Genomic DNA, 288358 nt, shown 5'->3' with positions numbered 1-288358 from the left:
GATGCCTACGTTATAACATCTAGCTGCATGCAAAATTTCAGCTGCATTCCATTGATAGATCACTACGTCAGTCACCTTTGAGTTATATATATTTAGATTATTAGATTTGAAGATTCACTTCAAAAGAAAATATAATTGTTGCATATATAAGTGTTATAGCATAATTGAATCACTTCATAACGGTTGTACGTGTTCGCCGATTTTTTTAGAAATATGTATTATGTATTTATTGTAAACTCTACAAAGTAATGTAGATAATAAAATTCCTATTTTTACAATACTGGAACAATCTGTATTATTCAGCTTTTTTTTTTTTTTGCTTGGGCAGTTCTAATACTAATTTTATTTAAGTCTCCTATTAAGAGTATTTTTAATGGAGGTAATCCATAATACATACTAACTACATAATAACTATGGATATATAATTATTCCGTAGTTAAACAATCTAACCTAGTCGTTGAATTGGGTTTTGCCCGTTACCAACTGAATTATTATTAAACATTAAACAATTTCTTTCAAGCGGACCTTTCAATGTCAAAGTTGGTTAAATCAAATAATAATCTTTATCATATTGTATAGAGGTCTTCAAAGGACCCAGAGGGATAAAGCAAATGAATCGCTAGGCCTACAAATATTAATATCGGCTCCATGAACCCTTTCGAAGTTACAGCGTCGTGTTTTGACTTGCCTTAATTAAGGCTTTTTAATGAAACATTGATGATGTTAATTCAAGTTTTAGACACATAATTGACAAAGATAAACATACATATATATGTATACACATGTCTATAAACGTTACTTATATTATGAATACGAAAGTTTATGAATAAGTATGAATGTTTGTCACTCTTTCACGCAGAACCTCTTGTATGGATTTTGATGAAACTTTACAGTATGTAATATATAGCGTATATGTTAGAATAACATGTAGACTATAAATTCCATGCAGGTAAAATCGCGGGCACATCTAGTATATTATAAATGCGAAAGTTTGTGAGTATGGGGATAGATGTTTTTGTTATTCTTTTACGCAGAAACTGTTGAACTGATTTCGATGAAGCTTTACGGTAATATATATAGCTTATAAATCAGAATAACACATACGCTATAATTTATAAAGATATTATATAAATTGGGGTAAAAAAAATTAATTCCAAGTATATATTTAATATGATAATCTGGGAATTAGTGGAAAAAAATATTTTTCAGTCGTCTGCAATTTTTCGTTTACTTCTTCTATTGTTTTTCGTTCTACTTCCTTCTTGTTTTTCCCGCTAGCTTTCTCTGTCGCACACATTTACGTCTATCTTTCACACAGTATTCCATACCATATTTTTATACATTTTACATATTTTTAGGTTAAATATTACCCAATATGTAACCTCTAAATAAATACTAAAAAATTAAAAAAAGTTAAATGTTAGAAATAAATCTATTTTTGGACATCAAATCAAGGCACTGTTCTCGTAGTTTCAAAACCCATTCTCAGCTGCCGGCCCCTGTAGGCCTCATACAAACATCATAACGGTCTGGTCGACCTCAATATTGACTTGTCATTACACGGTGCATGCCTAGCTGTCTACATAGCTACTCGCAATCTATATTTCTTACTAGCTCAGCACCGTCGTTTCACCTGCGATAAATTTCAATAAAAAATATAGCCTATATGTTATTCTGATGGATAACTTATATTACTGTAAAGTTTCATCAAAATCCGTTCAGTAGTTTTTGCGTGAAAGAGTAACAAACATCCATACTCACAAATTTTCGCGTTTATAATATTGAGGAGACTATTATTAAGATAACCAACTTTAAATAAGGGTTGTGTAAGCTTTTTATGTTTTGGTATAAACGACTTTTTTTATTTTGGTAATGGAATGGTAAACAATATTTTTTTTAGAGATTGGAATCGCAAACAAAATAGGCGCCAGATGGTAAATGGTAACCATCGCCTATATCCATGAACAGCACTACAGACATCAGGTTATTGTGTCACCCGTGATACCACTAATGAGTTGCCATTCCAGAAGACTATGTCATGCAATGATAATAGGTATCTTATCCTGTAATTTCACTATTCTCTCTCAAAAGCTGAAATTTATCTTACAAAGCAATCTGAATGGCGGCTGAAATAGGTGATACTAAGGTATCTATGTAAGCGATTAAAATATACTAGATGGTCCGGCAGATGCTCCTTTGCCATATAAATTAATAACAATATTAAAAAATAAAAGTTGGTGGTGGAAGACTCAAAATTGAAGCGTGTGTGTATATTATTAAGTATCACTTAGTATAAAAAAATAGATAGCAGCCTATTCTCAGATCTATTTATACATATAAGATTTCATCAAAGCCACACATAAAAACAAAATTGGGGTGTACCATCCGTATCACTTAGATACATAAAATAATAATTGCATTTAATAATGTCTAGTAAGACAAATTCAATATTGTCTACTAGGCACTGCTGTATCTAAACTGTTATACACATTTTCCTACTTTTATTTAGTATATAAGATCATTATTTCTATGTACACATTGTCAGTTTATCATCATCAGTAATATACATCGTCTCGACCAGCAACATCTTATTATTCACCCGCAACACAAGGCAAGAAATATTGTGACATGAGATCATATACTAAAAATAATATACTAAAATTTATATATTTACTAGCTGTCACAGCAAACATTGTTTCGCCATATAAATGAGTAACCCGATAAAAAAATAGGGTTGGTGATAGAAGGGTGAAAATTTAGGGTTGTATGTATTTTTAATGCGACATAATAAATAAAATATATCGAAAAATAAAAAACAAATTAGGGCTAGTCACCCTTAACTCTTAGGGGTAAAAATCAGTTCTAAACCTATACTCAGACCTACTGAATATACATATAAAATTTCATCAAAATCGGTCAAGCCATTTCGGAGTATAAACACGAAATCTGTACACGAGAATTTTATATATTAGATAAATATAAGAATTAACCTGAAGCATATAAGATACAAAAATTATTTTGAGCTAATCAGTTCAGTTTAACTAAACTGCATGCAGAGCTAAATCGTTGTATTTTACTTTTATTGGTAAAAGTTGCAGCTCAAAGCTTTTCAATTATCTCGGCGTTGGATAAAAACGTTCAATACACAGAAAGCTTTGCAGATTAATGTTGGGTATACAGATAAGATTGGTATCTCGTCCAATCTGTAGATGGACATCTGTGCATTTATAAAATTCTCGCATTCATTCACAGAACTGAACTGAATGCGTATTGGAATTTTCAACATTTGCAATTAGATTCCAATCGACTGTGCAACGTTATTGTTGCATTTAACATTTGTAGACTAGTAAAACTTTATAGTATGATTATTAAGAAAAACTTGATTAATATTTAATTAAATTTTTATTAATTTTATTGAATTTTTATAACTAAACTAGATTTTAATTTTTAAACTAAATTATTATTAACATTTAACAAAATAAATATTAACTTTTATTGATAAATAATTATAAAATAGTAAAGAATATACTGTTTAAAAATAGACTCCGTCATTATTTATACGCACAATATTACCATGTTTACCATACCAATATTAAATGTTACCATGTTTTATTTATTTAAAAGACAAAAAAGGCAGACGAATATGTCTGTCCATAAAAAAAAAATATTTACCATCTACTCACTGCTCTTCAGTTTAACCGTGATCATGGCGGTTGAAAAGCCGAAATTTTGGGAAATCAATAAAAAAAAAGAAAATCGTAGTATGATCCCATGATCTTAATCGATACATATAAATTAAATTGGAGTGTCTGTTTGTAATGAAATAACCATTTTTACTACATGCATATAAATACGGTCCATACAACAAAATATATTTTTTTTTAATTTTTGTCTGTCTGTCTGTTCCGGTTAATCTCTAAAATGGCTGGACCTATTTTGACGGGACTTTTATTGGCAGGTAGCTAATGTAATAAGGAGTAACTTAGTTTACTTTTATATTGGCGGGTAGCTAATGTTATTACATTAAAAGTAAACTAAGTTATTCCTTATTAGGAATAACTTAGTTTACTTTTATTTTAGAAAAATAAAGTTACCACACGAACGAAGTTGCGGGAACAGCTAGTTATACGTATATATGTTAATTCACCAAAATCGGATGCATCGTCAATGCCACGCTTTATATTTATACAGCTCCTGTGTTACTTTATGCATTTGCCCAAATTCTCCAAAACTACAACCACATCGTGCGAAAGTCGAGATGAGTTCGCGTGTTACACGAACCACGGTATATTTCAAATTTCAACAAATGCATAAATTTAATTTGAAATTCGAACTCTGTTAAAAACTAATTAGGGATCCGTGGATAGTTCCCGTGGCATGGGCAGGAATAAAATAAAAAATAAATAACTTTGAACAATTCACACAGCCGCAACTACATAGTTCTACGGTAAGCAGACCTTTTGTTATGGGTACTGGACAACTGATAGAAATACTTAATTGTTTTTGTAAATATATTCATAATATACATAGAAAACAGGGATTATATGTATATGAAATTTCGGATATGGATAAGTTTCGGATATAGGAATGAGTATTATACCGGATACGGATGCGGATATGAAATTATTTCGGATTATCTGTTAGTTTCGGATAATATTTTTTTAGTAATAGCTAATCAAATCGTTACATAACGTGGCTCAATTATAATAATTTCCCATACTGTCCGAAACTTTTATTTCGTATTCGGTTACTGTTACGGATATTTTTTTAAATCAGATATCAGATAGTTTCGGTTACGGTTACCGATCTATAGAAAACACCTAAACCGATACAAACAATCCTACCTATGAATACAAATGTTACCGTGCGAGGAATCGAACCCGCGACCATTGGAATTAAAGCCACTAGACCACCGAGGCTATCAAATATTTACCTATTTGTAATCTCTTCTGAACTATACATTAATAATTCGACTATGTCGAATAATTCACTTTTTAAACTCTTAATATTATTCAGAACCCTATTAATACTGATTCGATACGTTCTTGTGCGATTTTTTTAACTGCTACCGTCTGTTTCGGTTGTCGATGGACATCTAAATTGGATAATTGCAAATGGCACGCGAACTTATCATTAACGATCAAGGTTTTGCTACATCTCGTGATCTTGGCTTTGATTTTATGAAACATTTTAATGAAATTTCGCCTTTTAACATCAAGCAGACCGTATGCTATGGCAGTTTGTCACTCATTGTTGCGGTATACGATCAGTATTGTAAATTTTACAGTTTATTAAATTAATTATTCACTTTATTTGCTTTACATTATTTATACTTTACATTATTAATTATACTTGAATAATGTCTCAATAATATTATAAAAGCGAAAGTTTGTGAGTATGGATGTATGTTTGTTACAATTTCACGCAAACACTACTGAACCGATTTTTATGAAACCACAGCAATATAGCTTATACATCAGAATAACACATTGGTTATCATTTTAAAGATATTATGTAAACTAATCATAACAGGGTTTAAGACGAATCAAAAATACATAGAGTTTAATTTATACAATACAAGTGACAATTAAAAAAACATTTTAAACAAGTGATCGCACCGATCTATTACTAGAAGCGGAATTGGTATTGCGATTCCAATGATGGAACGGTCGGTATCAACGAAAATGAAGGTTTAATAGTCAAAGTTACATTAGTATAGCGATCGGAGATGATAATAATTTTGCGTTTATATAATAGTAATACTGAAAATAGATAGATACTGACAAAAGATAATAATAATAATAACAATAATATATAAAATTTAAAGCAATGATCGCACCGATCTATTACTAGAGGCGGAATTGATATTGTGATTCCAATAATGGAACGGTCGATATCAACGAAAATGAAAGTGTAACAGTCAAAGTTATATTAGTGCGGTGATCAGAGATGATGATAATAATAATAGTATATAAGAAGTTATTAATATTGATAATTATTCATGTTAAGATCCGGTTAATAATACACAGAATACGAGATAATTGAAAAACATTTTAAGCAAATGATCGCACTGATCTATCACTAGAAACGAAATTGGTATTGCGATTCCAATGATGGAACGATTGGTATCAACGAAAATGCAAGTTTAACAGTCAAAGTTACATTAGTACGGCAAACAAAGATGATAATAATTTTACGTTTATACAATAGTAATAATATTCATAATATATGATAAAGGATAATAATAATAATAATGTATAAAATACGCGATAATTACAAAGCATTTTAAGCAAGTGATCGCAACGATCTATCACTTGACGTGGAATTGGTATTGCGATTCCAATAATGGAACGGTCGGTATCAACGAAAATGCACATGCTAATGAGTCCGATATAGCATATCCGATATAGCTAGGGTTGCCATCTCAAAATTTTTAAAACCAGGACAATACGCGTGAAAACCCCGGATTTTAGAGTCCAGAATCCGGACACATCAACAGGTTTTTTTAAACTTAGTCACTGTAATAAAAAATAGATAAAAATGTAATAATTCACTTTTTTATTTATTTTCAGACCTTAAAATGAATGAATTAATGTACCTAACAAAACAGAATCTTATTACAGTGTGTTACAAATTCTTTTAATAATCAGTTCGATGTTTTTGTTCTTAAATTAAAACAGATTATTAATATACTTTAATGTTAAGCCTAAAAAATACATTACCCCGGACGCTCAGATGTCCTCTAAACTAGGATAAAATCCGGGGAAATCTGGACGGATGGCAACCCTAAATAGAGCGTATTCAACATGGATTCCTATTTATAATTCGCGACGTGATACGTCGCTTGGACGCGGTCCAAACGATACCGAGGATATAAAGTTCGTAATACTATTTTATACATATATAGATATATCCGTCGTCAACGTTTCTAAGAACATTCGTTAACTAGTATCACCCGACATCGTTCACATTTAAAATTATAAAAATAATCCAATAAAAGGGTTAAATGATTATATATATATACATATATTTCTATATATATATTCTAATATTCTAATACTATAACTCTAATTGATAGAGTTAATTTTTCTTCTATAAATAAAAAAAATAATTTTACAATATTAAATTCTTTAAGAGTTGATGAATTTTCTATCTCTTTCTTTAAAAATTTTTAGTGGAATATTTTAAACTTTACTATTAACTTTACGATAATATGTCTATCGGTTGTTTATAATAATTTCTCGACTACACGTATGAACAGATCTTAACGAAATTTGAAATGAATATAGACATTGTGGTAAGTCCATACATAGTCACTATATTAGTATATCTTTAATTACATTTCTTACGATATTTATTACGTAATATATTCACTTTATTGCTTATATTATATTAATGTAAAAAGTATAAAGAAAATATTTTTACCAATTCCACACTTATATATATTCTAAATACCTTACTTTATATTCCGCGTATATATAAAAAGATATATAAAAACTATATAAAACAATATCCACTCGCCGCATTTTAGTAGAAACGAAAATTCGTTTCTACTAAAACGCAACGAAGTCAAAATAAGAATTATAGAAACTGTATAGGTATTTGTCCATCGGTATCCGATGAATTTCATTTAAAATAGATATTCGATCTTCTTTTGAAACATGTCTAGCGTTCCATTTTCAAAATGATAGGTACGTATTTGTCATTCCTTAGGCGTTCGATTAATTTAGTTCAAAAATAGATCTTCAATATATATATATAGCATTCTATTTTCAATAAGAGTTCAGTTTTTTTTATAATACGATTGTGGAAAATTAGCATACGGCCAGCAAAGCCAGTCAAGCCAAGCATAATAGGGTCTTGAAAACCCAATGCAGTGTCTCTAGAAAACCCTAGATATAGTTTTTAGATGAATAATAAATATTGCTCAAAATTATAATTGCATAAAATATAACTTCTAGAATTACATACAAATATTGTACTTATGCATCTATCAAAGTACCGACTACTTAACCATATATCATCAGAAGAATATTTCAAACTACAATACTTTTGGTATTCGATTAATTTTGTTTAAAATTTTTAATTTTATTTTTAAATATGTCCAGCATTCTATTTTCGAAAATAGAACGACGAGCTTGCTTGAAAAAAGGATTCTGTCTTGTCATAGATTAGACATCCGATTAATGTAATTAAAAAAAAAAGAATTTCATTATAAATATAGATATTATAATATATGACGTTCCATTTTCAAAAACATTCAATACATTCTTCTCATAAAACGTATTATAAATACGTTCCATTTTCAAAATTACACTATTCTTTATTCAAAATCCTTTAATACAGTATGCTACGTCCACACGACGGTTCCATTGTATAAAAACTCTATTTTTTTACTATTCATACTCTTTGGTATACTTTGGTTAGTGTTTATGGGTCGTCAGTGCGAGTGCTATCTATACTGGGTGCTGTTAAATGAAGTGGCAGAACGTATGGCGCGCCGAGTAACAAGTGGTCGATTCGTCGCGGATTTATTTGGGGATAAATTTTCCTCTCAGTGAAGGATATTTTGTTGGTCTTAGTACTGTATTTATGATAAATGATAAATGCACGCTGTGATATCATTACAATAGTATTATGTGTGTATTAATAGTATCTATATAGTTATACTAGACTATTTGTTATTCTGGTGTATAAACTATATTATTGTAAAGTTTCATTAAAATCCATTCGGTAGTTGGGGCGTGAAAGAGTAACAAAGAACCATCTATACATTAGTCCATACTCACAAACTTTGGCTGTTTTTAATATTAGTAAGATTAATTATGATAATAACATATATTTGTTAATGTTATATTTATTGAATAGATTAAATGGCGAACAGAGCATATCTACATTCGAAATTAAAATTGTATTTTTTACTATTATAGGAATAATATAAAAAAAAAATTAAAATTCGAGCGTTTTATAAATTAAGTACTTTCTTGTTCTTACATATTATGTGTAACGTTTTTTTTTCTTTTTCTGTTCGTCGTGTCACAGTTTTTTTGACATTCCATATTCAACAAGTTGTTTAGACAATATGTTGCATGCCAGAATCAAACACATCTTTGGCTGTCAGGTGACATGTCCTTTGATACTAAGTTCAATAAAAAAAAACGTATTTTCCAGCGATAACAGAAAAAAGACGTGACAATTTTCCGCAAATCACTGAAGACCCTCTTCAAACGATATCAGGATCACACATAAAGCTACTGATTTCTGAAAATTTGCAAGAGATGAATACGAAACTCGGTCAATTGATGCTTTATATCATTTGGGAGACGTGAGGGGAAATAAATCTACAATCGGATAGTCTTCAAGACCTGATGGGACAAAGGCGAAATGTCGATGTGACTGGCACTTCCGAAATTGCTGAATTCCTTTGTAGCGTATTGTAGGCAGTAATAGAATTGTCGTAATATTAGGTACCGAGTATTCTTATATGTAGTTTTCATATAAAATATGCGCAATATAGCTTTTATCAGATTCTACGTATAAGTTTCGAGTAGCAGATATACATTTTATATATTGTACTAGCGGGTGTAGTAGTAGTAAGTATTATATAAAAGATCTGCAATCCCAAATGATTCCTAAATTCACAATAGTTACACACAGTACGAAATATCAATCTGTAAAATTGTTTAATAATTTACCAATACATCTAAAAACTGTTTATAGTTTCACATTGTTTAAGTCCAGATTGAGGTCATATTTATTGAATAAGTGTTACTATTCCGTAGATGACTATTATAATGATGGACATAAAGACTTATGAGGACCTGCACTATGCTGGCTGACATACCTAGATTTAATATTTAAGTTGCTATTATGTTGTTGACAAAAATTTACTGTAATGTTGCAATTATGTTATCCTACACAATTTGTATTGTTTTGGATGAATAAATAAAAAAAAAAAATAAAAAAAAAATATATATATAAACCTTCCTCTTGAATCACCCTCTATTTAAAAAAACCGCTTCAAAATCCGATGCGTAGTTTTAACCATTTAAGCATACATATGGACGGACAGACAGCAATAGCTTGTTTTATAATAATAAAATACATATACAAACATTGATCAACGAGTATAGTGGATTAGCACAACGTTTTGCTTCCGATGGTCGCAGGTTTGATTACTTTCACGGTACAAAAACTTTTTTATTCATTAAATATGACTATTTGTATCGGTCTGGAGGTTTTCTATGTAATATTTCTTCACTAATTACAATATATTTAAATTAATTATATTCGAATTTCGACCAGTGCACAACCCCTATTATACATAATAAAAAAAAAAGATATGCATAAGTGTTTAAAATATCCTAGGATATGCTTTCAAATTCCTATTTAAAATCCTGCCGCAACTGTGTCCGCGAAGTATGTGGTCCGTATTCCCTAATAAGATTACGAATACACGTTTATCTCTCCTCAACCGGTACAGAGATTAACATACCATTATAAGTTGAACCTGGTTTAAACGTGTCTTAGGATAAATCCGTCGGGCTAACGCATCCTGTCGTGTCGTTCCATACATTCAAACATAGAAGTAGAGTGTACAAAATCATACATTCCCAAACATATTTGTTAGACTGTACATTTGTACAATATCTTTGGCGTGAGAAACTCTATCTCTTTCAGCCGCCAAGCTGCATTGTTTGCACTTGACGGTCGTAAGTCTAGCGGTTTAGACGTCGTTTTATTTCCGGCGGCTACGAGTTCGATTCCTGCACAGTGCAAACATTTGTATTCTGGAATACGTTTATTTTAATTTACGCATTTATTAATGTTACATTTTATCCTTGAAAAAATTTGTTCATCTCATTCTCATCTAGACCCAAGTTATGCTAGATAAAGCTTATGTTATGTGTACTATATAACTGATACAAATACATAGATATATTTTTTCCATAAATACATACATATTATACACAGGAAACAGCCAGACCGATACAAACAATCATACTCATGAATATAAATGTTTGTATTGTGCGAGGAATCGAACCCGTGACCATTGGAAGTAAGGCGGTGTGCTAAACCACTTGACCACCGAGGCCGTCATTTAGATGACAATGAATTTAATTAAATGCATTATCCACACACTGAAAATAGTTCGAACTGGTCAATTTGTTACTGAAAATTGGTTAAATCAATAGGCTGCCAAAATAGATCTACAGAGAAAAGATCCACAGAGTATATATTTTAAATGAGTACATACCAATTCCTCAGGCGATCCTGGTTCCTTCATACCATTGCTCTTATCTGTGCTCCCCGTCTCTGTAACAATGAAAACCAACATTAAATTTATCAAAATTCAAAATTCAAAATATCTTTATTCATGTAGGTCTATTACAGACTCTTATGATATGTCGAATCTACCGTCAGTTCTGAATGATTTCGAGATGAGAAGAGCTGACAAGAAACTCAGCTCGTATTTTTTTTTTAATGTTGAACATATTTACAATAATCCTATTTCATTTAAATTCAAATTTGGGAGAATAGAGTGACCACCAGCATATGCTATATAAAAAAATCAAAAATCTAATCAGTGTTCGCAACCTGATCAGACCAGTCCCCACAAGCAGCACCCGTACACGAGTATGACGGATGAACCAGCCATCATTGCACTCTACCATATCTATGATACAGTTATATTTTTTTAATTCATTACATGTTTATAATGGTAAAACGACAACTATTAAAAAAAAGTATTGAGTATTTCACTCAGTTGTTACTCATACACATAACACAAGCTCTGCCGTGGGACTATTTTATTTATACAAACATATCTTCTAATAAACAGTTATAATTTGATTTCATCATTGAAAATTGCATAATTTATGTATAATAAAATAATCTATAAATATATATAACTCAAAGGTGACTGATATAGTGATTTATCAACGCACAGCCCAAACCACTGGACGGATTGGGTTGAAATTTGGCATGCAGGTAGATGATATGACGTAGGCGTCCGCTAAGAAAGGATTTTGATTAATTCCACCCCTAAGGGGATAAATTAACGCAAGCCAAGCCGCGGGCAAAAGCTAGTTATTACATATATCTATTGTTCTTAGCTTTTTTTTCAAAGTTCGCCCTCTAGGCTCTTCAGGGACAAGAATCTCCCTTAGAAAGTATAGACTATATATACCCTGAGGAGATAAAAACCATCGCTCCTAAGAATATCCTTTAATTCTTAGGAGCGATGGTTTTTATCTCCTCAGGGTATATATAGTCTATACTTTCTAAAGGAGATATTTCGCTTATGTATAAGTGGGAGGAAATGCGCTACACATCCTATGTATCCGTGTGTGCCTATGTATCTGTATGTGTAGCGCATTTCCTCCTCTGTTTGAATCTGCACAATGTTGTTAAGCTGAGATCTAATTTTTTCATGTGTTAGGAGACATATATAAGAAATAATTTTGATAAATTCCACCTCTAAGGGGATAAATTAACGCGAGCGAAGCCACGGGCAAAAGCCAGTATTTCATATAAAAGGCTCTTTATTGTCACTATTGACGAGGTAATTATATTTAACGGCTCATAAAGGAGCGTTTCGAAATCAGTGTCGCTTTAGAGGCGTTGAATCGGAACAAATTAAGCCTCAGTCTACGTAATTGAGTTTAATTTTCGACACAAGCAATTTTCCAGTGTCGCGGGCTAAATATGTCAGAACATACTTTTTTTAATATGAACTAACCGTGGCCGCGTCTTCGTCCGCGTGGAATAGTGACCCTGACCAATAAAGGCAAATTAGTTAATAATCTAACCAAAAAAAACTTTTACATACTTTTTTTTGTATTTAAAAAATAGCTTACCCGCGATTTCATTCGCGTGAAATAGTGACCCTGACCAAATAAAGACAAAATTGTTAATAATCTAACCCAAAAAAAAACTGGTGATATACTTTTTTTGTATTTAAAAAATAGCTTACCCGCGATGTCAACCGCGTGAAATAGTGATCCTGACCGAATAAAGACAAAATTGTTAATAATCTAACCCAAAAAAAAACTGGTGATATACTTTTTTTGTATTTAAAAAATAGCTTACCCGCGATGTCAACCGCGTGAAATAGTGATCCTGACCGAATAAAGACAAAATTGTTAATAATCTAACCAAAAAAAAAAACTGGTGATATACTTTTTTGTATTTAAAAAATAGCTTACCCGCGTTGTCATCTGCGTGAAATAGTGACCTTGATCAAATAAAGAAAAAACAGTTAATAATCCAACCCAAAAAAAGGAAAGAAAAAAGTTCCATCGTTCTACCAAAAATGATGAATATCTATATATATAAACTTTTATCCCTGAAGGGGGTAAAACAAATTTATTCTATTTCAAAATTAGAATGTCATATTTATTTATATTACATTTATTCATATTTATTAATGCTAAATTAGGTACATCTAAAACTAAGGAGAGCTTGTATTATGGGTACTAGAATATTGATACCAATACTCAGATTTTGTCTCTAAATAAAATATTATGTACATTGCAAATACCCAGACCGATACAAACAATAGATACTGTGCAGGTAACCGAACCCGCAACCATCGGAAGTTAAGCGGTGTGTTAAATTGCTACATCACCGAGGTCGTACATTTGTATTCATGAGTACGATATATAGCTCTGGGCGATTTCTACGTATATTAGGTAATTATTAAAAAAAAATTAAGTATATTATAGATTAGTTGTCTAATACTCATAACACAAGCTCTGCTTAGCTTGGAATTAGATGGCGCTGTGTGAATTTTCCAGGGATATTATTATTATTATTTGTAATTATAAAACTGTATAAAAAATATATAGAATTATTATAATGCACGTAATTTTATTTAAAACTATCTGTGCCCCCGCGGTTTCACCTGCGTGAAATTTATAGCCTACATGTCATTCTGATGTATAAGTCATATTACTGTAAAATTTCATCAAAATCCGTTTAGTAGTTTTTGCGTGAAAGAGTAACAAACATCCATTCATACTCACAAATCTTTGTGTTCATAATGTTAATAAGATTACCTATATATAAATATTTGATTAATCAAACTCTACAATATTTAATTCATTATAAAAGTTATATATTCACTAAAAGTATACTAACATATTATAATTAACCATCTCTTGAGATCTCGTATAAATTTTTTATCATTTTTTCTCGTCTTTTAATGAACGTAAAATTGTAACATTGCGCTGAAATAAATTAAAAGTTAGTAGATATACAACAACTTTAAATTTATTTCAACGAAACTAGAATTCCTAATTGGTTTAAATTTTAATGAGCAGTCGTCACTGACGGTTCCCACTGTGGCGTGTTTATTATTTATTTGACGCTGAAAATAAAGTGATATTACAGAGAGAAATTGGTTAATGTAATTTATTTATTCACTAACTGAACAGGCGACTCCGTGGTATTTGGAACAAAAATAGCTTACAACGTTTTTTTATTAATCATAATACTGGACAATTATGATTTTTGTCAATAATAATCATAATAATTGGACAATTATAATTATTATTTACACCCCTGGACAGTTAACACAGCGCCATCTAGTCCCAAGGTAAATAAAGCTTGTGTTATTGGTACTAGACAACTATACTAGAAACATACAATCAATCATAAATACAAGTGGATAAATTTAAGTGAACGTTATCAGAATGCACAAATGGAACAAAAACGCACGTAAATCAGTTGTACCGTTTCTGAGTAGTGTGGACTAACGCACTAACAGCGAAAATAGAATAGAAAATTGTTTATTCAAATAAACTTAAATTTAAGCACTTTTGAATAGTCATTATACCTACACATTTTTTAATCTACCCCTCATAAGGAAAGCCGATGAGCCATGATCACAAGAAGAACAAGCAATAAACTTGCGTGTTGCTTCACCCGGCTATACATGTATTATACATATAAACCTTCCTCTTGAATCACTCTATCTATTAAAAAAACAGCTTTAAAATCCGTTGCGTAGTTTTAAAGATTTAAGCGGACGGACAGACAGCGACAGCGACTTTGTTTTATACTATGTAATTATTGCTATTTTACGAATGAATGTCAAGTAAATTCGACAAAGAAATTGATGGACTGTGTGAAAGATGATATGGCAAGAGGTGAATAATGAGATGACTGCATAAATGGATCAATGGAAGATACTACACTGACCACAAATGAATGGGATAAGGAAGAAGCGGGTGATGAGTGTTGCTATTTTATTAACTGTATAAAGGTAGATGATATATAATGTACGATTGTTGTAAACATATAACATTTTATTATAATACAAAAAGTGATTATTATTCTTTTAATCAACCCAAACCGAAAATACATATAGTGGTATTATATCTATTACGTACATATGTCCATTGCTTCAAATCTCTACATATAAATAAAATTGTATGTATGTAATATTGAAATAACTGTTTTTTACTACATGCATCTGAATATAAATACGGTACATACACAAAATAACGTTTTTTTACAATTTTTGTCTGTCTGTCTGTCTATCTGCTTATTCCGGCTAATCTCTGAAATGACTGGACCGATTCTGACGGGACTTTTTTAGCTGATGTAATAAGGAGTAACTTAGGCTACTTTTATTTTTAAAAAATCTTTTAATTTAGAAAAATAAAGTTAAATTCCACACGGACGAAGCTGTACCCGCGTATAGATAGTTACGAATAACAGTAGAAAAATGAGAAATAATCACATTTAATACCTTCTAATATGTTGAAACTTCCCAATTCTTTCCCAAGTGCTAAATTAAAGTTACCCTGTTCACATTTTTTATTAAAAATACAAGCTGTTTTAATTAAATCGTGATATGCGAGATGCGATTTCATAATAATCATATTTCAGCACATTTTGTCAGTTCAATTAAACGATGATTCACTACTGCGAACGTTGACTGTAAATTATTCGTATTTCCATTTGTCAAAGCATGAGTAATCGATATTAATTGGTACATGACAATCTATGCGCTTTTATTAAATTCGAACACTACCCGAATTTGTGAACATTAGAATATAATAGAATTGATCACAACACAACAATGATGATGCTGATAGTAGCACATATTACAAGTATTATATCGTGTAAATAGAAATAAAACAATATATTAAATTAGATAAAAAATAAAAAAAAATTCAAATTCAAAAACTCAAAAAATATTTATTCATGTTGGTCCATAACACAACAGACACTTATGACAAGTCTAATTATAATTAATCTAAAGTGTATATACAATATAGTGTAATAATTACACTATTTTTTAGAGAATATCTTAATGTAATAACTTATACATCCAGGAACAAATCGTAGCCTAATCTTACATAACAAAGACAATAAACAAAACAAATAAAATAACCAATAAATTAAATTGTGGCAGGCTGTGCTTCATACAGGATGCATTTTGGTAAATTCTAATGTCTAATATAATAATAATTAGTAATAAACAATAAAATAAACTTTTTAATTTCTTTACATCATGATTATCATAAAATTATTCATATCTTGGGTATGCATAATGAAACACAACTTTTGTCCAATAAACAGATAATTAACATTTACAAGTCATTTATATCTATTAATTTCAATAATTTGTAATTATTATATTTTCTAATAAACAGAATTAATTCTAAAAGTCAGTAAATCTATTAATAGAACAAGAATATCAAATAAAAAAATAAATACCAAAGTAATAATGATAATGAAGTAAAATACATAACTCATTTACCATCGAATCACTATGATTTGATGTAAGGGGACCCATTTCTACATTAATTTCGAGATACTTTCGATAATATTCATTGCAATGTTTGAAAACACTAGAAACCTACAGTTTAGCATAAGTTGCTATAAGTACTTCCTTTATTGTCGCGAATTCGATACCTCGCACCGTACAAACATTTTTTTCATGAGTATAATTGTTTGTATTGACTTGAGTATTTTTGTATTTATATCAGCTGTATAGTAACCATAACCCAAGTGCTGCTTATCTTTGGTCAAGATGGCGCTTTATGAATTATTCTGAGACTATCATCGGATTTTGGTGCCATTTTCACTAATGTATTTTGTTACTTATATTACGACATTATTATATATATTTTGTATTAAACAACTTTCTGCCATTTGATTACCTAGCTAATGAACTTCAACTATTATGTACTCTCCTTTTAATTTTAATCTTGTGGTTGTACAAATAAAGCATTATTATAATTATTTGTGTGTTTCACTTTCTCAGCCTTTTTGCTGATATATTTTTTTTTCAGCTTTCGCTGGTTTATTATTATTATTACTATCATCATATAATCGGTAATACGGTATAATCGGTTTAAAAACAAAAAAGATGAGTGAACATAGTCGCGGGATAGACTAGTATTGAATATATTACTATTTTCATTCATCATAAACTTACTGAATGTGTCAGTAATAATACAGCAATAAATTTTCCATAAAACTTCCAATCGCTGAACTTTCTCACCGCAAAGGTAACTCCATTTATGTGAAACCACGCAAATTGTATCATTTTAACCGGCTCCAACGGTTCATATGCAAATATCAACTCTAAAGCTGTGTAGCAAAGTGTAATTTCGATTAATATGTAAATGTAGTTTTATAACTTGGATAGGAATAAATCGTGAATCTGCAGGGCCACGTTATGTCACGGGGACTTGGTTTTTCTTCCGTTTTTCCAGCGTTTTGCAGCCGCAAATTTGAGTTTGATTAATTCAAGACAAACTTTTTCAGATTTTCTTTCTTACTCTACCCATTTGCTTCGTACAGGTGTATCCATAATATATTTAACAGAGAACGATACATATAAACTTTTTTCAAAACCATTCTTGAAATAGTGATAAGCGTTTCCAAAATGTATTAGGTAGTTTTAACGAAGTAAATAAAACATACAAAACAATTAAGTGAATTTGCATTTTAATATTTATGTTATATTTAATTAAATTTGCATGTTAAGCATAAATTATTATTATATATACTCTGTATTCTCCTACGTGACTGAGGCTTGGGTTCTGAGGAAGGCAGACGCATTTGAGAGGTGGTGCTCGAAGAAAATGCTGCAAATGCCAAGGACTGATTTTAAATCCAGTAAAATTTTGAAATAAACATTATGTTAACCATTTTTGCGCAATACATAAAAAAAGTCCGCAAGTACATGAATAATAATAATCACAAAGAAATTTTGATTTCAGTTGACGGAAAATAGATGAAAAAATTAAAAAAAGGGTTGATAAATACTTTTTTTCAAAATAACTCGATAACGGTAACAAATATGAAAAAATGTTTTAAATAAAAGTTGTAGAGAATAACAATCTGCATAGAACTGTTTCTTTTCATTTTTTCATTATTTGCTGTTGTTTAGGTACAAAAATTAAAAAAACTAACCGACGGTCTCAGGGGACCATCGGACGTAAAGCGGTATGCTAAACTACTAGATCAATGAGGTGAGGTCAAACATATTGTAACAATGGATGCAGTTTTAAAAAATCATCATCATCATCATCATCATCTCAGCCCGGAAGGCGTCCACTGCTGAACAAAGTCCTCCGCCACAAAGATCTCCACGACGATTGGTCCCGCGCTGCTCGCATCCAACGCCTTCCAGCGATCTTGACCAGATCGTCGGTCCACCTTGCTGGAGGCTAGGTATTACAAAATAGTCAGCTACAGATCCTGTGTCTCGTGTATTAGTGTATTTTCTACAAGTTTATCACGTCACGTCGACCAAACAAAACAGTCTGTTTGGACATGCTAACTTCACGAAGTATATAACTTCAATGAAATTAACTAAATATATTTGGTACGTTAAAATCAATGTTATATACACTGAAACTGCTGAATAATTATTATTCAGGACCGTACTTACAGTTATGAGGTCCTACGAAAACAAACGTTCTATACCTAATCCAATCGTGGTACTGAAAGTGCTAAATATTAATAGTTAATATAATTTTATATATTTAAGTATATTATATTATATTATACAGTATTTTTTGTGTATATTTTAAATATCCATTCTAATGTATCTATGTATATATATTAGATGTCTACTCATTCAACATAAGCTCTGCTTAAGTTGGGACTAGATGACGTTGTGTGAATTGTCTGGAGAAAATATTAAAATAATCTACACTATGTAAGAATATGTGTAGATGGCCATAAACTACTGAATCATTTAGAAAATTTGCAACTAGTGTCGTACTAGGAATAGAACCCGCGACCATGGAAAGTAAATTGATTTTTTTAAATCTAATTGGAATGGGCAACAAGTATAAGCTAATAGTTTGAACTTTTGTATGCTTTAGGTTTGGATGGATGAAGTTTTACTTTAATATGTCATCTGTTCTAATTTTCTCCCAACAATATTAAACTGGTCCTGTATATCTGTGTCATCATAAACGAATTCCTAAGCCCTAAAGTTCCATTATGCCCAGAGCTATGTTATTAGTGCCGTAGGCAAAATATGATTAATTTTTCTACATCGAACGTTTAATATTATCGCAACATCACTTTCTAAACTTTCGCCGTAATGAATTGATAATTATTTTTAGACGTCACGCCCGTGAACGGTCACGAGCATGACTAATGTCAGAGGTATATTATCAAGATATTTGGTTATGTCTCTATTTTAAAGTGGCACACAAAGGATAAACACAATCATTGATTCTTATAATGATTTCTCGTTCTTCTTTCTGAATGAGCAGATTAAATAAAATAAGTAATATCTCGCATGTTTCTTGCTCGTTCTTCTTATAATGAGTTCTCGTTCTTCTTTCCGAATGAGCGGTAGATTAAATAAAATAAGTAATATCTATTCAAAACTGCATAAATGCACAAGTTTATTTGAATAAAGATTTGTTTATTCTATTGTACAATTTTCTGTTCCTTTCTGTTCTAGAGAATCCTTAAAATGAATCTTTATTCTCCGAGTATTTATATATAAAATTCTCGTGTCACAATGTTAGTTACCATACTCCTCCGAAACGGCTTGACCTATTTTTATGACATTTTAAATGCATATTCGTAGTAGGTCTGTGAATCGGCTACTATCTATTTTTCATACCCCTGAGTGATAAGGTAAGGGGCAACCCCTTACATTTATTTTATTTTTGATATTTTTTATTATATTGTGGAATTAAAAAATACTTACAACACTAAATTTTCACCCTTCTACCATCAACCCCTATTTAATAATAGCGAATTTAATTTACATGGCAACACAACGTTAGCTGGGTCAGCTAGTATCTGTATAAATATAAAAAATTACAACAAAAACTCTAATCTCAAACTCCAAACATTTTAACAGTTTTTTTCCTCAATAATTGAGTAATAGCTATAAGACATAATGATATGTTTATGAGCCGTTCAATAATGAAACTATTAGAAGTAGAAAGTATAGATAATTTATTTAATTATAATTCTAGGTTAGTTCAGGTTATTGCCCTCAGTCAGAATAGGTCAAGAGCGTGACTCGAGATTGCGTCAACCCCGTGATATTGCGGGTTTGAAGGTATCACAATATTGAAACAATTGCATAAACACAATTATAGAATGTAAATAAATATTGGTAATAATTAGACACTTTGCTGAGAAACTTTTTTGTACCTAACTACGGAGAAGCTAGCAAGAACAGGGATGAATGAAAGAGAAAAACATTACGTCGACTCCAAATAAATGAGATAAGGAAGAAGCAGATGATGGTGATGATGGTGATGATGATGACGAGCACGAATGGAGAAGCAAAAAGAGAATTTCAAAATAGTATATTTTAACAATCAATATATACTATTTGGAAACTCTCTTTTTGAATAGTATTTTGATATATTTTTTTCATAATAATATCCTTGGACAATTCATATAACGCCATCTAGTCTCAAGCTAAGCAGAGCTTGTTTTATTACTAGACTACTGATATAAATACATATATACTTTTTTTTGTAAATAAATACATAATATACATGGAAAACACACAGACCAATACAAACAATCATCATGAATACATGATTGCACCGTTCGAGGAATCGAATGCGCGACCATCGAAGTAAGACGGTGTACTAAACCACTAGACCATCTGGCGTCAAGTATATAGCTGCAATGACAAAGAAGGTAACGGTAACTATCGCGATACTCCATATCGGTTATCATTCTAGAAGACTGAGGTACGTGTCTGTATCCTACGATTTCCCTGCCATATCTCAGCATAAACAAGCTGCTTAACTGCTAAAATGGGTACAAAGTCTACAGATATTTAAAACTGGTTTTTACCGGAACTATTATAAAATGTATCAAACAATGGACTGAATGCATTACCATTGCAATACAGTTCTTATGAACAACAGACATAAAACTGATTTTTCAATACGTAAAAATTCAATATACCTCCAACTAGTATATACTATTAGTCTCTATAATATAATCCGGGAATTTCACCGGTTTTTCGGAGAAAACCGTAAATCTGCTCAATACAAAGCACCACATCCTGCGTGTTCCGCGAATGAAAACATACCGATGTTTTTAGAACACCATTACTCGATACCGGTTTTAATGTGTAACGGTGAACTTGTAATCTCACTCTTCTAATTGTGAGATCGAACTAGATAATTTGCTATTGGGTATGTTCCTCTACATGTATAGCATTAGTGGCGTAGCAGAAATAATTTCTTGCATTTCTTTTTTATACCATACCCGTACCTTATTTAACGGCCACAGTTCTCTAACTACCACCTTACTTCCGATGGTCACACGTTCGTTTCCTCGCATAATGCAAACTATTATATTTATGAACTAGCCGTGTCCGCGACTTCGTCCGCGTGGAATTAAACTTTATTTTTCTAAAATAAAAGTAGCCAAAGTTAGTCCTTATTATATCAGCTACCTGCCAAAAAAAAGTCCCGTCAAAATCGGTCCACCCATTTCAGAGATTATCCGGAACAACCAGACCGACAGACAGACAGACAAAAAATTTAAAAAATGTTATAGTGGTATATGTACCATACATATATTCATATGCATGTACGGTTATTTCTATATTAGAAACAGACACTCCAACTTTATTTATATGTATAGATTGTATTATTGTTTGTACTTTTTAATGGATGATAATGGAATGGTGCATTCACTTGCGCGGAAGGGGCACCAGTAGAAGATGAGTATAAGATCAGGTCAGATGGCCCATAGTGGCAAATTCACCAGCAATTTAAAAGTATTTCCAGGGGGAATTGCGTGGATGTTAAACTGACTTGGTAACATCTCTAGCAATGGAGCTATTAATCCACAATGAAAACAATCCCTTTCGCCTTCATTGTTAGAAATTGTCTAATCGTTTCTATGTATATTATATACTAGGATGTGACAACAAACGTTGTTTCTATTACATATAAAAGAGGAACACACAAGTTTCTTGCTTATTATTCTTGTGATGAATCTGCATTCCGAATAAGCGGTAGAATAAAAAAACATGACTATTCAAAAGTGCTTGTATTAATTTAATTGAATAAAGATTATTTCTACTTCTATCTATTTCTATTTATACAAAGTCGCTGTCGCTGTCTGTCCGTCCCTATATATACTTAAATCTTTAAAACTACGCAACGGATTTTGAAGCGGTTTTTTTAATAGATAGAGTGATTCAAGAGGAAGGTTTATATGTATAATACATGTACACCCGAGCGAAGCCGGGGCGAGTAGCTAGTGTCATATAAATTGAAGTACTAATATTGCTAAAAACATGGGTTGATCATAAAAGGGTGAAAATATTAAGTTGTTGTATGATCGATGCTAAAGTATAATAAAAAAAAATCTATACTCAAATGACCTAATAACCTAGACTCTAAGTACTCACTAAGACTGATTTACTCTTATTTAGTTACACAGCCAGTTGGTTGTATGTTTAATATTTTCTCTATTTGAGTATTTAATTTAATTCGTGCTATTTGGTAGTTTGTTCACACACTTCAACTTAAAAATATAAAGTAACAACAAAATTATTTAAAAGTTACACAACCAGTTGGTTGAATATTTAATATTTGCTCATTCTATTTAATTGAATTAGTGCTATTCCGAATTTGTTCACACACTTCAGATTAAAAATAAAAGTAATTATTTAAAAACTGCTTCAATGTAAGTTTATTTAAATAATTGATTTCCTATTCTATTCTATTGTAAGTAATATATTACAGCAATCGCAAGACCTCAATGCCTCCAACGTTGATGCCCATATCAGGGCTCTCCATTCCCATTCTAATCTAATTCAACGATCCCATATGATCAGAGGGTTGAACAGTCCGCATAAAGGGGGTTAATTAACCCTCAAACACATTACTGTCCTTGCAGGGTGTGGACAATTGTAAACAGACATTACTAAAGTTGGTCAAGGCTATGAAATGGTTATAGGAAATATTCAGATTTTAACTGTGTGTTAATTAAACGAATTCATTCATTCATTTATGAGTATTATTATTTATTTAATATTATGTGTTACCATGATTATAGAGTCGTTTAATTTGAATCATAGTGTATTTTACATTGTTATTTTAAATTATATACATTATTTTTAAATGCACTTTTCACATTAATTTCAGTTCGCCCGATGGTTGACTGGGACAAATTGTCTCAAGATGTTAAGTCAACCATATGCTTCAATGTTTGTGCAATAAATAAATATTAGAAATACTAGTTTTTATTTTACATGCATGTTTTAACTACTAGCTAACCTCGATACGTTGTTTTGCCATATAAATTAAAATCTTTATTAAAACTAGGGTTTCATGGTATGAAAATTTAAAGTAGTATGTATTTTTAATACCGAATCTAAAACTAAATTTTTTACTACCTACCAGAATCTGTTCTAAATCTAACTGAAAAAAGATTTATATGTCATATAAAAAACTATCTCTGTAAAAATGCTTATTATAAAATTGAATACTTTCATAATAATGTTATTGTACAAAAAATTTAAAATAACGCTGACAATATTGTCTGATTGCACTAAGAAAGAGTGTGTTTCTTTATTGATTATAGCATGCCTCTTGTTATTGTGTAATTATTTAAGAAAACATTTATTCAAAAGAACAACACATAAGTTTCTTGCTCATTCTTCTTGTGATGAGTGGTAGAATAACAAAAAATATGACTATTCAAAAGTGCCTGTAATGAATTTGAACAAATATTATTTCTATTTCTATTTCCTTCGGCTAGAAGTCTTCTTTATGAAGGTCAGGAATAATCCCCTCCTCAGAAAAACCTTTTTGCTTCAAGTATTAATGTAATGATTACGAGGAAAGTCGATTGAGAAATCAAACAAACCCAGCATCTGTCCTCCAACTGGTCATAGATTGAAATATAATTAGATATCATCAGACCTTTTATGACCGCCATGTGTTACTCCTATGACATAATATATGAACAATCCAACCGCACCTTAATTAAGGGTAAGACTAGTTTTAGCACGTGATTATGTCTGTGTAATCATGTTTGATCTGGACAAAAAGTAGCTGAAATCCTTCTCCATTAAATTTAAATTCAAAATTGTTTATTCACACAAGACACTGCGGTTGCGGTGCATGGATGTAGTTTTTTATGACCATCCCTACCGCCCAGTTCCGCTAGCTATTTCAGATGAAATGAACTGGGAAGCATGAGAAGAACTTACATGATGAAACATTATTTTTTTACCGAGATTTCCTCAGTTGTTTCTTTTTAGATAAAAATTATATATGTCTGTCCCTACAGTTCAGTTCAACTAGTTTCTTCAGATGAGAAGAACTGCCAAGGATTCAAATATCCTACATTAAATATATCATACTAGTTCTTTATAGCATCTGTTATTTTTTATACAAAAAATAGGTTATATCTTTCTCGTTAGAAGTTTCTTTAATTCAGCCATTTAGTTATGCATTGTCACTAATATCTAGTATAATATTAATAGCTCTGGATATTTCACAAGGCTCTATCTAGACCCAAATAAAACAAAGCCTTTGTAATGGATACTAGACAACTGATATAAATACTTAAATACATTTTTTTTATAAATATATACAATACTCAGACCAAACACTCATACTCATGAATACAAATGTTTGCGTCATACGAGGAATCGAACTCGCGACGATCGGAACGCGGTTTGCTCAACCACTAATCCATCGAGACTGTCAAATAGTTAAATAACAAAACCATTAAGGATGAATTTTAAAGTTTCAAACCATAGGAACGTGCTCTCAGTCAATGATTTTAATTAAAACTTGGCCTCTTGTTAAATTATCAACATGAAGTTGAACTCGTATTTCAAACACCGGATTGAAAGTTTATAAGATCGTTAAGTTAACCCTCTAACCACTAGAAGGGGACATACAGTTACATACATACATTGAAATATTAACACAACACTTGCATGTATCTACATCTATATATATTACTCAGCAACATCAAAATTGTTTTTTTTTTTTTGAGTCTTTGTCCTTACTTATTTCTAAAACGGCTCGACTGATTTTAACGGTAGTTTCACTCTTAGATAACTAATTTTATAAGTAATAACTTCGGCTACCATTATATTAGATTATTTTAATTCCACGTACACAAAGTCACGGATTACAACTAGTCGATATAAATAAAAAAACGTTATTAGAAGATCTTTTATATAAGTTTTATTTATTTTAATTCCAGGCGGACGAAATCGCGTGTTTGAGCCAGTTGATTTATAAATAAAAAAAGGTATTATGTTAGTTAATTTTTCACTGGTTGGTGTGAATTATTTTAATTCCAGGTGGACGATATTCAGTTCAGATAGTCGATTTATAAATGAAAAAGTTATTTTAGTTTGTATATATATAATGTTTTACTAGCTGGTGTGAAGTACTGTTATATTAAAGTAATAAGATTACATAAGGTTTAATTAAAACTAAAGCCCCTTAATGTGGATTACCTTATCATAAATACAGCACGCTTGATACAAAATGGATTAAGAAAGTTAAGAAATTTATTAAACCTACCAGTAGGAACCATCCGTCCAGGGTTGTCAACTGTACGAAGTTTTTCATACAATAATAATAATAATCTCAGGACAATTCACACAGCGCTATCTAGACCCAAGTTAAGCTGGCTAAAGCTTGTGTTATGGGTACATACTAAATAACTGACACAAATAGATTTTTTTTCGTAAATACATATTTTATAGAAAATACCCAGACCGATACAAACAATCATATATGCGTACAAATAGGATTTTTAGCCTTTGGTACGAAAACATTTTCAATATCGTATAAATATATACGAGGTTGAAAGTAACAAAATACCCATAAGAGATTGGTAGTACAAGAAATAAGAAAAATATTACATTTTTTTAATAAGTTGGAACATTGTTATGTATATATACTTATATGTATATAATATATGTAATATATACTTATACGAGATTTTGACTTATGAAAATCAGTCTCAATACTATGATATACAGGTTAGAGAATCTAATTGAGTCAATAAATGAGATATTTTCAGATTTTTTTATTTTTTCATACCAGTCCAAGTATTTTATAATTGCCAACCCTGGATCTGCTATTGTTGTGGCCTTAACAATTTAAATAGCGTTGTTTGACGCGAATAGTCAAGTAATTTGAATATCCGCACGTAATCGTGAACGGTCTGCATAATATACAGTATTTATATTTTTAAAAAACATTATTGACCAACTAAAACATGGTTGAAAGGATCAAACTGGCTGCTAGAGAAGGGTAGTAGATCCTCTAAGGCGACCTTTGGAATGGACAGTAATTCACGAATTAATTGATAAAATAAGCGAATATATAACGCTAGCTACTCGCCCCGGCTTCGCACAGGTGTACATGTATTATATATATAATCCTTCCTTTTGAATCACTCTATTCATTAAAACCGCTTCAAAATCCATTGCGTAGTTTTAAAGATTTAAGCATACATAGGGACAGACAGCGACAGCGACTTTGTTTTATACTATGTAATGATGATGATATAAAAATATCGAGGGACAATACACAACGCCAACTAGTCCTAAGCTTAGCAGAGCTTGTGTTATGGGTCCTTGAGAACCGATACGCTTAGGTACTTTTTTATGTAAATACAAACATGACATACATAGAAAATCAAAGAATCCAGTCCAATACAAACAATCATATTCATGAATACAGATATTTGTGCCGTGCGAGGAATGAACCCCCGATTATTAAAAGCTGTATGGTAAATAACTAGACCATTGAACCCGTCAAATATAAGAACTACTTAATACATAATTATATTGACAAAGAAATAATATATTTGGCAATTTGTGCTCATACAAAATCTGTAAAAAGATATAAAGTTGAAGTACAAGTTTAAAAGAACAACAGAAATGTTTCTTACTTTTCTTGTGATGAATCTGCTTTCCCAATGAGTAGTAGAATCAAACGAACAGTCTATTCAAAAGTGCTGATATTTTACTAAAGACTACTTCCATTTCTAATAAGTAACAAAACCCATTTATTTACATCAGTTACAAAAAAAGAAAGTTCATTAAAAAGAAGTAAAGTTAGGTGGCATCAAAGTTATCAGCAAAAAGTTTCGTAACGCCGCCCTACAGCGTTATACCGGGAGACAGTTTTTATACAATTAAGAAACTGAATTAACTAAGGGCAGACAAGATAAAGAATACAAAATAATACATAAAATGTTTTTTAATGGATGATAATGGAATGGTACATCCGCCTGCGCTAACAGTTTACGTTGACGGGGCACTAGTGGTGGATGATAAGATGAGTATAGGGTCAGATGAGTGAGCCCATCCACACCAAAATCACCAAGTATTTATCACGATAGCTTCCAGGAAATCGCGTGGGGGTTAACCTGATTACACTGCTAGCAATAGGTTTATTAGTCCATATTACTAACAATATCCTTACCCCTACAAAATAGTGTTTTCTTTATGGATAAATTTGATCACTAATGAGTGATGTCGTATCGCTTCCAGTAGCGGTGGTCAGATTTCAATGAATATTGGTAGTCACACATGCTAATTATAGAGGAAGTAAACAAAAGAATACAAATCCATTATGTAATTACCATTTAATTAATTTTATAACACGTACTTCATCTTTCATTTTAATGGCAACTATATAAGGACCCGAGAATATTGTGACGATTTTAACGCATTCTGTCGTTTTAGATCTTCGTTTGTGCAGGATGATGGGTACAAACAAATAAGGTGGGCCATAGTCTAGGATGGTGCTCCGCAATCGCAAGACTCCCTTGAAGCGATACCCCATTTTACCAAGTTGTATTTGCTGTAGATCATCTGGCTTCGCAGTCTATTAAGGGATTTCCAATTACAATATAGCATATTAAGAATACATCATTATCCTCCATAGTCAGTTTAAAATGTAAATATTTGAAGACACGACAGTAATAACTGTGCATCATTCTCCAACAGGTATAATTGCGTTTAATAGCTGGCAATACTATTTTAGGTCCCCGAGAGCGTGTAGAGAACGCTGCGCATACGCATCCAAGATCAAACGGAAATTTATCGATTACAAGTAAATCGATAGTAATAGCAAACAAACCAGTTGGAACCAGTTGTTTTATTTCATTCCAGCTCGTTCCCATGCACTGCACTGACTGTACCTTGATGGAAACTATGGTATTCGCTATAATAAGGCTAGTGATTTATTTTATATCACTGATGCGTTTAAATGTATTTTTTTATGGATGATTATGATTTTAAGCATAATGATGATGAAATGGTGTACCCGACTTTTTTTTATACTACTACGGAGATAATCAAGCATACGACCCATCTGATGGTAAATAGTTACCGTAGCCTATGACAACAGAAGCACTGTCCGAGACCACTTAAATTCTAGTGTGTGGGGATGAATTCCCTGTCGACGAAGAACGGTGCGATGATAAAAGGTAGTCGTAGGACTACGCTAACGATGCATCAGTCGGGGATGATGGAATGAACACACAACATGAACAGACCATTCTAAGGCATTTGGCGGATTTTAATGTCTTAAAGATAGCAAGTTGATTTGCGAAGTTAAAATTAAGTTCTCCTAAATCGTGTATAGTGACAATCGGTTAGTGTGGAATTAGTGGAAGAATTTTTCCACTAAATCCACACTAACCGATTGTTTTGTTAAGTCGTTAGTTATTAATTTTGTTATTTTATGTCTTATAAAACTGACTAGTCTAGCAGGAGTTTTACATAACAGATCTGATTGTGTAGTACTATTTAAAGTAATATCTGACCCACGCCGCTCCGCCTGTGTTACGTAAGATATCCATTTTAACAACATTTTTTATTGATCTGGTCTTATGCTTATCCATTCTTTTTACATAACTCTTATTCTCGTATCGTGATGTTACATATTCTATATATATACATAGGTTTTCTCGATAAGTAGTCTATCCAACACCATAAATTTTTCAATTCAAACCAGTAATTCCTGAGATTAGTGTGTTCAACCAAATATAACAGACTCTACAACTTCATAAGCTTACAAATATTATAAATGAGGAAGTTTCTGAGTGTGCATGGATGGATGGATGTTAGTTAGTCTTTCATACAAAAACTATGTAATGGATTTTAATGAAACTTTACAAATAGCTTATATATCTGAATAACACAAAGATCATAAATTTCACGTGGGAGTAAAATTAGGCAGTGTTAGTATACAGATATTTTGATTGTGTATCAATCATTTGAAAGCTTGAGTGATACAAAATAAAATTATGGTTTAAAATTCATATGTTAATTAAAAAAACTGAATGTACTTAACTTTTACCTTACTTGTTACTTAAGTACCTCTTGAAAGCCACATAATAATTTAAACTGTGCTTATACGGGCGCAATGCGCAAGCTCAGATGATAGGGTTGTTACAATCGTACATACATATTCTATATATTTGGGTGAATTAAATAAAATTTGGATAATAGTAAGTAATTCATATTTTTGTAATTAAAGAATTGACATAACCTGTATGTGTTTAAAAGTAAAGTATTAAAAAACTGTGAATGGTTTATCAGACACTCGTGTTCATACTATAGCAGTAATGAATATCAAATATTTACCTACTCTAGAATAATTACATTGTAATAATTAATTTTATAAATATTAATATGTGACAATCGTTAAATAAAAGTAAATTAAAATAAATAAATAAAATAACATTTTTTTCATTTTCTAGTGTAAAACTTACTTTGTTTGTTATTTAAATTTAATTGCATTAAAGTATTGAGATAAGAATATAATTGTTAAATTAATTATTCCGTTGGATACAGGTGTTGTAAATCAGCTGTTGAAGATTTCTACAAAAAAAATATGTTACAATGTTGTAAGTAAATTTTTATGGTTCTTTTTTAATAACTGTAGTATTTTTGACTTTGTTCATTATTCCTTAGAATACTCGTATTTTTTATTAATGGCCTTACGATGCTACGATCTCAATAATGTAAATTTAGCATATTATCCTGTTATTTACTTTATTATTAGCATTAATCATAGTTAATTATAATAAAGATATATACCAATACAATACATATACCTCTTTACGTATATTTATTAAATTACCTACTGCAAATTAACATAGTTAACAAGTTCTATTTTATTCTATAACTCGCACGAGGTTTATGTATATTATATGCATAATCTTTCATTTAGAATAACTCTATCTATTTTAAAAAAAACGCTTCAAAGTCTGTTGCGTAATTTTAAATATTTAAGCATACATAGGGATAGACAGCGACAGCGACTTAGTTTGACTATGTAATGATAGTACATTATAAAATAAAAATATATATTTAAAAAGTGGTAGGACAGTGGCAACCGCAGACTGTACATATACTACTATATCCGTCGAGAAAAACCTACAGCAAGACATTTAATCACCAGTGCTGTATTTATGAAGTTGGCCTGTCGAGCGACATTCTTAGACCTAGCTTCAGTGATGCCAGATAGGGGGTTTTCCCAATAAATTTGGGAGGATTTTATCGCAATGGATGGACGAAATTTGGAGAAAAGAACCTGAATTATTTATGAGGAATTTTATAAGGATATAAAAATGGGGAATTGAAATGAAAAAGAAAAGAAAATTGCGTATTATATACTTGATGTAGACCTAAAAACAAGAATACAGATTTTCTGTCTAAATAAAAAATAATAGCATTTCTGTTGATCTAATAAAAATCATTAGATTAAAAAACCACAACACTACATGAACACTTGTTGATCAAACGCCCTAAAAAAAGGTTTCTTTTGTGGGGATGTTACTATAAAAAAATATTTTTGGTGGGATTTTCGACAATATTTGTAAGGAATATCAGATACTCATCTGGCAACACAGCCTAGCACCGAACAGACAGCCCGTAAGGCCCTAGCACACAGATTGACTAGTTTTTACACTGGTTCTGACTTCGTAGATTCTTTAATGTTTTGTATTGTGGCCATTTGTGGTCATTACATATATTTAAACCTTAAAACAACAGATAAATATACATCAGTTACCATCTACCAGTTCAGCATAGGGTAAACGGCGAATTTATTAACACATCGCCTTCAAGTCCTAAACTAAGTAGATGCTAAGCAAAAGCAGAAGAACTTGTGTTACTTAAGAACTAATGATAGATATTCTTAGACAATTGTCAAATACATGAATAGTATACACAAAAACACCGAAAGCAATACAAACAATCATACTTATGGTATAAAAATTTTGGCACCGTGCGAGGAATCGCACCCGAGACCATCTGAAATAAAACAGTGTGCTAAACCACTACACCACGGAGGCTGTCAAAACTGTCCACTATACACATGAACAATAAATTCTATAAATGTTCTCATATAATTAACTACAGCCTCTTCAAATTACGCAATCTAACTTAAAGCAAATTGTAATGAAAGTACATTAGACCTCATTGACTTCGCAGTAACATCCCGAGACGAAAGACCCCCGAACATTGCGTGAAACGGACCTCCCATAACGAGTCCCATGTCGTACAATATCCTCTGATTGCTAAACTTCGATTGTCCTAACCCTGTTCTCCTATTTTATTTATATTCACAATTTCATTTACAAAGACAAAGACCATATACAATTTAGGATTTGTTATACCCTAATTTTAGCGGGGGAAAAGGGTATCATTAGAAATGTGAACCTATTGTTAGCAAATAAACATCTTTCCAAGACGACCAATTCTCCAGGAATTTATCATAATAGTTTTCAAACCATTATTATAAATTACTGGTGAATTGGTCATGATGGGCTAACTGACCTGGCCTCATGTTCATCCTATTATTCTCCAGTGGTTCCCAGCCAGCGTAAACCGTTGGCGCAAGAGGGAGTATCATTCCGTTGTCATCCTTAAAAAATACTTATTTTACCAAATTAAAACTTTGTATATAGTCACATCCATAAGTACTTCTATCTCTTCTATATCAGCTGCTAAATGGCTTGGTAAGGTTATATAATAATATAATATATACGGCGGTGTAATTAGAGTACGGAAGCTTAACACCTTAGCCGTAAAGAAGGGAAAACATGATGAGCATGCCTCATTAAACATATGGCAAAATGAACAACAATCTGCAGATTTTTCCAAGCCGAAGAGGAAACGCTGCTACAAATTCTATGTGGTTTTCGCCCACTCATGCATAAACGAAATATATCCTTTGGAAAGTATACACTATATCCGGAGGAGATAACTATCGCTCCTAAGAATATCCTTCAATTCTTATCCCTGACGGGCCTAGGTAGCGAACTTTGAAAAAGGGCGAGCACAATAGATCTATGTAGGTCGCAGTGCCTTAACACCTGACAATAACCCTCAATAAAAAAAAATGCTTTATCCGTTATTGGATAACGTGATGTCTATTTTCCGCTAGAACATGTGTGTTTCTTTACCGTTCCTGTTAAATAATAAAAAAAGATTTTTTAACGTCACCAGCGTAACATTTAAAAAACAATGTCAGATGCCTATCACACACATATATTCTAAATCCACCTTAAAATGTTAAAAATTAGATAAATAAGTGGGCAAAGTTACCTGAAGGCATCTAAAGATATGTAGATAACTTTACACAAAGTATTCCTATAGCAATTAAATGCATACTGGATTAGGGTAAACTGCTTACAAACCTAATTCCCAGAGGCGACAGTAAGCTGACGACCTGCGACGTTGGATTCCAATGTTCTCATCAAAACAACGGTAATGTCGACTGTCGCTGTCACACAGATAGGGTGCCACTATCTGGGTTAATAGTTGCGAGCGAATATACTTTCGGCCTATGCACACTGGCAACTTTTAGTCGAAACTAATATTATTTGTTTTTTTGTTTCTCATTAATATAAACACAGTACGTAGAGACAAATGGCAAGCTGTCGTATGGCGGATGACATCAGCTTCATATCCCATTACATAATGACAACTATCGTTCTGTCAATAACGTATCGAATGAGAAGAAAGATAAAAAAGAAAAAATTACTTAGATCTTTTAATTTTTGCACTTATTATCGGCTACATTATTAATAAATTGCCATTTAAAGTTAGATGTTGAGGGATGAAGGAATATATGAGGAAGGGAACATTTATTTTTGTAACACATTTATCCAATTAAGCACGTAAGGTTTCCAAAAATAGTCTTGAACTTTAATTCAGAAGCCAGTTTCAATTAATAGCAAACTCAAATGTTCTGTTTCACGTCAGTCTATTAAGATTGTTAATTTAGGTTGATATTATTCATATTGATATCATTTAGATGTAGTCCTTGACGCTAAATGTGAATTTATCAACTATTACTTTTGGTAATGGGGTACATACAATCGCTTGCGATGACCGACTATAACGTGCTACAACTGGCGATTTTTAGTGGCGTAAATACAAGCCGCCTCAAGCAACTAGATTATCGATCGATAGTAGCGTAACTAAAAGTAGCGCGTGTGTTCGAGGTTTTAGACATCTGCTATCCGATCACAGGGTGATCTTATTTTGAAACTCTTTATACAAAACTATTCTTTTTTCGTAACATTAGTACAAGTAAATTAAGGTTTCAACGTGTCTTTGAAAAAGAAAATTCAATATTCTTTGGATAAATCCGTACAATAGTGGCACAAAGCGAGGGTCTTCCATCTAATTATGCTTCCTTCCGTTGCGAACGGCCCCTGTCAACCATGTTGGAGGGTCAACGATCACCAGCACATGTGAATAAATTATGTTCACTATTCTGAATCCGAATTTTGCTCATATAATCCGTACGATTAAATAAAATATACTGTGATTGGTATCGGAGCTCTTCTGAACAGCTTATACTATTATCACACTGATATTTTAATATAAACTAAACAAAATTAGTATTGTGCCTATTACTATTTTACTTCTTTTTTTATAGCATAGAGGACTGACGAGCTTCCGGCTCACCTGATGGTTGGATTACCGCTCATGAGCATCCGCTACGCAAGGAATTGCAAGTGAGTTATGAAAGCACATGAAGTAAAACACATAAAATATCTGTGGAATGGTTATCTCAGCCTACCCTCATTATTTTTTTTTTAAAGAGTGACGCCAAAGTATATTTCTATTTCCGTATAATTTCGTCAGTGTTTTGCATGGTGGTCTACAGTGAAATTATTACTTTTGGGATTTGCATCATAATTAGTAGGATCGTTTGTCCAAGAGCCGGTTATAGAGGCCTTTGTCTTCCCGAAATATGGTGTTCCAAAACTTTGGGAGCCATGGCTATGACATGCTCAGGCACCTGATGTCTCCCAAAGTTTTGGAACGTTATATCTCGGGAAAACAGAGGTCCCCAGAACCGGGACTTTGACAAATTGTTCTAATAATTATAAAGTCGAGCCCAAAAGCAATAGTTTCACTGTAGACTACTACGCAAAATACGGGCTAAACTTGGCGTCATGCAGTTGTACATGATTCTAAAAAGGAAAACGTCACCCAATAGGGGGTACATGCAAGGTAGGTAGGATATACCATAGTTATGGTTTAAGGAAACGAAGCCACGGGTGGTAGATTAGCTCATTAATAGATGCTAAAGACCTTCGCTCACGTACAACCTTGTTTTTTACGTTTCCAACACTGACAGCGTCATGGTCTAGTAGATAAGTACTTCGACATACTGATTTCAAATAAGCAAGACATTTATTTGCATTACATATATATCTATAAGTCTGTCGTCAATTTATTCTTGCTAATCTCTGAAACAGCTGGGCCAGTTTTGCCTCGACTTTCTCTTGCGAACAGTTAATCTTAAAAATTTTATTAATTAAAAAAAAAAAGTTTAATACCACGGTGGATAAAGTCGTAGGTAACAGCTAGTTATATATAAAATATTTCTGTTGCAACACTATATATTGCTGAAACTGCAATAAAATCAGTAGTGTAGTTTAAAATATCTAAACTTAAAGTAAGTTAGACAGTAGAGCGACATCGTTTCATATTATGTACAGATACACATATGTACAATAAATATAATAGATTACACATATACACTATGAAAGATAACTGAGAAAACCTATTAGGATCTTTAAAAGAACCCAGAACAATAATTGTTAGAATTTTTGTCACACGCCAATCTCAGAAATGGCACAACGGATTTGTATAGAGTTTTCACTAATGTATTGTGGTAAGGTTCGTCCAAAATTTAACATTATATTTGTTAAAAAACAAAAAACTTCAGTAGAAAATATTTGTATCGCCATATGTAAAAGAAATGCTTCCGGCGCGAACCAGTTCCAGGCCCTCTGTTTCGCAAAAAGACAATAATAAGTAGGTACATATTTTTATTCATGGTTGAGCCATGGATGCATTCTATAGTATAAGATATACAGCAAGGTCGGTCATTGTATACCTTGATGCTCAAGGGCAAACGCGTCAATTATACACTCTTTTCTCCAGCTACAATTTTTCATGTGTGTATTGACGGCCTCAGTGGTACAGCGGTTTAACACAGTGACTTCCTTCCCATGGTAGCAGAAACGATTCCTCGCACGATGCAAATATTTATATTAATAGAATAGAATAATAATAATAATCTCAGGACAATTCACACAGCGCTACCTAGACCCAAGTTAAGATAGCTAAAGCTTGTATTATGGGTACTAGACAACTGATACAAATACATAGATTTTATACGTATAATTAGTAAAAATCACGGGATCTTACCATGTTTTATATTTATTTGCTGAGTTCCCGATATTTTGGCAGTGTTGCAACCACCATGATCACGGGTAAACTCTATGTATATGACCGTGTTAAGTTTAAAACAGTATATAGATTTTTTTTTAATAAATACATATTATACATAGAAAAGACCCAGACCGATAGAAACAATCATACTCATGAATACAAAAGTTTGTGCCGTGCGAGGAATCGAACCCGCGACCATCGGTCGTAAAGCGGTGTGCTAGACCGCTAGAGGTCGTCAATAGAAATAAACCTATGCAATGGTTACCTATCCTTTATGCAAATAAACTTAATTTAAGCACTTTTGTATACTCATCACAATTTTTTTATTGCTCATTCGGAAAGCTGTCTCATCACAAGAAGAACGAGCAAGAAACTTGCGTGTTGCTCTTTTAAATAAACAACTGTACTGTACTGTAACTTTACATAAATATGTAAATGTTTGTTTTTGTAAATACATAAATATGTATTTACAAAAATAAACAAAAAAAAAAATACTATGACGTGTAAGCAATCTCTTCGAGATAATCTCTGGGTAGAGGAGAGAAGACAGAAAGTGGTAGATGGCGCAAGAATAGACTAGAGAAATAAAGGGCATGGCAAACCTAAATGTAAATTATAATTAACATATACTAAGTACTCAAGTATTAGATTGTCTGAACATGATTGTGACTTAAAAAATGAATTATTATTACATAAAAAATAATACATATATAGATTGGTCTATACTGGACCGTAGCTATAGTTGTGTATGCATATGCCGGTCGGCCACCGTTAAGTACGAGTATGTTTCAATCAGTCGCCATAATACAACCGTAGAGAGAAAACGTTATTTTAATTAAATTTCATCACAAAATTCCACTTCTCCCAAGGCAAATGTAGCCTTAACACAATTAACATACTAGATTATATATGATTTTTCATATATTCTTACGGTGTTAGTGTTTCTAAGTTGGTAACACTAATATCAACCAATAGTGATTGTCTTATCCCCGAAAAACATTTACAATTTTCTACTAGTTATGGAACAATAAAAATAAAACACAGAGTGGCATCAGCAGAAACAATACACGAAAATATAAAAGTGCTGAACACAATTCATTGGATCAACAGAACGTATTGTTGGTCACAAAAACTTCGGATATAACTTTATAACTCCTGAGCCTTAGGGAATTGGACTTCGTTATTTCACAAACTCTCACTTATTTTTGTTTCATTTATTGTTTTGTTATCAAATTACGACGACTTTTGATTTTATCTTTACACAAAACTTTGAGAAACACGTAAATTTAATTAATATTAAAGATTTATGTATACCTACCTGAAATGCTGCCTTCTACTTTTACAGGAATTATACGTAATATTATTCGACATTAAGTAGATTATATTTAATTAAAAAAATTTAGTACAACACAAATAAAATATTTTTGATATATGTTCTCAGTCCCTTTTTTAAAGCAAATCACTCGTTTCAGAGTTTACCACGAGCAAACATATAGAAAAACACTTTTTATTTTATTGTTTATTAAGAATCTCATATACCTTTATATGTACATACATTAACAGCTTTTAATTAAATGTTTATATATACATATATATAAATATTTAATGAAAAGCTGTTAATTTAATATTACATATTTGTATATTTATTGCTTTAATCTAATTATTTATTGGGCGCAGCATTTTTTTACCGTTATCTCTAAGCTCTCCCTAACTCTGCTTTATACATCTCATCTTTGACACAGTCCATCCATATTTTCTTCTTCCATCTTCTCCAATTACATATTTTTATTACTAAATTTGTCCGTAATCTCACGTAATATTAAGTAATGATTCTTCGTATTGATCATCATCATCATCTGCTTGTTCCTTATCCCATTTATTTGTGTAAGCGTAATATTTTTTTGTATTAAATACAATTTTTAAACCATGCTTTCCTCCTCTGTTGTATAACAATACATTATATTAATACAACAATCGTTTACAGTAACAAAATCCTTGTCCGTTGGTTCGTTGACTCTAATGTAAGTTTTTGTGACCAAATCCTGTTACAACAGATCGTGAATCTCGATTTAGCGGCGACCCCGACGTGTTCTCTGACCGAAATGAATCCACCGGTAATGAATAAGTCCTTTGAACTCCAAATCCAATGACAAAAGGCTTAGCTTCTGATAAATGTTTCACGAAATTCTCGTACTTCAATATTTTCAGATCATCGGAAATATTTCCTTACTAGTTGTGCCCGCGGTTTCACTCGTGTTAAATTTCAAGATATAAATTTCTTCCTTACTGCCCACTGGGATTGGCCACGGTTTCACTCGCGTTAAATTTCAATACAAAACACAGCCTATGTGTTATTCTGATGCATAAGCTATATTAATAATAATAAAACTCTTTATTGTGCATAAAAGAAACAAATAATTACAAAAAGGAAATAAAAAAAAAAAGAAGGATATGCAAACAAAAGGCGGCCTTATCGCTTAAAGCAATCTCTTACAGACAACCTGGGACAACAAAATATATTACAGAAGTTCCGTCAAAATCCGTTCAGTAGTTTTGGCGTGAAAGAGTAACAAACATCTATACTCACATATTTCGCGTTTAAAATATTATTGAGATTAAGATATATGAAATTAAAAAATGTTTCAACGAGTTAACTAGCCGAACTGGACGATAGGGATAGTAAATGAAACTAGACCTTGCACTAGAGGCCGTAAGGTCGATTGTTAATTACACATAACTCGAGCTCTGTCAAAACTTTTCGACTATCGGAAATACGGAAATATTTCTATATGAAATTAAAAAATATCTTCGACCAGCCGAACTGGAAGATAGAGATAGGAAAACTAGACCTTGTACTAGAGGTCGTAAGGTCCTATGTTAATTATACTTAACACAAGCTCTGCATAGCTTGGGACTAGACAACGTTGTGTGAAATTATGATATTATAGTTATCTGTTGAGAGTACTTACTTAAAGAACTTCAGACTAAGGATTTCTTTCCATATTTCTATATAAAGTCGGGAATAACTTACTATCCTTTTTAACCGACTTCAAAAAGAGATTATCAATAAGACTGTATTCCTTTTAGAAAAAGTTGATCATTAAGTTGCTGCAGAATACGAAATTTATATATATTAATTTGTTTTGGAATAATTTTTTTAGGTCCATTGTGTTTTTAATTTTTTTGTTTATTTGTATATCTAAATATAATATAACTCAAAGGTGACTGACATAGTGATCTATCAACGCACAGTCTAACTCACTGGACGAATCGGGCTGAAATTTGGCATGCAGGTAGATGTTATGACGTAGGCATCCGCTAAGAAAGGATTTTGATAAATTCCACCCCTAAGGGGATAAATTAACGCGAGCGAAGCTGCAGCCAAAAGCTAGCTATACCTTTATTCATAGTGTTTTATTAAAAACTATTAGCATTTATAGTAATTATATATATTATATAATTACTATAAATTACGTTATAAACAAATTACAATGTTTAAACCGTGTCATGTGTTATGAAAATAGTCACAAAGTCTAGCCTTCAACAAAACCCTATGGAGAAATTTATCTAATAACAAACTCGTGACTCACAAATGAAAGTTTATTGCACTCGGATCATGACTAACAATTACATATATAGATAGGGCATACTGTATCGATTTATAATCAGGGTTAGCACATAAATAAAAATTTCTCAGGACAATTCACACAGCGCCATCTAGTCCCACGATAAGCAGAGCTTGTGTTAAGGGTACTAGACAACTGATATAAATACTTGTATACATTTTTTTTTGTAAATGATTACATAATACATAATTTACATAGAAAACGCCCAGACCGATACAAACAATTATACTCATGAATACAAATGTTTGTACCGTGCGAGGAATCGAACCCACGAACATCGGATAGTAGAGCGGTGTGCTAAACCACTAGACCACCGAGGCTGTCAAATGCAAGAAGGAAACTCAGGTTACAAACTCTAAAACAGATCTGCCATAAATATAAATAAAATTTGAGTGTCTGTTTGTAATATTGAAATACATGCATATAAATATAAATACGGTACCATGCACCAAAATATCAATTTTTTTAATTTTTGTCTGTCTGTCTGTCTATTTGTCCCGGCTAATCTCTGAAATGGTTGGACTGATTGTGACGGGACTTTTATTGGCAGGTAGCTGATGTAATAAGGAGTAACTTAGCTAATTTTATTAAAAAAAAATAAAGTTTAATTCCACACGGACGAAGTCGCGGGTACAGCTAATGTATAATAACAACAACCAACAATAATCTACCACTCATTCAAAATGTTGTCTCATCATAAGAACTTGTAAGAGATTTACGTTTATATTTAGTTGTAACTTTACATTTTTAAGTTGAATGGATGCATACAAACCACCAAGTAGCACTAATTTATTAGAGTCAAAAGTAAGATTGTAGTCATTTATATATATATATATATATATATATATCTAATTTGAATTATTATATACTAGCTGACCCGCGCTACTACTAAACTAAACTACGTTTGCATCGCACTTACATGACATTTATCATTATATTTAGCCAAATTTACACAATATCTTTTAAAATTATAGCCTATATGCTATTCTGATGTACAAGCTATATTACTGAAAAGTTTCATCAAAATCCGTCCAATAATTTTCAGGTGAAAGAGTAACAAACATCCATACTCACAAACTTTCGCGTTTATAATATTACTAGCTACCCACCCCGGCTTCGCTCGGGTGTACATGTATTATATATATAAACCTTCCTCTTGAATCACTCTATCTATTAAAAAAATCGCTTCAAAATCCGTTGCGTAGTTTTAAAGATTTAAGCATACATAGAGACGGACAGATAGCGACTTTGTTTTATACTATATATTAAGATTTAAATATACTATATTAAGATATCAATAGGAAGTAATTCGAAGCAAAACAAACAAACCAGCAACCCTGTACGTAATAGCAAATGACTTGTGCATGCACCCACGTATTCAAATAAATGTATATATATGTGTATATACAGAACAAGTTTGTATAGAAACAAAACCGTCCAGTCACGACCGTTTGAATTGTATCAATCTGTTATCAGTTTGATTGCGTTCCAAGATTGAGCACTCCAGTTTTGATTGGTCCGACATAATGACTGACCTTTAATCCTTTATTGATGCCAAATGAACAAATATTATGTCATAGGGTGTTCATCATATTGATATAGATACGAAATGGGTATAGGTTCCAACTGCGAGTTTTAAAATGTTTTCAAAGTTGATTATTTATAATAATAATAATAATAATAATAAAGACATTTATTCAGCATTACAGTATTCTTAGATGCTATCTATCTTATATACTATACAACTTAAAAGCTAAAAGCTAAAACATACTAGTAACGCTGAATGTGACTCCCACTCAGCATTTATACTGCAGTATATATATACCACAGTGCTGATTTTCAGTGGGGCCACCTCACACGAGAGAGCGTACGTAAAGATTACTAAAGAAAATAAAACGTTAAAATTAAGACCATTTTATAAATAGGTATGAAAATGTATGTAAAGATAAATGCAATTTTAATTAATGTATGTATTTAGTATATTCTGTATATTATTTAAGTAGGTATATTGCTATGTAATGAGATATTTATTATAATAAAATTTATTAATAATATTTATTATTACTTGTGACCATACTAAAAATTATATAGAATATAAAGTTTTTGCTAGTTTTAGATATTGATTTTTAAAGTAATTTAATTTATTCGTATACTTATATACAATTTTTTTATTGATTATCTAGGGGCTAGTTTGATGACGCAGATCACTCGTCGACTCTCAATAAAATTAAATCTAAATCAGAGTCACAAGTCCCGGAAACTGCTCCGAGTTTCACTCTCTACTACACGACGGACCAGTATATTTTGTATGTATTTACAAAAAAAATCTAAGTATTTATATCACCCATAACACAGACTTTGTTTATTATGGGACTAGATGGCGCTGTGTTAATTCATTTACATTTTGTTTTGTGTATGATAATGGAATGGTGCGATAACGGTTTACGCTGGCGGGGAGCCAGTAGAGGATAACATGAGCATGAGATCAAGTCAGTTAGCCCATCGTGACAAATTCACCATGGTTTCCATGGTCGACCTCCCGACCTAACATGGTACATTGCTAGCAATAGGAGTTACTAGTTCCCATTGCTAACAATCTCCTTCCCCCCAGTCATTTATAATTGTTACCTCGCCTGCTGAAGTACTCCAAAACACAAGTTCGAGGAATTCTGGAGAGATAACAGTATGTACACGTTAAACTGGGCCAAGTAGCACTAACACGTATATCCCGTCAACATATTGGGTTGGTACACGAACACAATGCTCGTCGACATCACAGCACCTCGAGTGCCGCTGAGGACCCTCGACATAGTACCGTAATCCTACTTCACCCTGTTACCTTCTGAATACTGGCTTGTCTAGACGTACGAACTGAGTTTAGAGTCTAGCGTCTAATTAGGAACTTACTACATACCAATTAGGAAGTATTAAATGCTAGTTATATTCTATTGGTTTGCTTGCGTCAATATATTGTATCATGAACGTAATTTTATGTATAAATTCTCGTTTGACATATAAAATTCTCGTGTCACAGTTTTCGTTCCCATACTCCTCCGAAACGGCTTGACCGATTTTGATGGAATTTTATATGTATATTCAGTAGATCTGAGATCAGTTTTATAACCATATTTTATTTTTTTCAAAAAAATAATTTAATTTTTTCGACATAAGTTTTATTTATTTTATTTATTATGTGATATTAAAAAAGCATATAACCCTAAATTTTCACGCTTCTATCACTAACCCCCAGTTTTTACTAGCAATTTTAATTTATATGTCAAAACAACGCTTTCGGGAGGTTAGCTAATATACTAATCTAATAGTAATATCTCAGGACAATTCACAAAGCGCTAAACGGATCTTGTATAGTGGGTATTAGAGATATGATATAAATACTCAATAGTTTTTTTGTAAACACATCTATAGTATACATAGCAAACACCCAGACCGATATAAACAACCACATTCTTGAACACAATTTTTTTTTTTTATAACACAGGGGACAAACGAGCTTGCGGCTCACCTGATGGTAAGTGATTACCGCCGCCCATGAGCACCCGCAACACCAGGGGAATTGCAAGTACGTTGTCAGCCTTTTAAAAAAGCAATCTCTTTTCTTGAAGGTTTCAATATTGTACCGGTTCGGAAATACCATTGCTGGAAGATGATTCCACATTGTGGTTGTGCGGGGCAAAAAGTTTCTAGAAAACCGTACTGTGGAAGACCGCCATTCATCCAGATGATCAGGATGGTATTTCAAATTCTGGCGGGTTGTACGGTGGTGAAACTCAGCAGCTGGTATTAATCCGAACAGTTCCTCAGAACAAATGTTTGTACTTTGCGTAGAATCGAACCCGCAACCATCCGACGTACTTGCTAAACCGCCAGACCACTAAGGCCGTCAATATTAGTGTCCATACACGTTTAATAACCATGACCTTCATTACTAAATGAATTTCTCTTCACAAACAAAAGCGTTTACAGCAAGAAATACTAAACGTATGGATGTTGGAACAACAAGATAAAATGTCCTTTGGCGAGCCGACTGTGACAATACACAGCTGATCCCAAGCAAACAATACCCCGTTTGATGAACAAACCCTTTGTAACCCAATATGCGAGTGCAATTAACATTATGTACATGTGTTATTATAGCCTTATATAGACAAACATCAGTAACGAAGAAAGTGTGGTCAATTCTGGTATACTGTACTCGTTAATGGAAATAGAAATAATAGGCAGAAAGTCCCTTATTCGAATAAAGCATGAATGAATTTAAGAACTTTTGAAAGAAAGAAGAAGGATAGAAAGAAAATATTTAAATTGCTCTTATTAAATAATCGTTGTAAGTTACATTTTCAAGTCGAAACGTGTGAATACAAACTACCAACTAGCACTAATTTATTAGAGTCAAATATAAATACACAATAAGATTAAGTCGTAGTGATAAGAGCAGACCAGTCCGTACAAGTAGCTATGTATTTTTTAATCAGAAATGTATATTTTATTATAAATTTGTATTTAAATTTATATTTCTTTTATTGTATTTGACAATTGTCCATAATATGTCTGGTATAAAAAAAAATATTCATAAGTATATAATTGTTTATATCGGTCTGCGTGCTTTTAAAGTATACGTTTTTTTAAGGATGATAATGGAATGGTGCACCCTCCTGCGCTAACGGTTTACGCAGGCGGGGCACCAGGAGGTGGAGGATGATAAGATGAACATGAGGTCTGGTCAGCCCATCGTGACAAATTCACCAAGAATTTATCACGATGGTTTACAGGGGGAACCGCGTGGAGGTCAACCTGACATGGTACATTGCTAATAATGGTTAAGTCCACATTACTAACAATCCTTTTTTTATATATTGTGTATCCCCCTTTCCATATATTGTGTATGTATTAAAAAAACATTTATGTATTTGTATCAGTTGTCTAGTACCCATTACTTAAACCATGCTTAACTTGGGACTACATAGCGCTATATAAATTGCCTTGAAATATTATTAGGTACTAGCTGTACCCGCGACTACATCCGCGTGGAATTTAACTTTATTTCTTCAAAAATAAAAGATTTTTTCTAAAACAACAATAGCCTAAGTCACTCCTTTTACTTTATTTCATCCAAAATAAATGTTTTGCCAGAACAAACAGACAGACAGAGAAAAATCGTAGAATATATTATTTTGGTGTATGTACCGTATTTATGTTAGCATGTAGTAAAAAAACGGTTATTTCAATATTACAAATTCTCAGATCAAAACTCCGATTTTATTTATATGTATAGATTATAAAAATTCGTTAAAACATACAAACACAATACAATAAAAAAGACTACTAAATGTATACAAGTTAATTATAATTCCATTCTGTTTAGGGAATTCACTCCAGTACTCTATTACATAATTGGCCCAAACAAACACTAGTGTTGTTCACCTACAATGTTAATTTGCAAACTAAATGCACCCAGTCTAGCTGAAATTAGCAAACAAACAGAATTCATGCTGTATACGACCTCGGTGGTCTAGCGGTCTACCACACCGCTTTACGTCCGATGGTCGCGGGTTCGATTCCTCGCTCGGTGCAAACATTTTTATCAACATGAGTATGATTGTTTGTATCGGTCTGGGTGTTTTCTATGTATAATATGTATGTATTTACGAAAAAAAATATCTACGTATTTGTATCCGTTATCTAGTACCCATAACATAAGCTTTAGCTAGCTTAACTTGGGTCTAGATGGCGCTGTGTGACTTGTCCTGAGATTATTATTATTATTATTATTTGCGTATTTTCTTTTCACTTCACGACTAAACTAACCTAATAAGTACTGAAAGTTACTTAACGATTTTGAAATGAATAAAACAAAATTGCTTCCGATGTCTGTTTGGTTACTTAAATCTTTTAAACTACGCCGCGTATTTTATTTATTTTTAAATACACTCTTTATTGACCAAATATAGAAAGTCATTAAAATAATAAATCTATATGGACTGATACAAAAGGCGGTTTTTTCAGTAAGCAATCAATTTTACTTTCTCCACCCAAATGCCTTTGGGTATAAGAAAAGAGTAGGTAGAAAGGGATCACGAGATAAAAAGGACAAATAGAACTAACGGGATATGATCTATCTATGTAACAAATTTTATCCGAATCCATTCCGTAGTAATGTAGTATTTTCGCGTATAAGAGTAATAGAACTCAATCATCAAATCATAATATTAATACTAGATTTAAAAACAAATTTGTTGGTCCTAAGATATCGCTTAGAAAAGTCAATAGGTCTTTTATGGGAATGGGTATAAAAAATTACAATAAGATACCGAAAGATATATTGGAATTACCCTTAAATCAATTCAAAATACCTGTTAAAGCATACTTATATATAGCAAAGCCTACTACTAAGCTCACTAAACGAGTACTTGACGAAGTGTATAGCATTAGTGGTTCATGCCCCGTGCATTTTCACTTAATCTTAGACATAGACACCTATATAAATATACAACAAATAACTAGCCTTTTTAAAAAAAAATAAGAATTTCAATTGAGTTTCTTGCCCGTTCTTCTCAATTGGATCTATATACTGAACTGAACGGTAGGGAAAAAATTATAATATAAAAAAATTGACGTTTTTAAGCGGCTAAAATGTCTTACATAAATAAACGATTTTTGAATTCGAATTTCAATTTGAATCCAGCATCCAGCGTCGGTTGTAAACATTTTTAATAACCAAAATAAACACCATAGACAAATTTAAGTGTTAAATAAGCAAGTTAGTAAACATCTCATGAAGTAACAAAATGGTTTACCATAAAATTAGCAAGTATATTACCAACTAGAACGGTCATTAGCGTTCCGGACTTCATTTTAATACATTCATAGCTTTTCCGGCAATTGCCCGGACAAACTGGATAGTGGCAAGTGTCAAGTGGGGCTTTACTTGTCGCCTACTGTGACACGTAACAACACTGTGACGGAGTGTGACCAACAATTCAAATGGACATTATGAGGTGTAGTTTTAATTAATTTTTTCTTGCAGAATAGAGGAAAACTAAATTAAAGTGTATTTACTTTTCCTCTATTCTGCGTTTAGTTTATAGACGGACTACAAGAAGAGTTATGTGCGCTCTATGTATATATATAAGTATATGTTTTTAATATTTAATAAATCAATTCAATCAAAATCGGTCCAGCCATTTCAGAGATTAGCCGGAACAAACAGACAGACAAAAATTGTAAAAAATGTTATTTTGGTGTATGTGTCGTATTTATATTCATATGCATGTAGGAAAAAAACTGTTATTTCAGTATTACAAACAGACACTCCAATTTTATTTATATGTATAGATACATGAATAGCAGCACAGACTCATGCGTCGCCCTGGGACTTTGTCATGCCACTTTACACGGTATTTATACTGACACATCTCAACTAGAGCAAATCTTACAAAGCAAACTGTTTGACGACTAAAGTAAGTGATAAAGTGATAGTGATATAGAGGTAACCACATAAATGACTTTGTCCAAAGTGTAATTCGGGAAATAAAATTAAAAAAGAAACATAGAAAAAAAACTTCCTTTGTCATCATAAGAATATGCAGTTTCGCAAGATATAAAATAAACCGCTCTATTTAAAACGAACAAGCGAGATTAGACTACATGCCAATTTGCATACTGTTGCATTTTCATTGTCCTCCAGACAACGATTTGTTTTTGAATGATGAACAATACGCAATTTGAATACAATACACGGTCTATACTATGTCATATTGCAATCTATCAAGCGGACCATTAACGAGGAATGATCTTAAACGGTCTATGTACGATACGATTCTTCGTCCGATCGATCGGGACGACCGTCGGGGTCGAGTTGAAATGGTTTTGTATTGGATTTATCGTCCGATCGATCGGAACGACCGTCGCGTCGATTTGAAATCGTCTTGAGTTGAAACAGCGCTGCAGCAGCTGCATCGCTGCAGCGCTGTTTTTAAGCGCACAATCTTATTATCGCGAATTTTTCATACAACATACCTACACGTAAATCAAATTTAATACCATTTCCTTTTTGAAGTCGTTTCGATATAATACATATCCAATAATACTGATAAAAGCAATATTAAAAAGGAAGGCATTGGTAAACAGCTTGCCATAACTAGGGTTGCCAACCGTATATACAACCAGAAATACGTATAAATACGAGAAAATTGGTTTTTGGTATGAGAACATTTTCAGCATCATGAAGCTGGTACGAGGTTTGGATTTATTATTTTTAAAAAAATACATTAAAAAAAAAAGCATTACATACACTGCCATGCATTTGACAAATACTCCTTTCTTAGTGGATGCCTACGTCATAATATCTACCTGCATGCCAAATTTCAGCCCGATCCGTCCAGTGGTTTGGGCTATGCGTTGATAGATCAGTATGTCAGGCACCTTTGAGTTAATATTTAGATTGTATTTGAATTTCGAAAGTGGCGCCAGTTATAGACAAGTTGCGAGGTAACAGATTGAGCTGGTATGGGCATGTTATGCGGAGGAACGAGGATCATGTCTTAAGGAAACTGTATAATATGAACGTGGATGGATGGAAAGGGAGAGGACGCCCTAAAAAAAGATGGATGGATTGTGTGAAAGATGATATGAATAAAAGGAGAGTATGTTCAGATATGACGACCTATAGAGATCAGTGGAAGAGAATGACATACTACGCCGATAACAAATAATGGGATAAAGGCAAGGCAATGATTTGAATTTCGATCACTGGTCGACCACTAGTCATTATTATATGAAACTAGTGTTTTAAAATAAGTAATCCTGGACATAACAGTCTTCTAACGAATTTCCTGCCGAGGTTTTCTCATGGCGTTTTTCAAGAAGGGTATATTAAGGTTTCTTAAGGGTCGACAACGCGCACATGACACCCCTGGTGTTGCAGGCGTCCATAGGCTATGGTATATGCATTTACCATCAGATGGGCCGTATGTTTGTTTGCCTTAGCCAAGCGTAGATGAGTTATTCTTATTATTATACGACGTCTAATAGAGATCTGTGGGAAAAAATGACATACAGCGCCGACCACAAATAATGGTATAAAGGCAAGGCAATAATTGGTTTTATAGAATTGTGTAGAGTAGGTATAAGTTTGTGATCAGTGAATTTTTTGAATGAGCGGTAGATTAAAAAAAATAAGGTTTATAGGCATTATTATTATTCGAGACTAGTGTTGTAAAGTAGGTAACCCTGGCCATAACAGTTATCTAACGAACGACGCGACGGATACGCGACGGATACGTGGCGGAAACGTTGCGGGCCACGGGAAACGAACAAAGCTCCCATTTGCATATTGCACTTACTTCGTGCACGCTGATCTCAGTATTCAGATGAAAATGAGGATACAGGGGACATATTTATTCCCATAATATCAATTAGATGCATAATATTAATCCAAGATGGCGCTGTGGAAATTGTGTGCAATTTACACAGCGCCATCTTGGATTAATTATTATTATTATAATTATATAGTAAGAAACAAAGTCGCTGTCGCTGTCTGTCCGTCCCTATACGTATGATTAAATATTTAAAACTACGAAACAGATTTTGAAGCGGTTTTTTTAATAGATGGAGTGATTGAAGAGGAAGGTTTATATATATAATACATGTACACCCGTGCGAAGCCGAGGTGAGTAGCTAGTTATTATTATATGACAGCCAATAGGGATCAGTAGGAGAATATGACAGATCACAAACAATGGTATAAAGGCAAAGCAATAATGAATGCATGTATATATTATGAAATTGAGAGTATGTATGTATAAGTTTGTGGTGAGACAACTTTCCGAATGAGCAGTAGATTAAAAATATAAATAATGATTTTTAAAAGTGGTTAAATTTAAATTGTTTTAAATACATAATTTTAATCACTACGACTGATTTATGCTTGTTTAGTTAATTAGTTAACCAACCAGTTGGTTGTGTATTTATTATATTATATTATATATTATTATATTCTGACTGTAATGAATTAGTGCTAGCTGATAGATTGTATGCACATATTTAAACTTAAAAATGTAAAGTTACGACAATTATTTAAAATAACAACACGCAAGTTTCTTGCTCTTTCTTCTAATAACATGCATTCAGAATGAGCAGTAGATTAAAAAAGTATTATTCAGAAGTGCTTAAATTTAAGTTTATTTGAATACACAATTTTAATCACTACGACTGATTTACACTTGTTTAGTCACTCAACCAGTGGGTTGTGTATATTAATATTTTTACTAATGAATTAATAGTTGTAGTTTGTATTCACACATTTCATCTCAAAAATTGGAATGAAAGAGCAAGAAACTTGCATGTCCACTTGCAAACCAACGCGCAAGTTTCTTACTCGTTCTTCTTGTGTTGAGAGATAGATTAAAAAAGTATGACTATTCAAAAGGGTTTTAATTTAAGTTGATTTGAATAAAGAATTTCCTATTACACTCTATAGAAGATTCATTCAACCGATTGCTGATCTTCGGTAACACTCAAATTTGCATTCATGCATAAACATTTTACGAAATTACGGTAAATCTTGCATAGGTTCGGTGTACGATACGATACAGAGGTTACCGGTTGAGCGCTGTTACCTCTCTATCAGGTCAATGTCCCTATGTATTTCATTGACATACATAATTTTCGGCGGTACGAATTGTAGCAGTTGAAGTGGCAGTGGGCTGGTCATATCTGTCGCAGAACCGATGCTCGCTGGAGTAGACATGTTCTAGAGGACGTTCTAGGACGGGGCGTCCTAGGGGCAGCTAGGTATAGCGGCGACAAACGTAGGGTTGCGGGTAATAACTGCATGAGAATGGCTGAAGATCGTGCGCAATGGCGTGCCTGGTGATGATGATGATGATGAATTGTAACACCATATCTACTAGCTTTATACAGAGATATAGTCTGCGTAGAAATAACCTGTACTATTCATTGTTAATAAAACTATAGTATTATTTAAATTTTCTATCACAACTGAATGAATTTATTATTTTAAATTACAAGTTTCAACATTAGGGTTCCAAAGTCAAATACTTGCTTCAGGTATTAATATATAGATTACTAGCTACTCGTCCCGACTTCGCACGGATGTACATGAATTATATACATGAACCTTCCTCTTGAATCACTCTATCAAATAAAAAAACCGCTACAAAATCCGTTGCGTAGTTTTGAAGATTTGAGCATATATAAAGACGGACAGACAGCGACAGCGACTTTGTTTTATACTATGCGCGGGCAAAAGCTAGTCTTTTAATAAAGTTCTCGTGTCACAATGTTGATTACCATACTCCTCCGAAACGACTCGACTGATTTTTATGAAATTTTATATGCACATTCAGTAAGTCTAAAAATGGGGTAGGTACTATCAATCTTTCAAATGGCTAAGTGATAAAGGTTAGCCCCTTTTTTTTTAACAAAAGTATTTTTTTTTATATTTTTGTAATGTGCTATTAAAAAACATACAACCCCAAATTTTCGCTCTTCTACCATCAAACCCCATTTTTAATAGCGATTTTAATTTATATGGTAAAACAACATTTGCGGTATCAGTTAGTATAATATAAATACATGTCTATTGGGTAAGTATGCGAGCAATGTTTTGTTACATAGCTACCAGGGGTCAGTGGGCGTTTGTGGGAATGCAATGCCTTGCAGCTGTGTCACGCAGTACTATATCTCTCCTAACTAAATATATTATACTTCTAGTAGGTATATATAATTGGTTTGTATATTTAGTTGCAATTTTATTATAATAATTATCATTAATATTTTGAATAGTGTTCTCTCTGTCTCTCCCCTTTTCTTATATATTTTTTTCTCGTTTTGGTGCCACTGGAAACCAACGCAGCGGTATGTTCACATAAGACATACAGTAAAGCTAAGTGGAGCCATAATGTTATACTTACAGCCTTTTGCCAAATGAACAATTCATGTATACAAATTGAACAATGAATAAATGCTTATCATAGATGGCATGCCGGGGTCACAAATAACTTCCCAGAGCAAAGCAAGTATCTATTTGTTATGGTCATAAAATACTTAGTGACTGAAAACAAAGGATTTGGTTTTTATGCATTATTACTAATTAACTAGCTTTTGCCCGCGGCTTCGCTCACGTTAATTTATTCCCTTAGGGGTGGAATTTATCAAAATCCTTTCTTAGGGGATTGCTAGGTCATAGTAGCTTTATGCATACAAAGTCTTAGCCCGATCGGTTTAAAATTGATAAAGTTTCATACAAACTTTCATCCCCTATTTAATCCCCTTGGGGGTAAAATTAGTCAAAATCCTTTCTTAGCGGTTGCCTACGTCATAACATCTACCTGCATGCCAAATTTCAGCCCGATCTGTCCAGTGGTTTGGGCTGTGTGTTGATAGATCACTGCGTCAGTCACCTTTGAGTTGTATATATTTAGATGTTTGGTCACTTGTGTTCAGGACTCTAACGACTGAACAAGCTTTTATTTGTAACGTAATGATTAAATTGACGCGTAATTTACTTAAAAATGTCGAAAAGAAGTGAAATTACTCAACTGATTTTGACGAAACTTTACAGTAATATAACTTATACATCAGAATAAAAGATATGTAAATTGGGCGATAGATATAATGATAAGTGTTATGCAGACAAAGTAGCGCGGGTCAGCTAGTATAAGACAAACGAATCGACGATGGGACATACAACCTCATGTCAACTAGTTAAGTAGTCGGATGCATTACGCAGTCATAAACGTTAGCAAAACTTTCTAACAGTGTTCGTAGCCCACGCATAGTTCACTGACACAAAACGTGGTATTGTTCTAATCCGGCCGGAACTCCGCTGCATGGTTAGGGTTCGTGACGTCATATATATTCAGGGTTGCCATCCGTCCAGGTGTCCCCGGATATATCCTAGTTTAGAGGGCATCCAGGGAGCGGCATCCGGGGTAGTATAATTTCTTAAATTTCATAATTAAATTGTATAAATCTTTAATATACATGTGTCAACCGACAATATTATATTATTCACTCTCAACTGTTTAATATTCAAGTATATTAATAACTATGTTCCCGCGACTTCGTCCGCGTGGAAATTAACTTTATATTTTTTTACTAAAATAAAAGTTACCTATACATCAAGTTATTCCTTTTTATATCAAAACTGCCAAAAAAGGTCCCGTCAAAATCGGCCCAGCCATTTTAGAGATTAGCCGGAACATATTTTGCTGTATGTACCGTATTTATATTCATATGCATGTAGTAAAAAACGATTATTTCAATATTACAAATAGACACTAAAATTTTATTTATGTTTGCGATTTATTTTAATAATAAAAAATATCGAACTGATTATTAAAACAATTTTTAACAAACTGTAATAAGATTCTATTTTGTTAGGTACATATAAAATGATGATAAAAAATTACTACATAAAATTTTAAGGTCTGAAAATAAACAAAAAAAGGTGATTTATGACATTTTTAATTGTTTTTGTTACACTAACTTTTTTAATCTAAACTTTTAAAATATTTTTTTTTAATATGTCCGGGTTGTGGCCTCTAAAATCCGGGGTTCTCACGCGTCTTGTCCTGGTTTCCAAATTTTAGAAATGGCAACCCTAACTATATTCCACAATATGGTTTCCTACTTCCGGTGCTCCCTGTTGAAGGGTGAAATCGTTAATGCACGAAGTACGGTTGAATGGGTAGGTAATGTTAATTTTTTATTAGGAGTACATTACATTATCAAGTGCCTACGGCTGAATGAGTTCACGATTCATTAATTATTTAATACAACAGATATATAGTCGTTTATTTGATTATTACAAATCACACACAAATACACAAACTAGTCGTCGCCTTGTAGTCGAAATTCGACCTTAATTAATTAACAAAAGGGTATATATATGCGCGTGTATGTCATGTATATATGGTAGTTTTTTTTTTATAACACAGGGGACAAATGAGCATGCGGCTCACCTGATGGTAAGTGATTACCGCCGCCCATGAGCACCCGCAACACCAGGGGAATTGCAAGTACGTTGTCGGCCTTTTAAAAAGGAATAAGCTCATAGTGTGTGGAATATTTTTTATTAATTTAATGTATTAGTGCATATATGCATAATTTTACCATTAGCATTCGCCACTCCTCTATATAATCACAATCCTCGATACAGACTTGCATATCTAGTGTGTAGTTCGCTGTAATATCTTAAATGTAAAAGTGTTTAATTCACTAATAAAATTTATTATTATTGTTATTATATTATAATACTAGCTACTCGCCCCGGTTTCGCACGGGTGTACATGTATTATACATATAAACCTTCCTCTTGAATCACTCTATCTATTAAAAAAAACCGCTTCAAAATCCGTTGCGTAGTTTTAAAGATTTAAGCATACATAGGGACGGACAGACAGCGAAAGTGACTTTGTTTTGTACTGTGTAATGATAAACAATTAATCTGCGAAATTTCACACTATACGGGTTGCGCAATTATTTAGGAATTTACATAGGTTTTGTTTCACGTATATATATATTGATATAATTGTGGACAATATAGTTTGAAATAATATTAAAAGTTCGTCATTATGTGCGATCCTCACCAATACAAAAAGGTTGTAAACTCCGTGGAAGATTGTTCAGGGTTTTTAACAAAGGATTTTATGCTTCAACCCATTTGAGGGTACGTGAAAATAATTAATAAACCAAAAGAGCAAGAAACTCTTTCCGTGCTGTGTATTATGTGCAAGATTCCTGTTTGTCTGTTCTCATTTAGAATTAAGTACCTATACCATAATATATGCATAAAAACAACTACTGTATTAGCAGAGAGTATTTTCCCTAACAGTCACACTTTTTTATTCCACCGCTCATTCAGAATGCAGACTCACACAAGAAGAATGAGCAAAAAATTTTTAAATATTAATAATCTATTGGATTATATATATATATCACATTTATCTAATCATTAAATATAATCAATAGGTACTAATAATTTAAAGAAAAACGTTTGTGAGTATGTATGTTCAGGGTAAACTCCAGTACTATGTTAAAATATTAAAAATTCGCGTTCGATTTAATGCGTGCAATCGTAAGGGATTGCATCTAACTATTTTTTTGTCTATTCTTTCGCTAGTATTTCCGATTAAGAATCATGTCATAATTTTCTTTAAAAAAGTTACTCTTTATTTCAACATTTTCCTCATTCATCGACAAATTTAAGATTAATAAATTATCAATAACTCTATAATTTTGTAATGCTCCGTAGTCAGATATCCGCCATTTTACAATGATAATCAATTATTTAAAAAAAGCGCTGAAGCACGCACGATTGTAATATTCAACCTAAAAATGTTTTCCAAAACACGACACGAGGCTTATACTTGTACGCCGGTAAATGCACATTTGTGCCGCTATAGCCGCAGTGTCTAAAAATGACCGTTTTTAGACGGCTATGGTCGTCATGCCACATAGTGAGCTTCGATTTGACGGTAGATGCAAGTATCCATTATATGTCATCATTACATAGTATAAACAAAGTCACTTTCGCTGTCTGTCCCTCCCTATGTATACTTAAATCTTTAAAACTACGCAACGGATTTCGAAACGGTTTTTTTAATAGATAGAGTGATTCAAGAGGAATATTTAATATACATATATAATACACACCCGTGCGTAGTATAAAAGTCGCTGTCGCTGTCTGTTTCTAGGTATGCTTAAATCTTTAAAACTACACAACGGATTTTACGTATCTGTCCGTTAGGATTTGGTCTTCAGCCGCTACACAAGTCCTTCCACAGGTTTGGAGTGCCATCTGCACTTGTCCTCTATGGGCCGGTGAACTATTCGTATATGATATGATAATATATTCTTATGATGATTTTTTTAAAACTGTATTTGAATAGTTCGAAAAAAAAGTATTAGACTTTAAAATCTAAAATTTTAGATTTATCACTACATAGTATAAAACAAAGTCGCTGTCGCTGTCTGTCCGTCCCTATATATGCTTAAATCTTTAAAACTACGCATCGGATTTTGAAGCGGTTTTGTTTTAGTAGATAGAGTGATTCAAGAGCAAGGTTTATATATATAATACATGTACACCCGAGCGAAGACGGGGCGAGTAGCTAGTGATATATAATATTGTTAACAATAGGACGATTAAAGATAATACAATCAAGTGTTATCTCTAACGCACTCCGGGCTGAACAGGTGGTTGGTTGTATAACGTTGGTTGTAAATTGAATTAATATTATTCCAATTAATCTTAGAGTAAATAATCCAATACCAAATTTAAATTATTTCCCAAAACTTTCCAAATGATAACAAAAACATCGGCGTTGAAATAATTTGAATTAACAACGAGATGTTTTGCAAATTACATGATAAATATGTTGCAACAACAAGATTTGTAAGCAGTATTATATTCGCCTGGTTATTTATTTGTATAATATTATATTATACATTAATAAATTATAAATTAACTTAAAGCGGTTTTTTAAATTATTTTGAACTTTATGGGCTTATTAATAACTATCTCTTTCGCATGTTTTTATCTACTTTTTTAAGATAAAAGAAAGCTTATTTTTGTTTTGCCGTAAAAAGGTAACAAACAAATATACTGCCAGATATACTTTCTCGTATAACATACGTACATACGTATGTACAGTGTTAGTTACATACATACATCTCCGAATCGGCTTAACAGATTGTGATGGGATTAAATATGTATACTCAGGAGTTCTGAAAATATATTTTTTTCATATATAAATTGTGATAAAAGTAATTCACTACAGAGCTTTCACTAAACCTACTCTTTCTCATATTATTTTAAAAAAAATGCACTATTTTAATTTACATATTAAAATAGTACATGTTTTTTAAAATAATTATCACTGAAAAGATATTAATGATTTAATTTTCTGGACAATACTTTAATTTTATTATTTTTTATTACCGACGGCCTCGGTGGTCTAGCGGTCTAGCCACCGCTTTACGACCGATGGTCGCGGGTTCAATTCGCAAAAAAATTCATGAGTATGATTGTTTGTATCTATGTATAATATGTGTGTATTTACGAAAAAAAATATCTATGTATTTGTATCAGTTGTCTAGTACCCATAACACAAGCTTTAGCTAGCTTAACTTGGGTCTAGATGGCGCTGTGCGAATTGTGCTGAGATTATTATTATTATTATATTTATATTTTTTATGAAATTAAATGCAATTTAAAATACATTCAACTCCAAATTTTAAACCTTTTACCATCAACTCATACTTTTTAATAGCGATATTAATTTATATAGCATAAACGTTTGCAGGATCAGCTAGTACCAAATATAAATGCAAAATGTATAATATTTTTATTCAAGCTTTTAGAAAAAGTTCCGAGTAAACAGAGCTTTAGTTATGGATATATATTGTTCGGGGGCGCTACAGAAACGAAGTGCACTTGACATCTCCGTCTTAACTGTTATGAGATATAACATTTTTGCTTCTTGAATCCAGTTTTCCTCCTCGTTATATAAGTTTTCCTTATATTAGGAAAAAGTGGACGGGGCCAGTTTCATGTTGTATCTTACGGAGATTTGTCCGAAATGATTATATATCTACAATATATATTTACACGCCACTTCGTCCACGTGGACTTTAACTTTAATATATTCTTTATTGCACTTTGAAATACAATAACAAACGTAATTATAGATACAATGGACAACTTTTTTTATTATTTTATTAAAATAATAAGTAAAGAATAGAATAGAAAATAATTTATATAAATAAATTTAATTTATGCACTTATATATATGAATATAATATTAAATTAAATTTCTTAAATAAAAGAAGTCGTAACTATTCCTTACAACATTAGCTGTCTGCGAGTGAAACTCCGTCAAAATCGGTTCAACCGTTTCAGAGATTACCAAGAATAAACTGACTAAAATTAATTTTTGGATGTAAATATGTTAACTTGCATATATGTATATACAGTTACTGAAAAGCTATTAATTTTAAATTACAAACAGACACATCAATTTTATTTATTTGTATAGACATATTTGTATTGCAAAGGACATTTGTATTAATAGGTATATTGTAAAAACAGACGAAGATGCGTCAATCTACGTCAATCTAGTCTCCCAAATTTGAATTTAAAAATTAATCTATAATATTGTAAACATACACAATCTTCTCAGCTCGAAAGCACTCCGAACTGACGGTAGACTTGACATATCAAAACTCTGAAGACCTACATGAATAAAGATATTTTGATTTGGTTTGTTCGTGTATCGTATTCCTACATTGAGAGCCGGTTAAGGTCCAAAATCTACTGGTGGGTCGTGACTGGTGCGCGGCGTGACTACGATCAGTCCTGTAATAACTCAGCCACGAGTTTGGCGTACGTAATTGCATAGAATCGTTTCTGTAACTTGCACAATGCGGAGGGTCGTTTATTTCCACGGTTTGTGAAGCCATGATGCAATATTAGGAAGTTTAAAAGTGATAGAATAAAAAAATATGACTGTTCAAAAATGTTTGATTCGAGTTTATTTGAATAAAGAATATTTCTATTTCTATTCACACATAATAAAATTGCAAAAACAAATTAAAATTCGTTTATTCATGTAGGACATTTTAGCCGCTTATGAACTTCAACTATTCATATTTTTTCTCTACAGTTCAGTTCAGTATACAGTCTCAATTGAGAAGAACAGGCTAGAAACTCGACTGAATTCCTTGTTGCATATTTAATATTTGGACCTAATAAATTAGTGCTAGTTGGTAGTTTGTATTTAAAATAGTAAAGTTACAAGGATTATTTAAAAGAGCAATCACGCAAGTTTCTTGCTCGTTCTTCTTGTAATGAGACAGCGATATGAGCGGTAGATAAAAAGAAGAATAACTGTATCCTTCCGTTATCCTTCTATTATTCTACCGCGCATTCGGAATGCCGTCTCATCACAAGAAGAACAAGCAAGAAACTTGCGAAGACTATTCAAAAGTGCATACATTAAGTTTATTCGAATAAAGGTATTTCTATTCTATTATCTTTTAATATATTACCTGTAGTACTTCAAAACCCTTTCACTTGTTCACAGATACGCACATTGACCATGTGAGGAGTCCTTAATACAATATAATTCTGGAGTAACCCTAAAATGTCATATGGGCGGCGAGTGTCACGTAGAGTCCCGCACGTGAGCGCAATATCAACTTGACAGGTGTTGCAATCAACCCTGCCACTTCATAATACCAGCTGTCTCTTGTTCATTTAGAAACTTAGGTTACTGTGTGTTGACAAACTTCGTCAGGTGAGAGGAAGAAGTTGGCGCTACAGAAGCGGTCTTACGGTCTTTAAACTGTTAGCAGGCACCATTTATAAGGAAATTCCGGATTCATACTCCTAGAACTATGTATATTGTACTAGCTGACCCTTGAAACTTAGTCTGCACCACTTGACATATATCATTATATTCCGCCCAATTTACGTAATTTAAATTATAGCCTATATGTTATTCCGATGTATAAGCTATTTTATTGTAAAGTTTCATCAAAATCCTTTCACAACCCTTTCACTTATTCACAGATACTCACAGTGTCACAGAGTCTTTAATACAATATAATTCTGGAGTAACCCTAAAATGTTGTATGGGCGGCGAGTATCACGTAGAGTCCCGTACGCGAGCTCAATATCAACTAGACAGGTGTTGCAATCAACCCTGCCACCATAATACCATCTCCTGTTCCATTTTATATATTGTATTTGCTAGCAATCTGCGTTACATTTTCGCTGTTTTTGTTACATTTTACAGCTCTCCTCTTATTAGTCGTACCGTTAAGTTATAAACCTATAGCCTTTCTCAATAAATGGGCTATTCAAACCTATGAGAATTTTCTAAATTGGTTCAGTAAGTCCAGATATTATGCCCTACAACCCTACAAAATATAATATTACCTCTATGTGATATTAGTATAGACTAGTTGACCCGTGTAACTTCGTCTATGTTCACGTTTGCCACTATTTTTGCTACATTTTTCATTACAGCTCTCCTCCTATTGGTTATAGCGTGAATTTAAATAGCCTTCCTCGATAAATGTGCTATTCAATGTGAAAAGAATTTTCAAAATCGGTTAGTAGAAGGAGATTACTCCGAATACCCAAATTGAGAAACTTTACCTCTAATATTAGTAACTAGCTGTGCCGCGACTTCGTCCGCTTTTTATAGTGACCTTGACTAAAAAAAATGGAACCCAAAATGACAAATAAAAGTTCATCACAGTTATTATTTAATATTACATCTTACTATACACTATTGCTATATTACAATAATATTATAAACGCGAAAGTTTGTGAGTATGGATCGAGGTTTGTTATTCTTTCACGCAAAAACTAATGAAAGAGTTTTGATGAAACTACAGCTCATACATAAGAACAACAAGTATGTAAGTAAGTGTCATGCAGACGAAGTGCGAGCAGCTAAATATTTGATGACGTTTGTACAGACATCGCCGCGGGTAATAGTAAGTCCATAAGTTCTATAACATTAATAAGACTACAAAGTGGTACTAATAAGTGAGAATGACCGTTTATGTTATACTCTTACAATTGCAATTATACCATTTACGACTTAACAGCTGACTCGCCCGTGCCACTGTCATCTGTACAGCGCACCTTTAGCCAGTAGGTCACTGGCCAAACCGCATTTTTGTACGTCTGTAACCACGTTGACAGTCGGACGTGAATAAAGAAAACCGACTTTAAAATTAAGTGGTTCCCACAATTTCACAATTTTTTCTTTTAGTAGTACTGGCCTCATTGCTTGCAGTGTAGCACGTCAGGTCGACTTCCACAAGGGTCCCTTCATCGTCGTAAATTTTCCGATATATATATTCGCCTTCATGGCTGACTGCTGACTTCATATTCGTTCTATCATTATCCATCGTTTAATTGAAACGAGGATATAAATTGCTACGGCCTGTGCCGAGGTTCGAACCTTGCCTCGTCCTCCGTGTCCTCAGACTCGTATCCATCAGGCGAGAGTTGGCCTTCAGCCGCTCCGTAAGTCCTTCCACGGATTTGGAGTGCCATCTGCCCTCGCTTGTCGTTCGCTGAAGCTGTAAAGGCCAGCTGCTGCCATCAGCATTAGAATAGTTAATGCTTGATGCTGATAGCTAATGGTTTGATGTAGGGGGGAAGGCGATTGTTATTAATGTGGACTCCGGACCCATTACTAGTAATGTACCATGTCAGGTTGGCCTCCACGCGGTTCCTCCTGGAAACCATCGTGATAAATTCTTGGTAAATTTGTCACGATGGGCTAACTGATCTGACCTCATGCGCATCTTATCATCCTGCACTGGTGCCCCGCCAGTGTAAACCGTTAGCGCAGGCGGGTGCACCATTCCATTATCATCTATAAAAAAAAAATAGTTTGATGTTGTTATCACCTATAATTGTATTATACGTTATATACAGCATGTTTTGTTAACTTAACAGTTACGTTTAAGTATTTTCCACATATTTTAATGATTCAGTTAAACGTAATTTAGGTCAAACATGATATTATAATCTAAATTATTCTTTAATCACCTGCCTTGTCAAGTACATAATGAATATTCGTCAGTTAAAAACATATAAGGATCTCGTGTCACAATGTTAGTTATCTGCACCTCCGAAACGGTAGATTTTTATGAATATCTTTAATGAATTAACAGAATATTTTTATATCTGAGAATCGGCTATCTATCTATTTTTCGTACCCCTAAGTAATAAGTGTTAATCCACCCCTAATATTTATTTTTTGGACTTATTTTTATTTTTGTTTTTATAATGTGACATTAATATATACACAGCCTTAGATTAGGGGTTCTTAATTTGAGGCTGTGTATATTTTAATGCCACATTATAAAAACTAAAAATAAAAATAGGTCAAAAGAATAAATTTCAGGGGTGGCTTGAAAAATAAATATTTTTAATAGCGATTTTTTTTATATGTCAAAACAACAACAACGTCAGCTAGTAGATTTATATTTATACTATTAAAATGTAAATGTACAGACATACAGACACCAAATACCCTCAAAATAAAATGTTTGACTAACGGAATGTCTCTCCGATTTCAAACGTCAATTGGCTGATTAGTTTAATGAACTCTAATTTGACACCACATTAATTAACTTTCTATTGACCAATACACCTGACACGACTCGAGTAAATCATTGAAATAAATACAGTGGACACTGCAACTAGGGTCACTACTTCGACACCTGTAAAGTGGGACGTCTCAAAAATAACACTGACACAATAACCGTTTACCATCAGATGGACCATATCTACCACCGTACTTAGTATAAAAAAAATAAAAATACCGTTAATTATGTATATTATGGTATTATGAATTGGATGCACTAGTCTAATTAGATTAATACATATAATTAATAAAAAACAGCAAAAAAGTGGCTGTAATTTTTTCAGTTTTCTTACATAGGTATTAAGTATACCTATGTAAGAAAACTGAAAAAATTTCAAGTTAAATCAAATTCATTACAAAATTTAAATAAGAAAAAATTATTCAAAGTTCGAATGAAAAACCAAACGAGTAGATGGAAGTCCAACACAAATACAGACGGATGGTGAACCTAACTGCAACGTAATCTGGTTACGGTATGTAAATTACAAGCAACTCTTGTCTGCCAACATATCAGAAATAATCCTCGATTAATTTTATGTAATCTACCCTCCAAAGAGGATTTACAATGTAAGGTGTCGCTGCTGTATGAGTTACGACGTTTACATGAGCAGCACAGCATAGTTTCATAAAAAGTCGAATAAAATTAAAAACATATTATTATATCTATACAACTAATTTATTAATTACTAGCTTCTTAATTTATCCCCTTGGGGGTGGAATTTATCAAAATTCTTTCTCAGGGAATACCTACGTCATAGTAGCTTTATGCATGCAAAGTCTCAGCCCGATCGGTTTGAAATTGACAAACTTTCATCCCCAATTTATCTCCTTGGGGGTAGAATTAATCAAAATATTTCTTAGAGGATGCCTACGTTATATCATCTACTTGCATGCCAATTTCAGCCCGATCCGTCCAGTGGTTTGGGCTGTACATTGATAGATCACTATGTCTGTCAATCACGTTTGAGTTATATATATTTAGATTATGTACATATGGCATTGTTGTTTTGTACTTGCATTTATGTGTATTTGTATATTTATATATCTATCTATGAATATTTTTATATATGGGATAGAATTAATCAAAATCCTTTCTTAGCGGATGCCAACGCCATAACATCTACCTGCATGCCAAATTTCAGGCCGATCCGTTCAGTGGTTTGGGCCGTGCGTTGATAGATCACTACGTCAGTCAATCATATTTAGATTCTATTGGTGCAATAAATAGTTCATAAATAAATATGTTATTTATTTCGAACGCTAAAATCACCCAGCAGGTACACAACTTAAATGAAAGAGATAGATATACCAAGTTGACCGTTCACCACCGTCACCACCGGTCCACACCTAGCGTTAGAGTAGATATAACTCTCCACGTGATTATTACGCAAGTAGGTAGTACCACCATAATAATGTAAGTGTTACATAATCCATTATAATGTGTATTTGAACATAAGAATTGTGACTTAGATATATTTGTTCCTACTTACAATGAAAACTTGGATTTATATCGAACTAGTTTGGCTGTATGTACTTTGACATTTTTTTTTATTGACCATAAAGGAATTGTGCACCCTCTTGCGCTAACGTTTTATACTAGCGGGACACCAGTGGGGGATGATAGGATGAGCGTAAGGTCAGGTCAGTTTGCCCATCCTGGTAAATTCACTCTGAATTTATCACGATGGTTTCCAGAGGCAACCACGTGGAGGTCAACCTGGTATTGTACTAGACATTGCTAACATTGGGGTTATTAGTCCACATTTCTAGCAATCCTCTTCCTATGTTGGGATTATTCCTATTGTTGGGATATGATTTGATTTTACATATTCACCAAGAATTTAACATAATATTTACTTGTTGTATTGTCGTCAGGTTCTTCTTTTATGGATGCTAACGGTTTACGCTGGCGGGGCACTAGTGGAGGATGATAAGATGAGCATGAGGTCAGGTCAGTCTGTCCATCGTGACAAATTCACCAAAAATTTATCACAATGGTTTCCAGGCGGAACCACGTGGAGGTCAACCTGATATGGTACATTGCTAACAACGTCATCATCAACATCAGTCCACATTACTAACTATCCCCATCCCTCGTCTTGACCCCATTCCTGGTGATATACCATGTGAGGTTGACGATATCCCGCGGTTCCTGGATAGCATGATAAATCCTTTGTGAATTTGTCTGGGCTTACTGATCTGACCTCATGAAGGCTTTCCCTAAATTTCTCCATACGTTCACCTACTACCCACCTACTCATGGGGCCCAATATCTCAATACAGTATAATAAGTACCTATATAATGGTACTTATTATATTTCTATCGCGTCTCCTAAAACCAGTTCTCAAGTAGAGCGAGAGCACCATAAAATTAATAAAGCCTGTAATAAAATACAAGTTGGTTGTTAACATTATCATGTGCTACTTGTTTGACAGTCGCCATCTTGGCCGCACTAGCTTATACTATTCTAAGTAGAGTTCCCAACCAGCCTATTTTCCCAGGACATGTCCTAGTCTTTTTACTGTCCTGGAACGTCCTGAATACTATTTAGGATGAGTCCTAGATTTTAAAATTAAAATATATACAACCAGTGGATTCATTCGCGTGAAATTTGTAGCCTATATATTATTCTAATGTATAAGCTATATTACTGTAAAGTTTCATCAAAATCCGTTCAGTAGTTTTACGTGAAGAGTAACAAACATCCATCCATACTTACAATCTTTCGCACTTATAATATTAATAAGATTTTATTCAAATATGTTTACTAAATTTTATGATTTAAATTATTTGAATTTCATTACATCTATTTTCAATACATATTAATTTAACTATTGGAACTCTAATATTGCTATGTTTAAACTGATATTTACAGCTTCGCTTCATTTTTTTTTTAATTTGGTGTTGGCAACCCTACTTTTAAGAAGGCTTTATCAGTTTTAGCATATTTGCGACTTTTATTACTTTATAGATGATTATATTATACTAGCTGTTGCGCCGCTGTTAACCGCAACTTATTCCTTAAAGAAGGTACTAGTGCACCAAAAATATTTGAATACAAATTAATGGAAGAATTTCTAGATCAATACCGATAACAATCGCTAGTAGAAATTGGAATAACATTACAGATAAATATAGATGGACTCAATAGTTTTCACATGTTTAAAGTGTTAGATCTATAATCCATAAGCACAGACATTGAGTGCCGTATGAATTGAAGCAAAGAGATATCGAACGGAGTTTTCTTACGTCTCTAATGTTGGATAATATTAGAATTAAAAGAAAATATGCTTTATATATCTATACATAAATAAAATTGGAGTGTCTGTTTGTAATATTGAAATAACCGCTTTTTACTACATGCATATGAATAAATACGACACATACACCAAAATAACATTTTTTACAATTTTGTCTGTCTGTTTGTTCCGGCTGATCTCTGACATGGCTGGACCGATTTTGACGGGACTACTGTGGCAGGTAGCTGATGTAATAAGGAGTAACTTAGGCTACTTTATTCTAGAAAAATAAAGTTAAATTCCACGCGGACGAAGTCGCGATTACAGAAAATCTTTAGATTATAAGAACAACAACGAAAACTGATTCAAGGACCTACAGATATTCACAACTAACCTTAAATATACACCACACTCAATTTATATCAAAACAATTGTAATCTATAATTACTGCCGTACTATCGGTATTCATTTATTAACTCAATACAAATAATAGTTAGGGATTACTTGAATACTACTGGGGCTATCTGGGACTGATTTCCTTGTCCGCGTCTCATTGTTGCCTGTCTATTGTGGCTGTATCTCTGATAACGTCTGCAACGAACTAGGGATGTCAAACAATAACCGATTCTATATTATTAAATCAAAACTCAAATTTAACCTACATCATTTATTCATATAGGACCTTTCAACTTCTTATGTACCTTATATCTTTTATAATTATCTCTACCATCCAGTTCAGTTGAGAAGAACTGGCAAGAAACTTAACTATTGTAATTTTGTTTATGTCAGTGTAAAAAGATATTTATATTACGAAGAAAATATTAATTAATAAACAATTAATTGTGACCTAGCCGAGACGTCATCACTTATTTAATATAAAATTATTTGTTTTTATACCCTATCAACTATATTAATAATTGACTTTATTAACCTAAAATTATCGAAAAAAAGATCCATTGTTTTAAAAACAACACCAAGTGGTGAATAAAAAAATAAGACGCACAAGGCGAAGTGCCCAACAATTGATTATTTTAATATAATTATTTGTGTTTAAATCCTATTCATTATATTAATACAAGTTCAATTCTTTCTAAATATACAAGACCAAGTGGTGATTACGCGAACACTACTAGAAAAAGACAAACAAAAAAAACAAACAAAGTCACAAGCCGAGTTACCCAAAATATCTATCTATTTTAATAGAGTTACTCGTGTTTAAATACCATTAATTATATGAATAACTGTCATTTTTGGCCGAAAATACAATATCAATCTATTTAAAACTCAAAACTAAGTGATTACCATAAAACACCCCACAATCCGAGGTACCCAAAAATCGATTATTTTAAATGCATATTTTTAGGAAAAATAAATATTACAATAACAATCGATTACTCTATTAGAATGTGATTATTGTTTTAATAAAAATATTTGTTTTTTTAATTTAATAAATGCCTTTTCATCTTTATGGCACATAAAGTTACCTCCATATCTTTTACATGGTCATATATTCTTTCTGAGGGGGGCTTGGTTCAGCAGTTTACGTCTTCCGGGCTGAAATGATGATGATGATGATGATGATATTTTTTCTGTATCTCATCTCTCTTATCTATGTGTCTGTAATTGGTGAATAAGGTATTTATCTATCTATCTAATAAATATAGGATGTTGCAGCCCTACAACGAAGTGGCAATTAAACATTGCGATTGGTAACAATAGACAACGTGAGAGGAATCACGTGGGAGTTTTTTTTTCATTTGAATGGGTTATTTGCAGTTCTACATACATTAGTTACGGACACAGAGATTTGTTGTACTCCATCACAGTTTATCTGTTTTGTATGTTTCCATACAAAGCGTGTAATAATAGTAATGGGTGATGATTTCTAATTGTATGTAATGGTGCGGGTTAAAAAAAATTACATAACTATTGTAATATTTTTTATACCGTAGGGAACAAACGATTATGTGACTGGCCTGATGGTAAGTGATTACCGCCGCCGTCCCATCACAGGGGTATTGCAAGTGCATTTCTTTTATTCTGCGGATACCTTCATGTTATATTTAAACATAAATAAAGTTGACCCATGTTAAATTTAGGCGCATAAGGAAAAGTAAATACAGTAATTGTATATAGTACAGTAACAGATTGCTTTGAGCAATAAAAAAAATAACAATACGAACTTAATATACTTAAAAATGCGCTAACAAATGGCGGCCTGCCTTTTGTTAGCACATTTTTATATTAAGTTCATATTGTAATTGTATTTTTATGCACTATAATTAATTAAAAGGTGCTAATAAATATTAGTTACATGAAGTTATATTTTATTTAAAAGGTAGTAAGCCTTTTCTTAGCACATTTTTATAATAAGTTCGTATTGTAATTCTTTTTTATGCACAATTAAGTGTATTATTATTTGCAGTTCTTATTATTTTGCGTAATATTAATTAAAATGTACTAATAAATAATAATTAAATGAAGCTATATTATAAACCTGACCACCGCTACAGATAACGTTACGACCTATCGGTGACCAAACTGCGACTCGCCGAACAGATAACACTAGGCTTCCAAACTAAGTACGCCTGATGCCTTGAAACATCGCAATATGGGTGTAGATTCAATAACTAAACCCACATGTTAATATTTTTTTTTATGAATAATGGAAACTGCCTGGATTCCTGTGCCATATAGGTATACCTCATTGAGGTTGTACTTATATCAGCAACAGCTGAGGAGCTCCTATTGCCAACTTTATATGTTTTTTTTTTATTTCTTATTTTGTGTATTATTGTAATTTGTTGTGTTATGTTAGCAATAAATTATCTATGTATAACGTGATATAGAATTAGATTATTTTAGTGCACATTTTACGGGTAATTTACACCGTTAGATAAAATCTGCCAGTGGAAAAACGTTCAATTCCATTCCATAGCACTTACATACTAATTGCCAAAGATAATTATGTTTAACGGTGTGTAACGTACAAACTAACTACATTATTATTACGTACCCCTTTCAAATAGTACTAGTTTAATCTGCGAGATAGGTTTATACTCATATAGCGACCAATCCCGGCTTCGCACGGATGCATTGCAAATCAAAAATTTTTGGCTAGTTGTATACTATAGTATACACGCAAGTCTTATTCCTTCTTCTTAAATCACTCTATCTATTGCTGATAACTGCATTAAAATTAAAATTTCGTTGCAAAATTTAAAAGTTATAAGCGAACAGACAACGGCTGCAACTGGGTTTTATACTTGCAAATTGTAATAAGAAAATTACTAATTGAAGTAAATTAGTTCCATCTTTTGCTATCGGCCGTCATATGTGAATTTAATCTGCTTCCTATCATATTTCACACAGTCCATCCATCTTTTATTAGTTGTTACCTTCAAATTAATTACAATTTTACCAGAAAATCAAATGAATGATCTTTCTGACGGCCTCGACGATCGAGTTATTTAACAAACCTCTTTACTTCCGATGGTCGTGGGTTCGATTTATATGTGTATGATTGTTTGGATTGGCCTCGGTGTTTTCTATGTATATATTTACAAAAAAAATAGAAAATGTTTACAATACTAACTATACTACAATATTATTATTATAACTATAATTACAAAAAAAGTATCTAAGTATATGTATCAGTTGTCATGTACGAGATTGTACCCAAATCGTTCAAAATACGATTATATAAGCTGTGCTTTATTAATGTTTGGGACATTAGATGGCGGTCTCGCTTTCCAGATCTAGACATATTTACTTGTAATTGTCTAATATTATTATTATTATTATTATTATAACCGATCATGTTAAAGTTATTGGAAATGAGAACGTGTTAATAGTTAATTAAGTTATCATTACCACGAGAACTAACATGTAATTATTTAAAATATAATATTTATTTATTACATGTATTGTATTAATGTTTTCTATTATTGTATTTAGTGTGTGTATGTTTTTTTTAAAGTATACATTGGTATATCTATTGTTACGAAAATCCTCGTAGAGGTAAGAGATCTCTTGAGTTTTTTATAACTGTCTTTGTCTATTAATGTAATAAGTGCAATAAAGTATATATATATATATATATGTAATTTGATTTATTTATTTATTATTTCAGCCAATAGCCCATATTATAAATAACTTATAGACCATCATATTATAAAAAACTACAGTATTATAAAAAACATAGACAATAAAAAAGATATTTAAATAAACTACGCAAATCGTTCAAAATACGATTATATAAAAATACATAATAGGTGATACGAGTTGGACTATAAAATCGTCCCAGAGATAGCACTAGATTAATTTCGACGGGACTTTTGAAAGAACAAAAAGACAGACAAATATTTTTAAAAATTAAATTTGTATTAAGTGTTATACGACAGTTACAACATACAATTAATTAGCAAGAAGAGAGAGACAGATAGACAAACAAAACTTTTCTAATTAATCTTTTGATATAAGTATCGTATATACTTCCATATGCATTTAGTGAAAAGCTATTGATTTCAAATAACAAACAGACACTTAAATTCTATATATATCTATAAAACAATGTACCAGCATAAGAAAACACTTTGACCAATGCAAACAGACATTCATATTGTACTAGTAATAAAACCTACAACCATCGGAAAGTAAAGCCATCCATTAAACAGCCAGACAACTAGGGTACTCCAAAATATAATTGTAGAACGAAAATGTGAATGAAATTTATCTATAAGTAGGTAAACATTGTAATAAAGAATCCACGCGTCGTTCTCGCCAGCACTTGCCGATTCATGGACCACGAAACTGGTTCCGAGGCACCCATCCACTTGATCTTCGACGAGTGTTGGCTAACTTTCTCTAGATTCCTGACCGTCGTGAACACACTCGTGTCGAAAATCGACAACTGTAGCCACGTCGCGACGATATCTTTGATTGCTTTTGCGTCAGTTTGGAAATTTTTAAAGAATAGAATAGAGTAGAAAATCTTTTATTCAAATAAACTTAATTTAGGCACGTTTGAATAGTCATAGTTATCATTTTTTTTAATCTACCGCTCATTCGGAAAGCTGTCTCATCACAAGAAGAACGAGCAATAAACTTGCGTGTTGATCTTTTAAATAATCATTGTAATTTTACATTTCCAATTTGAAACGTGCGAGTACAAACAAATTCAAATTCAAAAATCATTTATTCATGTAGGACATTTTAGCCGCTTATGAACGTCACACTAATTTATTAGCTACATACATATATTAAGTACACAATAGGATTAAAACAGTCGTAGTGATTAGAGCAGACCACTCCCTACAAGCAGCACCCGTTCCCAGGTATGACGTATGAGCTAGGCATCACTGCGCTCGACCATATTTTAGGGAGCCAAGTGCCTAAAATGCTCTGTCAATTTAAATTAAAAAAAAATTATATTTTATCAATAACAGATTTTTTTATTTTATGTGGACCATTTCTCCTAAATCTAAATGATAACCGTCACTAATCTATATATTAAAACAGAGACATAGGGTGCTTTTTAATGTGAAATAGGGTTGTAAGGGGTCGAAATAGATAAAAGGTTGTATGGCAGTATCGTCATCTTAAAACTAGGAGCTTGAAACTTATTTATAAGATTGTTGATTAAATATAAATAAATATGTAAAAATTTTGAAAAATGTCAATGTCCCTTAAGAGGGTAAAATAAAATAACAGATTTATATGACCAATTATGAGAAAAATTTATATGGAAACGTGTCATTTTTGAAGCTAGAATGATAAAACTTTTCATTGGCATTTTGGATGAGATTATTAAATACTAGCTGACCCGCACAACTTCGTCTGCATTTACATTTATCATTATATTTTGCCCAATTTATACATACTATCTTTTTAAATTATAGCCTATAAGTTATTCTGATGTAAAAGTAAAATTTCATCAAAACCCGTTCAGAATTTTTGCGTGAAAGAATAACAAACATCCATACTTACAAACTTTCGCGTTTATAATATTATTAAGAAAGATTAAGATTTTATAGGCTATCCAAGTGCACTATTCCACGCGGACGAAGTCGCAGGCAGAGCTTGTACTTTATATTTCAGTTACCAAAGACTGAAACAAACATTGCAAGTGCATAAAAGCTTGTAAAAACTTCTCAATTATACATCTTTCCACAGAAAAAGGTATAGTAATAGTAGAAATAGTATTAAAATAATATCCCAAGACAATTTACAGTGTGACTGTAGTTCCAAGCTAAGCAGAGCTTGTGTTATAGGTACTAGACAACTTTTTTAAATACATACATACTTAATATAGTCATAGAATACACCCAGACCGATATAAACAATAATTCTCATGAATACACATGTTTGTACCGTACGGGGAAGTGAACCCTCGACCATCGGAGGTAAAGCGGTGTGCTAAACAGCTAGTCGTTAAAATAGAAATAACATATATTCAAATCAACCTAATTTTCTAGTCACCAATTTCATTTTTAAATTTATTCCACCGTCACATTCGGAGTGCAGATTCAGCAACGAATAGCGCTCTCTTAAAAATAATGCATTAACTAAAAAGAATAAATGTTCAGAAACAAACTTTATATATAACACAGTTAAGTCCATTTCCCAAAATCCATTAAATTTGAGTTCATGCAGTTCATTACTAAGCATGCGATATTAAACGGGTTTTGTCTAAGTTAATATTATACAGAGGAATAATTTGACTTTTTGTTAGTAAAGAAAGAATAAATAAAAACACCTTAAAATTCTTTTGTTATAATAAGCTGTTATCAAATCAAATCAAAACATCTTTATTCATGTAGATCTATTACAAACTCTTATGATATGTAAAATATACCATCAATTCGGAATGCTTTCGAGATGAGAAGAACTGACAAGAAACTCAGTTGGTATTCTTTTTTCATTTCAAATATGATTGTACATGTTTACAATAATATAGATTCATTTTTAAATTCAAATTTGGGAGAATCAACTGACCACCAGCATATGCCATATAAATTTTTTCAAAAGCAGTTTCTTTTGTTTTCTTAATGAGTGTTCATAACCTGAACAGATTAGTCACCACAAGCAGCAAGCTTCATATAAGCAGTTATTATAAGGGCCAAGTATTCACTAACATATTATACTGTACCCAAAATCGGTTAGAAATATGTATATCAATTGTTATTATTTACTTTTTTTTTAATTCTCGGATTTATTATTATAAATTTTCTCCTCGACTTTCACCGGTATTTGACCGGGTGCTTGTAACGTTGTTTATTTTGTATTGTAATATTTTAACATATATGTATATGTATATATACATATATGTTAGTATATTACAATACAATATATATATGTGTGTAAAGGGAAGGGACGACTAAAGAAAAGATGGGGGCTATTATTTATTATTTATTTATTTATTAACTCTTTATAATGAAGTCCATCCATCTTTTCTTTAGTCGTCCTTTCTCTATACACTTATATATGTTAATATATGTTATTATACAAAACAAACAAAGTTATTAGGATCCGGTCAAATCTGAGGCCAGCCGCTAGTTGTTCAACAGTTATTATAAAAACAAAAACAAACAGACAGAAAACAACTTTTATATTCTGTTGTATTTTAATTAAATTATTACATCATTATTATATCATAGTAATTACATACATCCGACTGGAAAATCAACTTCCTCTGATGTAATACTAAAAATTACCTTCACTGCACAGTGATATAGAGAATGTTTTACGTAAATAACTAGCTGGACCTGCGACTATGTCCGCGTGGAATTTAACTTTATTTTTCTTAAACAAAAATAGGCTAAGTTACTGCTTATTACATCTGCTATCTGCCAAAAAATGTATTATATTATAAATATTAATTTATATATATAAATATTATACCTATATATATTTGACGGCCTCGGGGTGTAGCGGTTTAGCGCACCGCCTTACCTCCGATGGTTGCGGGTTCGATTCCTCGCACGGCACAAACATTTGTATTCATAATGAATGAATGATTGTTTGTATCGATCTGGGTTTTCCTATATATATATGTTAAGTGTGTATTTACGAAAAAAAAATCTATCTGTTTGTATCTGTCATCTAGTACCCATAACACAAGCTTTAGCTAGCTTAACTTGGGTCTAGATGGCATAGTATATTGATAAATAAATATTATATAGATGCAATTTACAGAACGTGTTCGAAAATATGTATTTGCGAAAAATTAACAATGTCCTTAACAAAAGAAATAAGCTGATATGCGGTATCTCTGTTGCGAGACGACACAATAAGAAGATAACAATGCTAGAACCCCGGCGTTACCTGCTTTAATTAAAGGTATCCGGGGAATGTGCTGAGCTGGCATCGGAATTTATGTTACAGTCGGAGGGAATTCGTAGAGCATTTCTCGCGTTTAGATGTTAGATTGAAATATATTGTAGGCTATACTTGTGTACAATCTCTTAGTTATATTACAGTGTTTTATTAAAAATAATATGGTTTTTTTATCTTTATTGTTTAGGACTATTGTCCATACTGAAATAATCGTTTTTACTACATAATTTGAATTATATTTCATAAATATATTTATTCATAACAAATTTTACTTTTATATTATACTGTTGCATCCGCGACTCTGAAATGGCTGGATTTAAACTTTTATTTTTCTAAAATAAAAGTAGCTTAAGTTACTCCTTATTACATCAGCTACCTGCCAATAAAACTCCCGTCAAAATGGGTCCAGCTTTTTATTTAAAAATGATAAAAAATCGCATTTTGGTGTATGTACCATATTTATATTCATATGCATGTAGTAAACGGTTATTTCAATATTACAAACAGACACTCCAATTTTATTTATATATATAGATGTATAGATTTCAAATTTCATAACAAATTTAACATTAACTTATGTTTAATGTTCCTGATACCAGTAACAGTAATCTTGTTTTTATATCGTGTATACATCACGCAGCGCGTTGAACTTTTTTCAACGCATATTTCTTCATATATATATATTTCACGACCACGAATATATATTATAATATTTACAGCATAGTAAAATCTATAAATTATATACATAGTGAATACAATGTTATGTTAATATTATATATATATTCATATAAGATTTATATGATACTAGCTGTCCAAGCAAACGTTGTTTTGCCTTAAAATAAAAAATAATTGGGGTGGTTTACCCGTAACATTTAGAGTGATAAATAAAAAAAATTAGGACTACCCGTAACATTTAGAGTGATAAAAAATAGATGTTGGCCGATTCTCAGACCTACTCAATACGCTCACAAAATTTCATGAGAATCGGTCACGCCGTTTCGGAGCAGTATGGGAACGAAAGCTGTGACACGAGAATTTTATAATATATATAAGGTTTTACATTAAATTAGTATAATTTAATTTAATCTAAATTGTATTTATATTAAACCCTAATAAATTAGTGCTGATTGGTAGTTTGTATTCACACGTTTCGAATTATATTATGTGAACTTACAAGGATTATTTAAAAGAGCAACACGCAAGTTTCTTGCTCGTTCGTCTTGTGATGAGACAGCTTTCCGAATGACTATTCAAAAGTGCTTAAATTAAGTTTATTTGAACAAATGATTTTCTATTCTATTCTATATAAACTTTTCAAGCCTTAACTGATTTTGATGAACTTTTATATACATACTCGGTAGATCTGAGAATAGGTTGGTATATATTTTTGTACCCAAAAGTGATAAGGGTTTATCCCCAAAACAAATTAAAATTTTTAGATGTTTTTTTTTCCAATACGGGATTAAAAAATATGCACACGTAACACAAAATTTTGTACATATGACTTTGTTTTATCGTACCTATGTTTATACTGTTATTTTACTTATATAATATAAATTGTTTTTATATTATACCTTATTAATTCTGTAAATATATAAACTTCTTATTCTTTCTAGAAAACAGTAGAGAAATACTTATAATATTAAAACTTTAATGCACAAATACATGAATAAATGTGCTATGGCGGACTTAAAACCATAAAGGATTTTATCTTTCCGGAATATAATAATTATAATTTTTATAATATCATCGATTCGGTCATATCAACATAACATTCCATACGTACCTACCTACTGGCAGTTAAAACTGACCAAGCAAGCTTCTCTCACGTGTCAGGTATATGACCTCAATAATTACTAAACTATTAGAAATCGATACTAACGTATATAAAACCTATTTTATTAAAATCTGAATAATCGACTATTGTCAAAATAAACTATATTATACACCTACCAACAAAAACACAACAACAACGATATTACCTCTTATCTCAAAGCAGTAAGGCATACTTTACAATAGCTATTCAAATGAATCTATGAATTATAAAAAGCTCGCAAACTGAGCTTTTAACACCTACATTTGTACCAGATACCGTTATTTCAAAACGGTTCAGTATATATCTAGTATATATACAAATTAGTAGTAAGGTACATACCCTGTGTACTTTTGAAGTGAATCCAACAATCCTTTATAATGCACTTGCACAAAATACACTCTTTCACTAGAGGAGAAACGTGTTAAAACCTCTCTCGAGACACAATCACGAACTTTGCACGTACACCAAATCAACACAAGATAGAGGCGTGATTTCTGAGATGAGGGCTGTAAACGTTCCGATAACCGCGCGGACACTATGTAACACTTTTTACACTAACACAACCGCGGTTACAACACTAAACGGTTTTCTAAATTCAAAATGTGTCGCGTTTAACACAACATTGCTGGGAAACATCGGTTTCGCGTTAAAACAACGTCTTACGGCGACGGTGAAATATAACTAAGTTAAACTTGAGGTATGAAAGACCGTTGGTCCAGTTGCGGGTCGGTAAAGCAGTCGGGTTGCTTTAGCGACATCGGAAATAGCTGCGTCTCTCTTTAACACTGCGCGTTAGAATGAGATAGATACATTTTATAGTGGGAGAAGTTACAACCTGCGCGGGCGCAGAGCCTCTCTAGAACCATAGAAACAGGTGAATTGTACTTATGTGTGTGTGTATGTAGTATAAGTTATATGTTTGTGTGCTTGCTTTCTTGATTATTGGTAGTATGATAACGCGTCCATAGTATTTTGTACCTACATTTTATATCAGTACGTTTCAGTAATGCAGCGTGGCAATTAAGGTTATTTATCGAGGTTAAACTATTTTTAATCTAATTCTAACTGTTTTAGCTTATGCTTTTTATTTTTTATAACTTAGCTAAGATAATGGTAATTTAAAAGGTATAGTTGAATTTTTATTAACACCACTGTGTTTTAATAATAACGTGCAAGAACAAGTTTCTAGTATTTTTGATGGTCTATTAATAGCAAAACTGGTAATGAAGACGTTTGTACCGGCAGGGATTCTAACCATACGAGTATCTTAGTATGGGCATGAGATTTCTTCTGTCTTTGATGATCTTCGATACAAGGTACGAGAACAATATCATCCTTTTTGACCGGATTTTGACCATTGGAAATATAAAAGCCTCATTTTCTCTGCAGCCACAGCATGAATATTTGTCCAGGTTTGATTTTAATTACGTTCTTTTTAGTTAGTCTACGATTGCTTCTCCTATCGATCCCTCATACAATTCAAACAGGGATCGAAAATACAACGGCCTGTGCTGAGGTTCGAACACCTAGAGGCGCCTTCAGACTAAAGTCGTATCTATCAGGCAAGAGTTAGCCTTCAGCCGAAAGGACGTATGGAGTATACGTCCTTTCGTGGGCTTGGAATGCCATCTGTACCCATCGCCTATTATTTGGTGAAGCTGTAAAGACCAACAGCATTAGAAGAAAGTAAAGCTCGAGAAAAAAGTAAATTTGGGTAAAGAGTATCCTGTATTAATACAGGATTTTATCTATGTGTATTGCAAATTTCATTAATATCTGACCATGCCATCTCTTTACGTAAGCATGCCATCCACACAAACTTTCGCATTTATATTCCCCTTCAATCGATCCCCTGTACCATTCTAATGGATATAAAAATTACATCGGCCTGAGTCGAATTTCGAACCCCTAATTCTGCCCTCAGTCTACTCGTATCCGTCAAGTAGGTATTTTGGTATATTATTTTAATGTACAGTACATGTACATGTAGACTAAACACCAGGAGCATAGTACGAGCAGTATGACACATCAGTTAGCCAATTGTGGCGTTTGCGTCAGGAATTAACCGTGATGGTTTCTAGAACCGCGTGAAAATTTGCCATGATACATTGCTATCGTTGGGGTCACTAGTTCCCAATACTAAAAATCGCATCTTCCTCCCTTCAGTTGCATCATGTCTTTCTGGGAGTTTAAAGTGCTTTTTGTACTCGACCCCATTTTCGTGAGTTAAAGGCGCAGCTCCGGCCAACAGCATTAAAAAAACGTAAACCCATATTGCATATTTCACACTTGTAACAAATTATATAATGATAACGTTTGTGTGTGTGACTCACCTATTGCAAACAGCACCATCTTATCTATGTATTTGAAGTCGCAAAGCTACAAAGCTTGCATTATCTGACTGTATGATAAATATAAAATATCTGTCTGGATGGAATTTGTTGATATTTGATATGGTGATAATAACATAAGGACATGGATGTCCATATATTTTTTTATTTATATTATACTGATCCATGTGCACATCACATGGTGCACACACATATTATAAATAAAGAAATATATGAACATCCATATCCTTACGATGATATCTATGTGGTATCATTTGAATTAACTGCTCCCGTATGGAATGAACATCTGCCGAGGTTTTCTCTAGAGACTATCGACAGAAATTTCAAGAAAGGTATATTAAGATGAAACCTCCAAGTGGTATCGTACAAGCAGTTCCTGGTGTTTCAATCATGTTGTCCTTAGGTTACGGTAACTTTACCATCCGATTTTGATTGTTAGCTACCACCGTGTTTTCTCTAAAACTACATCATGCAGTTTTTCAAGAAGGTTATATTGAGGTATTTTGAAAGTCACCAATATTCTCGCCAAGCAACGTGACAATCCTGGTGTTTCAATCATGTTGTCCTTAGGTTACGGTAACCGTTTACCATCCGATGGGTCGTATGATTGTTAGCCACCATCATATCAAAAACTGAAAATTTATAAAATATGGAACTTGTATTTTAAGCAGCCAATTATAATGGCATAGGTAATCTATATTTTTAATATTTTCTTAACATAATTGCTGAATTTAGAAGTATGAAGATTTATGCATCAATAGTTCTGTTTTCAGAGTAAGCGTGTGTGTTAATCCGAAAGTCGGAAATCTATCTATCTATAGGATACCTTTTTATCGACATTTGATTCAAATATACCCTGTACAATGTAAACGTCAATTGTTTCTGCATCTGGGATAACAATGTGAATAAATACAAGACGTAAATGTATCTCCCGCGCCTATAAAACCTTTCCATCTAGATGTATATCTGTACGACGAAGACATACGGAAAGGGAGGAAAAACTAATAATCCATTCGTAAACTGGAGCTACCAATTTGGAATGAGTGTCGTGGACCATTAATCTTTGGTGATCCATCAGTCAAGGAGACAAATAAACGAGGACTCGGAACGGATGGCAATCACTTAGCTATAGGAGAAGCTGATTATATATTTGTTAAGTCATTTTGATCGCTTTTTTATAGTCACGGGAGAGTCTCGTAGCCTAATGGTTTTCCCCGATATAAATCTCACAAAAGTTGTTACTTTAAATCTGTATATTACGAATGTATTTACAAAAAATATATATTAAAAATAATTAAACAGTTGTTTAGTACCTATAATACATTTTCTGGTTAGCTTGGGACTAGATGGCACTGTGTGATTGAGAGTGCGTCCAGAGATATATTCACCATCATCATGATCTGCGTTTACCTTCTTCCATTTCTTTGGGGCCGGCGTAATATCTTGCCTAGAGATATATTATATTATTATTATTCCTAATGACCATTGGGATGGTCGAAATTCGGACATAATTTATTAAATTTATATAAATTATTAATTTGTTCTATTGTCAAGGACTATAGAACCTATAGTCCCACAACCTATAGTAGATATATATACATCTATGCGTGTATGTGTCAAATACGTGGTGCGTGGTATTTTTTTTTATTATTGATAATTGTAAATGTTATAATTTTAATTTAAATAAAAAATATTACCATTTTGCACGCCTTTTCTGTATAAGTTGGAAGTATGCGAAACTTCATACTCCACCATCCTCGCAATTCCCGTAAAAAGAGGTACAAAGTTCTTTCTTCACATATTAATACACACCGCTGTAATCTATCATATAAATAAAATTGGAGTGTCTGTTTGTAATATTGAAATAACCGTTTTTTACTAAATGCATGTGAATATAAATACGGTACATATACCAAAATAACATTTTTTATAATTTTTATCAGTCTGTCTGTCGGTCTGTTTGTTCCGGCTAATCTCTGAAATGGCTGGACCGATTTTGACGGGACTTTTTTTGGCAGGTAGCTGATGTAATAAGGAGTAACTTAGGCTACTTTTATTTTAGAAAAATATAGTTAAATTCCACGCGGACGAAGTCGCGGAAACAGCTGGTAATAAATAAATGTATTGTAAATGCGACATTCAAGGCGTTTGAGGTCCGGGTCCCCACCGACATGTTAACCATCTTCACGAAGGAGACTACTGGACAAAGGAGGAGGTGTGACCACAGAGACTATTTATATTATTATTCTATATGCATGTAAGCCTATAAGATATTTATAATATAGTCTGAAATAATAAATTCGATAAATAAAAAAAAAATCATAAAACAAATTAATGCTATTTATTCCAAATTCAAAATATGAAAGACTCTATGTCTCGTATAATAATTAATGAAGTTGGTTGGAGCATACTTGTTTATGTAAATAAAAAATCAATGAACATATTATATTCGTACATCTGAACTTATTCACATCGAATATCATTTATTACACTTATTACATTATCTCATTTTGCTCGATCTCAGCCAATCGTCCGTCTGTTTTATGGCTGTAATAATCAGAACAAATACTCCAGGCAATTACGAGACTCAGATAAATAAATAGGAATTGGCAACGTTGGCAGATGTTCAATAAATAGATGTAATGAGTGTTTATTATTAGCAGCTTCGATGGTCTATGGTTTAGCACATTGCTTTAGTTCTATTGGTCCCGGGTTTGATCATCGCACGATGCAAATATTCCGATTTCCATTCATCGCAAGATGCAAATATGTATTTAAGAGTATATTTTTTTTATATTAACTGTATATTATGTATGTATTAAAAAAAATAATTTATATATTTCTATCAGTTGTTTAGAGGCAAATATAAGCTATATAGTTCGGGACTATAGTTTTTTTTTAATTTACATATCTTTAATACGGTACAAACATTTATATCCATTGGTACGATTTCTCTGTATTGATCTGTGTATTTTGATGTATAATATTTATGTATGTATAAAAAAATTATCTAAGTATTTGCATCAGTTGTCTAGTACCCATAACACGAGCTCTGCTCAGTTTGGGACTAGATGGCGCTGTGTGACTTGTCCTGAGATATTGTTAGCTCTATTCTTTTATTGTATTCTCCATTTGGTGGGTGATAGACTGATATTTGCGGTATTATTATTATTACTATTTATCCACTTACCAACATCGATGTACTTGAGGATAAACTGGACATCAGGACCCAACGCTAGAGCCACCTCAAGGGGCAATTCTGTCTCCTTTAGTACATGCACTGTAACAAAATATTGGTGTTAATTGCAGGAAAGAAAATTTAAGTCGTGGAAAAACGGCTATTGTAAATGTACATCTAATAACTTATGTAAATAAAAAATAAAAAAATCCTAATAAAAATTATGCTTACTCAGAAAAAATTATATCATTGTTTTAACACCATATGGAAATCCATTCAGTAGTTTATGAGTCTATCATAAATGTACAGCCAGACAGGACGGTCGACTTTGTTTTATATATATACTAGCTGTCCCGGAAAACGTTGTTTTGCCTTAAAATAAAATAAGAATTAGGGGTGGATCCCCCTAACATTTAGGGGGATGAAAAATAGATGTTGACCGATTCTCAGACCTACTCAATATGCTCACAAAATTTCATGAGAATCGGTCAAGCCGTTTCGGAGGATTATGGGAACGAAAACTGTGACACGAGTATTATATATATATAAGATATATTAGCCGTGCCCGCAGTTTTACTCGCGTAAAATTTATAGCCTATATTATTCTGCTGTATAAGCTATATTACTGTAAAGTTTAATCAAAATCTGTTCGTTTTTAATAGTAGTGTAGTTTTAGTTTTGCGTGAAAGAGTAACAAACATCCATCAAGTTTCGCGTTTATAAGATTAATAAGATGTATATATAGACAGTAGGTTATCCCTTATGTTCATAAATGATAATAATTAGTATTAATTAGTCTCAATATTATTGCCAAAGCGGCTTATACCCAACCACCTACTACATCGTACAAATTTCAAAGTAACCTAAGATATTGTTCTATTGTTAAACAGAATCATTTATTATCGTAACACTTCAACCACTATTGTGTTGATCTGTTCAAACCCTAATCTTCCATTAATATTAAGGTACATTAAATTCATGTAAATTTCACAACGTCAAAATGGTTTGTTAGCACTTAAAAACTCAACACAGTTTTCAGTAGTTTGGAGAAATTTGAGGAAACAAACGTTTCGAAGATTTGTGGAGGGAAAAAAAATTAGGTTGTGGTAAAACGAGCATTTTTTGATCTTTAATTAGAATATGAATAATAAAATATGTAAATAAAGTTTGTATTCTTTCTTTCATTCTAATTAATAAGGCAATAATTAAATCTTATACAAGAACAATACAACAAACAGTGAAATTTGTGTACTAAAAAATAAATAACATCAATGTGGAAATATATATATATATTGATGTTATTAGATAGATTAGAGATATAGAGATTAAATATATATAAAAAATAAAAATTACAAAAAACTAAAAATGTATGAAAGTTGCAATCTAAAAACATTAGACTAACATTCACGATTTGGGGCAAAATAAAACAATCTTTCTGTGGTAGGTAGGATTCTTCAAAATCTGACTTTTGGACAAGTTTTTGGCCAAAATTTTGGGGAATACGAGACGTTCATCTGGCAACAATGGCAAGAATACTAAATCACGCAAAACAATTGTAATTGACTGTTTGTCGAAGGTTTACAATAAAATAAAGATAATTTTTGTAATTAGTGTACTTATTAAAGTAGGGCTCAAAAGGACTTGTACCCAGAGCCGTAAAACATAATAAATAAAAATACTAACTCACGACTTCTATCAAAACAAACGTGTTGGGCTTTGTTCATTGCATAAATGGTTGGACGCGGAAGAAAAATAGTCAAGAGTTCTTTAAGCGTTCCAATAAAGCTCATTATGTGGCATCACAAAACAGGTATTGTCTGCAAAACGAGGAATCTGAAGGGAATTGTTTTCCAGCATTTTTTATTTTAGTGAAACAATGCTTTCTGTAATTGAATTATGAGCTGCCTCATTCCGGTCTTGTGAAAAATTTGAAATATTGTGTATACGAGATTTCACGTTTAAAAATATAAAGCTATCGTTTTATATATACATAAAGGTATATTTTTATTTTTTTCATAAAAGATTTGTTAGTTCTCATGTAATACTAAAAAGAAACTACTAAGTTTCTAATTTTGTTTGGGCTGTTTGGGCTATTATTAGATTTTTGTAGAACCTGTAGCACTGCGACCTACATAGATCTATTGTGCTCGCCCTTTTTCAAAGTTCGGCCTAGACCCGTCAGGGACAAGAATTGAAGGATATTTCTAGGAGCGATGGTTTTTATCTCCTCGGGAAAGAGTGTAAACTTTCCAAAGGAGATATTTCGTTTATGCATGAGTGGGCTACAACCACATAGGATGTGTAGTGGCATTTCCTCTTCAGTTTGGCAGAATCTGCAGATTTGAAGTTTCTAATACATACATAATACATAGAAAACACCAAGACCGATACAAATAATCATATTCATGAATACAAATGTTTGTACCATACAAGGATTCAAACCCACAGCCATCGGAACTAAAGCGGTGTGCTAAACCACTAGACACTGAGGTCATCTACATTATATTTAATTACATACTAGATTTATATTATTTTTTAAACGTTAGATTTCACTTAACATAAGTGTAGTTAATTAAACCTACATGATTTTGACTAGTTTTATTAATATTCCAATTGTATTATGGCTTGGTATATCTATTTATCTAAAAAATATAATGTCGCTGACTGTCCGTCCCTATGTATCTTTAATACTACGCAACGGATTTTGAAGCGGTTTTTTTTAATAGATAGAGTGATTCTAGAGGAAGGTTTATATGTATAATACATGTACACCCGCGCGAAGCCGGAGTGGGTAGCTGGTTTATCTATATATGATACTGTTCAAAATCTACCCTGTACCATCGTAAGCACAGATTATTATATTAGAGTCCGTTAGTTTGTGTTCCCGCGGTTTCTGTTCCCCTCCCTTACCTACAGTACTGAACTGACTGTACGGCGGCCATGACGCGCGCGCATTGTGTTGTGAATTAAAATAAATTAGAACTGTGAAACCTACTGTGAAACTGGAAAGCTAGCGAAGATATCTTCGAGACCCTGAAGCCCAAGAAATCCGCAGAACCATACAGGTACGCAACAGACGTTTCCACATATTTTTCCCTATATATATACATAGTACTTTCCCTAACATTTTGGTAGCAGAGAGTAAATTCCCTAACAGATATATAGGTGATTCTAGAGGAAGGTTTATATGTATAATACATGTACATCCGTGGGAAACCGGGGTGGGTAGCTAGTTTATCTATATATGATACTATACTATACAGACAGACAGCGAGAGCGACTTTGTTTTATACTATGTAATGATTTATACGATTTCATCTAAAGAAAATATAAGATCTATACTATGAAACTATGTATTAATATGTCAGAATGGAGTACTCCAGTAGAAATGACATACAAATTACATAAACACGAAGCGGTGACAGTTCAACGCGACAGGATTATCCCGTCATCCACGCCGCCACATTTCCGGACCAGTCAGAATTTGTACTATCCTATATATATTTATTAAAATCTTATATATAAAATTCTCGTGTCACAATGTTAGTTACCATACTCCTCCAAAACGGCTTGAGCGATTTTTATGAAATTTTATATGCATATTCAGTAGGTCTGAGAATCGGGTACTATCTATTTGACGACCTCGGAACATTTGTATTCATGAGTATGATTGTTTACGACCGATGGTCGCGGGTGTTTTCGCACGGCACAAACATATATATTCATAAAAATGATTGTATGTATCGTATGGGAATATATACATATATGTATAAGCTATCTAGTACCCATAACACAAGCTTTAGCTAGCTTAACTTGGGTCTAGATAGCTCTGTGTGAATTGTCCTGAGATAATTATTATTATTAATGATAGTAAGTCCCGTGAGAAAACTAAGACACTGAAATCTTAATTTAATTCAAAATAAATTAAAAACAATCTACCGAGATTGATATTCAACCTTAAAAGGGGTACCTGTAAAAGCCCATTTCAGATTGAATATGGTTACTCTTTTAACAAGTAATGCGATAAAAAAATAATATGTATGTAGATACATAAACCATACACATAAATGACAATACACATAAATCTTCCTCTTGAATCACTCTATCTATAGCTAAAAACTGTATTAAAATCCGTTGCATAGTTTAAAAGATCTAAGCGAACAGACAACGGAAGCCACTTCATTGTATACTAGGTATATATTAAAGCAATAATGCAATAATTTGATAGACATAGAACGCCTATCTTCATTCTATTCCCTATGAGTTATTTACTATACATTATTTAAATTATTAACCGGGTCTTAACACGAATAATTTTATGGCAAATAAAGGTTTTACCTCTTTTGACGTTTCGACTAGGTTACACTAGCCGTGGTCACGAGCTGACTGGAGTAACAGCGATGTCAATGTAGATAGGTGACAGCAGTTTTTTATTCATCTACCGTCACTAGATTGTTTAACGAAAGTTCGTGACATACAGCACTCACGGAATCCGTATACTTATTGACTATTGATGCTACTGAACTTTGCTTGAATTTATTTGTGACTGGATTCCACGCAGATGGTAATTTTAAGCCGTCCTCTCTGTTGAAATTGGGATGTTTCTTAATTTCAATCGCCTCCTCGTGTTAAGACCCGGTTAATAATTTAAATAAGGCATATTAAACACGAAAGTTTAAAATTAATTATTTACTATACTTTTGTTGAGAAAAACTTACTCCTACCTTATATCATTATCTCCAAAGTACCATCTATCTGTATACTAAAATTAATTATAATCGATCCAGTGGTTTAGGCGTGAAAGCATAACATACAAACTCACTTTCATTTATAATATTAGGTAGGATTATAGCCCTAATCAATTATCGTAAGGGGAGCAATTCGTATTTTCTCTGCTCTCATTGTAAGGGTTATATAAATTCGAAAGGAGAACAAGGACGAGAGAGTTTAAAATAATACCGTGAAGTTGCTAATATTTTACTGACTAATGTCATATATAAAACTAAAACATAACTACTTAACATTACCTCGGTGGTCTAGAGGTTTAGTGCCTTACTTCCGATGGTCGCGGGGTGCAAACATTTGTATTTATTCGTCTGGGTGTTTTCTTTGTTTATTATGTAGGTATTTACATATGTGTATATAGTTATCTAGTACCTATAACACAAGCTCTGCTTAGCAGAGGATTGAATGGATACATAGAAAACACCAGAATGATACACAACAATCATACTCAAGAATACAAATATTTACACCGGTCAAGGAATATAACTCGCGACCTTCGCGATTCGACCTACCACCGAAGCTGTCAAATAACTTATCATCGATTCAAAAATCTTTTCCATTTGAAAATCTATTGCAAATATACGAGTATAACTATAGATTTTACTCATGACTTTGTTTATTATAGGCACAGCTTCCATTTACCGCAAAAACAAAGATGGCAATTAATAAAATGGTGGATAACAGTAATTGTAGATTTAATTGCTCCAAGGAAACAACCCTTTCTTGTTAACCCGACCGACACAGTCGCCAATGATTTATTTGTAGTCCCAAAATGTTACTATTGTCACTGTTTACAATGTAAGCTCTTATTATAACAAGAAGATTAATGCTCTGACCAACCTTGTTTGTTCTCTGACTGCGTCACTACCATAGTTTAAACAATATATATATATATTATATTATATTTTGTTACCTTATTTCCACTCACGTGCCTCCTACTTTATTTTTATTTATGCTCTCTTTCATAAGGTTGTCTGGAAGAGATTGCGTTAGCGATAAGACCGCCTTCTGTACCTTCTTCTTTCTTTAATGTATTGTTATATATTATTTTCTTTTTATGTATCTACTTTTAATATTGGTGCAATAAAGAATTATAAATAAAAATAAAAAATATTTCAATTTTACAATAATTTAGAAATAGAAATAGAAATGATCTTTATTCAAATAAACCTAATACAAGCATTTTTGAATAGTCTCTTTTTTTTATTCTACCACTCATTCGGAACGCAGACTCATCACAAGAACAATGAGCGAGAAGCTTGTGTGTTGCTCTATTCTATTTATTTGCTTGCTACATGGTATAGTTTTGGATCTTACTATATAATAAAAGTACATGACGTACTGCACCCTGTAGGGTATGCAAATATAGAAATTGATAACATAATTATTTAAAAACTAATGTAAAACTAACTAGCTGTGCCTACGGCTTCACCCGCGATAAATTTCAATAAAAATATAGCCTATGTGTTATTCTGATGCATAAGCTATATTATTAAAAATGTCATGTAAGTGTGATGCAAACGAAGTGCATGGATCAGCTAATATTTAATAATCAAAATAAACATATATGCACAACTGTGTGTTGTATCCCCACAACTTTACTGAAACATATATGTACTCAATAAAAGAAACCACTCCTCAAATGCCATTTAGAACTACGATATCTATATAAGTGGTAGCCAAAAACATAAACAACATCACAGATATTAACAATTTAAAAAAACGCTTATTTCTCACATAGGAACCGCCATTTTCTTATTGTTAACTAGCTACTCACCCCGGCTTCGGGTGTAGATGTATTATATATATAAATCTTCGTCTTGAATGACTCAATCTATTAAAAAAACCGGTTCAAAGTCCGTTGCGTATTTTTAAAGATTTAAGCATACATAGGGACGGACAGACAGCGACAGCGACTTTATTGTATACTATATAAAAATTACGTATATTATTTTTAAATATGTTTTTAGTGTACAATAATTTGAGGTAGACATTATTTAACCGTGATTTATTTCAATTAAAGTGCCCACGGGATCACCCGGTACCGACGCGTAAATTTACCCACCCAATTGACCCACCGGTGGGCATGCGATGTTTAACGTCTTAAACACATGCTGAATAGAAGTAAAGACATATTATAAGACTAGTCCTTTAACGGTATCACCCACAAACATCATAATTATGTAATTGTCTTTTTGTCGGAATAATAAAACACCGTAAGTACCTACGTATTCAAAATAATTGCACAGAATTAACAGAATTGTTTCGTTAATTGTATAATAGTCGTGAAGTTAATCTAGCTTAAGTTATTACATATGAAGTATGTTGTTCGTACATATTATTTGAGAAACCTTATATTGTCGATGTTTAATCAAACCGATGGTCGTACATTTGTATTCATTACTATGTTTGTATCGTTATTTTATATCATATCTAAGTATTTATATCATAGTACCAATAACAAAATCTCTGCTTGTCCTGAGACTAGATGGCGTTGTGTGAATTGTCCAAGTATATTATTATTATCCTATAGATTTATTCCTACTCACATACATAAATCATATACCTATATAAACTATATATGTATCAAATCATACATACTCAAGAATAAAAATATTTGTACCATATAAGGAATCGAACTCGCGACCATCGGAAATAAGGCGGTGTGCTAAACCGCTAAATCACCGAAGCCGTTTTAATGAAAAAAAATGGGAGATATGTATACACTTACGTACTAGACACATTATCACCTAATTTTTTTATAGTACTATTGTGGCAAACTAGCATACGGCCCATCTGATGTTAAACGGTTAAATATAAAAAAAATACTGCGGATGATTCATTTCACACCAACTAAAGTAATTAAATAACTATATCCAAGAAAGGTCATCTTAATTGAAAAGCAACATTAATATACATTTCGTGGTATTGTTAATATCATGCTTACATAACGCCTACGCATATTTTAAGAGCAATAACACATTTAGTACTAAAATTGCTTTCAATTTATTTGTTACTCTTAACAATACAATTAAGATGTCATTAAGACTGATTTAAAAATATAAATAACTAGCTTACTGCTCCGGTTTCGCACGGGTGTACATATATTATAGATATAACCATTCCTTTTGCATTACTCGATCTATTGCTAGAAACTGCATTAGTATCCGTTGCGTAGTTTAAAAGATCTAAGCGAACAGACAGCGAAAACAATTTCAATTTATGTGAAGAAAGATAATAATATACCAGATAAGTTTTCTGACAGTCCATAAATTGAAACAACCAACTTAGCAGAGTGGTAGTTAAATTTTTAATAGAACCAACATGCAAAACCAAAAAGTAATGAAAAAAATGAAATTACAGGAAAAAAATCCTTTGCCTTAATTTTTTTATATGTTTATACGTGATAAAATCCTGGTGAATTTGTCACGACTAACTGAGCTGACCTGAACCTCACCTTCATCTTATCATCCTCCACTGATGCCCCGCCACCGTAAACCGTTAGCGCAGGCGGGTGCAACATTCCATAATCATCCATTATAAAGAAAAACAGTTCTCACGTCAATACATTACAATTATAACACATTGCGTGCTTGCTTTGTCCTGACCTAACTTTGCAAATACAGGTTCATTATACAAAATTATAGTTATTGTAGGTCATTATGTTTGTTTGATGGTTGTAAACATTATGTGGGTTACATTCCCGTGGGTTTCTGTGAAAGAAATTGTGGGACGAGTGTGATATTAATCTTAATTAAAATTGCAATGCAAAAACATGGCTATTTGACTGGCAGTATTGTGGAAATTATATGCAGATCAGATATCTTATATATAAAATTCAGTCACATTGTTAGTTACCATACTCCGAAACGGTTTGACCGATATTTATGAAATTTTATATGCATATTCAGTAGGTCTGAGAATCGGCTACTATCTATTTTTCATACTACGAAGGGTTATTCACCTTAACATGTTTTTTTTAATTTTTTGGACTAATTTTGTTTTCTTATAATGTGGCATTAAAAAAACATTCAACTCTTAATTTTCACCCTTCACCAACCCCTATTTTTCAATAGCGATTTTAATTTATATGCCTAAACGTTTGGAAGGTCAGCTAGTAGCTACAGTTAGCTATATTTTTGTGTATATTTCCTAAGTGAGCATATTGGAAAACTATAGAGCTCGCTTAGGTTTTAATCAATAAATAAATACCGTCATATTAAATATATATAGGTATATATATATATAATTTGTTACCACAAAACCGTTTTGAGTTATTGAAAAAGATTATTATTAACAAGACAAAAAGGTAATTCAGATTCTATCAAATTCACATGCAATAAAAAAGAACTACAAAAAGCCTTATCGTTAAAAAGCTATTTCTTCTAGGTAAATAGAAATATTATAATCTTTTGAAAACGGCTCGTTTTAGTAAAGGAAAATACAAACATAAAACCTGAACAGAAAAAATGTTCATTGAAATTTTTCTAAAATATATAACACATAAATTTCGACATTTGTTATTTTAAAAAAAATACATTACCAAAAAAAATTACATAAAACCTAAACAACTGACTTATCACAGATTTTGTTTAGTGAGTAATGCAGAATTCTTTCTGTAGTTAGTAGTACTTTCCCATTTCAACCTCAATAAGCTTTCATTTGCCAGGGTCATACAAAAACGACAGTAAGTGGTCTCACGTCTTTACCATGGGTTGTATAATGAACGGTACAGGTACGTAACTAGGGTGGGGCCAGGCGCATCTTTCATATCAGTGTATTATGGAGCTTATTGTATTTTTTACATTGCACTGAATAAAATATTTTTCTTTCTTTCTTTCTTTCTTTCTTTCTTTCTTTCTTTCTTTCTTTCTTTCTTTCTTTCTTTCTTTCTTCCTTCCTTCCTTCCTTCCTTCCTTCCTTCCTTCCTTCCTTCCTTCCTTCCTTCCTTCCTTCCTTCCTTCCTTCCTTCCTTCCTTCCTTCCTTCCTTCCTTCCTTCCTTCCTTCCTTCCTTCCTTCCTTCCTTCCTTCCTTCCTTCCTTCCTTCCTTCCTTCCTTCCTTCCTTCCTTCCTTCCTTCCTTCCTTCCTTCCTTCCTTCCTTCCTTCCTTCCTTCCTTCCTTCCTTCCTTCCTTCCTTCCTTCCTTCCTTCCTTCCTTCCTTCCTTCCTTCCTTCCTTCCTTCCTTCCTTCCTTCCTTCCTTCCTTCCTTCCTTCCTTCCTTCCTTCCTTCCTTCCTTCCTTCCTTCCTTCCTTCCTTCCTTCCTTCCTTCCTTCCTTCCTTCCTTCCTTCCTTCCTTCCTTCCTTCCTTCCTTCCTTCCTTCCTTCCTTCCTTCCTTCCTTCCTTCCTTCCTTCCTTCCTTCCTTCCTTCCTTCCTTCCTTCCTTCCTTCCTTCCTTCCTTCCTTCCTTCCTTCCTTCCTTCCTTCCTTCCTTCCTTCCTTCCTTCCTTCCTTCCTTCCTTCCTTCCTTCCTTCCTTCCTTCCTTCCTTCCTTCATGTCCTTCCTTCCTTCCTTCCTTCCTTGCTTCCTTCATGTTTCCTTCCTTCCTTCCTTCCTTCCTTCCTTCCTTCCTTCCTTCCTTCCTTCCTTCCTTCCTTCCTTCCTTCCTTCCTTCCTTCCTTCCTTCCTTCCTTCCTTCCTTCCTTCCTTCCTTCCTTCCTTCCTTCCTTCCTTCCTTCCTTCCTTCCTTCCTTCCTTCCTTCCTTCCTTCCTTCCTTCCTTCCTTCCTTCCTTCCTTCCTTCCTTCCTTCCTTCCTTCCTTCCTTCCTTCCTTCCTTCCTTCCTTCCTTCCTTCCTTCCTTCCTTCCTTCCTTACTTCCTTCCTTCCTTCCTTCCTTCCTTCCTTCCTTCCTTCCTTCCTTCCTTCCTTCCTTCCTTCCTTCCTTCCTTCCTTCCTTCCTTCCTTCCTTCCTTCCTTCCTTCCTTCCTTCCTTCCTTCCTTCCTTCCTTCCTTCCTTCCTTCCTTCCTTCCTTCCTTCCTTCCTTCCTTCCTTCCTTCCTTCCTTCCTTCCTTCCTTCCATCCTTCCTTCCTTCCTTCCTTCCTTCCTTCCTTCCTTCCTTCCTTCCTTCCTTCCTTCCTTCCTTCCTTCCTTCCTTTCTTTCTTTCTTTCTTTCTTTCTTTCTTTCTTTCTTTCTTTCTTTCTTTCTTTCTTTCTTTCTTTCTTTCTTTCTTTCTTATTCTTTACTAACTGAGCCCGCGGTTTCAAGTTACAGCTGCGTGAAATTTGCCTAAATGTTATTCTGATATATAAGCTACAAGCTGTGTTTGTTTCAATTATTAAATATTATTTACTATGACGGCCTCGGTGGTCTAGCGGTTTAGCACACCGCCTTACTTCTGAAGGTCGCGGTTTCGATTCCTTGCACGGCGAAAACATTTGTATTCATGAGTATGTTTATTTGTGTTTGTCTGGCTGTTTTCTATATATTATATGTATGTATTTACGAAAAACAATATCTATGTATATTTCAGTTATCTAGTACCCACAACACAAGCTTTCAGTAACTGAACTTGGGACTAGATTGCGCTGTGTGAATTATGAAAAAAAACATTTACAACAACAAGAACTGAATGTAAAAGTAAAATCCTGAAAGTATACCCAAACCAAAATACCCAAAATATACCCAGATAATAAATATTATTGATTTGGTGGCATATGTATTGATTTAACAGAATGGTCATGCGTGGCAAAAGTAAACAGAGGGGTGCCCCATACTAATAAAAATTAAGATTATTGTTTATTTATTATTTATCTTGTGTAACTAGTACATGTGTTAGTAACTAGTGTTTTATAAGAGTGTGTATATGTATACAATCTTCCTAAGTGGGCATATTGGGAAACTGTAAAGCTCACTTAGTGTGACGTAAATAAATAAATAAATAATTAATAAAAAGATCATTCTTGGACTCCAAAGAAAGAAACCCTAAAGCCTAAAAGCTTAAACCCTAAATCACCAACATCATCATCGGCTTCTTTTATATCCCGCTTATTTGTGGTCGGCATAATATGTTTTTCTGTTCGCAGTCATCTCCTGCCTTTCTTGCCATATCTTACACAGTCCATCCATCTCTTTTTCGGCCTACCTGTGCCCTTATAACCATCCACATTCATATGTACCACATACTATCTTTAAAATATTCTCTTTACTTCTAAGTATTACAAGCCCATCCCAAGAGAGACGACTACTTTTGATCTTCTCCGACACTGGCGCCACTTAAAACCCTAAAACCCTTAAAATTTGGGAGTCCGCCCCTGTAACATTCACACCGTGTCTGTACACGCACTGTAAATATTTATGAGCCCTCGATAATATTCCCCTTGCGAAATTGGGGCCGGACAGCCCTGAGACTGCTAAGGATGTATGCACACATGTCTAGCGAATACGGGCCATTCCATTGTGTGGTTACCTTATTTTGTACTAGCTGTGCCCGCGGTTGTACCCGCATAAAGTTTGTAACCTATGTGTTATTCTGATGTATAAGCTATATTATTATAAAGTTTGATAAAAATTGAAATTTCGCGTTTATAATAATAGTAAGATATTTGTAATTAGCGTTGCCAGATGTCCCGTATTTCCCGGGACGTCCCTTATTTTAGGCTTAGTTTAAAATGTCCCGTCGGGGCTGACTCTGTCCCGTGTTCGATTCGTGTTCCGTTTTTTTTTATTAAATCGATTGATCTACGCTAGATAAAAATACTCACGCACGCAACGTTTGTACCCCTAATTTAATAAAAAGCGAGTTGATGACTGTTCTTAATTACGATTATAATTGTACTGATTTTTATATGTTAAAACCAATAAAAATATGTTAAAGCTGACTTGTTCCTCATAAAATATATAAAAAATAAAGAATGTCACTATATAGTTTTGTTTTTTATTTGTCCCGGATAAAAAACGAAATTATATGCCCGTTTAGGCTGAAAAAAAAATCTGGCACCTCTATTTGTAACTGATCCGCGCAATTTCACCTGGTCACAATGTCACCGAAATAACTCTGGCAACTCTATTTGTAACTGATCCGCGCAATTTCACCTGGTCACAATGTCACCGTAAGAAATCACTATATTTGTAACTGATCCGCGCAATTTCACCTGGTCACAATGTCACCGAAATAACTCTGGCAACTCTATTTGTAACTGATCCGCGCAATTTCACCTGGTCACAATGTCACCGTAAGAAATCTGGCAACTATATTTGTAACTGATCCGCGCAATTTCACCTGGTCACAATGTCACCGAAATAACTCTGGCAACTCTATTTGTAACTGATCCGCGCAATTTCACCTGGTCACAATGTCACCGTAAGAAATCTGGCAACTGTATTTGTAACTGATCCGCGCAATTTCACCTGGTCACAATGTTACCTTTTTGCGACATTTTTTTACAGGTTTTTTTTTACCTCGAACAGTCACAAATTTACACATGATATAATAATGTAAACTATACATGATGAGTGGATATACAATCTGTTTGACTGTTTGTTACAGCTGGTTCCGATAAACTCCTGCAATACACACATTTCTACCATATTCTCAAAACTCAACATAAATCTGATTATTAAATCTAACAATGAAAATTTGCTTTGCGGCCGAGTTTCAAACAGGAATTAATAGTCGAAACAAAAAGTGAAAATTATTTAGTTAATTATTACATACATATTACATTACTTAATTAACTAATAGATTCTCACTTTTTGTTCTGGGAGTGTGTTTGTCTGTTGTGCTGTGAGTGCATGTCAAAAAAGTATGAAATATGCAAGTTTTTATAAATAACAGTCGCTGAGCTTCTTAAAATATTATCTACCTATACTGAAGGATCAAGTCAAGCCAACATTTTAGTTATTCATTATGAAGAGCATATATATACAATTTGGGGACCCCGCTTACAATTTGTGAAGATAAAGTTAAAGATAGTTGTCAAAAAATGGGGGATTTTTGACAACTCGAGACATTCATCGCTTTTCCGTGATACCATACTAGTGGTCCACTTGAACTACTTTAGGAACTAAGAGGTTAGACAGAGACATCAGTCGGTAATTATCGTTGGACAATTACGAGTAGATTCAAAAGCAAATCATTATAATGTTTATAAACTAAAATAAAACGTAAATAAAGTTTCTTTTTCTACTACTCTAATGCTGGCCGCAGCTGGCCTTTACAGCTTCACCGGACGATAGGGGGCGAGTGCAGATGGCACTCCAAACCCGCGGAAGGACTTATGGAGCGGCTGAAGGCCAACTCCCGCCTCCGTGCCCTCAAACTTAAGTCGTATCCGTTGACTTAAGTTTGAGGGCACTGGTAGGGGTTCGAACCTCGGCTTAGGCTGTCGTAATTTCGATCCCCGTTTGAATTGGATGCAGGATCTATCAGAGGGGGCAGATAAGGGCATTGACTTAAGTATATGGAAAGCAAAAGCATAATTTTAAAAAAATGTTTAAAAAAGTAATTAAGTCGACACTACATACCTGAACTTTTTGCAAGTTATAATAATTGTAACCTCATAGTGTATGTCTTGTTGGTCGCACAAAATAAATAAAATAAAAAAAAATAATAAAAAAAATATATAAACAAGATTTTCATGTTGTATGATTTACAATAAAAAATATTTTACGTTATTTTATTACCCACTGAATTGCGTATAGACTCATAAATATCTCCAGTGCTCGCATCGTTATTGTTTATGGTAAATGTAAAATAAAATTAGTTGAATCGCAGCTGCCAGTCTTTTTTTTATGTAATGGCAAACAAGCTGAGCTGCCTGTCTAATAACCACATCCTGTATACATGAACAGCATCAGAGACACCACGTTATCATATAACGGACGTAGTCTTTTTTTGTGTATTTAGTAATAATATTAATATTACAAAAAAAAATGTGGGTCGACGGAGTGTCGGGCCCTCCTGCAAGATGGATCGACGACATCACAAAGGTGGGCGGGAGTGGATGGATGCGGAAGGGGGAAGATCGCACATGGTGGAAGTCTTTGGGAAAGGCCTAAATCTAACAGTAGATAGATACAGGCTGAAATGATGATGATGATGAGAACAATTAACATATCATCATCCAGTCTCAAGCTAAGCAGACCTTGTGTAATAGGTGCAAGACAACTGATACCTTTTTTAAAAACACAAATTTGGTACATAGAAAACCACCCAGACCGATACAAACAACTCATGTACACAAACTTTTGCACCGTGCGAGGAATCGAACCTGCGACCATCGGATTCTCGATTCGGATCAGCGATATTTTAGACCTCAGAGGTCGTTATGTAAGCTATTCAAAAAGCTTGCTTCCAATGTATTTAATGATTCTGATGACCTGATAGGCCATGATGGTCGAAATTTGATCACCAACAGAGAAGGTCGTAACGCTCCCAGTAGCAGTGGTCAGGTTTCAGCACTGAGTATTTCTGATCTCACATATGTTAAGAATAGAATAGAATAGAATAGAAAATTATTTATTCAAATAAAGTCTCGTTCGGAAAGCTGTCTCATCACAAGAAGAACGAGCAAGAAACTTGCGTGTTGCTCTTTTAAATAATTTTATTATTACTTTACATTTTTAAGTTTAAGTGTGTGAATACAAACCACCAATTAGCACTAATTCAATTAAATACTGAAATAGAAAAAATATTGAATATATAACCAACAATTCATATCAGTCATAGTGATTAGAGCAGACCAGTCCCTACAAGCAGCACCCGTTCACGAGTATGACGGATGATACAGCCATCACTGCGCTCGACCATATTTTAGGGAGCCCAATGACCCGGCCCACCACGCCGCCAGAAGTCTGGACATTTTAGTGAGCATGACTACTCAAAACACTTGACCACGTCAAAGCTACTTACAATTGCCATCTGTTAGTTATTGTATTCACATTTTACATAAGAATGCATGCGGCAATCAATACAAAAACCGCTACGCTTTCATATTTCTAAAATCAATCAATTAAATCAAGTAAGCAATGAGAAAATTAAATTATAACGTTGTATGCTAATAAACTAATTATTTACTTGATATGTTGTCATCTATGAATTCGTCTATCCTGTAATAGGCTTTCTTACATAAAAATTGTTAATGGTAGCGGAGTTAAACAATATAATATATATATATTTAGTAATAAAATGGATTCCAACTCTATTAAATAGATGTCTGTAATACTGTTCATGTATATAGCTGTCACACTTAGTACAACGTTTATATCTAATAACTGGTAACTCTGCCAGTGTGCACACACCTTATTACTTTTACTACCAATCCGACAATGAAAACGATTGCATGTATTAAAATAATAATGTTAAAAATTTCATTTTTCATTTTATGTTGTAAGGCTGTACCCATAATGGCAGTTACGGCGCCATTGATTCCAAATTTGAATTTTCGCTGTCACGATTTATAAATGGCAAATTATTTTTAAGGATAAATCTTGACATGCCTTTGACAAGCTATAGCAGAATAAGTAAAAACTACAACAGAATAAGTAAATTTCTTTGTTTATTTTGTATTGTACAGAGGGCAGTAACATAATGGCGGTTACGGCGCCATTGATTCTAAATTTGAATTTTCGCTGTCACGATTTATAAATGGCAAATTATTTTTAAGGATAAATCTTGACATGCCTTTGACAAGCTATAGCAAAATAAGTAAAAACTACAACAGAATAAGTAAATTTCTTTGTTTATTTTGTATTGTACAGAGGGCAGTAACCATAATGGCGGTTACGGCGCCATTGATTCCAAATTTGAATCTTCACTGTCACGATTTATAAATGGCAAATTATTCTCAAGGATGAATCTTGACGTGCCTTTGACAAACAAGAATGTAAGAATAAGTAAATTTCTTTATTTTATGTTGTACAGAGGGCTATACCCGTAATAGCGGTTACGACGCCATTGATTCCAAATTTGAATTTTCGCTGTCACGATTTATAAAAGGCAAATTATTCTCAAGGATGAATCTTGAAGTGCATTTGACAAACTATAACAGATTAAGTAAATTTCTTTCTTTATTTTATACTTATTTCATATTTTAATAAAGAAAAAAAATATTTTATACTTTTTTTCTTTATTAGTAGGTATGCATTCTATTTATTATATTTTAAACCTTTTCTTTTTATGTGTCATGTCTATAAGTGTTGATTGATAATTTATATTTGATTTCAATTGATTTGAAATAGACCAGACACAAAATGATAGAAATTTAAAGATTTTGACATATATTTGTAGTATTTGTTTTTTTTATGAATGATACTGGAATGGTGCTCCCACCTGTGCTAACTACTGGTGTGTAAGATAGTGCAGTAAACCACTAAGCCATGACGCACGACACCTCCATTATCATCTTTTTATTTTCTTTTTTTACATATAAAAATTAAATGACGTTTGTTAGTGTCGTTAATACTCGAGAACGGCTGAACTGATTTGGCTAATTTCGGTTTTTAAATATTTGTAGAACTCCAAGTTTAAGTGGTGAGAAAATATGAAGTGAATATGAATGAAATTGCATGGAAAATTGTAAAAACAACAATTTCATTTTCCCATACAAACTGTACGTACCTGTCAAACAAAACGTTTATTGCGTAACTAAACTTAAATAAACCTTTGACATATTATTTAATTCTGATGCGGAACAGCTACAGTTACTGCAGCAAGTCATGCTCTAAAAAGAACTCGCACGAATCTTCCTTTACATCCCCGACTGTGTTAATGAGCTCCACATTAGTGTACACACAAACGTACAACCAGGGTGACATAAATACTAAGACCACTAATTGTTTTACATACAAAACACTTATGTAATAATGTCTTCTAAGGGTATTGGGTCCCTTTTAGGGATTAATATGGATAAAGGGGATCGGCGGGGGATCGTCGGGTTTGAGAAGCGTTGGTAATTGTAAGGGAGCGGAATAGGCCTATCTTTCCTGTTAGGAACTTACGCTAATGTATTATATATATGTATAATGATGGTGTCGTTGGTTTAGTGGTTTAGTACACCGCCTTGCTTACAATGGTTTCGGATTCGATTCCTCGCACGGCACAAACACTTGTATGAATACAAGTGTTTGTGCTGTGCGAATCGAACTACTATTTTAATTACTACTCGAATCGACTATTTTAAAAAGAAAGTTATAGTACTATATTATATTATTATTATACTATTAGCGGTAGATTTTAAAAACTGGATGACTATTGAAAAGTGCTTAAATTAAGTTTATTTGAATAAATGATTTTCTATTCTATTTCTATTCTATTCTATAACTACTGTATTTTTATTATTGTTAGTATTTGGCAATGTCAAGCATTGCGTTCGTCAAAAAGTTGCAAACACTCTGACTACCCCAATTGGAATTACCGTCGTGAACACAATGAAAATGTCAATTCGGCGGTATCGTTCCCACGGACCGCAAACTCGTCTTCCAATTACGACGGTACGCTTTTTGTTGCGAGTAAATCGGCAGATTAAAGAGTTAACGTATTGTTCCATAAACACGTACGATACGACACGACAACTTTCCGAATATCTTCCGTATATTCCACATTATACAACAACACGTATATAAAAGGCAAGCTTAATGCCATAGGGAACTCTCTATCAGCTAACATTTTTTTTCGGACTACACTAATGCTGTTAGCCGTAGCTGGCCTTTACAGCTTCACTAATGATAGGGGGCGTGTGCGGATGGCATTCCAAACCAAAGAAAGGACTTACGGAGCGGCTGACGGGCAACACCCGCCTCGTAACATTTATTATACTAATCAATGGTTTTATACATATATTACATATATCATTTTAATGGATTATGATTATAATTTGAGTGCCATATCTCACCATCTAACTGAAATATAGCAAGCTACAATATACGATTTACAAAGTATAGATTTTAATAACAATATCTCAGGACAATTCACACAGAGCCATCTAGTCACAAGTTAAGCGGAGTTTGTGTTATGTATTAGACAACTGATACAAATACATAGATATTTTTCTGTAAATATACATAGAAAAATGCAGACCGATACAAACAATCATACTTATGAACACAAGTGTTTATGTCGTGCGAGGCATCGAACCTACGATCACCGGAAGTAAGACGGTATGCTAAATAGCAACATCTCCGAGGCCGTCTACTACACTACATTTTGTTGATTATCTACTGTTTTTAACTTGTCGAATACCGTATTGAAAAATATTATTTCTCACTTAGAAACCCGCATTTTTTTATTGTTAATTACGTATATTATTTTTTAAATATGTTTTACAATAATTTGAGGTAGACATTATTTAACCCCTAGATTTATTTCAAATAAAGTTCCCACGGGTGATCACCCAGTCCCGACGTGTAAATTTACTTTGCGGAGTGACCCACCGGTGAGCACGATTAACACGTTAAAGTCCACATGGACTTTAACGTTTTAATCGTGTCGTGCGATAGTGGAAACGCAACCTTACGTCAACATCTTAAGATGCCATTCCTGCTACGAATCGGAACGCTGCCATATCACAGACGACTATGGCAAATGCCATTTTGTTAAATTGTATTTATCATTATTATTGTAGTAAGTTTATATTATAAATGTGAAAGTGAGTTTGTTGATTTATTTGTAGCTAAAGACCTTTGCCGAATAGTCGACTGGGAGAAAATGCCTTATGGCCCAACTTTGCACTTTAAATTTTGTGTTTGTGTATTAAAGTTTTACTAAATGAATAAAGAGCTTATGTCATAATAATAGTTTTGCGTCTAGCGGTTTAGCATACTGCCTTACTACCGATGGTTGCGGGTTCGATTCCTAACACAATGGAGATATTTGTATTTATGTGTATGATTGTACGTTTATTATATGTATATGTTTTTAATGTATACAAGTATTTATATCTGTTGTCTAGTACCCATAACACAAGCCCGTCTGAACTTGAGATTAAAAGACTCTGTGTTAATTTTCCTGGACTCTTATTACCATTAACATTAATGTAAGCTCTATCTAATAAAGAATAATTAAAATCGGACAATCTATAAAATTCACTATCTATATGCAGCTGTAGATCTACACTGAGCGGTATTAGTTACATTGCAAATGTCAATACATCCAAGTAAAGCCAATAATCAAGACATTGTAATACAACTTCACTAGACAACTCGATACTAATCTGTGATTGATCACCAATTTGTGTCTAGAAACTGTAATGACCATATCCAATACCCAATTGAAGTGAAAATAACCACAAATTACAGAAATAAGCTTATAAAATATCGCAACAAAAGACGACATATACATAAAACATACGGGAATGTAATGTGAACGCAAACGTTGCGGTTGAAGATCTTGAAACGCAACTAAAATTGTATTTACATACAAACAATAAATACACAGACAACTTTGTACAGAGTATATTAGTAATATTATTTAGTAAATGACAGTCTAGGTGGTCTAGCGGTTTAGTACACCGCTTTACTTTCAGTATCCGCGGGTTCAATTCCTGGCAAGATACATAATTTTATATTCATGAGTATGATTGTTTGTATTGATCTGGATATTCTGTATGTATATGTACTATGTATGCATTTACAAACAAAAATGTATATGAGAATATACGCAGTTGTATAGAACATATAATACAAAATCTGTTTAACTCTGGACGCACTCTGAACGCTATCTAGTGTTGTGTGGGTATGTATGCATGTATGTATTGTCCTGGGTTATTATTATTTCTCTAGTAAATTTTAATAACTTGATCAAAATTATAGATATTTAATCAACTACAAGTATTAGCACGTTTTTACTTGGAGAAAATCCCTCTTAAAAATCCGGCGTTCTGAGGGAGGTAAACGGGCATTGTGAGACTTCCACCCACTCCAAAATGACGACATTACGACACTACAAAACTCCAAGAAAATCCAATAATATTTAACTCAATACAGAAAATAAAAAAAGAAAATCCTCTCGTGTTAACATGTAATGGAGAGAAGTGTAAAGATACGGAAAATGCATAAAAAAAGACAAAAATAATAGACGCACTTGAACATGGCCTATGAAAGAAATGGAAATGGACAGGTTACGTAGCTAGGTACAAACAGAAAAGCTAGACTCGCCAACTAACAAAATGGCTAGAAGCGGCAAGAAGAAGGCGAGAAGTTCGACAAGCAAAAAGATGGTTCGATGACATTAAAGAAATGGCTCGGGAAAAGTGCACGAGTGTGGTTCCGAATTACAACATGGAACTATATATATGTGTAAAGAAACCAAATTAGTCAAACTTGAAATAGAAATTTAAATTGTATTTATATGGATAATAAGTTTAAATATAATATATTTAATACACACAGTGTAGCCAGTTTACCAACTAATTACTTGAAAAGCAGCATTCCGGCCTAGGATTATTACACGTATGTGCGTTTTCAAGAATTACAGAGAGTCACACGGCTCCGCGTCGGCTCGGAGGGTTAGAGGCCCATCAAGTACTGTTAGAGGAATTAAACGTCATGTCTGTAACGGAGTAAGGTTTCTTCTGGCGACATCGCCGCGTCTCGCGTAGTACTACACTCAACTATGCCCGTAATGGAATTTAAGTTCTTCTTTGAAGCTGATAAACGGATTCGTACTTTAACGTTAACGTTGTTAAAATTGTAGTGGACGTTATACGCTTAAGATGCTTTGGAGTTAGACGTTCTAATTAGTTATCTTTCTTAGTACTTCCAGTATCCTGCCTGAATAACCATTTATTTTTCATATTGCGACCGAATTAGCCCAACTCGTAACAGTCATTTATGCAATTTTTGACATATTTTAATAAAGATTGTTTGTGTCAACTGCAGTTCTTTTGTTAACTTAATTACTTGTATCAGGAATACACCCATATCTAAAAAAGTCACTGAATTACCTAGCCATTATAACTATTTTGTCAAAATTCTGAAAGCAAAAATGTTTTTCATTTTAAATAACTGGAATGATTTATAAGCTATACATAGATCAGTGCTATATTTTTATGGTTCTTTTAACTACTGTTCACTATTACTTTAAGTTTTTCTTTTATGTTAAACAAAAATATCTACCAGGTTCAGAGGTTTAGTGGTTTAACACACCGCCTTACTTCTAACGGTCACGAGTTCGATTCTTCACACATGAGTATTTTTTTTGCGTTCTTTGTGTATATTTACTATATAGGCGTACGTGTATACAAAGCATTTCTAATTGTCTAGCTTTGACCAAAAACTCAAGCTCTGCATAGCATGTCCCTAGATGGCGCTGAGGGAATTTTTGTTAATTACCTCCGTGTTGGGGATGCAGTGCGAGCAACAGACAGGGCTCTTCACCAGGCTCGCGGCAGCACTCCAACACATCGAGACAGGTGCTCTGAGGCGTTACGGGCACGTGCGTGGCCGACCAACCCGCGCCGCTTTCGCACCACACTCGCACTATCATCTGAAATTATAAAAAAAATTGGGTATCGCAAGGAAACTGTAAAAAGGAACTCTTTAGAAAGAGAAATAGAAATAGTCTTTATTCTTCTTCAACTTCTTAGCACTGACTCACTTTATGTGGAGCCGGCTCCCCTAATTTTGCGACGCCATGACAGTCTGTTCTGGGTTGTCGGGTCGGCCAAACTTCCCATAGCGATAAGTTTATTCAAATAAACTTATGATAAACACTTTTGAATAGTCTTACTTTTTAATTCTATCACTCATTCGAAACACAAACTCATCATAAGAAGAAAGAGAAGGAACATCTTGCTCTTTTAAAAAAATGTTGTTTGAATTACATTATTAAAAATGTTCTGTGAATACAATCTACCAAATAATAAAATATATACAAATTTATATTTACTTGAGTAATAAAATAAATCGGTCATAGTTATTAGAGCAGACCAGTGCAGACCAGAAGATAACAGCATTAAACACTATGCAAATTTTGTTATTTTCATTGTATAATGCTTCCTAATGATATCTTGATAGACTGTTTTACACTTTGCAAGAATTGACATAATATCTAATCTCTCCACTATATCTGCAAAATATTAAACCGCAATACCACTGAAGTTTATTATTCCAATAAATTATTAACTATAAAAGAAAAATCTATTACAATCTCCGATCGTTCAACGGAACATTCTATTCAATTTCCTGCTCATGAGTGGACGACAAAATCGTTTGCTTGCTTTCTTCAATCGCAGTTTCTGAACTGGCTACGTTCTAGGTTTGTGCAACTTGTAAACGAACTAGTTCGGAAGAGTTCCAAAGAGGAACTATGCGAACTACCTACGATGGTGGCAAACAAGCATGGGAAACGGTTACAGTAGCCTAAGGATGCCTGAAATAGCAGGGGTATTACTTGCGCATTGCCAAACCTTAGATACCTTAATATACCCTTCTTGGAAAACCCCGTGCTGTAGTCTCTCGAGAAGACCTCGGCAGGTAGTTAATTCCACAATCTAAGTGTACTGTTTAGTTCGTTTAATATTAACGTCTCGATAGAAAAAACAAGAACACATTTACTTGAAAAAATAATCCTGGAGGTTGACCTGGATAGGCTAGTCGAGTAGGGTGCAAATGTAAAAGAACGAACTACGAACTAGAGCTGCGAACTAAATTCTGAGATCTCAGTCGCGAACTATTGTTGCAAAACTAGTACGTACATTTCATATGAAACCTTGCAATATGGAAGTTTCAATAATGCTATTTTCCACTAGTTTTCCAAGTGGCGTTAGTATGCTGTGGCAGTTTCCGACACGTTAGAACATGTACGCTCTACGTCGCCTATGAAACTTTTATCACTACATTCTCTTCATATATTACGTACCTTTACGGACACTTTTGTAATGTTTTATATACTTTATACAATACTAGCGACTTGCTCCGGCTTCCCACGCTTATTTCTATTAAATTACACAAAACCTCAACGTGTTTATTACACCTATCTAAACCTTCCTTCGAACCCAAATGGTCTCGGATTGTGCGGTTTCAGAGGAGTTTCCTCCCACGTACACTTAGATTGTGGAATGAACTACTTGCTGAAGTTTTCTCGAGAGACTACAGCATGGGGTTTTTCAAGAAGGCTTTATATTAAGATGCCTTAAGAGACGGCAACGCGCACGTGACAGCCCTGGTGTTGCAGGCGTCCAAAGGCTATGGTTAGGGTTGCCAAATTTCTTTGACAAAAATAACAGATGAACTGCTTTTGGATAGAAAAGAAAATATTAGGAAATGTTTTTGCATTAAAACTAAACTCACAATTGACATCTAACATTTTGTTCAGTAATTATAAATCGTTAAATACCCATAATTAGTATTTCGTTTTACGATGTATGAAATTTTGCGTACTTATCATTATCATTACATAGTATGAAACAAACTTGCTGTCGCTATCTGACCGTCCCTATGTATATTTAAATCTTTAAAACAGTGATTACCAAAGTGGTCTATATCGGTACAACAGCGGTCATCTTGTTGTTTTTAATTTATGTTTTTAATACTAAACTTTACTGCAATTAGAAATTTACAAAAAAATCAATACCAGGTAAGTATGAAGGGTCTACCCAAAACCGAAAAATATGGCAAGGGGTCTACGACACAAAAAAGTTTGAGAACCTCTGCTTTTAAACTACGCAACGGATTTTGAAGCGGTTTTCTTAATAGATAGAGTGATTCAAGAGGAAGGTTTATATATATATAATACACGTACACCCGTGCGAAACCGGGGCGAGTAGTTAGTAGTTTATATAGAGAAGGTATGATGTATGAAGAATATGAGGTATGAAGAATGGTATTTTTTTTTAAATATACGCATAAAAATACATTAAATAAAAAAGAACAACCATAAAGAAAAAGAAAACAAAATATAATTTAAATTATTTCGAATAATTTAAATTATAATTCGATCGAATTCTGACTGTTGGGCCAATCACTAGTAGTCTTAATTATTAATTTTGGTATTGGATAATTGTTTTAGAATGTAGTATACACTTGTTATAGATAGTTATTTGTCGTGTGATTGAAAATACAATAAGACAACAGTCCAACGTCATTCCATCGACACAATATCCGTCATTAATTAACAATGTACCTATCAATTGATGTAATTTGATATACTCTGTATTGACCACAGATCTTCCAATGGGATAGTGTTACATGTCATTCAGAGTATGACATGTCGACACAGCGACGCCGTGTAAGGCAAGCCAATTATTTGTACTCCAGAGATTCAGGGATGCCAACCATGGATGAGTGATTAAGATAAACATGTGAATGTCGCGAGTTCGAGTCCTCGCACGGTGCAAATATTTGTATTCTTGAGTATGATTGTTTGTATCTAACTGGGTATTTTCTATGAATACTATGTATTTACAAAAATAATGTATTTATGTATTTATATTAGTTTTCTAGTATGCATAACACAAGCTTTACTTAGCTTCAGTCTCTATCGCCGGAGGTTAGTCAGAAAATTAAACTTAGACTAAATGATTACTAGTATCGCAATAGTAGTTCGTGCACGGGATTTTCATTTATTGTTACACATAAACACCTACATAAATATACATTCTAAATAAACTGGCTTTAAAAAAAAAGGAATTCAATAGAGTTTCTTGCCAGTTCTTCTCAATTGGATCTATATAATGAATTGGACGGCTAGTAAAAATATAATATAAAAAATTGGATGTTCATAAGAGGATAAAATGACCTAAATGAATAAACGATTCTTTAATTTGAATGGAATTTGAATATATCAAGATTTTGATTTCCACCAGGATCAATTTTACGACCTTTCATTTTTATATATCTCGGTCACGGTTGAGACTCTCACATATATAACTATACGTATATATTTATGTATATAAATAAATATAATTAAAGTGTCTGTTTGTCATATCAAATTCACGTTTTCACTAATTGCATATGAAAGTACATTTTTTTTATACTACGATGGTAGCAAACAACAATACGGTTCATCTGATGGTAAATGGCTACCGTAGCCTCTGAACGTCTGAGACACCAGGGGTGTCAAGTGCACGTTGCTGACGGCATACGGAAGTTTCATCGAAAAATTATTTTATTAAAATAAATTGTCTGTTCATTTCTTCTTACTAATCTCTAAAACGGTTGAACCAATTTTGACGGGATTTTCACTCGCCGATAGCTAATCTTATAAGGAGTAACTTAGGCTACCTTTATTTTAGATTGCTTATAATTCCACGTGGATGAAACCGCGTGTTACAGCTAATCTATATATAAAAAAAATTACTGTTAGTTGTTTTAGTTAGTTTGTACATCTATTAAATCATCTATTAAAAAGAGCAACACACAAGTTTCTTGCTCATTCTTCTTGTGATGAATCTGCATTCCGAATGAGTGGTAGAATCAAAATATGACTATTCAAAAGTGCTTGTAATGAGTTTATTTGAATAAAGATTATTTCTATTTCTATTTGTTTAAAGGAATAACTTGAGCTACTCTTACTTTAAAAATTTTATAAATTAATATTATAAGTCTCATGCAGACGATGTCGCGGGTGATAGATAGTGAAGCATGTATTCAACTAAGTATAATGATTATTAATGGTTTTGATAGTTTCCCTGCAAATTCCTTATATTGATCGTGCTTTGAATAGGTACACAGGTGGGGTTACGAAACAGGCCTATTGTGTTAGTTTCCCATGTAGACTGGCCGCAAACCCTAAATGGAAGCCCAGCTGAATTCCAGGTGTTATAATTCAATTATGAGTCAATTATAATCGAACTATAGACACCGATGGATGGAAACAACTACACTATAATAATAATAAAGACATTTATTCAGCACTAGCTGACCCACGCAACTTCGTCTGCGTTTCATTCCCCACCTTTTGCAATATTATTCATTGCTGTTCAACTTCTATTGGTCGTATCGTAATGTTATATAGCTTAAAGCTTTCCTCGATAAATAGACTATCCAACACAAAAATAATTTTTCAATTCGAACCAGTAGTTCCTGAGATTACCGCGTTCAAACAAACAGACAAACTTTTCAGCGTTATTATATTAGTATATACATTAGTTTCAATAGTGATTGCAATAATATTAGTAGGGACAGTTTTTATATCCTGTTGTGTGTAATATAAAGATTCGAAATATCGTATACAACACTTTCTCTGTAAAAATGATTATTTTAAAATAGAAGAGTTTGTAAATGATAATGTTTTTGTAGAAAAACTTAAAATTCATAGCGCTGACAATATTATCTGATTGCACTAGGAATCAGTGCGTAGCGGTTTCTATGTTGATTGTCGCATGCCTCTGACTTATTATTGTGTAATTATTTGTTTAAAATAACATTTATTCAATAGAGCAACACACTAGTTTCTTGCTCATTCTTTTTGTGTGAGTCTGCATTCAGAATGAGTGGTACAATAAAAAAAGATATGACTTTTCAAAAGTGCTTCTAATGAGTTTATTTGAGTAAAGATTACTTCTATTTCTATAAATTTTATTTTCTTTATTTTTTGTTATATTGACAAAAAATAAAGACACAACAACTACTGGGCCCATACGGTCAGTTTATCCATTACACAAAAATCTTTTCACTTCAAATTATTAAAAAAAATGTATACTAAATATATAGCAAAATACATTACATTATTAATTTTAATAAAGGCCTATTGTCATACACATACAGCATCCCACATCTCACAAAGACATTGCAACCATAACAGGTACCATAAGCCGGTGAATAAAGTCACTTTTACGTCGCATAATCCAGGGTGCCTAATCCTAGCCACCTTTTATTGTTCCCATTTAATTATATGCAGATATGCTCACAATATATAATATGTACATGTATATACTAGTATAATATGTACATGTAAGTACTGACGACCTCGGTGGTCTAGTGGTCTAGCACACCGCTTTACGACCGATGGTCGCGGGTTCGATTCCTCGCACGGCACAAACATTTGTATTCATGAGTATGATTGTTTGTATCGATTTGTTTGTATCTGGGTATTTTCTATGTATATTCTGTACCTATGTATTTACAAAAAAAAAATATCTATGTATTCGTATCAGTTACCTAGTACCCATAACACAAGCTTTAGCTAGCTTAACTTGGGTCTAGATGGCGCTGTGTGAATTGTCCTGAGATTATTATTATTATTATTATATATAAATGATGTCCCAAAAGTTGATGATAAACCAGAAACAATATATAGTATGTACATGACATGTATGTATATATAAAGAATGTTCCAAAAAGTCGACGATAAACCAAAATAAAGAGATAGAATTAAAATTAAAATTTAAGAATATCTTTGTTCATGTAGATCTATTACAGATACTTAAGACAATTCCAATTTACATATATAATGTATAGTGTATTACCATCTAATTTAAGAAATTACAGCCAAAAAAATGAAATTTAATGTAATACAAGGCATTAGAGCTATTATATTTTTTTTTCTCTTTTAGAAGTAATTTAGTGTCGAAATTCGAATCGTTAGACCTTCTTAGTCTAACGATTCGAATAAAACCTTTCAAAACCTTTGTAGTATATATATCGCATTAGTAAAACACTAGACTGCAACAATTCTCTCATAATTTTAATTGACAATTCGCACGGGGCTATCTTGACCGAAGCTAAGCAGAACTTGTATTATGGATACTAAACAACTAAATTAAAATAAGAATAAAATTACTTAAATACATATATATATAAAAACAAACAAATACAAACAATCGTATTCATTAACACAAATGTTTGCATCGTGCGAGGAATCGAACCACCGACTATCTCAAGTAGAATAGTGTATTAAATGGCTAGACCATGGTTTATTATTTATTAAAAAATAAAACAAGCAATGAAAGGGTTGAATGAATAGTTCATTAAAGCGAGAACATTTTTTGCTAACCCTTTTTATAAAAACACCTTTAAAATGGTTCCCAACAACCGTAAGTTCCGGTCACGCTATAAAAACGGAAATATTTTTTAATTCATATGAAGTTATGCATATGTACACTTTACGACCACTACCCGCCATCAGAATTATAACCCTCAAAACGTATACCAAGCTGAAAGTCAATTGGAATACTTATAAAACTGAATCGTATTACAAAAGAAATAAAGTGTAGTATACAACGCCATGTAGTCCAAAGCCAAGCAGAGCTGGTTATACATTTAAGAGAAGATATTACCGCGATCCTAAATGAATAGGATACGAAAGAAGAAGACGATGAAATTACAGAATGAGAGTCATGACATCTAAGTTCACCGGAATAAGTGGTATCACGGATATTACATGATAACGTGATATCCATAGTTTTCATATATATACCATCAGGCATAACATCAGGTGGATAGGCAGCTTATTTACTACACCAATTTGCACACTTTACTTCCGATGGTCGCGGGTTCAATTCTATCTGGTTCGGGTCGGGTCTGGGTGTTCTCTATGTATATTATGTATGTATTTGGAATAAATAAAGTATATCATTTTATAATGGTTGTCTAGTACACAAGTTCTGCTTAGTTTGGGACTAGATGGCGCTTGTGAATTGTCCAAGGTATGAAGAGACTATTTAGAGAAAGTATTAAATATAAATGTAATGTAATGTAGGTTATAAGGGTAGAAAAGACCGAATAAAGATGGATGGAGTATATGAAAGATGACATGGCAAGAAACATAATGTAAATGAAATAACGAGATGACTCGAACAGGGATGAATGGAAAAGAAAACATAGTAAGCCGACCCCAAATAATGTGGAAGTAGCAGACGATGAAATTACAGGATGAGAGTCATGACATCAAAGTTCACCGGAATGTGTGATATCACGGATATTACATGATAACGTGATATCCGTAGAGCTGATTATATATATAAGCGTAAGATCAGGTGGAAAGGCATATATTACTACACCAATTTGACGAAATCGGTGGTCTAGCGGTTTAGCTCACTTTATTTCCGATGGTCGTGGGTTCTTTTTTATCTTGGTCCGGTCGGGTCTGGGTGTTCTCTATGTATATTATGTATGTATTTGGAATAAATTTATATCTATTTTTTGGACAATTCATATAGCGCCATCTAGTCCCAAGCTTGTGTTATGAGTAATAGACAACTGATATAAATACATGGATACATTTTTGATAATAAATACATATTATACATAGAAAACACAACCAATACAAACAATTATACTCATGAATACAAATGTTTGTACCGTAGGATCGACCCAACCATATAGTAACATATTAATGTGCTAAACCACTAGACCACCGAGGCTGTCTATCTATGTATTTATATTAGTTGTCTAGTACCCATAAGAACAGCTCTACTTAACTTGGATGAAAGAATAAAAAGAAAGAAAGAAATATGGCAAGAAAGGGAGTGAATAACGAAATGATTGCTAACAGGGATGAATGGAAGAAAAACATATATAACACCGATCACAAATGAATAAGAAATGGAAGTAGCAGACGATGAAATTACAGGATGAGAGTCAGTGAGATGAAGTTATCCGAAATGGCAACGCATGAGTGATATCACGGGTATCACATGATAATGTGATGACTGTAGAGCTGATCATGTATATAGGCATAACATCAGGTGTTAAGGCAGCTTAATTATTAGACCAATTTAAAACATATTAATTTATGGTTTTAATTTTGGATTAAGGTTCAAAGGAAGGCTGAAAAAGAGATGGTAGGACTGTGTAAAAGATGATAAAGCAAAAAGGGAGTATCATGGGTATCACGTGATAACGTGATGTACGTAGTGTTGTTCACTTATATAAGCATAGTATCCAACGTATAGGCAGCTTATTTACTACACCAATTTTAGACTTATGAATGTTTTTAAGGGCAGAGGAAGGCTGAAAAAGAGATGGATGAACTGTGTGATAGATGATACGACAAGGAAGGGAGTATCACAGGTATCGCATGATAACGTGATGTCCGTAGAGCCGATCATGCATATAGGTATAGGTGGTCGTACGTCGTCAGGTGTACAGTCAACTTATTACACTAATTACATAAAAAAACATAGGTGAACATAGTAACTAATCAAACATTATGTGGGTAGAAAAAATAATATTTGCGTCAGTAATTACGTTTACATCTGCGCAAGCAGCTGATAACTTAGTAATAAAGGGCCACGTATGAAGGCATAATGTTTTTGCCGAGCTTAGGGCAACTCCAATTACCCAGAGGTAATTGTTAAACTGCTTTGCAAAAACTAAACGGGATATGTTACCATCCATTACCTTCCAGCTTACATTTGTTCGTTTATATTTCTAATATTCAACTGTAGTTAATTACATACTGTTTCAAATTAATTTTTAATTAATGCTTGGAATACAGTGATTGGTTTAATTCAATTAAACATTTATATACTTATGAATACAAATATTTGCAGGATTCGAACCAGCAACCATCGGAAGGAAAGCGGTGTGTTAAACCGTTAGACCACCGAGGCTGCCAATGTTCTAGATGTATTCTTTTGAAGTCTAAACCCTTGAATCTACCTATGGGTGACTTAACAGCAAGAAGACTCGCTTACCTCCATCGTACTTTTTTAAAAATACTGGAGGGGTTGCTATTCACAATAACTATTATTAAAAATAATAATCATTGTAATAAATGAATCACTAGCGACCCGTATACCGTCCACGGATGCATTACGTATCTATGAATTTCTCGGCTTGTTCTGTACTATAACACGCATGTGTTATACATATAAAGATTTCTCTTGAATCACTCTATCAATTGCTGAAAACTGCATTAAATCCGATGCGTAATTTAAAAAATATAAGCGAACAGATAGCGGCGATTTTGTTTTGTACACATGATTGCCTTGCCTTTATCCCATTATTTGTGGTCGGCGCAGTATGTCATTCTCTTCCACTGATCTCTATCGGCCGTCATATCTGAGCATACTCTCCTTTTATTCATATTATCTTTCACACAATCCATCCATCTTTTTTTGGTCGTCCATTCCAACTAACCGCGTTTTTGTTTTATACTACGTTACGATGTTTACTAGTTTAGTAGTCCGATGATCGAAATTTGACCATAATTAATTTAAATAATGGTTATTATACACATTCAGTTACACTATAAACAATCAAATAATATTAAAATAACAATCTTTAAATCACAATTAATTATTATTGAAAATCATGTATATGTATATATTTCTATAAATTTACTATTTGTTACTGAACTCTTGTTAATTAATTTCATATTCTCTGTTAACTTTATAATGCCTTTATACGTAGTGATGTAATTTTTTTAAGAATTAGTCTATTGTTATTAGTGAAAGCCTGTCAGTGGCTTATTATGACATATATATTGATTTTATTGAAGATGTACTTGAATAGCCTTGGTTTTCCTTTAATAAATAAATAAAATAAAATAAAAAATAAAGACAAACAATATTAATCTATTCACAATTTGACACATGTGTGTGTGTGTCAAATACATTGTAGTGAGTGTAATGTTTATTTTTATTTATTTTAGTTCATTAAAATTATATTAATATTTTATTTATAATTTTAAAAACTATTAGAATTCTGCATGCCATCTCGTTATCTTACAATATATAACATAATATTACATAATCTTACTAACATTATAAACGCAAAAGTTTGTGAGTATGGATGGATGTTTGTTACTCTTTCACACAAAAACTATTGAACGGATTTTAATGAAACTTTGCAGTAATATAAGTTATACATCAGAATAACATATCGGCTATAATTTATATAGTTATAATGGAAATTGGGTGAAATATAATGATAAATGTCAAGCAAGTGTGAAGCAGACGAAGTTAAGACGAAGCAGAAGAAGGCAGACAATCTAAATATATATAACTCAAAGGTAACTGACTGACATAGTGATCTATCAATGCACAACCCAAACCACTGGACGGATCGGGCTGCAATTTGGCATTTAGGTAGATGTTATGACGTAGATATCCGCTGAGAAAGGATTTTGATTCATTTTGCCCCCAAGGGCATAAAATAAGGGATGAAAGTTTGTATGAAACTTTGTCAATTTTAAACCGATCGGGCTGAGACTTTGCATGCATAAAGCTACTATGACGTAAGCATCCCCAAAGAAAGGATTTTGATAAATTCCACCCCTAAGGGGTTATATTAACGCGAGCGAAGCCGCGGGCAAAAGCTAGTAAACTATAAGTGTGCGAAATTTCATAACTCCACCGTCCGCGCAATTTTCATAAAAAGAAGTACAAAGGTTTTATGACGTAAGCGGCAGAGTTTTTAAAATAGGTTAACATATTTCCACTCACGTGCCATCTGCTTTATTTTTATTAACACTCTCTTTCCTGAAGTTGCCTAGAAGAGATTGCGTTAAACCGCCTTTTGTATCTGCTTCTATCTTCAATATTTTATCCACTTTTAATGTTGGTGCAATATAGTATGTTAATAATAAGTAACTACTCGCCCCGGCTTCGTCCGGGTGTACATGCATTATACAAATAAACCTTCCTCTAGAATCACTCTATCTATTAAAAAAAACCGCTTCATAATCCGCTGCGTAGTTTTAAAGATTTAAGCATACATAGGGACAGGTAGCGACAGCGACTTTGTTTTATACTACGAGTATGTAATGATATAAACGCGAAAGTTTATAAATATGAATGTTTATTACTCATTCATGCAAAAAATACTGAACGGATTTTGATGAAACTTTACAGTAATATATGTACATAAAAATGACACGTCTGCTATATTTTTATTCATATTTATATATTGAAATTTAACGCGAGTGAAACCGCGGGTATAGCTAGTTATAAATAAATATAATTATTTTTTAAATTTATCCATAACATACAAGTAATTTAAATTCAAAATATCTCTATTCATGTAGGTCTATTACAGACTATGATATGTCAAATCTACCGTCAGTTCGGAATGATTTCGAGATGAGTAGAACTGACAAGAAACTCAGCTCGTAATTGAATATTTTCTCTTAAACTATAACATTAGTTTAAATAATGTTGTTGTAAAAACTCACCGGTATCATGTTTTGGGGACATGTGTGGTGGATCTATCACACCACGCCCTGTCTGAAACAAAAAAAATCGTTATTTTTTAGAATATAATAAAAAAATTGTAATTGACAAAATGTTTATTTATACATATTTTTTTTTATTTATATAACTTCAATGCACAAAATACCAAGGTAAAAGTACATATGGCGGACTTAACGCTTTACGGCATTTTGTACCAGTCAACCACAGGTTGTGCAGAGAAAAATTATAGGCGGTGCAAATATAATCAATAAAAAAACAGATACAAAAAAAAATCGTACGGCAAAGTTAAGAAATTTGATTAAAAAGTGTTTCCATTTAAAAAAATACTGACAAATTTGCCATGCATTGCAATAACTTCTTCTGAATCTTACTAATATTAAAACGCGGAAGTTTCTGAGTGACATTGAATATGTTTGATCAGATGGATGGATGTTTGATACTCTTTCATGCAAAAACTACTAAATTATTTTACACACACACTCACATCCTTACTAATATTATAAATGCGAAAGTAACTCTGTCTGTCTGTCTCGCTTTCATGCCGAAACCACTGAACCGATTTAAATGAAATTTGGGACACAGATAGTCTAGAACCTGACAAAGGACATAGGCTTCTTTTTAATGCAAAACAAAGGTTGCAAGGGGTTGAAAGGTTATATGGAAGTATCGTCATTTTACGCGGACGAAGTCGCGGGCGTAGCTATTTATACTATATGTAAACTTATTATTATTATTAGATATTTATACTAATAAGTAACTTTTGCTTTAGTTTATAATATTAGTTATCTAATATGTCTTAAATAATCTAAAAAAAACAAACATATGACAATGTATATGGAAGAGCGTGATGTACCTAACACAGCCATTGCTATGCTTATTAGATCATCCCAACACTATGTAATTGTAACCGAATTGTTTTTTAAAGAAATAAACATTTCACAATAACACATAATAATAAACATTTCATATTATATAATACCAATAATATTACTTGTATAAATACATATACATTATATATATTTCGATATTATTGTAAAGTTTCATTAAAATGAAAAAATGTTTATTTCTTTCAAAAACAATTTGGTTACAATAACATAGTGTTGGGATAATCTAGTAAGCATAGAAATTCCTGTGTTAGGTACATCCCGCTCTTCCATATACATTGTCACATGTGTTTGTTTTTTTTTACAGGTAAATCAAGCTTTAGATTGCTTAACTTGGGTCTAGATGGCGCTATGTGAATTGTCCTGAGATTGATATTATTATTTTCCCGCGCAAAACGTAATCCACCACAGATACACAATATTGCACGGCGCACAGCCGCAGTAGATGACGCGTCATAGCTGTATACTGTCATAGATGTCACTACTATGTAATATTATGTTATCTGTATATATATATAAATATAGATATACAAAGTATGAGTATTAACAATAAGTAATTGATTGCATCTATTCCACTTTCCCTTACATCAGACCCTAGTCTTACCGTATTTATCCATTTAAGAAAGAAGGGCCACAGATTATGGTCAATAAACAGAATGAGCTTACTAGTAAAATTGCAGATCTACAGTGAAATAGAAGCTATGGTTATAGCCCTAACTGTCTGGTATGCTGATAGACCATTATCTAAGCTACTGTTCATTCGATCCAGTTTTAAAATTGAACAGTGAAGGCCTCGATGGTCTAGCGGTCTAGCTTACTGCTTTACTTACGATGGTCGCGAATTCGATTCCTCGCACGTTACAGACATATATCATAGTTTGTATTGAATCGAGTGGGTTTTATGTATCTTGTATGTATATATAAAAAAAATATCGCAGTATATCTACTAGTTGACTAGTACCCATAACACAATCTGTACTTATTATGTTCCTTTGACAAAGGGTTAACATAGATATATTTTTATAGTATTTTTTCAGAGTACTCTAATGCTGTTGGCCACTTCTGGCCTTTACAACTTCACCGGACTATAGGGGGCGAGTGCAGATGGCACTCCAAATTCGCGGAAGGACTTATGGAGCGATTGAAACCCAACTCCCGCCTGACGGATACGACCAGTCTGAGGGCACAGCTAGGGATTCGAACCTTGACACAGACCGTCGTAAATTCGATCCCCATTTGAATTGGGCAGGGATCGAACAGAATTTTTTTTTTCGAACTTCTCTAATGCTGTTGGCCACTTCTGGCCTTTACAGCTTCACCGGACTATAGGGGCGAGTGCAGATGGCACTCCAAATTCGCGGAAGGACTGATGGAGCGATTGAAGCTCAAATCCCGCCTGACGGATACGACTTTAGTGTGAGGGCACCACTAGGGGTCCGAACCTTGACACAGACCGTCGTAATTTCGATCCCCATTTGAATTGGACAGGGATCGATCAGAATTAATTTCAATTGTATTATGTTATTTTATATATATATAAAATATAGGTATATTCATGTTTTTGAGCGGCTCATTGTCAGCGCATGCAGGTTGCATAACAACAGAGAAATGAGCGAGATAGAAATATAACACTCTTTCAGTCGCCTGCGCACAAAGTCTCACCCTGGTTAGTTTTAAGTTAATAGGCTGAAACAAGGGATGAAACTTTGTTGACAAATTACAAGACTCAGTTACGGAAAACACACATTAAATATTAAGAATTCTTAAGCCGGGAATCGACGATGCTTTGAAACGAACTCCGTAATGTATAAACCCTTTTTACAGTTTAGTCTAATTGTGATGATTCTTTATTAATCGATAGAAGAAGTACTAATATGTAACAAGCTTTAAAATGCGACAATATTTTCCTTTTTAAAAAAATAAAGTTGGCCGTAAATTCTTCGTCTTTGTGTTCCGGAAAGATCCATTCAGCCGTTGATAAGGTGACAAACAGATAGACTAGAAACACTCTCACTTTACATTTATAATCAACTAACTACTCGCCACGGCTTTATAATGATACATATAAACCTTCCTCTTGAATCACACTATTTATTAAAAAAACGGCTTCAAAATCCGTTGCGTAGTTTTAGAGATTTAAGCATACATAGGGACGTTTTATACCTTATATCATAAGGATCAAAGTAATAATAATGTATTATACAATAAATAAATAATTAAATAAAAATACTATGTAATAATATGGATATATGAAAAATCAAAGAAACCTCTAACTCAAAAGGAAATGAAAAATTATTGTTTTTATCATCTACAATTGTATTAAGAAACATAATATTTTTCTATCCTTGGAAAGCTATATTCTTATAAAATTTACTCGAAATCAACGTCTAAATATACTGTGTGTACTTATACCAAATTATCAGTGTTTGGACCACTGTAAAATAATAATAATATCTCAGGGCAATTCAGCGTCATCTAGTTCCAAGCTAAGTAGAGCTTGCATTATAGGTACTAGACAACTTTTTTTTTAAATACATACATACTATACAGAATAAACACCCAGACTGATACAAACAATCATACTCAAGAATACAAATGTATGTGCCGTGCGAGGAATCGAACCCGCGCCATCGGAAGTAAGACGGTGTGCTAATCCGCTAGATCACCGAAACCGTAAAAAATATAAGGATGTAAACGCTTACACTACCTAAGAAATATTAATCTATATATGTATATAAAAATGAATTGCTGTTCGTTAGTTTCGTTAAAACTCAAGAGCGGCTGAACCGATTTGGTTTGAAATATACGTGGAAGTCCAAGAAAAGTTTAAACGGTAATAAAATATGAAGAAATTGCATGTAAAATAGTAAAAACAACAATTTTATTTTTCCATATAAACTGCTGATACCTGTCAAACTGTGCGTTAAGAAATTTATTGGGAAACTAAACTTCAAAAAACTTTTGACATATTTAATTTTGGAAGGGAGTTCGCGGCGTCAGCTAGTATCTAAATATATATATAATATATATATAATTAAAATATATATATAAAAGGTGACTGACTGACATAGTGATCGATCAACGCTCAGCCCAAACCACTGGACAGATCGGGCTGAAATTTGGCATGCAGGTAGATGTTATAACGTAGGCATCCGCTAAGAAAGGATTTTGATTAATTCTACCCCCAAGGGGATAAAATAGGGGACGAAATTTTGTATGAAACGAAACTTTGTCAATTTTAAACCGATCGGGCTGAGACTGGCATACATAAAGCTACTATAACGTAGGCATCCCCTGAGAAAGGATTTTGATAAATTCCACCCCTAAGGGGATAAAATAGGTCATGAAAGTTTGTATGAAAGTACTGTAAATCCGCAAAAACCTAATAATAATACTTCATAACGCGAGCGAAGCCACGGGCAAAAGCTAGTTATTATATATATAACAAAATTTTGGCGGTTTTTGTAAGTTTTGTAGGTATCGTCTATGCGATGCTTTAATTTCTGACGACATCAACAATGAAGGAACACCTGAGTCGTGTAAAAGCACTGAGCTATAACCATGACATGGGAATAGATTAAAACTTTCAAAAGATACTGAACACTTCTAATGTCCCTCGTCAGCTCGCGGAGCTCTTGTCAGATAAATACGAGTTTCAAAAATCGCAGGTTCGACTCCTCGTACGGCACAAACATTTGATTATTCGTAAATACATACATATTACACATAGAAAACACCCAGACCTATACAATCATACTCATGAATACAAATCTTTGCAACGTGCGAGGAATCGAACCCGCGACCATTGGAAGTAAAGCGTTGTGCTAAACCACAAGACCACCGAGGGCGTCGGTCTTATTTAGATTGCAGCACTAATTTTTGCTTTCAGAAATGCGTCTCCCACTATGACCTCGTCGTTCAAGAGATGTGATTGTGCTAAATATTCATAAGATGCAAACAGGACACTTTGCGTTGACGGGTGCGACGCGTAATTATGCCTTCAACTACACAGACACATAGGCATATTATAGAATAGGAATCTTGATTTCAACCGACTTAAAAAAAAGAGTAAATTACTTAATCTTTTTACAATATTTGACTCAATAGCTGTCTTTACACGACACATTGTTTTTCATGCAATTATGAGCAGTCGCGGTTTAGCGCAGGAAAGTCAGCGCACGCGGTTTACTGCGGGAAAGTCAGCGCGCGCGGTTTAGGGCGGGAAAGTCAGCGCACGCGGTTTACTGCGGGAAAGTCAGCACGCGCGTTTAGGGCGGGAAAGTCAGCGCACGCGGTTTAGGGCGGGAAAGTCAGCGCACGCGGTTTAGTGCGGGATAGTCAGCACGCGCATTTAGGGCGGGAAAGTCAGCGCACGCGGTTTACTGCGGGAAAGACAGCGCGCGCGGTTTAGGGCGGGAAAGTCAGCGCACGCGGTTTAGTGCGGGATAGTCAGCACGCGCATTTAGGGCGGGAAAGTCAGCGCGCGCGGTTTAGGGCGGGAAAGTCAGCGCACGCGGTTTAGTGCGGGATAGTCAGCACGCGCGTTTAGGGCGGGAAAGTCAGCGCGCGCGATTCAGCTTGGTAGTCATGTAGTCATCGAGAGCGATTCTGCGCGGTAAAGTCAGCACGCGCTAAACAGCTCGGTAAAGTCAGCCCGCGCGATTCAGCTTGGGAAAGTCAACGGGCCCAATCGTGAGCAAATTTTTAATTATTTTTTATGTTCACTCTTTAGCGCGTGATTACAGATATATAAACTCAGTGTTGACTTTTTTTATTTTAATATGTGAGCGGTATTTCTTGTTCTCTTTGTCTACATTTACATGCTCATTATTTTCTGCGTGAAATCCGATTCTTTCATGAAAGAGCGTACGTGTAAAAGCAGTTAATGTTTGAACAAATTTAAAAGAAACCGTAGTTTTTTTATAAACTTGAACTTTCAAACTGTACTGAGGAACAATATCTGTTATATATAACAATATTTCTCTATAACCTCTATAACATAAGTACGAATTGTTTTTATTAAAATTTATTTAATGTTTAGTCACTAATTCATTATTGTTTTTGTGTTGCCCCCATCTTCTTGCGCGTATTTATTTGTTTGATGACTCAAATAAATAATCAAATTTTGAATAATCAAACGGCAACAAAAATTAAAGTATCTATACAGCGCCATCTATTACATTAATAATAAATTAAATAATAAAATTGTAGGTGGCGAATTAAAAAATTGAGAATTTTTATTATTCCCCATTTTCTCTCCTAGTTATTTTTAGCCTATACGTCCAGCCTTAATGATGATCACAAAATATGTTGAAATATATTTTATGAATTACAAATATAATCCTTAAAATCTATAAGTAATTGAGACATCGAGTAATGTATATACTAAAAGTGCCGCCAAATTGAGTACCTCGTTTTCAAAGTTGTTGGAGAAATAACACGGAATTGTGCGTGTAACACCATAGATAGAGCGTGAACAACTTATTTACATCCAAAGCCGCAAAGCAACAGGTCGCAGGCATATAATCGACGAGGAAACGCGTGTGTGACATCGGCAGTGTTGGCAACACTTAGCAATTTTACCACTAGAATTGGTAAATCTCTCCATGATACTTTGTGAGACCGACCGCGTGAAAAAAAATTTTATTATTTAGTTATTATGAGATCTTAGGATTGTACAGTTTATTGATTAGTTTACATATAAAAAATAGATGTATGTGTAATTTAGTATTGAACGTTTAGTGATTCACCTTTTCCGCTAAAACATACGAATAAAAAAGAGTGGTCACTAACGTCGTGTTTCTAACTATGACTAAGTTGTTTTTCATACATTTTTCTAATATTAATTTAATATAAGACTTGTAGGTTTAACTGTTTTCTATATATATTATGTATATATTAACAAAAAAAAAACTAGCCATCTATTTATATCAGTAGTGCATAATACAAGCTCTGCTTACCTTGAGAGTAGATGGCGCTGTGTGAATTTTCCAAGGAGATTTCTAAGTTTTTTTTTAATAAAAATGTCAATTTTTTTTTTTTAGAATTTTATATCTATCACTTTTTTTCAATTTTATTTTATATTACATTAATCTCGTTTAAAACAATAATAACATACAAAACTATTTTGTTGCTTTTAAATGTCATGAATACCTATAAACTAGTGGACCTGTTTAGACAGTGTTGGCAACACTGAACACGGGTAATAGGCTCAGTGACACGAAACGAAAGGGACAAATTGGAGATATCTCGGTTGCCGAATGCTTATGAGACTGTCGGCAGCAATTTAAAGGGACACCGGGTCTCTGTAAATTGATTATCGAGGGCCGGTACTTTCTCGCGCCATTAATCGATTTGAGTCTATCTATCTATCTATAATATGTACTAGCTGTGCCCGCGGTTTCACCCGCATGAAAATTATAGTCTATATTTTATCTAATATATAAGCTATATTACTGTAAAGTTTCATCAAAATTCGTTCAGTCATTTTTGCGTGAAAGAGATACAAACATCCATCCATACTCACAAACTTTCGCGTTTATAATATTAATAAGTACATAGACTTAAAAGTATATAGCCATTTGTAAGTTAGATATACACCCTTTTCTTACTTTCTCTACCTAAAGGTTGATTGGGAAGAGATTGCTTTGCGATAAGACCGCCTTTTGAATGATTTCATGTATTTTTTTAAATATTTTTTTTGTATGAGATGCAACAAAGAGGATAAATAAAATAAATAAATGTTTCAAACGCATTCTTTATATGAGTCTTTCTGTAAAAACGTCTTAAATGTAAAATTACAACAATTATACAAACGAGCAACACGTAAGTTTCTGGATCATTCTTCTTGTGATGAGACAGCATTCCGAATGAGCGGTATATTAAATAAATAAGTATGACTATTAAAAAGTGGTTATATTTAAGTTTATTTGAATAAAGAATTTTCAATTCTATTCTAATATTGAAAAATAATGAATTAAAATAACATTATGAAGTGTATTTATTTGTTTTGGAATTGTCAACGTGGAAATGGTAATACGTCCGTAGTACCTAACAAAGGAAGCTGCTTGGCGCCTGAAATAGGTGAGTGAGTCGTAGATTCATGGTTTTGTACATAGTTTTCTTGTGGAACCATGTACTGAATACATTTTTGCGTATGAGAGAGAGAGAGAGAGAGTGAGATCGTGCTTATTTACAATTATGACTTAGGACGCTTTTTTTCCCGCTAACCCCCCCCCCCCCCCCCCGCCCCTTTCCTTTTTTCTTCGAGTAGCAACAACAACGATGTATTCAATATGTTTTTTACTTGATTAGTTAATTGAATTAGTGCTAATTGGTAGTTTGTATTCACACACTTAAATTTAAATTGTAAAGTAAGAATAAAATTATTTAAAAGAGCAACACAGAAGTTCTTCTTGTGATGAGACAACTTTCCAAATGAGCGGTAGATTAAAAAAAAAATGTGATGACTATTCAAAAGTGCTTCAATGTAAGTTTATTTGAATAAATGATTTTCTATTCTATTCTATTCTTTCCTCTTTACTTATCTTCACGCATAGTTCTGACGATGCATAGTACAAGAAACAATCACTAGTTTTCCACAAGCCCACGCTGTCGGCAGCAGTGGCCAAGTGAAATATTTGGTAGCCATGGGCGAGACTCATTTGCATACAATGTTAGAGGCGAGGCCATCGCGGGTACTCCGATATGGTATTTTAGTGGTACAATTTAGATGTTTACGATGTTAACAGTCGTAATGTTGAAAAATCTACAACATTTTTTGACCCTTTTTAATCGATTGGAATGAATAGAATAGAATAGAAAATAGAAAATCATTTATTCAAATAAACTTAATCTAAGCACTTTTGAATAGTCAACATTTTTTTAAATCTACCGCTTATTCGGAAAGCTGTCTCATCACAAGAAGAATAAGCAAGAAACTTGTGTGTTGCTCTTTTAAACAATCCTTGTAAGTTCACATTTTACAAGTCGATACGTGTGAATACAAACTACCAACCAGCACTAATTTATTTAGGCTCAAATATAAAAACACAATAAGATTAAATCAGTCGTAGTGATAAGATACGTAGTCGTGATACTTAATATACTGTCCAATTGACAAGAACATTAGCCTAAATCTGATTTGGTGGAAATTTGTAAGAATAGCCTAAAATTGACATCATGGAAAGTAGAAGAGTAATCTAATTTTTGACGATCTTTAACAGTCTAGCGGTTTAGCTCACCGCCTTACTTGCGATGGTCGCGGGTTGTATTCCTTGCACGGTACAAATATTTGTATTCTTGAGTATGATTATTTGTATATTGAGTAGGTATAAGAATACTATGTAAACTATTTTTCATCCCCCAGAGATGTGGTAGGTCCACTCTAAATGTTTTTATACTTTGGACAAAATACTAAATAATTAATATACAATAAATTTTTACTATTAATTTTAACTATTATTTTTATTAATTAATTAATATAGATATTTAAATATATTTGTGGGTATTCGTAATGTAATGACATAATTTTATATTAAATTGAATATGATTTAATTTGAATATTTGCATACCTCTAAGGGGTGCTGCATGTCATGTACATTTATTAGTTAATAAGATCCGAAACTACCATGTAGCAAGCAAATAAATTAAATTATTATTATTTTCTTTTAATGAAACCCCCAATAAAAGTCATCGACCTCTATTTTGTAATAGCGACATTAATTTACATGGCAAAACAACGTTTGCCGGGTCAGTCAATATCTTAATAATATTTAGCAACAACAGATACTACAATACTTTTTATGTTTAAAAGTGACATTTGACATTTAGAAGACAGTTTTTTATTAATCCAGTTACTGAAAAAATCTATGCCAATCGTTGAAAAGGGTTGGCCATAGCACCAATAAAAGAAATTGAACGCGTCCTGAAACGTTTCAATTGAAATGTCTCTCTTCGTAATGACTGCTTGATGGCCATCTTGGGACATTAATCCACGATTCCGACCCAATAAACTGTTTATATCGAGGTTTCTAGTAATGTTGGATCATTATACGGGTATTACGAGCCGATAAGGCTATACTATTTTTGATTTTCTAAATTCAGCTCTTGTATCGAATTTATATGAATAAATTTCATCATAATTAGATCTAGTTTAATTTACAATTGATTAAATCACAGTTGAATATGGTAAGAACTATTATGTAGATTTATTGAAATATTATATGATCCCAGAATTAGACAATACTTTTGGTGAATCTATAATAGTACCTATCTATCTCTATTGTCTGTTTTAGAGCGAACAATAAAAGTGTCACCGGAGTAGAAGTACAAAAGAAACGTTAAACTCCCTTTGTTTCAACCACGTTCTATCGGCTGACACAAACCAATTCATCTAAATTGTAGTAATGTAACGCATACGGTACTTCCGAGGTAAGGCCGTCTCGTCCCACCCTCCATTGTTGTACTATTGTATGTAAATTGATCTTGAACACTAAATTGGGTATGTTCTACTAAGTATTTCACGCTACGTTTCGCTTAGGAGTGGATTCTATTAAATTGTTCAACCGCCAAAAATGGGACGGCCTGAATTCGATGATATATTCTTTTGTGGGTTGATTTCTTTGAAAAGATTTATACCTTACATATTTATTTTTCAAAATACATTAGACATGCCAGTAGTTTGTCTATTTTTTTATATTAAATACGCATTATTATGAATTTGGTGATATTCCTTTATAAACTGGAAAATAAGTTGATAATAATTGACGGCCTCGGTGTTCTAGAAATTTATCAGACCGCTTTACTTTCGATGGTTGCGAGTTCGATTACCCGCAACATGCCAACTTTTATATACATAGCATAAATAATATACATAGAAAACAACCATGGTTTCTACATATATTATGTATACATTTACAAAAATATATACATCTAAGTATTTTTTGTCTAGTGACAACTGATAAAAATACTGGGTACTAACCCATAACACAAGTTCTGCCTAGTTTGGGACTAGATAGCGCTGTGAAAATCGTAGGTCATTATTATTGTTATATGCAAGCACCTGAACCGATGTTCCTATAACATGTTAGCTAAGTACCATCTTGATCACGTCAACTTTCTAACAAACAAATATCATCACAATCAGTACATTGCTTTAGGAAATATGATACTAAAGACACACTCAAAGAAAATAAATGCATTAGGATCTTTAGTAACTATCATGCTATATGATATATGGCAGAGATATAACATACTACATACAAAAGTTTTATCAATTTTGCTTCAGAGGTCAATAATGTAAAAAATGGTTGACGTAAAGTTTGACAAATAAGTTACGGTTTACATTTCAGAGCTCAAAAATGTAATGTTAACATAGAGTTGGACAGCGACGTGAAGGGTTACAATATATCTGCCATGCACCCGTTACACCCCCGGGTAAAGATCAGCCTGGATAGCTCATTTATGCCAAATAGTAACCGAAGACTGCGTTTAACGCTGCGCGGGCGCAGACCGGCTGTTCCCTCCAATCAAGTTGTCAAACCGTCCATCGAACACCGTGGGAAGTTCCCGACCCTAGAATATATGTATTTTTGTAAATCGATTTTGCCTGATCACTTTTAACATCACTGAGTGACTTCAATTGCGAATAATGAAGGGAAACTTCTTGGTGATGAATAATTTTAAAGTTCTTACAATAATTTGTTTCTATTTTAAAAATTCCCTCTTTTTTTATTATACGGGTTCTCTTTGCAATCTTAGGCGTTTACGATTTTCGTTCTCTTTGTGCAGGAAAATCTTAAGAGTGAAGTTGGGTTTATATTTTTCTAGAAGGATTTTATTTTATATCGTCTGTATTTTTTAACCAGGAACAGAACACTGAACATGTAGAATATAGAACAAAGCGAGATGCTGTAACGAATGTGCCGTTACTTATCCTGAAAAAGGCTTTCTGATGAAATAAAAAGAAATTATAGCTGAAGACAAAAACTCAGTTATTTCATTTTTCTGGAGTATAAAAATGTATAAGCAAAAATTAACATAAATATTAAAAATAATTATATACCTGTCTATATATAAATTTAATGAAAAGACGAAATGTTAGTAACATTTCGTCTTTTCTGTTTTCTGTATTGTCAATAAATTATGTGAATGATGTCACTGGTAACCGTCAGTATTTACAATACACACGATAATTAAGTTCAAATGAAACGTCCACTGTTATGAAGTCGAGTTAAGTATACAATTGATTCATTACAATAACACGTATTGACATATTGAGAGAAGTTAAAAGATCAAGAAAAAAGATTATATGATGAGTCATTGAAATGCCAATGATTGAGTACGAATAGTTATAATATGGTACAAATCTCAGCAATTTGTTCAAGTTGCGTAGCGTGGCGGGTCACGTATTAATCATTTTAAAACTTATGCATTTATTATTACAGTCTTAAATTCAATACAGAGTTTGAATAAATTGCTATATTATGATTGCGTACAACTAGTGAAGCGAATTATTTTATTAATCGACAATAAACCATATGCGTTCTGAAGAAGGTGCAAAGTTAATTGTACATTTAGCGCTACCGAAAAGTACCAAAAATTATTTGAATAATTTCGACATTCCAACAATGAAGAGAACAAAAAGTATAGAGGTAATTGAATTAAGATAATTGATAACTAATATCCAATAATTTTATTGTTAAAGTTTCCTCCGTGAGAAGCAGAAGCACACGCGTATTATTTATTTATAAGAAAAGAGGATAAATTTGATTATGTTTTTCAACTGTATAAATATATAAAGTCTTAGTAATGTTGACTGATGACCCCATTGCTAGCAATGTACCATGTCAGGTTTCCCCTAGGAAACCAGCATAAATTCCTGGTGAATTTATCACGATGGGCTAATGGACCTGATCTCATGTTAATTTTGTCATCCCCCACTGGTGCCCCGCCAGCGTAAACCGTCAGCGCAAGCGGAAAAACTATGTCATTATTTTCTATTAGAAAATACATATATGGTATACAGTATTTAATATTGCGTCTATTGCAAATTCCTTTTATTATTTATTTATTTATTTTCTATTGATGATTATTCAGATTTTTTTAACAGTAGCTTAGCTGAAAAGCCATGTTTTGCTCCTTGAGTGGATCTCGACACTGAGCTGTAATACAAGGGCATTAAATTTACGGCGAGTGAAACTGTGGGGCGGAACTACTAAACTATAAATTCCTAGATATTCTATCATTCTTTGTTCATGTATTCGACTTCTCAGGTTGACTCATGTAACGTGCCTTGAACCCATAGTTTTTGCGTTCATTTAAGCATGTAATGACCTTCGGACAGTATTTGCGTATTTCCTCAATTAGTTTTGTGTTTACTGCGAATCAATTTCTGTTTGCTAATGTGTTTTAAACTGTGGGAGGCTGTGTATTAGTCTATTACTCCAATTGTTGGGATTATTTTTATGTATTACTAACTCTATCACGCAGCAACGCCCGCGTGAAACAGCCTATTTTTGTCGATGATAATGTAATTTTCAGTAGGTGAAGGAAAAAAGCAAGTTGCTTGAATAAATCAATATATTTATATTTTTCAAGCCTGCTTTGTACGTTGTTTTTGTAGTTGATTAGGCAGTGAAATCTATATAATATATACAACTCAAAGGTGACTGACATAGTGATCTATCAACGCACAGCCCAAACCACTCGACGGATCGGGCTGAAATTTGGCATGCAGGTAGGTGTTATGACGTAGGCATCCGCTAAGAAAGGATTTTTATTAATTCTACCCCTAAGGGGATAAAATAGGGGATGAAAGTTTGTAGGAAACTTTGACAATTTTAAACCGATCGGGCTGAGAATTTGCATGCATAAAGCTACCCCTAAGGGGATAAATTAACGCGAGCGAAACCGCAGGCAAAAGCTAGTTAGAACATAAGAGGCATGAACTGAATTGCCTCACCCTACAACGCTTTCTACGAATACCCAAAGGTTAACCGGTAGAGGGTTACATATAGTATTAAACTCCCCTTTTGTTCATGTTTTGTTACACAATAAATATTTATTGTGTTTTTAGAATATAAGTATAGACTAAATATCCTAAGTCCTCCCCAATTTCACATGGTATATATGTTTATTTATACCAAGTCTAAAACCGATTTATCTATAATATGTATAATTATATAATTTATACATATGACATTTTTTTTCATTAATTCGTACATATTAGACAAAGAAAACACCCAGACCGACACAAACAATCACACTCATGAATACAATGTTTGTGCCGTGCAAGTAATCGAACCCGCTACCATCGGACGTAAAGCGGTGTGCTAAACCGCTAGACCACTAAGGTAGGTAAATAGGTATAAAATAATTTCGAGTTTTAGTTAATAGCCGCGTCGGATGTACGCCATCAGGAGGTCGTCACCTCTCATTGTTCCGAATAATTCACTTGACGCAAGTCGTGAACTTTAGATTTATGACTACTAAAGTTAAATGTGCCGCTGTGAAGCGAGATTAGCTGTAATTTCTTATAATACACTAGTTAAACACGTGACGCCGCTCGTAAGAATAATATTTTTATCCATTGGCGTTCCGTTAAATATGATTTTAGTTGTATATTTCGTGAGCGTTTACAATGATTGCGAATTTGACCCCTTGCACGATGCAAACATTTGTATTCTTGTATCTCAGTGTTTTCTATGTATATTATGTATGTATTTATATACATATCTGACTATATATATACATACATATGTATACATAGTCAGATATTTTTTGTACATATCAGACACTCAAAGACATTGTTTTTAAGCATGAGAATGTTAGAATGGAATGGTGCACCCGCCTGCGCTAACGGTTTACGCTGGCGGGGCACCAGTGGAGGATGATAAGATGAGCATGAGGTCAGGCCAGTTAGCCCATCCTGACAAATTCACCAGTAATTTGTCACGATGGTTTCCAGGGGGATCCGCGTGGAGGTCAAACTGACATGGTACATTGCTAGCCATATGATCATAAGTCCACATTACTATCAATCCCCTTCTTAACTAATACACACTCGTAATTAAAAGACATTTAGTACATCTAAGTCTAGTCTAGTACCCATAACACAAGCTCTGCTTAGTTTGCGATTAGATGACGCTGTGTGAATTGTCTAGACTATTTTTTTTATTCAATCTTAACTAATAAATAAAGTGCTTAAAATTCAGACACCGTCATGGCCTAGTGGTTTAGCCAACTTAAACCGAAAAAGTCGTAAGTTCAACACCAATTATCTTATTTAATTCTTTCTAGAAATAACATCAAAATAATTTCCACATAATTTACAATACTAATATACAGTAAAATTTCTAACATCTCCTTTATGAAGTCTGCTACAAGACAAGTTAAAAATAAACATACTAAAACAATAGACTCGATAGTAAAGATGCTGCAAAGCTTTGAATGGAGTTATAAATAATTTTAGTACAAGATAGATATGTATATATAGTAAAACTTCTAACATCTCCTTTTATGAAGTCGGTTGCAAAACAAGTTAAAAATAAACCAAGACAATAGACTCGATAGTACAGATGCTGCAAATCCTTGAATAGAGTTATAAATAATTTTAGTACAAGATAGATATGTATATATAGTAAAACTTCTAACATCTCCTTTTATGAAGTCGGTTGCAAAACAAGTTAAAAATAAACCAAGACAATAGACTCGATAGTAAAGATGCTGCAAATCCTTGAATGGAGAGGCACATTACTAATTTGATTGTATCTAAATGTCACCTTGAGAGGCGCGCTCTCTATACAATGTATTATATATGTGTATATTTCACACAACCATTTAAACTAGAACTCTCGATTGTACTATAAATTCTGCACAGACGGCAGACTAATCCTCGCTAATATTATAAACTAGCTTCTACCTGCGGCTTCGCTCACATTGAATCGTATTGTCTGTGAATTACAGAAGAAAATAACAATAAATATATGATTTATTGGCTGCTAGATGGCGCTGAAGTAGCAAAATGTTGATATTATATTTTTTTAAATAAAATGATACTAATACCACAGATAACATAATATTACATACAGATACCCCATCCCATACAAGAAAATGGTTCCTTCCTAACTCGGGCTATTCTTCGGGCTATTTTATTTCGCCACCGTAGCCGCTAGATGTCGCTAGATCTGAAGCAGTTCGGATTACTAGTGGGTGCTTAGTAACAAAGCATGAAAATAGATGGCAGTGAATTCAGTCTACATGACATCTGTTTTGCAAAGATATGTATATAATAGATATGTAGGTAACTGTATCGTGTACCTCATTAGGGACGATTCAAGATTCAATGTAAATGTGTAGGTATAATATCGTTAGCCGACACTCTGCAGATATGGCTTATGTGCCAATGTATATACCTATTGTGTTATGGTTTATTTTACATTCCATGCCTATTTTTTTTGATATGTTGTAACGCGTCTGCGCTATACGTATAGCCTGATTTTGATACGTTTATACTCGTACGTATCAAAATCGGGCTATACGATTTTTTATTTCAATCGTTATATGTATGAGACTGATTTTAGCTACAATTAATTTACTGGTATATACCTCATGTATTCTACGATGTACCCCTCTTTTACCTAATGAGAATTCCGCTATATCTTATATATAAATTTTGTATCACAGTGTTAGTTGCCATATTTCTCCCACATTTTGATGAAATTTGATATGTATACTTCCCAGGTCTGAGGTAGGGTTGTTATCTATTTTTTATACCCCTAAGTCATAGGGGTGGCCTACCCCGAAAAAATATTTTTTTGTATTATGGACAATTTTTTATTTATTTATAATGTTACATTGAAAATACATACACGCCTAAATTTTCACCCGTCTTTCACCAACCCCTATTTTTAATAGCGATATTCTTACAAATATTATAAATGCTAAAGTAACTCAGTCTGTCTGTTTGTCTCGCTTTCACGCCAAAACTACTGAACTGATTTAATTGAAATTTGGTAGACAGATAATGTAGACCCTGAGAAAGGCTACTTTTTAATGCGAAAAAGTATTGAAAGGGGAAATGAAAGGCTATATGAGGATATCGTAATTTTTAAAGTCAGATCTTGTAAGATTAAGTGAACAGGGTCGGTCTAGGTTTTTCATTATTAGAAATGTGTAACGGGGTAACACGTTATTTAGTGCGAAATTGTGTATATTACAATAAAATTTAACGAGAAAATATTATAATGATATCACTGGGACACTCATTGCCTTACTACTATATCGTCCGTTAGTCGCGAACTTTCTGGAAACACGAGAGGCGCTATCCTATTGGTCGGTCGGCGCGGTTACCGCGCGTAGATGAGTAGATGAAGTACTTAGACGAGTCTCACGGCGCCGCAGCGTAAGTACTTACTATACATACGTAGTATACATATGGGTATTACAAATGTTTTTATTACTAGTAATATTACTCTGTTATCTAAGCAAGTAATGTGTGCTTATTTTGAACTTGATAACATTCTGAATTACTCGTATATCTTTCAATATCTTTAGCGGTATAAACCAGGTTATGTACTACTACTAGTATTGTTAGTGAGGGATAAAGTTGATGAACAAAAATAAAACAATATTCGTATTAAAAATATATTCATCTAATATTTTTGGCATTATTTTTAAGTTTCTTCCAAATATAAGGGGTCTGACATGGGGTGTTATGTACCTACATTAAAAAATACTTTTTGAAATGTATGAAAGAAACGTATTGTATGAAATTTTTGAAATGTGTGAAATGTATGCACCTACATTAAAAGATAATTTTTGAAATGTATGAAAGAAATGTATTGTATGAAATTTTTGAAATGTATGAAATGTAAGGACCTACATTAAAAGATAATTTTTGACATGTATGAAATGTATGAAAGAAATGTATGTACCTACATAAAAAGTTCATTTTTAAAATGTATGAAATGTATGAAAGAAATGTATGTACCTACATTAAAATATAATTTTTGAAATGTATGAGATGTATGAAAACAATGTATGTACCTACATAAAAAGTTCATTTTTGAAATGTATGAAATGTATGAAAGAAATGTATGTACCTACATTAAAATATAATTTTTGACATGTATGAAATGTATGAAAGAAATGTATGTACCTACATTAAAAGATAATTTTTGACATGTATGAAATGTATGAAAGAAATGTATGTACCTACATTAAAATATAATTTTTGAAATGTATGAAAGTAATGTATGTACCTACATTAAAATATAATTTTTGAAATATATGAGATGTATGAAAGAAATGTATGTACCTACATAAAAAGTTCATTTTTGAAATGTATGAAATGTATGAAAGAAATGTATGTACATTAAAATATAATTTTTGAAATGTATGAGATGTATGAAAACAATGTATGTACCTACATAAAAAGTTCATTTTTGAAATGTATGAAATGTATGAAATAAATGTATGTACCTACATTAAAAGATATTTTTGACATGTATGAAATGTATGAAAGAAATGTATGTACCTACATTAAAAGATAATTTTTGACATGTATGAAATGTATGAAAGAAATGTTTGTACCTACATTAAAATATAATTTTTGAAATGTATGCACCGTACAATAACAATACACGTTAAACATCATACCACAGAGTCATACGCAAGTTAAAAACAAACTGCTATGATATTAATGAGAAAGGAAAATAAACTTTATGGTATTCGAGTTAGGGTCGATTTCTCTCTTTTTTTTAAAACTATTTTAATCTTACCAGTTGCCAGTATTCGAAGACAGCTACGATTCGTACTCGATATTTTAAATTATTATGTAATCGATTTTTCAGTACAAATGTAAATAACCAACGACACTAATAATGTACTACTATATTCCGTTCTTTGAAACGGAATACTGCTATACTTAATACAAAATAATGAAAATTTACTGTTCACAACGACTCATTAAAAGCATCATCGAATAATGCGCTGTAATAAAATCCTGTTATCGATTATTAAAAAAAATCGATAATACATGTATTTATTTTTAATATGACAACACTTCATACATAAGTATTATTGGAAATAGTATTATTTGCTTGTTCGGCTATTTTTAATTTACTTAAACTTTTTTTATATGTTTAATTTACAATAATAATATATTAAGTGCTTATTATTGGAAAATATAAAAAAGACATTTAATTAGGCCGATACAAATGACAACAATGCCATCTATGAAAGCATTTTGAAAACATTGAGCCCCGTATTAGCACTGATTAAAGTGTAATTAAGTACTGGAAAATAACAAAATGAGTAAATATATGAAAATTACTTTTCTAAACGCATTATTTCATTTGAACATGTATATATATTTTTTTAAAAATGGATTAAACTATTTTGAAAACACAGTTTTGTTTTTTAAAACGTTTGCAAAACTATGAAGAATTCCATCGATACCAATCACGCCATCTATATGCAACTTTTAGCAATAATAATGGCTATTTCCTCATTGAGTGCCACTGCTAATACCGCCAAATACATGTGTACAAAATTTCAAGAAGATCGGTTTAGTAGTTTTTGCGTTAAAGCGTAACAAACATCGCTTTAACATTTATAATATTAGTAACTATCTGTCGCTTTCACACAAAAACTACAGAACCGATTTAAATGAAATTTGGTACACAGATAGTCAAGACCCTGAGAAAGGACATAGGCTACTTTTAATGCGAAAAATGGGTTGTATGAGGTTGAAAAGAGAGATGAAAATTTGTATGTATAGTCATTTTTAAAACTGGAAGGTTGAAACTTATTTGAAGGCTGTTTATTAAATATAAATAAATATGACATACAAAATTTGTAAAAAATTTGCTTTTAAGGGGGTAAAATAAAATAGGGGATATAGTTTTGAAGGTAGAACAATGAAACCTTTTCCTCCCTCCCCGGATTTGGATGGCCCTAATACCTCTCTTTTACGGTCATAGTATAGAAGCGTAGTGTCCTGGAATTACTTAACGCATACTTTTGCTTTATGCCAGAATAGATGAGACAGAATTACAAAAAGAGATTATTTATTCCTGTATGTCTGGTACGTACTCTGGTTGTAAATGATCTGGTAGTAAACTCTATGTCAATTGTCCTTATGTCGTTGTTGCCAAAGAAAATATTTTGAGGCCCAATAATTTTCCCTGTGCATTGTTTGGTAATCACTTTCTCATTTTACATAATAGTAGAGAACTCTATAAAAAATACATGTTACAAATACAATTTGATCCATTTTAGTGTGACCTTTCCGCCTTAAAGAAAACTAAGTAGCTATTTAATAATTTTCTATTATTTTATAGGCGAAAAGGTCACGCTAAATTGGCGCCGCTACCCGATTCTCCCACAACCTATTGTACGAACCGGTTTTAAAGAATCCGCTTTACGTCACTGCTCCACGTGTAAACATTTTAATTGATGATATGCGGAAGGATAAAAACCGATGTCGATCGCCGTGTTTGTGTCAATAACACACGCGCTGCTTTTAATCGCTAAATAAGAAACCTAATTATAATAATAATAATATAATAATAATCTCAGCACAATACACACAGCGCCATCTAGACCCAAGTTAAGCTAGCTAAAGATTGTTTTTTGGGTGCTACACAACTGATACAAATACATAGATATTTTTTTTTTCGTAAATGCATACATATTATACATAGAAAACACCCAGACCGATACAAACAATCATACTCATGAATACAAATGTTTGTGCCGTGCGAGGAATCGAACCCGCGACCATCGGACGTAAAGCGGTGTGCTAGACCGCTAGACCACCGAGGTCGTCAAAAATTATTATAAATTACTAGTATTAGAGTTAAAGATTTTTTTTAAATGAAACCTTCATGTGTGTTCAATGATTTATTATTTTATCGAACAATAACTACATCGTTAACACTGCAGAATTAACTGCCTCGAACTGAGGAGAGGCCGTCTTTTTATAGTCACAATCACTGAGTCATTTAACAACTGTTTGACTACTTAAATTTATTTTACAACTGAATCTTACAGTAGCAACCCATCCCAGTTTCGCAACGATGCATTACAAATCTTTGAATTTCTCATCTTATTCTATACTATAATACGCATATATTATACGTATAAGCCTTCCTCTTGAATGAGTCTACTTCAAGTCTACACTTATATGCTAAAAACTGTACTAAAATTGTTATATAGTATGCTATACTGGCTAATCGGAAATGTATTTGTTATTCTAAATTTGTATTTAAATTCGTAGCTCTTTTATTGTACATTCTTGTTTATACTTCTGTCTTGTGTTCTTCTATCTAATAGTTTCCTAATATATATCTCCGTATACCAGTCTTTTTCTATAGTATTCCTATTACCTATACACATATAAAATAATACTACAACAAAAATCCGTTAAATAGTTTAAAAAATCGTAGGGACAGACAGTGGAAGCTTCATTTTAGAATATGCATAGATTGTTTTATTTTAATGACCTGTGGAAAACTGTTGGAGTAAATATCAATTACAAAATTAAAAAAAAAACAAGTACAGTAAACTTTCAGCATCAGCATCCCTATTTTTAGCTACAAGGAGATAAAGTTTTACTATACTGCACTTAGCATAATTAATATAATATGATAATACTAGATTTTGCTTGTGGCTTCGCTCGCGTTAATTTATTCCTTTAGGGGTGGAATTTATCAAAATCCTTTCTTAGGGGATGGCTACGTCATAGTAGCTTTATGCAAGCAAAGTCTCAGCCCGATCGGTTTAAAATTGACAAAGTTTCATATAAACTTTCATCCCCTATTTTATCCCCTTGGGGGTAGAATTAATCAATATACTTTCTTAGCGGATGCCTACGTCATAACATCTACCTGCATGCCAAATTTCAGCCCCATCCGTTCAGTGGTTTGGGCTGTGCGTTGATAAATCACTATGTTAGTCACCTTTGTGTTATATATATTTAAATTTAAGAAGAATTCACATAGCGCCATTTAGTCCCAAGCTAAGCAGAGCTTGTATGATGAGGACTAGACAATCGATATAAATACGTAGATACATTTTTTTGTAAATATGTACACAAAATACCTACTTAGGCAATATCTATTTAATTAATTATTTTTGTACAAATATCAGTACTTTAAATCATTACAACCAACGAATCATAATTGTTACTACATTTACCCGTGAGTGTGGAATTAAATAGAATTAAAAAAAATCGTCCTACAAGTTGCCGACGACTAGCACGCAACTAATAGTCGCCCGTATGTTTCAACTAATACTACGTATCTATATTATAGCTCATTTATCATTGATGTGTATTTTCAACATAATTCCAATTCGGCAGGTGGTTTGGTCGCTGTGCAAATATACTAAATTATATGAACATATTAGATAATACTAATAGAATATCTATATACTGTGAATATCCATAATACCACGTGAATTGATGGGAAAGATAAATATTTCCTACCAAAAATTCTTCAAAATTTTTTTTTATATACACGTATCACCCTGGAAAATTTACACAGTATCATCCAGTTCCAGGCTAAGTTGAACTTACATTATGGGTACTAGACGACTGATATAAATACTTAGATATATTTATTTGTAAATACATACATATTATACAGATACAAACAATCATACTCATGAATACATATGTTTGTGCCGTGCGAGGAATCGAACCCGCGACCATCGGACGTAAAGCGGTGTGCTAAACCGCTAGACCACCGAGGTTGTCAAATTCTATATTATATAGGTTAACATGTAATCTTATACCTTTCTAGAAAGTCGTAACTTGATCGCACTTCAGAGATTGCATGAACCCAGTTGAACAAGGCGTTGTAAATCTGTCAAGAACCCAATTGCAACCACACCAATCACTGAACAGTCTTTAAAGTGACATGAGACTGCTTCAAATATACAAACTCTTGGAGATCAAACTTTGAAACTTGAACAAATATTTGCAATACCATTAAAAAAAAAAGTAATTCAGTTAAGTTTCTTGCCAATTTTTCTCAATTGGATTTATATACTGAACTGGATGGCAGGGAAAAATTTATAATAAAAAAAAAATGACGTTTATAAGCGGCCAAAATATCCTACATGATTAAACGATTATTGAATTTTGAATTTTAGAGGATATGTTCAAAGTTTAAACAAATGTTTGTCCTCCCGTTTTCTTTTCCAACTCTTCCGTAAAAGATATGTTCAAACTTTGAACAAATATTTGCAATCCAGTTTTTATTTTTCGAACTATTGTAATGCTGTTGGCCGCAGCTGGCCTGTACAGCTTCACCGAACGATAGATAACGAGCGCAGATGGCACTCCATACCCGCTATTGGCCGTCTATTACAGACTCTTATGATATGTCAAATCCGCGATCAGGTCGGAGTACTTTCGAGGTAAGAAAAGAATAAGAATAAGAAATAAAAATAAGAATAAGACCTAAGTTTCTTGTCAGTTCAAGAAACTTGAACTTATTCTTTTAAATTGAACCTGTGCATGATTGCAATATACAGATCCATTTTTAAATTAAATTAGGGCGAATGTAATGACCTCCAGCATATACTAATGCATTTTTGTCAGCAGGTAAATAATTTAACCAGTGGCCGTAATCCGAACAAGCAACACCCGTTCACGAGCATGACGGAGGGATGTTATATTTCAGAAGTACATAAAATGATTGCCTACAATGATTAATTGAATTACCGACATTGCATTACTCTAAAATATTTATTCCCGTTAAATACTACTCTAATATTATTTGACGTCCTCGGTGATCTAGCGGATTAGCCCACCTCTTTACTTCCGATGGTCGCGGGTTCGATTCCTCGCAAACATTTATATTCATGTGAATAATTGTTTGTATATGTCTGGGTGTTTTCTATGTATATATTATGTATGTATTTAAAAACAAAGCATTATAATTCTAACCAGTACCTATCAGTTGTCTAGTATATATAACACAAGCTTTGCTTACCTTGAGACTAGATGACGTTCTGTCAATTGTCAAAAAAAATATATTACAGATGTAATAAATAATTACAGTAATATTAAGATACCATAGTGAAACTGATAGCTTTTAGACGGTTTCGTAATAAAATTAACAAAGAGGTATTATTAATGTTATTATAAATCATGAGATCACACAAAAGCATAGCAAAGTAACAGAATAATACTTATTAGTCTCAGTGAAGGTTTAATTGAATTGAATTTACCGCTACAGTAATGTGCATTGCGATATGATACTACGGTTTTTTTTTTATTGTACGAGGAGATACTATTCGGTTTAATGCAAAGGAATTATGGCTGTACAGTCCTATTGAAATGGTTGTTGATTATACAGAGATTACAAAAGACAGATAAAATAAGAAGATTAAATATATATAATGAATAATAATGTCACAATTCGTATGGCGCTCTAATACTAATTTTGTAACATTATATTTTCGTGGAACATAATCAAAATTATACATTATTAAAACATTATATGTTAATTTGTTTATTGATAATAACTTTATTTACTTTTATTAATAATAAATATTGTTCTAATAGACTTTACCCTGTCATAACTATAAATATTGAATTCGCAATTGACGGCCTCGGTGGTCTAGCGGTCTAGCACACCGCTTTACGACCGATGGTCGCAGGTTCGATTCCTCGCACGGTACAAACATTTGTATTCATGAGTATGATTGTTTGTATCGGTCTGGGTGTTTTCTATATATAATATGTATGTATTTACAAAAAAAATCTATGTATTTGTATCAGTTATCTAGTACCCATAACACAAGCTTTAGCTAGCTTAACTTGGGACTAGATGGCGTTGTGTGAATTGTCCTGAGATTATTATTTATGATACTCATTTTATTATTATTTATTTATTGCTAAAACTACGTTAAAATCCGTTGTGTAGTTTAAGAGATCTAAGCAAACAGACAGCGGAAATAACTTCGTTTTATATTATGTAAAAATAAACGACGATGAATTGGAAGATTGTAAAAGTAAAGCTTCATGGAACAGACATTTTTAAGCTTCAACAACTGTCTAAAAAATAGTCAAAATTGTGTTTTTTTTTTATTGGTGGGTTTGTGCTATTGTCAGGTGCTAAGACCTGTAGCAGCGTTCGGGAAGCTCCGATATATCTTTTCGTCCAAATTTCCGCAGTGTCTCAAGACGAAGGTTTACGACCAATGTGTGTTGCCAGTGATGACTTACGGAACAGAGACGTGGTCGCTAACTATGGGCCCCATCATCAAGCTCAGAGTCACTCAGAGGGCAATGGAGAGGGCTATGCTCGGAGTTACTCTGCGTGATCGAATCAGAAATGAGGAGATCCGCAGAAGAACCAGAGTGACCGACATAGCCCGAAGAATTGCGACTTTGAAGTGGCAATGGGCAGGGCACATAGCTCGTAGGACAGATGGCCGTTGGGGCAGTAAAGTCCTCGAGTGGCGACCACGGACCGGAAGACGCGTGCCTCCAGCAAGGTGAACCGACAATCTGGTCAAGATCGCTGAAAGGCATTGTATGCGAGCAGCGCAGGACCGATCGTCGTGGAGATCTTTGGGGGAGGCCTATGTCCAGCAGTGGACGTCTTCCGGGCTGCGATGATGATGATGATGATGAAGACCTGTAACACTGCGACTGTACAGATCTATTGTGCTCGTCCTTATTCAAAGTTCGCTACCTAGATCCGTGAGGAACAAGTATTGAAGGATATTCTTAGGAGCTATGGTTTTTATCAGGATATAGTGTATACTTTCCAAAGGAGATATTTCGTTTATGCATGAGAGGGCTACAATCACATAGGATATGTAGAGGCGTTTCCTCTTCTGGTTGGCAAAATCTGCAGATCGATGTTAAGCTATAGCCTAATTTGGCATATGCAAAAATTGTGTTAACCAAATAAAGCATTTTGTTTTTTTTTTTTATTTTTAATATCTTTATCCTTACTAATATTATAAATGCGAACGTAACTCTGTCTGTCTGTCTGTCTCACTTTCACGCCAAAACTACGGTACCGATTTAAATGAAATTTGGTACACAGATAGTCTAGACTTTGAGAAAGGACATAGGCTACTCTATAATGCGAAATAAAGGTTGTATGGGGTTGAAAGGGAAGATGAAAGGTTGTATGGAAATATCAACAATTTACGCGGACGAAGTCGCGGGCACATCTAGTTATTTATATATTAGATAAATTAATATTACATACATTACGTTTACTTCCCGATTCGCTAACCAAATATAATACTCACTACTTGAATACACTCAATATGTACATGCAAATGACAATGCTGGAATTGTCAATACAACTCGCGTTAGAACGATATTATTCGAGCTGGCAACATTACGACATGTTGTTCGCAAAATGTCATCATTTGTCGTACTAGAATGAGGTTATGAGAGCCGTGTCGAATTTGTGATGATGTAATTTATCTTTCATGACTCGCGAAATATTGATGTCGATGTTCTGTCTTTATTATTATTAATGCTCAATACAGCTTCAGTTACAAATGTATACTGGCAACACAGTTGTAGATATTATAAATGAGGTCTTGTTACAAGCCATAAAACTACAGAAAAAAAAACCGTGTCGAAAATGTGATGATTTAATTTATCTTTCATGACTCGCGAAATATTAATGTCGCTGTTCTGCTTTTATTATTATTAATGCTTAATACAGCTATACTTACAATTTAATACTGGCAACACTGTTGTAGATGTTACAAATAAGGTCTTGTAATCAAGTCATAAAACTACAGAATAAAAAAGCAGGAAAGCTGTTTCGCGACAAAATTTTTATTATTAGAATCAGACTAGTGGCACTAGGAACAAGATATTTTTTATAGTATTGATGCCATTTTTTACTTTTAAAGCATTTTGTTTATTTATTTATATTTCTATTACAATACAATATAATTAGGAGAGTGTAGTTCGGTACAAAACTGGATTGTAATCCAACACTATGCATGCTTAAAAGCTAAATTACATAGACGCATTCAATATACGCTAGATAGCTAGATAAGGATATATAATTAAAAGAAAACTAAAAAGAAAATATCATGTTAACAGAGTTTTATTTATATTAAAGAAAAAAAAATTGGCACAATATTAAATATAATTTGTCTCTTTACGGTGGAAATGTAACATTTCACAGCGTTATCCAGTACTAAGCAAAGCAGAGCTTGTGTTATGGGTACTAGACAACTGATATAAATATTTAAATACATGTTTTTGTAAATACATACATAATACACATAGAAAACACCTAGACCGATACAAACAATCATTCTTACGGGGTGAAATCGTATTTCTCCTTCCTTTCCGGCTCTATCTATTTTTATTTCTTCTTTTTAAGGATTCGTAATCCAAAACATCCCATTTGAGATTTTTTTTTGTGACAAAAGTGAGACTATAATGGTCATTGAGTATAATGGATCTTAACGACAAATTTCATTACGATAGTTCAAGGTCAAATCAAACACAGATAGATAGACTTTCGCATATATTACTAATATTATAAACGCGAAATTTTGTGAGTATGGATGGATGTTTGTTACTTTCACGCAAAAACTACTGAACGGATTTTGATGAAACTTTACAGTAATACAGCTTATACATCAGAATAACATATAGGCCATAAGTTTCTTATGGGCGAAGCCAGGTACAGCCAGTAATATATAATATTAAGTGAATATGAGTATCTATATGTCAATAACTAACAAACTGCTGTAAATTACAAAAGATTAAACAAATTTGTTTCGTATAACCACAAAACAATGGAGGCGTAACGATATGCCCATTACACGTGAATTCTACCAAATGGAAAATGTCTAAAAAATTGTAGTAATTTTAGGAATTCCACACGATTGCTGTCTCTACAGTTTCGTCGGACACTGAAACATTGGGTACATTTTTCACACGTTGGGCAAACGGTCGATCCGCCCAGTCTGGTCATTAGGGCTACTACATTCGTCTTTTCATAAAATACTAGCAACCCTGGGCCTGCACAGGCCCAATATTTGTTTAACTTTTAAACTGTTTGACACTAGTCCTATGTTTTTGGATTTGGATTGGATTAATATAACGTTTATAAAAATATCTTCGCAAATAGAGCATTATTGAAATGAAATAAATTAATTTATTTACGAAATATTGGTACAGTATTATAATTAATATGATGTTACATGAAATTGATTGATCAGCAATATTTACCATACAGGCATGCAAATTACGTGAAGGTGTTACTTAAATATTCTTGGACACTGTAAAAATTACCAAGTAACAGCCAATTCTTTAGTTTGCGTTTGAATAACGTATGAGACCCCAGTTCTTATTTTAGAAGAAATTGTCAAAAATAATAATAATAATAATAATCTCAGGACAATTCACACAGCGCCATCTAGACCCAAGTTAAGCTAGCTAAAGCTTGTGTTATGGGTCCTAGACAACTGATACAAATACATAGATAATTTTTTTTTTTTTTTTTTCGTAAATACATACATATTATACATAGAAAATACCCAGACCGATACAAACAATCATAAATAAATAAATACATCGTCGGTTAAATAGATAAATGTCATTTTTTTTAAATTAGAAGCTAGAATTGCCTCTTTTTATATAAGTCAATTAAATTAACCACGCCGTCTTAATCATTATCTAAATACTTTTAAAATGATATATAATACTTCTGTGTAAATTTAAAACTTAAAAGGATAAAAAAATTAAATGAATTAAAAAAAAAACTTTAAATGCTTGTCTTGTAAAAAAAAGTACATTTTGAATACTGCCATTTTTCTATTTAACCGACGATATATTGTCGCGGACTTTCTTTTAGAACTTTGAAAGGAGAACAATTCTGTCTTAATTTTTTTTTAGTCACGGTTTGGTTTTATCACTATTAAAGAAGGTCATAACGGTAGTCAAGTTTCCGCACTGCGTATTTGTGATCACACATGCAAATTGCAGCGGAATTAAACAAAATTACATAAATCGATTAAGTAGTAACATTGCATTACTTGTATATCTATAACATTGTAACGCATATTGGTTCGAATTATTATAATTTGAATCATGAGCAAAATTGATATAGTAATACTATTGGATAAGATTTTTAATTGGTATAAGACAATTCAATATGATTAGTAACATGTAAAATTGCAGTTATTTTTCCTAATATAAATTAAATTAACACATAAAAATTATATGTTTAAAGATATTTCTAGACCCATGAAGTAGACATCCTTGCGAGCCACGCTGCACGGGTGCCTCTGTGACTGATGACTATTATCACTGAACAATCACGTCACTCATTTGCAGCTGGTGGCTGCTTTTAAATGAATTGCACTCTGACAGAACGCAGCCAGTCAGTGGGCTTCGATTTAAGGCGAATTTAATTGATCTTAATGTTTGTATACAAGTCTACACATTCATTACAGCATTATGTTGAGCACCAATCAATTCGGCGCGCTTTAACACACACACACATATTCCCACCCACACACACATAAAACGCACCCGCGCACACACACACACATACATACATACACACAAACCTATATGCATCTAACTCATATACTACAAACAATTCTTTTTTTGTTTTGTTTTGTGTTTGTGTAGTGTGTTTTATTGTAGTGTTTCTAAGCATCTACCAATAAATGCCATTTCAACTTTATTTCATTGCATTCCACTTGTGAAACAACCTGTACCGCGGTTTAATACACCGCCTCATTTCTGATGATCGTGGGTTCTATTCCTCGTATGGGTATGATTGTTTGTATCGGTCTGGATATTTTCTACGTATATTATGTAGGCATTTAAAAATGTGTATTGAAGTATTTCCATCAATTGTCGTACCCATAAAATTAGCTCTGTACAGTTTGGCACTAGATGGCGCTGTATGAATCTTCCAGGGTTATTATTATTCTTGAACTAATGTATTTGCATACGTGTAAAGTATTTTAAAATTTGCAAATTTGCAAAATTTGTATTATACAAAATACTACATGTATTTGTTACTAATGTATTATTGTACAATGTCTGTGAGAAGAAATAATTAAAATTATTATTATTATATGCTTATTTTTTAAATTTTAAAAGGCTTCGTGACTATATGTGCTTAAAAGCAAAACGCTGTATTTTAACTGCAGTGCCTGCAGCATATAATGTTATGCGCTGGAAGCAAGGCATGATACATATTTTCACTCAGTCACTTTTGGAATAAACACTAAATGATAAAACTCCACTAAATTAAAATATTTATATTTAAAATATTTTGCTTTATATATATATCTTTTTTTTGACATTTCTCATTGATATCAGTACACCGCCAACAATCTTTCTCTGCACCACTCATGGTTGACTGGTAGATAATGCCGCATGGTGTTAAGTCCGCCATATGTACACATTGTTTTTGTGCATTGAAGTTAAATAAATTAAAAAAAAAAATTCATTGAAAACAATTATCTATTATTTATTTTTAAAATATGTTATTGTTATTTTAATAGTATGTAGAACATAATAGAATAATCGAAATTACTTACACATGTTAATAAAGACGAGGCATGTGACATTTAACATAAAAACCGCTACGCACTCATTCTTTAGACAATCAGATAATATTGTCAGCGGTAAGAATTCAAAGTTTTTCTAAAACAAAACGTTAATGTCATTATTAAACTCTTCAATTTTATAATAACTTATTTTACAACGAAACTGTTTATATGATACTAGCTTTTGCCCGCGGCTTCGCTCGCGTTATTTTATCCCCTTAGGGGTAGAATTTATCAATATCCTTTCTTAGGAGATGCCTACTTCACAGTAGCTTTATGTATGCAAAGTCTCAACCCGATCGATTTAAAATTCACAAAGTTTCATACAAACTTTCATCCCCTATTTTATCCCCTTGGGGGTAGAAATAATTAAAATCCTTTTTTAGCGGATGCCTACTTCATAACATCTACCTGCATGCTAAATTTCAGCCCGATCCGTCCAGTGGTTTGGGCTGTGCGTTGATAGATCACTATGTCAGTCAGTCAGTCATCTTTGAGTTATATATATTTAGATTTGAATCTTTTTACAGGACAGACTATGACAATTTGCTATTAAACCTTAAGCAATTCCCATAAAAAATTACAAAGTAAATGTCCTATATGATATTTGAATCCTTTTGCAGGGCAGACAATAGCAGTTTCCTTGTGCAATTGCAATAAAAAAATCAAACCTGAACAGGTTCATCCCTCTCATCAACCCGTGTCAAGCATACCACTCCGTCGGCCGTGAATTCGACACCCGAGCAGATCAATTGCTAAATTCCGTTCCGCTAATGAGTAGGTATTCATAATGAGCGTACATTCCGTTTTTTGCACGCGGCGCGGAGTGCTCTTGCAAAATCACTGATATTTTAGTCTTTAATAAATCTCGATTTGTCAATGCAGGCAAAAAGTTGTTGAGACATAAAGGACCGTATACACTTGATTTATTCAACAAAATAGAAAATCCTTTATTCGAATAAACATAATTTAATCACTTTTGAATAGTCATCACAATTTTGCTGCAGACAAGCTACTGAGCAGTTTTGCAGTAATGTTTATATTTTATTTTGTATAAATTTTTGTGTCAATATAACAAAAAAAACATAATAAAAAAAATTTTTATACTACCGTTCATTCGGAAATCTGTCTCATCACAAGAAACTTATGTGTTGCTCTTTTAAATAATCGTTGAAAGTTTACATTTTGAAGTCGAAACGTGTGAATACAAACTACCAACTAGCACTAATTTGTTAGGGTTAAATATAAATACACAGTAAGTACAGCAAGTAAACTATAATAATCAATACTAATATAATAAATGTGATATTACGTCTTTTTGTTTACTTTTTGTCATATATATATATATAGATACAAGCTATATAGCACGTTTTATTTAAAATACTATATCTTGTGGAAATATTACTTTTACCACTAAACAATTGAAAGGTCTTTAATTTTAACATTTGCTATGAAGATAGTTTGTGTCTTATTTCAATACAAGTAGATAGAAATAGCTTAGTCCACTAAAGACGAAAGATTTATTTGGTTATTTACATTGGATAGTCTGGGACAGTACCTACTGGACCGATTTAAAAAAAAATTCCCATTAGGATTGTATATTATCTCTGATGAACTCAGGCGATAGAATATTTTCAAATTAATTAATTGTAATTTCTATATCTATTTATTCGCCAGACGATTGTAATTTGCACTCAAAACCCGCGGAAGGACTTATGGAGCGGCTGAAGGCTAACCCGTCTGACGGATACTACTTTAGTCTGAGGTCTAGGGGTTTGAACTTCTGCTCAGGCCGTCGTAATTTCGATCCCCGTTTGAATTGGACGGGGGATCTATAATCAAATGATTGCAAGATACCGGTGTGTGTATAGTAAACCTAACTTATAATATAACTCAACAGCGGTCAGGTGGTGCGCGGCGGATCGCGACTGTCCACGGCGTGTCACTTGCGAAACCGCGGGATCAGGTTGCTGCGGTGGATGCTGCGGTCACGTGACCCGTAAAATGTATCGACTTAACATTGAGAAAAAAAAGTATGTCGCACTCTATGATATTTTAATTGTGTGGAATTTATCTTTATTTTTCTATAATAAAAGTAGCCTAAGTTATTCCTTATTACATTAGCTAGCTGCCAAAAAACGTCCCGTCAAAATTGGTCCAGCTATTTCAGAGATTAGCCGGATCAAACAGACTGACAGACAGACAAAAAGTGTAAAAATATTATTTTGAGTTTATGTACCGTATTTATATTTATATGCATGTGAGAAACAGTTATTTCAATTGTAATATTGAAATAACTGTTTCTCACCACTGACACTCTAATTTTATTTATATGTATATATGTGTAGATAACTCGTATGAAAAATGTATACATATGTATATATAGATACATATATATAAGATATACTTTCTAGTGATAGAATTTTAATAAACAACACGGAAGTTTCTTACTCGTTCTTCTTGTGATTAGACAGCTTTCCTAATGAGCGATTGAATGAAGAGATTAATATTTTTTGTCTATAATATTATTTGTCTGTAGTCTTACCGAATGTCAAATATAACCTTAATAAATGTATTAATTACAATATATATGAAAATAATAGACAAATCAACGATAGAGCCTTTGCGTAATCTGTGTTTATAGAAGTATAGCTTTTGACAGTAGAACCTTAATAATATTCAGATTCATCATTTAAATTCATTATGTCGAATCTTGACAAATGGGCCAACACCAGTTCACGTAAAAAGGTCACAAAGTTTTGAGCACCCGAGCGAAGCCGGGGCGGGCCACTAGTATTCTATAAGCTCGATACATTTTCAAGAGCAATTCAGAACAATAAACGAAAGAATACGGGAACAAGTGAAATAGTTCCACGAACATTGACATACGGACAAAAGTTTGACATCTTTTCACGGAGGTCAACGACCCGGGTCCGTTCAGGATGTGAGCAGAGACAAAAAGAATGACGTACAATGGGCTCTCTGTGTGAGCTACATGTAGGCAGGCAGTGTTGCCAAAACATTGTCAGGCTCTCCCAACATATGTTCAGGATCCCTTAAAAAAGAAGATCTAAAAAAATTACATGTAGGCAACTGTTATTAGAACATCGTCAAGATTTCACCACAAATGTCGAAGATCATCCCAAAATTCAGATTGAAAGAAATCCCCAAAGAATAAAGTCTGTATTAACAGTCCTTATCGTCATATTCTATGACCATTTTCCAATATAGGTATGTTGTTCTTGGTTTTTTTTCATGTCAGTATGTCGATGGGTTCACGCACCAGTTACCTTTTTTCCAGCCGCTTATTCTACAATTCTTGTTTATTTTATACCGCAAGCTGCTTGCATTTTTTTTTAGACTCAGATAATATGTTAAAATTCTTACAAAGGTCAAGTTTCAAAATTTTCAGTTACCAAATTTTTCAAATCAATAAAAAACCCGCCTCAATTTGTGGGAAACTCCACAGTCTGGTATCACTGCATGTAACTAAACTGAACTATATGGAGTGAATGAGCGGAACGTAAATTATACCAACGGAACCGCAAAACTGTCAATGATACCACGGAGTACTGCGCATACAGAGTGAAGCCTTTCAACCAGTGCTCTTTCTAGAAACTGGTCACAATTTTATATGATAGAGATTACTACGAGCAGTTGACATGTGTGGAATAAAATTTACTTTTTTATCTGCCTCTTTATTATTCAAATGCAATATTATGTATAAAAAAATATCTTTGAATTGAAATTAATGTCAAAATATGGACTGACGGATCTGATGTCTGCTGTTCTCAGATACGAATTGAATCCGAAGAGAAATCAGAGAGAGTGAACCTTCAATGCAAAATAGACTGAATAACACAATAAGGCATGACTCTCGCATCATCAATCATCATCAGCCTAGCACCTTGCTCTATAAGCAACGTTTGGGCTGTAAGGTAAGGCAACGAAATTACAGCCATGAGAGAAATAAGAGTCATGACATCTTAATCCTCTAGAATGTCAGCGCGTAGGTAACCATGGTTCATGTATATGATCAGCTCGTAATATGAAGAATATAAGCATACTATTTGGAAGGGCCTCTTGAGGCATTGATACCTTTCACTGAACCTAGTGAAAGGTATCAGCGCCTCTGCCTAGGACATTCATCACCATCAATCTGCGTTAGAGAGACGCGCCGAGGGAGAGACTATAACGAACTAGCGAGCTCTCTAGATTTCTCTCGACTGCATTTTACGATTTGTGGTCCCATCCTCCATACCTACCCTGAATTCACAAGACAACCCCATTCAGGCCTAAAGTTAGGTATAGATTGTAAGGTTACTTTCTTCATACAAAATTTTATAACCGTATTGTAATAAACTCCATTTAACAGTCTCCTTTCGATTTTTACTCATATACCTGTCTCCTTAACGTGACACAGTACAATATATAAAGAAATAAGAACTTAATTAGGAAAACTAAAAAATATGCGACTAAACTGCACTTGTAGACTGAAAATAAAGAAGAAGAAAAACATTTATTGACAAAATTTATCTAAACATATATAACTCAAAGGTAACTGACATAGTGATCTATCAACGCACAGCCCAAACCACTGGACGGATCAGGCTGAAATTTGGCATGCAGGTAGATGTTATGACGTAGGCATCCGCTAAGAAAGGATTTTGATTAATTCTACTCTCAAAGGCATAAAATAGGGGATGACACTTTTGTCAATTTTAAACCGATCGGGCTGAAACTTTGCATGCATAAGGCTACTATGACGTAGGCATCCCCTACGAAAGGATTTTGATAAATTCCACCCTTAAGGGGATAAATTAATGCGAGCGAAGCCGCGTTCTAAAGCTAGTATTGATATAAATACACATTTGACATAGGTACATTTTACATATATATATGCACACACAAACACACACAAAAAGTAAAGTGATGTGTAATATAGCTAAAAGAACGAAGTAGTTCGCAAAAGGGATGCGAAATAAATAAATTGAACGCGTATAATCGAGAACTATTGTGCTCAGGACTGGTATCAGCTCGACTCAAGTAGTTTCACTTTAATTTCGATGGTAAGTGCGCCCAATTGCGTCTAAGTGCCATTTACTTAATATAAGTGCCACTTAGCGATATCTAAGTTGCCTACATAATGTCTCCGTAATCGGCCGTATCAAAATGCACTAAAATTAAACTTTAGTGATCATTACCAGATAGTGGTCGCTGATTTTAGTTGAATATTTTAAAACCTTGCAGCGGAAAGTTATAGCGTAAAATGTGATTTTATGGGCCTTTATTTAACCACAACGGAAGCCTGGTTATGATGATATATCGAAGATTGTAAATGTATTAACATAATATAATTATAAAATATGTAAGTAAAATTAGAGTATCTGTTTGTAATATTGAAATAACCGTTTTTTACTACATGCATATGAATATAAATACGGTACATACACCAAAATAACATTATTTACAATTTTTGTTTGTCTGTTTGTTCCGGCTAATCTCTGAAATGGCTGGACCGATTTTGACGGGACTTTTTTTGGGAGGTAGCTGATGTAATAAGGAGTAACTTAGACAATTTTTATTTTAGAAAAATAAAGTTAAATTCCACGCGTACGGTACGAGGACGCGGTATGGTACATACACAAAAATAAAATTGTAAAAAATGTTATTTTGGTGTATGTACCTTATTTATATTCATATGCATGTAATAAAAAAACGATTATTTTAATATTATAATTCTATTATTTTTATATTTATCCATATCAATCACGCATCAATTTGTACCATTTCAATTATTTTTTTTAATTTAGGGACTTTTGTACCATCTAAGTACACATGTCAGTCCCATAGTACCCTAAAAATAATCACTCCATTACCTCCCAAGTGAACAAATTACATTAGCCACACAGCCCGAAATTTAAATATTCAATATTCCAAATTCATTAAATTAAAAAACTAGCCAGGAATCTCAGAATTTTATTACACTATCAAGATCCTCATCTCATGAAAAGGCGCAAACAAACATTATTAGTGTATAAAATATTATCTTTTAGTACTCCTTAACTGTACTACTCCTAAACACTAACTTTAGACTGTAACAATATCAAATTTCATGCTTCATACAAATAAGTTAAGATGTAGCAACTATTTGAAAATAATTATCCCGCTCAAGTTTTTCTTATATTTTCTTTTTATATATACTACATTCAAACATTATACATTAAGCATTATCAAATTTATACATACGTAAAGAATGAGTTCTATATATATAGAATCAATAAAGTTTTATTAATACAAAATTAATGTACTTTACTTTACGTATATAACCTATAACACTCAGGGATAGTGTAGCTTCCTAATGGTGAAAGAATTTTTCAAATCGGTCCAATAGTTTCGGAGTCTATGCAATACAAACAAACAAAAACAAACTTTTCTCTTTATAATATTAATATATACCTAATATCTTTATTAAGGAAGACGACATTTATGTTACATAGATAGGCCGATTATCAGATGATTAAAAAAGGCAACTGTCATAGCTAATCTATAATATATACTAGCTGTGTCCGCGACTTCGTCCGCATGTTATAGTGACCTCGACCACACAAAGAAAAAATATCATAAGAACAAATAATAATCTAACCCAAAAAAGGTAAATAAAATTTTCCATACAAACTTCAATCCGTTTAGGTTAAAGTTTTTACCCCCTTAAGGATAACATTTTTACAAACTTTGAATGTCATGTTTATTAGTATTTAATCAACAGCCTCAAAACTAAGTTTCAAGCTTCTATCTTCAAAAATGACGATTCTTCCATACAACCTTTCATCCACTTTTTTAACCTCATACAACCCTTTTTCTCATTAAGAAAAGTCTATGCCCTTTCTCAGGGTCTGGTCTATTTGTGTACGAAATTTCATCTAAATCGGTTCAGTAGTTTTGACGTAAAAGCGAGACAGACAGACACAGTTACTTTCGTATTTATAATATTAGTAATGATTGTATTCTATCATTATACACTAAGTATAATGACTACTACATTATCTAATTTATATACATACATAAAGTACAGTCAAAGAATTAGTCCTATAGATATAGAATCAATAAAGTTTTATTAATACAAAATAAATGTACTTGACCATGTTTTATGAGGGCCAAAAATTCGAGAATGGCCCATTATGAGAGGACATTTAATTTTATAACATTGTGTCTATAAAGTAACCGTTATCCATAATGCTTTACGGGTAAGATTGTCGGGTTAAACAAATTATGCGTTATTGGAAATTTTCGACCGACCTTCTGGTAATAGTAAACACCGTTAAGAAATCAAATTAGCTCGAAAAAAGGGCTATATAACACGTTTACCGCGATGGAAAATAATTGACTTGTGCACTATATTATTTCTGTGTGCACTATATTTTTGACAGCCTCGGTGGTATAGTGGTGGAATACCGCTTTACTATCCGATGGTCGCGGGTTCGATTCCTGTATGTATGATGCGGGTATGATTGTTTGTAATTTTTGCCTGGGTGTATTCTATATAACTCAGAAAAAGTCAGACAGTGCCATCCAGTCCCAAAACAAATTAAAACAGAGTCTGTACTATATTTATTAATCATCATAAACAAACACCTAAATACTTTTTTTTTTAATTGAAGTGTCTGTGTAATTTGAATGTTAGCAGTTACCACCAGATGGAAACCGTGGCCTAAATAATCCTTTCATGTCTAGATACCCACATGAGAGTTCAAAACAGTCTGTAAAGCACACGAGCAACACCATACGATGAAAGTAGTCATATTATATTTGAAGAAAAATCAATTTGAAGTTCTTTAAAACCTTATCTTCTGTAGAAATACATGAAACCAATATACGATAAACCTAATCATATTAAAAATCTATTTGAAGTTCTGTAAGGTCTTACCTTCTGTAGAATACATGAAACCAATATACGATAAACCTAATCATATTAAAAATCAATTTGAAGTTCTGTAAGACCTTACCTTCTGTAGAAATACATGAAACCAATAAAGGTTTCATACTGTATTTATTACAAGTATGTATCGCATATCACAACCCTTCATGTCTGTAATACTATGAAGCACAAGAAGCCATTCATGTACCAACCCGACCGTGTAATCTGCACCTATACGTTAGCTATAATCTGTAAATACTATTTTATACTTGTGATGCCTGAGTTCATACGCCAACAATAAATAATAATGAAAAGTATGACTTGTAACTCTAATATAACCGAATAATTTCGAGAATTAATAAACCCTACAAAATTTATAATAATATCTTAGGACAATTCACACAGCGCCATCTAATCCCAAGGTAAGCAGAACTTGTGTTATGGATACATATACTAGAGGAACTTTGTCTGCATAACACTTATCATAATATTTCGGCCAATTTACATAATAACTTTTTAAATTATAGCCTATATCTTATTCTAATATATAAGCTATATTCTATATTATTCTAATAATTCTATAGTAAAATCTATTTATGAATTGCTTGTAAAAACTGTACAAGAAGTATTGAAAGAGGTCTAAAAATATTACTGCCCCTTTATAAGGAATTTTTGACAACTTATAATATTTACTCACATATATATAACTGTACAAGACAAGTGAAAAATGAAAGTTGAATAAACACGTGGCAAACTTAGACCTAAGCTTAACAACAATCTGCAGATTTTGCCAATCTGAAGAAGAAACGCCTACAAGGTTGTAGTGTACTTACACCACTCATGAATACACGAAATATCTCCTTTGGAAAGTATACACTCTATCCTAAAGAGTCAAAAACCATGGTGATAAGGATTGTGCAGTGTTTAAAAGACAATATTTATATTTGTCTTACAATCCTTAATTAATTGCATTTCAGTATAACTGTATCCTTTAAATACAAACGTTTGCTTCGGGCAAGGAATCGAACCTGCAACCATTGGAAGTAAAGCGGCGGAGCTAAATCTCTGGATCACCGAGGAAAATGTTCAATAATTGCATCTACTTATATCACCTCTGATTCGATATCCGCCCGCATTGCTTTAATTGCCTATTGACCCACTGCTTGAACATTCAACACAGAAACTGGCTGTTTCCGATGTAAATTTCATGTTTAAATAGATTAGATTATCTGCTTTTGAAACATTTACATATATACGGTGGTGATGTAAATTAGTGGTAATATTTCGATTTCTAATTGAAGATAACGTTTGTTTTTGAAACAAAACTTATAATATATATTTAATCTGATTCGTAGATGTTTTTTTAAATATTTGTTTGTTTTCGCCCACGTTTTTATTTCTATTTTTTATTTAATTTCTATTTAGCGTCATATAATGCCTCAAGACTACCATGTACATCTTTTATGTAATTGTGTATTAAAGTTTTAATGAGTAAATAACTAATAACAATATAATAATAATGTCTATGACTTGAGTGGGAATACAAAGAATATTTATTGAAAATCAGAATAGTAGTTATAATAATCTATACATCTATACACATAAATAAGTAACATATAATAAGTGTCTGTTTGTAATATTAAAATAACCGTTTTTTACTACATGCATACGAATATAAATACGGTACATATACCAAAATAACATTTTTTACAATTTTTGTCTATCTGTCTGTCTGTTTGTTCCGGCTAATCTCTGAAATGGCTGGACCGATTTTGACAGGACTTTTTTGGCAGGTAGCTGACGTAATAAGGAGTAACTTAGGCTACTTTTATTTTAGAAAAATAAAGTTAAATTCCACGCGGACGAAATCGCGGGAACAGCTAGTATATAATATAATAAATGTGTATTCCGAAAAGGGCTCATAGCGAAAAGTAACAACTACATGTAAAGTGAAGTCAAAAGTGACATATAAACAGATATCAAAATACAAAGTTTGTAAAAATAATGGTAGAGAAGCTGCCAGCAGCAGTATCCCTGGAAAATTCACACAGCGCTATCTAGCCAAAAGATTTAGATTTTTTTTAAATACATACGTAATATATGTAGAAACTACCCTGATCGATACAAAAAATTACTATGTTATTAATTATGTTACAGGTTGACTGGGAGCGATCTGTTTTAGAGATAATCACAGAAATTTACCTTCCACTTCCACCCTTGTTCATATAAATTTAATAATCATGTACTATTTTAAATTATATGTGCAATAAAGAGTATTTATAAAAATCACTCCCATGAAAACAAAATATTTGTATAATGCGAGGAATCGAAGCCGCGACCATTGGAAGAAAAGCAGTGTGCAAACCACTAGACCACTGGGGTCGAATGTTATACTATACTCGTACATATGCGTAATAAAGAGTATTTGTAAAAATCATACCCATGAAAACAAAATATTTGTATAGTGCGAGGAATCGAAGCCGCGACCATTGGAAGAAAAGCAGTGTGCAAACCACTAGACCACCGGGGTCGAATGTTATACTATACTCGTACATATGCGTAATAAAGAGTATTTGTAAAAATCACACCCATGAAAACAAAATATTTGTATAGTGCGAGGAATCAAAGCCGCGACCATCGGAAGAAAAGCAGTGTGCAAACCACTAGACCGCCGGGGTCGAATGTTATACTATACTCGTACATATGCGTAATAAAGAGTATTTGTAAAAATCACACCCATGAAAACAAAATATTTGTATAGTACGAGGAATCGAAGCCGCGACCATTGGAAGAAAAGCAGTGTGCAAACCACTAGACCACCGGGGTCGAATGTTATATAAGATACACATCAGTGAAGGATGACAAGGCATCATCCTTCATTCAAAACGATGTGAACTTTGACGATTATTCAAACACATCAGCATCTGTCGCCCACCGTCCCATTTGCATGGCTAACGACCTTGCACAAATCCCAACAGCTCAGTACACGAATAATCATACGCCTTATGCCTACATATAGGCAGGGCCGGAATACAGAATAAATAAATAACCCTGTACAATTAACACAGCGCCATCTAGTCTCACGGTAAGCAGATCTTGTGTTATGGATACTATACATCTGATATAAATAACAGTCATAGTCATGTTTGCACTGTGCGAGGAATTGAACCCGCAACCATCGGAAGTAAAGCTGTGTGCTAAACCGCTAGACCACCGAAGCCATCATAGAATAGAATTGAAATTCCTTTATTTAAATAAACAAATATTAAACACTTTTGATTATTCATATTTTTTTTAATCCACCGGTCATTCGATTCCATTGAGTGCGTAGCGATTTCTATGTTGATTATCGCATGCCTCTTGCTTGTTATACTGTAATTATTTATATAAAAAAAACATCTATTAAAAAGAGCAACACACAAGTTTCTTGCTCATTCTTCTTGTGATGAATCTGCATTCCGAATGAGTGGTAGAATTAAAATATGACTATTCAAAAGTGCTTGTAATGAGTTTATTTGAATAAAGATTATTTCTTTCCGAATAGAAATTATTCGGAAAGAGAATTAAACAGATCACAAAAAGAACGAGCAAGAGACTTTCGTGCTGTTTTAAACAATCATTGTAACTTTACATTTTTAAGTTAAAATGTATGAATACAAAGTCTGATTAGAATGATGACTAGTGACTCCATTGCAAGCAATGCACCATGTTAGGTCGACCTCCACGCGGTTCCCACTTGAAATTATCGTGGTTAATTCCTGGTTATTTATTCACGATTGGCAAAATGACCTGACCACATGCTTATACTATATTCTCCAATGGTGCCCCGCCAGCGTATACTATTAGCCCAGGGTACACGATACCATTATCATCTATAAAAAAGAAACTAGGGGCCCGGTAGGACCCCCATAGGTGAAGGGCGTCGAATGTGCACCTAAAAATATAAAATGTTTCATAGAGTAAACATTTCATTAAACTTTTGACTTTCATCGCATCACTATATCAACCTGAAAAGATATAAGGATATTCGAACCGCTAAAAAATCCTATTAAAATAGATATATTCTATATTCTTATAAACCTATACATATAATAATAATAATAATCTCAGGACAATTCACACAGCGCCATCTAGACCCAAGTTAAGCTAGCTAGAGCTTGTGTTATGGGTACTAGATAACTGATACATATACATAGATTTTTTTTTTTTGTAAATACATACATATTATACATAGAAAACACCCAGACCGATACAAACAATCATACTCATGAATACAAATGTTTGTGCCGTGCGAGGAATCGAACCCGCCACCATCGGTCGTAAAGCGGTGTGCTTGACCGCTAGACCACCGAGGTCACATATAAAATATGATTGAAAACCTTGCTTCAATATGACTTTTTAAAAAGGGAGAGGGCTCAAAAATTTCCTTGGCATGGGCCCTGACTAGGTTAATCCGCCTTACTTCAATAAGATTTTTTAAACAGGTCTCAAAAATTGCATTGCCCATGGGCCCTGACTAGGTTAATCCGGCCCTGAATGTAGGTACATGTGTTAGTGGCCAGCCTATTATTTGCATCATATATAACCTTATGACTATTCAACACGTTCGAGTCGAAAACTAGTACAAAAAAATGTCAGTTGTTACACTTAAAAAGGTTACTAATATACTGTGTGAGATTATTTTGTAATCGGAATGACAAACAAACTGATTACCCTATATATGTATAATGTATATACATATATAGGTAGTATATAATGGATATATAGTAGCTATAATATATATATATATATATAGACATACCATCGCACCGCTCGCCATCGACATTCTCTGTCGTTCATTCCCACACCCTGGAACCTAAGTGGTCTCGGACAATGCGGTTTCAGAGGAGCTTCATCCCACGTACGCTGAGATTATGGAATGAGCTACCTGCCGGTTTTCTCAAGGGACTACAGTATGGGGTTTTTCAGCGTATATTTTTTTATAAAGTTACACCCTTATTTCCATAGACTGAAGGTCCATGCTCTTTTCTGCATTTTATTGTAGTTTCCCGCGATTCATATTTTGTTTTTTTTTTATTTTGATATATATTTTTTTTTAATTTATACATTTATATATGCAGAAGAAGTGCATATTAAAGTTTGACACCCTTGAAATGTCAGACGTTCATAGGCAACGGTTACTATTTACCATCAGATGGGCCGTATGTTTGTTTGCCGACGTCGTACTATAAAAAAATGTGCGACAGAAATACTCACGCAGACTTTGATACACATAATGAAAATACATTTCCTTCCCATGCTAACTATAAGTATACTTTCTCTCAGTGTTGCAAAACTTTCTACTGACCGCCTACATTTTAGAACTACAAAGAACAATGCTACACTTGTGGTATGCCACCATAACGTGTTAACTATATTTGTTTCCACATGTAAGTAAACTAAAAAGTACAATTCTCCGTATAATGGTCAATTAGAGTACTCAGTTTAAACGCTGCAATAGAAAAACGCACTATTATCGACAAAAAAAAAATAACTCTGGACAATTAACATAGCGCCATCTAGTCCCACTGTAAGTAGATCTTGTCTTATGGGTACTAGACGATTGGTATAAATACTTACATAGAAAACACCCAAGCTGTTACAAAACATCACACTCATGATTACAAATGTTTGCACCGTGCGAGTAATCGAATCCGCGACCATCGAAAGTAAAGCAGTGTGCTAAACCGCTGGACAACCAAGGCCGTCTAATATAGTGATAATAATAATAAATAGTACTCGACCATAATTAAGCTTCGCTCGCGTTAATTTATCCCTTTAGGGGTGGAATTTATAAAAATCCTTTCTTAGGGGATGCCTATATCATAGTAGCTTTATGCATGCAAAGTCTCAGCCCCATCGGTTTATATTTGACAAAATTTCATACAAACTTTCATCCCCTATTTTATCCCCTTGGGGGTAGAATTCAAAATCCTTTCTCAGCGGATGCCTACGTTATAACATCTACCTGTATGCCAAATTTCAGCCCGATCTGTTCAGTTGTTTGGGCTGTGCGATGATAGATCACTATGTCAGTCAGTCACCTTTGAGTTATATATAGGGAAGGTAGGGTAGGGAAAAAAATAAAATTATAATGTAAAAATTTGACGTTCATAAGCGGCTAAAATGTCCTACATGAATAAATGATTTTTGAATTTGAATATATTTAGATTTCATACACAAAAAGTATCTATTATTGTCAAAAAAACCTCATCCAATTGGCAATCGGGTAATAGAACAATTTATACAAACAAAGCGGGTGTACATACCCGACCATATGCAACCAAATGGGAGAATCTGAATAAAATTACACATTCCAATACAACTGGGCACGGATTGGCAATTCTGAACGATAATTTAAAATTATTATTAGAATTATACGATGTTTGCATCGTAAACTATGACCAAACATGCATTTATAGCCAGTATAAAATATACTGGGCATGACTGCTGAGAGAAATATCGCAAATAGACATCCATTTATGTATGGAACTGAGCACCAATCAACAATACTGTGACGTTTCGATTAAAACCCACTGCAATCATTACTGATACATTATATATCTTGTCTGTGGTATCGAATATTAGCAGCATCATTAAGGGTTAATGCTCTTATGATATCTAGGCAGTATGGTCTCGGACCTTTGCCCGGTTTGGGTGTTTTCTATGTATAATATGTATGTATTTCCAAAAAAAAATATATATAATGACGGCCTCGTTGGTCCAGCGGTTTAACATACCGCCTTAGGGGTGAAAGGGATTGTTAGTAATGTGGACTCTCAACCCCATTGCTAGCAATGTACCATGTCAGGTTGACCTCCACGCGGTTCCCCCTGGAAACCATCGTGATAAATTCCAGATGAATTTATCACGATGGGCTAACTGACCTGACCTCATTCTCATCTTATCATCTTCCACTGGTGCCCCGCCAGCGTAAACCATTAGCGCAGGCGGGTGCACCATTTTATTATCATATACAAAAAAAAAAACATACCGCCTTACTTCCGATGGTCGCGGGTTCGATTCTGCGCACGGCACAAACATTTGTATTCATGAGTATGATTGTTTGTGTCGGTCTACGTGTTTTCTATGTATAATATGTATGTATTTACAAAAAAAATATCTAAGTTTTTATATCGGTTGTCTAGTACACATAACACTAACTTTAGCTAGCGTAACTTGGGACTAGATGGCGCTTTGTGAATTGTCCTGAGATTATTATTTAGTTGCGTTATTTATCTTGTCTATGGTATCGAATATTTAGCAACACCATTAAGGGTTAATGCTCTCATAATATCTAGGCAGTATGGTCTCGGACCTTTGTCCGTTACTTAATGAGCAAACAAAAAAATGTCAATAATCTGTGGTTAGCGTAATGCGAATTTTTCCCGCGTTTTCTCTCTACGTATAGCCACAGAATATACTTCATTTATGGAACTTAACGCAGTGCACAACTAAGGAAATGTTGGAAAGTCTTGATAAAAAATTACTACAAACTAAAAAATTTATACATACATAAATTATATGTATTTATGTCATTAGTAAGTAACATTACTATTGTTCATATCTACTAGCATCGATCACATTATACAAACGACATGTTTATCATGATCATCATTATATCAATACGTGAAGTAAAAACTTCGTACCTTCATACCTTTTTACGAAAATTGGACGGCCAGCGGGATAGGAAATTTCGCACATTTATAGTTATAGTATTGGTATGGGTGTTTACTATGTACATTATGTTTGTATTTGAAAAAAAAAACGTATATCAATCAGTTATCTATGATATTTCTTTTATTATCTATATGTATAAATAGAATTGGAGTGTCTATTTGTAATATTGAAATAACCGTTTTGTAATACACAAACACCAAAGTAACATTTTTTACTATTTTTGTCTGTCTGTTTGTTCCGGCTAATCTCTGAAATAGCTGAACCGATTTTGACGGGACTTTTTTTGGCAAGTATCTGATGTAATAAGGAGTCACTTAGGTTACTTTTATTTTAGTAAAATAAAGCTGAATTACACGCGGACGAAGTCGCGGTAAACAGCTCATAAATAAAAAAAATGCTTATTACCATCAAAACAATGAGTGCGATTTCTGTGTTTAGTCTGTATTCCAAATGAGTAGTAAAATAATATAACTATTTAAAAGTGTTTATATTAAGTTTATTTGAATAAAAACTATTTCTATTTCAAAACATTAGCTAATTATAATTTTGCATGACAGTATCTCCGCAGAATTGAATGTACAAAGTCGGTCGCACGGAAACTAACTCTAACTAAAGAGTACATTACAACTTTGCACTCTTTGCTGTGAAATAATATTTAAATAACTTACTGAGTGCTATAACTTGTTATATAAGTTCAAATAATGTGACATCTAAGTGAATGAACAAATGAAAAACTGTTTATTATTCCTATCACAGAAAATAAAACAATATATAAATATAGCAACACACAAAGGTAACTATGGACCTTATCACTAAATAGTAATTTCTACTAGGTGAAATCATTACATATTATAAACCAAAGTCGCTGTCGCTGTCTGTCCATCCCTATGTATTAAATCTTTAAAACTACGTAACGGATTTTGAAGCGATTTTTTTAAAATAGATATAGAGATTCTAGAGAAAGGTTTATATGTAATACATATACACCCGGGCGAAGCCGGGGCGAGTAGCTAGTAGAAATATGAAAATATAAATACAGGAGACACAAGGGTAGCAATTGGCGGCCTTATCGCTAATTAATGATTTATGCATATTAAGTTTCCAGGTCAATGCATTTTAAGTTATAAAAAAAAATGTAATTTTGAATAATCTATTACAGAATGCTTTTAAAAATATTTACATATTTCCATCATATCACTTAGAATACTTACTGCGCTAGAATACTTCCGCTGGTAGTAAGTACCTGTAAAGAAATAAAAAAATATAAAAACATCATTATGTTATTTGTCATGTCAGATTAGAATTTACATTTGTTTTCCTAGGAAATATTACACTATCACATATATAGACCATAGATAAGACTCATCATAATCGTAAGTGTCTGTTATAGACCTACATGAATAAAACAATTCTTTTTTTTTAATAAACAATATAATATACTTAAAAATTGTTATTTTATGTATTTGGAATCATAGAAAACACCCACCGATACAAACATACTCATACTCATACTCATGAATACAAATGTTTGTAACGTGCTAGGAATCGAACTCGCGACCATCGGAAGTAAGGCGGCGTGCCATACCGGTAAACCAGCGAAACCGTCAAAGAGATACAAATATATGTAGGTGCATATATTAAATAGTAAATATATAAAATAATGTCATATACATCTTAAACATTTAATTATATGCAAAGGTATGGGTGCCATTTTGGGATATTCCAATTATGGGGCCCAGTTGAAAATCGATTTCACAACATGCCATAGGCATTGTTCGCAGTGTCGGCTGATGTATGGCTTCCCAGGTAATTCGCTATTCCTCACATTACACCTCTTCACAGCAACTAATTGTAGCCAGTTTGTGGGATACTTTGTTAGAAAATGTAGCTATGCAACCAATGGTTTTGAGTTTATCAAGCGGAAAGATTTATCTGAAATTCCTATACAAAGGATGTTAATAACTAATATATGTAATACTAGCTATTCGCCCCGGCTTCGCCCGCGTGTACATGTTTTATACATATAAACGTTCCTCTTGAATTACTCTATTTATTTAAAAAACCGCTTCAAAATCCGTTGCGCAGTTTTAAAGATTTAAGCATACATAGCATAGCAGGGACAGACAGCGACAGCGATTTTGTTTTATACTATGTAATGATAATAATTAATGATATAAATTTATTCATTATGAAACCAAATCTTGTATAGAAGATATTATATGCAATTTAAACAAAAAGCAAATATAAATTATGTTATATAACATTTTAAGTGGCCGTCATATTTGTTTTATGATATCACTTAGATACTATTTGTTAAAATCAATCTAGCTAAAAAACTTTATTATTAGGCACTTATTAACTATTGAGGTTAGGGTCGGACAGACAGCGACAGAGATTATTTTTGATATTTTGTAATGATATATGCTACTAGCTATGCCCTCGATTTTACCCGCATTAAATTTATAGCCTATGTGTTATTCTGAGGTATAAGCTATACTACTGTAAAGTTTCATCAAAATCCGTTCTGTAGTTTTTGCGTGAAAGAGTACAAGCATCCATTCATCCTTACTCACAAACTTTCACATGTATGTGTATAGTAGATGTGCCCGCGGATTTACCTGCGTTAAATTTCAATAAAAAATATAGCCTAATATGTTATTATTAGGATATATGTACATATACCTATATTAGATATATATCCACATTTAGAGAGATTGCATACATTTAACCCGCTCAGAGATATATAAAAAATTGTTACATTAAAAAAAGACTCAACATAAGAAAAAGTCGATAACAACCAGAGAGAAGCAGTCATAATCATCATTCATTGAAACATGAGTGCACGAGCATGCTTGCCCAAAATGGTTTTATGTTATAGCAAAAACAACTGTTTATAGCGTTCATAAATGTCAAATTGCGTCGCATCGCCTACCTTTTAAGGGAACAACTTTACTATCTCGGAAAATGTACTTGAATGGTCCTTGTAAATTGACAGGATGCTAAACATCGAGGTATATTGTCCGTCGATGTAATAGAGTAGATAACGTACTCGTCTGTCCAATAAATTGCGGTAAACTCGCCGCAGTTTGTTAATTATGCACTATTTTTTCATAACAAATATCCTGCCAGTTTCTGAAATTGAAAATTGTAACCGTTACTTCTAGTATCAAATCTGTTCCGAGGTGGATATGAATGATAATCTGACTCCAATTTTAAATGATTATATTTTAAAAAGGTTACAAATAAATTTTATGCGCACGTCATATGTAGTGGACGTCGAAAAGGGTACAGGCGAGCCAACCTCAACCGGATTGAACCTACAGCGAGCCGATGGCTAGTTGTGTTGTGCGCCGACAAAATCAATTTGTACAAAACCTTGTTCTCCCAAAAACACTATACGCGTATTAGCCCACATCTTGTCGTTTAAGATTTTATAACCTCAATAATTATCAATTAACTAGGGCTAATCAAAACGTCTTTACATAAAAAAGTATATGTCAGTGTTATAATATAATCAATAAATTAGACATTTTAATGTAATATTATAAACGCGAAAGTTTGTAAGTATAGATGGATGAATATTTGTACTCTTTTACGGATTTTGATGAAACTTTACAGCAAAATAGCTTATATAACAGAATAACACATATGCTATAATTTAAAAAGATATTATGTAAATTGGACGAAGTATAGGTCAGATAGTAAAATAATAAATCATACCAGAAGTATAGCCGAGTCTTTTCGGGGTACGAGACATAATATTTGTATATAATAACTTCTATATACTTTAAAATTTGCTTTTATCCCATTATTTTATGTCTTTCTCTTCCACTGATCTCTATCGGCCGTCATATCTGCATACTCTCCTTTTATTCATATCACCTTTCACACAATCCATCCACCTTTTTTAGGGCGACCTCTCCCTTTACATCCATCCGCCACATTCATACACAACACTTTCTTTAAGACAAGATCCTATCTCCTCATAACAATTATGTTTATACCTAATACACCAATGCTTCGAAGCAACATTACCCATGCGAAGTAAACAAAACCTACCGATAGATGATATCGCCACTGGCATGTTTTCCTCATAAAGTAGATAGCAGTTTGGATCCACTTTGTAAAATATTTAAGCTGGCACAGAAACTCCGATTAGTTGTAAACATGTGAATAATCTTAGTTAATTTAAACTCTTGTTTAATACACTTTGTTAATATAGTTAATCGGGTTTTAACACAAAAATTTATGGTAAACTAGCTGTTCCCGTGACTTCGTCTGCGTGTTATAGTGACCTTGACCAAACAAGGAAAAAATATTTAATTATTAACTCAAAACCCAAAGAAAAAAGTTTCATCGTTTTAGCTTCGAATATATTATTGTAAGTTTCATTAAAATTGATTCAGTAGTTTTTGCGTGAAAGAGTAACAAATATCCATCATTTCATCCACACATACAAACTTCCAGGTTTATAATATTAGTAAGATTAGTAACATAAGAAGTATTGTAGTAGAAGTATATAGTAAGTTAGCTTCGAAGCTATTTTTTTATAATGTTTTTACTCATATCCCATAACATGAATGTACATAGATAGAACATATACATACATACATATATAAATAAATTTTACTATGTAGTAAAATCTAAACTAATAATCTAAATATACATAATTCAAAGGTAACTGATATAGTGATCTACCAATGCACAATCCAAACCACTGGACGGATTGGGCTGAAATTTGGCATGCAGGTACATATGCATCCGCTACGTAGGCATCCGCTAGAAAGGATTTTGATTAATTCTACCCCCAAGGAGATAAAATAGGGGATGAAAGTTTGTATGAAACTTTGTCAATATTAAACCGATCGGGCTGAGACTTTACATGCATAAAGCTACTAAGACTTAAACATCCCCTAAGAAAGGATTTTGATAAATCCCAACCCTAAGGGGTTAAATTAACGCGAGCATAGCCGCGGGCAAAATATAGTCCTTTCTAACGGCGTAAGTAGGTACATTGTAAGGAATAATTTTATATGAGCACGACTTTTAATTTCCTTATTTTAATGTTATAGTCCCACAGCCGGATGCTTTTCTCGTCAATTACCAAATTGATCTGCCTGACTTATTCCTAGCTTGCGGGCTATCAGTTATCATTATATTATATCCGTATTAGGCATAACCGGAAAGTAAATGTCAACTAAGTTGAGCAAACGAAATTTCTGACGGACAGATTCGATCTTACGACCTTTAAGGTCCATGCTATAAGTACTGGGTCCAACCACTATGCCTCAATGCTCTTTAACAAACTAATTATGCAGTAAATACAATTTAGTCGCCTAATCTGAGTAAGGAGCTTATAAAACTTAGTCACTCACATAATAACTAGGGATGTGACGTTCAGTTTAAAAAATCGATTAAATATTTAATCGATTTATGTTAACTAAATAATTGTTTATATAAATAGTAACTTTTGATTATTTTGATTAAATAAAATATTTTTATTATTAAAGAATAATAGTTTATTCTACAATCCTAGTTTGTAGACCTCTTGATCTTATGAGTGTTTTTATTTTTTAATAATAATACAATGTTATATATACTTAGTTTTTTTCAAGAACAAGGTTAGTCTTGTTTTTAGACCACTTGATTCAATCAGTAGAAAATAATCGTCTATTGTGAAAAATCTCAATATTAATTAATAACGTATTGTTATATGTACCACCTACTCTTTGTCTCATATTTTCACCGTCTTCATAAAAGTATATAGCGATAAGACCGCCTTTTGTACTAGTTATTGTATTCTTTTCTAATAATATTTGTATGTATCTGATGTAATAAAGTATGTGCCTACACTTGTAATATTTCTGTCAAAACTCGATACCCTTCCATTAGTATTCATTCCATTACTCTCGAGATAAAATAAATGTACGTTAAATGTAAAATCAGTCTACGTTGAGTGTACGCGTTACTAATAAGCCATTTAGCACTATCAAATAAACTTACTAATGTACAATAAATAGTACAATTATTTCACCGGTATACTCACTACCTACATACTACAATTAACAATATATTATGTAGCGACACCTCATTACATGATATATAACGCTACAGTGATGAGGTGATACCACCGCACCTTTTTTTTAAATCATAAAATCGATTATTACCATAATCGATTTTTTCTTGACATCCCTAACAGCAACTATCTACCTACGTACGGTTTACCACACATTTCACGGCAGAGGATCGTTACTCTAAACTTTCTAACATTGTTCAACTTAGCTGACATTTCTGTACTTAAAGTTATTTAAGTTAGTTCGCTTACAGTAAATATACCTAAGTACATATTTAGAAAATTTATCCGCTCGTCGCATTAATCTATTTTAAGTTTAATATAAGTTTAAACGTCATTTTTTAAGAAGATGTTTTTGATCCCTACTTCGCAAGTGAGGCAAAATATATAATTTTGAACTTTTGTATTTATTAGTTCCGAATTCTATATTTTCCTGACCATTTCATAATATTAGTAGTTTATTAGTGGTTTAGTACCGCTTTGCTTTCTATGGTCGCGGGTTCGATTCCTTGCACAGTGCAAATATTTGTATTCATGAGTATTATTGTTTGTTTTGGTCTGGTTGTTATCAACAATCATGGAACATTAACGCTTATTGAAAGTTTACATAAATTAACATATTTCAAGTTATAACTGACGCGTAAAATAGATTTAATTGTCAAATTAAACTATTTTCGTTCTTTTTGTCTTATAGTGTTTAAATATGTGTTTGTACAATTATATCTATCAAAAATTAGTCACGGGTAATCACGATTTCAGGTCTAACTGAACCATCCATCGACTTGCGAAGATACATTTATGTATTGGCTATTATTTTATCCCATGGCTTTTTATCTCTATTACGTCGAAAACCGCTATAGAATGCAAGTTATAATACACAAAAAAAATAGAAAGAAAATGCATATGAGTAATACTTTAGTCATTTATTTGTATGTTGCATATATATGTACATATATTATATTTATTTTTATATATACAAGCTGTGGCCGCGATAGAATCCACGAAGGATTGGAGACCTTGACCAAATAAAGAAAAAAAATTCAATAATCTAAAAAAAAATGGCCGAAGAACTAAGTATGATCGTTCTAGCTTCAAAAATGATGTTCAATATTTTATTATAACCCCCTTAAGTATAACACATTTACAAACTTTAAATGTCATAAATTATTTATATTTTATAAATATCCTAAAAAATAAGTTTCATACTTTAAAAATGACGGTACTTCTTTACAACTTTTATCTCCCCCTTTCAACATTTATTTCGCATTAAAATTACCCTTTCTCAGGATGTGACTACTGGTGTACAAAAATTTCATTTAAATCGGTTCAAAGAAAATAAAAGATTTGTTTTGTTGAAAGCGGGACATACAAAAAACGTATATATTGCCAAAAATTGTTAGGATCGCAATGTTATCAAAAAACAATAATAATAATAATAATAAACTCTTTATTGTGCATATAAGTACATATAAATAAATATAATAAGAAAAACAGTAAGCAGAAAAGGAGCAAACAACGAGCTTACTATCCAGACCTCATGCTCACCCTATCATCCTCCACTGGTATACACCGTTATCACAGACTGGTGCACCATTCCATTATCAACCATTAAAAAACAGTACCGTAACATGCAAATCGTTGCGCGAAATAAGCATAATAAACGAAAGTACATATACATAAATATAATATTATATTTAGGTAGTATAACACGTTTGAAATCGATTAGTCTCGCAAAACAATGTATATACATAAAGCGAGTTCGGTGAACTCTTAACTAGCCGAGTTACAGTTAATAAATTAATAAAAACAACGGTAGATATTCTATGGCGAGGCACGCGATTGTAACTATTACAAAAGATACACGTGAAACCAAACTACGTACGATCTTATCATTTTTTTTTAATGATAATGGTATGGTGCTTCAGCCTGCGGTAATGGTTTACGCTGGCGGGGCAACAGTGGAGGATGATAAGACGTGCATAAGGTCAGGTGAGTTAGCCCATCATGGGTATTTCACCAGGAATTTATAACGGTTTCCGCTGGTCAACCTGACATGGTAAATTTATAGCAATGGTGCTATTTGTCTGCATTACTATCAATCCTCTTGAACCTAGATCTTAACAATAAACTCCCAAGAAAAAACAGGCGAAACAATACCCGTATACAAATGGTTGATTGCATAATCCTGGAATGTTTAGCAGTACCCACACAACATATCTAATACTCTAAACGGTGAAATTACTCAGAGAAGCTTTTGAAGACATCAGGAGGTTTCTGCGCTTCTAGGAGGAGTTTGGCTAGCTACTCTAGTAGTCTCGGCTATACACGCACACCGGCCCAGATGAGATACTAAATGCGGAAAGTAGAATCCAACATATAATACAATACCCTTGTATAAATATATAAAAACACATCTTTTTCACATGCCATGAATAGCGTCCTCATGTAGAATTGTCACGTATCACCCGTGTATCATCTGCTCTCGACTTAAGAAACCATAAATGGCGTTGTAGTTTGTTAATACTATAATAATAATAATAATAACCCAGAACAATTCACACAGCTCTATATAGTCAAGCAAAGCAGAGCTTGTGTTATGGGTACTAGACAATTGGCAATATACTTCGATATAATTTTTATGTAATAAATACATACATACATACACATTATACGTAAAAAAACTCCCAAACCAATACAAACAATCATAATCATGAATACAAATGTTTGAATCGTGCGAGGAACCGATCATATCACTGTCTCTATTTAATTTTATTGTTATCGGTATTATGATCACCGGAGAGTGAGTCGAAAACACTTCTCATCACAGTTATACTACTATCACTATCACTCATATACCTAGAACCAACCAAAGTGAGACCCTAACCACAAGTCAACGTATTCACTTCTGTGTAAATATAAAAATATCTTTTCCTTGACAAACACTTGATCCCAACGCTCACCAAAACTCAAGTAAGATGTGAGTGTTGATACTGGACTCGAAGGCTGTACCGTATACACTTAGCCTTTGTGATTGCGAACTATACCTTAATAGTCTTGAGCGTAGTAGTTCTCGACTAAGATCGCTCAATTTAAATCGCGGGTCGCCTGAGATCTAGTTCGTCCTTTTAGCTCGTTTACTCTCGACTTGAGTTAGAGAAAGGCAAGTCAACCTCTAAACCTGTAAATATTTTCCCATGCAAATGTGATCTTGTTTTTTTTTACTTTGTTACTCAGACATTCTACGTTTTATCAATCGAACTTCTTTAGAATCCTCTGTGGTCTAGCGATTTACCACAACCCCTTACTTCCAATTGTCTCGAATTCGATTCCACGCATGATACAAACTATTATATTCATGAGTATGATTGTTTGTATTGGTCTGAATACTGTCTATATTTTATATATATATTTAAAAAAACTTGTATTTAAGTACTTTTATCTGATGTTTAGTACACATAACACAAGCTCTGCTTAACTTGGAGCTACATAGGCACTGTTTGAATTGTCCTGAGTTATTATTGTTATAAAGATCTGCGAACTGGTTCTCATAGTTCTTAGGGAGCGATCTACCGAACTAGTCAGTTCGCGAGCTATACCAGCCTACACCTTGATAGATCGTTCACACGACGTGCAAACGACTCTATTTGCTCTACGATCAAAGCAAACTTCGTTACGCATACCCAGGGCTGCCAACATCAGGAAAAGATATTTAAAAAAAATTGCACATGTAATCTTGGGTATAATGTCTTAAAGAAAGTATTTAGCCTGATCGTAAATGGATGGAAAGAGAAAAGGAGAGAAACGACCGATAAAAGATGAATTGATTGCGTGAAAGATGATATACATACAAAATGAGAGTAAACTCAGATTTAACGGCTGATAGGAATCTGTGAAAGAAGATTACGTTCTGCGCCGATTTCAAAGGATCTCTGGTATAGTATAGAGAAGTATAGTTAACCTCATTTACTTAATTTAGTGATTACGATTTAGTTTAGTTTAGGTTTTTTTTTTTTGTAATTGTTCTACATATGTATGTATGTGTTTGTATATATATATATATGAATGTGTATGTGTGTGTGTGTATGTGTGTATACATATATATGTAAAATGTATCTATGTTTATATCAATAATGGTTGTCAATAATTATTTTTCTTTCTTTCTAGTTTTTGACACGAAAAAATAGTAAGTTACGTTTAAGAAATATAAATAAAATTATATAAAAAAAAATATAATAACAAAATATGTATAATTTTATCAGTAACATAATAAAAGTTAAAAATCATTCTCATAGTTCTTCTCGCGGAACGCGGAATGAATTGATTAACGGCTTTCTTCATTATCTTTTATCAAGAGTATATAAATATAGTCATACGTAATAATATAATAATAGTCAGACTAGTTATGGATAAGAATTTCAACATAAAGTTATACAACAACATAACAGTGGCAACCCTAGTTTTATGAGATACTGTTTTTGTAATACTTCAGGTTATAGGTAGTCTGTAAAAAATATGCAATAACCACTTAGCCATCGCAAATGCGACATTTTAGCTTAATCATTTAAAGCCAAAAAACTTCATAAAATATACACCTTTTTTATTTAATTTACTAAAGCTGCACTAGCAGGCTCTGTCAGATTTGGATGGGCAGGGAGAAAAACACGGTGAAGTTGAGTGTTGACGTATAGCATGGACACCCTTGTTTTTTTTTTAACGTGTGAAAAAATCTTCAACAAGATCATCACCCCGCCAGAGGGATGGCGAGGTGGTTTGTGGGACTCGTACCCACTAAAAAACACAAGTCCGGGGTTCGCACATGGCACTCAACCCAGACTTCAGCGGCTTGGCCTGTCCTGTAGATGTTGTAGGACAGGCCCCCTCTCTCTGATTAGGGTGCTATGGCTTGCACCCTACCTTCTCGTGGAGGCGCGTGGGTACACGCGCGCGCCTCCAGGGGCCTGGTTGTGGGGTGGTGCCTACGGCATGGACACCCTAAGACACCCGGGTCACAAGTCGGGGGAACTACTAGGAGTGACTCTAGTAAAAATATATTATAGAATAGAAAAATCAAATAACTTTAAATTTAATCAGTTCCGAATATTTACTTTTTTATCTACCGCTCATTCTGAAAGCTATCTCTTCACAAGATACTTGCGTGTTACTCTTTTAATTAATTGTTGTATGTTTACATTTTTAAGTTGAAATCTGTGAATATAAACCATTACAGTCAAATATACATTACATTACAATTTAGATGTTCTCTTTGTATTTTTTTTATTATTATTTTAAATTAGTTCTTTGTACAGTGTATCCACACTGCATAGAAAAAAAATACAAACAAATTTTGTGGCTATTGTACCAATTTAGACATAGCCTTTTATTTCCTGAAATACATTTGTTTCTCAGTATATCTACATCTCGCAACTGTTGTACAATATTGTTTGAACACAAAATTAAAAAAAATTGAAATTGCAATGGGCAATTTATTGAACCCGGGAATTGGATTTGGATTGGCGGTGTGCCTAACCGCTAGACCACCGAGGCCATCCAAATTTTACTTGTAGATACGCAATTCTAAATATTTTGTTCAAAGTGAACAAAACGAACGGGCCTGCTTTGTTGAAGCCACTTTGCGGAAACAGTCACAGATACAAAAGATAGTTTCTAATGTATTTTATTCCTCTGTGAAATTCAGTTTATTGCCATTGCCTACAAATTACGAATGCGACGTAGGGTGTGATCTTTATTCATAGTCCCAAGTGCGTGCTCCGGCATATACTTGCGTTTTATTAGTTAACGTATTACACGTTAGGTTTATTTAACGGTGCTTTAAGTTATTGCCTATACTAGCTTTTATCTGTGGCTTCGCATAACTTCATTACTGACTGCTAGTAGGCGCTGAAGTAGAAAAATGTAAATATTTTATTTTTTTGTTTTTATATATATTTTTTGTTATGAAAAGCTATGTTCATTAAAATACCTACAAGAACATGCTAGTCGGTTCAGTAGTTTTTGCGTGAAAGCATAACAAACATCCCTACTTTCACATTTATAATATTAGTACTTACTAATATTATAAATTTAGATTAGAAGCACTAGCTTCTGCCTGAGATTTCGTACATTATTTTCATTAATTTCTATTAAACATTTAAAAACTAGCTAAATTTACCGGCGATTCAATTAAATAAAATTACTTTATTTAAACAATAATAATATTAAAGTAGTAAATACTTTATTAGTATCACAAGATGGTTCCGAACAAATAACTATAACAAATAAGTTAATTTGTGGAGAATGCCATACTGCATTAAGGTCTCCTTTACAAGTTACTTTGTGTATTAAGGAATAAAAATAATAATAAATAATGTAAACAAATTTTAGTAAATGTAACAGTATATAAGCCTTATTGTAACGATACATGTGTCCTTTATCATATTGTTTGTGTTTCTTCTTTACTGTATGTTGCAAATAAAGTATATTCTGTCTATCTATATAAGGCAGGGATTGGGATTGAAAGGGATTGCTAGCAATATACTCTGTAAGGCAGACGTCCACGCGATTTTCCTGGAAACCATCGTGATTCCTAATGAATTTGCCGCAATGGGCTGACTGACTTGACCTTATACTCATCTTATAATAATAGAGACTGATGCCCCGTCAGGCGTATACTGTTAGCCCAGGTGGGTATACATGCATTTAAAAAAATCTGTAATATAAGATAATATGTCTTCACGGCTGTAATCTTATGTGGGTTTGTGTTGGGTGTGTGGCCTTGTCAACTTTCGATGTTATGATAAACCTACTCTAGACATGGCATTTTGTGTATCAACAAAGATAAATATTAATAAATATAAAAGCTAATTCTAGTATGATTACATCAAAATGCTTGAATTAAACAAGAAGGAGAGTACCGTTTCGTAATAGTATTAGAGCAAACGTGATAGGTTAGTTTAGAAGTCAGTGGGCGTATGCAACCATAAAATACAAAGAGCAATGAAAAAGTCAAGATGGAACGAAGTATGTACTAGTAGAGCAAGTAGTAGTAAGTAAAACGGCACATCTCTACAAATCTATAAGTTAGGAAAGAGTTGCTATTTTTGTTTATATTATATTTAAAAAAAAATGTTTTTGTATAGTATATTAGTAAGGCATGGAAATTTATTTAGTAACTTAAATAACATTTTCATGCCTTACTATACAAAAACTTTTTTTTTATACAACGTTACTTGACATTTATCCAAATTATTGGAAAACTAATTAACTTCTATGAGATCTTAAAACCTAACCTAAGATCTTTAATAATAAGGGATTAATTGTTATAAAAATATAAATTAATTAATCATTAGGATTATTAGTAAGTAATTCTGGCTAATATTAGAATATTACTATCTGTCAACACTTATTTAATTAAGAAAAATGTTTTTGATTCTGATGAATACATATTAACAACTTCTAGTCAAAATATAAATATATACTATACTATAATTAAATAAATATATACAAAAGTACTTTTCTGCTTTAATATACTTTTTCGGATACATTTTAATTTTAAGCACTTAGTTTTCCCTCTGGATTAATTTCTTGCTCTGCGATACGAAAATTTTACCTTCTTGCCTCCGGTTACGAGTACAATATTCGTAATTACCGTAATAAAATAATGTAAATTTATACCTTTATTACTCCAAAATCTATTATTATATTCTATATAGACAATATCTATGATTAAAGAAAAATGTACGGAGATTATAAAAGAAAGTTTTTTTATTTTTAAAACAGAGCATTTTTTATTATAAGGAAATGAAATAACGCATTTGAGAAACTCATTCACTGTTTCGACGATAAGATGAGCATATAGCCCATTGTGGCAAATTTACCAGGAATTTATCACGATGGTTTCCAGGAGTATCGTATGGATGTCAACCTGACATGGTATGTTGCTAGCAATGTGGTCGTTAGTCCACATTACTAACAATCTTCTTTTTTCCGCTGCTTGGCAGTTGAAATAGGTGACACTGAAGCAACAAAGTAATTGATATGACTTTTTACAAAGTATTTTAGAGGTGCATGCCCTAATGGGATCCATAGAGATATTTGCCAATTGTCATAGTCGTGGTAAATTTAAAACTTTACATTATAGATAAATAGATAGATAGAATAACTTTATTTGTAACATACAGTAAAGAAAAAGGCATAAACAATATATTAAAGGACATTTATCGTTACAATAAGGCGGCCTAATTGCTGAAAGCAATCTTTTCAAGGCAACCTTAAGGAAATGGATTGAAAAATGAACAGGTAGATAATATACATACAGGAGAAAACTAAAAAAAAAAATAACAAACATATATTATAGCTAGCTGTCCCGGCAAACATTGTTTTGCTTTAAAATAAAAAAAAATTTAGGGGTGGACTACCCCTAACATTTAGGGGAATGAAAATAGATGTTGGCCGATTCTCATACCTACTCAATAGGCTCACAAAATTTCATGAGAATCGGTCAAGCCGTTTCGGAGTATGGGATCGAAAACTGTGACACGAGAATTTTATATATAAGATAATAATATCTCAGGACAATTAACATAGCGGCATCTAGTCCCAAGCTAACTAGAACTTGTGTTATGGGTACTAGACAACTGGGTCGATGTGTTCCCTCAAATATGGTTGAGTGCAATGGTGGCTGGCTCATCCGTCATACTTGTGAACCGGTGCTGCATATAGGGACTGGTCTGTTCAGGCTGCGAACACTGATTAGATTTTTTGTTTGTTGCAATAGCATATGCTGGTGGTCACTCTATTCTCCCAAATTTGAATTTAAAAGAATCTGTATTATTGTAATCATGTACATATATTTGAAAAGAATACGAGCTGAGTTTCTTGTCAGTTTTTCTCATCTCGAAATCATTCCAAACTGACGGTAGATTTAACATACAACAGACTCTTATGATGTCTGTAATACCCTACATGAATAAAGATATTTTGATTTAGAATTTGATATGAATACAAACATTTTTTTATGAATACATACGTAATATACATATAAAATACCCAGACCGATACACAATCATACTCATGAATACAAATGTTTGTACCATGCGAGGAACCGAACCCACGACCATCGGAAGTAAGACGGCTAAACCGCTAGACCATCGAAGCCGGCAAATATTATTTTGCATATGTCTGACATGACAATCTAGTCATTATCATACAGCACTCGTAGTCAAAAGCTCCATCGAGCGATTAAAATAGCTCACTACAAAAAAAAGAACAATAATACACAACAACTCTACATCTTTTGTTTCGTTATCCGTTTGACCCGGGGCTGTCAAAATACAGGGCTGTCAACTGTCTTCATGGTATTAGAAAATGCAATCAAAATCTGTAGGTAAATAAAATTCACAAACATGACACTATTTATATATGGTTAGTGGTGCTCGCGGTTAATTTCAATAAAAATATAGTCTATGTGTTATTCTGATGTATAAGCTATGTTACTGTATAGTTTAGTAGTTTTTGCGTGAAAGAGTAACAAACATTTATACTCATAAACTTTTGCGTTTATAATATTATTAAGATTAGGATATTCAGTTGATCCCGCGGCAAAGGGGCCCCGAGGCCCCAACCTACATCCTCTTAGGGGGTGCAGATGTGTTGTATTGTCCTTTTTAGCATCCAGTCTCAATCCAGGCAAAGACGTAACAATTTTACTGATTACCCTCAAGAGAATTAAACTAATCTATACATCTATACATGTAAATAAAATTGGAGTGTCCGTTTGTAAATTTGAAATAACGGTTTTTTACTACATGCATATGTATATAAATACGGTACATATATCAAAATAACATTTTTTACAATTTTTGTCTGTCTGTCTGTTTGTTCCGGGTTATCTCTGAAATGGCTGGACCGATTTTGACGGGACTTTTATTGACAGGTAGCTGATGTAATAAAGAGTAAGTTAGGCTACTTTTATTTTAAAAAGTTTTTTTATTTCGTATTCGACGACCTCGGTGGTCTAGCGGTCAGCACACCGCTTTAGGTCCGATGGTCGCAGGTTCAATCCTCGCACGGCACAAACATTTGTATTCATGATTATGATTATTTGTATCGGTCTGGGTATTTTCTATGTATAATATGTATGTATTTACGAAAAAAAAAATATCTATGTATTTGTATCAGTTGTCTAGGACCCATAACACAAGCTTTAGCTAGCTTAACTTGGGTCTAGATGGCGCTGTGTGAATTGTCCAATTATTATTATTATTATTATTATTATAGAACAATAAAGTAAAATTCCACGCGGACGAAGTCGCGGGTACAGCTAGTTGTAAATAAACCGCCATTGGCAGCCATTAATATCAAAGTAAAACTTCTTCATTGATCTAATACCAATTAGTAAACTACTGATATTTTCTAAAATTACTGGACCTGGATATAACCATATAACTTTAAAAAAAATATAAATGCATTTTAATTGAGCCTCTATGCTATAAAAATGGAAAAATATCATATCCAGTTATCAAAATTGCTACGAGGTGACAACCCTGACACACAATCTGTCACAGCGAGCGAAAGAATAACAATAGGTGTCACAGCGCTCATTAGATGCGAGCGTGAGGTCCCTAATGAGGCCCGATGCTATCGTAACGCCCCGCGGCCGCGGTCGCGCGCTATTCAATGCACTTTCACTTCTGGGCCAGTCAGTGATCAGTGAGATCAGACTGTCTACAAGATAAGAAATAATAACACAAAAAATTATACCAGTTGAGTTTCTTGCCAGTTCTTCTCAACTCAAGTAACTCAAGTCATTATATTGTATCTAAAAAGCACTAAATAAAAATTTTTTCTTTCTTTTTTCTGATAAAAAATGTTTGACCACAAGAATATCTCCTTTTGTCCAATAGGAAAAGAATATTATAGGTTTGAGTTTTGAATTTGGAATATTATTTGTATCCTCCCTCGGTGGTATAGCGCTTTAGCACACCGTCTTACTTCCGATGGTCGAGAGTTCGTTTCCTTGCATAGTACAAACATTTACATCCATAAGTATGTTTGCTTGTATCGGTCTGGGTTTTTTTCTAAATAGATTATAGGTATATGTATTTACAAAAAAAGGTATTGATGTATTTATAATAAGTATTAATGATAATAATTACATAAGCTTTGCTTAGCGTGGGACTAGCTCTAGCTGACCCTGTGTGAGTTGTCCTAAGATTATTATATAATAATAATCAAGTAACTATATATATATAATGTCTATAATATTAATATAGTAATATCGTAGTATTTTACTAGCACAGTGGAAGACTTTCTATAAACTCATCAGCGTAGATACTTGTATGTAAGGTATTTCTGCAAATAGATGTGCGGTTTAAACGATGAAATGTGACAGTGAAAATCTAGGGTACGATGACATGGTTACTTTAGTTGTGTTGCAGTTTAAACCCTGAGACAGTGAAATTCCAGGGTACGAAACCATGGCAGCGTACTTACCGACGACGCCATTCTATTTATGCATTTTCAAAAAGGACGATGCGTTGCAGGTCTTTATTCAAAATCTAATTCTAATTAAAAATATCTTTATTAATGTAGGTATATTACATACACCTTATCAGAAATACTACCAACAGCGCACATTCACGCAGGCGACAGTGAACAATATATAAATTTTAAATTAATTAATAAAAGCTTCCATTGAAAATTCGCGTTTTTACATCAGCGGCATTACAGCCCAGACACGAAGCTCAGTGGAAACCAATTTGGTCGCAGGTGTATTTTATAAAACAATTTATTTATTTATTTATTTATTAGCATACAAAACAGATTACAGTCAATATAATAATATAACTAGGAGCGTGTAATTCGGTACAAAACTGGATTGTAGTCCAAATTAATTATATATTTTTTTGTAATAGTATGCATCTTTTTTACTTTTTATATGTTTGATATGATGTTTTGTAGACACCAAATAAATATATTTTTATTTCTTTTTTCTTATTTATTTGTGTATTTTCCATAAAATATTTTACTTTTTTTGCCGGTAAGATCGTAAAATATGCATCTTAACCCATTACTTCCCAAGCATCGATGTAATAGGATTAAGGTCTTAATACACTAAAAAAAAGTTATAATATGTATTAAAATTACGTAAATATGTATTACTACCAAAAAACAAATTTTAATAGAAAAAAATATTTTAAAATACAAATTTCATTAGTAGCTACATTATAAACACATAATTTGTTAAAAAAAATTAATGTAGTGTCTTAAAAATAGGACAGTGGTAAGGAATGGGTTAAACTATATACGATATAGTACTTTTCAAAAGAAGGTCCTAACCTATAAACTGTAGTCACGTCTGCAATACACAATTCTATGGGCAAACGAATCGTGCATCACACCTTAACATATTTCAACACGTGGCCGATATGCGGTTTTCCAAATCAGGCAGTTTCCCGCCATTTTACTAAACAATGCTTTGTTATTTATTTTTATAAAGTACCATAGACAATATAAAAATATAGACTATTACATTTAACAGTACATTCCAGTTACTTAAAAAAATACAAATATATGTCCTTTACAATTCAGTGATGACTATTACCACATAATATAAAAGTTAGTATTTTAATAAACAATGATTTGTTTTTTGTTTTTATAAAATACCATAGACAATATAAAAATGTAGACTATTACATTTAAAAGTACATTCCAGTAACTTAAAAAAATACAAATATATGTCCTTTACAAATGGGTGATGACTATAACCACAGAATAGAAAAGTTAGAATTATAATAAATAATTATTTGATTTAATAAAGTACCAAAGACAATAAAAACGTAGACTATCTACAAATTATGAATATAATTAGAACATAGCCTACGTTTTAATTTTATTGCCTAAAAATACAAATACAGATATGTCCTTTATAATTGGATGATAACTCTTACGCAGAACAGACAAGTTAGTAAACTTATGAGTACTTGTGACTGTCGCTCTTACAATGAATTTTGACTTCGTAAATCCGCACTTAAGCCGCGAGGTCTAGTGCCTCATTAGTGGCAGGAAACTTTCTAAAAAGAGCAGGAGCGAAATATATTTATTGAATAATTATATAGAATCTGTATTTGATATTGTATGAATAGTATTAACTGAAAATAATTAACGAACATTATGTATTTCAAACACACATGTTTTGTGTAATATACATGTTATAAATAAACGAGTGAAACTAAAAAAATCACTTAGTAATTAATAAGTTTATTCATCATTCAGTCACATAAAACAAACATTACATTTTTGTGCTCCCATTTTACTTTTATGACTGATTAACGTCATAATTATTTTATATAAAATTATTACTACCAATTAAAACTGTTTATACAAACACAAAGAAACCTTGTTATAAAAAACTAAATAAAGACCAATGTTGAAATAATCTTTACATATATTATAATTATTTTTTATATTATTTCTTTTATGTGTTATTATTTACCCTAAGGTCTCCGCTTAAAATCAGCGCTGTACAATATTGCCATTATTTGACACTGACGTTTTGTTCTCGGTACTGTACGGCTGTATGGGCTTAGACTCTTTGCATTTCCTAAAAGGACAAAAAAAATGGTTGTGTCGTGTAATAATTTTTTTCTTTATTGATTTAATGTATTTTTTATGTATAATTTAAAACAAAATGTTACCAGTGCGAAATATCTTTCTCCTGATTCTAATATATAGATACCGTAGGCATTTATTTCGCACAATTATGTTTTCTATCATCAAATAAAACGCGTGGCAAGTCATCTATGAAACGTAGGGCTGTCACCCGACCCAGTTTCCAAGAAACGCCGATATCCGATGTGTATTTTATTCTGAGAAATACCAATTACGGGGAATACAGGAATGTGAAATATATTTGGAAAATAATCGGAAGGTATTATAAATACCTATAGAATACTAATTTCAGAATGGAATATAGAATAAGAATATAGAATTATAAATAGAATAAGAAAGTCAGAGTTACCGATATGAAATATTTCTCAATTAAATATTAAAATATAGGGGCCCCATTCCTTGTCACAGATGGTAACATTTACTTACGGTATTATGACGTCAGATATTTGATCAATATTATGGAAATATTTTAAGTTGTTCATTAATAGTTATCCTTACTAATATTATAAAGTGTGCTGGTATTGTAAAATACGGCGTAAGGCGCTCCATTTTGAATTTACGATGACGCATAATAATAATAATAATAATAATTTTTTTAATAATAATAATAATATTTTTTTCAAGAAAAGACACTTCACATGAGACACAACATTACAAATACAGATCTTAACTTAACTTAACCTATGACTGTTAAACAAGGTGGTCAGTTGTGTTTATTTACAACGGTCTCTGCACTAAGCATAGCTTGTATCGCAGGGGCCAGGCTATGTTTACCTATTTAGTTGATTTTAGGACAGTCAGTTCTAATACAGCGTCTACATAAAATTTAATATTATAAGGTAATTTATTAATTAAAATAAAGATTAAATATGTGTGTGTGCGTGTGTGCGTGTATGTGTGTATGTGTGTGTCTGTGTGTGCGTTTGGATGTGTTTGTTTATGTCTTTGGAGTTATTTATTTTGTGAGAATGGGGATGCTTAGTTTTGTGACTCAATAATGTTCTCCGTTTGCGAGTAGTTAAGTTTTAGAAGCCAGGTCTCTGCAGTTTCCTTAGCCTGTCTTAAAGTTAGATCTCTTATATCTATAAAACGACATGTAGTATTATATATTTGTGGAAGAAGCGAAGTAGGGTGACGTTTATCATTATATTATATATAAACTAGCTACTCACCCCGGCTTCGCACGAATGTACATGTATTATATATATAAACCTTCCTCTTAAATCATCATTATCCTCATCAATCATTAAAAAAAACCGCTTCAAAATCCGTTGCGTAGTTTTAAAGATTTAAGTATACATAGAGACGGACAGACAGCGACAGCGACTTGTTTTATACTATGTAATGATAAGCCTCAAAGTTATTATAAATAAATGTTATTTTTAAACATTTCTCGATTTGAAATAATACCAATAAAGTACGCAATATGATTGATGACATCTCGGCCAGAACAAAGTTGTTCGCGATGTGTAAGTACTTATATTCCCACGCAGCACCGTGAAATTACTGTTTATATATATCAATTATCTTGTCACAGTTTAATTTCACTGACAATTAATTGCAGCGTGATAATAGGCAGTATATGAATGTAGGCAATGATTGTATCGACAATATTGTGTTGGACATCTGACATTTATTGAGAAAATATATTATATGTGCTCGGTTGATTGTATTTTTTTCATTTACTAGTATGGTTACTACTGGTCCTGATTGAACGACTATTTTTTTTTTTCCTCTTTATTTATTTAGAAGCTTAGCACAATAGTGAGCATGTTAGCTTCGTGTTGTCTTCTTAATCAATTATATAACATCTAAACTTTAAATTACTATAAAAACAAATCTTACCTTTTATCTACAAATTTATAAATTAATACCGATTCTTTTGATGCAGGTTCTGATAAAATACTCTGAAATATTCCTAAATTAATTTTGTTTAAATTTTTTTTTTAGTAAGTTTTGCCTTTCAGTGTTGTTCTTGACGCATTCCATCAACAGATGTTGAACATCATGACTATTTAATTTAATTAAAATGTAGTACTTACTGTGGTCAAACTTCCACCTCCTATACATAGGCAATAATCACATGTGTTAAAGGCACATATAAGATAATCTTATCTTAATCTTAATAATTTATAGACGCGAAAGTTTATTAATATGGATGATGTTTGTTACTCTTTCACGCAAAAACTACTGTACCGATTTTGATGAAACTTTAACAGTAGTATAGCTTATACATCAGAATAACATATAAGCTATAAATTTCACGCAGTCGAAACCGCGGGCACAGCTGGTACATAATAAATTAACAAGAATAATAATAATCTAGGACAATTCACACAGCGGCAATTAGTCCCAAGCTGACCAGAGCTTGTGTTAAGGGTACTAGACAACTGATAAAATACATTATTTTGTAAATATATGCGTAATATACATAGGAAACACGCAGACCATTGCAAATAATGATACTCAGGAATACAAATGTTTGTATTATACTATGCGAGGAATCGAACCCGCAACCGTTGGAAATAAGGCGGTCGGTGTCTAAACCGCTGGACCACCGAGGCTATCATAGGCTATATATGATTTTATGACTATGTTACAAAGTTTATCTCGCTTAATGTATTAAGTGGATGGAGAATGTTGCTAGAAATTTATCAAATAAGGTCGATCTCCACGCGGTCGCTCCTGGAAACTGTCTTCGGCAAATAAATAAATTATGATTATTATTATATTATTATTGAATGACTCCTGGTGATATTGTCACGATGGGCCGATTGACCAGACTATATCCTCATTCTATCATCCTCCACTGGTGCTCCGTGTTGGGAATCTTCTTAATCAGTAATAAATATGACAATATATATATATTATATCTCTACAGTTATATATTTTCTCTCTTCTGGTCTCTATAATATTATGTTTTTTACATTTTGGCGCCAATGTTATTTCACCTTTTTAAAACGGTCTACAGGCAACGGAACAAAACCCAAACAGTTATAATATTAAGACGATACTCAAAGTGGAATATTTAACAAAAGCTGTATTAAATAAGTATATCAGATATTAGTATCGTAACATGAGTAGGTGTTAAAATAATATTTAACCAACGTAAAAAAAACGTTAAAACTCTTTGTCAATATGTCGGATACGTCTATCTGTTTGATCGTAGTTGTCATACGAAAAAGGCTTCTACTAAACTAAATAAGCCGGTTTTGAGACAGCATATCAAGGAAACTGTTTTAGATTATATATATGTATATAAATACAGAAATTCCCATCATCATCTGCTTCTTCCTTATCCCATTTATTTGTGGTCGGCGTAATATGTTTTTCTCTTCCATTCATCCCTGTTCGCAGTCATCCCGTTATTTACTTCCTTTCTCACCATATCATCTTTCACACAGTCCATCCATCTCTTTTTCGGTCTTCCTCTACCCTTATAACCATCCACATTCATATGTAACACCGTCCTTAGGATATGATCTTCATTCCTACGCATTACATGCCCACCACGATAGACGATTTACTCTTTAACCTACTTTCTTTAATACAGAAATTCCGACTGCCTAGTAATCTTAGTAGTTAGCATGTGCATACTACAAGAAAATCAGAGCTGTACCAAAAGTAAAATACGAATAGATTGCATTATAGAGTAAAATCCTGATATAACGAGATTCAAGGCACTGGCGATACTATGTTGTACTAACCGGATGACAGACAAAACGACAAGTTATAAAAAAATTGTCTATCTGTTTGATCTTGCTAATCTCTGAAACAGCTGTACAGATATTAACGGGACTTACATTCACAGATAGCTAATATTACAAGGAGTAACTTAAGCTACTCATATTTTAGAAATTTTATTTTAATAAAATTATACTCCAAGTGGACGCAGTCGGGGACTTATGAAATTTTTATTTTAGAAAATTTATTTAGTTTAATAGAAAAACCCCAAGTGGACGAGGTAATGGATAATAGCTATACTCTCGTGTTTATTTCTATCTAAGTAATTCTTAATTATTCTTCTTCTTTCGTTTCAATGCCAACTACATGTATTTTAACCTAACACTGAGGATGACGCAGCTGGAGTCGTGCCACAACGCGAGTTTCAAGGTGTTTGTGGCCCGGTTCCTCACCAACATACTGCCCACCTTCATGAAGGAGGACTACTGGCCGAAGGGTGTGGTGTACCGGCGCTACCGTGGCAGATTGCCGCCATCAGTGCCGTGATCACACAGACAATTACAACATCTTAATTTTATATTATTTCATATGTATGTTAGTCTATAAGGTATTTATAATATAGGCCTAGTAGCCTGAAATAAATAAATAAATTTTTCGACCCCAGAATGTTGCGACGACTTTTGCGCTTTCTGTCGCATTTTTTAGATCTTCCTTTGTGCAGGATGTTGGGCACAAAAGAGAGGTCAATAGATGGGCTATAGTCGGGGATGGCATATTACTAATGTTATAAGGAGTAACTTAGACTGCTTTTATTTTAGAAATTCTATTTATTTTAATAAAAAAAAAGTCTACACGGACGAAGTCGTTGATAACAGCTATACTCTCACATTTATAGTACACTTATTACAATCATATAACTAAGTATTACTTACTTATTCTATGTTATAATATAATTTAATTAATAGAAGAGAATACAAAATCGTTTATTCAAATAAACTTAATTTAAACACTTTTGAGTAAGCATAGTTATTATTTTTTTAATCTACCGCTCATTTGGAATGCTGTCTCATCACAAGAAGAACTAGCAAGAAACTTGTGTTATGCTTTTTTTAATAATCCTTGTAAGTTCACATTTTACAAGTCGAAACATGTCAATACAAACTACCAACCAGCACTAATTTATTAGTAGTCAAACATAAATACACAATTAGATTAATTCAGTCGTAGTGATAAGAACAGACCAGTCCGTACAAGCAGCACTCGTTCACGAGTATGACGTATATAATGCTTATCATAATCACATAATAAGTATTACTAACTTATTCTATGTTATAATACAATTTTGTACAGTCCACAATACATTACGTAAATAGCGAACTGTGGCGGTCAATGGCAACGGTGCATAAATGGTATCATCCAGTAACTCATTAGGCGTTAAATTATTCGATCCGTTGACACGGCAGGTGCCCCGCCGCATCGAGCTACATACAGTCGGACAGACAAGCAATTACCGCTGTATTTGCAACCCATTATAATAGAGTTGCCAACCGTCCTGTTTTTCCAGGACATGTCCTAGTTTTTGGGAGGTGTCCTGGATAATTTTTAAGCAGCGTCCTGGGTTTTTAAGACGGCCTGATAAGATCATGTATTTTCAAAATTCACGCGCCATTTTTACCATTACTTAAATTTTATTAATTTAGCCTATTGACATTATATAATAATATAATTATAACAAATATATTACTGAGTTCTGATTTTTAACTAAATTGTCCTGGTTTTTCCAACATCAAATCCTAGTTTTTTAATTAAGGAACTATTATTATTTAATTATTATAACCAACATCAAATTCTAGTATAATATCTAAAATGTATGAGCTTTTCACTTGACTGTACACATATAGACAAATAGAGAAGAAAGAAAAAGGAGAACGCCCGCCCGCCGTCTCGACCTTATACTACACTGAAATAAAAAATAGTAAATGGTAAGTAATAATAAAAAAAACAGGTTCCGTATCTATATTAAGTTTATACCAGCTACTCGCCCCGGCTTCGCACGGGTGTACATGTATTATATATATAAACTTTCCTCTTGAGTCACTCTATCTATTAAAAAAATCGCTTCAAAATCCGTTGCGTAGTTTTAAAGATTTAAGCAAACATAGCATAGCAGGGACAAATAGCGACAGCGATTTTGTTTTATACTATGTAATGATAATAATGAGAAATATAAATTTATTCATTATGAAACCAAATTTTGTATAGAAAATATTATATGCAATTTAAACAAAAAGCAAATATAAATTATGTTATATAACATTTTAAGTGGCCGTCATATTTGTTTTATGATATCACTTAGATCAATTAGATACTATTTGTTAAAATGAATCTAGCTAAAAAACATTATTAGGCTCTTATTAGCTATTAAGGTTCAATTTAGCACTAAATATTATAGAACACACATTGATGCATCGCCTTGAATTAAAATTACTGTTTTTTACGAGTGAATGAAATGTAATTGTTTTTATTAAATTTTTTAACCACTAAGCTGACAGTTAATATGTTAATAATAATTGACGGCCTCGATAGTCTAGCGGTTTAGTACACCTTCTTACTTCCAATGTCCGCGGGTTCGATTCCTCATACAGTGCAAATGTTTGTTTGTTACTACACATTTTATATGTGTTGACAATGATCATTATTGCAGTTCTATGAGAGGCAATTTAAGACTCTTTTTTAATTGTTATTGTTAATTAATTATTTGTAAATTTTTGTTTTTCAATAAAACAAAAATTATTTCGGATCTACAGAACCCTAAACGCATCTAAATATTACAATTTACAACATAATTGCTAAGGGGAGTATAAAATAAATTATACCAAGTACTTGATACCTTGTTCAGGAATCCTGAACGGCTTGCGGTCGAAAAGCTTGCACTCTAATGAATCGGATAATCATACGCAATTTACTAGTTACATGTTTCATTCACCTAACATAATAGTATATAATTTTTTTAATACCACTGGAATGATAAACAAGCTTATGGCCTACCAAGTAGTGGTAACTGTCAGTAATACGTATATGCACATACCTCTTAGCCCTAAGTTAGCAGCCTAGTTTTATCAGAATCTGTTCAGTAGTTTTTGCGTGAGAGTAACAAACATCCATCCTTTCTGACAAATTTTCACGTTCATAATATTAGTAAAATGGTTCAATAAAGAATAAATAAACAGATAAAAATGCAACAGCTTGCACAGTATGTAGTGAAGTAACTTTAAACTTTAGTACATTGGTACTACTATGTAATATTATGTTATCTGTGGTACTACGGTTTAATTTAGGTACTGACCCTATGTCCATGATAGATATATATATGCGCACATACATATATGTAGTAAAGTAACTTTCAACCTTATTACATTAGTACTACGGTTTAATTTATATCCATGTATATATATATATGCGCACATACATATATGTAGTAAAGTAACTTTCAACCTTACTTAATTAGTACACCATTACCAGGTAGACCAGTCAGTACGCAACCATCGCGGCGTGATAGCGTGATTGTAACGTATCCAACTGAATATATTGCCAACATCAAAGGAAATCATACACGTACACCGGCCATTACAAACAATAATGTTAAACTTGCTTCCGTGTTGTTAATGCCTTTAAACTGAAACTATGGTTCAGTGCACATTCGTAATAATTATAATGAAATTAAATTGGCATTATGCTGCGTTTACACCGAAAAGCTTTCTGCATTATTATCAAGTATTGCCTATTACCATCAGGGATGCCAAAACTCATAACGTAATAATAATAATAAATACAAAAAAAAACATCTATGTATTTATATCAATTGTTTAGTACCTATGACACAAGCTCTGCTTACCGTGGGACTAGATGGCGCTGTGTGAATTGTCCAGGGTTATTTATTATTATTATTAAATATATCTGGACAATTCACACAGCGCCATCTAGTCACAAGTTAAACAGCTTGTGTTAGGAGTACTAGACAATTGATACAAATACATAGATATGTATTTTTTGTAAATACATTCATAATATATATAGAAAAACACCCAGAAATATTCATACTCATGCATGCAAATGTTTATACTGTGTGACGAATCGAACCCGCTACCGTCGGAAGTAAACCTAAGCGCTAAACCGCTGGACTATCCAGGACGCTAAATATTTCATACTCCTCCATCCGGAGACCGTTGAAATACATAACAATAGTAAACTCTTTATGGTGTACATACAAGAAATTTAATAATAAAAAGTATGTACAAAAGCAATAACAAAAGGAGGTCTTATCGCTATAGGCAATTTTTTATCTATACATATAATTAAAATTGGAGTATCTGTTTGTAATATTGAAATAACCATTTTTTACTACATACATATTAATATAAATATGATACATACACCAAAATAACATTTTTTACAATTTTTGTCTGTCTGTCTGTTTGTTCCGGTTAATCTCTGAAAAGCAGGTAGCTGATGTAATAAAGAGTAATTTAGGCTACTTTTATTTTAGAAAAATAAAGTTAAATTCCACGCGGACGAAGTTGCGAGTACAGCTAGTAGTATATATGTATTAACATAGTAATAATAGTGATGATAATAATAGCCCAGTACAATTTCCACAGCGCCATCTTGTCCCAAGCTAAGCAGAAATTGTACTAATTATTATATATATATTATAACTAGTATTATATAGTATTATATATATTGTAACTTGTATATAACTGATAGAAATACCTAATTTTATTTTTATAATATATATATATATATATATATATATTAATACTATATACATATATCCGCGGTGGACTCCTAAACTACTGAACCGATTGCAAATTTTATTTGCACATTATGTGCAATTTGATCCAACTTGAAAGATATAGGATAGAGGATAGCTTACATCTCAATTTATGGCCGGGTCTGCTAGTAGAAATATAAAATATTATGAGTTAATATAATAATAATAATAATCTCAGAACAATTCACACAGCGCCATCTAAGCTAGCTAGAGCTTGTGTTATGGGTACTAGATAACTGATACAAATACATAGATATTTCTTTTTGTAAATACATACATATTATATATAGAAAACACCCAGACCAATACAAACAATCATACTCATGAATACAAATGTTTGTGCCGTGCGAGGAATCGAACCCGCGACCATCGGTCGTAAAGCGGTGTGCTTGACCGCTAGATCACCGAGGTCGTCGTTTATTTACCTACATTCATTATTTTAGCATGATAATAGACACAGTTTATAAAATTACAATCACCTCAGTGTGGTGTCAAATGGTTTCATTTAGGATTGCCAGGCGTCCGGATAAGCCGGACATAATTAGGCTTTTTGATTGCGTGTCCGGCCAATATAAACGATATCCGGCTTTTTCGGCTTTTGATAGTCGTTTTACATCAATTTTTATTGTAAAACAAATAATTATTTTTATTATTTAACTTAAACAAAAGTTTTGTATGGTTTAGATTGATTTTTTCAATTTGCTTTCCTTTTTGAAGTAACAGCCAATAAATAAGATTTATTTGTGTTTATTAGAATTTAAGAAAAGTTTTAAAATGTTTATCTAGAATTAATTTTTAACTGCTGATTTTATTTGACCGATTAATAATTAATTATTTTCATCATAATCATAATATTAATTTCATCAGAATTTAACAAGACTTGTGGTTATAATAAGTTTTTATGTAATAATAAAAAAAAAATTCTCGTATCTATTAATACTGAGACAGAAAATTCTTAATTATTTACCCTACATTGCGGCCTCTTTACCCAAATGTCCTGCCAAACTGGCTGGTCTGTCCGGCTATTAGGTTTGCCGATCTGGCAACCCTAGTTGCATTAATAATTATAATTAGATCTATGATTACACATGTATAATTATTTCTACACGTGACGTGACTCTGTTGCGATAAATTGATTATTGCAATTCAGCTATGTAACACTTACACGAATCTGATTGATTAATTATTATATTGCCAGACACGTGATTAACACATCTTTCTTTATTACATAGAAATAGATATTCCTAATTCTAGTGAAATTATACATACTAGTTGCGGCCTAGTGGACGAAATTCAATCATAAATAATCTAAATTATAAGTTTGAACATTATTAAGATTCTGTTAAAGACTATACTTCTATGCTTGTGTCGAATATATGGTAGTGTATGTAATTTTTTATTATTATATATAATAAAAAAATATATTAGCATTCTGCACTCTTTCTCTATATAAACTATAAAATTTCATATTCCTCCTCCGCCCAATTCTCTTAAAAGGTTTCGTTATACGGCTCATACGTTGTCATTCCGTAGGACTGAGATGTCATGCCTCCAACTCTTGTAATTTCTCTGCCCATGTCCCTTTTCAACCAAAACGAGTACATACGACTCATACGTTGCGATTCCGTAGGACTGATATGATGTCATACCTCAATCTCTTGTAACTTCACTGCCCTATGTCTCAATCAAAATAGATTACAATGCACATAGATAGGCGGTAGAAATAATTGAGACAAATAGAAATAGAAATAATCTTTCTTCAAATAAACTCAACTTTTGAATAGTCATATTTTTTTATTCTACCACTCATTCGGAAAGCAGACTCATTACAAAAAGAATGAGCAAAAACTTGTATATTGCTCTTTTGAATAAATGTTATTCTAAATAAATAATTAAACAATGACAAGTAAGAGGCATGCGATAATCAATATAGAAACCGCTACGCACTCATTCTAAGTGCAATCAGACAATATTGTCAGCGTTATTAATTTTAAGTTTTTTCTACAAAAAAACATTATTATCATTTACAAACTGTTCAATTTCATAATAAGCATTTTTTACAGAGAAACTGTTTTGTACGACATTTGATTTTCTTTTTTCAGACAGATTTAGAACAGACTCTGGTAGTTTGTTGTAAAACCTTACGCAATTACCATACAACGAATTACTAACTTTAGTTCCGTTTAACTAAAGTTACTAATTAGGTAGTTAGTTAGTAGTTAGTAATATTTATGTAACAAAGGTAAGTAACAGACTTTGTATAAGATCCACCTTTAGTATTTGTTTATAACAAAGAGTCTGTGTGTCCATTTGTTTTCTTTGTTTATCAAATAATAAATTGTAAAACACACAATTAGCAACAGCAAAACAAACGTTACAAAATAGGTGAAGCATGCGCAAACATAACCTAAAGGCATCCCGTATGCGCAAGAGTCTTTACGGGCACAATCCATATTGTTCAAACATTACTCAACTGCGCGGAGGCGCAAACAACCGATGTACTATGTTGTACTACTTAAATGTACAGATTTGCTGACACTCTTAATATATTACGAAATGTTCGTTTCCGAATAAAGAAACATGTCATTGAAATTTTAAATCAATCATCATTTTGGAAGGTGAGTTTTGGCAGTATAATCACAGAGTAATAATGCAGATGCTTATGCAGAGTAATAATTATAAGCTCTGACAATTCATGTAGCGACATCTAGTGTCAAGTGCAGACTATAGATAAAGATGGACAAATGCTTTATTTACCAATTACAAACACATAGCATAAATGAGGTAAAGAAAAAATAAATGTACATATAAAGAAATGGAAGGCCTTATGTGCCGTAAAGGTGAATAAGTAATTATATAGAATACCTACCTTAGAAATCAGCGCTGTAGATTTATCTGTATAAATCTACAGCGCTGATATTCTGCTATTATTATTATAGTTTTTTTTCACATAATACAAAATAAACAAACCAAAAATAATACAATATTATATTTTTGGTTTATTTCACTTTCTTGTTATGAAAGATGGAGGAGGCTTTTATGCGAGGGGGACACCCTCGGATAAAAGCCTCCTCCATCTTCCGCCAACCCTCTCTATTCATGGCAGTTTGCATCCAATCTTTTCACGATTTCCAATCTTTTCAATTGTTCTTTACTACTTACTTATACTTTTACTGTACCCGCGGTTTCACTCGCGTAAAATTTCAATAAAAAATATAGGCTGTATGTTATTCTGATGCATAAGCATATATATATTATTGTAAAGTTTCATCAAAATCCGTTGAGTAGTGTTTGCGTGAAAGAGTGCGTGCGTAACAAACATCCATACTCGCAAACTTTTGCGTTTATAATATTAAGATATGATAAGAGAATCTTTTTTGTCGTCCTCCATCAAATTCTGCTAGTAGAAATATATAATTTCTTTGTTAATACCTAGAAACCACCCCAGACCAGCAATAATCATACTTATGAATACAAATAATATCGTGCAAGGAATCAAATCCGCTACTATGGGAAATAAGGCGGTACGCTAAACCTCTAGACCACTGATGCCATCAATACACTATATACGCTTCGATGGCTATGTTATCATAGGAGACTGACCCTAAACTAAATCGGAGATCAGTTAGTTGTCTCTGCCAATCATTTACTTAACACATCAGTATGTACCCGACAAGTGTAAACTGGACTTAGAATTAATGGCGCCACATGTCTTATTGGCAAAGTTGAGGACCTAGCCTCCGTATTTACATTATAGGAAGTTACCGGCTTGTGTCGCGACTTAATGAAGTTGTTCAACTTTATACGCGTATAGTGTAGTGTAGTGTAGTGTAGTGTAGTGTCGGCCTTTATGTTGCACGATTTGCACTGTACTGTGTTAAATTTAATTCCCTACTTGTACATCGACATAATAATATATATAGTACAACACTAGTATCTCCATTTATGTGACTTGACTTTATGGACTTCATGACGGTACCGCAATCTCACCTATTGCAGCCACAGCTTGTGCTTGGATGCTGGCTTTAGTTATAGGTTGCAAACAAAAGTTTTGGTATATTTATTATGTTTAAGTACTTTATATATTTTTAAGTATGGAATCGAAAGCAACTTTTATTATTATTTATGTAGATTGTGTGTGTTCGTGTAGCAGCGGCGCCAGGAAAAGGGAGATGAAGGGAATGAGACCAGGTTGTGGCTATGTACATATTTATAATAACGAAATATTTACAATGAATATATATACAAGTAAGCGATTCGGTCTCGAATAACAGGTTTGTTATTTTATTGTTCACTTGTGTTAGAATTCACATCATTATTGTAGAAAAAATCCGATATTTTAAAAAGATATTAAAAGAAGGTAGTTTGTTTTTAGTACTAATGAAGTACACAATGTAAGGATTATTACGAATATTGTAAATAGCGCCATCTAGTATTTATAGACCAACCTACTACACTGACTTTGGTCTATAAATACGGAGGTCGGTAGTTGAATAATCCTCTTTCGTTGCGTGAGCCGCGGCATTCAGTCGACGAGCGCAGAGCGAGCCAGTTGTGTTTTGGATATTAAAGTGAATTGTATTAGCAATGGGTTTATCCCGGTCTTAGTTGGGCCTGGAGGGAAGCTGCAAGTAGTGAAGGTGAGTGTTAATGCAGTCTAAAAGGGCCTCTTAAATCTACACCCGTGTCACAAGTCACGGGCGCTACTTGGGGTTTTCCTTGCGGTAGCCGGCTTCAAAGCTCAGTCGTCCATCATAATTAGTGCTTTTTACACTTGTAACTAGGCAACGGTGTTGCCGTGCGATAATAGTTAATTCACCACAAACTCCTGTAGTAGCTGCCGCTGCCGGCAAAATCAATGAAAAAAATTGAAAATCGCCTTGTATACTATTAGTAAAGGTATGTGGTTTAGTTGGCGTGTTGATATACAGAAGGAGTAAATAGTAATGAAAGATTGAATATATGACGGTGTATATAATATCAGAATTAAAAATAACAAATAATAATTAATTTAACAACTTATTTTAAATCAGTAATTTGGAAGCGAATAAATTTGACATTTTGACAATATACTTTTTATACTTGTATTGTGCATTGAAGTGAAACGAACTTCTTAGAATTCCATTCCATCGTGTGGCTGAGAGGGAAACTCCGAGCAGTTTCCGGGACTTGTGAACTGGGTGTAGTTTTAAGAAGCTTATTTGCTAACGTACTTGAACACTTACTTTCACCGCTCGTGTTTCTCTCCCTACACAGCCAAATCTGGTAGGGCCCTGCAAGTGCAGAATTAGATACACGTTCTAGTGTTACAGTTTTAGATATGCCAAGATCTAATAGAAGATTGTGAAAGTTTTACTGGTATACCTCACGCTCCCACTTCGACGGGATAATCACATAACCATTTTTGTTAACTCATTTATTAGTTCGTAATATATACTTGTTTTTATTGCATGATCCTTAAGTATATATGTTTCCCATGCTACAGGAGGCTCTTGTAATCATCATCTGCTTCTTCTCACATTTTCTCCTCCATTCATCCCTATTCGTAGTAATCTCGTTATTTACTCTCTTTCTTGGCGAATCATATCAATCAATCATTCACAGTTCATCCATTTCTTTTCCGGCTTTCCTCTGACTTTATTACACCCACATTAATTTGTAATACATTTTTAAAAAGTTAACTCTATCAATATTGTACGTAAATATAATAAATAAATAGATATGTAACAAAGTAATAGATGAGGATATTTGCAACAACAATAAAGCCTAAAGGTGATGTCGACTGAGTCTAATGTTCTTCTAGAACTAATGTTATTATAATTCTAATACCTACAAATTTAAATACAATATAAGATTTCCTCAATCTGTCTGTCTGTCATAACAATGTAATAACAACCAGACACACTAACATCGGCTGCAACCTTGACCTGCCCCGTAATTCGTCGGACGTGTCACGGTTTTATTGAGCATGTTCCATTGCTCATATAAATGTCTTATTTTGATCTTTAGTGTACATACATTAACTGCTACATATCATATGTGCTCCTACTAAACAGCTTGACCTATTAGGGTGAAATTTTGTGTGTGTTTTTTATGAATAACTAGCTGTACCCGCAACTTCCTCCGCGGGGAAATTAACTTTACTTTTCTAAAATAAAAGTAACCAAGTTACTCCTTATTACACCAGCTACCTGTGAATAAAAGTCCATTCAGAATCGGTCCAGCCATTTCAGAGATTAGTCGGAAGAAACAGACAGTCAGACAAAAATTATAAAAAAATGTTATTTTGGTGTATGTACCATATTTATATTCATATGCATGTAGTAAAAAATGGTTATTTCAATATTACAAACAGACACTCCAATTTTACTTATATGTATTACATATTATGTTAATACATTTAAAATCTTCGATTTATCATCATAACCAAGCTTCCGTTGTACTTAAATAAAGGCCCATAAAAACACATTTTACGCCATAACTTATTTCAATATTACAAAGTGTACTCACCTACGGTTTACGCTGGCAGGGCACAAATTTCGTATTTATGAAGGATGGTAAAAGTTAGCCCATCCTGACTAATTTTCCAAGAATTTGCCATGATGGTCTCCAGTAGGGAACTGCGTAGAGGTCACCCTGACATGGTATATTGCTAGCACCCATTGTAAGAATAAATAGAAATTATGTGTAAGTATTTGTAGCAGTAACCTAGTACCCATAACACAAGCTTAGGGGGAAGGGGATTGTTTTTTTTTTTGAGGGTTGATAATAGAATGGTGCACCCGCCCGCGCCAACGGTCTACGCTGACGGGGCACCAGTGGAGGATGATAAGATGAGCATGAGATCAGGTCAGTGAGCCCATTGTGACAAATTCACCAGGAATTTAACACGATGGTTTCCAGGGGGAACCACGTGGAGGTCATGTGGATTAGTAATGTGGATTCATGACTCATTACTAACAATGTCAGGTTGACCTCCACGCGGTTCCTGGAAACCATCGTGATCAATTCTTGCTGAATTTGTCACGATGGGCTAACTGACCTGACCTCATGCTCATCTTATCATCCTCCCGCCAGTGTAAACCGTTAAGGCAGGCGGGCCCACCATTCCATAATCATCCTTAAAAAAAAAATAACACAAGCTTTGCTTAACTTGGTACTGGATGACACTGTGAATTATCCAAGGTTATCATTATCATTATTTAGTTTATTATTCAGATTTATGAGTACATTTAAGTAATAAATTCATCAAGACATATCCTTGCACAGCCGAAGTAATATCCGGTGAGGCGCTCTTAAAAATTCAATAAAGAAATATTGTTTTATACATCCGGCGCTATGTGCAAGAAAAGAATCATTTTTTTTAAATCCATCGTCCAATTAAAACTCAGATTCCCATGGTTTATTGGTACTTACTGAGCTATATTATATTTTTTACTTTAATACATTTTATTTATTAGCAGTAGATACGACATAAGAAATTTACACCCTCATATGTTATTTGTAAATGTTTATATTGCCGGCCACGGTAGTCTAGCGGTTTAGTACACCGCTTTACCTCCGATGGTGCCGGGTTCGTTTCCTCCCACGATACAACTTGTGATATGGGTACTAGACAACTGATATAAATACTTAGATATTTTTGTACAGTTTTGTAGATTTGCTTATCCATATTTAAACTATGAGTATTTTTTTATATATACTTCTGTCCCTGCGCTCTACTGTAGGTACAAGCATTTCTCTTTCTTATCATTTATTATTAATTCATCCATCAATAACTGTTAAATAAACACCTGTACACAGTAGGTGCTACAGACAGACCCCTTTGTGGGTTTGCGAAGAATCGGACGCTCACGTAATCCTGGAGTGCGTAGCAGTGGCCACACAACGAACACAAATCCATGGAATGGTGAGGTCGCTCCTTGAAGCCTGTGATATCAGGAGGCTTCTGCGCTTTTAGGAGGAGCTTGGCTGGCTACTTTAGTAGTCTCGGCTCTAAACGTACAACGGCCCATATTGCGCAAAATAGAGTCTAAATTACATTTACATTTTTATTACTTCACCCATTAAAAAAGGTACATCATAGACGTTTAAATAGTTATTTCTGTGTTGATTCGACATCGACTAATGTTCAATGTTTACTTTTTGCTAACCTGAATGTGCCTCCGACAGAAACTCAATAGAATGCTCCTACGCAGTAAGCAGTAGCCAATGACGTAGTGTCATGGGTACATGCCATATATATTAGTGTACATAGATTCAGATAAATTTGTAGATAAAGAAATGTATGTATATTCATATTCTATGTACAGTCAAATAGCAAGTATAGAGTACTATATGAGGGTACATATAAATGTACAATATAAATTGCTTATACCCTCATTACTTAGGGGTGTAGTGTAGGGTGTGTCCAGTCCATTTACAAGTGCCCCGCCAGCATAAATCGATCGAAAACCCAAACTGATCATACTTATGAAAACAAATGTTTGTACTATGCGAGGAATCGAACCTGCGACCATCGGATGTAAAGCAGTGTACTAAACCACCGCGGTTATGTATTTTGTAGGTATGTATACAGATATTAATGTATTTTGCATTCTATTAAGGCTTGAGGCATGACTGCAGTTCGGTATGCAGTCTTTTGTTATACCTAAATTCCTACGCGTTGAGTTTGCGAGACGAACTTATAAGACGAACCGATGTCAAGCCATCGAGTTCAACGCTCTCGGTACCTCTACATAGAATATGGAACAAACAACAGCCAAACCAGGGCTGCCATATACTTACACATCTATACTAGTATTATAAAAATAAAACAGAATTAGTAATACAAATAATATTATGATTACTAAAATAATGTTAATATTTATAAAAAAAAAACCGTAACATTTAGAAAGTAAGTCACAGAAACTACACTCCATGCTTTATAAATTTTTATTATTACGATTAATTCTAAATCAAATATTATTTATTCATATAGGATATTTTACCCGCTTATGAACGTCAGATATTTTGTATTACAATTTTTCCATTACCGTCCAGTTCGGTAAGCAGATTCAATTAAGAAGAACTGGCAAGAAACTCAACTGAATTTTTTTTTAATCTGTTTATTTACATTGGATACTTACACGGGTGTCTATGTCTAATATTTGTCTCTATAATTATATTCATATTTTTTACAAGTGGGTTTATTACATACTAATTATTTTCTGATTAAAAATATATAACACGCTGTAATAATTGTAATGTCTTAAATATTTTGTTCAATAATTTTTAAACATTTGACCCCATTCGAACTATTCTAAAGAGACAGCCCTACAATTATTGGCTTCGTCTGTGTGCAAATGTGACTATCAGTTAATTCATCAGAACAACTAATAGAGAAAGAATGCGATGGTGATATTCGGTATGTACCTAATTATCCGATCATCTCATTCGATTATCAAATCGATAGCGGAAGGAAATTTATAAATTAAAACGTTGCTTTGCAATCGATTGTGCAATGTAAAATGACAAGAATGGAATCATGATGGGCTGTGTCATTGTTGATGACATTTATAGAATAGAAAACCCTAACAGTAGAAAGTCATAAAAAACCGCTCATTTTCTCTTCCCAAGAAGAACAAGCCAGAAACTTGTGTGTTGCTCTTTCATATTGCCCACCACGCCGCCACATGTTTGGACATTTGTGTGAGCATGACTACTCATTCTACTCGACCACGACTATTTATTTATTTAAATTCGAATCGAATCGAATCTAATCCCACCAAATCAAAATTAAAATCATTTATAGATAGATAGACAAATATTTGCTTGAACATTTACAATAAAGATCTTACACGTGTTAGGTACATGTACGCCTCATTCAGGAGGCATGCAAATTATAATTCTTAGCGATTAGGTACATGACAAATAAATAACATTATAAATATAGAAGATTAAATGTTAAGCCAATTCTTGAAAAGAGTAGTAAAATTATTTTACGAGCCATTGGTGTAGTTCTTTTAAAATCTATTTAATGCCATCTCTCGAATTACTTGCGGTATTTTATTATAACTACATATTTGTATGGAGCTGACATGTGAGTTAATTGTTCATATAGGACATTTTAGGGCTCGCGGTTTCACTCGCATGAGATTTGTAGCCTATGTATTATTGTGATGTACATAAAAGCTATATTACTGTAATTTCATCGAAATCCGTTCAGTAGTTATTGCGTGAAAGTGTAACAAACATCCATCTGTACTCACAAACTTTCGCGTTTATAATATTACACTACAATAAGATTAAACTACCAGTCAAATTTGAGTTTTTTACGAAAACTTGTGCCTAGATTTTCTCTAAATAAGCGCTCTACATTCTAGGTCTTGCCATAATTTCCCACCATATGAAGTAAGAACAAGCGCAAACTCATTTATAAAAGAAAATTAATAATTTTACATAGATTTTTTTATTATTTGATTCTAATGAAAAAGTCGCAACAACTGTGCACATCGCGCGGGAAGTATCTGAGGTACGTATAGAGCGCACAACTTTACTATACGCACTTGCCCGAGAAAAAGTATAGAAAAACACACCGAATCCTATTAGAGCGGCCAGCAGACCAGTTTCTACAGTTATCAGACGAGCAACGACGGCGGAAGGTCGCGGTAACTCGGGCGGATCCAATCAAGAATTCGTTCTGCGAGTGACGCTCGCCATTCGGTAGCCGCCTGTACTATCCGATATTCTAATTTTCGCTAGCGATAATATAGTATCCGAGATATTTATTATAGACCTGTCCCGGCTTCGCACTGATGCATTACAAAACTTTGAAATTCTATACTACAACACACATGTATTACACATATAAACCTTTCTCTTGAATCACTCTATCGAACACATTAAGCAATTAAAACTTTGGCCGTATCAAATCGTGGCCGAAGTACTAGATAATATTTATAATAAAAAAAATGTGATAATAAAAACAATAGAGAGACAATAAAAATTTAAAAAAAAAAGAATCTCTCTATCTATTGCTTAAAACTGCATTAAAATCCTTTTCAAGAATTAGCGTCTGTACTTCTCTATTATAAACTGTACTTCATTTATTCTTTTTTAAACACTTTTGAATAGTCATAACAATTTGTTTTTTATCTATCACTTTTTCTTTCTGTCTCATCACAAGATGAACGAGCAAGAAACTTGTGTGTTGCTCTTTTAAATAATCCTTCTAAGTTTACATTTACAAGTCGAAACGTGTGAATACAAACTACCAACAAGCACAAATTTTTTGGGTCAAATATAAATATGCAATAAGATTAAATCAGTCGTAGTGATAAGAGCAGACCAGTCCCTACAAGCAGCACTCGTTCACGAGTATGACGGATGAGCCAGCCATCACTGCACTCGACCATATTTTAGGGAGCCCAATGACCCGGCCCACCACGCCGCCACATGTCTGGACATATAATCCTCTATCCGCGCTATATTTGTAAAAAAAAAGGGGTACAACATTTTTGGTTCACGTATTCATATATTTATTTTTATTTATTTATTATTAAAAACAACAATGACTTATAAAATTAAAAAATGTGACTGTGTACTAAAAAAACCTGAATACAATAAATTACTTATATACTAAATAAATTTATGACAGGCATACAAATCACATTAGAACTTACTTTACTAAGTTGTAAAAATATATTACAACTTGCTTAACTTACTTTTTAAATCTACCAACAAATGCTATTACGATTGGCAAACAATATCTTTATATGTAATGTAAAATAATGTCGCAGTCGCTTACTGTTAGCTTATATCTTTTAAAATACGCAACGGAATATTGCACTTTTTAGCAATAGATAGTGTTTCAAGAGGAAGGTTTATATATATAATACATGTACACACATGCAAAGCTGGGGCGCATAGCTAGTACATACATAAAGAAAACACCCAGACAAATACAAACAATCATACTCATGAATACAAATGTTTGTACTGTGCGAGGATTCAAACCAGCGACCATCGGAAGTCTAAACCGCTAGAGTATAATAATAATATTCTTAGGGCAATTCAAACAGCGCCACCTAGACCCAAGTTAAGCTATCTAAAACTTGTAATAACTGATACAAATACATATATATTTTGTTTTTCTTAAATAAATAAATAACCTTAGACAATTAACACAGCATTTAGTCCCACGGTAAGCAGATCATGTGTTATGGGTACTAGACAACTAATATAAATACTTAGATATTTTTTCTGTAAAGACCTACATATTATACACATAAAAAATACCTAAAACGATACAAACAATCATACTAACGAATACAAATAAAAATGTACTGTAGGTGAAATCGAACCCGCGACCATCGGTAGTCTAAACCACTAAACTATAAGCGACATCGTTAACATAATAAGTTTATAGGTTACTCTTACACAATTTATAATCAATACTATCTCAGCGATGTCAAGTCGTGAGGCGATAATTTATGAAAACAGCTCGGGACATACGGACGGAAAGTCCTCGATGTTACCGTTCTCACGGCATCTTGTCTATTATACCATGAGGAGATACAGCCAGTTTGGCTTTGCATTAGTATCTATATATAAATTTAAGTCTTTCCGTCTGTTGTAATTAACACACGACACGACTAATCAGATATGTATGAAATTTAATATGTATATTGAATGAATAAATGAATGAAACTCCTTATTGTTCTTTTCATAGAAAATACAGTTACATACACAATTATATGTAAAATGATAAAAAACACAATAATAGACAAGACAAAGAGGTAACAATGAGCGGCCTTATCGCTAAAAAGCGATTTCTTCCAGGCAACCTTAGTAGGTACCTTATTATGTTCGTCCTTATGATATACATAAGGACGAACATAATAAGGTTTAATAAATAATAAAGGTTATAATTTTTTTAAAACAAAATTTATTAATTTAATAAAAATTATTAAGAAAACACATGTACTAATTTACCCCTTTAAAAAAAATACCCTATTAGCTAAATATAAGTTCGTATTTTTCAAAGGTTTTATAGGGGATTTATTTTTTAGCTTAGATACTGACGCATATTCAATAAACATTTAAAATTTACTAAAACTCAAAATTATTTATTCACATAGGACTAAAATACATAATATACATAGAAAATACCCAAAAAACGGATACAAATAATCATACTCAACAATACAAATGTTTGTAATGTGCGAGAAATCCAACCCATGACCTTCGGAAGTACGGCGGTGTGCGAAACCGCTAGTCCACCGAGGCCGTCAAGAATATATATAATAGAATTATATATATATATATATATCTAAGAATATATATAGTAATAATTAGTTAAATATTAGTCGTGGGATCTTATTTGGATTGATTATCCCGATATTTAGGCAGTGTTTCAAAGAGCAGCGGGTAAATGGTAAATAAAATCTTTTACTAATTATACCTACACATAAATAATGACCGCATCAAATTTAGAACAGTATATATAGTAATATATTTTATTTATACATGAATAGTTACATAATATAGTAATATTTAATTCACAAACATTTTTTGCAAACCATTATCCTTGACCGCTGGCCTTTTTTGGCGTGATTATGCACGTATTACGCACACATTTGTCTGTTTTTTTGTATTAATAAATAAAAAAACTGTAATTCTATAACGTTATTCATATTATGTAACTTATCGGTATAGTTGGTTAGTATATAATTAAAAGGTTGTTTTGGCTGACTTTAACATTTTAATGCAAGTTCTTTTAAGGATTTCATTGCTTTATAATAAGATTTACTATTAGACTTGTGGTCCATCCCGTAATATAATATAATACATACAAATAAATAAAACTGAAGTTCGTATAAAATATATACGGTAAATACAGATGTACAAAAAAAATTGTTTATCTGTAAGTTTGTTTGCTATATTATAAGATAATCTCAGAAACGACTAGGCCAATTTCGACGAGACTTTTACTTGCGGGTTACTAATATTATAAGGAGTATATTACTTTTATTTTAGACTAGGTACCCACCTCGGCTTCGCACGGGTGTACATGTATTACATATAATACATACATATAATACATGTACCTTCCTCTTGAATCACTCTATCTATTAAAAAACAGTTAGTAATTCGTTTTATGGCAATTGCGTAAGGTTTTACAATAAAATACCAGAGTCTGTTATAAATCTGCCAGAAAAAAGATTTAAATGTCAAATAAAACAGTTCCTTTGCAAAAAAGCTTACTATAAAATTGAAGAATTCGTTAACGATAATAATGTTTTTATAGAAAAACTTTAAATCTATAGCACTGACAATATTATCTGATTACATTAATAATGAGTGCGTAGCGACTTCTATGTTGATTATCGCATGCCTCTTACTTGTAACTGTAATTATTTATATAAAAAAAAACATCTATTAAAAAGAGCAACACACAAGTTTCTTGCTCATTCTTCTTGTGATGAATCTGCATTCTTTAGAATCAAAATATGACTATTCAAAAGTGCTTGTAATGAGTTTATTTGAATAAAGATTATTTCTATTCTATTCTATTCTATTCTATTCAAAATCCGTTGTGTAGTTTTAAAGATTTAAGCATACATAGGGACAACAGCAACTTTTATTTTATACTATGTAATTATATAAATTCTAATTCTAAGTTTATTTATATAAAAAGTTATATATATACAATACACTATTATTGCACGATAATGTACACACTTGTATTTAGAATCCTGAATATGTTATGCATCCCATTTTATAATCACCTACATATCAAAGTCCGAATCTTATTGCATGTTTAATATTTGATCCTAATAAATTAGTGCTAGTTGGTGGTTTATATTCACACGTATCTACTTAAAAATATAAAATTACAACGATTATTTAAAAGAGCAACACGTGAGTTTCCTGTTCATTCTTCTTGTGATGAATCTGTGTTACAAAGGAGCGAGTGAATCAAAAACATATGACTATCCAAATATTTGAATAAAGATTATTTCTATTTCTAATAATATTTTTCTAAACTACAATAAACAAATTATGTATCTGTAATCTATAACAGATTAATCATATAGATAAAATACACATATATTCTCATACACTTCCTTAAACCCAACCTCGTCTGACAACCAGTCGCGGTGGTAATAAAAAGAAATATGTTTTAATGACCATAAAACAAGAGACATGGCTCTTGTAATAATTTACATTTGCATATTAAAAGCATCGACGCACGATTTAACACCCGATTATGCATACTGTTTCATCCCCAGCCAGATTTGGGGATCCCTAAAAAGTAGGGAGTTTGTAGCGGTGGACAAAAATTTGGGGAAATTTGCTAATAGGAAGAAAATTGAGGTTGACGTAAAGCGAAGGCGTGTTATGTTAATGTAGAAGAGACAAACTTGTTGTCCCTGGATTCACCGTGCGGGTGCCGGGTCCATCGTGTGGCAGAGAAGGAAACTCTGAGCAGTTCCCAGTACTAGTAACTAGATGTTACTGACATGGTGAATCCACGGAATGCTAAGAAGTTCGTCTCTCTTAGTCTATTTCTATTTCGAAAGCCTACAACATTAGGTTTTTATATAAGGGTATATTAAGGTTTCTTAAGGGTCGGCAACGCGCATGTGATACCCCTGGTGTTTCAGGCGTCAATTGGCTACGGTAACCGTTTACCATAGGGATGTGTAGTAAGCTTGTTTACCACCGTCTTATTATAAAAAAACGCGTAATGTTCGTTTTTTGTTTGATCTGAATACATGGCATGTTTGATAAACAATTTTGGCATGTCTTCCTACATAACGGCGCAATGGAATAAACAAATACTAGAATAGAAAGGTTTCGATTACGCATTAGAGAGTGACACAGTCGACCTCGACTTGTATAGTGAAAGATAGATAGTGATGGGAAATAATAGCATTAGAATAGTTCGAACAAAAAACTCTATAAATAATCTACGGTTATAATAATAATAACGTACGACAAATCACACAGCGCCATCTAGTTCCAAATTAAACAGAGCTTGTGATATGGGTACTAGACAGATGATATAAATACTTCAATTTATTTCATAATGTATATAGAAAACAACCAGACTAATACAAACAATCATATTTATGAATACAAATGTTTGTACTATGCCAGGAATCGTACTTGCGACAATCGGAAGTAATGCAGTGGCTGTACGAGGCCGATTGACCATAATAAAGTACCCTAAGCCGTACTATATGCCAAATTTTACTTGTAAATTCAATTTGATAGAGTGCCCCGTCAAAACATCATAAAGCAAGACAAAAAAAATTAAAAACGCAGTAAATTTCATTTGTATTCTTGTCTTTAAGTACCTACTTAATTAAATTTATTATTTATAATAAAGTTTATACAGTTAAATGTTAAATGCACGCACAGTTTACGTTTTCACATTCACGACTCCATAAAACTCATATTATAGAAACATTTTCGATCTTAATATGTTTGTATTAGAGTTTAGTTTGAAATAAACTGTTAGCCTATTAGCATCTATTATACTTACTAAATAAAAACGTCACGGAAGTAAGCCGCAATGAGAGTAATGGACACAGTCAGTGCTCTGCCATAATGCCGGAAAAATTGCAGCCAGATATTACCTGCTATTAATTTAACAATGAAATCATTTTACCAAATAATGCTAGAGATTCAAAGTACTAGTGAGTACCAGAGACGAACTTCACAACTTTGTCAATCAAGTCTGACAGGTGTTTGCGCTGGAGCAAATTGCGATTAATTTTTATTTTATTAATATAAAAAATGACGGCTCTGGACACAAGTCTTTTTGAGCCCAATCTTACCGAATGAACAGTTTAGCCACAAATATTTTGATATTTAATCAAAATATCGTTATTACAGGCACTTATAAAAGCAAATATACCGTCAGTTTCCAAATTGAATATAGAAAGAAATATATTTGTTTGACAAATATTATGATATTAATTTATATAAATGCTGTAAGTAAATATATAATTACTAAGTAAACCTGCGTGGTTGGTTTGGTTACCACACCGCTTTGTGATCCCTGAGCACAAATTTTCAGAGTAGCCGGTAGGAGTAGGTAGTGGATGGCTTTATCACTCAGATAAATTCAGTAAAAAGCGTATATGTTACGTTAGCTGTACGTATCACTTTCAGAAAAAAATCATATTGATCTAATAAATTCTAATTTGTAAAAAACAATGGCGTTTTTTTTTTTATAAAATAATTTGTGCAGACATTTTTACAACTCCAAACCAATGATTTTCAATATTTGTTATAAACTATAAGGAACTTTAAATGATTAGTCTTTTGTTTGTGTTTGTTTTTGTTTAAATTTGTATCTAGGAATTATTTCTCGGGAACGTGAACGCCTGGACTGATTTCGATAATTCTATTAGGTATAGTTGCGTTTGTTATTGTCAGGAGAAGGTTCTTATGAATAAAAAGTGAAAAATTCGCCGAACATTAAAAAAAATTAAATGCGATTTAATATTCATAGTAGATAGGGCAACTTCTGTCGGGTGATCTAGTCTCAAATAAATTTACAGAATCGGTTACTATTCAATGATGATATATATATTTTAATTTATTTTATCCGTGAGTCCATCGGAGTTTTGATAATTTGGCCAAGGTTGAAACAGACACTTCTTGTATTAGAATTGAATTTTCTAATATTGAATTTTCCTGCGTTATCCTTTTTGAAGGTAACAGAAAAATGTATAAATTATAATAGATTTTCTCTATATAATCTCTAATTTATTTAATTGAGGAATTTTATTTTCTCATTATTAACAAATAATGTAAACATTACCAAAAAATATATATACGAAACTAACTCTTAGAAACTAAACAAAACTTAACTATACGTTGAACATCAATATGTTAACCTTACCTGTGCTTAATGCAATAGTTAATTCAAACACATCCAGCATCCACTTCACCGCATTTATCCAACACAAAACCAACACCAATTCGTTAATTAGCGTTATCTTTAATCGCATCGAGTCGAAAATGACAGATTGGCATCACAAACACAACGTCGAGATCACACAATGGACGTGAAAAAAAAACACAAAAAGCACTGACCATGGAACGTAACACGTTACCGCACTAATTCAATATTAATCATAGACTTTTTTAACTTTTTTTTTCACTGCGCGCGAAAATCGTAAGCGGCTATTGCGCGCGCGGCGCGCGTGCTCCGTTCGCTTATGCCGACAGCTGACTGAATGCCAATTCAAAACAACGCTGCAATTACCTTCAATATTTCGCTAATGACCTTTGTTTTAACATAAACGCGTACAGCCTCTGGCGGATCGTGGTAAACCATCTCGTCTTTCAAACGAGGCCGCACACGGATTTTGGGGGGATTGTTAAAAATGTCATATCCATTACGTCCCGATAACGTCTGGGTATCTCCTGGTGAATGACTATGGACTAATAGTATCTTTCACTAGCATCACAGATAACATAATATTACACTAGTAGGTACCACGTCAAAGATTTGCTTGTATGCACTATAAGAACTCTTACACGTTGGTACCTACGTATAAAACAGAAAAAATAAGGTATTTCTCTTCCACAATAAATTTTTCAGATTTCTTTTGAGAAAGATAATTACGGTATCTTTGAGCATCGTGGAAAGAAATCAAGGCAGCATGTTTGTCATTGTCTTCTTTGTAATAAATAGGCATCCTTATGACTGTCAACCAAACTAGGTTAATCTGATATAGAGACAGTGGAGAGAACATAATAATATAGTGACAGAGATCATAATTATAAAATAGCACTTTGTTAAAATATGATCATTCTTTACTAGTATAGCATACGTAAATGGTTATAGGAATAAGATCATGTCAATGATGCTCTAGAAACACTTCCTGCGCTCGATGCGCGGGCGCAGCGCGGATGTAGTGGTCCCGTCGTAATGCATAATAAATCGTCCAGATTTACTTCCCGCGCAACTAGATGTGATTTATGCGCAATACTGTATCGAATTAACAATTACCTGCTTTATGTACCGCGTAACTGTTCATTGTGCACCTACGCACGTGGGATATGACAAAGATGAACGGCCCGTGTTGTTGATAAGACTATGTTATATGTATGTACGAAAGTTATAAAATACCTGGAAATTACTCATTGTATAATTTGAATTAGTAATAATAACCCCAGGACTTTCACGCACTCACACAGCGCCATCTAGTCGCAAGAATAGAATTGAATTAAATTTATTACAATACAACAATGTAATTATTGTAACACAACAAGCTGTTCTTAGTATCTTACTAATATTATAAACGCGAAAGTTAGTGAGAATGGATAGTTGTATATTAGTAGTTTTAGTGAAAGACTAAAACTACTGAACGGATTCTGTTGAAACTTTGATTGTTTGTATCTGTCTGGGTGTATTTTATGTATATTATGTATGTATTTACAAAAAGATCTATGTATTTATATCAGTTGTTTAGTACCCATAACACAATTTACCTGGAACTAGATGGTGCTGTGTCTATTGTCCAGGATTATTTATTGATAAGATATTTATTTAATTTATTTTAGTGGTCACTCTTAATTTTAAGAGCCCGCTGAACTACGAATGAGCGGTGGAATAAAAAAACTAGACTATTCAAAAGTATAATTGGTTTTTGAATAAAGATTATTTATATTTCTACTAGCTGTCCCGGCAAATGTTGTTTTGCCTTAAAATAAAATAAAATTTAGGAGTGGACTACCCCTAACATTTAGGGGGATGAAAAATAGATGTTGGCCGATTCTCAGACTTACTCAATACGCTCACAAAATTTCATGAGAGTCGGTCAAGCCGTTTCGGAGGAGTATGGGAACGAAAACTGTGACACGAGAATTTTATATATAAGATTTCAGGAGAATCAAGCCTCAGGATAGAGCGAGTGGGAATGTAAAAATAAAACACGTCATTCTTTGGAAGAGCTCGGGATATTTATTTCAGAAAATAATATACAACAAGAGTTCACAAGAGTCATGTACAACAAATAAGTTTAACAACAATTCAGCGATCAGTGGACTCTATTAAAGATGGATTTATACTAGTCGAGCGAATGCTACTAGAGCTCGGGATATTTATTATAAAAAAAAACAATTATACACAGGAGTTGACAACTTTCATGTACAAAAAAAAAGTGTAACAATTATTCAGCGGTCCGTGGACTCTATCACAATTTAGATCAATTTCAGTATAGTAGGTAATAATACACAAGAGTTTAACAGATTCATGTACAAAAAAAATAAGTTTAACGACAAATCAGCGATCAGTAGACTCTATTAAAGATGGATTTAAACTAGTCGAGCGAATGTCCCTTAGAACAACTCAGCGATCAATGGACTCTATTAAAGTTGGATTTAGACTAGTCGAATGTTACACCTCTATTCAATTACCATGTATGTGAAATATGGAATTCCTACCTTCGGTACATTCGTCTGCGTAAATAATTAACTTACCAATATCTGTCACTGTCTGTGTATATTTAACACTCTGATTATTTTAATCTTAATAATAATAAGACTAAAATAATCGCGAAAGTTTGTGAGTACGGATGTTTGTTATTCTTTCACGCAAAAACTACTAAACGGATTATATTTTTTATTGAAATTTATATATTAAAATTTAACGAGAATGAAACCACGGGCACCGATAATGATTTAATAATGTTAAGACCTGATGAAATAAATTTATATTGTGGAATAAAATATCTTCTGGTAGGAGTTTGGCTGGCTACTCTAGTAGTATCGGCTCTACACGAACAACGGCCCGGATCAGAGGCTAAATACTGAGAATAGAGTCCAACTTACATTACATTAATTACGAAAATTAAAAAAAATACATTACCTCAGTCTTATAACGTAATACACGAGACAATTATGGAATGCCATAAATTAGTGCCAGCAACATAGTGTGTGGAGATCATCGATAAATATCGATTAAAAAAAACCGGTGTTAATTTACCGATAACATTTCATCGATGTTTTAATACCGATTATCCCCAATACGATGATGCTACATATTACATTAGTTTTTACTTTCCCCATATACCTAAAGGTACTCTGGATGAGGTTGCTTGGCGTTATGACCGCCTTTTTCATAGGTTAGTGTATATGTACTATATTAACTATATACTACATATACACTAACCGATGATACTACATTAATTACTGACTAATATTAACTATTTTCTGTAATTGGTGCAATAAGAATTACAAATAATTAAAAAAAAACTGCCACTAGCATTACAATCATATAGATTTTTAAATTAACATTTTATAAAAAGTTGCCATATTCAAAACAATACTAACAAGATAGTAGTGTAGTTATATGAAAGAGTTGCCCAATGAAAATTGAAAAAAAATAATATTTATTTCAAACTACAGTGGACCCCCGGTAGTCCGACAATCATTTTCAGTGCAGTGTCGGACTATCGAATTTGTCGGATTATAGAGTACTGCCTAAGACCCCTTATAGTCCGAATTTTTTTACAAAAGAGTACCTTGGAATCCTACAAATTATAGATCCAATGATGATTCTTTATATTATATACATATACAGTGGACCCCCAGTTATCCGACAAACGTTTTGCAAGTGTCGGACCATCGTATTTGTCGGATTATAGAGTGCTGTGTCCGGAATTATATCTTCCGACAAATTACAGATCCAGTGATATGTTATATATGTATGTATGTATATGAAAATATTGTCAAAAATATTCAATAACAAATAATAGACAATGTCGGATTACAAGGGGGGCCGGATTACCGCGGGTCCACTGTATCATGTTGTAAAAAGCAGAGGGCGCTTTTAGAATATAGAAACATAAGAAAACGTCATGAAAATTGGCGTATTTATACATGGGCGTTTGCAGTTGAGTACCTGAGTGGTCTTGTGGTTTAGTACACTGTGCGATCTTCTAATGGTCACAGGTTCGTTATTATATTCAAATATTAGTACTCACTATTATTTCTGGTCTGTGTCTGGGAATCCAGCTTACTTGCCCTTGTTTTGGCATAATAATATTGATAATACCTCTGGACATTTCACACAGCGCCATCTAGTTTCAAGTTAAGCAGAGCTTGTATTATGGGTACTAGACAACTGACATAAATAAATATATTTTGTTTTGTAAATGCAAACATAATATACATAGAATAATAGTCATCAACACAAATGTTTGTACCGTGCGAGGAATCGAACCAGTGAAGTAAAGCGGTGTTTAACAACTAAACCACCGAGGACGTCTTACAACATATACTGTTTTAAACTTGACGCGGTCATTATTTATACGTATAATTAGTAAAAATCACGGGATCTTACCACGTTTTATATTTATTTGCTAAGTTCCCGATATTTCGGCAGTGTTTCAACCACCACGATCACGGGTAAACTGAAGAGCAGCGGGTAGATGGAAAATGAAATCTTTTTATGGGCAGACATATGCGTCTACCTTCACACGTCTTCGTTTGTTGCTACTACTGGAACTCGCTCGATATTCATGATCATGGAGGTTGAAACACTACCGAAATATCGGGAACTCAGCAAATAAATATAAAACGTGGTAAGATCCCGTAATTTTTACTAATTATACGTCTTACAACATATTACAATAACTATATTAAAAACGTATCTATTATATGTACTCCATTGTATTATTAATGGAATTTTCTTGTTCATAATAACAATACTTGTTATCAACAATATTATCTCATTTGTGTGGGAGAAGTAATTAAAAATGCACTAATATTAATTTGGTAATTAACTAATTGATCTGCAGCTACCGACTTGTTTATCAATACTGTAAGGATGAATGTACTTAGTTACTTATAGATACTTGTTTAATATTGTATGTTGTACTTAGTTAATATTGTTGATAACAAGTATTGATTGACTGACTGACGTGATTGATTGATTGACGTAGTACGTATTTAAGCATTGATTATAATAATAAAAGAATCAGTATACACTCAAATATCGTACCTATCATATGCCTAACAAGCACCACCCTTATATGGCGACCCTGCCACCCTTATATGGGTAATCACAAGGGAGAAATGGGGTTGTAATTAATACTCGGGGATTGTTTGTTGGGATTTTCAAGAAGGGTATATTAAGGTTTCTTAAGGGTCGGCAACGCGCAATGATACCCCTGGTGTTTCAGGCGTTCATAGGCTACGGTAACCATTTACCATTAGATGGGCCGTATGCTTGATTGCCACCATCGTAGTATAAAAAAAATGTAATGTGGACTGATAACCCCATTGCTAGTAATTTACCATATCACGTTGACCTCCACGCGGTTCCCCTTGGAAACCGTCGTGATAAATTCCTGGTGAAGGGCTAACTGACCTGACGTCATGCCCATATCATCCTCCATTGGTGCCCCGCCATTACTAACCGTTAGCGTAGGCGGGTGCACCATTCCATTATCATCAACAGACATATTTTTGCTCGTTTTCTTTGTCATAGTCGCATAACTAACCGTTTTTAACCACATTTTATCAGTAACTAAGTAGCCCCTAAAATTTGGCTAATTAACGGTAGGTAACCGGTTTTATACAACTATAACTCTCCACAGTGTCTTTGGAGTTCTATTAAAGTTCTATCTCCACTATTCTTGGCTGCTAATTAATTTAAAATCTGGCTATCAGGTTGGTATACCCCTTACTACCACTTTAGGTACAACGCCCTTAAAAAAACAAAAATATCCATTACTTCTCCCATTATTAGCAGATCTTTATTTGTTTGGTGGAGTGTACACCAGATATATACCTTATGCAATGCTATATTATATGTCGTATATAAGTATTACAAATCTATGCTTAGCAATAACTGACATATAAAAATGTTGACATGAATCAATTCCAAATATTATATTGTTATATGCGTGTATTTGATCATATATATATGATAAACATGACGATATGAGAAACATATTCCCTCCTTTATATATCATAATGACAATATTTATGTCATTTAAATGGTATACATATATGTATATAGGCCACCTAGTTCCAAGCTAAGCAGAGCTGGTGATACTATAGAACTGATATATATACTTAGATACATATTTTTTATAAATACACATAGAAAACACCCAAACCGACATAAACAATCATACTCATGAATACAAATGTTTGAAACGTGCAAGGAATCGAGCCCGCGACCATCGGAAGTAAGGCGGTGGCTAAACCGCTAGACCAGCGAGGCCGTCAATATAAACATTATCATTATCAAATAAGATGAGTGTATATTTCTTGTCTTATCTGCTGCCAATATTAATTACAAATGTATATTTGAAGTATAGCTACAAACTGATACATGTTTTGACTGACATCAATCAATTCCAAATTCAAAACACCAGTATTTGTTCTTATCACATAATCACTACAATAAGATAGTGTTACTCCTCATTTATAAAAACCGTAAGAAACCTACTTATACTATTCTGTCACTTTCTCTCAAATAATGAATGACCATTGGAAAGATAAAGACAAAACAGTCCAATAGCTGCAATGGATACATTTTACGTTTTTATAAATAAGAAAGCTACAGTTTTGGAGGCACTAGCTTTGAAATAGAAATATAAATTATCTCTTAAATATAATTAATATTTAAATATAAATGATTATACAATGTTTTATTGCGATTCTTATATTTATACAAGTATGCAAATAAATTGTTCTTAAAAATACAGCCAGTTCCACATATATACACATATACATGTAAATTATATATAACTAGCGGATATAGCAAAAATCGTCTTGCCCGAAAAAGCAGCGGCGCCTACCAGATCTTCAATTGTATATTCAAATTGTCCAGTAACTCATTGACGGCTGCAGTGGTCTACCAGTTTAAGCACACAGCCTTACTTTCCGATAGTCGCGGCTTCGATTCCTCGCATGGTAACATTTGTATTCATGAGTATGATTAAGCATTATGTGTGGTTGCCACTCATGTAAACTAATGTATGCACTGTGCGAGAAATCGAACCCACGGCTATAGAAAGTAAAGCGGTGTGCTAAACCCTTAGACCACCGAGCCCGTCAAAGTAATGCGTGGAATAGACTGTATCTTCAAAACATTCGTTATATTAATACTTAATTAAATATCACATATCCATCTTAATATCTTATAATTAATTAACATTCATTCCAAACACTCCATAACTATTGGTACACTTACCAACATTTATTAACCCATTAATTCTATAACTACCCTCATAATTCTTACAACCCTTGACTGTCCTTTTACTAACCACCTCGTCTATACAATCCAATAAATGCTCGAAGAAATTAGGAAAATTATCATAACTCGGGTATACATTAATATCTATAACTGCATGATTACCTGCCTGATTGTCTATGACCACGTCGAATCCTGCTAGAAGTAAACCAATCTCCTTCCTTAACACTCTGATGACGGTTTTAATCACATCTTCATTTATGGTCATTGTAATATCAGGTTTGTCCTGCGGATCTAGTATTGAAAGAGTTGACTGACTATCGGCTTTACAAACTTCGCCGGTACTATAAAAGATTGGCTCAATATCTTCGGATGCATAGAAGTTTTTAAGACTTGGTCGTTTACAAATGTGATATCTGCAAAATGAAATGAAAATATCTTTACACATTTAGGTCAATTACATAATCTAAGATATGTCAAATCTACAGTCAGTTCGGAGGAGGTTCGATCTGAGAAGAACTGACAAGAAACTCGGCTATTATTCTTTTCAAATAAGGTTGTACATGTTTATAGTACAATAATACAGATTCATTTTTAATTCAAATTTGGGAGAATAAACAAAAATTAAATGTACACATGTATAATGAAGCATAAATTTGTTACTTATTGCCTGGACGGTCTAGCGGTTTGGTTTAGATTGGTCGCGGGTTCGATTTCTCGCACGGTGCAAATATTTGTATTCATGAGTATGTTTGTTTATATCGGTATGGGTGTATTCTATATATATTATGTATGTATTTACAAAAAATCTAAGTATTTATATCAGTTGTTTAGTACCTATAACGTAAGATCCAGACCAAAACAAACAATCATACTCATGAATACAAACGTTTGCACCGTGCAAGAAATCGAACCCGCGAACGAGGCCGTTACATAACATAAATAGACTCACCTGTTGCCTATTAAAAATACTTTATGCAGCACTGCGTTGTGGTTGACGAACGTTTGTACTACACACGGCGATTTACATACAGATAGACCTTTCTCGTTGAATATAACGATCATTTCATGCGCAGACTTCGATCCGTGGGCTATCGTGGGCTTGCATATCACGGGGAACTTCACCCCCCTCGCCTTCATTATACCAATGTTGACTTCAATGTCATTCGTTGTGAATTCCGCGAAGGTTGGTGTGAATATACCTTTGTTTTGGAATGATGGCTCATTTTGAAGTATGGAGTAATAGCAGTATCTGAAATATAATTATATGTTTTTAACTATGTATCTATATACTTTTATGAGTATACTAGATACTCAAAATTGTATAGATACTCAAACGTTGAATTTGCCATATAAATTAATATCACTATTAAAAAATAGGCTGTTTTCTTTTGTGAATGATAATGGTATGATGCACCCGCCTGCGCTAACGGTTTATGATGGCGGGGCACCAGTGGAGGATGATAAGATGAACATGAGGTCAGGTCAGCCCATCGTGACAAATTCACCAGGAATTTAACTCGATGGTTTCAAGGGGGAACCGCGTGAAGGCGACCTGACATGGTACATTGCTAGCAATGGGGTTATCAATCCACATTACTAACAATCCCCATCCCTCCTAAAGGTGGTTGGTGATAGGTTTTTTTTATTAGGACTGCTATAATGGTGTTGGCCGCAGATGGCCTTTACAGCTTCACCGGACGATAGGGGCAAGTGCAGATGGCACTCCAAACCAAAGGAAGGACTTATGGAGCGGCTGAAGGCTAACTCCCGCTTGACGGATACGACTTTAGTCTGAGAGCACTACTAGGGGTTCGAACCTCGGCTCAGTCCATCGTAATTTCGGTCCCCGTTCGATTTGGCGGGGAATCGATCGGAGGGGCGGCACTCAACGGTTCTGAAGATTGCCATTTGGTAATAGAAGGGTGAAAATTTAGGGTTGCTTATATTTTTAAATGCCACATTATAAAAAAAATAAAAAATTGGAATTTTATACGTATAATTAGTAAAAATCACGGGATCTTACGACCTTTTATATTTATTTGCTGAGTTCCCGATATTTCGGCAGTGTTTCAACCACCATGATCATGGCTAAAACTGTCAGTTTTACCGGGAACTTAAAACGTAATAAGATCCCGTGATTTTTACTAATTATGCGTATGAATAATGACCGCGGCAAATTTAAAATAGGAATTTTGTCCAAAAAAAATAAAAGAAATGTTAGGGATTAGAAATTAATTACTTAACTTGTTGATTGTGTATTTAATATTTTGACATTAATAAATTAGTGCTCGTTGGTAGTTTGTATTCACACAACACAACTTAAAAATGTAAAGTTACAACAATTATTTAAAAGAGCACCACGCAGATTTCGTTGCTCGTTCTTCTTGTGATGAGACAGAGTCAGAGACTTTCCAAATGAGTGGTAGATTAAAAAATATAATATGTTTATTCAAAAAGGCTTGAATTTAAGTTTATATTAAGAATTTCCTATTGAAGTATAATAAAAACATAAACTTTAGGCAATCTATAGATAAAAGATATCCGAGAATGATTATTATATTATTTTTGTCTACACGTAATTACACGGTAATCTCGGTTTCACTGATATGAGTGTATTGCCTCTAATGTATTTTTAACAATTACTGAATCTTACTAATATGGGTCCGTTCAGGAGATTTATTACAATTATCAAAGATTAGGTAAAGATTTCTCACTTAATATATTACTTTTTAACGAAGACAATGTGAGGGTTGCCATTTGCGTAAAAAAGTAAACGACTACCGATGACGTACTCATCATCTAGACTCCCCTACCCCCCATGTCATCCAAATTATATAAAGCCAAGACCCCCCCCCCCCCATAATCCTTACATAATACTTGAATGTCCCCTATTATAAACGTTGAAGTGTCTAAGTACAGATGACGGATAGATGGTTGTTTATTGTTGTATTCTTTCAGACAAAAACTATTGAATGGATTTTAATAAAACTTTACAATGATATAGCTTATACATCAGTGTAACCTTACTCGTATTATAAATGCGAAAGTAACTCTAACTGTAGACGATATTCTAGACCTAGGTGTACTCTTGATAGTCTAGACCCTGAGAAAAGATGTAGGCTACTTTTTAATGCCAATAAAGAAAGAAAGATTGTATGGAAGTATTGTCATTTCTAAATACAGAAGCTAGAAACTTATTTTTAGGGTGTTGATTAAATATAAACAAATATGACATTGAGAGTTTGTAAAAATTTTACCCTTAAAATAAATTAGGGGATGAAAGTTGTATGGAAATCCGTCATTTCTGAAGCTAAAACGATGAAACTTTTTTCTTTGACTTTACCCCAATAAAAACTATATATGTAGGTTTATATATTCATCCCTAATGTAAGTATGTATATTTAGCAGTATAGTAAATAGTGTCTTATGTGTGCCACCTACCTATTCTATGTACATAAGTCCTTTATTCTAGGTTGTCTGTAAGAGATTACTTTTAGCGATAACCGCCGCGCCGACCGCCTTTTGTAATTATTATTGTAAATTATTAATACTATTTACTGTATTTTCTTATTAATACATATGTGTACACAATAAAGAGTTTTATTATTAATATTATTATAAAGCAATTACTAAATATTTGTGACCAAAATAAATAAATAATTTGGTCACGCCGACGAAGTCACGGGAACAGTAGGTTATAAATTTGAGGCGGGTGAAACCGCGGGCGCAGCTAGGTTTTTTTTTTATATCATAATTTGTGCGCGTATTATAATTTTCTCTGTTGACGAATTAAATATTCACAACTAGGTACATACCTATTCAATAACATCCTCACATTATCTAAGGGGTCTACAACGGCTATATTCGGGTGATTCGATAGGTACTGCTCCACTTGACCTATAATGGTTGATGCCTGCAAGATACATGGAGAAATAAATTAAACACTGAACGCACGCGATGGTCTAGTGGTTTAGCACACCGTTTTACTTTCGATGATCGAAAGTTCGATTCCTCTCAAAGTACAAGTATTTGTATTTATGAGTTTGTATCGGTCTGAGTGTTATCTATGTATACAATTTTTTTCTCTTTTATATGTAGATAAAAAAGAAATCTAAAAATCCAAACTCCACGTAGTCTAGAAGTTTAGCACATTTTACTTCAGATGGTCACGTTTTCGATTCTCGCACCAACCAGCATGTGAATGTAAGCTGTACTTAGATTGAGACTAGATGGCGCTGTGTGAGTTGTCCTAGATCATTTTTATTATTAAGAAATTGAAACACTCACGAACATGGTAGAAAATCATTTTGCTGCTTGAGTGATTCATTATTCTTGATTTATACGAGTATATTTATATTCATGAGTATGACTATTTCCATCGGTTTGGGTATTTACTATGTATATTAGTTATATATTTAAAAATATATATCTCTAAGTATTTATATCAGTTGTCCAGTACCCATAACACAAGCTCTGCTTTAGAGTAGACGAGTAGATCGGAAGTAGATGGGGCTATGTTAATTGTCCAGGGTTCTTTTTTTTATTTATGACTAGCTACTCGCCTCGGCTTTGCCCGGGTGTATTATACATATAAACTTTCCTCTTGAATCACTCTATCTATTAAAAAAACCCCTTCGAAATCCGTTGCGTAGTTTTAAAGATATAAGCATACATAGGGACGGACAGACAGCGACAGCGACTTTGTTTTATACTATATAATGATGATACATTTTTTTATTTTAAAGATACAGATTGAAAGATACAGTAAAATATTCAAATAAATGAAGAACACCCTCTATTCGAAGTTGTTTCATAAAAAAAAGTAATAAATCGAGTCCAGGGTCAATCAGTGACTGCATTTCTTTATCACTTACCTTCGGGTCACCTTGATCGGCCGCGGCAATGATATCAGTTAGTTTGTGGATAAAAACGTCGATCCGAGCCTGGTCCTCGAGAGGTCGCTCTAGATCTAACTGTAAAACATTATTTATTATATGACTTGCATGAATAGAATAGAATAACTTTTCGGTAACGTTAATTAAATAGAAATAGAAATAATCTTTATTCAAATAAACAAGCACTTTTGAATAGTCATATTTTGATTCTACCACTCATTCGGAATGCAGATTCATCACAAGAAGAATGAGCAAGAAACTTGTGTGTTGCTCTTTTTAATAGTTAATTAATTACTAATGTATAGTTTCACTACTTAATGAATTTATATAGCCTTCAATATAAATTCATTAAGTATTAATGAAATAATGAAATGTATGTATATATTACTAGCTGTCCCGGCAAACGTTGTTTTGCCATATAAATTAAAATCCCTATTAAAAAATAGGGGTTGATGCTAGAAGGGAAATGATTATGAAAATTTAGGGTTGTATGTATTTTTCAATCCTAAATAATAATAAAATTAAAATAAAATATGATGTCGAAAAATATATGTTTAGGGGTGGATATTACTTACCACTTAGGGGTATGAAAAATAGATAGTAGCCGATTCTCAGACCTACTGAATATGCATAATTTTATACCTACGCATATTCATAAAAATCGATCAAGCCGTTTCGGAGGAGTATGGTAACTAACATATATACGTAATATATATTTTAATTGTTTCATAATTATTTGACTATTTAATACTTATGTTGAGTATTCTGTTAGGAACAGTCACTAGGCATAACACTAGGCTTTTAAGCTATATCCAAACTCTACTTAATGCCCGATTCAGAGACGAAACACGTGTCGCAATATGGGTGTAAACTCAATAACAGTCAGAATTTGATCATCATTATAGAAGGTCGTAACGGTAGTCAACACACTAAATTTTTGAGGACTCACGCATGCTAATGGTAGCCGAAATTAAACAAAATAATATAAATCAATTAAGTAGTGAAATAACACCCTAATTCAATAAAACAAAAGGTACAGTTTGTCTATAACCCCACACTAGGCCATGCCTGTACCATGGACAACCCATCGTGTGACAAACTTCTTATGGGCCACCTGATGGAAAGTAGTAAGGGATATGTACATGCATAGCATCAGAAATTTTCTTGATTATTTCTTTTATTTTAAGTATAATTTAATTTTTATTCCATTTCAATATGAATATAAAGATATTAGTGCTATTTAAGTGCATGATAATTAATACTAATTTCTTTTTAATCTAGAAACCAGATCATTGGGTAGAAGCCATTTAATTTAAAAAAAGATGAAGTGGTGTGTTTAATATAAGATATTGTAATGTTTTTCTTGTCCCTCACGGGTCTAGGTAGCGAACTTTGAAAAAGGGCGAGCACAATAGATCTATGTAGGTCGCAGTGCTACAGGTGCTACAAACATCTGACAATAGCCCAAACAACCCAATAAAAAAAAATGTTTTTCTAAAACATATGTATGCAATATTGTCTTTCTATATAAATATACAAAAATATTGTTTTCTCATTGCTATACCCATCAGAATATATATATTTTTAATAGATGACAATGGAATAAATAATTTTCAATGGTTTATGTTGGCGGGGCACCAGTGAAGGATAACAAAATGATCTTAGGGTCAGGTCAGTTAGCCCACCAGGAATTTATCACAATGATATCCAGGGGGGATCATAAAAGGTAAACTGACATGGTACATTGCTAGCAACAGTCCACATTACAAAAAAAAACTGACAATATTCTTCTCCTGCTGCTCGGCATTGGAACTATGACAAAGCAAATGAGATGACTTCTCACAAAGTATTTTAAAGCTATATTCCCATATGAAGCAGACAGAAACCACCAATTACAACAAATCCCCTTCTCCCTGTAAAAGAGGATTATTTATTTAAGTTAAAAAAAACTAGTAATAACTACAGTTAGATAATGATATCATTAGCTGCAATCTATACATATAAACAAACTTGGAGTGTCTGTTTGTAATACTGAAATAATTGTTTTATACTACATGCATGTGAATATAAATACGGTACATATACCAAAATAATACTGTTTACAATTTTTGTCTGTCTGTCTGTCAGTCTGCTTGTTCCGGCTACTCTCTAAAATGGCTGGACCGATTTTAACGCGACTTTTTTGGGCAGGTGCTGATTTAATAAGGAGTAACTTAGACTACTTTTATTTTTAAAAAACATTTTTATTTTAGAAACATAAAGTTTAATTCCAATTGGATGAAGTCGCGGGAGCAGCCAGTACTGCATTAAAACATATTTATCTGATATGTAGCATTGTTATTGGTAGGCACTTAAAGAATTTACAAATGTCCACAAATTTCAATAGCAATAGATAATGCAGTGATTCTGTCAATGCATTATTTACAATAATAAATTTGCAACATACCTACATAATTATAAGAAATTTAAATAGCAACAATTTTAATTAACAAATTATAATGAGTGACTTTACCATATCAAGTTATGATAAAATGCATGCAAGTATGTAAATATTTTCATATATGTTTATCTATTTAAATGTTGATTCAATTCTATTTATGCATACACTAGGTAGCTTGGTAGGTGCAGAGGTGATATTCCATATAAGGGATAGGATATATGCCTGATAGGGTATATCCATCATACTCATGAACAAGTGCTGCTTGTAGGGACTGGTCTGCTCTAATCACTACAACTGATTTCCTCTTATTTAGTTGATTAACCAGTTGGTTATATATTTAATATTTTTTCTATTAGAGCATTTATTTGAATCAGTGCTAATTGGTAGTTTGTATTCACACGCTTAAACTTAAAATGTAAAGTAACAATAAAATTATTTGAAAGAGCAACAAGCAAGTTTCTTGGTCGTTCTTCTTGAGACAGCTTTTCGAATGAGCGGTAGATTATAAAAAATGTGATGACTATTGAAAAGTGCTTCAATGTAAGTTTATTTGTATAAATGATTTCCTATTCTATTCTATTCTATAACCCTGAGATAACACTCATATATTAGGTAGAATAGAAATTATGGCTATATTATATACATACAACATTCTAATAATCAGTAGCTAATATTCAAACAGATATAATTTTCAATATTTTTTATTAAATTAACTTTACATATTAGGTACTAATTCCAAAACCTAATGAGTATAAAAAAAATAGCATTATCCAAGTGCTAGGGAAATAAAATAGTGAAATGTGTGTGAATATTTATAATAAATAATTTTAGTACCGCGACAAAAAAATCAATAATCATTATGATTTATTAGTTTACTGCGAAATATTACGTCAACATCTAAGTAGATGTACAGTATAAGTAGTATAAGTTATAATTACTTAAGCATTGCACATCGAAATTAATAAGTAAATATTTCGCAACTGTACGTAATTTCTCAGTATGTAGACACGGACGTACCTTCACAAGTTTGTATCCATGTGAAGCACAGGCACTAATTAATTCCTTCCAATTAAGTTTCTGACTTTTCTTGCCCGACATCCAAATACCAATAGTTTTAGAGACCACGTCGTTCATTTTATATTTGTTAATAATTTACTAGACTTGTAAATTGTCCTACGATCAAGCACAGACTGGTAGCCGCATCAGTTGGTGATTCATATCAAAATGTATATAGTATACGCGTGATAATAAAGTTTTATGAATGTCGTGCATTTAGTAATACTTCGCTTTAGTTGCTACGTCGTGACAAAAAGTAATTATCTTTCGATCTCGAATGGATACTCGCGAAATAATGAAAGAAAACAACACGAAACAAACCAAATAGAATAAGAAATTACTATATACCGCGTTTACCAATGTTTATAAGCGTTTTATTTATAAAAAAAATAACAAATGTAAAGAATGAAACATCAACTTCACAGTGACAGTTGCAATTTATACGGTCATAATCATTCAATCATAGACCATATTGGGCAATGAAATTAATATTTTGTCTTTGTCGTTTGTCAGCCGGCATATGTTATTATATTTTTTTGAGGTTAGAAAGCAATTTATTTTATTTCCTTTCTGTTGCTATTTTTTTATTGCACTTTTATATTTATGGGAAAATCATAATAATATTGTTTTCAGATTGCATAGTTATTAATAAATAACCAAATGTCTGACGATAACATGATTCATATCAAAGGTAGATTTTTGGAATTGTTTTCCGAATTGGACGAAGTTGAAATAGATTATATAGATAAATGGATTTCTAGTCATTCTTACAAGAAAGGTATACTATTTTTAAGTTCAATTCTAAGATACGTTTTACTCGTATGCAGTATACAAATTATTTATTATCTTAACAAGTTACACAAAAAACTATAATTTAATAAATATATATTTTTCTATATTACAAAATATATATGTTGACTGTGTAACAATTATTAAAAGAAATAAGAAATATAATTTGTTCTTTTAAATTATAAAATGTAATGTTTTAGATTTGCAAAATAAATCAGCACTCAATAGTAGTGAGAAATGTTTAATAAAAATTGCGAATACCATCAAGAAATTAGTGCCTTTCGAAGCTGAATTGCCATCTGAGAACATTGTACCACCCACTATTGGAAACCTGGCCGACTGTACTAAGGAGTCCACCTGTCATATAGACGAGTTTCTTTATGACCACAATACAGTTGAAGATCTCACTCAACAGGGGAAAATTAAAAGACATTACTGTGTGGACTGTAATTCTCGCAATATCAAGGTACTTATCATTAATGTTATTTAGCTGTGGTTTCACCTGCATTAAATTTATTCTGATAAGTTATATGTTTATATGTCTTTGTTAGCCTATATGTTGTTCTGATGTATAAGCTATATTAGTGTAAAGATTCATCAAAATCCATGCAATAGTTTTTGCATGAAGGTGTAACAAATAACAATCCATACTTACAAACTTTCGTGTTTATAATGTTGCTAAGATTATTTGCAAATATCATAATGAAAAGATGACAATTTAAAAGTAAAACATGTTTTAGTTTCAAGGAAATGGCATGAGATTCTATTGGTACTGATATAATCTTGCCAAGAAATATATAAACACATCTATATATTTATGAACATATCAATAATACTGACAATGTCGGTGGTCAAGCGGTTTAGCACACCGCTTTACGACCGATGGTTGCGGGTTCGATTCCTCGCATGGCACAAACATTTGTATTCATGAGTATGATTGTTTGTATCAGTCTGGGTGTTTTCTATGTATAATATGTATGTATTTACAAAAAAAAAATATCTATGTGTTTGTATCAGTTATCTAGTACCCATAACACAAGCTTCAGCTACATTAACTTGGGACTAGATGGCACTGTGTGAATTGTCCTGAGATTATTATTATTATTATAATATTGATGTGCTGATATACTGGCCACATTTATAGTTCATACATTACATTTTTTAATAACTTCTAAGAATTTTATTATATATTTCTGTATACAGAATATTAATGTCTAATAAATAATGTGACAGACAACAACAATATCAAAGAACTTATCTATATTATTGACTTGTCAAAAATATGTAAATGATTGATTCCAACTTATTTGTAATGGTGGCTGTAATATTGTAATAGTGGTCTATTATTGCTCAGTAATTGCACTACTACAGTGAAAATTATAAATTTAAAAGTTAATTGTATTGGTTTGTTTGTCTTAAATATCATCTGTTTCTGTTTCAGGAATTAACTCTAATATCACATTCCTTGTCCAGACAGACCTTGTTGTATATTTTTAAATTCCTTCTCCCAAAAGATCTAGAAAACAAGCAATTTCTGGACCTAGGATCTAGACTAGGAGCAGTTATTTATGGGGTAAGTTTAAGGGAGTAGTAAAATAGTGGTTTTGGAAAATTCTACTTCAAAATATGTATATTTATTAAAAAGAATATTCATTACTAAATTAATATGAATGTGTTTTCTCCTTCTTCTATTATTATCTCTGTTAGAAAATTACTGTTTAAACGAATTTGTTGTTATTATCCTTTCATTATTTTACATGATATTTGTTCCAATTTATTTATATTAGTAAGTTAAAAATATGTTTTTTATGCACTAGCATTTAATCAATAGTAAAGGTTTTTTGTGTGGCATTTTCACTAATTTTAGGGTACTTATATGAAACTATTAATTGACCTAGAAAAGGACCAAGCTACTTCTTAATTCAATCTCATGCAGGTTATCACATTGGTAAAAATAAAATTTTTACTTTTCTCCAATCTGGAATAATATCTTACTTAAACTATAAGCTGATATTTTGAGTATGGTAACACATAATGGAGGGTCCATATAAATTTATGGGTATTTAGAAATAGCGTATTAAATATGTTAGTAGTACACAGTAGAAAACATATTAATTAATATACTTAGGAAATTTAAATCTTTTAATTAACTCTTGTTTTTATTTTTTCAGGCCTATTACCTTTCAAATGCGACAAACATTGTAGGTGTTGAAATAAATAAAGAATGTTGTGATCTTCAAGATACTATTGTTGGTCAGTATTCAATGGATAATGACAGGATAAAAATAATTAATGCAGATATTTTAGACAGAAGTGATATAGTGCAGAATTCTGATATTATAGTAATCAACTGTTTAGATCATTTTGTGAATGTAGACATACATAGAGAGATATGGTATTTTCTCAAAAAGCACTTAAAGAAAGGAAGTTATGTGATAACTGTTAGAAGTATAGCTGATACACTGATTGCTCTAGATATGTTTGAAGAATTATCCAACTGGCTTAGCATTAGTAAACCAAATCAAATGGAAAATGAAATGTTTTTTGACATGGAAGATTGTAATGAGATTTATCTATATACAGTAAATTAAAATAATAAAGATATATTTATATTACATTGCTATTTCTTTATTGAACTTCTGACCGTCAGTTATGATCGACGAAATGTCATCATCGGATCATATTATAGGATGATGAAGCAACATAATTTTAAAGTATTGATTGGTAGATAGGTAGATAAATCCTAGAAAAAATGTTTTAGATAATAGAATATATTGTATGGACGTCACATCGTTACACACACAGTTACAACATTCATATGTTGGATTTGTACACTATCTGATATCCTGTGATACAAAAACCATACATTAAATATTTACAACATTCACACATTGAGACAAACGCACGCATTTAAAAGTTTTAAAATATTTTTTCTATCGGAGTTAGGATATTATATTTTATTTTCTATAAAGTAAGACAAGATTCTGAATATAATAATAGCACAGATAACATAATATTACATACAGATACCCCATCCCATACAAGAAAATGGTTCCTTCCTAACTCGGGCTATTCTTCGGGCTATTTTATTTCGCCACCGTAGCCGCTAGATGTCGCTAGATCTGAAGCAGTTCGGATTACTAGTGGGTGCTTAGTAACAAAGCATGAAAATAGATGGCAGTGAATTCAGTCTACATGACATCTGTTTTGCAAAGATATGTATATAATAGATATGTAGGTAACTGTATCGTGTACCTCATTAGGGACGATTCAAGATTCAATGTAAATGTGTAGGTATAATATCGTTAGCCGACACTCTGCAGATATGGCTTATGTGCCAATGTATATACCTATTGTGTTATGGTTTATTTTACATTCCATGCCTATTTTTTTGATATGTTGTAACGAGTCTGCGCTATACGTATAGCCTGATTTTGATACGTTTATACTCGTACGTATCAAAATCGGCTATACGATTTTTATTTCAATCGTTATATGTATGAGACTGATTTTAGCTACAATTAATTTACTGGTTTACCTCATGTATTCTACGATGTACCCCTCTTTTACCTAATGAGAATTCCGCTATATCTTATATATAAATTTTGTATCACAGTGTTAGTTGCCATATTTCTCCCACATTTTGATGAAATTTGATATGTATACTTCCCAGGTCTGAGGTAGGGTTGTTATCTATTTTTTATACCCCTAAGTCATAGGGGTGGCCTACCCCGAAAAAATATTTTTTTGTATTATGGACAATTTTTTATTTATTTATAATGTTACATTGAAAATACATACACGCCTAAATTTTCACCCGTCTTTCACCAACCCCTATTTTTAATAGCGATATTCTTACAAATATTATAAATGCTAAAGTAACTCAGTCTGTCTGTTTGTCTCGCTTTCACGCCAAAACTACTGAACTGATTTAATTGAAATTTGGTAGACAGATAATGTAGACCCTGAGAAAGGCTACTTTTTAATGCGAAAAAGTATTGAAAGGGGAAATGAAAGGCTATATGAGGATATCGTAATTTTTAAAGTCAGATCTTGTAAGATTAAGTGAACAGGGTCGGTCTAGGTTTTTCATTATTAGAAATGTGTAACGGGGTAACACGTTATTTAGTGCGAAATTGTGTATATTACAATAAAATTTAACGAGAAAATATTATAATGATATCACTGGGACACTCATTTCCTTACTACTATATCGTCCGTTAGTCGCGAACTTTCTGGAAGCACGAGAGGCGCTATCCTATTGGTCGGTCGGCGCGGTTACCGCGCGTAGATGAGTAGATGAAGTACTTAGACGAGTCTCACGGCGCCGCAGCGTAAGTACTTACTATACATACGTAGTATACATATGGGTATTACAAATGTTTTTATTACTAGTAATATTACTCTGTTATCTAAGCAAGTAATGTGTGCTTATTTTGAACTTGATAACATTCTGAATTACTCGTATATCTTTCAATATCTTTAGCGGTATAAACCAGGTTATGTACTACTACTAGTATTGTTAGTGAGGGATAAAGTTGATGAACAAAAATAAAACAATATTCGTATTAAAAATATATTCATCTAATATTTTTGGCATTATTTTTAAGTTTCTTCCAAATATAAGGGGTCTGACATGGGGTGTTATGTACCTACATTAAAAAATACTTTTTGAAATGTATGAAAGAAACGTATTGTATGAAATTTTTGAAATGTGTGAAATGTATGCACCTACATTAAAAGATAATTTTTGAAATGTATGAAAGAAATGTATTGTATGAAATTTTTGAAATGTATGAAATGTAAGGACCTACATTAAAAGATAATTTTTGACATGTATGAAATGTATGAAAGAAATGTATGTACCTACATAAAAAGTTCATTTTTAAAATGTATGAAATATATGAAAGAAATGTATGTACCTACATTAAAATATAATTTTTGAAATGTATGAGATGTATGAAAACAATGTATGTACCTACATAAAAAGTTCATTTTTGAAATGTATGAAATGTATGAAAGAAATGTATGTACCTACATTAAAATATAATTTTTGAAATGTATGAGATGTATGAAAACAATGTATGTACCTACATAAAAAGTTCATTTTTGAAATGTATGAAATGTATGAAAGAAATGTATGTACCTACATTAAAAGATAATTTTTGACATGTATGAAATGTATGAAAGAAATGTATATACATTAAAAGATAATTTTTGACATGTATGAAATGTATGAAAGAAATGTATGTACCTACATTAAAATATAATTTTTGAAATGTATGAGATGTATGAAAACAATGTATGTACCTACATAAAAAGTTCATTTTTGAAATGTATGAAATGTATGAAATAAATGTATGTACCTACATTAAAAGATATTTTTGACATGTATGAAATGTATGAAAGAAATGTTTGTACCTACATTAAAATATAATTTTTGAAATGTATGCACCGTACAATAACAATACACGTTAAACATCATACCACAGAGTCATACGCAAGTTAAAAACAAACTGCTATGATATTAATGAGAAAGGAAAATAAACTTTATGGTATTCGAGTTAGGGTCGATTTCTCTCTTTTTTTTAAAACTATTTTAATCTTACCAGTTGCCAGTATTCGAAGACAGCTACGATTCGTACTCGATATTTTAAATTATTATGTAATCGATTTTTCAGTACAAATGTAAATAACCAACGACACTAATAATGTACTACTATATTCCGTTCTTTGAAACGGAATACTGCTATACTTAATACAAAATAATGAAAATTTACTGTTCACAACGACTCATTAAAAGCATCATCGAATAATGCGCTGTAATAAAATCCTGTTATCGATTTTTTAAAAAAATCGATAATACATGTATTTATTTTTAATATGACAACACTTCATACATAAGTATTATTGGAAATAGTATTATTTGCTTGTTCGGCTATTTTTAATTTACTTAAACTTTTTTTATATGTTTAATTTACAATAATAATATATTAAGTGCTTATTATTGGAAAATATAAAAAAGACATTTAATTAGGCCGATACAAATGACAACAATGCCATCTATGAAAGCATTTTGAAAACATTGAGCCCCGTATTAGCACTGATTAAAGTGTAATTAAGTACTGGAAAATAACAAAATGAGTAAATATATGAAAATTACTTTTCTAAACGCATTATTTCATTTTAACATGTATATATATATTTTTAAAAATGGATTAAACTATTTTGAAAACACAGTTTTGTTTTTTAAAACGTTTGCAAAACTATGAAGAATTCCATCGATACCAATCACGCCATCTATATGCAACTTTTAGCAATAATAATGGCTATTTCCTCATTGAGTGCCACTGATAATAGTAATGTATCTATGGTATCATTATGAAGTAGACATTAATAATTCCAGAGCCCTGAAAAACAAAGAGTAGAATAAAATATAAAATTTTAATCTATGGTCACGTTCTTCATACGTAGGAACTTTATCACTCATTCAGTTCCATTCATTTTCATTACTTTATCAGATAATTCTTTAATCTTTATTTACTATTTTATTATAATTTTGAAAATTAAATATATGAGCAACAAAATTACATATGTAAATTATTTATATAAAGTTATTATACAAAAATGTGGCACGAAGCAAGAAAACAAGAGCGTATGATACGCGGTATGATAGTGGACTATCGACGGAGGGCCGAGCGTCGAAAGGATTTTTACGAAAAAATTGTAAGATTCGTTTTAATTCGAATTATTTAGCTACCAGTTAATATCTTGGCTGCTACATATTGTTTCTGGAGAATAATGCAATAGATAAATTCTGATTTAAATTTTTTTCTTGCGCCCTTGTAGAAGGCAGAGCCTACGCAGTTCTTACAATTGCACGGGCGACCATGCAGGATTCACCTGGATCCTGCCATCGCGGCTGCCGGCGAAGGCCCTGCCATAATGTAAGTCATTGACCTCGATATCATAGAAAAATGATTACTGTTTATAATATTTGACATTAATCTTGCTTTTACGGGAAGTTTCCGCTACCAGGCGACTAAATGCTGGAATAATATCCCTCCACCTATAAGAGCCATTACTTCAAAACAGGTATTTAAGAAAAAGATAAAACTTTTTCTACTAGACAATTCCTAGCATTTATATATTATTATTATTTTTTGAAAGCCTTTGGTCGCTTAGGTAATGGTCTGCGTCAACAGTTATTTATATTTGAATTTATATACATTTTGATTTATTTATTTTATTATTTTTTTCTTCTATTATTTTTATTAAGGATAAGCTTAATTCAATTTTGGTAACATTAAGATTGTTGAGTGAATCTGTATAGTTTATCGGGGTCACCACTGGGCTGCTACTGAAAATCAGTGTTTTGCTCGCTGAGCAAATTGTTCACTGAGTAGCTCAACCCTTTCGTATTCCTGTGGCACCTAATATATATTTTAATGTTTATTTTATGTTTTTTATTTTATGTGGAAGTTAAAGTATTATGTGTTGTATTTTTTTTTTTTATAATTATTTACTATTCTTATGTGTTATTTGAATTTTGTTTGTACTATCTTTGTTATCGGGATACGAATAAAGATTTTTATCTATCTATCTATCTATCTATCTTAAGCACAGTTTCATTAAATTTACACCATTATATCAAAATCTGTCAAAAATTTAATAATAACTTCGATATTCAATGTTGAAATGTAAACATACTTGGAAATATACTGGACATTATGTAAATGTATTTATTATCTATTAAAAAGGAAGTGATATTTCCAATTTAAATAGATGTTTTTAAATATGTGAAGGCAATTATAGTAACCAAGGCCACAGAAATGCAACAAATACATTAGTTTTTCTTTTTTTTTATGTATATTGAATGGCATACAAATGTTGCTCTACTGGGGAGAATGCCATATAAGCTGTTCATAGTATACCTAATGTGTTCACTAATTCGAGTGACCCAACTAGAGATGCCACAATTATCTGTAATATCCATATTCCACTGTTTAACTGTCACATCAAACATAGCTTAAAGCAAGCTGCATAGCACCTAAAGTATATCCCTTTCAAAACTGCCCTGCATTTGCAATTCTAGTCATAAGATATAATTTAAAACTATTTTATAATTTCCGATTAAAAACAATTGTATTCATTTGTTCACTTATAAACTACTCAATTTAGTACTACTAATTTGTTTTGAAAAGTTTAAGACTTCTAGCCTTTTTTTAGAGTCTCCTTATTATACTTTAGAGACATGGAATTTACCAAATCCATCGGATGAAAAAAATAATTCAGGTCTGAAAGGGTTATAAGACCAATTATCCACACAGACAACTTTGTAAAATGTCTACTCTCAGGTCACTCATGCATACCTTTTGATACATGCATCTTATGAAGATGAACATGAAGTAAATTAAACACTTTTTTTTTGATTATGTTAGCTATTAGCTGCTCTGTAAAAATTTATATATATATATATATGATTCATAATATATTCAAACACGAAGTTAATGGTAGAAGGGTGAAAATTTTCTTTTTTTCTTTATATATTTTAATGCTATATGTTTTTTTTGCTTTTTGTCCTTTTGTATCTTGCAAGTGGTTTACATTTATAATGCTAATGCTTGCAATCGGCTCACTAAGTGTTTAACAGTTTTTTTTGTGGATTTTTTGACCGAAGAGAACTGTACCTCCAGTGAGGAAACTGTCTCATCAGTGAATAAAATCGTATGCATGCATTTTAGTGCTATATAATAAGAAAATCATTGAAATAATACAGATTTTTTTTAGGGTGGGGCACTTTTATTACTTAGGGTATAAAATATATACAACCTACAGACCTAACCTAACCTAACCTCAGAACTATCCAATATACATACAAAATATCATCTAAATCAGTTCAGATGTTTAGGATTCTATTGTAACAATGTGATATGAAATTTTTATACATTAAGATAATAATGATATTCTAGGATGCAGTGGCAAGGTGACCCAAGCAATCTGATAGATCGCTTTGATGTCCGAGCACATTTAGATTACATCCAAGAGGTGAAGAATCCTGATGTAGCTCCAGAAGAGCTTAGCCCCGAGGAAAGACAATGTAACTATGAAAGATACAGAATTCTGGCTCAGAATGTGTTTCTAGGAATAGGTAAGTGTGTTGTAGTGTATTCAATTTACTCCTCTGTTCTACCCTCTGTCCTCATTCAAATGAGGATTGAAGTTATGATGGTCTCAGACAAGGTTTGACCTTCTTGCAGTGCTCTCAAACATGTATAACACTGGCTGTGTCTGCTTCACCCGCTTCAAATTTGTACCCTATGTATTATTCTGATATATAAGCTAGATAAAGAAGCCTTTATTTCTGTACTATTATACATTTTTTTTCTACATTTATGTTCATTCATTGTATTATATTATACTATAAATTTATTATTATTATATATATTTTTTTACTATTATTATTTGTTAAGTAGTTTAATTTTTTTATGTTTAATTATTAATTTCATTTTCTATGTTATATCCCGCAGTACAGAGTACCTTATGGCAAAGGCCTCCTCTAATTCCTTCCAGTGTATTCTATTTTGGGCTGCTCTTCTCCAGTAGGGGCCTGCTGTCAGCTTGATTTCATCCTCCCAGCGTCTCTGTGGTCTACCTCTTTTTCTTTTTGTTTCCCTTGGATACTATTCAGTTACACAAGTATGATATATAAGCTATAATACTTTAAAGTTTCGTCAAAATCTGTTCAGTAGTTTTTGAAAGAGTAACAAACATATCTATCCATACTCACAAAGTTTTGCGTTTATAATATTAATGAGATTCATCATGCACTATAACTACTATACAATGCTGTATAAGTCTTTCCATGGATGGAAGGCCTAAGAATCTGTCGCACCCTCCACTGTAAAAACCAGCTAAAGTATAGCTTGAGAATAGTTTGAAAAAAAATAAGCATCTTCGAGTGATCTTGGCGATTTGGCTTAGTATAATTTTTATGACAGTGTTAGTCACTTTCCCAGCATGGTGGTTAGAGTAGAAAAAAAGTTTATTTTAAAAATACTAAAATATGACCACTATATTTAACATACTATATAATAGTACTAGTGACTCACCCTGGCTATGCACGTGCAATGCTGATACCTACCTACTACAGAATGTCCTTATAAACATAGTTTACAGTTTTTTTTTCAGCAAAAATAACCGCTATAAAATCCGTTTAACTTATATATTTTGTTTTCAGGCGAAGACAAATTCCTCCAACAGCTGGCAATAGAAGAGCAATTCGGAGTAACGATAGAAGAGAAGGAAATGCAGAAGGAGAAGTTAAACGAAAAGAAAGGCACCGGTGCCGCCATAGGCTACAATTATAACGATCCAGGCGCCCAACCCTCTTGTTCTAACGGTAGATTCAGCATTACTGTTAAACTGCGAGTGCTTGAAGGCTAATCGGGGTTATGGGGTAGTTTAAGGACATTGTTTGGGTAATTTCATGGCATTGAGTATTCAATTACAGGCCCGGAAGTTAAAAAGGTGGAGCAAAAAGATTCGGACGATGATTCCGATTTGGAAATCATTGATGTGGATTTGAGTATTGATGTCAACAAAATGGAGGCTTCACAGGTCAGTTTCAATGTTTCTGTTATATTGGATTCCTTTAAAAGACAATTTCATATTCCTTTAGATTACATATCTGTAATAATTTGTTGCTCTATATATGACTAGCTGACCTACGCAACTTTGCGTTTCATTTCCCCACCCTTTGCAATATTTTTCATTGCAGCTCCTCTCCTATTGGTCATAGCTAAATGTTACATAGCTTAAAGCCTACCTCGAAAAATTGACTATTTAACACAAAAAAAAAATTTCATTTCGAACTAGTAGTTCCTGAAATTAGCGCATTCAAACAAACAAATTCTTCAGCTTTATAATATTAGTATATTAGTATAGATATGCTTTATTGCGTCTTACCAATCCAATTAATTATCTATTAACATACAAATAGGTTACATTTTACCCTGCTCTATACATGTATAGACCAGGATTACAGTTACATGTAATGGACTTAAAAGGTCCTTTTAGTATTTTGCTTTTTTATCACTTAATGACAGAGTCCAAATTAATGTTATCTTTGGAATAAATATACTATACTGTATATAATATATATAATGTATATATGCATCATTAATATAATTTTAGCACAAATTATTTTGTGGTAAATATAGATATTTACCTCTCTCGTATGTTGTAATAGCAGGACACCAGTGAAGGGTAAAAGAATGGAATGATATCAGGTCAAATAATCCATTAAGATACATTAATACCTTTGTAAAAATAGTGGTAAATAATACTACTATTTTAGGTAGGTACCCTACCCTAAGGTAGTCTTTGTACAAGTTACTCTGCTCTATGGATGTGATGATTATCTTTGTCCTGTCTTCATTTCAGCTGCCAATTAACTCGCTTTGTGTTTTGAAGGGTATAATGTTTCCTTTTTATATTACATCAGCTGACTTGATTTAGTAATAAAAACGATTCCATCTTTTAAGTTGCATCGAGTTACGCACTGTAAATCAAATATCATAATACTTTTTATGTTATTTCCCTGGACAATTCACACAGCGCTATCTAGTTAGAAGCTAAGTAGAGCTTGTGCTACTCCCATAACTAGATAACTGAATTATATACTTAGATATATATATTTTTGCTATAACATAGCAAACAAATATTACATATACCTATAGCAAACATTAGGACCAGGAAGGATCCAACCTGTGGTATAATACTAATAAAAATTGGTTAAGTAGATTAGATGCGAAATTTTTAACTAGATGACATTCTGTCTTTTGGAGAAAATAAGAGACCAAACAATCTATTCATGAATACAAAAGCTTGTACCGTCCGAGAAAACAACCCGCGACCATCGGAAGTAAAGTGCATGATGACGATGATGATGCTGATTACGTTTAGGCATGGTAGTAACACTTCATTAAGTACAGGCGCACGAGTTGAATGCAGTGGGCCCTCAGTTCGGGATGGCCGGCTGCGATCTATTCTCATTCCTCACTGGGGACGCCGATGACGCGGAGCATCACAAGCAGTTGTTGCGAGAGGAGAAAGAGAAAGCTATGTTCTCTGGGAGGAAGAGTAGGAGAGAGAGACGAGCTCATAGGTGAGTGTACTGTGCTATAGCAGATTTATCAATCAACTTTGAAAATATATTCAATTCATTATAAGGTTCCGAATTTAAAAGATGAAATGGAACTCATTTTTCAATTACCCAATTCCCAATTCAATGGTACTTTTTGTAATGATTAATTTATATAAAATTTCTGCTTTGTTCATGTACATTGTCTCGAATTATGAAGAAATAAAAATAACGTCGATTTCGATCTGACCGCGTGGATATTTACACCGCCTGCAGACATATTCATAAGCGTGCGGTCGAGTTATTTTTTTTTCCCATATTCGTCCATCTCCTTTTCAGTGATGGAACAGGCAAAGATCCTTAGACCGTACAGCCTAGTCTACTTTTAAACTTCTTCATATTCGAACAAGCGATGAGGCCAAAGGCCAATTCTTATGTATGTTTATTTATTATGTTTTCATTCGTGTTCAAAATTTAAGTCTCATCCGTAGTCCATATCCTTGTATGCGTGCGGTCGAGTTAGTCTCCCAGATTAAAAACAGTCATAGGAGCGGTGTTGATCAAAGCGTTACGTGGTCAGGGACAAGAAGCTGGCGGTCCGCGCGTCGAGTCCGCCGCACTACGCACGTGTGGGCGGCGCCGGGCCGGCGGCGGGGGCGGCGGGGGTGGCGGCGGCGGGGGCGGGGGCGGGGCGCGGGTCCCGCAGCGCCAGCAGCGCGTCCCCGGAGCCGGCGGGGGACGTGCAGTTCATCACCTCGTTCGGAGGCGACGACGACGACCCCCACGCAGGTCACCGCACACTCCTATCTCGTGTATTAGTAGTGGACACTACAGTAAACCCAATATATATAATAATAGATATTGAATTATAATTAGATTCGTAGATAGGGCGTCAATAAAAGAGGTAAGTAAAATATGTTATATTCACAATGAAGTCTAAATTTACAGTCCTTTATTTTTTATTGTTCTAACCGTGACAAGGAATGTACAATTTTCAAATTTATATTTTCCTTATATAAACTAAAGAGTTATTAACAATTAGCTTTACAGCGCACGCTGTTTTTTCGGGAAGCACGATCCCTAGATCGTTCATGTTGTTTTTAGTAGTCTTAAAGTCGGCCACCACCCTACTTCCGATGGTCGAGGGTTCGATTCCTCTCACGATGAAACATTTGTGTAATGAACATTGTAGCAGCACGATTGTCTCAGTCTGGGTGTTTTCTATATATTTATAAATACATCTAAGTATCTTTATCAGTTTTCTAGTAGTCATACCAGAACTTCTGTTAGCTTATGACTAGATGGCGTTATGTGAATTTTCCCGAGTTATTATTTATGTATTCAGAATAACAAACAAGTTGATGACCCACCTGACACACCTATATACATCAACCGCATTGCATACATCACAAAATACATTGTGAAATCAAATTTTATACATTATTGTTTCTGTAATCTAATTTTTCTTACAATTTCACTGCCATATCTAACCCTCTAAAACCGAAATATTGTTTAAAAAAAAAGTTACTGAATTCTTTTAAAAATATGTAATTACTTTTAATAGAGACACCACCAAAACCGCTGTATGCCGACAAATTGAAAAACAACCTGAAGAAAGAAATGCTGTATTCAGAAGTCGCTCGGAAATCTAAACCTAGGTACCTAACCTATAACGTAGCATATTTGCAACCAATTGTGATTATGGCATCACTTGTATCTTTATTCCATGCTTTAAGTTTATTTTTTTGGTAATAAACATCACTTGGTCATGAAAAGAACCTAGGAATCTTTATAATATTATAAACGTTTGTAAATATGGATGTTTGTTACTCTATCACGCAAAAAATACCGAACGTATTTTGATGAAACTTTACATAATATAGCTTATGCATCGGAATAACACATAGGCTATATTTTCTAATGTAAATTTAACACGAATAAAACCGCGGGCACAGTTAGTATAAAATAGATATAATTTTTAGTTGTTTTTGATGTGTTCTTTATGTTACATAAGTTCCAAAATTGCTTATGCGATAAGACCGCCTATTGTACGTTATTACTTTGTTCTTTATAATTTATCTCTAGTGCAATAAATAGTTAATAAATAAATTGAAAATAAATAACTTTCTCTACAGACTGTCCCCATACGAGGAGAGGCCCCAGATCCGACCCCAGATGGGCCCGCACTTCCCGCCGCGTCCACGCACGCGTTCGCGGTCTTACTCTCGTTCCCGATCTCGATCGTTTTCCCGGCGGCGATCCCGCTCGTACTCACGTTCGCGATCCGCGTCGCGCTCTCGATCACGGTCCTACAGCCCGTACAGATCGCGATCGCGTTCCGGAACGAGGAACTACAGGGATAAACGGTCTCGGAGCCCGGACAAGTTTGTATTCTCATATATTCAAAGTTTAAATACAGAAGAAATAAAATTATTATTAGGACAAACGATTTCGCAGCCTGGAGTCAACCTGGATTAATAAATCTATTTGGGGTTATTAATCCAGATTTAATCTTATTGTGTTTTTATATTTGAGCTCAAATAAATTAGTGCTGGTTGGTAGTTTGTATTCACACGTTTCGACTTGTAAAATGTGAACTTACAAGGATTGTTTAAAAGAACAACACAAGTTTCTTGCTTGTTCTTCTTGTTATGAGAGAGCTTTCCGAATAAGCGTTAGATTTAAAAAAAAATGTTGTCTATTCAAAAGTGCTTAAATTAAGTTTATTTGAATAAATGATTTTCTATTCTATTCTTAGTGATTGAAACTGTTCATGTGTGTAGGCTGTGATAACCATCAAATGGACTCTCAGATTATTTGCCATTCATAAAAAAAAACTAATATTAAAATGGTCTAACTAATGATATTGTGTTTACTATTTCCAGCCAAGCCAGTGGCTATGGCAAGCATAATTACTCCAGATCGATGTCCTTCGACAGGTAAGATGTTTGACCGTTTTATAAAGGGATTTTGCAACGAAAATGGTTCTTAAATAACATACATAAAATATTCGCAATTTTTGTTTAATTGTGGTAAGTTTTTGTATGTAACAGTCTACAAGAGGCAATTCACTATGAAAACAGAGAAGTCTCTAATAAAATTAAATTTGTTTTTAAGTCGATTTATATAATAGCAAATTATTAAATGTGTAATATAGTTAAATTATTTTATATAAAATGTAATTATCATATAATGTAATAAAAAAAAAACTGAAGTTTTGGTGGCAAAAACCCAGTTACGCTTGGAGTTATCGTGACCTAAAATTTACTTCTCGTATATTTGTTAGAAACAAAAACTACCAGGCTAAATGCATAGTATAATGCTTTTAAATTGTCTAAACACTGTTTTTTAAAAATTGTTGTTTTTGTGTCAGTTTCTATTTTTATTTTATTTATTTCGTTATCATTATAATAACATAATAATAATAACGAAAACAAGTTTCATTCAAGTCGGATTCCATTTTTAAATATTATTTCTTTACTTTTTTTAAAGCTAACAACTCCCAAAAAAGTTTTATATATGTACGATTTTATAGTTCCATGTTTTAAGATGTTTATCTACTGCTAATTGTGTTTGTATTATATAGGGTGTTTGAATTAATGGAGCTATATATAATATATAATATGTACAGCGGCGAACGCAGTGAACAGCGGCCACCAGTGACCCGGTACTACGGCCGTAAGAAGGAAGATAAGTCTTCCAGCGAACTCTCCGAGTCTGAATCCAGCGGTTCCCCTGATGATGACAAAAACAGGTTCATTTACAATTGATTTTTTCTGTTATGTGTTTGTGCATATAATGGAACTGTTCGCGCCATTTATAAACATATCAAGTGGTATGGTATTATTCCACATATCCTAATCCATAAACTTATAAGTAGTTATATATTTAACTTACTTATTACACCACCTTGCTTCTGATGGTCGAGGATTTAATTACGTGATTGTGTTATGGGTACTAAACAACTGATGCAAGTACTTATATACATTGTTTTGTACATGGAAAACAAACAAATATACTCATGAATAGAAATGTATCCGCGACTATCGGAAGTACGGCAGTGTGTTAAACCGCTAGACCACCGAGGCTGACAAATATTAAGAACTAGAGTAATCTTATTTCAACGGCAATTTTTTTTTATATAATTGGAATGACAAAAATGTTGCCCGACTTGATAGAATGGTATAACCGTCACTTATAGACATGGCAGCATCATCATTACATCAGGGCAGACAGCGACAGCGACTTTGTTTTATACTATATAATGATAACATACATAAATGCAATTGTGGAATCTTGTTCTAAAAATATCCTCTATTTTATATTATAGAAATATATATATATATATATATATATATATATATATATATATATATATATATATATATATATATATATATATATATATACACTAGAACTAAAGTCAAAAATTTTTCATTTCAGATCAGATCGGGTTGGCAATAAATCCAACAGTAACCAGAATCAGTTACGATTCTCTGGATCCAGCTCCAAAGTCAGTAAGAATCATTTGCTTACACTGTATGCTTACAATTTAGCACTTTTTTGCCAGTAGTTGGCCATAGTGGCAGCGACCGCCCGCTTACATTACAATGTTGGTATTTACCAGTTACCGTTGTTACAATATTAACTTTTTTTTCGGAAAAAACCGGTATACCGGATCTAGTTTGTTTTTTTTCTATGCAAAAGCATTTGTAATCTATTTTCCCACTAACACTACCAATTTAAAAAAAAAACATGTATGTCGTCAATTTCTTTTCAAACTGAAATAAATGATAATATTTTATCGAATTAGGTGTTATTTTAAGTCCCATTTCATTGCTTAATGGATTTATATTATTTTGTTTAATTTCTCTACTATTAACATGTGTGAGACCACAAATATTCAGTGCGGAAACCTGACCACCGCTACTGGAAGCTTTACGACCTTCTCTATTATTGATCAAATTCCGAACGTTATTGGATTTACGCCTATATTGCGACACTTGTGTCGCCTCTAAACGAGGCATCATCAGGCAATGAATCGAGTTTGGATATAGCTTGGAAGTCTAGTGTTGGCTGTCTGAACTGTAGCGGCGGAAAGGTTTCTTTATGGAGGATAATGGAATGGTGCACCCGCCTGCACTAATGGTTTACGTTGACGAGGATCCAGTGGAGGATGATAAGATGAACACGCGGTCAGGTCAGTTAGCCCATCGTGACAGATTCACCAAGAACTTATCGCGAAGGTTTCCAGAGGGAACCGCTTGGAGACTTGACATGGTATATTGCTAGCAATAAGATCATCAGTCCATATTAATAACAATCGCCTTTCCCCCCGCGGTGGTCAGTTTTCCATACTGAATATTTGTGGTCTCACACATGCTAATTGTAGCGGAATTAAACAAATTATATAAATCTATTAATTAATTATGATGAAATTACATTCGAATTCAATACCTGATTTAGTTTTAGATTTTTATACTTACTATGCAAAAAAAGGGAAAACACATGTCTGACTATTTACTGCATTTCAACTTATTAAGTTTTCGAAATCAGAATTTCGATTCGAACACACGAATGCACGCATTTATTTAAATAGGTACACATTACAGTCAGTTAGTGCATTTTAGAATTGTACACTACTATAGGACCGTACATTAATCGCGTGACGCTCGAAGGGGGAAATGGGTTCGGTAAAAATCACGAAAATTCACAAGGTAAAGGGGATTCGGGAAAAATCACGAAATATCACAAGGGGGTGTAGTAAGATGTCACGTGTTTTTATTTTTCTAAACCAAAAAGCATGCGAGCGTAAATTTTCTAGAATAAACTTACATTATACTTTATACCTGTATGTGAAGATGATATTCTAAAAATTTTAAGATTCCTTGTAAGTACTAAATAAATACAAGTGTATTTACTAGGGACAGGGGTTAGTCTTAATTGTTTGAGTGCTATGGGTTTCAAGTATGCCTAAAAAAGAAAAATGATTTTTGTGTCATATAAGAAAGAAAGGGTTTTGCAAAAAACTCTGTGTCTCTGCAAAAAAATGTCCAATTATAATGATGTCTTCCCTACGAAGCACTAGACGGCAACTGATTTTGGGAGCGTTATCACACTCCTGGTAATTTTGGGACTGTAACGGTTAAACCTCACCACGAATCCGTAATGGGGACGGGGCTGGAGGATTAAAAATGCTAAAATATCACGTGATTAATGGACGGTCCCTATATAATGCACCTTACGGATACATTAATACCAAACCAAGAACTACATGCATCTTGGCATTTCCCATCACATATATATATATATATACATATATTATTATCATTTTCAAAATGTTCAATGTATATAATACATTTTAAATGGTACGCTATGAAATAGTACTTATCCGGAAATCGATATTAAAATAAAAACAAATTCAAACAGGACCTTTAATTAATAGTCTAAGATTACAAATCTATACAGCAAGAACTCCCTTATGCCTATTTAATATGTAATCCAGTCTTTCTAGACTTCCATCGTAGATACAAAATCAAAGCACTAAAATGACAGTGGCACAGTCAATACACTGACGACTTCTAGAATATTCTTAATATTGTGATATGTATGTGTCTACTTTATAGTTTTTTCTTACCTACACTATTTTAATTATTTACCCAAATATTGCCTTAAATAATGCTTCCTTATCTTAGACATGTCAAAACTAGACAATCCATAATAAAAATCTATATTTTAATTTTGTAAATATATTTGTAAGAATACCTGATATATACAGGGCTACACCTATTGTAAAACGGTGGCTCTTTTATGTTATTAGTTGTAAACGTATATTTTTTCTACAGGGTGCTTCGCGTGACACGTTGTCGATAAAAGAAAAACTCAAGAGGAAAATGCAAGCACAACTGACAAGGCAATGTGAGTTTTGTAAATCCTTACTAATATTATAAATGCGAAAGTAATTCAGTCTATCTCGCTTTTACGCCAAAACTACTGAACCGATTTAAATGTTTTAATTGGGAATTTGGTACACAGATAGTTTAGACATGAGAGAGAACAGACTATTTTTTATTGCGAAAAAAATAGTTGTAAGGGATTGAAAGTTTGTATGGAGCTATCGTTATTTTTAAGCCTTAAGGTTGAAACTTATATTTTAGGCTGTTGATTAAATATAAATTTAGATGGGTTGTAAGGGGTTGAAAGGGGAGATGAAAGTTTGTATGGAACTATCGTTATTTTTAAGCCTTAAGGTTGAAACTTATATTTTAGGCTGTTGATTAAATATAATAAGAGGGTTGTAAGGGGTTGAAAGGGGAGATGAAAGTTTGTATGGAGCTATCGTTATTTTTAAGCCTTAAGGTTGAAACTTATATTTTAGGCTGTTGATTAAATATAAATAAGAGGGTTGTAAGGGGTTGAAAGGGGAGATGAAAGTTTGTATGGAGCTATCGTTATTTTTAAGCCTTAAGGTTGAAACTTATATTTTAGGCTGTTGATTAAATATAAATTTAAGAGGGTTGTAAGGGGTTGAAAGGGTAGATGAAAGGTTGTACGTGCTTGCACAGCAAACTATAAACTTGAAATTAATACTTTAGACTGTTGATTAAATATAAGTAAAAGGAAAAGGGTTGTAAGGGGTTGAAAGGTGTGATGAAAGTTTGTATGGAGCTATCGTTATTTTTAAGCCTTAAGGTTGAAACTTATATTTTAGGCTGTTGATTAAATATAAATTTAGATGGGTTGTAAGGGGTTGAAAGGGGAGATAAAAAAGTTTAGTAAAGCTTAGAAGCTTGGAACTTATTTTTTAGGTTGCTAATTAAATATAAATAAATATGACATTTAAAGTTTATTAAAATGTTATACTCACACTTACTCATTAGCATATACTTACCCATTTTTTATGAAAATTGTGCGGCAATGTGGTGCCTTAGCAGTTTAGCATAGCGCTTTACTTGTAATCGTCGCGGGTTCGATTCCTTGCGTGGTACAAACATTTGTATTCATAGTTATTTAGTGCTGTACTTATGACCTGAACTGTACTAGATCTTGGACCCTATAGGTAAATGAAACCCAAGGATAGTACTGGATATGTGTATATTGCGTTTTAAGAATGTATTCCTCTCTATTTCGCTCCCTGATTACAAAACGAGTTATAACTATAACATAACACAAAAATATCTTGCCACCGCGATGTAGAAATTATACATATATGAGACAGCGACATCTAGTTCACTTTTCGGAACTATTATATTGTGCTCTTAACTAGATTAGCTTAAACATACCGCCCACCAAGGACATGCTGAAGAAATGTCCTTAACTAAACCGCTGAACATAACGGAAACTATAAAAGTTCTTGGTGAGTAGTATTACAAAAAAAAATTTTAACCTACAAACTAGAAATTATAAAAAATAATCTTATTCTAGGTACTTAAATATTAACAATATCATTCGTTTACTGGCAAAATACATAATTTATTTGTAGGTCTTTTTAAAAGAGATTTCTCAGTACGTAGTGTGACCACCCGGGTTAAACCATCAGTACCAACGTGTTTTTGTTCTACCCGGCCAAGTAACCAGCGACCAGGAGGTAATTCATTTTCTTTGACTAGAACTACGTCTCCGACTTTAGGTTCTGGTACTTGACGAGCCCATTTATACCGATTGAACAACGTACTCAAATATTCCGATGACCACCGCTGCCAGAAATTCTGTAACATTCTTTGTACTAGTTGCCATCGATTCAAGAAACTTATTTGAGAAAGTTGATAGTCATTATCAGGAACGCCTACCAATGGTCCCCCAATCAGAAAATGTCCTGGGGTTAATGGCACAGGTACATCATAATCATCACCACTTATAACTGTCATTGGTCTGGAATTCAAACATGCTTCAACTTGCGTCAGGAATGTACTTAGTTCTTCATATGTAAGAGTGGACTCACCAATGACACGTCTTAGATGGAATTTGGTTGAGCGCACGACACGTTCCCATATCCCGCCAAAATTTGGAGCGTGTGGTGGAATGAAATGCCATTCCGTGCCCAAATTCTCCAAATGTTCCGACATTTGGCTTTGGATTGCAGATAATTCTTTTAGTTCTCGTGCGGCTCCAACAAAATTAGTGCCATTGTCACTCCATACTTGATTGCAGTGTCCTCGTCTGGACACAAAACGTCTAAATGCAGCTAGGAATGCTTGGGTACTCATATCACTCGCTACTTCCAAATGAACCGCGCGAGTTGACATACAAACAAACACGCAAATATATCCTTTATAGGCTCGATGTCCTCGGCCCTTTGTAGTTTTTATATTGATCGGTCCTGCATAGTCTACACCACTATGTATAAATGGTCTTGATGGTGTACACCTTACACTTGGAAGTGAACCCATTAACTGATTGGTCACCTTTGCATTATACCTGACGCAAGTAACACAATTGTGTACATGTTGTTTAACTAAACTTTTGGCTCTGACAATCCAATAAGCTGATCTCAAGAAATTGAGCATTAACTGAGGACCACCATGTAAAGTACAGGAGTGAGCACTTGCTACAATAAGTTTAGTGAGGTGATCATCATGAGGAAGAACTATTGGATGCTTCGTGTTATCTGGAAGTGCTGAATGCTGAAGTCGACCACCCACCCTGATTATATCATCATCATCAAGGTAAGGGCACAGTGATTTTATTTTACTTGTTTTATCTTTTATATAGCCTATTTTTGTAAGTTGTGTGTACTCTTCTTTAAATTCTCTTTTTTGACATTCTTTTATACAACTTTTTAATGCTTGATCTATTTCTATCTTTTTCAGGTACTTGGTTCTATTACTTTTTTCTTTACTTATAAATCGTTTACAGTATGCTACTACTCTTAGCAACCTGTTTAAGGAGGAAAACTTACTCCAGGGAGATTCTAATTTTTCTATTGTAACATGAGATTTAATACATTCTTCTAAAGTTATATCTGTATTTTTTGGACGATTGTATACAATATTTTTACTTCGCAGAAATTGTGGTCCTTCAAACCACTGACTACAGTCTGCTAGAGAGCCTGGTTGAATTCCTCTGGAGGCGCAATCTGCAGGATTGTCTTTCGAAGATACATGCGCCCATTGGTCCGAATCAAGTGTGGTTAAAATCTCGGACACACGGTTAGCCACAAACGTTTTCCACCTTGATGGATGACTATTTAGCCAAGCTAATACGACAGTAGAATCGGTCCAAGCTTGCACAGATTCCTTCGAAATGTTTAATGCTCTTGCTGTTTCAGCTAATAGACGTGCCAATAGTAATGCACCACAAAGTTCAAGGCGCGGTATACTGATTTGCTTAATAGGTGCTACTTTAGTTTTGGCCACTAGCAACGATACACTAATCTCTCCTGTACTACTGACTGATCTTGTATAAATAACTGCAGCGTATGCTGACTTCGACGCATCGCTGAAACCGTGAAGTTCTACCGAAACATCATTTCGTGTTATGCCTAACCATCGAGGGATGCGAACTTCGGAAAGTTTTGTGAGCTCATTTCGGTAAGTATGCCATTCTTGTTGTAGAACGGTTGGTACTTCATCGTCCCATTGCATTCCTGTCAACCAAAGCCTTTGTATGAGTATCTTTGCTAATATTACCGTAGGTGCTATCCATCCCAAAGGATCATACAATTTCGCTATGTCTGATAATATGTTTCTTTTCGTTACAGATGCTGATTTTGGAGGCAGGTGCACCGAGTACTTGAAGATATCGTCGGAAGGAGACCAGGTAAGTCCTAATATTTTTGTAGTATCGAATATGTCCTTTTCTTTCTTGTTCTCTATGTTCTCTTCTACTTTATTCTTCTCTTCTTTATCCCCTGTAGTCTCTCCTTTTCCCACATATTTTTCTTCTCTATTATTACGCTTATTTTCACCTTTCTGAAATACCATTAAAAGGTCTTTGTTGTTAGTGTTCCATTTTTGTAACTCGAAACCACCTTTGTTCAATAAGTTTGACATTTCCCTGTATAATACCTCTCCATCTTGTACTGTAGAACAGCCTGTCATTAGGTCATCCATATAAAAAGAATTTGGTATTAGTTCTGCTGCTAAAGGATAATTTTTACCTTCATCTATAGCTACTTGATGTAATGTCTTTACTGCCAGGTAAGGTGCCGATGCAGTCCCAAACGTGACAGTAATTAACTCATAATCTTTTATTTCGTCCTCAGGCTCGTCTCGCCATACAATTCTCTGAAACATAATATGTTCTTCTGCAACTCTAACCTGACGATACATTTTGACGATATCTGCGACGATACAAATGGGATGTATTCTCCAACGAGTTACGATATGACGAAGGTCTGATTGTAAGGTAGGTCCTACCATCAAAGTCTCATTAAGGGAAATATTGTATTCATATTTGCAGGAAGCATCATATATTTAGTGGTGGACTTATCATCTCGAACGACAGCATGATGTGGTAAGTATACCCTTTAGTTTTATCTCCTGTTTTTACTTCCCTCATATGATTTAATTTTAAATATTCATGTATAACTGATTTATATTTTTCTTTCAGATTTGTATCTTTCTTTATCTTCCGTTCTAATGCCATTAATCTATTCACAGCTATATCTCTACTATTACCACCTACACACGAGGGGTTCCCATCTCTAAAGGGTAAGTTTACCACATATCTTCCGTCCTTCGTCCTTTTTGTAGTGGTTGTAAATAGATTTTCGCACTGTTGCTCTTCATCAGTAAGTATTTTTTCACTTTTATTAGATAACTAGAGGGTGCGTGTGTGCGCGGGCCTCAAGAGGCCCGCGAGGCGTTGTCGTTGATTTTTTTTGTGAAGACGGTTTTCTTTTCGAATAGACTTGGTTGGCAAGTAGAGTTGTCTGTTTTGATACGAAATCATTCAGGTGACTTCCAATTGTAACAGTGTGGCAAAACTTTGTGTTGTAATGTTCACAATACAAAACCTAACCTAACCTACCTTTCTGTATACTATATTAGTCTGGGGTCAAAGTTTTTAATGTAGAGATCATAATACGAAACCTAACCTAACCTACCTTTTTGTTTACTATATTATTCTGAGGGCATAATTTCTACTGTAAGTCGCAATACAAAACCTAACCTAACCTACCTTTCTATATACCATTTCGACCTGTGGCTTTAATTTTTATTGCAACGGGCACAATACAAAACCTCACATTACCTACCTTTCTGTATACTATATTAATTTGGGTTCACAGTTTTTAATGTAGAAATCATAATACAAAACCTAAACTAAGCTACCTATTTGTTTACTATACCATTCTATATACCATTACGACTTTTTATTTTTTTTTATTTTGGCTTAGCTACCCGGGTGGCAAAAACATTTCGTCCATACATTGTCAACTCCTTCTAATAGTTTACTATAACCGATGTAACAACTTACATCGGTTTTCATAATAATGTTTTCCAAATAATTTTGATAAAAGCCTTTAGGGTTATTATTTATCGTAGGTAAAGGACCTATGATAAATAATAACCACTCATCATTTTAATTAAAATATCATAAATATTAAAATCGGGGAAAGTTTTTAGCGCTGGCAATACTGAGATTCAATGCCATCCCATAAAAGCGGACTCGCTGCATGGTTACTATGTACCAAAATAAAAAAATCTTCCAAATTTTGTTCAATTTAATCTCGGCGGCCATCTTGGATTTTTCCATTTTGATACTTCTGACATATATATTACATTACGACAGATATATTTCGTCCACATATTGTACAGAGACACGGTCCTTTTAGTGGGTCCTTAGTAAATATTACTTTCTACGAAAATCTATGCATGGTGTTGCCCCCTAATTTTACAAAAAATTGCATAAAACTATTAAGATGAGATTTATAATAGATACCCATCACTTTTATTTTTAAAAAAATGTCGAAAAAAAATTCCCACATTTTGGGTTTGCTAAATTACCCGAAAATCGGGGAAAATTTGTGGCCTATATAATTCTTCTTATCTTTGCTCCATAGAAGTCAACATGCTGTAAGGAATAAAATAGTACTCCAAAAATGAGTTTTAAAACGTCCCTAAACTTGTCATCGGGAATAAAGTACCCTAACTCGGCAGCCATCTTGAATGATTCCTTTTTAAATAGTTTTAACATATACACCTTGGTGAGAAACATTTCGTCCATACATTGTACAGAGCCAAGGTAACTCCTTCTAGTTGTTCCTAAGTACTGTTTACAATGGAAATCGATGTATGGTGTTGCCAGCTCATTTTGACAAAAGCCACCTAAGACCCCTTGGGGATTATTTTTGACAGATCGGCATCATTGTTTGGTCTAAAATGATGAAACAAAAAATCCCACGGTTTTTTACTTCTCTCCGATATTACCCTAAAATCGGGGAAAATTTTTAGACCAGGTAGTGCTTCGTACCGAGTTTCCACTGCTCCATAAAAGTCAACTCGCTGCAGTGACAATGGGTACCTGAAAACTGAATTTAAAAAAGTACCCTAACTCGCGGCCGTCATCTTGGATTTTTACTTCTTAATACTTTTGACGTATTCACCCTAGTAACAGAAACATTTCGTCCATACATTATGTAGAGCCTCGGTGACTTCTTCTTGTACTATTCCCTAAGAAAACTGATCTAAGGTGTTGCCAACTAATTCTGACAAAAACCACGAAAAACCCATAAGGGGATGATTTTTGACAGATATCCATCATTATTTTGTTTGACTTGTCTTCTAAATTACCCCAGAATCGGGGTAAATTTTCATACCAGTTTTCCTTTTTCATCCATATATTGTACAGAGACACGATCCTTCTAGTGGGTCCTTAGTAAATATTACTCTTTACGAAAATCGATGCATGGTGTTGCCAACTAATTTTACAAAAAATCGCATAAAACTATATATTTATATATATATGTTAGAATAAAAAAAAAATCCCATTTTGGATATGCAAAATTATCGGGGAAAATTTGTATTGATAATATTTCGATATATAAAGGTATATATATATATTCCTATATCATCAGAGATAAAATAGTTAAACTCGGCCACCATCTTGGATTTTTCATTATGAATATTTTTAACTTATCCACTTTGGTGACAGAAACATTTTGTCCATACATTGTACAGAGCTAAGGTGACTCCTTCTAGTAGTTCCTTAGTACTGTTTACTATGAAAATTAGTTAATACTTCGCACCGAGTTTCCATTCCTCAATACAAGTCAATTCGTTGCAGGGATGATAGGTGCCAAAAACTGAATTTTAAAAAGTTCTTAAAATTGTCATCATAGATAAAGTATCCTAATTCGGCCCCCATCTTGCATTTTTCCTTTTTAAATACTTTTGACATATACACTGGTGATAGAAACATTTCATCCATATACTGTACAGAGCCCAGGTTACATACGCCTAGGAGTTCCTTAGTACGGTTTACTATGAAAATCGATGTATGGTGTTGCCAGGAGATTTTGACAAAAACCACCTAGGACCCTTTGAGGGATAATTTTGAACCAATGCTCATAAATGTTTTGTTCAAATTGACGAAAAAAAATTCCACGTTTTTTTACTTTTCTTCGAAATTACCCCAAAATCGGGAAAATTTTTTAGACCAGGTAATATTTCCCACCGAGAGTATCCATTGCTCTATAGGAGTCAACTCGCTACAAGGTTTAGTGGTACCTCAAAATTGAATTTTTAAAAGTCCCTAAAAATGTCAACATAAATTAAGTACCCCAACTCGGCCGCCATCTTAGATTTTTACTTTTTAATACTTTTGACATATTCACCCTAGTGACAGAAACATTTCGTTCATACATTGTATAGAGCCTCGGTGACTCCTTCTAGTACTATTCTCTAAGAAAACTGATGTAAGGTGTTGCCAGATAATTCTGACAAAAACCACCTAAAATCAATAGGGGGATTGTTTTTGACAGATTTTCATCATTCTTTTGTTTGAAATGTTCAAAAAATATTTTCCCACTTTTTAGGACCTATCTCAAAAATTACCCTAAAATCGGGGAAAATTTTTATACCAGGTAATACTTTGTGTTGAGACACATCATCTCTCCATAGTAGTCGACTGGCTGTGGGGTTGGCAAGTGTCCTAAAACTACATTTAAAAATATCCCAAATTTTCTCCGAAAAGCAAAACTCCCCTATCTCTGCCGCCATTTTGGATTTTTACTTCTTAATACTTTTGACGTATTCACCCTAGTAGCAGAAACATTTCGTCCATACATTATGTAGAGCCTCGGTGACTTCTTCCTGTACTATTCCCTAAGAAAACTGATCTGAGGTGTTGCCAGATAATTTTGACAAAAACCACCAAAAATCCTTAAGGGGATGACTTTTGACAGATTTTCATCATTCTCTTGTTTGAAAAGTCGAAAAAAAAATTTCCCACTTTTTAGGACCTATCTCAAAAATTACCCTAAAATCGGGGAAAATTTTTATACCAGGTAATACTTTGTGTGGAGACACATCATCTCTCCATAGAAGTCGACTCGCTGCGGGGTTGCCAAGTGTCCTGAAACTACATTTAAAAATATCCCAAATTTTCTCCGAAAAGCAAAACTCCCCTATCTCTGCCGCCATCTTGGATTTCTAAAATTTCATAATTTTCCCTAGGGGCCGGGTCCTTCGGCTATCCGACGCCGCACAGTGCGTTGAGCTAGCACACTCGTAGGTACCCTATCAATTTCAGTTTTTAAAGCTAGACCTCAATTTCAAAATTTGTCCCATGATGTATGGGTGTTGCCAGCAAATTCTGACAAAATCCACCTAAACCCCTTCAGGGGACGATTTTTGGTAGACCAACAAGACTTTTTCATTTAAAATGTCGAAAAAAATTTTTCCCACTTTATGGGACTTTTCTCCAAATTTAACCCAAAATCGGGGAAAATTTTTAGCCCTGGCAAATCTTCTTACTGGGACTTACCCATGTCAGTAGGTGACGTTTAGCTACGGGGTTGCCATGTGCAGCAAAAACGCGATTGAAAATATCCCAAAATTTTTCCAAAAACTAAATCTCCCATAGCTTGGCCGCCATCTTGGATTTCTGAAATTTCATAATTTTCCCTAGTGGCCGAGTCTTTCAGCCTCCCAATGCCCTACAATAGGGATCGGTAGCATCCCCGCAAGTACCCTAGGAATTTCAGTTTTTGGAGAGACACCCCAATTTCTATTTTGGTCATACCATGTATGGGTGTTGCCAGCAAATTCCAACAAAACCCACCTAAAACCCTTTAGGGAATGTTTCTCGATAGGCCTTGATGCTTCTTTTGTCAAAAATGTCGAAAAAATTTTTTCCCACTTTTTGGACCATTTCTCCCAAATTACCCCAAATTCGGGAATTATTTTTAGCGCTGGCAATACTTTATACCGAGACCCATCATCGCCCCATAGAAGCCGACTCGCTGCGGGGTTGCCCTGTACCTAAAAAATGACTTTGAAAATAATCCGGATTTTTAGGACCAATTTCACACGCCCCCAACTCGGCGGCCATCTTGGATTTTCGAAATTTCATAATTTTCCCTAGAAGTCGAGTCCTTCGAGTTTCCTATGCTCCACAACCGGTGTCGCCAGTACCCCCGCAACTACCCTGGGAATTTCGGTTTTTGAAACCCTAGAAAATTTTCAACCAGTTTTTGGCAATTTTTTCGCGGCCATCTTGGATTTTAATTTTTTGTTTTTACGCCACATTCTGGGTCCCGCCGAGACGTGCCAAATCACTCTTTGAACGGAATCGATCCGAGCGAAACTGTAAAAGTTAGCCGCCATCTTTGTCCGCCATCTTGGATTTTCCCAAATTTCGGAATTTTCTCGTGGTCACCCTAGCCAAAGGAACATTTCCCCCATACATCGTCACGACCCCCCGGCACTCCTTCTGGGAGAACAACTATGTCAATCAGTGAGTGAGTCACCGTAATGCAGCTTTATATATTATAGATAATTGTTCTTCTATTTCCCAGAACTTTTTTAGGATATCATTTTCATTAACCTGCACATGCATAGTAGTGATCTGTTTTGTACTATTATTAATTTTATTTTTATCTGTGTTTTCAGAGTGTACTGTACCAGAGAGAATCCAGCCTAATCTGGTGCACTGTGCTACAAGTGATCCAGTTGATTTCTTTTTACGCCTTCTTTAAGTACTTTGGCATAAACATCTGCTCCAAGTAAGATGTCTATCTTATTGGGCGCATTGAATTGTGGATCTGCCAATGGTAACTGTTCTAAAACTGTCCAGTTTAATTCTTCGAGTTTCCGTTCCGGTAAGTACGAAGTAATATTTTTCAGGACGTATGCATTGACGTTAATCTCGAAATTAACATCTGTTAAGGACTGTAATACGATTGATACCATATATCTGGATACAATATTTTTATTGTCACCGAGTCCAGACACCGTACCCTTAATAGGTGTTTTCTTTAATCGTAAGAATTGAACTGTCGCTTCTGTTACAAAGGAAGCTTGAGAGCCCTGATCTAGTAAGGCTCGTAGAATTTGAAAATTACTTGACGCAGACTGAACTTTCACTAAGGCTGTCGCAAGTAATACTTGTCTCAGTTTTGTGATCCTGGTTGTGGCAAAACATGAAACTAAAGGTGTACTGTTATTTGAAGAAATTGTACCTTCCGAAGAGGTACTTGGTTTGGGATTATGGCTAGTGGACTCATCTGTCTTACATCCTGAATCCGAATGTAATAACGTATGATGCCTCCTTTTACATACACGACAAGATGTTGGTTTGAGACATTGAAGCGTTGTATGATTTCCACCAAGACAGTTATAGCAAATTTTATGATTTACTACAAACTGACGCCTCTGTTCATAGTCTAAAGCAATGAATTTCTTACAGAAGCACATTTTATGACTATCGGAACAATATTCACACTGAAAATTAGCAAATGAATTCGTTTTACGCGTTGCCAACATTACCTTGGTATTAGATTTTTGTGAATATGAACTATTATTTTGTACTGGTACTTTTTTAGACTCAATACACTCTAAGGCTCTGAAACGACTTTCAACAAAGTTCTTGAACTGATGCAACGTTGGCAATTCCGTACTTTCATCACTTGAAACCTTCAGTTCCCATTGTTTACGGGTTTCCGGATCAAGTTTGTAAGTTACAACATAAATTATTATAGAATCCCAGGTGCTCACATCTATCATTAAATTTTGTAAAGCATGCAGACACTCTGTAGTAGTGTCTAAAAGGTCTTTTAGTGCCGAAGCGGACTCCACAAACATTCTTTTTTGACTAAACAATCGCTTAAAAATACAATTTGATAAGTACTTTTTATTGTTATATCTACTTTCTAATAGAGACCAACATTGACTATAATTAGAGTCCGTTATAGGAGTATGCCGTATTAATTGCTCGGCTTCACCAGTTAAATGACTTTTGAAGTAATGTAATTTTTGCACATTATCGAGAGCATTATTATTATGAATGAGCGATATAAACAAATCTCTGAAGCTATTCCATTCAGAATATTTTCCTGAATATAAGGGTATTGAAATTTTGGGTAATTTTATAAGAGAACTGTTATTACCTTTAGATTGGTCACTTTTATTTGAATCAGTTTCTTTGATTTTAACTGCTAATTTGTTTGAGGTACTTTTTAATAAAGCGCGATATTCCATATAAGTATCTTCAACACTATCATAAATTTCATTTTTAAAATACTCGTTATTTTCTATTTTATCATAGTATTCTTCTAACAATTTATAATGATTCGAACGAAAAAGTAACCAGTCTTTATCTAAATTATCTGCTCTAACTTCTACATACTCTAGAGTAACTCTTTGTTTAGGTGACTTATTAAAATTAACCAATGCTTTTTGAATAGACTTTTGTAAATTAACTTGTATCTTAATAAGACCTTCTGCCATGTTTACTTAACTAAATGTACTGTACTAATATAAACAAAGATGTATTTTATCGAATTTGAACTATTTCAATTCGCAAAAAAATTTACAAGTTGAAGAAAATTCTTAAAAATTTTACAAGTGTTTGACACAAAATTAAAAATCGGGCATAGGTTCCCCGTTCCCTCGTTTTTTCTTAAATTATTCTAAGTCCTAAATTCTACTCTAATTTTACAAAGTTAATGTTCTATTGAAAATTATTCTAAGTTACTATTTTATATGTAAAAATTCTTATGATCTATGAAATGTTAAAGTTCCGTGGCTAATGAATTTAAAGTTGATAATTGCTTGGCAAATTATAAGTTCAAATTGTACTCACAGACACTTCACTTTAACTGACCCCTATGACGTCTCAGCTCCTCTTCTTCCCTTTGACACCAGGGGCGCTGGGGTCGCAGTTGCTTCCACTTTTCACCAGGGGCGCTGCAGTTGCAGTTGCTTGCACTCTTCACCAGAGGCGCTGCAGTCGCAGTTGTTTGATGTCTGCACTAGGGGGCGCTGCAGTCGCAGTTGTTTGATATCTGCACTAGGGGGCGCTGCTGTAGTATGATGCTAATTTTGAACACCAGAGGGCTGCTGTATTTCCTTTTCTTGGACGTCAGATGGCGCTGCTGTTTGTTCTGCGCGAGCGCAGTATATGGTAGTTGTTTCTCGCCACCAGATGACGCTCTTGTTCTTTAGTGTGTTGCACTGATGACACACTTGACCTGTGGACTTGAGCTTCTTTGACAGTAAACCACTGCCCATTAAGCGTGCAATTCAAAAATGTACTGAATCCGGCTCGAAGGACCATATTTAGTGCTGTACTTATGACCTGAACTGTACTAGATCTTGGACCCTATAGGTAAATGAAACCCAAGGATAGTACTGGATATGTGTATAATGCGTTTTAAGAATGTATTCCTCTCTATTTCGCTCACTGATTACAAAACGAGTTATAACTATAACATAACACAAAAATATCTTGCCACCGCGATGTAGAAATTATACATATATGAGACAGCGACATCTAGTTCACTTTTCGGAACTATTATATTGTGCTCTTAACTAGATTAGCTTAAACATAGTTATGGTTGTTTTTTGCGTGTTTTCTATATATGTTTTTCTAAAAAGTATATACTTAAGTCATATAAGTTGTCTAGTATCCATAACACTAACTTTTTTGAGCTTGGGACTAGATGGTGCTGTGCGAATTGTCCAACGATATTATTATTGAAAATAGTGTAAAATAGTTAACTTTATATTGTTTATTGAGTAATTTAAATTGAACCTTAAGATAGATAGGTAAATAGCTGCCTTTACACGACACGTTCTTTTACGCGTGATAAGAAGCGCGCGATGTTTAGCGCGGCAAAAGTCAGCACGCGAGAAATTTTAAAAAAGAGTGAAATGGCTTGAAACGTCGCGTAATCACACGCGAGTGAACACAAAAAATGACGATTACACGTTCTGGCTTTCCTGGGCCAAATCGCGCGTAAAAGATCGTGCGGTGTAAAGGCGGCCGGTAACGGTAAGTAACTGTCGCAGTGCGGCGCGACCAGAGAGAGGCGGCGGCGCGGTCCGCGCGGGAGGCGCGCACGCGGGCCACGCGCGACCGAGACATGAGGCAGCTCGCCATCAAGCTGCGCCGCAAGTACCCACTCCCTCTGACTACACCCCCATAGTGTCACTCGCCCGCCTAGAGTGCGGCGCGACCGAGACATGAGGCAGCTCGCCATCAAGCTGCGCCGCAAGTACCCACTCCCTCTGACTACACCCCCATAGTGTCACTCGCCCGCCTAGAGTGCGGCGCGACCGAGACATGAGACAGCTCGCCATCAAGCTGCGCCGCAAGTACCCACTCCCTCTGACTACACCCCCATAGTGTCACTCGCCCGCCTAGAGTGCGGCGCGACCGAGACATGAGGCAGCTCGCCATCAAGCTGCGCCGCAATCCCACTCCCTCTGACTACACCCCCATAGTGTCACTCGCCCGCCTAGAGTGCGGCGCGACCGAGACATGAGGCAGCTCGCCATCAAGCTGCGCCGCAAGTACCCACTCCCTCTGACTACACCCCCATAGTGTCACTCGCCCGCCTAGAGTGCGGCGCGACCGAGACATGAGGCAGCTCGCCATCAAGCTGCGCCGCAAGTACCCACTCCCTCTGACTACACCCCCATAGTGTCACTCGCCCGCCTAGAGTGCGGCGCGACCGAGACATGAGACAGCTCGCCATCAAGCTGCGCCGCAAGTACCCACTCCCTCTGACTACACCCCCATAGTGTCACTCGCCCGCCTAGAGTGCGGCGCGACCGAGACATGAGACAGCTCGCCATCAAGCTGCGCCGCAAGTACCCACTCCCTCTGACTACACCCCCATAGTGTCACTCGCCCCGCCTAGAGTGCGGCGCGACCGAGACATGAGACAGCTCGCCATCAAGCTGCGCCGCAAGTACCCACTCCCTCTGACTACACCCCCATAGTGTCACTCGCCCGCCTAGAGTGCGGCGCGACCGAGACATGAGGCAGCTCGCCATCAAGCTGCGCCGCAAGTACCCACTCCCTCTGACTACACCCCCATAGTGTCACTCGCCCGCCTAGAGTGCGGCGCGACCGAGACATGAGACGGCTCGCCATCAAGCTGCGCCGCAAGTACCCACTCCCTCTGACTACACCCCCATAGTGTCACTCGCCCGCCTAGAGTGCGGCGCGACCGAGACATGAGGCAGCTCGCCATCAAGCTGCGCCGCAAGTACCCACTCCCTCTGACTACACCCCCATAGTGTCACTCGCCCGCCTAGAGTGCGGCGCGACCGAGACATGAGGCAGCTCGCCATCAAGCTGCGCCGCACGTACCCACTCCCTCAGACTACACCCCCATAGTGTCACTCGCCCGCCTAGAGTGCGGCGCGACCGAGACATGAGACAGCTCGCCATCAAGCTGCGCCGCAAGTACCCACTCCCTCTGACTACACCCCCATAGTGTCACTCGCCCGCCTAGAGTGCGGCGCGACCGAGACATGAGACAGCTCGCCATCAAGCTGCGCCGCAAGTACCCACTCCCTCTGACTACACCCCCATAGTGTCACTCGCCCGCCTAGAGTGCGGCGCGACCGAGACATGAGGCAGCTCGCCATCAAGCTGCGCCGCAAGTACCCACTCCCTCTGACTACACCCCCATAGTGTCACTCGCCCGCCTAGAGTGCGGCGCGACCGAGACATGAGGCAGCTCGCCATCAAGCTGCGCCGCAAGTACCCACTCCCTCTGACTACACCCCCATAGTGTCACTCGCCCGCCTAGAGTGCGGCGCGACCGAGACATGAGGCAGCTCGCCATCAAGCTGCGCCGCAAGTACCCACTCCCTCTGACTACACCCCCATAGTGTCACTCGCCCGCCTAGAGTGCGGCGCGACCGAGACATGAGACAGCTCGCCATCAAGCTGCGCCGCAAGTACCCACTCCCTCTGACTACACCCCCATAGTGTCACTCGCCCGCCTAGAGTGCGGCGCGACCGAGACATGAGGCAGCTCGCCATCAAGCTGCGCCGCAAGTACCCACTCCCTCTGACTACACCCCCATAGTGTCACTCGCCCGCCTAGAGTGCGGCGCGACCGAGACATGAGACAGCTCGCCATCAAGCTGCGCCGCAAGTACCCACTCCCTCTGACTACACCCCCATAGTGTCACTCGCCCGCCTAGAGTGCGGCGCGACCGAGACATGAGGCAGCTCGCCATCAAGCTGCGCCGCAAGTACCCACTCCCTCTGACTACACCCCCATAGTGTCACTCGCCCGCCTAGAGTGCGGCGCGACCGAGACATGAGACAGCTCGCCATCAAGCTGCGCCGCAAGTACCCACTCCCTCTGACTACACCCCCATAGTGTCACTCGCCCGCCTAGAGTGCGGCGCGACCGAGACATGAGGCAGCTCGCCATCAAGCTGCGCCGCAAGTACCCACTCCCTCTGACTACACCCCCATAGTGTCACTCGCCCGCCTAGAGTGCGGCGCGACCGAGACATGAGGCAGCTCGCCATCAAGCTGCGCCGCAAGTACCCACTCCCTCTGACTACACCCCCATAGTGTCACTCGCCCGCCTAGAGTGCGGCCGCGACCGAGACATGAGACAGCTCGCCATCAAGCTGCGCCGCAAGTACCCACTCCCTCTGACTACACCCCCATAGTGTCACTCGCCCGCCTAGAGTGCGGCGCGACCGAGACATGAGGCAGCTCGCCATCAAGCTGCGCCGCAAGTACCCACTCCCTCTGACTACACCCCCATAGTGTCACTCGCCCGCCTAGAGTGCGGCGCGACCGAGACATGAGGCAGCTCGCCATCAAGCTGCGCCGCAAGTACCCACTCCCTCTGACTACACCCCCATAGTGTCACTCGCCCGCCTAGAGTGCGGCGCGACCGAGACATGAGGCAGCTCGCCATCAAGCTGCGCCGCAAGTACCCACTCCCTCTGACTACACCCCCATAGTGTCACTCGCCCGCCTAGAGTGCGGCGCGACCGAGACATGAGACAGCTCGCCATCAAGCTGCGCCGCAAGTACCCACTCCCTCTGACTACACCCCCATAGTGTCACTCGCCCGCCTAGAGTGCCTGGCGCGACCGAGACATGAGGCAGCTCGCCATCAAGCTGCGCCGCAAGTACCCACTCCCTCTGACTACACCCCCATAGTGTCACTCGCCCGCCTAGAGTGCGGCGCGACCGAGACATGAGACAGCTCGCCATCAAGCTGCGCCGCAAGTACCCACTCCCTCTGACTACACCCCCATAGTGTCACTCGCCCGCCTAGAGTGCGGCGCGACCGAGACATGAGACAGCTCGCCATCAAGCTGCGCCGCAAGTACCCACTCCCTCTGACTACACCCCCATAGTGTCACTGTCGCCCGCCTAGAGTGCGGCGCGACCGAGACATGAGGCAGCTCGCCATCAAGCTGCGCCGCAAGTACCCACTCCCTCTGACTACACCCCCATAGTGTCACTCGCCCGCCTAGAGTGCGGCGCGACCGAGACATGAGGCAGCTCGCCATCAAGCTGCGCCGCAAGTACCCACTCCCTCTGACTACACCCCCATAGTGTCACTCGCCCGCCTAGAGTGCGGCGCGACCGAGACATGAGACAGCTCGCCATCAAGCTGCGCCGCAAGTACCCACTCCCTCTGACTACACCCCCATAGTGTCACTCGCCCGCCTAGAGTGCGGCGCGACCGAGACATGAGGCAGCTCGCCATCAAGCTGCGCCGCAAGTACCCACTCCCTCTGACTACACCCCCATAGTGTCACTCGCCCGCCTAGAGTGCGGCGCGACCGAGACATGAGGCAGCTCGCCATCAAGCTGCGCCGCAAGTACCCACTCCCTCTGACTACACCCCCATAGTGTCACTCGCCCGCCTAGAGTGCGGCGCGACCGAGACATGAGACAGCTCGCCATCAAGCTGCGCCGCAAGTACCCACTCCCTCTGACTACACCCCCATAGTGTCACTCGCCCGCCTAGAGTGCGGCGCGACCGAGACATGAGGCAGCTCGCCATCAAGCTGCGCCGCAAGTACCCACTCCCTCTGACTACACCCCCATAGTGTCACTCGCCCGCCTAGAGTGCGGCGCGACCGAGACATGAGACAGCTCGCCATCAAGCTGCGCCGCAAGTACCCACTCTCTCTGACTACACCCCCATAGTGTCACTCGCCCGCCTAGAGTGCGGCGCGACCGAGACATGAGACAGCTCGCCATCAAGCTGCGCCGCAAGTACCCACTCCCTCTGACTACACCCCCATAGTGTCACTCGCCCGCCTAGAGTGCGGCGCGACCGAGACATGAGACAGCTCGCCATCAAGCTGCGCCGCAAGTACCCACTCTCTCTGACTACACCCCCATAGTGTCACTCGCCCGCCTAGAGTGCGGCGCGACCGAGACATGAGACAGCTCGCCATCAAGCTGCGCCGCAAGTACCCACTCCCTCTGACTACACCCCCATAGTGTCACTCGCCCGCCTAGAGTGCGGCGCGACCGAGACATGAGGCAGCTCGCCATCAAGCTGCGCCGCAAGTACCCACTCCCTCTGACTATAAATTGCACTGTTATTTTGTAAGCATTATTTTCATAATGGATCATAAATTATTACCAAAGTCAGTCTAATCTACCAACAATTCTGAATATAGTTTGAGTTGACGAGTACTTAAGATATAGGTATGTATTTGTGTCATTGTGTTGCAGACAGCGTGAGATGAGACACCAGCAGAACAGGAGATCGAGCGATGACCTATCGGATCGCAGTCGCAGCGGATCTTCATCCAGGTATATGTCTTCATATCTGCCTTTACACATACGGTATTTCAGCCTATGGATGCCTGGAACATCAGAGGTGTCAAGTGCTTTTTACAGACCCTTAGAAAGCTTCATATTCTTGAAAAATCCCAGGCTGCAGTAAGGGGCTACCCCTTAAGACAACCCAGGCAGGTAGTTCATTCCTCCTCTGAAACCGTACTGTCCGAGACCACTTAGGTTCAAGCTTGTGCAAATGAGTTCCTATATATATACCAATTCGTTTCGATACTTCAGGCTAATATCCCATTATAACTCTCCATAATTTATCTTCACAGAGATTCTCCTCAAACTGAGAAGAAGAGAGAAGATCGCAGCAAATCGAAGAGTCCGTCGCCAGAGAAACGCATACCAGTGTGGGAAAATAACAAGGAATTTGCTACGGTACCTTACCGTCCGAGGCAGGAAACTAGTGAGAATGCATACCAGAAACCTAAAAGGCGAGACTATAGACCGTATCAAGAGTCTAACGACTATAGAGATGAGAGGAAAGAAGATGAAAGACAGAATTATCCGACTAGATTTGATAGGTACCCCAGTAGAGAGTATGCAGGGCGACAAGAAGAAAGTTACAGTCGGCAGGATTATACAGATAGGTGGGAACAGGACAGATCATATTCGGCGGGAAGGAGACGGCCGTTCGGACACAGAGGCGGTTATAGAGGCGAGAACAGGGGTGAATTTAGGGGTGAACATAGGGGTGAAAACAGGGGCGAATTTAGGGGTGAATACAGGGGTGATCGCCATCACGCAGGCTACGGCGATGGGCCATCCAGTTCATTTAGAAATGACGATTATGTTGATAACGAAGATGGTTATCAGAGAAAAGTTAAACTTGTAGATTATTAAGTTTGTTAATACAGATGTTTATGCCAAATTAAAACCTATTCCGTTGTTAAAGCGTACATATTGAAATGTAATGTCTGCGTTCTCTATCCACTGTTATTATACATATGAAAGTAAACAACACAAAACTACAAAATGGCACGTGCTTTCATAGTTACTTCTATATCTCAATTTTACATTGAGATTTTTAATACCTCCTCTCTTCTAGTCTTCTCGTTCCTTCCATCATATTCTACTCCTTTTTTATTACAATTTAAGTAGAAATAACTGTTCTGTAATATTGCTAGATAGATCCACTACACACGTCATCTCTAAAAATGATGCGAAGAACCGGTTCGCTCACAAAATTACCGTTTTTTTTATCTGGTTTTCCTAGGTTTTTCTGCTATACCACCTCTGTATTATATAGGAAGAAAAATAAGTGAGCAAATGGACAGTCCATTTCCTCACACAAATGTGCTGGTAAATAAAATTAGGGAAAGTTGGTTGTTTTTAAGAAGAAATAGTGTATCTAATTGGTATAGAAAGAAGTAACTAAATATATATATTAATAAAATATTTAGTTTTAAATGAAAGAAGAACAAAATATACTGTATTTGTTGTGGTGGTTTCTGAATTTCAGTAAACGTAAACTGAAATTAATGATTCTTTTTTTGTATTAATCAATACATACAATACAATGTATGTATGAGTATTAATGTTGGTCTGTTTTTAAAAAAAATATTTAATTACAAGAACCTTATTAAATATACCACTTACAGAAAACAATATATAGTACAACGTTATACTACCTCGGTTGTGTAACCGATTAGCAAACTGCCTTACTTCGATGGTCATGGGTTCGCTTCCCGCTCAATACAAACAGTATTAATGACTGGTACCTATTTGTATTGGTCTGTGAGTGCTTTCCGTTTATTTTATTTATTTATTTGTCGTTTTTATTGTAAATACATAAAAAATGTATTGAATTTTTTCTGTCTGTTATTTAGTACCCACAATGCAAGGTTTGCTTATTTAGGGACTAGATGGCGCTGAGTCAATTTTCCTGGGTTTAGTGCATATTATGAAGAATCATTTTGAGTTAACTCCCCAAAATTTTCTTATTTTATTATTTTAATAATACAATCAATTGTTTGTTTATGCTTATATATTGTTCGGAATCTTTTTAAATTCCTGCTATAATATCATTATCATTATTATATCGCACAACTAATAATGAAAAGTGTTAACTCAAAAACGACAGATTTTGGAAATCAATCTTCAACGAAAGTGATAGAGTCGACTTTTCAAAATTTAAACCTAGTCTTTAATTCTTTTTAAGCGTGCGACACACTACATAACAAATTATAATGTAAATATTGTGTTTTTTTTTATAAGAAAAAGCAGCTATTATTTGTAAATTGCTTTATTGTGGTACATCAGTCTTAAATAAACAAGTACATAATAATGTATATGTGTTTTTCTACTCCTTTTTATTCTAGAATAGAGAAAGCTTTTGCTATTTTAAATAACAGTATATTCTTGCAAGATTGGCCAGAAAAATGATTCTAATATTTTATAAAATATTTTCTTTGTAAAACATTTTTGTATAAATGATAATGTTTTTGTAGAAAAAATATAACTTAAAATTCATAGCGCTGACAATATTATCTTATTGAACAGTGTGCTTACAACAATATTTATTTAAAAGAGCAACACGCAAGTTTCTTGCTTTTTCTTCTTGTGATGAGTCTGCGTTCTAAATATGTGGTATATAAAAAAAATTACTAATCAAATGTGCTTATATTAAGTTTATCTATCTATCTATATAAAAATGAACTGTTCTTTGTTAGTCTCGTTAAAACTCGAGAACGGTTGAACCGATTTGTCTAATTTTAGTCTTAAAATATTCGTGGAAGTCCAGGGAAGATTTAAATGGTGATAAAATATGAAGAAATTGAACGTAAAATAGTAAAAACTACAATTTTATGTTCCCATACACACTGATACCTGTCAAACAGGGTGTGTTCAGAAATGTATTGCGGAACTAAACTTCAAAACACCTTTGACATATTTAATTTTGAGACGGAATGGCGTTCGTGGGATCAGCTAGTAGACAATAAAGATAAATATTGTTATCTTAGTATATTGTATATTTAATTTACATTTTTACACATTTTATAATGAATTTATGACTATATTTAATAATGTAGATATTATGACTTGCAAATTTACACATTTACTTTTGTATTTGACTTATAATGATTTAATAATCAGTAAGCGTAATTGTTTGTAATATTTTTACACTATATTTACAAACCTACATGGCACAAGTTTACATAGATGAATATTCATCAGTTATTATAACAATGGATACATATTGTTATATAGATACAATTTTGTTTCAATTCTTTTAAGGGATGCTAACTTTTATGAAACATAGGGGTACTTGCTCTTGAGTAGGGCGAAATAGGTCGGCCTAACAAACGAGGAAGGCCTGCCCTGCACTATATACGGGTCGGGCCAATGCCGCTTAGTCGCGGTAGAGTTCTAACACGATCTCGCGACTTCGGCAATAATGTCATGTGATTTAGTACCTGAGCCAGACCCTAAATTCGTTAACCATTTCCTCTCGGTTGAAAAATTTTATATATGTTTATATAATAAAGTTATTACTTAGCGGTTTAACACACCGCTTTACTTTCGATAGTCGCGCGTTCGATTTTTTGCACGGTACAAACATTTCTATTCATTAGTATGATTGCTTGTATCGGTCTGGCTGTTTCCTATGTATATTATGTATTTACAAAAAAGCTATCCGTATATTTATATCAGTAGTCTAGTAACCATAACACAAGATCTGCTTAGCGTGGGACTAGATGGCACTGTGAATTTATCTGCTTTATAGACCACTTAAATTGGTACAAAAGGTAGACTTAATGCTAATAGCATTTAGTCTAGCATTCTCTCCCAGTCCACCTTTGGGATATACAGAGATACTTGAATGCGGCTAAAAAATATCTGATGTATAAGCTATATTACTGTAAAGTTTCATCAAAATCCGTTGGCTAGTTTTTACGTGAAAGAGTAACAAACTTCGATCCACTCTCACAAACTTTCACGTTTACCTATAACATTGATAATAAGATTTTTCCATATGTTAACAAAATAAAAAAAGGGTGAATAGTCTGTGGTCAGTCGCTGAGGGTGTCGACGTCGACGTCCTCGTTGTCGGGCTCCAGATCAGGCTCAGGAGGCCTAGGCGGTGGCGCGGAGCCCGCGCACACTCCGCGACCTTCCTTCGTGTGGCGCCACTTCATTCGCCGATTTTGAAACCATACTTTCACCTGAGAGAAATAGAAATAATATCTATTTATTCAAATAAACTTAATATAAGCATATATGAATAGATATATTTTATTTATATATTTGATATGTTTTTTATTATTATTTTTCTTATTATGTATTAGTTTCTTACACGTATATCTATAGGTAGGTACTTGTTTATAGAATTCTGTTTGTAATGTTTGCGTATAAAATTTTTATCTATCTATATACTTATTAATAGACGGTGTCGGTGGTCTAGCATTTGTGTTGTTCTCTAACCTGGGCGTCAGTGAGACCTAAAGTAGCGGCCAGCTGCCGCCGATCAGGCTTCGTTATGTACTTCTGTATTTGGAACCGTCTCTCCAATCCTTTCCTCTGCAGGTTGCTGAACACCGCTCTTGACCAGGATCGCTTCCGTTTCCCGCTGGAAGTGACGTCACAGCGCGGTGCAGACGTCTGCTGCGGCGGCGGTGACGAGATGGGAAGGCGGTAAACTGGAAAATTGTAGAGATCAAATTTTGCAGAAATAAGATTGAATGAAACTAGGTGTCGGAAAGTGAAATCGCTATTTCCTGTATTTTTGACTAGTCAGTGCGTTGTAACTTGGCAAATTATTAGTAATTAACTAGCGACTCGCCCCGATTTTGTACGGGTATACCTAGTAATTTCAGGTAACTTCCATTTTTCTGAAATTATTAGGTATATTTATAAAGATAGAAAAACAAAAGACAGCAGGAGGTTTTTCAAGAAGGGTGTATTAATATTTCTTAAGGGTTGGCAACCCGCAAGTGACACATCTATTGTATTAAGCGTCAACAGGCTACGGTAACCGTTTACCAACAGATGGGCACACGGCCCATCCCACCATCGTATAAAGAATAAACCATCTTCTTGCTAGCAAAGTTATATTTTTATGTTATTTTGAATTTAGAACGAGCAAAGGATTTTGCTTATAATGCCCAAACAAATAACTACATGCTCCTACTTGTTCCCTTCTACATACGAGAAGAAGAAATAAGAGATGCTGTTCTGCCTATGCAAAGTTCACGCGATTTATACCAAAGACAAAATTCCTTTAGTGTTTTTTTTTATAATAAACGTTCAATTTCAACAATTTCAAATTTTCCTATTGTTTTTTTCATATACAATATTTTTTTTTACTTTAAAACAAACGTCACGGAATTTTGTCATACATAGATACATACACAGAGGGAAAACTTAGCAACCACTGCTTATTCTAGAGCAGTGTTTCCCAACATTTTTGTGTGCTATCATGCTCTACCTTAGCCTTTCTAAAATTCTTATGTCTCTAAGTAACATTTTTCAATTCAGTCTTTTATATAACAAAATAAATTGTTCACTTAAAAACGCAAATGATAGGTTTCAGAAAGAAATCACTAGGAAATTGTTAACAAAACACAGTAGGTAAACTTTTAACAACTTTTGTAAAAACATAGATCTAACAAAAAGCTGTAATTCAAATATTTAGTCCAAATAATTTTAATTAAGATTTTTCTATAATAATTTATTACTTTAGTGTACATTAATTTAGTGGTAAAACAATTATTGAAAAGTTGCTTTTTTTGTTAAATTTGTTCGAACTCTAGACCGAAATCTAGAGTTACATTAAAATGACCCGGAGTGAAAGTGTTAAACTCATGTCGAGTTCATTTTCGTATTTCCCATGGCCCACAGGAGATGATCAATGATCATGGCTGGGAAGCAGCTGTCTAACAAACAAGAATCTCTAGATTCTTGGGTAAATGATGTCCGTGATATATTTTGCATTACTTGTGTTTTTGTTAGATTAAACGACTATTTAATTTAATTAAAATATAGTGTTTACTGTGGTCAAACTTAATCTCTTATACGTAAGCAATAATCAAATTTGTTATTAAAGGCACATATAAAATAATCTTATTTTAATCTTAATTTTAGTCTATAAGGTTTTTATAACTATTAAAAATTAATACTAACTAACATTATTAACCTAAAACTAAATCTTAATAATATCTATTATAAACGCGAAAGTTTGTGAGTATGGGTGGGTGTATGTTACTCTTTCACGCAAAAACTATTGAATGGATTTTGCTGAAACTTTACAGTAATATAACTTATACAACAGATTAACATATAGGCTACAAATTTCGGTGAAACCGTGGGCACAGTTAGTATTACATATTAAACATAAACTTCGGGATTCAATACTATTAATATAATAAAATCATTATATACCGAAAGAGTTACTTCTTTTAAGAAAGAAAGAAAGAAAGAAAGAAAGAAAGAAAGAAAGAAAGAAGGAAGAGTTCTTTGAACTTTAACACTAGACATCAGACTTTGCAGGAGAACGTAGTGTCCTAATAAAACTAGGTTTGATACCGGAATTTAGTTGCTTATTTAACTAGTCGGTCTACGGGTTCCAGACTAATTAGTAATTAACTAGCGTGTTGCCTCGGATTTTCGTGCATGCCGTTATTGTAGGAATATCAACGGTCACAGTTGTCTAGATTTTTAGCACTTCCCTTGACTTCTTATGGGTTCAATTCCCCGTTTATATTCATGACTGTCTAGATGTTTTATACGTATATTCTATATGTATTTATCAAAACAACTTACTATTATTACAATTTATCTCTCGTACTTACTTTAACTACCATTTACTTTACAGCCATTATTTAAATATTTCTATAAGATGTCTAGTACCCATAACCCTAACTACTTAACTTGACGGCGTCGGTGGTCTAGTACACCGCTTTACTTCGGATGGTCGCGGGTTCGATTCCTCGCACGGCACAAACATTTGTATTCATGAGTATGGTTGTTTGTATCATTTTGGATGTTTTCTATGTATATTATGTAGGTATGTATTTACGAAAAAAATCTATATATTTGTATCAGTTATCTAGTACCCATAACACAAGCTTTAGTCTAGACTTAACTTGGGTCTAGATGGCGCTGTGTGAATTGTCCCGAGATTATTATTATCATTATTTCGTTATAATTTTGTAAAAGTCGTTTGCTGTTTCCGTTACTGAGAGCAACACACAAGTTTCTTGCTTATTCTTCTTGTGATGAATCTGCATTTCGAATAAGCGGTAGAATAAAAAAACTTGATTATTCAAAAGTGCTTATATTAAGTTTATTTGAATAAAGATTATTTCTATTTCTATTTCTATTTGAGGTACTCAGTACCAGAAACAGCACACGACCTATTTCTGCCAACGAACAATTATAATAATAGATATATGTCTCAATTATAGGATGTCATTAGGCAGTAAAATTGCAGGATACAAATCATGACATCTTAGTTCTCAGGAATGACAACGCAAGAGTAGTATCACGGGCGTCACAAGATAAAGTGATATACACGGTTATTAATTTTGCCATAGTACTGTGATTAATTTTGTTTGTTATCGGTGTTCCCATTAGCGGAAAGTTACTCATGAACATAAATTGACACATTTTTTTACAGAAGTTTTGTCTATAGTATATACATATTCATGTGTTTAGATTACGATTGACAGGTATATCTACGTGTGTGAAACAACGATTGAATATATGTTGCACTCTATCTATTAAAAATAACCGCTTCAAAATCCGTTGCGTAGTTTTAAGCATACATAGGGACAGACAGCGACAGCGACTTTGTTTTATACTATGTAATGATGATGATTAAGATATTAAGAAAAGAAAAACTAAACCAGCCGTGTTACACATGCTTTTAATCTTGAAATCACTTATTTTCTGTTTTCTTGACACGAGTAACAACATACCTGTGGTAGGCCTCAAAGCCGGATGTAAATGTGTATATGGAAGCGTCAGGGGTAGCTGCAGTAAGGGCGGTTCATCCCTACAGCATCTATACAGAGCAGCGACACACCCCGCGCACGGGGGCTCCTGCTGACGGGGGGGTTCAACCACTGTTGCACTTCTATTTTCATTACTCAAAATACTCTCTACACTGAACTTCAATTTAGTCGAATTGACTTCACCACTCAATGACGTCATTCCACAGACAGGACCTCCTGCAACGAGAGTGTTTGAAAAACTGGCCGCAACCGCGCGCATGTTAGCGTCGCAGGCGCTGCCAGTGGGCGTGGCCTCATCAAATGCAAGCTTCTGATTGGCTGAAAGGATTTGGGCGTTGCCTGAGGATGCGTGTGCGCACCGTTATGGAGTCAGTCAGCATTGACTGAAGAACAGTTCTTGTTTACAATAAACTGTTACTTTAATGTGTTTTATATGAGTTTGTTAGTTGAATTCAGTTTTATTACATCGTTTTGTTAGGGGGGTGATATAGTACTCACTATAGTCGGTCGTATACTGTGAAGGAGGTATTGTTCATATAAAAATCATATGTACTGAATATTTATTTTATGTAGGTATTAAATTATACATTTTTTTTATGATGATGATGATTATTGATGAGTACAAAAGGCGGCCTTATCGCTAAAGAATCTCTAACAGGCTACCTTTAGGTAGACGGTGAAGATATAAGAAAAAGAGTAGGTGGTACAAATGACAGCACAACTAACATAGATATAAATAATACATACAAATATACATAATTTATGTGCGTTCGTAATATGAAACCAACTGAAAATCAGCACAACCATGTTTCCAGTATTATGTTGTCTCCACATTGACTCTATGTTGTAATGTGTAATTGTTGTTTGTTTTTTTTCACGTCATTATTGTTATGTACGAGTCTACAAATGCTATCCTATTCTATTTAAGATAAGGCAGTGAAATTACAGGATATGGAGTCTGCGCCGCCAAGCAGTTTGCTCTGTAAGCTGTGTTTCGGTTATGGGGTGAAATTAGGCTATTAAATTATAGGATCAGAGGACAGACACCTTAATTTATTCCTCGATGTATCAGCTATTACGTTAAGATATCCTCTAAGTAATAGTGTAATTATTACACTATCTCATATATACACCGTAAATTAATTATAATTAGACTTGTCATAAGTATCTGTAATGGATACACGGATAAATATATTTTGTATTTAATTTTTTTTTTATTCTTCGAGAATGGACTTGTTGATATCACGGGCGTCGTGTTAATGTGATCTCTCTAAAGTTGTTGAATGCATATATATACTTAGGTTTTTTTTTATCCTTTATTGCACTTCAAAAGAGTGTACAAAAGGCGAGCTTAATGCCATATGGCATTCTCTACCAGCTAACCTTTGGGTAGAACTAGAAGGCGTTGTAGGGCAGTAATGGCGAAAATTTGTGATATTAATACTATAATAAATAATTAGCTAAACAAAATCTAAGTTATCTTAAATTATCCTCTCGCAATGAAAATATTCCTGTCAAAACCAGGTTGTCTGTAAGAGATTGCTAATAGTAATAAGACGTCCTTTTATAAAATATGTTTATTGCATTTTATTGTTTTTTCTTTATCTGTGCACAATTAATTATTATTACGATCCCAAAAGTAGGATATCGCTGGTGTCACACCTACAGTTATTTCTGAAGGGTATATCATTCCAACATCATGCATAACAAAAAGGGAACCATGGCGCCTGATCAAAGCTCAATTTTAAATGATTAAATATTCTCTACCTACCTTAGATCTGGCGGGTACATAATGTGGATCACCAATATAATAATAATATATATACCAACATAACGAAAAGCAAGCCACGACGCGGGACTGAACTGACGAAAACTCACAACTTCCTATAAAGAATTGATGATATAGTAGTTTTGGATTTTTAAATAATACAATACAACTACACGAGTCTTATTAAAAAGATTTCAATGTCATTTTAATGGGTATATTCGAATCCATCGTGACCGGGCCCAAGACTACCGCCGTTCTTCCGATTACTAATTATTTGTTATCAGCGTTGCCATTACCGGAGAGTTACTCGTGAACATAATTTTGTTGTGTTGTTCGGATTCGAACTCGCAATCTTTTGGCATAACACTGGACAGTAGCCACTAGACTTCGATGCTCTCCATAGTGCTTATAGGCAATCATGTCTTAACCAATGGTTATCTTTACCATCGAATAGTCTGCGAATCTTCACGATATCTATAAAACCCACATTTTAAAATATAGAAAACAATTCTCTCTAGGCCAATAGTTCTTAGCCGACGGTCATTCGACCACTGGTGGTCAATGGAAGAGACTGTAGTAGTCCACGAGACCATTCTTAGAAGACAACTTAGAAGGTACTTTCCCATCTTTGTAAATTTTAAATAGAACATGTAGATACGTGAAATGTTTCTGAATTATTTATATTTCCTGCTACGGGATGTAGCTTTAGCACAGATAAATTAATATTACATTGTACCTATTAGTTATACTCCTATATATATTACAAAAATAATAAAAAAAATCATGTATTGGTAACATTAAATAAAAAACAAATCATAACAACATTTGTCCACTGCGTAGGTCTTTATTTGTTTACTAAAGTATACTATCACCGCAGCGCTGACAGCATTTAAAGGCCAATTTCTACAAAACGTAAGGCCAATTTCTACAAAACGTTAAGTATGCATAGTAATAATAATTGTTCAGGATATTTTCATTGTATGGAAAACTGACATAAAATTAATTCGCTTATATTCACTGTTTACAGTACCTAATCAGTTAATCAATTGGTGATCTACGCATATGGTGTAACAAAAATGTTGTCAAATGGTCCCTCATTCCTAAAATATGACGAAAAGGTATTGAATTGACTGATTGAATTCGTTACGATGAGGTAACTGACCTGACTTCATAATCTTATAATTCCTCACTGGTGCCTCGTTTGCATATTCAGTTCCAGAAGGGGAATTCACATTTAATTTTTTACACATTCCTGAAAGGTTGAGAATCACTGCTATGAAATATTTGACATTCAGTACAAGGATATTTTCATCCTCATACAAGTTTGTACAAGATTTTCACAAATGTACGAAAAACGGCCAAAATTATTGAATCGTTTGAAATCGAAAGTGTTATCCATCACATTCAAAATTAGTACCAATAGGTGTTATTTTGCTGAAGTCCATTCGATTACTTAATGATTATATGATTTTTGTTTATTTCCGCATGTGTGAGACCCCAAATATTCGCGGAAACCTGACCACCGCTACTGGCAGCGTTACTACCTTCTTCTATTGGAGATCTAATAGGTCTAGAGGTCGAACATAGCTAAAAGTCCTAATGTTGAGTGCTCGGCGACGAAACTGCGATGAATAATGAATACTGAAAGTGACAACAACAAAAATACATGTAATAACAACAAATCCATATTATATTACTAGCTGACCAGTATAAATAAAAAAACTTCGTATACATACACACATGCTCGTTATTAAATTTCCAATTTACATAATATCATTATAAATTATAGCCCATATGTTATTCTGATGTATAAGCTATATTGCTGTTAAGTTTCATTAAAATCCATTCAGTAGTTTTAGCGTAAAAGAGAAACAAACATCCATTCATACTCAAAAACTTTCGTGTTTATAATATTAGTAATATTATGCCAAAAGTGACCTCACGAGATTTTTTATTTTGATGTTTTTAAACTTGTCGCTAGAACACTGAATGTTACAACAACAAAACTACTATTATATACGAGGTTAGTGCTACAAAACTGAATGTTACAACAAAAATATTATGATGCACAATTTTATTGACAAATTGAGCTATTGACACACCTACTAGATTTTAATATACTTTATTTATGTTTTAAAGTTGGCAACCCTGGCAGTAAGATATTCGTATGTGTTACTAAACACTAAAACAAATTGTTTACTCAGCGAACGTTTATCGATTCGTTAGTCCGCATGTAAAGTGGTCGGCTATTAATCGGAGAACAACTGTTGGTATTAAAACACCTAAATCGATTACTGTACCGTTTATTTTGCCTGTCGACGGACACCTGGCGAGTATCAGCGCCACCAGGCATAGATAGAATGATTGCGCGGGCACCGATCATTGGATCTATATCTGGTGGAGATGATTACGGATATACGGTTTACTAACGGATAAAACGTAGTTTACATTACACGCACCAGAATAGAATAGAATATAATTTATTAACTGTTAAATAGATTTTTTTTGGGATGACAATGAAACCTCCACGTGGTTCCTCCTGCAAACCATATCATAGGCGGTACCATCCCCTGCGCTAACGGTTTACGTAGGCGGGGTACCAGTGGTGGATAACAAGATGAGCATAAGGGCAGGTCAGTTGGCCCATCGTGGCAAATTCACTAAGAATTTATCACGACGGTTTGCAGGAAGAACCGTGTGGAGGTCGACCTAACTAAATGTACCGTACATTGCTAGCGAGCTACTAGTTACCATTAATAACAATCCTCTTATGTTATATCATGTTAAATAGAATTTGGAAAATGATATCAAACATCTGGTAAGCAAGTAAATACAATACAAAAAAGACTTCAACGTTAATAATTTATTTTTATTTATTTCATTTATTTCGGATATGTGTTATGTATATTGTGTTACTAAACAACTTATAAACTATGTTAGAAAACTACAATTTTAATATATTAACATAGTTTATAAGCTGCAAGCAAATCAATAGTCAATTTTGTCAAGCTCAAGAATGCAAACCTATTTAGTAATTTTTTTACATACGTAAGTACTTATGTTTTATACGGCCTGAAGTAATTTTCTAAAATGTCGTCAGCGTGAGTATGTTCATTTATAAACAACTAGCTACTCGCCCGTGTGTATACATGTATCTAAATATATATAACTCAAAGGTGACTGACATAGTGATCTATCAACGCACAGCCCAAACCACTGGACGGATCGGGCTGAAATTTGACATGCAGGTCGATGTTATGACGTAGGCATCCGGTAAGAAAGAACTTTGATTAATTCTACCCCTAAGGGGATAAAAAACGCGAGCGAAGCCGCGGGCAAAAGCTAGTTACATACATATAAACCTTCTTCTTCGATCACTCTATCTAATAAAAAATCGTTCCAAAATACGTTGCGTAGTGTTAAAGATTTAAACATATGTAAATAGGGACGGACAGACAGCGACAGCAACTGTTTTATACTATGTGATTGAAATGACCCTTCCTTTCCTCTCGGTATCGTTTATTATTTTTATATTTTATAATTTTGTTACAATGGTACAAACTATGATGTTGCGTTTATTTGAATTGTGTCGAAGTGAAGCCGTTTGTTGCCAACATCACGCCGTTAACTTTATTTGCGCCCAGTCGTCAATAGATGGCGCGAACATACCGCCCGCCTTGAAGCCGCTGCTTTCAATTCATTATTGAAATATATATCAATTATCAGAATTTGTCGTATAGGTTGTAGACGATGTTGTAGGAGCTGATGATTTATTTTCATCAGTAGATAGTGGCAGCGGGCAAATTTTTGTAAATGCACGCTGTATTTGGCCAGTCGCCGTGCGAATGTCAGCAACTCGTGAGATTCCGTCTTTGCCTGGATAAACTCGTATAATCCTTCCCAAACGCCATTTAAGAGGGGGTTGATTATCTTCCTTCACTAAGATAAGAGTTCCCAATTTTATATCGCCTTTATTTTCTTTCCATTTGATTCTGTTCTGTAGCTGTGTCACATACTCCGTCGACCACCTTCTCCAGAAATGTTGTCTCATCTGTTCCACCCGGTTGTATCGAATGAGTTGACTGCTCTGCGTGTTGGTGAAGTCGTGGCAAGCAGGAGCGGTCAGAGGTCGGCCGATGAGGAAATGAGCAGGAGTTAAAGGTGAATAATCGGCGGGATCTGTGGACATAGCTGAGAGGGGACGGGAGTTCAGGACGGCCTCTATTTGTGTCAATACCGTGCTGAACTCCTCATAATTCAAATTAGCATTGCCTACTATTCGTCTAAGATGATTCTTACACAATTTGACGCAAATTTCCCAACAACCCCCGAAATGAGGTGCATATGGAGGGATGAAGGTGAACTTTATACTATCATTAGCCAAGAAATCATTTATCGTATTTAATCCGTTTTGTAAGATTGAAGAAAATTCTCTCTCAGCACCCACAAAATTTTTCCCGTTATCGGAAAATATTTCCGCTGGCTTTCCACGTCGGGAAATAAAACGTTTTAATGCTAAAATATAATCGCTTGTAGATAAACCAGTTACTAATTCCAAATGAATGCATCGCGTAGCAAGACATGTAAATAAACAAATATAACCTTTAATTAATTTAGCACCCCTACCTTTACGATTTAATATGAAAACTGGTCCAGCATAATCTACTCCCGTGCGCATGAAAGGAAAACTAGCCTCCAGACGCTCTGCGGGTAAATTCCCCATTATCGGCTTCCAAGTTTTACCTCTCATACGAACACAAGTCACGCATTGATGTACTGTTCTCCTAGCGAGATTTCTACCAGCCAGCGGCCACCAACTCTCTCGTATAGTGCACAGCAGGAGCTGAGGTCCAGCGTGAAGTAAATTCTTATGTTCCTGTTCGAATAATAAAATTGTATATCTACTTTTACTACACAACAAAATCGGATGAATTTTATTATAGGTAAAATTAGAATTATTAAGTCTCCCGCCAACCCTAATTAATTTATTATTATCTAAAAATACGTTTAAACCTAAAACCTTATTCATTTCTTTACACCTTTTTATAGGAATCGCATTAACTAAACTATTATATAAGGACGGGAATGAATGCATTTGTGCAATCCTCGATAACACCTGTACGGATGACGTTAGTTCATCAGCTGTGAGAGAACCGGTTTTACGTTGTTGTTTACTCCGAATATTGTGAATGAACCTAAGCACATACGCTCCCGTTCGCTTTAATTTGTTAAATGTCGAAAACCTAGTAAAATCTATGATTATTTCCGAATTTATGCAAACTGTATTTATCGTTTTATTTTTCAATTCAGGTAAATCATTTGAAATACTTACATTTTGTTTGTTTAACCATTCATTACAGTGTAAAAATGACGGCCCGTCCCACCACAGACGATTGTCCTTAAGCGCATCTATATAAAGACCCCTCGACACTAGGTCCGCTGGATTATTATTACCGTCTATATGTAACCATAACAAATCACCTGTTAATTCGTTTATCTCTATTACTCGGTTCTGTACAAAAGGTTTTAATAAATGCGGAGACATACGTAACCAACCCATCACGATTGTCGAGTCAGTCCAGAAGTAACTGCAATTAATTTGTAATCTAAGTGAATTAATTATTTTTTTATATAATCGTGCACCTATTAAAGCGGCGCAGAGTTCTAATTTTGGAATAGTAATTATTTTTAAAGGAGCAACTTTGCTTTTGGCGCATAATAATTTAACTGAAACTACTGAATCCCTATTTATTGTCCGTATGTATGCACAAGCCCCGTATGCATCTTGTGACGCATCACAAAAAATATGTAACTCTGTACGGCAAGCGTGAGTACATCTTACAAATCGCGGGATTTTTATCTTATGTAAGTGTTGTTGTATAGAATTTATAAATTTAAAAAATAGTTTTGTGACGTCACTAGAAACAGGATCGTCCCAATCGATTTTACATAGCCACAACTTTTGTAAAATAATTTTAGCCACTATTATTGCGGGAGCTAGGAGACCCAGAGGATCGTATATTTGAGATATAACCGACAATATCTTTCGTTTACTTAACGGTTCAGCAGATGTATTCCTCATCTCCAGTTTGGTCGTGAAATGTAGTTCATCGCTTTTATTATACCACCCTAAACCGAGTGTTTTACTTTGCGCATGTTCACCTATTGCCAGCTCCTTTGAAGAAAACGTAGCCGTGACGTCATAGTTAAACGTCCATTTACGCAAAGGGTAACAATAACTTTCAAGTATACGCGACGTCTTTGCACAAATATTTAATAACGTTTCAGGGTTGTCATGACCTGTAATTAGGTCATCCACGTAAAAATCGTCATTAATAACGAGCGCGACATTTTCATCATTACATTCTTTAGCAACTTGTTTTAAACAGCGTATACTGAGATATGGCGCTGACGCGGTGCCATATGTCACTGTGTTTAACTGATAAATACCTACAGGATCTGATGGATTTTCTCGCCAGAGTATAAGTTGTAAATGACGCTGATCCGAATGAATTAATGTTTGTCGAAACATTTTTTCAATATCAGCGCACGCTACGAACTGATACTGCCTAAAACGTAATAGGATTGACAATATATCGTTTTGAAGACTGGCTCCTGTATATTGAATGTCGTTTAATGACTTATTTGTTGTCGTAACGCAACTAGCATCAAACACAACTCGTAATTTAGTTGTGGTACTATCCTCACGGAATACCCCGTGATGTGGAAGAAAATAATGTGGCCAACTGTACTTTTTAATTAGGGACATATGACCAAGTTCGCGATATTCCCGCATAAAATCACTGTACATTACTTTATAACGTGGCATACGCTCTAATCTGCGTTCTAAAGAAATAAATCGTTTATAAGCTGTCGTGTATGAGTCACCTAATAAATCAGCTGATTCCTTTAACGGTATACGAACAGAAAATCTACCATCACATTCGCGTTTTGTTGTGTTGGCAAATATTTCTTCGCACTTACGGTCGTCAAAAGTTAGAATATTCCCTACGTGAGGAATCTCCTCTATTTCCCAAAATTTCCTTAGTTCCAAATCGTTTAAATTCTGTGTAAAATTACACAAAACATTGTTATTATAATGCGGATTATTACAATTAATAGGACCGGATATCAACCATCCCAATTGCGAATTTTGTAAATAAGGACCGCATTTTAATTTAATTTTATTATCGATTAATAATTCCCAAAATATCTCCGCGCCTATTAATAAATCGATTTCGGAGGGTGTATAATAAGTCGGATCGGCCAGTTGAATATTATTCGGAATCGATATGCAACCAACGTCGATACTCACAGACGGTAAGTTTGAAGTGATGCAAGGTAAAACATAACATTTAATATTCGTATAATAATCGTTTAATTTAGATCGTATAGTTAAATCGCATAATTTATTAGAGTGTGAGACCGATTGTCCTACACCTAATATTTGAATAGTGGACTGTATAAAATTCGTATAATTTAATCGTTTACATAACGCTTCGGACATAAAACAATGTTGACTGCCGTTGTCTAAGAGAGCGCGAACCGTGTGTAGTCTGTTATTACTATCGAGTACTTCGACTTGTGCAGTAGATAGCAAAACCGGTCGCGCGGTCAGGTGAGCCCGTGACGTACTCGTGAAGTTGTTATCGCTGCTATGTATATCTATAGGTAGCGATGAATGCAACACAGTAGATGTTGTATGGTGCGTATTATTTACTGCGGAGAGCTCATTATTACTCGGCAACGATTCGCCGTTAGAGTGCACATCGGTGTGCAACAAACTATTATGTTTGCGTTTACATTGCTGGCAAGGGCCAAAGAAACAATCACTGACCGAGTGTCCAGCACGCAAGCAATTACAACAAAGATTGTTATCGTTTACTAATTTAATGCGATCTTTGACAGGTAGATTTAAAAACATACTACATAAGTACAATGCATGATTTGAATTGCACAAAATACAAGATCGTATACGTTTAATAGGCTTACTTTTATTAGCTAAATAACTATGTGTGTGTGTTTGTAACCTTTGAATTTTACTGTCGTGAACATATTTATTATTTAATTTAGTGACATTAGTATTTTTATTCGAATTATTTACGTTTATCATTTCTAATAGATCTGCACGGTTTTTAAGAAAAGTTAACAAATCACCCAGTTTTAATTTACGTTTATTGCAGTCATCATTACGTATATTAGAAATAAGAGAACCTTTGTAATTCTCCCACTCGCGTTCGGTACAAGGATCTAGTTTTGATACTATTAAGTACATTATAAGTGTATCCCATGATTCGGTCGGCTCATCTAACGTCTTTAAAGCGCGTAAATTACGTAATATGCAATCTATTAATTTTCTGATTTGCGAAGGCGACTCTTTATTAACAGATGGCATACAAAATAAAGACTTAACATGGTTGTGTACTAAAAGTCGATCATTTTGAAATCGATTAAGAAGCAATTCCCATGCATGTGTGTAATTTTCAGCTGTGAATTCTAATGCACTGATCACCTGCAATGCACTACCGCTGAGTGACGACCGCAGGTAATGGAATTTTTGTATAGGATCCAAATCAGTACGTTTATGAATCATAGTACAGTAGGAATTTTTGAATTCTAGCCACTGATCATAAAATCCTTCAAAGGATACTAATTTTAGGTCGGGTAATTTTATTTGGGAGCCTTCTCGGTTACGATGTAAATGAGAATCACAACTATGACTATCATCAACAACTAAAGACTTAGCTACCGCAATGCATCCATAATACTGTTCATCAAAATTCTCACGATATGTTATTTGATTAGAAAGATCATCATCATCTGTTAATTGTTCGATTTTACTTTGAATGTCATCAAAATCTTTATATACCGATTCTAATGTGGATATCCTTAAGTTTAATTCTATTTTAAGAGTTTTATCTAAAGGAATATTATCGAATTTGGATATATATTTTTCAAATGATGTTAATCTAGCCTTTAAAATACCTCTTTGTTTGTTAAGGTTCGAAATACTAGCAGTTTTAAATTCAAAATTACCGTTACTTTTTTTGGATGGCGATCTACTACCACCCTGAATTTCAGACGAAACACGCATTTTTAAAGTGTCACCTTTATCTTTATCACTCATTTCGGAAAGTAAATGGAAAATAAAGCGTACTTACAATCGTTTAAGATCACCCCGACCTTTGAACCCTGACTCGGTAATAGCACTGTGACCGCTTTTGCAACTGGAATTTCACACAAATAACACAGTATTAACACAAATAGAATAGTCGTGTAGGAGAGGAATGGAACGAATAGGCCTGACCGTATAATCTGAGCTGATTCTTCTTCTCGATATCGTCTTCTTGATACACACCGGCGATCGACTTCCGTGGTATCTTGAAGAATTATTGTAGTCGATTTTATTATTTCTTGATATCTTGAAGTATTATTCCGGCGAAGAAGGTCCAAATGATTGAAATGACCCTTCCTTTCCTCTCGGTATCGTTTATTATTTTTATATTTTATAATTTTGTTACAATGGTACAAACTATGATGTTGCGTTTATTTGAATTGTGTCGAAGTGAAGCCGTTTGTTGCCAACATCACGCCGTTAACTTTATTTGCGCCCAGTCGTCAATAGATGGCGCGAACACTATGTAATGATTATTGTTATTGTTATTTATTTATACATTTTATTATTTCGATTTTTTTCGATGTTATAGGCTAGAGTTATGGGTCATACTGAACAAGGAATTCTAATATTAGGTACTAACCCAGAATTCACAATATTATAGTGATGACAAAGACGGCCTTATATCACCAAGTCACTTGTTTACTCAATTGTATTTTAAATCTAAAATACAAATATATAATAAAAATTATTACTATCATTTTTTATATATTTTAGTCTATAAAATATATATTATATAAATCATAAGTATGCTATGTTCAATAACATTACCCAAGATTATTTTACGTCAGGAAAATCTCTTCATAGAGCCCCCCAGTTTAGACTCCGATGTGGACTAATGGATCCTTATCGGCTATTCCTTACATCGTCGAGATCATGGCAACGGTTAAGCATCCGCCCAAGACACCAGAGAATTATTAACAATCAATTTCTCCTCTTGTTTTATCTATTTGTTATTTTATTACATTTTTTTTGCTGTGTAGATAGCAGAATTATTAGTATTTATTTTCATTCATGATTTAAGAGCCGTGTCTTGTCGGAGCTCCTGTCATTTTCCACGATCTTCCATCAATCTCTTTAGATGTTGATACGACACGACTCCAACTTTTCCCTTGATCTGCTTGATGTAGCTGTGTCTTGGTTCCCTTCTCTTCTTTCCTTCGATAATATTATTCATAAGTTCGTCGTGTCGCATCAAGTGAGCCAACATTTTTCCCCGCCTATTCTCAATAATATTTACAATCTTTCTCTTTTCTTTAACTCTTTGCAGTACTTCTTCATTTCTAATTTCATCTTTCCAACTAATTCTTTCGATCCTTCTCCAATTAAGTATTCATCTTAAATACAAATTAAAGTCAAAATACTTATCTTAATTTTGTATTCTTAAGATGATATAAATATGTGTACTTATTATGTAGGCAAGCTTTACCATTCATCAGCAAGTTGGAAACAAGCTTGTTTCCCATTACAGTTGGATAAAAAACAATCGAAGTGTATATCAGACCTAAAAGAAGTATTGAGTACTAACAGTATAAATAACTAGTATAAAATATCCAATTCCTCTCATTAACACTTAAAAAGGTACAGTAAATCATGACCAATAAAATCGAATCCGTGCTATAACTCACGCGATCCTATTATACGACTTTCATCCACAATCTGTGAGTACCATCTCGCATCGTGAGTATTAAAATATATGTATAGGCTTAGAGCGTCGTGCCGTGGTAGGTTACTAGCCTATTACACCTAAGAGGTCGTGAGTTCAATTCTGGCTAACACAAATATAAATTGTGTATCAATTTATATTTCTGACTAACTCTCCGGTGATGGAAACACCTATATAAATCGATAAAGGAGGGCTATTCCCCAGCCAAGTTGGTTTTAAATATATAATATAGCATCTAACATTTCGATAGATATTGCTAATCTGCGCTACTTTATCCGTATCACACTTACTTGAAATTTTATCATTATATTTCGCTTAATTTACATAATATATTTTTAAATTGTAGCCTATGTATTATTCTGATGTATAACCTATATTACAGTAAAGTTTCATCAAAATCTGTTCAGTTGTTTTTGTGTGAAAGAGTAACAAAAATTCATCCATCCATACTCACAAACTTTCGCGTTTATATTTTATCTTAAAGTAAGATATTTTATCCAAAAAAAAACAGACAAAGTCACGTGTTACAGCTAGTTATATAGACGCATTACTTCTCACGCACATGTGTTACACTCGTAACATTACACGTGTAATGTATTACAGTGTATTACACGCGAATATAATGTATTACCGCATGTTAGCCATCAGCCTGAGCCGGTTCTAAATCACGCAGCGGTTTATTTTCCACTCCACTTATACCTTACTAGTTGTTGACCGCGGATTTACGCGCGTGGAGCCGTTAAATTACAATTTTTTTTTATTTAAAAATATATAATAATATGACTAACTATGTCTCTCAGTTTATCTCTTCTCTTATTCTCGCTCTTTAACAATTTGTGAACTTCCTAATGATATTGATGTTATATTGAAGGATGCAAGTGATTGCGTCGTCAATTATTTTGATACTAGCAATGCCCGCGGTTTCATCCACATTAAATTTATAGCCTTTGATGTATAAGCTTTATTACTGTACAGTTTCATCAAAATCCGTTCAGGAGTTTTAGATTGAAGAAGTAACAAACATTAATCTATACTCACCAACTGTCACATTTATAATATTGGTAAAATACATAATATAAAAATTTAAATTCTTTATTAAATTAACTAAAAAGTTAAGGTTAAATTGTCACACGCCTAATCCTTTTTAATACAATATTTATTTAAAAGAGAAACACACAGTTTCTTGTTCATTCTTCTTGTGACGAGTCTGCATTCCGAATGAGCGGTAGAATAAAAAAAAATTCAAAAGTGCTTATTTGAATAAAGATGATTTCTATTTCTATTTTTAAGATATGAAGACGAATTGTATTATGAGGACGGACTCAGGCCATGTTTTATATAAAAAAAAACAGACGTAGTCGCGGGTAATGGCTAGTTTTATGTGAAACTCTAAAAAAGAACCACAGATTAGTTAAAAATTATTTATGATCACACCACCTAATTGCGCACGCGTTATTTTTATACACAATTCATTATTTCGCTTTGTTTGTCTGTCTATTAAGGAAAATCTCCTAAAACAAAATTGTTCCTTGACGTAAATACATTATCAAGATACAAATAAATCATTGACGGAAAATATATGTATGTACGCAAGTTATAACAAATTACAAGGCAATGGAATAGGTATGATTAGACCAGTGATTCCCAAAGTGGTCTATATCGACCCCCAGGGGTCTATGACGAACTGCAAGGGTTCTACAACAGCGGTCATCTTGTTGTTTTTACTTTATGTTTTTAACACTAAACTTACTACAGTTAGAGATTTACAAAAAATCAATACCAGGTAAGAATGAAAGAATCAGCTTATCTTGACAATTGTAGAATTCAATTACATTATACGTTGCCTTTATTTAAATAACTAGCTGTTCCCGCGACTGCGGCCGAGTGGAGTAGTGATCCTGACCATATAAATAAAAAACTATTTAATAATCTAATTTTAAAAAGCTGAAGAAAAGAAAATTCATCGTTCTAGCTTCAAAAATGACGAATTTTCACGCAAGCTATCATCCCCTATTTTATTTATCCTATTTAACGGTAACATTTTTACAAACTTTGAATGTCATATTTATTAATATTTAATCAACAGCCAACAAACTAGATTTTAAGCTGCTAGCTTACAAAATGACGATACTTTAATACCACCGTTCATCCATGTCCTTTAAGGTGTAGACTATCCGTGTACCAAATTTCATTTAAATCGGCTCAGTAGTTTTGACGTGAAAACAAACAGACAGTCAGGTTTTCTTTAGCATGCATAATATTAGTAAACGTTTCTAAAATAAAACTATATTAAACTAGTATAGTAATTCGACTGAGAGACTTTCCCAAAACGCTCTAACATTTCATCGACATTGTAATTTAAGACACAATAAAACCCAAACCTAATTTATCGTATTGCAATCAAACGGACGGGTGTTCCCAACGACTTCCTAATTCGGTCCGGGTCGTATGAGTTTCAGGAAATCAACTATTTGGGAGATTTATTGAGTCAGTCTGTTTGTTTTATAATCAAGTGGTTATAAAAGTCGGGGCCGATGCTCCACCGAGTTACGCGTCGGCCGGCTGATGCATCAATGCATAATAGATAAACATCCCTTCAAGGTTTGTACCAAATTTTATAGAATTAATAATAATAATAATAATAATAACTCTTTATTGCGCATACATAAACATAGGACAGATATAAAACAATGAAAATAAATGTTTTACAAAAGGCGGTCTTATCGCTATCAGCAATCTCTTACAGACAACCCGGTGCTAACAGAGAGTATTTACATAAAGAGAGAAGGTAGGAGGCGCACTAAACACTGTATTTATTATACAATTATAGATAAACATACATTTTATAAACATAAATAAATAAACTTACACACCAATACATACAATATACATACATATACTACATAATAATGGACGAGAGGACGTGTTATTATTCTATTACAGGGATAGATAATGCGATTTTAATAATTTTTGAAAAATGGCATATGATTGTGCTGATCGAATGGGAAGTGGTAAGGAGTTCCAGAGACGAATAGCTTGTACAGTAAAAGAATCAGCGTAATATTTAGAAGAATGAGGTGGGAAGGTAAGACAGAGGCTTCTTGTGCTGCGTAATTCAGAACCCGGGTGTTTAGAATGGAACTGAAAGTTCCTTTTTAAGTATTGAGGAGTATGAGGGTGGGAGAGGATTGTATAAAGGAGGGATAGAATATGGTAGTTCCTGCGAAGACGAATGGGAAGCCACTTGAGTTGTTTGCGAAATTGAGATATGTGGTCATACTTACGAAGACCAAATATGAATCGTATACAAATGTTTTGGAGTCGCTCAAGTTTATTCAATTGTTCTTCAGTAAGATTTACATAGCAGGAACCTGCATAATCTAGGATTGGGAGTAACAACGAATGTGCGAGCGCAGTCTTGGTAACTACTGGCAGGAAATTTCGCAATCTATTTAGGCTTCCGAGAGACCCAAATATTTTACGACTTAATTGCGAAATTTGGTGCGACCATGATAATGTTTCATCGAAATAAATACCGAGGTTTTTTACCTGGGCACTGAATTCAATGACATGGCCATTGAAGGTAATAGGCGGGAGACTTGTTTTATTTAATTTAGACATAAAATATGGGCTTCCAATTATGATACATTGTGTTTTTTTTGGATTAATAATAAGGCCATAGGCTTTGCTCCAATCAGAGATATAGATGAGGTCAAGATTAATATCACGAATCGTATCATTGATATTGGACAAAGTGCCTTGAGAATAAATTTGTAAATCGTCTGCATAGAGGTGGTAGGATGAACGAAGATGAAGTGTGATAGAATTGATAAACAATGCGAAGAGAAGAGGAGATAAAACGCCACCCTGAGGTACGCCCGCAGTCGTTGTGCACCAGGATGAACAGATATCCTCGATACGAATACGCTGCCGGCGCCCATACAGGTAAGTATGAAACCATTCAATCACCGTTGGAGATATGTTAAGAGAACTAAGTATACTGAGTAAAATGTCGAAATCAACAGTATTGAACGCATTACTGAAATCTAATAGCGTTAGCACTGTCAGTTGCGATTTGTCCATGCCAATATATAGAATTAATATCGATTCCTCGCACTATACACACATTTGTATTCATTAGTATGATTGTTTTTTTATACTACGTAGTTGGAAAACAAGCATACGACCCATCTGACGGTAAACGGTTACCGTAGCCTATGCACGCTTGAGTGTCACGTGCGCATTGCCGAAATTGAAGAAATCATAGTTCGCTGGCTCAAATCTGGCTGAAAGAAACAAAAATTATGTATAAATCATAGTTTTAAATTGTGGAGATAAATAAAACAACCATGATGATATTATATTTTCACATATCTCAAATGTCAGAAATGACAAAATGTGTTAAACTATTGTTAACCTTAAAAATCACATATGTATGTACCACATTTCTAAGCAATAAATATTCATTCATAACAAATTTAGCTATTCATATATTCATAAAACAAATGAAGTACATGTACGCTGTCCAAATTCAAAATATGAACGAGTTTTTATGTCTAGTACAATTACTTGTATCGGGCTGGACATTATTTAATTTATCTATGTACTTACAAAAAAAAATTTTGTTTAGTACCCATAACACAAGCTTAGACTAGATGACGCTGTATAAATTGTTCAGTGTCATTATTACTAATGACATAAACAGATACATATACTAGTAGGTATAACATATTTTAAAATATAATATTACTAGCTGTACCCGCGACTTCGTCCGCGTAAAATAGTGACCTTGAGCAAATAATAAAAAATATATATTAATAATCTAACCCAATAAAAAAGTTTCATCGTTCTAGCTTCAAAAATGAAATTTCCATACATAATTCCATACAATTCAATCAACAGCCAAAAACTAAGTTTCAAATCTTTAATCTTTAAAATGAAGATACTTCCATACATACCATACATACATTACATCTCCCCTTTCAACCCCTTATAACCCTTTTTCTTGTTTTTTTTAATGCTACTTATATTAGTGTCATCATGTACCAATGATAAGATGTCGCTATACTGTAACCATTTATGGCTGAGTCCTGTGGCGGTAGGTACTGATATTTTCTCAACAGCCTAAAAAATGGGTTTCAAGTTTCTAGCTTTAAAAAATGACAATACATGCATACAACATTTTAACTCCCCTTTTGGCCCTTACAACCCATTTTCGTTAATTATATTTAATCAATACGCAAAAAAATAAGATTGAAGCTTAAACTTTTAAAAAATTCCTCTTTCAGTCTCTTATAACCCTTTTTAGCATTAAAAAGTAACCTATGTCCTATCTCAAGATCTAGACTTTAAATTTCATTTAAATCAGTTCAGAAGTTTTGGCTTTTAAGACAGACAGACAGAGTCACTTTCACTTTCATAATATTACTAAGGTATTTATTAAATAAACTGACCCAAAAAAGCGTAAGAAAAAAGCTTCATCGTTCTAGCTTCAAATATGACGAATTTCCATAAAAACTTTTATCTGCTATTTTATTTTACCCCTTGAATGGTGACAATGTGATATTTACAAATTTAAATGTCATATTTATTTATATTTAATAAACAGTTTAAACATTTCTTTAAATTCTTTTGAAAATTGGTGGTCCAGTTGGCCAATAACATAATAAAATTTTGTTAAATCAAAATAATAGATGTGATATTCTAAATTGCAAACTATCCCTCTACTTGCGCGAACCATATCTCTGACTCTACTGGCCAGAATGGAGAAACGCGTATTCCGAACCTGAATAGCTCGGATGGAACGGTAGATGTTGTTTCTTCCAAGGAAATGTTGTTGATATGTATTGACAACATTTTTAATATTCGATGTTGTTTTATTCTTCAAAAATATTAATAATATGTTCTTACGCTCTTGTCCAAGAGCAGGGTCATCAGTTATAGGCTATACCAGGATTATATTTATGTATTTATAAAATAAAATTGCAGAGCAAACGTTTATTCATTTAAATTCATAAGGAGACAACGGATTGACAATAATCATTTGCGCGCGCAACATCTACTTATACAAATGACATATATGTTTATTTATGACATATGAGCGTTAATAAGTCGCATATCTAGTACTATACTGGTGTAATTCAGAAGTTAAAAATTTTTGAAAATAGACTTAATAACACAATTATAAAGTAGACTTTCCAAAATATCTAATTTTTTAGTTAAGCCATTATTATAATAAGTGTGTATTCAACCGCATAAAGATAACCTTGCATTACAATTTTCAACCCCTTACAACCCTTTTTTCGCATTAAAAAGTAGCCTATGTCCTTCCTCGGCGTCTAGACTATATGGGTACCAAATTTCATTTAAATCAGTTCAGTAGTTTTGGCGTGAAAGCGAGACAGACAGACAGACAGAGTTACTTTCGCATTTATAATATTAGTAAGGATTATATGGAAAAGACTCAACTTTGAGTCTTAAAGGTTAATAAATATACAGTAGGTATTTATTAACCTTTAAGACTCAAAGTTGAGTCTTTCCATATAATAATATTATATTTTATATGGAAAAGACTCAACTTTGAGTATGATCTTTCAACTGTTTGAACTTTCATTTCATTATTACTAATGACATAAACAGATACATATACTAGTAGGTATATCACATTTTAAAGTATAATATTCTTATATGGAAATGACTCAACTTTGAGTCTTATAGGTTAATAAATACCTACTGTGTATTTATTAAGCTTTAAGAGTCAAAGTTGAGTCTTGGTAGGATGTATTTCTCTATTTTCATTATAATTATTATTCGGT

At 33.7% G+C, this 288358-nt stretch overlaps 4 protein-coding genes and 1 long non-coding RNA gene across 6 annotated transcripts; 2 read left to right on the top strand and 3 right to left on the bottom strand.

Moving 5' to 3' along the window:
• Nucleotides 1–103083: 103083 nt before the first annotated feature.
• On the bottom strand, nt 103084–207401 carry LOC131855715 (uncharacterized). Its single transcript, XR_009358119.1, has 3 exons — nt 207090–207401; nt 114806–114857; nt 103084–103231 (listed from the first exon to the last, which is right to left on the bottom strand). It is a non-coding gene; the product is annotated as an uncharacterized LOC131855715 (long non-coding RNA).
• Nucleotides 207402–213276: 5875 nt separating this feature from the next.
• On the bottom strand, nt 213277–223200 carry LOC131854869 (inositol-tetrakisphosphate 1-kinase-like). Its single transcript, XM_059206053.1, has 5 exons — nt 222762–223200; nt 219284–219382; nt 218225–218322; nt 215359–215658; nt 213277–214822 (listed from the first exon to the last, which is right to left on the bottom strand). The coding sequence occupies exons 1-5, from the start codon at nt 222876–222878 to the stop codon at nt 214360–214362; spliced, it is 1077 nt and encodes a 358-aa protein (XP_059062036.1). The 5' UTR covers nt 222879–223200; the 3' UTR covers nt 213277–214359.
• Nucleotides 223201–223255: 55 nt separating this feature from the next.
• LOC131854880 (uncharacterized) lies at nt 223256–226184 on the top strand. Its single transcript, XM_059206064.1, has 5 exons — nt 223256–223341; nt 223434–223578; nt 223790–224055; nt 225031–225162; nt 225761–226184. Exons 2-5 carry the CDS (start codon nt 223461–223463, stop codon nt 226178–226180), a joined length of 936 nt encoding a protein of 311 aa, XP_059062047.1. The 5' UTR covers nt 223256–223341; nt 223434–223460; the 3' UTR covers nt 226181–226184.
• A 3898-nt stretch (nt 226185–230082) lies between these two features.
• Nucleotides 230083–262174, top strand: LOC131855149 (CLK4-associating serine/arginine rich protein). Its single transcript, XM_059206398.1, has 16 exons — nt 230083–230315; nt 230439–230536; nt 232562–232740; nt 233830–233991; nt 234103–234209; nt 235586–235758; nt 236315–236523; nt 237299–237392; nt 237870–238118; nt 238620–238673; nt 239366–239488; nt 240178–240247; nt 242580–242652; nt 256188–256293; nt 260866–260946; nt 261252–262174. The coding sequence occupies exons 1-16, from the start codon at nt 230217–230219 to the stop codon at nt 261820–261822; spliced, it is 2448 nt and encodes an 815-aa protein (XP_059062381.1). The 5' UTR covers nt 230083–230216; the 3' UTR covers nt 261823–262174.
• Nucleotides 262175–264764: 2590 nt separating this feature from the next.
• LOC131855347 (homeobox protein DBX1-B) lies at nt 264765–272718 on the bottom strand. Of its 2 annotated transcripts, none has more exons than XM_059206604.1 (5): nt 272646–272718; nt 271865–271954; nt 268899–269150; nt 265405–265619; nt 264765–265145 (listed from the first exon to the last, which is right to left on the bottom strand). In XM_059206604.1, exons 2-5 carry the CDS (start codon nt 271950–271952, stop codon nt 264993–264995), a joined length of 708 nt encoding a protein of 235 aa, XP_059062587.1. In that variant the 5' UTR covers nt 271953–271954; nt 272646–272718; the 3' UTR covers nt 264765–264992. The 2 variants fall into 2 exon arrangements, with proteins under 2 accessions (XP_059062587.1, XP_059062595.1); XM_059206612.1 differs by lacking the exon at nt 272646–272718 and adding an exon at nt 272439–272527.
• Between the last annotated feature and the right edge of the window lie 15640 nt (nt 272719–288358).

This window comes from Achroia grisella, unplaced genomic scaffold (assembly GCF_030625045.1).
Source record: "Achroia grisella isolate CSIRO2021 unplaced genomic scaffold, CSIRO_AGI_Agris_v1 utg1062, whole genome shotgun sequence".
In the NCBI taxonomy this organism is placed as follows: Eukaryota; Metazoa; Arthropoda; class Insecta; order Lepidoptera; family Pyralidae; genus Achroia; species Achroia grisella.
This window is presented reverse-complemented; position numbering and strand designations above follow the sequence as displayed.

Excerpts from the sequence above, each read along its gene's own strand:
- LOC131854869 (XM_059206053.1), bottom strand. The coding sequence starts at position 222,878 with ATGAACGACGTGGTCTCTAAAACTATTGGTATTTGGATGTCGGGCAAG. Across the intron at positions 219,383-222,761 it reads ATGGATACAAACTTGTGAAG|TTAGATCTAGAGCGACCTCT; the intron begins GTACGTCCGTGT and ends AATGTTTTACAG. Across the intron at positions 215,659-218,224 it reads GTGAGGATGTTATTGAATAG|ATACTGCTATTACTCCATAC; the intron begins GTATGTACCTAG and ends ATTATATTTCAG.
- LOC131854880 (XM_059206064.1), top strand. The coding sequence starts at position 223,461 with ATGTCTGACGATAACATGATTCATATCAAAGGTAGATTTTTGGAATTG. Across the intron at positions 223,579-223,789 it reads TAGTCATTCTTACAAGAAAG|ATTTGCAAAATAAATCAGCA; the intron begins GTATACTATTTT and ends GTAATGTTTTAG. Across the intron at positions 224,056-225,030 it reads GTAATTCTCGCAATATCAAG|GAATTAACTCTAATATCACA; the intron begins GTACTTATCATT and ends TTTCTGTTTCAG.
- LOC131855149 (XM_059206398.1), top strand. The coding sequence starts at position 230,217 with ATGTGGCACGAAGCAAGAAAACAAGAGCGTATGATACGCGGTATGATA. Across the intron at positions 236,524-237,298 it reads CGACGACGACCCCCACGCAG|AGACACCACCAAAACCGCTG; the intron begins GTCACCGCACAC and ends TACTTTTAATAG. Across the intron at positions 238,119-238,619 it reads CGGTCTCGGAGCCCGGACAA|CCAAGCCAGTGGCTATGGCA; the intron begins GTTTGTATTCTC and ends TACTATTTCCAG.
- LOC131855347 (XM_059206604.1), bottom strand. The coding sequence starts at position 271,952 with ATGTGTAAAAAATTAAATGTGAATTCCCCTTCTGGAACTGAATATGCA. Across the intron at positions 269,151-271,864 it reads TTATAAGATTATGAAGTCAG|GAGGTCCTGTCTGTGGAATG; the intron begins GTCAGTTACCTC and ends CTCTCGTTGCAG. Across the intron at positions 265,146-265,404 it reads TAGGTCTCACTGACGCCCAG|GTGAAAGTATGGTTTCAAAA; the intron begins GTTAGAGAACAA and ends TATTTCTCTCAG.